Source organism: Desmodus rotundus, chromosome 1 (genome assembly GCF_022682495.2).
Source record: "Desmodus rotundus isolate HL8 chromosome 1, HLdesRot8A.1, whole genome shotgun sequence".
Lineage (NCBI taxonomy): Eukaryota > Metazoa > Chordata > Mammalia > Chiroptera > Phyllostomidae > Desmodus > Desmodus rotundus.
This window is the reverse complement of record NC_071387.1, coordinates 204,096,968-204,372,034: the sequence shown is the minus strand read 5'-3', so window position 1 is coordinate 204,372,034 and position 275,067 is coordinate 204,096,968. Positions and strand designations below refer to the sequence as shown.

General features: G+C 42.4%; 1 protein-coding gene across 2 annotated transcripts; it reads left to right on the top strand.

The window, feature by feature from the left end:
• Positions 1 to 124,851: 124,851 nt before the first annotated feature.
• PLCXD3 (phosphatidylinositol specific phospholipase C X domain containing 3) lies at positions 124,852 to 264,453 on the top strand. 2 transcript variants are annotated; one of them, XM_024578544.4, is made up of 3 exons: positions 124,852 to 125,137; positions 211,015 to 211,723; positions 258,855 to 264,453. In XM_024578544.4, the coding sequence occupies exons 1-3, from the start codon at positions 125,035 to 125,037 to the stop codon at positions 259,006 to 259,008; spliced, it is 966 nt and encodes a 321-aa protein (XP_024434312.1). In that variant the 5' UTR covers positions 124,852 to 125,034; the 3' UTR covers positions 259,009 to 264,453. The 2 variants fall into 2 exon arrangements, with proteins under 2 accessions (XP_024434312.1, XP_045042300.2); XM_045186365.3 differs by lacking the exon at positions 124,852 to 125,137 and adding an exon at positions 150,525 to 150,781.
• Positions 264,454 to 275,067: the final 10,614 nt, after the last annotated feature.

The window sequence follows — 275,067 nt, the reverse complement described above, 5'->3', positions numbered from 1 at the left end:
GCTCTCGGTAAGCTGTAAGACAGAGTCCCAAACCTGTAAAACATAACGGGACAAGTCAAAGTTTGGTTCCTGCCCACATAGCTCTTATGCACAACCTAGTTTATAAGGGCACGGGTATTTGTCAAAATAAAAAGGCTGATGGTGCCCACCAGGCAGAATGCCCCTGTGGAAGACTTGCGATTACTGGCTTTGCTCAGATGAAAGGCCCGTGCCCTGGGCCACAGGGAAGCAGGCTCAACTGACAAGCAGGAGAGGCTGATGGACGCTGCGCCGTCTTTGTGAACCAACACCTGTCTGCAATTTGGTTTCACTGGCGTAAACTTTGTTCAAAGTCAGAGTTGGGGCTCAGACTCATTCTTTTGACCCTGGAGATGAGGTTGATATTGACAACCTGCAGGTGCATGTTATTGGCGACATGGACGGAATACCACTCAGTCAGGTCTAGTGCCATCCCTTCGCCAGAGAACACTGGGTCTGAGGAAAGAAGGAAACTGGCCACAGGGTTGGAGCCTGTGGGAGTGGGTGTAGGGGTGGGAAGGCATTACAGCCAACAAGACATATAATGATGACAACATTTAACTGTTACTTTTATATTTCTTTGGATATGATTTAATTTTTTTTATTATACTAAACATTTAAAAGGAGACTTATGCTCTTAATAAATACAATATTGTTACCTGTCAGTGCAATGTAACATTGCAGATTTCTAGAACCTACTCTTGTGTAACTGGAACTTTTTTCCCCATGGAACAGCACTCCTCATTTCCCCTCCCCCCAGCCCCTAGGAACCACCATTCGACTCTCTTTCTCAATGAGTTGGGCTGTTTCGATAGCTCGTGTCAGTGGACCCACGCTGTGTGTGTGCTTCTGTGACGGGCTGCTTTCACTTAGTGGGATGTCCTCTAGGCCCATCCTTGTTGGCACATAGGGCAGGATTCCCTTCTTTACTTGTATGTGTTACCAAATTTCCTTTATCCGTTTATCCATTGATAGACATTTAGGTTGTGCCTGTAGCTTGGATATTGTGAATATTATTTCTTTTGGATATACACCCAAGGGTGGGATTGCTGGATTATATGGTCATTCTATTTTTATTTTTTTGAGGAACCTTCATACTGCTTTCAATGGCATCTGCACCATTTTGCATCCCCACCAACAGTGTGCAAGAGTTCCAATTTATTCACATCCTTGTCAACACTTATTCTTTTAAAATATTATTTTAATTTTATTTCTAGAGAGGGGAAGGAAGGGAGAAATAGAGGTAGAGAAACATCAATGTGTGGTTGCCTCTCAAGTGCCCCCAACTGGGGACCTGGCCTGCAACCCAGGCATGTGCCCTGACTGGGAATGGAACTGACGACCCTTTGATTCACAGGCCAACACTCAATCCACTGAGCCACACCAGCCAGGGCTTATTTTTTTTATAATAGCTATCCTAATAGGTGTGAGGTGATACTTTACTGTGGATTTGATTTGCGTTTTCTTGATGGTTAGTGATGATGAACATCCTTTCATATACCTGTTGGCCATTTGTGTGTTTTCTTCGGGGAACTGTTCTATTCAAATTCTTTGCCCACTTTTAAATTGGGTTATTTAAGTGCTTGTTGTTGAGTTGCAGGAGTTCCATGTATATATATAAATTGGCTTTTGTTGCCTGGGCTTTTGGTGTCATATCCAAAAATTTATTGTCAAGAAGACCAATGTTCAGAAGCTTTTCTCCTTGTTTTCTTGTAGGAGTTTTATAGATTTAGGTTGTATGTTTAAATCATTAATCCATTTGCGTTATTTTTATGTGTGGTGTGAGATAAGGGTCTGATTTCATTTGTTGCCACGCAGACACCCAGTTTTCCCATCGTTTTTTGAAGAGACTTTTCTCCCTTGTGTATCCTTGGCAGCCCTGTTGAAGAGCCATTGACCACATATGTGTGGGTATATTTCTGGGCTCTCTATTCTATTTCATTGGTCTGTATGTCCAAAAACACCATCAATTTTAAAATGCACTTTTCTTTGCTTTTTTATCACTTATACATTTTATTGTATACATATTAAGATTTTTTAGACTTTCCCTCAATCTCAGATGAGTTTGTGTAGTATTCCCTTTTCGTATTTAAAACAAAAAACGTCAATAATAGATGTTTTATTCAGCTGACAGGCATAGAAAGCAGTTAATAGCCCGAGGAGATCTACCTGTCTTAAAGTTTACAATCCAGGGGCTTCCCACTGACAAGAGGATTCAAGCTGTCCAAGGGGCAGGTTGGGGGTGGGGGCCAGGTCAGATGAGTGGGTGGGAATGGAGGTGCCCACCTGCCCCGGAGCAGCAGGGCGGCCAGAGTGGAAGGAGCCTAGGCCATTGTAAGTGGGCTGCACGCTCCTTCAGAGCTGAGAAAATGGGGGAAATTGTTCACGGTAGACTCGATGAATGGAGGAGGTCCTCTAAGACCTTTCTTAATTAGCATAATGTCTGAATGAAGGATATTCTGAAGAAACACATTGTTACACATTTCAAGTATGTTCAGAAATGGTTGCACAGAAAAAGACCCTTAGGAACCTGCTTTATGGATATGACAGAGTTGATAATTTTGTCAGTGTGTATGTAAACTGTTCTTTAAAACTGTTTGCCCAAGCAGCCCAAGTGCTTATATAATCTTTCCATCAAGGTTTGCATTCCAGTGATATCTCGACATCCTCCTATCTTTCTCCCCCTAACTCCTATCCTCTGTATATACACATTTTCAATCTTGGGTATACACAAGTTTACCTTAAAGGTGAAAATTTACATAAATTTTTTAGAAGACCAAAGGATTTGCAAAGGCATTTCTATTACGTTTGTAGTATCAAACTCAACATGAGATTGTCAGAGAGAGAGCAATGCCATTTAGGATGGGTGTTGCTCTGGAGTCAATGTTTGTGCCCCTCCCCCATTTGTTGAAACCGGAATCCCTGTTGTCTTGGAATTTAGAGGTGGGGCTTTTTTGGATGAGGCCAGGAGGGTGGAGCTGCTGTGGTGAAATTAGTACCGGTATAAGAGCCTTCTCTCTTTCTCTGCCTTGTGAGGATATAACAAGAAGGAGGCCATCTACAAACTAAGGAACTGGTACATCAGTACTTCACCAGGTACTGAATTGGTCTGCACCTTGATCTTGGACTTCCCAGCCGCCAGAACTGTGAGAAATAAATGTTTCATATTTAAGCCACCCAGTCTATTGTATTTGTTAACAGCAACTTGAACTGACTAAGGCAAATGTGACCAACTTGGAGAAAGCTCAAGAAGACAAAAAATTAAAAAGAAGAAAACTATGGGGAAAGAATAAAATACATGGGATATTTAACTTGTAGGGGAGAAGTTAAAGAAATGATTTAATTAGAACTTAAAAATTTGCTATATATAAAGTTCTGTCCATAAAGTATTCAGCCACGTAATATGAAAAATAGAGACATTTATTGAAGAAGATACAAGATACAAGAAACACTGCACATAGGACAATGACACCTCAGTCCCCTTTAAAGTTGGCGCCTTGGGACCTCACACAGTTCTCCCATGATTCATCTCCGGTTATGACCTTGAGGAAATCTGGTTCATTGGCAGTGGTTTGAATCAAGTCGTTAGCAACTGCATCACAGTGTTCCTTCTGCTCTGGTAGAGAAGCTGCGGAACTAATTTTGCCACAACACACTTCAAGCCATCCCGTGTCAAAATCTCAGACAGTAGATTTGGGGATATCTGGATCAGCCTCTAGTTCTCGCACTTGTCAGTTGCCAATCTTTGTTAATTGCAGCTAGCACACATTCAACATTCTCATGTGTTCTGCCAATTGCAGGCCTTCCAGAACATGGAACACTTTCAACAGATTCTCACCCATCTTTGAAGTGTTTGTGCCACACTTTTATTTGTGCCATACTTATTGCACCATCCCCAAAAGACTTTTGAATCATCCGAATAGTTTCTGTGGAGGAACATTCAAGTGTAACAAAATTTGATGCAGATTCATTGCTCTACTTGCTCAGTCATTTGAATATGACGGCCACTCAGTATACAAACTCAATGGCATCTACCACCCCCACTGACTGGTACAGTGAAGTCGTCATTGTTCACACTGCACACTCCAGTCCACTTTCCTTGGCTTCCAGGTTACACCAATGTCACCCAAACCATTCTCGTTACATTAACAATGGCTGGACTTTTTCTGGACAGACCTCGTATATCTAATAAAGGGTGCCTTAGGTTTAAAAGCAAAGAAAAAGAAAATGAGGGTAATATATCATAGTTTAGACAGCATTAACTGAAAATGAGGTTGTAAAGAACAGGAATTGACCTACCTACCTATTCATTCATTCATCCATCCATTGGTAGGTGCTGAGGGAAGGAGAGGGACAGGAGAAGTATCGTGTAATTGATTTTCAGGCACTCTTGAAATCTAGTATTCCTGAAAGCTGATAATCATGGAAATTGCTACTGGCTTGATCATATGAATTCTCTGCAAATTTATCAACTTTCTCATCCCAAGAAATCTATTAGTGTGTGCTTGGTAAACTAGTTGCTCGATAAATTTTCAGTAAAGGAGTGAATAAATTAAAGTGTGGATGAAATAATGAACTATAATGCAGTGGCACAAGATCATATTCATACAAAATTCAGTTTTTCCTTTCACATTTGTAACTACAAATGATAAAATCAAACACAAAACTGGTTTGGTGATATGCCAGTAATCATTTAGGTTCTCTCTCTCTCTTCAATCAGGGTCCAATTAGGAGACAGAGACTACAGATAAGTCAAACAGGAAAAGCTTGATAAAAAGAATTATTATAATGGGGTTGGAGTGATGAGGGATTGGAAAGTAAGAGAACAAGAGAACTTGAAATAACACACGGACAGTGGATATAAGGACCAGCCATACCCTTAGTGTGGAGATAGAAGAAGAGGCTCCCAAGCCTGGGACGCAGACCACGTGGGGAAGCACCCAGCTGGGGCTTTCCAGATCACAGAAAAGTCACTGCGGTGCCATGCCAGCAAAACTAGCCGAAAATCTGCCTCTGAGGTGCCAGAGGATGCTGTCCCCAGGGGGAAGAACCATGCTTCAGCAGTTGTTACAAAGCTACCTGAAGAGAAGCCAGGACGGTGTCTCGGGTGCCATGCACACTGCAAGGCCATCTGTGGGGGTGCCGGTGGAGTTGCTGGCACTGGGCCCGGCCACCACCACACACTGCAGGAGCAGGGACCTGCAGAAGCCGTGGTTTCTGGATGCTGCGGAAGCCATGTGTGCTGCTGGGGCCAGACAGTGGAGAGACCGTGAGCTGCCGCATCCTTATGAGAAAGCACCACCAGACCAGGAGGAGAAACTTCCTCCTCCTCCACTGTCTCTCCAGCACCTTTTTCTGACAAAGCTAAGCATTCCGCCAGCGGGCCACAGCCTATTTGCAGGGCCCATCTCTGTTATAATGGAGCAGGCAGGGAAGTGTGGGGTTGGAGCCGAAAGGACTGAATTAATAGTTGACGTGAGTACCTGCTGTGAGCCAGGTTTGTGCTCGGTGCTGAGAATGTACAGCGGAGACCAATAGCTCTTAATCAAGTAACACACTTAAGAGCAAACTCACGGTTGTGCTGAGACTTTTTTACGTGAAGGAAAGTACGTTCCATGAGGGACTGTTCGGAGGTCCTTGACATTAGATATCATACTCACCTTTGTTCATGTTTCTAAAATAGATCACAGGTTATTCAATAAAATGGGTAACATGTTTAGAAAAAAGGCTTCAATGACTCAACAATCAATAACCAACAAAAGAGCAAACACAAAACAATGGGGAAATCAAGTAATTTGTGAGTTGTTATGATCTGTACAAAATCAACAGGAATTCTGCTGTAATCAGTGTCATACTCCTTGTAAGGACGGGGGGAGGACCGGAGTCAGCCATCTCTTCGGCTTGGTTTGAGAAAATCCGAAGTTGCGTGAGGCAGAGCTATTGAAAGGGCATGAAACGGAGCAGCCCTGGTCCGGGGCGAGGGGCAGGCCACTCAGTGGCTGCTGCCATTTGGTCACAGGAGCTGCACTGTGGAAAGACGTTACGCAGAGGCGGCCAGTCCTGAAGGGGTCGATGGAAATACTGCGGTGACTCAGGACACACAGCAGGGCGGCAGACTTGCTGACCAAGCCTGCTGCGTTTTGACAAAAAGCAGCCCTCTGACATGACCTCCTTGTCCTCTGTAGGATCGCAGGGAAGCAGAATGGCTTCAAGGACATCTGAGCCACGGCAGAACTGGAGTGTTTGAGGAAGTTAGCACGGCCAGGGACGGAAAAGTCATTTCTTACGGTGGGAGGAAAAGATTGAAGGATTCAAGTCAGAAAAACAACTGTCCCATACAGTCAATCCATGTGTTTATCTTATGTGAATTTTTGAAAAAATCATGGAACAGCTCTCATTTTCTCAAGGCCATAGCACTAAAGGTCATTCTGTTCACATGTACAGTGGCGGCTAGACCAGAAAAAGAGTAATTCTGTTCAAATTAACTCAGTAAACATTCTAAGAAGTGTACCTGCCTAATAAGCATGTTCTGCAAGCACTGCTTTTTTCAATAATGTAAAAAGAAGCAGTTTTGAACCTTTGCTCCACAACCAATTTATGTCTTCCAGCTTAGACAATTTCATGACTTGACCTTGTCAAGAAAGGTATTAATCCCGCCCCAGCTGGTGTGGCTCAGTGGATTGAGGGTCAGCCTGTGAACAAAGGGTCACTGGTTCAATTCCCAGTCAGGGCACATGCCTGGGTTGTGGGTCAGGTCCCCAGTTGGGGGCACATGAGAGGCAACCACACAGTGATGTTTCTCTCCCACTCTTTTTCCCTCCCTGCCCCTCTCTCTAAAAACAAATAAAAAATATTTTTAAAAAGGTATTCGTTCATGGGTAAGGTTATATGATATAGGGATTTCTTTAAAATATTTTGGCTAATAATAATAACAAAAGTTGAGAAAGATTGAGGAAGATTTTGGCAAAATTTTGGTAATTGTTGAAGCTGAGAGCAGTGGGTATGTGAAGGTTCACTATATTACTCACTTTAGCGTATGTTTGAAATCTCCATACTAAAAAGTTGTCAGAGGAAGTTTATAAATGCAATATCCATTTCAGCATCTTTACAATAACCACAGTTCTGAGTAAGGAGATTTAGTAATGGTCTGCTGGATTTGGGATGAGAAATTTAGTCAAGAAGAACTGGAGTCTCAAAGGACGAGAGAATATGAGGACGGACTTTAAAAATCAAGTTTTTTTTTAATTCTTCCAATCAATAACAATGTAAATCTCAGCGCTAAACAGAAGAATTAAAACAAGGGCAAAAAGTATGAAAAAATCAAGCAGTGTCATTAGCCACAAGGGGAATGCAGACGCAAACTACAATGAAATATCACTGTACACCGACCTCGGACTGCAATAAAGTGCAGCAACGACACCCAAGGCCAGATACATCCTTCTCTGCTGCTGGGGATGAGAATGGTGGAGCCGCTCTGGGGAACAGTTGGGCAGTTTTGTTGTAGTTTTTAAAACTAAACAGGCAGTTACCATAAGGCCTAGCAAATACACTGGGGCATATATCCCAGAAAAATTACAACTTGTGTTTATACAAAACCTGTGCACAAATGTCTGTGGTAGTTTTATTAAAGAAGCCCAAACCTGGAAGCTGGCCTTGGTGTTGTTCTTCAGTGGGTGAATGGTAAACCAAACTGGTACGTCCAAGATATGGGAGACTACTCAGCATTAAAAAGGAATGAACAGTTGTTCATCGACAGCTAAGATGAATCTCCAGGAAATTATGCTGAGTGGGAAAAGCCAACACCAAGAGATATACACTATATGATTTCATTTGTGTCGGTTTTGAAATGACAAAATCTAAGGAATGGAGAACAGATTAGTGGGTACTAGGGGGTGGGGACCTGGGAGGGAGAGTGGAAGGCAGGTGGGTGTGGTCATAACAGAATCCCACATGGGACCCTTGGGGTGCTGGGACCCTCTGCGCCTTAACAGGTGGTTGTGGATACATGTACTTACATGTGCGATAAAAGTGTACACAACTAAATACACACACACATACACAAATGAGTACAAGCAAAGCTGGAGAAATAGGAACAAGATTGGTGGACTGTACAGATTCCATTAACCTGGTTGGGATGTGCTATAGTTTGAAATGATTTCTATGTTTCAATTATAGTTGGCACACAATGTTATATCGGTTTCAGGGGTACAATATAACTTGTGAAGTGATCACTCAGATAAGTCTGTACCCATCCGACATAGTTACACTGGAAGACAGTTTTGCAAGATGATACCATCGGAGGAAAACAGGTCCTGGGAAATCGGACATCTCACTATTATAGACTTACTTCTTCTAACTGAATGAGAACATAAAATTATCTCAATAAAAATGTTGGTGAAAATAATATGTGCAAAAATAACTAAAAGTTCAAAGACTGACCTTTTTATCTTCTCCAAACCATGGTGGATATTCTTGGTGACTTCTTTCTTTCACCTGGAATTAAAAAAAGTTGTAACCTGTCCATTAATAATAGGACTTGGTTGTTTGCTTTCTTCTACCTAGGAATGCCACCCACTAGGTGGATGTCTCTGAGCAAACTTCCTAATCGCAGTGGCTCTGTTTTCTAATATGTAAAGGGATATAATACCTTCCTCACAGGGCTGTTATTATATTAAGAAATATATCTTAAGTACCTGATAATTAGTACCTCTTAAAAAGTCTCCCTTGCATCGGAGGTATTTTTTCATTTGTACATGTTTTAGGATCGCTGCCTTTACACTTTTACTCTCTCTTTGGGACTTTTCTTGTGTGTCCATGTGCCTGTTTCTCCCCTTGAACATAAAAAATATTTATGTAAAGTAAGATCTCTGGGTAAAAAACTAATAATTCAGACAGAAATCTTGAAACTAATGGCCAAAAAGAGGCATTGGATTATTTGCGGTTTTCAATTATCTGTCCTCTCCCTGGCCAAGTGCAGCGCATGAGATCAAGAATTACTGCCATTGAAATTAATGGCAGTTTAAAAATGCTGAACAATCAGGCCATTGAAGATGAATATAAATTCTCCTGGTGGTATTTTGTCCTTTCTTACTCCTCGCCAAGGACACCTGTTGACTTAAAAATGTAAAGCACTCAGCGAGAGCTTGTTTGAGCCTTGTAGTGAGAAATTTTGAAAAACCAGCATTGCGCCATCAGTAATTACGTGCATTTCCAGATCCATCTACTTCTATGAAGCAGATAGTGAGCATTTTTAAGGTAAAGGAACAATTACTCTTAAAGTGCAAGCAGGGAATTTTCTACTTCCAGTAATGGTGGCGTAGGTTGCTAAAGATAAAACTAGCCACAGAAAGCAACCAGGAAAATTAGATTAAAAACCCGCCCCACCCGACCCTCCACCACCACCACACAAAAAATTGTCCTCCTCTGTGTGGTCATTTTTGTCATCATCTTCTTAATGGTGCTCTTTGTCTCTGGAAGTCATCCCCTGAGTGATGTCGGGTGCCCCACCCACCCTGCCCTCCTCTTCTTGGCATCCCTCCATGGGGGGCATTAAGAGGGGCCCTCTTTCCCATCAAACTCCACAGGGAATGCTGCTCAGTCCTCTGGCCCCTCACTCTGAGGCCCCTCTGCCACACTGTCTGCCCCAGGAAGGACCTTGGTCCCCTGCAAGGAGACAGCTGGAGTGTGGCTGCATTTCATACAGCCTCAGAGTTGGCTGGAGAGACCCAGAGAGCCGAGCATGTGACCGGGACACTGATGGTGGCTGGTGGCAATAAGACACTTCAGTATCCCTACCAAAAAAAAAAGCTCAGCTGCAACTTTTGGAGGCAAAAAAACAGAAGGAGGTTTGTCTTATAGTCTTAAGCTTGACAGTCCATGGCAGTTTTCCCCTTGAGGTATTTGCTAATTTATAATATTTGTGGAGGCAAAACACTGGGAGAATAAATATAAAGTGACAGCTAAGAGCCTGAGAGGCTTAGAAGAGCTTTAACTGCTGTGTGAATTTAGAGACAAAAACTAGAAATCAGGGCGTGCTGAAGAGAAAGGGTCCTAGTAAACACCCTAGAAGTCCAGCTCGCTCCCCAGAAGGGCTACGCCTGAGAAGTAGGGTGGACCAGAAATAGCCAAGTCTTTGTAAAGATGAAAAAGCATCTCCAAAACATGTCAGTCCCTGAGTGAAATGAGATCTCTATCCAAAGTCTGACTGCTCAGCAGAGAGAAAACAGTAACTCCTCTCAAGAGGACCTCAGAAAGAGTTTCCAATTATTGCCCCAATTTTTAACAGGTGATCCAATGTGGGAATCATCAAGCGCAGACTTAAAAAAGGTTAATATATTCAAGAAAATAGATGAGATGATGAGACAATTTAACAAGAGATATCCTAACATATGTTGAAATTAAGAACTCATAGATAAATTTAAGAGCAGATGAGACAATGAAAGAAACAATGAGGAAACTGGATGGTAAGATGATATCACATATCCAGGCTAAAGCATAGAAAGAATAGAAGGATAAAAAATACTGAGAAGTATGTCCGCTGTGTGTGGAACCTAGTACAAAGGTCTGTGCAAACATGTTAAAGAAGAGAGAGGATGGGGCTAAAGCTATGAGGAGCGGGATATTGGCTGAGAATTTCTGCAAGACTGCAAAGAATTTAAGGCACAGATTTAAATCCACTCTGCCAAATCTAAGCAGGATTAAAAACAAACACCAAAACCGAGGCACAGCGGCAGCCAATAGCTAAAAGGCAAAGACAAAGACAAATCTTAAAAAGCAAATGACGGTACTTGTAAAGGAGGAAAAATAAACTGGAGGGTTACTTTAAAAAATGGAGAGAATAGAATGATACGTTTAAGTGCTGAAAGAAAGCAACCACCAACGCAGAATAAATTCTCCAACCAGTAGAAATACCCCTAAAAAAAAAAGACAATAAAACTCATCTTGGATTAACAAAAATATTAGAGAATTCATCACTATCAAATCTATATTAGAAAAAAGAGTAAAAGAGGTGTTTTTTTTTTAAGGCAGAAGGAAAATACAAAAATACAGGTAGAAATGGAGAACAACAGAAAGTGTAACTATTTGGCATAATTTAAATAGGTAATAATGTTTTGTGGGATTTAAAGTGTTCATGGAAATACCCAGGACAACATGGAATAGAGGACAGGACAGTGGGGAGTGAAATTAATGTGCTGAGGTTCTTTTTTAAAAATATATTTTATTGATTATACTATTACAGTTGTCCCATTTCTTTCTCCTTTATATTCCCCTCTACCCTGCACCCCCCTCACCAGCATTCCCCCACCTTAGTTCATGTCCATGGGTCATACATATACATGCTTTGGCTTCTCCACTTCCCATACTCTTCTTAACCTCCCCTTGTCTATTTTGTTCCTACCAATTATGCTTCTTATTCCCTGTAGTTTTCCCCCAATCTCCCCTGTCCCCCACCCCACTGATCTCCCTCCATGTGATCTCTATTTCTCTGATTCTGTTCCTGTTCTAGTTGTTTGCTTAGTTTGTTTTTGTTTTAGGTTCAGTTGTTGATAGTTGAGAGTTTGTTGTCATTTTACTGTTTATATTTTTGATCATCTTTTTCTTAGATAAGTCCCTTTAACATTTCACATAATAAGGGCTTGGGGATGATGAACTCCTTTAACTTGACCCTGTCTGTATATGGGGGAGGGGTCCGAGAGGGAACAATGCTGCTTGCTCTGCTCTCCGCAGGCTTTCAGTCACTTCCCCTGCTACCCACAAGCATATTAGGCCCCTCTGGTGCTGATTCCTGGGTGGGTGGGCTTGTGTACGTTCTAGGACCCTGTGTGTCTCTCCAACGAACTCTCCTGTGAGGCTGGGAGTTTCTCCCACTGACGCCTCAACCCCTGCAGGTATCAGTCAGAGGTTTGAGGCTTTATTTCCCCACTGGGACCCTGGATTGTGGGTCTGTCTTGCTCCCCAGTTGCTCCTCCCAGTTTATCCACACACAAACGTGGGACTGCCTGGTCTGCCAGCTGCTGCCTCACCCAATTGGTCCTCTAGCTGCCACCTTGCCACAAGTCCTTTCCACCCAGGTGGCCGGCCATCTCTGCCCCTCCTATCAGTCTGGTGAGTGTTTCTTCTTTAACTCCTTGGTTGTTGGATTTCCATACAGTTCGACTTTCTGTGAGTTCTGGTTATTTTTTGTTTTTAAACTTGTTGTCCCTCTTTTGGTTGTGTGAGGAGGCCAAGTGTATCTACCTACACCTCCATCTTGGCCAGAAGTCCTGTGCTGAAGGTTCTTGAATTATTGGAAAATTTATGTGATACTCGAATAAACCATGAATGTATGTTGTAATCTGCAGGGCAGGAAAGAAGAGGGAAACAAAGAATAAGCTAAGAGAGGGGGAAATAGAATAAGAAAAATATTTGATTAATCTAAATGAAAATTGAAAGAAGTTATAGAAAATATTAGAACAAATGAAAATTAAATAATAAATTGGCATATTCAAATCCAAATACATTAGTATGCACAGGAAATATGAATATATTTATTTCATTAAACTGGAGTAAATTAAAGATTCATGAGTGCAATCAGTAAAACATAGTGAAAGAAAGTAAAACTAACAACAAACATACTTGATTAATTTAAAAGAAGGAAAAAGGGAAGTAAAAGAAATGTAGAACAAGTGGAACAAATAGAAAACGTTGAAGTGGCATACTTAAATAACACACATGTATCAAACATAATATTAAACACAGAATAAATATTCCGATTAAAAGACAGATTGACTGTTATGAATACATAGAACCCCACTGAGACTTATGAGAGACCTACCCTAAATAGAAGGATATGGGAAGTTTGAACATAAACTGGTGGGGTGTTGCTTCCTGACCATTGCCATCAGTTTGGCTCGAATAAAGTCACAAAAATTCTTATAGGTTCGGATGTTTTTTACATTGACAATATAACAGAACAGGAGTTCAACTAGAAGTTACGGGAGACAGGATCTTTTTCCAGTTTTTGCACTTTGCTCTGAGGGTTTATTCAATGAAGCAGAACAACCTGAAGCAGTAAGGGGTAAAGGATTCTCCTTGGACTCAGAGTTTACACAGTGTGTTGTGGGAGCTGGGGTAGAATTCGATGGCTGGATGCTGCCTCTGTGTCTATGGGAGGCCTAACATCTCTGCAGGCTGAGCAGGGCAGGCAGTCGGGAGGAAGAGCTGAAAGGGAGCCTGAGGTGAATGAGGACAAAATGCAGCCCACAGACACACTAGAATCCTCGCTGTGTCTCTGCCTCCAACCTGGAGTGCAGGCATGGAGCGCAGGCATGGCCCGCAGAAGGAGCTGGAGAAGCTGGAAGAGGACACCTGGCAGAAACTGCAGGAACCACGGCCCTGGCTGGTGGCTCATGCCACCAAGTGAGCCCGCAGATCAGCACACAGAGCTTCCTCACGTACCTGCAATCCACGTCTGCCTGAAGGTGCAGGTGGAATCCCGCGTCTTCCAAGCCTTGGGTTCACTTTCATCCACATTAGTCTGTTAGTCTCTTCACTGAACTCCTGTATTTTCCACCGCTCGCACCCAGGCTGGAAAATAATTGTCTCCTAGGCCTTGTTTTTGTTTTAAGGACTACAATGCTCTTCCCCCCATACAATGAGGCGTCCATCTTTGGGTGATTAATCTTAATTAATTGGTTAATAGATTGGCAGCAAAATTATTATTTTTGCAGAAGATTTGACCATTAGCCATGGCCAACATGAAAGCAGTAGAATTCTCCAGTAAAATTCTTTTTTTAACCAGTATTTTCTAGGAGTGACAGTGTAAGTTTCAGATAGAGAGGATTCTAGAGAAATTAGCAAAGAGCCATGCAAACTGTGAAATCCCGCAGGTTCGGTGGCATCTCCACGTTGGATAGAATGGGCCCTGCTTGAACTTATCACCCCATTGCTCTGGAGAGACACAGTTCTCCCTGCAGCCTTGACAGAGGGGAGGGTGGAGCTGGGAGCACCAGGGTCAGCAGGATAGTGTGGACCAAATGGGGCCACACACTCCACCTGACAAGCTCAAGGGAGGCCTGTGCGGTGGCCTTAAGACTCAGACCTAAAGCGTCCACACAGGATGGTCTGAAATTAAAACTTTTAAACTGAAGGCAGGTCATGGGGGGCAGTCATGTCCCAGGCTAGAATCTTCCCTGACAAAAGTCCATCTTTACCTTAACTAAGCCTGTCTGTTTTCTTTTTGCATCTACAATAACACAGCTTTGGAAGGTCAAATTTCCCTTTTCCGGACCCCTCAAAGCACGGGTACCACACCAGGGGGAGACCAGAAATGTCCTCAACTGTTACTGTTATCCTGTTAATTGTTGACAGTTAACTGTCCTCTCTACCCACCCATGTAAAAGAAACATGTGTTTATCCTTTTACTTTTTCTCCAGTCTCAGAGGTTTCCCCCACACCCCTCCTCTTTGCTTTCTCCCACTTCCCCAATCCATCACCGATGGATTTCAATCTGCTGCGCCACACCAGCCAGGCCTTCCCATGGATTTCATGTAACCCATTATGTCTTCTCTTTTGACTGTAATGTATAAAACAAGGTGCAAAACTGCCATTCTAGGAGCACTTTCTCAGTCCAATGAGGTGTTGCTTCCTGGCAAGTGCCATCAGTTTGGCTCAAATTAACTCACAAAAATTCTTCTAGGTTTGGATGTTTCTTACATTGACAACATGTAATGGAAAAGGAGTTCAACTAGAAGTTACGGGAGACAGGTTCCTTTTCCAGTTCTTGCAGTTTGCTCTGTGGCCATGAGTAAGAGCCCAGATCTTGGGAGCCTGCTCTCCCCTTCTGTTGATGGAAACGCAGGCACCCCCAGCCTGCGAGAGCAGCCGTTCTGTGGACAACAGCAAAGGGCTTTGACAATAGACTAGAGAGCCTCTCAGACCCTTGCAGTGGTCATTCCAAACAATGCAAGAAACAATATTCTACAGGGCCAGGGAGAGGGAAAGGGTCTACTTCAATAGCATGAGTAGATGCAGCAAATGTTTCATGGAAAATTTAATCTTTTTAAAATTATGGACTCAAAATTAAATATAGATGCTGCTACAGTTTCTACTAAAACTACTTGATGATTGTATAAAGCTTTACATTTTTCTTTTCAAATGAGGCTAGAGAAAGCTTTAAAATTTTTTTTATTGTTGTTTAATTACAGTTATCCTTACTCCCCGCCGCATTATTCCCTCTGCCCTGCCCACCTCCCCTCCCACATTCAATCCTCCCCATTGTCCTTGCCTGTGGGTCCTTTATACATGTCCTTTGACTTGACCCTCCCCCTTCTTTCCCCCGTTTCCCCCCTCCCCCCTCCCCTCTGGTCACTGTCAGTTTGTTCTTTACATGAGAGACAGCTAAGCCTTGGCAGTAAGAAAAATTCAAAGCTAGGAGTATATAATGGCTTGGATGTGACAGGTTTCAGCAGATTTGACTTCCATTTGCAGGTTTTTGTACTCAATGGGAATGTGAATGTCATCAAGGCAAAGTTTTTTGTGTCTACATTCCCATGTAATAAACAGGGAGGGCATTCTGTTTAATGAAAGGGGGATCACCAAGTCAAATGCCCTTAACCAGAGAGTTAAAGGAAACAAATAAAAGGAGCTATGGTAATAATAGGGAATGGTGGGGAGTGTAGCATGCTGGGCAGACCAGAGCTCATTTAAATCACTAGCCCAGCAAGCAAATTATACACTGGACAGATCAGGCCCCATTTAAGCCAACTCGCTGGCACCAGGTGAGCACATTGCTTGGCACAATGTTGTCAAGTCTTTTGACTGTTCAAGTGTATTGGTTTGTATACATCCAGTGAGTCTTGACTTAGGTGGTAGGCTCAGTATTCTTTTGCTCCTAGATGTTTCTGAATCATTATTCTACCTCGCTCTTATAAAAATCTGTTAGGTTCTACACAAACAGAGCTAAGTTTGTATTAGGTCCTATGCTAGAAAAGCAGAATATTTGGGTGCAAGCGAGAGCATATTACCCCACCATCCCTACTCATTTCGCAACTTTGCAGCTAATTCGCTAGAGCAGAGCAGCATCGCCTGATGGAAGGACGCAGCAGAGGCCACGGGCAGAAGGGGGCTACTGGAGGGAGCTGTTGGGAGAACATAGAAGATGAGAGGACATACAATCAGCTATATGAATTATAAACATAGTTCACTGTTCTGTTTCTCCTAGGAAAATTAAATTTTTTAAAAATTTAGGCAAAACTAAGATCAAGAAGAACTTATGAGTGCAATCTTGCAGAGAGACCTTCGATTCCCTCAAACGATTATGCCTCCTCCTATTCATTCCCTTAAGGCTGTATTAGTTCTGGGGCTAAATTGATTCAAGGGATAGAGGCCCAGCATCAGTATGTAACTTCACAGGTATGTGAGGGAATAAAGGACTAATGTAAGACCAAAAATGAGGACCTTAGGGAAGCTGAGAGAGGTATGGCCTCAGGAACCTCACCTGGGGAGGACTTTGGGGTCCCCTGGGCAACAGTAGCCACGAAGTGCTGTTGGAGTCAGAAGGGTAAGTAGGCTTGAAGCCAGAGCCCGTGGAGCCTTCATGGGGGCCGTGGGGGTTCTCTCCGTTCCCAGGCACCAGAGGCAGCTGCAGGCTGGGACTCAGGTAAAACACAAGCCATTTCTTCAAAAGGCTCCTGAATACGGCTGGGTCTCCCCAGAGCCACTGAGCCTGATTCGAAGACTGTGGGCCTGACTGTCTCTTGAGAACCCCACTCCTGTCTTGGCTTCTGTGTGCCAGTGATCACAGATAGGTCACTGTCACCTCCCAAACTGACCAATGATCTACATCCTACCTAATGATTCTATTCTTCCTCCCGTTTCATGTTCTTCACCTCCGGGTCAGCCAAAGGTGCTCTAGTGTAATCATTATTTTCGTTTAGTGAATACCTATTACGTATCAGATCCCAGTGAGAGGTATTTTACCTGTCTCATTTCACATAGTTTCATGTGCTCAACAAGGCTGAAGAAACAGACTCAGAGAACTTAATGAAATTGCTTCAGGCTATGCAGTTAGTAAATGTCAAAGTTAGGCTTTGACGGGAGGCCAGTTTCCTTCCAAAGCCTGACATAAGCTTGAAGGAAAACTAGGAGTTAAATGCAATCTAAACAATTAAAACTATCACCTCAGCTGGCTAGTCCTCAACTGTACCAGCAACACGCCACGCGGGCAGCTGGCTTCTAACAACGTTACAATGTAAATGCATTTGTTATGCCGGTTGCCTGGTTTAGGAACAAAACACAAACAAAATCCAAAGCTTTAGCTGGGACTTTGAAGATAAAGAGCTTAAAAAAAATAAATTCTTCTTTAAAAGTGCTATTGAGTGATTGTCCAGGAATGGCTACTATTATTTTTTGAAAGAAAAACTTTGTGGGTTTTTTTTTTAGGCATAGGACTCCTAGCAATTTCAAGAGGGATGGTAGAAGTCTTATTCAATTAACTTTCTCAAAATGTGAGCAGCAATGTTATATGAAGCCCAAGGTAAGAGCCCTTCTGGAGAAGGCATTAACCAATTAACAACCATTGTTCATTCATTCATTCAACATTTCTTATTTTTAGTGTTGAAATACACAGGTGTGCATGAGTTATATGTAATGATTTTAAAGAACGGTTACAAATCAAACACCCAAGTAGTATAAGGAATAGAACACTACAGTTCACTAGAAGATGCCCCCACCCCAGTGTCTTTTCCCAACCAGGTCTCATTGGAAAGGTGCCTTTTGCGTAGTGACTCAAGGAGGTGAGGGAGAGAGCCATGTGTTTCTGAGGGAAACACATTCGAACTTCCAACGGCTCTGAGGCAGCTCAGCTCCGGTGAGTCCAAGGACAGTAGGAATCCAGTTCGACTGGAATATAGATAATGGGGAAGGATAATATGAAATGAGGCCAGAGACAAAAGGGGGCCTGACCTGTGGGCCTTGCAGGTCTTTGAGGACTTTGTTCTTTGCTGGGAGGGAAATGAAAGCTGGTGAGTTTCGAGCAGAGGAGTCTCGTGGGCTGACTTACATGTGTAAAGGATCCATCTGGCTGAGGGCAGAAGCAGAAAGACAGGTTACAAAGACAGTTGCAACAATCCAGGCAAAGGACCAACGATGTTGGTTTAGCTTCAGGTGGTTGCAGTGGGAGTAGGGAGAAGAGGTCAAATTCTCTATGTAATTTGGACAGGATTTGCATACATTTCTATCATAACTTGCGTATGTTTCAATATTATGTTCACTTATACTTACCACTTGCTGTGCTTTTTGTTCCTTTTTGTATCAAAGATCAATCAGTGATCATGTTCCTTCTTCCTACAGGGGTGTCCAACCTGCGGCCCGCAGGCCACATGCAGCTCAGGATGGCTGTGAATGCGGCCCAACACAACATTGTAAATTTTCTTAAAACATGAGATTTTGGGGGGATTACATGTCACAATGTATTTAACATGTGGCCTGAGACAATTCTGCCACTGTGGCCCAGAGACGCCAAAAGTTTGGACACCCCTGTGGGAATTTCCTTTTGTGAGGGTCTGCTGGTAGCACTTATTTTTCCTCTGAGAATGAATTTACTTTTCCTTACCTTGGTTGGCAAGTATCTTCTCTGAGCAAATGAGATCCATCATTCCACTCTTCTCCAGCTTCCAGGGCTGCTGCAGGTCTCAGCGTGGCTCCTTTGACCGTAATCATCTTTCCCTCTCTGACCGTGTTCAATTCCCCGGTGGGCTTTGTTGGGCAATTTCTCTGTGGGATGTCTAGGTAGGAATTTCTTCATACCACATAAATACCCTACTTGACATTCTTTAGGATTCCCAAGTGTATGAATCAATATCTATTCTCAGTTGTGGAAAACACCAGCCATTATCTCTTCGAATATTGCCTCAGTTCCTTCCTTCTCCTTTCTCTGGACCTCCCCCTCTCACTCTATCTTCTCTGTCTCTTAGGGGATCATTCAGGCTTTTCATTTCTTTTGTGCTGCATTTTGAAGTGTTTCCTTTGGCCTATTTTTCCGCCACTTACTATGTCTTTATTCAGAGGTATCTAATCTGCGGATAAATCCATTTATTGAGTTTTCTATTGCAAGTGTTATATTTATCATTTCTGAAAGTACTCTCTCATTGTCATTCATATCTCTTACACTGTATTTTATATTTCATATTTCCTGAAAATATTGTCAGGTTTGCACTTGATTTATTTTATATTGCAAGTCTTATTATTTCAATGTCTGAAAGTTGAAGAGCCCCATTTCTGTTCAATTTCACACATGAAGACTTGTTTCCTTGCGTATTTTTGGTTTTTGATTATGTGCATTCTCCTTACAAAAGTATTTTTTAATCAACAGGCTATATTTTAGAGCAATTTCAGGTTCACAGTGAAATTGAATGGAAGTACAGAGTTGTCAACAGAGCCCGTCTCCCCCCGAACCACAGTATCCCCCACATCCTTACCCCAGGCCAGCGCAGTACTCTTGTTACAGTTCCCTACTGCTTTTAAATTTCGTTTGCAAATCTGCATCAGGGACATCTCTCCTGTTCTGGTTCAGCACCAAAGCAACTTTCCTGGACGTGCCCTCCTGTTGAGAGAAGTAGTTCGTGTCTGGTTCAGACTTGCACTTGAAAATGTACTTTGAGGGGAAGGTCTCCTATTAAACTCCCCACTTGACAGGTTTCTGTACCAGCGAGGCCGTGAAAACTGGAGTTCAAATCTGCAAAGGTTAGCAAATGTTCTCAGGGCAAGAGTGTTTTCCTCCTATGAGAAAATAAACTTCTCTGTGTTTTCCACTACAGGTAGAATTTGGGTGAAAATTCCCTACAATCTTACAATGTCATCAGTGCAATTAATAAGGCCTGAAAATATTTTCCTGAGTCTTTTTAGTTATTTTCATTTGGATACCTGACCAAACATTTTATGTGAAAGAGAAGTCCATTCATTTATTCTCTCAAGCAACAAGCAATATTCGAGCATCTACTACAGTGGTGGATACTTGGGAGACACAGTTATGCATTGGTATCATTCCTGTCCTGGGGGATCCCAGTCAAGTACAGGGGAAGTGCAGAAAAGCTATTCGATGCAAAATTTTGCTGAACTGTTGAGAAGTTCAACATTATTTATAATGCAGTGTTTCTGTATTTTTTTCCCAAATGCAGTTGAAGTAACTGAGAACTCAGCTCTGTGTCAAGGGACCCACAAATCATTACTCTGTAGAAGCACCCCAGTTTCTTCTGGCTTCTAAGAGATAACAAAGCTCAAGTGGAAAGGGACTGAGGAACAGAACTGGAATGGAGATGGGGGTTCCAAGGATGTTACCACCAGCATAAGCCTCCTTCTCCTGGAGCCATTAAAACCCTAAAACACAGGGTCAGGCACAAATAACGCCCCCTTTTTATTACAAAATCTTTTATTACAAATCACAAGCATGTAATTCTGTAACATAACAATATCACACTCAAGCACACCCTATGACATTTTAGGTGAAGTGTTCAAATTAAAACTATAAATTATTACACCCATATTATTGCCCTACCAACCACACTCAAGCAAGCGTTACTTCGGCCAGACCCAGTAGTCTGCTTCCTACTGTTGTCTGAACCTGCTTCACTCTCGTGAACAGCGAGTGCAGCCTGCCCCGGGAGCCCGTTATCACCAACATTGTCAGGGAGATTTTTTAGGTGGCAGTTCCCGTACTCATCACAACCATGGGCGTCGATTTTTCGGGTCAACTGTTTTAAATAAAGCTTCATGTGATCACAGGGGAGTCCTGTGGACATTGAAAGATCTGAGTAGTACCTGCACCTGCCATAAGTTTTAGGGCTCATTTGACACCTTTGGTATACTTTTCTAATCCCAGGAAACTGCTTAATTTTTCTTGGTTGGGACATTCAATTTTATTGATAGAACATAGGAAAAAATCTAACAACTCAACTTTAAATGGTGGGATATTTAATACCATATGGGAACAGGAGATCTGAAAGGCAAACCAAGGCTAATGTTCCGGCAATCAGTCGAAGTTAATTGATGGAGATATTTGAGAGTAAGATAAAATTATTCTGACAGGTTTTCGTTAGGATAACAACATGATAGTCAAAAGAGCACCTAATTTTCCCCTAAACACGGCAAATTATTCTTAGTAGACACTTACACACGCATTCCACATCTGGAGGGAGAATCCCTGGCGACCTGAAGGCACAGATGCTGAAATAGCCTCCTCCCCACCAGCTAGGTCTTGGCATTCCCAAAATAGTGATGCGACAGTGATTTATTTCAAATAAAGTTCAAAGGGATGTTTAACAGCTTAATGTTAGACCATAAAGCAAAGGTCTAAAAATATAAGGAGTGTTAAAAAGTAATGTTCCAGGAACTTTCACCAACTAATTGTAGCCCACATGAGTAATTTTTCTTTTTCTTTTCTTTCCTTCTTTTGTTCTGAGAGAATGACTCACTGATCAGAAAGTTTTGCCTTGCTCACAGAATATGCATTACATACTTGGTACAAATAAACCTTTTATAGCTTTAGGGTAATGGGTTGTGAAGTCATGAGACGGAGGGCAGGAAGGAAGCTTTCCATTTGCATGCGTACCTTAGATAGACTTGGGAGAGGCTCCCCCAGTTCTGGGGAGAATTTGAGAGCTTTCACTTCCCCAGGCCTTGGGATCAGGTGTCTGCATACGTGTGAGTGCTGGAAGAAAGAAAAAAACATGGAGGATAAAATCATGGGTGGAGGCTTGAGAAGCTGTGTACCTGTGGTCCCTTTTCATGCCCTTCTGGGAATCCAAGAAAACCCTAGGAAAGTGAAATGGAAGAGAGGAGCCTGGTGAGCCTGGTGAGAGGCTATCCAGGGAAAGTAGAGCTGAATACAAAATTGGGAATAATTGTTATTCTTTCTTTATTTTTTTGAGTTTTAAAAAATGTTATTTTTAAATTACAGTTTACATTCAATATTGTTTTGTATTAGTTTCAAGTGTGCAGCATAGTGACTAGACAATCACATACTTTGCAAAGCGTTCCCCCTGACATCTCCAGTGCCCAAGGGGCACCACACGTAGCTGTGACAATATTACTGACTATATGCCCTGTGCTGTACTTTGTGTCCCCGGGATTATTTTGTAACTGCCAATCGTACTTCTTACAATTCTTACTCCCTTCACCTTTTTCACTGAGTCCTGCCCCCCGACGCTGCCCCTCTGGCAACCATCCGTCTGTTCTGTGTGTCTATGGGTCTGTTTCAGTATAGTTTGTTCGTTGTTTTGTTCTTTAGATTCTACATATAAGTGAAATCATGTGTTACTTGTCTTTTTCTGACTGATTTATTTCACTTAGCATAATACCCTCTAGGTCCATCCATGTTGTCACAATTGGTAAGATTTCATTCTTTTTTAATGGCCAGTAATATTCCATTGTATATCTGTACCACTCCATTTTTTCAGCCACTCATCTGTTGATGGGCACTTGGGCTGCTTCCATACCTTGGCGATTGTAAGTACCACTGCAGTGACCACATGGGTGCACACATTCTTTCAAAATTACTGTTTGGGGCCTCTTCAAATAGGTACCCAGAAGTGAAATTTTGGGGTCATAAGGCAAAATTGGGCCCTGACTGGTGTGGCTCAGTGGATTGAGTGCTGGCCTGTGAACCAAAGGGTCACTGGTTCGATTCTCAGTTAGGGCACATGCCTGGGTTGTGGGCCAGATCCCCAGTAGGGAGTGCATGAGAGGCAACCACACACTGATGTTTCCATCTCTTTCTCTCTCCCTTTCCCTCTAAAAATAAATAAATCAAATCTTTAAAAAAAAAGGAAAAAAAGGAAAAATTAGGAATAGTTGACTAAAGGCAAAAAACAAGCCTGCTCCTAACATTTGTGTATGCCCCATATTCAAGTTGAATAAGTATGTTCTACCTTCCTACCTTTAAATTTACCTTCATAAATGACAAATTAAAAAATTATGTAAAGCTATTATTCTTACATAGCTTTATAAAACAATATTCATAATTATTAAATTTAAAGGCAAAACATATAAACCATAATGAATGAATACCACATTTTAAATAAAAATAATTTAAATAAACTGATATTTAAATATATTTTTGAATGTTATTAAATTTTACTAATTAATCTTGTAAGAAGTATTTGGAGTTACATGATTCACCTTCCCACTAGTTGCCAACATAAAGAAATGGTACCATGCTTCTTGGTGTTATACCCGTATGTACACATTTAAGGGGAGAATGACTTGTTTGTTTAATATCACAAAATATTCCTCTGCCAAGTCCAACGATTATGAATAGTGCACCAAATCAGGAGTATCTCCAGAGTCACGAGTTGGAATGCACAGAAGAGCCAGAAAAAAGATTCTCAGTGCTGCTGGGGAGGATCATCTACTCTGAAGGAATCTTTGCATCCATGGTGAGCGGAAAGGTTTGACAAATTAATTGTCTTAAAAATATATATATATGTATATATGTAACTTTGGTACATCTGCTGCCTAAATCCTCCTTTGACTCATAGCTGTGTCCATATCAATGTCAATAGGGACAGGATCCACACCTTCCTGATGTTTGGGGATAGTGGCTTTTGTTTCTGGAATGTAGGGCAATAGATGAGAAGAAACATTTCCCTGGGGCCTGAATGGTGTTAGTGAGTAGCATGGGTAGTTAAAGTTAGTGGTTAGACAATCACGTGCTTTACAAAGTGTCCCCCTGGATATTTCCAGTACCTGATGGACACCATACACAGCTACATTATTATCGCAGTACTGTTGCAAGTTACCACCGTTGGGTACCAAATTCCAAATGACAGAGGCACCGAGGTCTTTCTTATAACTCTTATGTGTTTGCTTGTGATATGTGGGGCTCTCTTAAGCATGGAGGCCTGGGCAGGAAACCTTCTTGCTCAGGTCTAGAAGAGGCAATGACGAAAGAGCTTTGCGAATTCCGGAATCATTGTGTCTGTTTTGTAGAAACCCCTGGGAACCTGTCCCTCCACTCCCCACCCTCTGTGTTGCATAAGGAACTTCCACAGAGGACCTGCAGGGCAGGCACAAGTGTAACAACCAGGGTGCCTGGGCGGGGGGTGGGAAGCTTCAGGAGGGCTTGTTCTCAGATGATTTGGGTGGAAGAAGAGGCAGAGATGTAGGATAGGGTGGTGATGGGGTTGGGAGAGTGGGTGGAAGAGTCATTTGGGGGTGTGACTCTTGTGAGAAGGTTTCCAGAACAAACTTGGAACTGGAGTGGTGACTGTTTGCATGGGCGTCTCTAGATTCCAAGAGTTCGGGATGTTTCCTGGAGAATTTTTTCTTCATCAGTGTCTGTCAGTGATTCTTACAATAACCCGGTTACTCTCTCAGAATCAGTTAGGAATCATTTCAGCAATGTAAAGCTCTCCAGAACCCCACTCCAGCTGTTACAGCAAGGCAAGTCAGAAAGAACAGAAACGGACTACCTTGATGATAGACTCAGCTCTGAAAGTGTTGATTATTTCTGGCTCCTTTTTTGGGGCAAGGATTCAGAGGTGAAAGTAGTGAGAAAGAATAGCGCAAAGCTACATGATAATGAAACACTGGGCTTTTATTGAACATTTTTTCATTTCCAGAAACATCAGACCACTATATCACGCACATTTTTAATCCATTCCATTTTGGGGGGCCTTTGGTTTATGCAACAAAATAACCAGATACTTCACATTTTAAAATGACAACACTACAAAATTAAATAGAAGGAGGGTTGCTATGGAAATTATTCCGTGTTCTTATGATGGGTGAGAGTCTCCATTGAAATGTGAGGCAGTCTCAGAAGAAATACAAGTTTACACCGCACTAGCAATGTAAAAATGTCCACTAACCTAAGTAAGAAGGGCACTGTGTGTGTTGGAGAAACTCCCTTAAACCCTGTGTTTACCCAACAATGGGAATGGAATCCGTTATGTTAAGAGTGTGGTCAGAAACTGAAATGAAACGCTGACAGTTCCCATCCTATCTGCGTTTCATCAGCGGACATACAAGCCTCCGGTTTGGGAGAAAAAGGGACACGCGTGCCCTTTCAGGACGGGCGCGGGGCTGGCTCACTGATAAATATTCCAGTGCTATAGCGATGGTGTGGATATGCCGAGCTATCACGGTCTAGAACGAAATCTCTGTAGTGAGCAAATGCATAGTCTCTGAAGGGGTTTTCTGGGCAACCCCTTCAGAAAAGCTATTGAAAAGCTGTCTGCTGTGTGTCTGCTGGGCATAATGAAAAACACTTGCACGCAAATGCCCCAGGGTATAAGTTGGTTTATGTTGATGCTGGAATTTGTGCTGCACTGAGAAAGAAGTCGGGCTGATCCTGTTGGAAAGACAGGGATGCTGTTCTGGGTCTTTGTTTAGATATTTCTCACTTAGAAGAAGCTGTTCCTAGACCCACAACGTGATATCTTTCTATAGTCCCGACACAGTCTTCAAAGTCTACAGACTTTACCTATCCTGTCAGGCTCTGGGAAGGTCTCGGAGTTCTTTAATATGTGTCTGCTGCAGTTATCAGAGTGAGAGGCTCTGATTTATAAGGGCCAGGACTTCACTATATTTAGCGAGAACCATGGTCTTAAGTACAAAAATGAATGTGACTGTGCTGCAGCCTCATCAGGAAAAACTAAAATCTCCTCAGGAGAGGTCCACGAATACCAGGACCACCGTTTATTGTAACTCGATGTACAGACTAGGATCGCCCTTTATGTCACCGTTTTATGTGACAGGGTTTTTACGCTGTCACTTGCACTGAACTCATAGTTTTATGTCAAACACTGAATAAAAGAGGTAGATTGATTTCTTCCAGAGAGTTAGGCGTCATTTAGAACATTATCATTGCTCTGCCCTCAGTGACACCCTAGAGACTTGAAGAGTTAATGTTCCCCCCTTGGCATCAGGAAGTAACGTAAGGCTCCCTGAGAATTCAGATTCTCGTCCTTATGATCAGAGATAATGAGGATCAATGTGCAGAGGTAATCGGTGCATAGCGACTGCCAAAGGACGACAGGCAGGGACAACACTCTCTGGCAGGACGACATGTTCATACACAGAGAGCAGCTGATCAGCTCTGGATGCTTTCATTCCTAAATCTGTTCAGTTTCAGGTTTCTCTGGTGCCCACCACCTATTCTTTATGGCCCTCTGCTGAACGTTGACTGAGTCAAAATTGTTTTGTTATGAGCTGTTCATGTCACCTTCGGGAGGCTGACTAATAATTTTCCTATAAGCCACTAAACATGAAACTATCTCGGAGTAAATTAGTTTCTAAAAGGAGAACGTGACACCCTGGTGCTCATTCTTCCCTAAGCGCTGCATTGGGAAGGCGTTTTTAATCTTTCACTCTTACTGTTTGTACTCCCCCCAGGGAAGGACCCTTGCCATGGATCCCCAGTTGGGAGAGGGTTGATGTGATGAGTGTGGGGTCTGACCAGGGCTTGCTGCTAAAAAGACAATGAATTGAAAAGGCAGTTGGCTTGAGAGAAAAAAGGAGGCAGCTGTGTGAGCTGGGGCTGAAGACCTAGAGATGACATGGTGCCACCTGCCCGCAAGCCTCAGCCCCTCACCACGACACGGTCATGGACATCGCTTCCTTCTCCAGCCACGCGACGTAGCTTCTCATCTCTCATTATGATTTTTCTTTTAACTGTGGGGCTACCCTGGGTGTTCATGTTGCTCTGATTTAACTTGAGTGAATTTGTGTAGGAAGATGAAGAGGAACACGTTTGTGTGATATGCGCAGAGCCTGCATCTCCTTGCAACTGGACCAGACCACGGGCCCTGTGGTTCTAAAGAATATGAGCCACCAAGCATCTTACCTTCCCCGAGAGCCAGGCTGGCATGTCCCCCTACAGTTTCTACCTTTAAATATTTCATCCTCCACCTCTCAGATGCAAACATCTGAACTTCCGGCACTGAATAGTTTCAGCAAACAGTATGTCTCTTTTATATTCCAACAAGTGCAAGAGGTTAAAGCGATTTTTTTATGAAAGCCAGAGGAGCAGTGTTTAATCTTCTGCATGCTTTCCCTTCCCAGACGACCTTGAAAAAGCAAGTCCAGTTTCGGTTTCCTCAGTTGCCAACTGTGGATAGTTGTAAGGGTTACTTGAGATGCTGTGTGGCAAAGTGCTAAGTGCTGTATGGAAGAGTGTTATTTAAAAAAGTATGACCTTGCTGTTATTAACAGGCAATTTTATCCCCTGTTGTTAGGAGAATTAACATCTGAGGAGTATCCCATAGGCAAGTAAGAAGGGGACCCTTTCCATGGGAGAAATATGTTTTGAACTTCATAAAGAATGAAGTAGAATTTTAGAAAAGGGCTTTTTTTTGTTTTAGTGAAAGTGTTTTTAACCCATTTTCTGCATAATGGTAAAAGGATAACTTCCAGATAATGATGAAAGGGACACCAGTGATTTAGGGCCCGGGGCCAAATTTTTTATCGAGTAAAGTAGAATTCAAACCTCAGGCTGAGATATGCCGTGAGCAACTCTGTGTGAGTGTGTGTATCTGTGTGTGTGTATGTGTGTGAACGAGAGAGAGCACAACATCAATGCCAGTTTTTTAAACACATTTCTTGATTTAGAGCATGCAGTGCTTTTCTCACACGCCGGCTTATGATAAGACTTGCCCGTGTGGACTTCCTGTCCTGAGGGCCGCGACATTTACAGCCCACACCCTTCATGGGCTGGAGGGAAGCCCACCTCACCGCCTCCGGACACGCTCATACGGGAGACGTAACTAAAGTCTGAACTATCATCACTGGTCATCTGCCTGAACAACACTTTGCTTTTGTTGTGGTTGACCAGACTACGAGAAACGAAGGTGGCCTGTTCTTGACCTGCTCTGACTTAGGTTTCCTGGGAGGACCACAAGATTCGTACCTTATGACCTTGGATAGTTTAATCCAGCTCATAAACTGGCGCATTTATCTCTATTGTGACTGCTTGGAAAAGGATTTTAATAACATTATGTCCACAAATCTCTGATGTCCAAGACTTTGGTCTCATCGGCAGTTCTATTACCAGCGTTAGAAAACCAAGGGAACTCCTTCTTAGTAACTGAGACAGCTATTGGTCATGCAGATGGTAACTGGTTGAAAATGGACATGTGACTTGCCATGGGGAACCCTGCAATTCTTCTCACCAAAACTATTAATGGAGTTGTTCTCAGTCAGGGACGATTTACCCCTCCTACCTGAGGGACACTGAAGATGTCTGGAGACATTTTTGATTGTCATGCCTAGGGAGGGTATGGCAGACGTATAGTAGGTCGAGACCAGGAATTCTGCTAAACCTCCTACTGTGCACAGGACCTCCCCACACCCCATAGCAAAGAACTGTCAGGTAGAAGAGGCCAACAGTGCTGGAGTGAGAAAGGCCGTCTTTGAGAGTCAGAGTAAATGGCTTCAAAGACAGTTAGCTGGCAGGGGAAGGGAGAAGGAACCCCAAGCCTGGGTCAGACACACTCGGTCCCCATTGGCTATGAAAAAGAACCAGATTTGGTGGTGATGAAGTATGAGTTAGAGCATTCTTGTTACGAGAAAGACAGAAGGCCCCCAATCTCCTCTTCGGACCACATTAATTTTGCTCACACCTTCCTGCTGATTCTCTAATGTAAAGCACTCGGTGTTTACTTTCTCACTTCTTGGTAGTCCTGCAGGGGGGAAAGCGATCCAGAGCAATTGATGACATGCCATACTCCTGTTCACCTCCGATCCAAATACGTGAGGGGTTGTAGGCTGTACATATGTGGCAATTTGTATGCCAGTCTTTAACGAGGAGACTTTCAGGAACTGCGCATTACATGCACACAAACTATGCAGATGGTGTGGCCGAGCAGCTGCAGAATAACTAATCAAGTCTCCAAGTTTCAAGGATTATGTCAAGATTCATTCATATCAAGGCAGCCCGGGACCTGCAATCTATTGTAAAGGAAGCTAATTTAATAACGACATCTGCTGCGTTCTTTTGCACACTGCGTGGAGCAGGCAGGAGTTCCTTCTTATCAGGGGTGAGGTTTTTGTGTGTGTGCGTGGGCGGGGGCGTCTCATGACTGCAACTCTTTCCATGAAGCCCTGAGCCTTTGCCAGCTTTCCAGCCCCCTCCGGCACAAATCAGCTCTGTTCCGGCCGGTGGCAGAGCGGGCATTCTGAAGTCTCTGTGGCAGATGGTTTGACACACCTAATTGAAGTGATAGATCTTTCAGGTAGTCTTGATGTGCTATAAGGACATGTACAGCATGTCACCTTGTGACAAATCGCTACTGGCAGAAATGGGAAATTTGGAGTGAATGTGTCACATTCAGCATAGACATGCCATTTTTCAAGGGAAAAACCCCATCTGGATTGCCATAGTAGCAATAATTAGCACCTCTGTAACATTACATAATTACCCTTTCTTTTTTGTGGTTGCAACAACTAAGTTCTAGTCTCTTCTGCACATCCTTGCCAACACTTATGTCTTTTAGATGGTGGCCATGGTGGCAGGTGTGGGGTGGTGTCTCACCGTGGTTTTGATTTGCATTTTCCCGGTGCTTGGTGAGGTTGAGCATCTTTTTGTGTACCTGTTGGCAAAACAGAACAAAACCCATCTCTGACATTCAGCTTTATTGAGGCGGGCACTTGTGCCGGTCACATCTAAGAAGGGCATCATGGCTCTCTGAGCCAATTTGAGACTAATAGTAATTATAATGCACTGAATAAAAAGGGCCACCTGCTCAAAATTACGCATAATGCAGAAAAGGAATGGCTTTCAAAAAGCCCAAATAGAGGTACATAATTTAGAAAATCAAACTCCCTTACTCGCTTTCAAGGTCCACAAAATGGGAATCCATTTTCTTCTAATTGAGTCTCCCTGGGGCAGGATGGGAGCAAACTTCTGCGCGAGCTTGCACGTGTGCCGCAAACGACCAGTGGCAAAGACCGGTCCATGGAGAAAATTCGCTCCACCTAGCGGGGGCTTTTCTATATGTAGGTCCAGGTCTCCAGGTGGAAGGGACTCGTGCAGAGGAGCAAGGAGGTGTGGGAAGACCCTTCCTTTCACAGAGGCCGAACTGTGGCTTTCTTCAGCACCATTAAGTTCTTCTGCGGATTGGCGCTGCAGTGAGGAAGCCACAGCCGGGAGAATCGTTCTCACAGGATGGTAGCAGGGCTGTGGCTCTGAGACCAACCCCCTCGCCCCCCGCCCAGAGAAAATGGTGTGATACTACATTAGAGAGGAAGGAGAGAGAAGAGGTTTATGAGAGTAGCAGCAGCCAGAAGCCTGCACACTCCCTGCACCCCACAACTCAGCACTGTCCAGAGGGGTGTCCAACCTTTTGGCATCTCTGGGACACACTGGAGGAAGAAGAGTTACCTTGGGCCACTCATTAAATACAGAAACACTAACAAGAACCAAAACCTCTCATAATGTTTTAAGTAAATTTACAATTTTGTGTTGGGCGGCATTCATAGCCATCCGGGGCCACATGTGGCCTGCGCGCTGGGGGTTGGACACCCCAAGCTGCTCGGTGGCTGGGCCCTTCATCCTGCCTGGGCCGCTCAGACTCCCTGGCCTTGCCCAGCCCCAGTCATTCTTGGAGAGACAGGACCTGTCCCAGGGGCTTGCTATAATTTCTTGGAGGCCTGGCCCTTCTTATTTATTATAAATAATTATCAGTTTGGAAGGTCCTTCCCCCCCCTGAGGGCTTGCTGATCTATTGTTTTAAAGCCTGTAAGAAAGCCAGTTATTTGAATCCCCTCCTGTCTGCACTTTTTGACACCTCCCTCCCTGCCTTGTCCAGGTTCCAAAAACAGCTGCTCTGGTTTCGGGCTATTGTCCATGCTACAGTGCACACATGTGTCAGGCACCATTTCAAGCACTTTAAATATATTCACCCTTTTAATCCTTGCAACTGCTCTGTGAGGGGGATGTCACAATTATTCTCACGTTGCAGATGAGGACGCTGAGGCACAGGTAGCAACGTGATAGCATCAGATGTGAACTCAGGCAAGCTGGCTTCAGAGTTTGTGTCCCGCGCGCCAGACCGACTGCCTCTCTGAATCTCAGCACCGACCTCTTTATCTGGGAGCTACCCAGTTCCTGAAATTAGAGTGCATATGAAAAGGAAGGCTTGGCTAAGACAGGTGGGGAGGAAGCCCTCCCCGCATACTGTTAACACATTATATTGATGACAGACACGGTTCATTTATTTGCAGCATCCTGGTAAACAAGCAGACCAATGATGGATGAGGTTAGGTCAGACAAAGAGCTCAGCCCTGCCCTGAAGAGCTGGTGACCTAAAGGCCTCGAACGCACTGTGTAGGCTGTGAAGGTGACGGGCTTATTTATGGACGACAAAGAACTCCACCCCTCTGCACCAGCAAATGCTGGTCTCAGAGTGGGAAAAAACAGCCTATAACCACCAGAGAATTTTATGTCACAAAAATCCCACACTGAAAGGCTCTTTCATGGCCCTCTTTTCCAGATTGTTTGTGTGTGGGGTCTTGCCAGTTGCTCCTGATGGGGCTCAGGTTCCTCCAATGTCCTTGCATGTTGCTACAAGCCTTTCCCCAACCGGCACAGGCCGAGGCCCCTGCTGGCTTTGTGTGACCTGTGAGCAAGAGAGCCATGTGAATATGTATTAAGAGGATGAGTTCAGAGCCAGACACTTCAGACACCACTTAGTAGTCCTAACTGACCTGGTTAATTAACCTCCTAGAACTTTTGTTCCCACAGCTGTAAACGGTGCACCTCCAGGGCTGGTCCTCAGCCACACAGCCCATTCCCAGCTCGCAGTGAGCACGCAAGCCCTGGGAGGTCAAGGAACTTGCTAGTGCTAGATCATTGGGCTGCAGCCCTGCCACCCAGCCTTTGCACTGTCTTCTCACCTGTACAGTAATACCCACTTTGCAATGCAGAGCTGTCACCCTGGGTCAGGTGACATTGGCCCTCTACCACTCAGTCCCCAGCTAGAAGGAAGGGCAAGCTCAGTTGGACTAAATCACACGGGGTCTAATAACAGGATATTCACAAAGGTGTGGGCAGAGTGTAGGGAACGCACACAAATAGGATGGTACCCCTGGGTTAGTGGTTAGTGGTGAGGCAGGGGGGTGGGGTGGCGGTCCATACCCTAGAGTGAAAAGGGAGAGGAGCTGCTATCCAATCCAGCAGGAGTCAGGTCTCAGGAGAAGCTGCTTGGATGGAGCCTGACCGTAGCTACAGGGGATGGGGCCACCCTGCGGGGGAGGGGCTCCGGAAATACATTTCATGGTGTCACTCTCCTCTGCCCATGTGCTGGGGCTCTGCAGTGACCGAACCCAACCTGAGGCCGGAGGACAAGCAAGCCCCTTGCTGTAACCTACACAGGCCAAGGTCGAGAAGGGTGAGGGTACATACAGAAAGGTAAGCAGAGCCTTTGCCTTCGTTACCTAGTTAATCTTGCAACGTCCTTCCACGATGATTGTTATTCCAGGTTTTCAGAAGAGGACGCTGACTTCTAAGTGGTTAAACAATTACACACGTATATGGCTGGACATCTCTATACATACACACACATTGCATATTATAATACAGTTTTAGTCCTGTTTTCACTTCAAAAATATACGTTGATTATAGAAAATTTGGAAATACAGAACCTGTCATCCACAAAGAAGGTATTACTCAGATAACCTTATCATCAGAGATCACCTCTACTAATATATTTGCATATCTATTCATGGTCTGTTATGTAACACATTTGTACTTTATTCTGTTTTGTTTTATTTCAGTTTATTTCATTTCATATTATGTATGGAAGCATGTGTGACGATGTCAATGTGTCCTGCACTATTTTTGCATGCTTTATGAATATTAACTCAGCACTCCTCATAATAGTAAGAATGTTACGGGTACTATTATTATGCCCATCGCAGACATGAAGGAGATTAAGTCATTTGTCAAGAGACACATATTAGTGAATGCTGGCTCTCGGATTCAAATTCAGACAATCTGGTTTGAGTCCATTGTTAGTTATTCTGCCCTACTGACCCTCATGTATACAGAGACTGCAGAACTGCAATTGTGTTGCCTTCAGCATACATGGATACCGCAGTTTTTCATTATTCTAATCCTAACTAGGTCAGCAAGGAGTAAAACATCCAGTAACAAGCAGCTAAAAAATCAGGTAGAAAAAAATAATGTACTCCCCAACACACACACAGCACTCACACACATGAACCTGCCCCCCAAAAGGTTTATATTTCCAGTCCAATGTTGAATCGTTTGACATGTAGAGTTACCTTCGTGGGGGCCGCTTAAGTAAGACTTGATGTATTTAATTGACCCTGTGTGTCTGACTAACTGCAGAAGGGCAGAACAATTCATTAGCAATCAGGTAACTGCTAGGGGCATTGATACGTACAAGATGCTTTGGGGACTTCGGGGTATGTAGGACAAGTGCACAGGACTCTCCTGCTGTGTGTGAGGTGATGGAGGCGAGACAGGCTGCACAGAGGAATGCTGCAGACGGAATGCGTATTCCCACCCCCCACCCCCCACCCCGCCACCCCAAATTCCTGCGTTGAAGTCTCTAACCCCCAGGGTGATGATGTGAGATGGGACCCTAGGGATTTCATTAGGTTTGGATGAAGTCACGGAGGTATGACCCTCCGGAGGATATCAGTGCCCTTCTACAAAGAGCTTCCTTTCTCTCTCTTTCTCCCCTCCAGCCGCAAAGAAGAGGGCCAGTGAGCACACAGAGAGGCGGTGGCCACCTACAAGCCAAGGGAAGACCTCGGAATGAGACCTACCTTGTCGGCACCTTGATCTCGTACTTCCCCGGCTCCAGAATCATGAGAAATAAATTTCCGTTGCTTAGGCCGCCCAGTCTGTGGTGCAGCCGGAGCAGGCTAATACAGGGAAGATTGTTTTTTTAAAAGCAGTTTACCTCAGCGCTCAGCACTAAGTGAAGGATGTAATAAATGTCTTAGAGGGGGGAGGGGTCTCAGCCACTTCGGGGGGCTGATGAGGGGAGAGGCTGCAGACTCAGGAGGACGAGACTTCACCCCCGTGCAGGTTCTAAAGGTGCTTACTCCTGATTCAGCGGCTGGGCTGCGCAAAGAGAGCTCCTCTCGGGGCCCTGTGTTTGCCCTTCTATTTGACTCCTACGTTCTTCTTCCCCTCTTCACCTGGTTACTGGTCCCCTGCTTGGACTCAGGACTTGGCTGAAAAGTCTCACCCTCAGGAAATTCATTGCCCACTCCTAGGCTTGGGGGGGGGTCCCCAGTTCCAGCATCCCCTACCCTTGTCCTTCAGGCCATAGTGATATTTAAATTCTTGATTTGTGTAAGTTTCTGTTAATGCTTGTTTTCCCCATTGGACTGCAGACTCATTACGTGCCCAGTGTGGGCTTGTTTTGCTCCCCAATATGATCTCAAATCCTGACACAGTGTCTGTAGGCGTTAGGTGCTCAATAAACGTGTGTCGATTGACTAAGTGGGTGAATGGCCATGACCCTCCAACAGGAGAGCCCTTCCTTGCTGTAGGAGTGACATCCTTTAAAGACTATACCTTTTTCAGGTCTGAGGTAAGGACTGCGAATGTAATGGAAAGGAATACGTTGTGGTGTCCGGGGCCATGTTTTAAAAATAAGCTGGTCGGCTCTGATCTGTCACAACCCTCTTTAGAGCTTCAGTTTGCTGCTGATTTATAGAAACAGCGGACAGAAGCTCACGGCCAGATGACAAAACAGACTGGGAGGGACTGAGAGCCACAGGATCGCTGAAATAGAGCTGGGACGTGGTTCAGATGTCCCTTCACACTTTTTAACTTTGTTGACTTACCAGGACAGACTGTGAAGAGGGTTTTGAAAATTGTTTTCTTTTTTTAGCGTGTGCTTAGAAAATACAAAGTGAAGAGGCTGAACTGCAGAAATTGGCACTGGAAGCTTTTTGGGGCACTAAAGGTAGAACAAGTTTAACTATGTTTCCTGCTTGGGGACTGAACGCCTTAAGTATTTAGGAAGAGGAGTGCTAAGCCGAGGATGTTTCTTCCTTTTCTGTTGGGCTCTCTGCGAAAGTCCTTTGACTATACTCAGCTGCCCCAATTTCCCGCTTCCTGTGCTATCAGATGTTCGGGAGAAAAGGCAAGATCTGTTTTTAGAGGCATCTGTTTAACAGAGAGTTCAGAACCTCCCAGTCTAATGGCTTTGAAATTAGCTGCTTCTGACCTATTTCAGGGCAAGAGTCCATCTTTCTGGGGTGACCCTGCTGGTGACAGTCCTATGAGTCCTCAGACACTCAGGGCTCCTCTTTCGCTCTTCCACCTGCCTCCACACCATGTGGCCGTGCCTCGCCTTTGTGTTCAGGTCACAGAGACGAGAGGGCGTGGCGTGGTCAAAGCCGCTTTCTCCTTTGGTCTTCAGTGGAAGTGCAAACCCCATGACGTTAACAAGCCTTCCATTACCAAGGACTTCCGTCTAGGAGCTAAAAATGACCAAACTAAATGGCCAAATGATCAAAAACCAGACTCAGTATGTAGACAGGTTAATCATATTTAGGAGACTTTTTCTAATACAGAAATCCTTTCCAACATCTGCCTCACACTTATAATTACGAGACGGTTGGTGAACTCCGTTTTTACAAAACAAAAATGCCGAGAACAAACATGACCCAAAGCCATTGCACATGTCTAAATGTGGGAACGCTTCCCTTTTCCACTGCCACTCATTATATTTGAAATGCAGCTGAGAAATAGCCAAAAAGTAATATTTTTAAAAATCTACAAGGGACCAAATGGATTTCTCAATACCTATATGTTAAGTTCATGTACTTTATTCATAAAGTCCCACTGATCTTTACTTTCTGCCCATATATTCTTGCTGTTTACAAAATTTTAACAAGCCTCGGCATATGGTTTCCCAGCTCATAATATATTAGAAACAATGTCTGGAAAAGGCAAATCCATTAGAACAAGCAAGAAGTCCCAACTGATGGCCAAACTGTGGTGGAGGATGCAGAGAAACAAGAACATGCAGATCCAAGAACATGGATGGACACACGTGGCAGCAGCCAGGAGCCAGTTTGCACAGGCAAGCGGCCCTCCCTGCTCCCACCGGAAAACGTTTCTGTGTTGCAATCCAGCAGGGTGATAGGTTGTTTACAATGTCGACCCTGAGTGGTCAAGCAAAGTAAAGGCAAAGTCATAACAGGTAACCTCTGTTGAAGGGGCAAAGAAGCATTCAATGTGTTTTAGAAATATTTTCAAATAAAATCATTGAAATAAAACACATTCAAGGGCTCTCATGGATAAGTTATAGTTGCCTAAAATATTCATTTTTGTGAAATACCATATTTTAGGACAACGTCAAATAAGTCGTGTGTGCTATGTGGTGGGAGCCGAGGAGAGTGAGACAAAAACATGACTCTATTTTATACACAAAATGCACCTACAATTGGGAGGCTCGGGAGAAGATAAATTCTCCAGCTGCCCGATCAACAACAGATTGAAATAATTTAGTTAGCAAATATTTTCAGTAGAGGAGAGCAATTGCATGTAAGCAACTGAAATCCAGGAAGAGCACCTTAGCATCCTAAAAAACTTGGCTCCCCATGTCTCCGTGTTCCATTTGGCAGACAGAAGGGCACTCAAATAATGGACATGCGTGTTCACACCCACCTGGTTTGTCTCTAGGACACAGAGGGTATTTGCTCCTCCCTCATTACCGGATTGGTTTTTGTCTGGGTTCTTGGGTACTGTGGAGGTAAGTGCTTTGAAATTACCTAGAGAGACGTAGATTAGTGGTTTTGTTTTTCAAATATCTTAGGAAAGATTAGAAAATTATTACATAAGGTTGTAAGTAGATACTTAATGAAGCATGGTGAATTGACTATCCCCTCCAGACACGCTGAATTAGCGCCCTGGACCAAAGACCCACAAAATAAAACTATTCTAAGCTAAAGGCAGAAACCTCAGCAGCCCTCACTTACCTCTGCTTCCAGATGTCACTCCCGGGAGTGAGCCGTGTTGTCTGTTGAGCACTGTGTTTTGAGCTTGCTCTCCATCTCGCAGCCCCTGGTGGAGGCTGTGAGGTGCTGGTGGGGCTCAGGCAGTGTCTTGCCTAACCTCAGTTTGGGGACCTTAGCACAGGCTACTTGGAGTCCCAGGGCCCCAGGCATTACACATGTTTTTCATGAATCCCCCATCTATCCTGTGTGATAACTATCTACAGTGATGTGATAAATGAGACTTAGCAATGATAGCCTGGGCTCCTCTAAGGATTCAAGGAATCCTTGGGAGTGCTGTGACAAAGATTTGCTCAAGGAAGAATGATCTTCCCACTCAGAGACATCTCACCCCACTCCTCTGTCCCAGGTCAGTATTTCCTTTATGTCTCTGTGCCACAAATTCAGTGGGTGCCCCTTATTTTTAGGAACAAGCCCCTATTAGGAATAATGGCTTCTCTTTACCTCAATTTTCCCCCTAACTCTGACTCCACTGATGAGAGCCCTTTTTTTAAATATCTGGTTCACCTGCTTTGGAAGGGAGTGGGTTCTTGGAATTCAGTCTCAGTATGACTGTGTATAATGAGACACCATATTCTCCCTACTCCAAGTCAATGACTGAATTGTCCCGGGTGGGAACTTGAGTTATTGTGTACTGCCTCAGACTGTGCCCAGCTGGTTTCTGCCCATGACCAATGGAAGATTATAGCTCAACATGGTGAATGGAAATAACTACTGAGTAATTTTTAAAGGCAGTATAATATTTAAATCACTTCCATAAGTTTGATTCATTGTGAACTTCAATGCAGTCTTGTGTAGAAAGTAGCGCAGAGATTAATCTTATCACCGTATTTTACAGATGATGAAACTGAAGGGGAGTGACTAGTCAAAGTCCTATACCTAGAAACTGACAGAGAGAAAAATGGACTGAGACCTGTGGACCCTTCATATTCTCTGCTTCCGGCAGCTGCCTCTCTTGGCCATTCTTGGGCATCGTGTGATGGGACATGACAGCCACCACTGACGCCAACGCCACCGCAATCAGTGCTGTCCACTGAATGCGAAGGTGACGGTGTGGGCGCCATGCAAGGCAGGCACGAAACCATTCATCTTCTTGTCCTTCATGTGGCAGGGACAGACGTTTCCAAGCCGTTTGGGATTCATGCGTGATGAAGCCTTGAAATGAGGTGAAACGAGTTGGTCCCTCCGGCCATGAGGCCTTTGACCTGATTGGCATCAGGATCCATCTAATCAAGAGGACGGTCACCGGGGTGATGAATGGATCGTTCAGCTGCTCTCATGAAAGGGTAGAGACAAACAGAAAATGCCTGCAAATGTGCGCTCTGCCAAATTAAAAATATACATGCCCTTCCTTATTTTATTTATTTATTTTTCTTTTTCACTATTTTTAATTTTGTTCAGCTACAGTTTATGTTTAATATTATTTTGTGTTAGTTCAGGTGTATAACACAGTGCGTAGACAATTGCATACTTTGCAGAATGTCCCCCTGTTATTTCCAGTACCCACCTGGAACCACACATAATAACTACAATATCATTGACTCTATTCCCTGTGCTGTATCTTCCATCCCCGTGACTGTTCTGTAACTGCCATCTGTGCTTCCCAACCCCTCACCTCTTTCACCCAGTCCTCCTATCTGTCACCCCAACAGTCCTTCCCTCTGTCAACCATCAGTCTGTTCTTTGTGTCTATGAGTCTGTTTCTGTTTTATTTGTTTATTTATGTTGTTCTTTAGATTTCATACATTAGTGAAATCATATGGTATTTGTCTTTCTCCCTTCCTTATTTTACTTTTTTATTTTTTGTTTTTAAATTTTATTTTTGCCATTTCCCATATTAAAAAAATTATTGTTTATTCTGTTACAGTTGTTCCCACCTTTTCCCCCTTCCCCCACCTCCACCCAGCCCCACCCTAGCCACTCCCCCAGCCAGTCCCTACATTGTTGTTCACGTCCACGGGTTGTGCTTAAATGTCCTTTGCTTAATCCCTTCACCCTCTTTCATCCCATCCCCCCACCTCTTCCGGCAGCTGTCAGTCTGTTGTATGTATCTAAGCTTCTGTTACTATTTTGTTGGTTAGTTTATTGTGTGCATTAGATTCCACATGTAAGTGAGGTTGTGAAGTATTTTTCTTTCCTTGACTGGTTTAATTCACTTAGCAAAATTTTCTCCACATCCATCCATGCTGTTGCAAAATGTAAGAGTTTCTCCTTTTTCACTACTGGGTAGTGTTCCATTGAGTAACTGTAGTGCTGCTTTTTTTATCCACTCATCTGCTGGTAGGCACATAGGCTGTTTCCACATCTTGGCTATTGTAAATAGTGCTGCTATGAACATAGGGGTGCATATATAGTTTTCTGTCTTGGTGTTTCAGGATCCTCGGGATATATTCTGAAGTAGAATCTCTGGGTCCAAAGGGAGTTCCATTTTTAATTTTTAAAGAATACTCCACAGTATTTTCCACAGTGGCTGGACCAGTCTGCATTCCCACCAACAGTGCACTAGAGTTCCCTTTCTCCACATCTTCACTAATACTTGTTTGTTGATTTGTTTAGGATAGCCATTCTAACAGGTGTTAGGTGACAGCTCATTGTGGTTTTAATATGCATTTCTCTGATGATTAGTGACGGTGAGCATTTTTTTCATGTGTCTGTGGGCCCTCTCTATGGTCCTCTTTGGCGAATTATCTATTCAGGTCTTTTGCCCATTTCTTAATTGGGTCGTTTGTCTTCCTGGCATTGAATTGTATTAATTCTTTGCATATTTTGGAGATTAAGCCCTTGTCAGATGTGTCACTGGTGAAAATGTTCTCCCATACAGTGGGTTCCCTATTTGTCTTGCTGATGTTTTCTTTAGCTGTACCAGAGCTTTTTAATTTGAGGTAGTCCCATTTATTTAGCCAATATATTTTCCTTTCTTATTTTAAAACTGATAAAATGAATGAGTTTATTTATGCCTTTCCTCTGGAGCAGAAATTCTGGAATGAAACTGGCAAAGGCAAGGAGCAGATGCCCGCGTCGCTGACTCTTGCCTCCCCTGCTCACCCACAGGTCACACAGCCGCTTCAAACGAGTCTCCACTCCTCCACTCCTGTGCTCCTGCCGGCTCAGTTAGAGGGGCCAGCCTGGCCTCTCTCATCAAGCGCTGTGGGAATACGCTTTGATATCTGTGGGGATCCTAGGGCTGAACAAGAGAATGCAATGAGAAACTGGCTGCAGCTGAATATTTGATCTCAGAGTTGGGTCACGGTGAGAGCAGACACCACCTGCAAGGACAGTTTCATGCCAACTGTGACAATCAGTCCCCACCCGGCTGGCTGTGGTCAAGCACAGGCGTTCACCTCAGCTAAACCTTGAATGATTGCCTGTCCGTCAGCAATGAGCACGCCTGGTGAGCCCGGAGTGCCGGATGCTCGAGCCAGGCCTGGTTTCTGAAGCAGGAGGCTGGCTCAGCTTCTCTATGCAGGCTGCCTGCTGAAAGCACTATAGAGAGTGCATGGGCTATGAAACAGACCCCAGAACCTGTCAGTGACTAAAACCTTCCGATGGCTTCAGGCCCACCCCATCCTTACCCCCAGTGCTGCTTCTCACTTACATCCTGAGCATGCTGACCTTTTGTCCTACCATCTATTTTAGCTGAAAGAGAAGAAATAAAGAAGGAGACAGATGGAGAAATAAAGAGCAAAACAGGGCAGAAGGCAGAAGGAAGGATGGAAAATGAGACAGGTATCCGAGTAGCCTGTACCTGGGCAAAAGCAAATCTTGAAACAAGGCCCCATGCAAAACAAAAGACTCTTTTCTTTCCTTGGTGCTCCCGACCTCAGACAACCCGGTTTCCTTCCAGACAGACTCTGCCCTCATCCACCGGCACACCCTCCAGACTGACCTCCCTCCCTCTAGGGCTCTGCGCGCTATTACGGGGACAATCAGGAGTGCTTCGTGGAAAAGCAAGTGCCTACCCCTCAGAGAGCAGCAAGGCATGCTGTCCCCTCCTCCTGTGCTAATAAGGGACCATTGCAGTGTATCCAGAGCCAGCCCCTCTTTTTGAGGTACTTTAGCAGGGTGCAATAATGGTACAGAATAAAAAAAGGGAGGAATCAGCTAAAGCAGAACAATCTCTTCATCTCTATTTGGTTCAACTTTTCAGAAGCCAGAGAGTGAAATATGAGAGAAGTAAAAAGATGTGTATTTGTCATAAAAATTAAGGAAACCGTTACATTGGAATTAGTGCTTAGTCCTTAGACATATGCCGTGCGGTTCAATAATTGGCACTAAGAAACCCTGTATAAAAAGATGTTAGAGGAAAGCAACTAATGAAGGTCCATTTTGACCTGGGTTTATGAACAGGCGAGGTGCCTCACCTCCCAAAAAGGGAACTTCAGAAATATTTTTGGCTCTCCTGGGCTGGGAGGATTTGAGCTTTGCCTAAATCCAGTGGCGTTAGCCACAGGCAGGTTGTGTCACTTGGAACTACTACCAGGAGATGACAAAGGCCATCTCCAGTGTGGTCCGCAAGGGCTTTTTGGCAATGCATGCTGCTCGGTATGGTCCACATGAATCGTTTTCCCTTTCAGGATGTAGCCTGCTGCAACAGAGCTGAAGGAATAAACTATTTTCTCTGGCTCATGCCTCAGGTCAGACACCTTCCCGAACCAAGTGTTGGTGCTGGCAGGGTTGCCACAGAACATCAGTGCATGACTCACGGTATTAAAACAAGGCCTGGGTGTGGGGTTCCATTTTTACCTATTGTGCCGTTTGCACTTCTGAGGGCTTCACAAAGAAGACTGATTCAGTGTGGGTGGTTCTGGCCCCGCCTAAGGGAGGAATGAGGTGTCTATTAACAGGAAGTCATATCGCTAGGTTACTTTTATGAAAATAGATGGAAAAACAGTGTTAACTTTTTTAAAATACAGAAAAATATCATACCATTGTTTATTGACTTGCTCTTGAATTTTTCCTTGTCCCTTTTTTGCCATACTCTGTTAGAACCAGGAGGGCTTGAGCACAAGCCCCACAGGGATGTGAGCAAAGCCTGGGTTCAGAAAGGACCTCTGTGCGTGATCCAGGCCCAGAGTTCATGGGGCGTCGTCAAGTCTACTGGAGCTAGAGTAGGGGTGTCCCATTCAAGGAGAAGGCACAGTAGTGGGGAAATCTTAGGTTATGCTTGAACACTCAGAGGTCAAGTGGACATCAACTTGACTTTGGAGATGAGACCATGAGAGGGGGAAGACACTGTTCTCTGGTGAAGCCCATTAACAAGATCCACTGCGGGGGGGAGGAGGGGGGTGCTGAGAGCCTCCACCAACTGTCAGTGTCCTTCCCCAGGTTTTGCCCCCGTGCCTCTTGCTGCTCTCTGTGTGCTCCTGTATTGCAGCTGCCCCATCCTGTAGCATCAGGGCAGGAGTGAATCTGAGCCAAAGACGCCTTTCCAGTCGAACGTGACACCAGGGCTGGAATTAAGATGAAATAAGTGCTGTGAGTCATACGAATGCAGGATCAGATTTTGTCTTTATTTAACTTTATATTTTATTCATCACGGGCTTGGGGGGACTGCTTTTCTAAAAATATTGCATGAAATATTTTATCTTAATTGCTGATTTTCGTTGAACACCCTTACGTTTTGTGCCTGAGGTGAGGGCCTCACTTGCGTCACTGTAGTTCCAGGTTTTGACCCTTGCTTTGGCTTGGGGTGTGATTTAAATAGCAACAGCCCAAACTGATGTTTCTTCAGTGGGTGCTCCTGGGGTTTAGGGGATGGTATCCTCTGGTGTGAGACAGATAGATGTTTCCTGCCCTGGTACCTGGATGAGATGGTAAGAAATGGACACAGTTCTGTGGCTTTGGTTTCTGTGAATCATTGGGCATCTCCTAAAGGGCATTTGTTTACACCTGAAGTTTAGTTAAAATCAGTTGAATGTCTTTAAAAGTAGAAATCAAGCCAAGTCATATTTCAATTTAGCACTGGGGGAAAAAAAAAAAAAGGATGCGTTGCTCTTGGATTGGATGGAAAAGAAGCCAGCAAATGAATCCATTTGCTTGGTTTGGCAATGAAAAAGCCTTTTTTGAAACATAAACATGATAAATGGTTCAAAATTAATATAAGAACTCTTAAATGAGTTTGCAGCTAATAAAATAGAAGCATAGCAGCAAGCATTTCTGTGGAGAAATAGAAATTCTATCCTACGGGGAGGAAGGCAGCGGAGAACCGCTTCTTGCTGTAAAGCCTGTGTTCCTGCCCCACTGTGGTCAGTAGCCGTCAGGCCTTCCCAGGGCTGGCACCAAGGGCGCACACAGCCACGATTTGTCTTTTTTGGTAATAATCTGCTACCTTTTCTATTTTCCCTACCCCTTCGCACCCCGTCCTTGTGACCTTACGCACTCTGGCCAGCCGCCTGTGTTCCAGGTGTTTCCCTGTCCTTCCTGTCTCTCCCCCGTCAGTCAGGACTGCCTGTGGCCGTGGGTAAGAGGACCCCGATGCTATCGGCTTGATCAGACACGGGTCAGCTTTCTCTCGTTCAGAGGCAGGTAGTTCACGGCTGCTGGGGATTATTTTAATTCTGGGCCCATTGTCACCCTGAGGGAACTTGGATTACTTGGACATATGGAATGTTATGTTCTTTCAGTGGTCGATATTTGTATCAGAGGAATGATTCTAATCATGGGGTTTGTGAACTGGAGAGTTTTTGAGTAGGCAGAATGTAGCTCTCCGCTGATGCTGGAGGCCTGGAAAAGAACATTAAAGTAGGTTTTATGGGGATGCTGACACGCACTTTTTTGGTGGACCAACATTCATCAGGACCAAGTGGAGTGTTTAAAAGCATTGCTTATTTAATCCTTAGTTACACCTGCAACTTCTGATAAGTTATGAGGTCCAACTGATAGTAGAAAGAAAATGCTTTTATAATTAGCTGTTCACAAACTCTAAAATTGGAAGGCATTATATGCTAAGTGAAATAAGCCAGACAGAGAAAAGCAAAATTGCATGGTTTCACTTATATGTGGAATCTTAAAAAAAAAAAAAAGAAAGAAAGAAAGTCAAACTCATAAAAACAGAGAGTAGAAAAGTGGCTTTCAGGGTAAAATTATAAACTTTCAGTTACAAGGTGGGTAAGGACTGAGGACCTCATGTGTAGCGTGGGGACTAGTGAATAGCACTGTGTTGTACAACTGAAATCAGCCAAGAGAGTAGAGCGTACATGTTCTCACCAAAAAAAAAAAAAAGGTAACTGTGGGATGATGGATGTGTTAACTCCATGGGGTGAAATGTATACGTAATGTATCAAACCATCACACTGCGCACTTTAAATGTCTTACCGTTGCGTTTGTTAATGATACCTCAATGAAGCTGAATGATTTTTAAGAAAAAAAGAAAAGAACCTTTATTATGATGAGACCAATTATGCAAACATTTTTTTAAAGATCTTTATATGCTATTCACTATTACTTTGTAAATTACTTCAGTTTGTGGAATGCATGTACTGATTTGTCCAAAATATGGGACTCGCAATTTAGGTATGTGCTCACCAGATAGCATACCAAATCAGAGTCATATTCATGGGTAGAACATGAGCTAGCATGCTCTTTCTCTTTCTACATACACACACAGATGTGCATGTACACACATACACGTATGTATACACATCTATGCACATATGTGTGTGCATACATATATAAATATCTATCTATATCTATATGTATATGTGTGTGTGTATCCTTTTATTAAAGCAATTAAGCCAAAGTAAATATTACATACCTGTTAAACTGTGTACATTTTTAGAAGAGTAAGTGTTTTGGAAAGAATTATTGAGATGGTCTTTATCTTACTGCTCACCAGAGGACATCAGGTTTGCTATACTAAGTCTCAGAGCACCTGATCCCCTTCTGGGGTTTATGTTGAATCTGCATGAAAGTCTTTCTAGCTGGGAAATAATATTTCACTTCCCTGCAACAAGTTTCTGTTGAAGGGACTTAGCTGTAAAATCTCAGCCATGTTTAGATTTTATTTTTCCAAACATGTTTAAGCATAGCATACATTCTTAAAACAGGCATATTAAGTACTTTTTATCTTATGGTTTTTAGACTGATTTCAGTGACATTTTCAGTTTGGATTTTATTGGTGATTTCTATAAAAATTTTTAGTGGATCAGTTTTATAAGGATAATATTTGTCCCTGAAGAAGGACAGAATTTTTAAAAATTCCGTTTCTGGTAAGAAACGAGAGTTAGTTTCGTATTTTGATTGACCTGAGCAAATACTAGATTTCTTGACTTGAAATTTGGAATAAATTCTTAATATCAGAGCTGCTCAAGTAATAACTTTCAACTTTACTGTTTCAAATCTCATTTTTCTCTACCTTGCAACCACTGTGCTTTTTTCTTTTTATCGAATTTATTGGGGTGACGCTGGTTAACAAAATCACACAGGTGTCAGGTGCACACTTCCACAACTCGTCACCTGCGCACTTACTGTGCGTTCGCCACCCCAAGTCACGTCTCTGTCCATTGCCATCTATCCCCCCATACCCTCTTCCACCCTTTTTTCCCCTAGAGGGCTTGTTTTCCTTTTTCAGTTTTTCCAGCTAGTTCTTCCTTCTTCCTCCTATAGCCTCTGCTCTGTCCCTGCCTTCCCCACCACACACCCACGACATGGCTTAATTCACCCAGCAGGGGTCCCTCTTTTCACGCCCCCCCACACCTTCACCTAACACCCGCGCTCTTCGCCATTCTGCAGACTCTGGTGGCTCCCATGTTCTCGCCTGATGCCCAATGACAACATTGCACTGAATGCCTCTTGGCTTTCCCCCCTCATGCTTTATTTCCAAAATTGTACCTATTTGAGGTATACAAATGGTGCTTTGATAGATTTGTACATTATGACATGACAATCGAGGTAGTTAACACATCCATCATCTCACCTAGTTACCATCTGTGTGTGTGTGTGTGTGCACGCGCATGTGGTGAAAACACCTAAGATCTACTGTCCTGAAAAATCGCAAGTGTACAGTCCAGTATTACTAACTGTCATCATCGGGCTGTGCATTAGGACTTATTTTTCTTGTAACTGGAAGTTGGTACCTTTGACTAATGTTTCCTCTTTGCCCCCAGCCCCTGGCAACCCTCTTTCTCTGAGTTTTACTCTTTTAGGTTCCACATAGTCGTGACATTACACATATTTGTCCTTCTGTGTCTGGCTTACTTCACTCTACATAATGTCCTCCTGGGTCATCCATGTTGATGCAAATGGCAGTGTTTTTCTTTTTTATGGATGAATAATATTCCATTGTGCATATTTTTTATCCATTTGTAAAATCTATTAGTCAACAAGTACTTAGATTGTTTTCACATCTTGGCTATTGTGGAAAATAGTGCAATAAAAATGCTCATCTTCAAGGTACTGATTTCATTTCCTTCGAACAGATACCCAGAAGTGGGACTGCTGGATCACACGGCAGTTCTGTCTTCAGTTTTCTGAGGAACCTCCATCCTGCTCTCCACAGTGGCTGCCCCATTTACATTCCGCCACCAGCACACAAGGGTTCTCTTTTCTCCACGTCCTTGAAAAGCATCTTGGTTTCTCATCTTTTATTTCTCTAAGTTAAATTCAGAAATAAATAATTATGTATATCTCTAAAGGATGGCTACATTTCCTTTAAAACAAGTTAAAAGGAGAAGGTGGGGGCAAGTAAGTAGAAACAGCTGTCTACCTAAACAACGACTCCTTCTTGCTCTATAAATAGCTGGGACTTGACTCAAGAGGGTGAGCTGCTCTTTCTGGAAGCTGATGATTCTCAGAGCGGAACCGTGCCGACCGAGTGGAAGACAAGCTCCTCACGTCCTCCAGCAGTAGGTTGGAGTGCACGTGGGGACGAGCGTGGGGGTGTTATTACATCAGACAGCGGACGGCATGGTTTCACTGATGGTGCAAGGAGGCCACACATGTCCCCCTAAAGGGAATTTATTCTTCTGGGTAATGTTTTTTAAATTCAGAATGTTTGTTATTTCCACAGAGGTAATGTTTGAATTAATGGTGCCACCTTATTATGCAACTGTAACACAGTCTAGGCCTTTCCATGTCCCTTGAGCTTAAGTTTATCTCTCAGAACTGGCTTGAAGCAATTTCCCTGCCTTGCAAAGCTTCTTTTCGGGCTGATCGGGATAAATCAATGACACAGAATTTGGTGGGCGGGCTTGTCCCGGGAGCTGCAGGCTTGTGTGGCTCTGCCCTTCTGCCGGCTGACAGGGAGCTGTCCTTTTCCTCAGTGTGCTCGCTTCCTCAATACATACTCAGGCAAAGTCGTCCAGGTGACCCAGATCTTTCCAAGTCCAAGTGGAGGGAGGCCAAGGAAGGACTTGAGTGGCTCCCTCTGCTCACTGTCCTGGAGTTTGAGATCCATGTACACTTTCTAGGCATTGAAAATGGATGCTATTTTTTGCAAACTTTGCATGGAGACTAGAAGATTTTTTTCTAGGCTTGACCTGGAAAAGGTAATGATCAGGGAGATGAAGTGTATTTGTCCTATTTACATAGTGAAGATCGATTGGCTTGGGATGCAGGGATACAGACAAAAATAAAAGCCATACATGTAGCATGAAGATGAGTCCCCCATAGAGGACTATTAAGGAGAAGGTCCCAAGGACTTTTACGACAGAACAATGTGTGGAACCAATCACAGCCTGAACTGAGGTACCTTCCCAGTCTATTAAACCAATTAGGAGCTACGGAATATAAAAAATGAATGGAGAGAAGGGCTGATTACTCCATTCCTTACCTTTTGAGGCATCTGGGCTCTCTGGAGGTTAGAAAGATATTCTAGCAGCACAATCCCTTGATTCCAAATATCTCTAAAAAGAAAATAGGCTCATCACTCTTATTTAAGTGACAGTTGGGAAACTTTTACCACTTAACCAATAGTTCTCTCTCCTGAAGGGATGCCATCTGGACATAATCTCTGGATCAGTGTTACGTCACACAACTATTTTTTCTTAAAACTCCAGTGCATAGCTCCTGAGGTACGATTTCATACTGATAAAGAGTAAGGTCATTGCAATCTTTCCTAACAGTACACTTATTATTATATTTATGAGTCAAATTTGCGAGAATCCAGCTGTTGGAACTGGGATGGTTAATTTTGTATGTCCACTTGGCTGGACCACAGGGCGCCCAGATATTTGGCCAAACATTATTCTGAGTGGAGTGTCTGAGGGTGTTTCTGGATGAGATTAACATTTAAAGTGCAGACTGAGTGAAGCAGACTGCCCTCCTTTTTGCGGGTGGGTCTCATCCAATCAGTTGAAGGCCTGAATAGAACAAAGAGACCGAGAACTCCTCCTGCCAAGCTGCCTTTAACTGGGATATTGACTTTTTCCCACATTTGGACGAGAACTGAGACGTTGGCTTTTCCTAGGTCTCCAGTCTGCCAGCCTTCAGGTTGGGACTCTACCGTTGACTCACCTGGGTCTCCAGCTTGGCGACTTCAACTGCAGATCTTGGCTCCATAACTGCGTGAACCAATTCCTTATAATCCGTCCCCACCCCCATTTCTCCCTCTCTCCCTCCTTCCCTCTCTTCTATTGGTTCTGTTTCTCTGGAGAACCGTGGCTAAAACAGGAACCAAAGTCTAGATTTCCATTGAAATATATTAACATTTCCCATTTATACTTCAATGTTTCTGTTTAGTTCCTCGCTGTAGACACATTCTCCATGTAGGTGTAGAAAATACCGAACACGCACAGACCTCAGTCCTGAGAGGGGTTCTTCCTCCAGCCAGCTGTTCAGAAGTTCATGACAGGAGCCAGCTGCAGTTCGGCAGACAGGGTGTAAAGTGTGTCAAAGGGCCCTAGAGTGCCCTCTGCCCATTGCTCCAGGGCCTAGAAATAATTCTTGGCCCCCTGGGATCTGTGGGAGGAACAGAAAAAAGAGGAGAACAAGGACAAGGAGAGGGAGGAAGAAAGGGGTGGAGGAGATGGGTATCCTGGGCCACGTGTACTTGTTGGAAGTAGGATCCCAAATGGGCTGACGTCCTCCAGAAAGGTTCAGGGGCTCTTCCCCTAGCTTGCCTCCAAATCTCTTCCTGCTAGCAGCTCCCCTTTCCCTCTCCACCCTGGGGAGGCACAACGGGGCCTGGGAACCACAGTGAATATTCAAATTCTGCAGTGAGTGTGCTGCAGACTCTCTAGGATGGGATGTTAACTCACGGTGACGAAGGACCTCTGCAAGAGGGAAGAAAAGTCTCTCTGGATCCTGACCTGTATTTCCCAGGGAAGGAGGCTGTCATTTGTGCCACGCATCCACAACCCTTAAGGCACATCCTCATCCCCTTCAGGAGCAGGTCTTACTTGGATTGCCTCTCCTCCCCCACCCCACAAGGCCTGCACTTCCAGAACAAGGCAGCCTGCTCACACAGTGCAGTGCAAACACCAAGGATCAAAACAGCACTTCCCCCCCGCCCCGCCCCCGCCCCTGCCCCCAGTCCGGCCTTAAATGTGCCTGCTTTATATCTTCACTCTCTCAAACAGGAAGAAGAGGAATGAGTTACAAGGGAATTTGTGTTCATCAGTCTCTGGTAACCACAGTCTGTGGGGGCTGCTGCTCCAGCTTTCCCTGACTATCCACAGGCAGGAAGCCTGCAGTGGTCTGAGGCAAGACTGCCAGGGGATGGCGGGGGTGGGGGACGGGGCGGGGGGGGCGGGGGAGGGGTGTGGTACACAAGCATAGCAGGAAAGCTCATTTTAATTCTAGAGATTTAAGTAAGCATGGGTTAGTTGGCAATAAACAGTGGAGTCTCCCATGGGGAAGACTTTATGTCCCCCTGGTCACACTCATGGTCACTTAGAGTGCCATTTAGAGATATGAACATAGTGTCCACCAACAACGAGTAAGCAGTGGATCCAACTCGGCTGAAGGGCCAGCCTAGGGCCCGGAAAAAGTGCTGTTGGCTGCGGACTTCTCTATCCAGACTCACCTTTGCACGGCCTCCCAGTAGTTCCCAGGGGTGGTTAGTGCCTCTAACCCTGTTCACCCCAACAGAGGTGCTCTGAACACAAAGGTGCTCTGGGGCCCCCCTGTGAGGCTGATCACACCCCCTCCCCAACCAGCACTTGAGTCTGCTCCTTCCCACATCCTGCTTCCATGAAAGGGCCTCACACTCCACACACCTGGCGGTCCGCTGAGCAGAGACAGCCGTGTTTGAGATGGCAGGGCATCCCAGAACCGTACTTGTCATGGGGCCCTGGCACCCTTTCCAAAGCCAACCTGATAGCCCTGTTAGAATGGGCTCCGGATAGCATCTCCCTGGATTGCGAAAAGGGACTTCATCTAATTTTTTTTTTGCCTGGTAACAGGAAATTTTCTCTCAGTTCTTTTCTTCCAATAGCAGGTCCTCACATGACATTGTTTCATTGTAACTTTGATGAGATGCCTAGCAACTTCACTCTTGTTATGTCAATTAGCCTTTAGTAAAGTAGATTTCATTGTAGTTATTCTGCCTTCGTTCCAAGAACCTAAAGATGATGTTCAGTGAGGACTTACTGGGGCTCCTGCCAAATTCCTGGCCTCCATTCCAACTGGAGTCTGGGAGTTCTCAAAATTCCCAGTGTGGAGAATCCCACGGGGTGAAGAAAAATCAAGTCTTGACTTTTGGGACCTGTCCTCAGGAGAGCTGGAGCAAGTCTAGGAGCCAGGATTTCTGGTAAGAACCCAGAGCCCTGGGCTGGAGAAACCCTCAGCCCCAGTTCTGATAACACCATTTTAGCTTTTGCCGCTCAGATTTGAGGACGCGTCAGTGGTGTGGAATACCTGAATCCATTTTCAGCTTTGTTGCTTTTAAGTACTTTATTTTTTCCATTTCAGATTTAAAAAAAAAAAACAAAACAGAAACAAGCTAAATGCAGAATGGCAGAAAACCTTGCCACTGTCTACCTCATCACTGTATTTGAGTGGATTTTTAAGACATAAAAATATGTGTCTAAATATTCCTTCACAAAGACAATTTCAACCCAGACTTTCATTTCAGTAAAGATTGGCTCTACGCAAAACTTTAGGATAAAAGAAAATTTTATCATGTTTACCCCTCTAATATTAAAATCCTACAGAATAAAGTATATTTGGTAGCAGTTAAGACATAAATGAGATTCTTATGAACTCAGTCAGACTTTCTTTCCAACCTGAGGTTGTCCCCGTCTCTCTGTGACTCTGTCTCTCTGTATCTTCCCTAATTTAATCCCGCGAGAGAGCCAACTGTTCGTTCCTGTTATGTCAGATTTGTTGCCTTCAAGGCATAAAGGAGTCTCACAGCAAAGTTCATTTTAAAGGACACTTTGAATATCAAATTATTAGTTGCTCCACCATATCAGAGGAAAAGGGTTGTTTTTTAAAAATATTATTGATTCCCAGAAAATTCGATATTGATTAGACCTAACTTCACATGTATGTATAAGTTTGCTAATCAAGTGGCATTTTTAATACTCTGCAGTTTTGGGGTACCTTGAGGAGACTTGTAACCAGTTTAGTGGTAACGCGAGCACCAGTTTGGAAACAGCAATAGCCGGGCCCTCATTTAGCCTACGCGTACATTTGGTCAACGGTACTCCGTAAAGTTGGGAGCACGTGCCCTTATGAAGGACCGTGGTCCTGGGTGAATGAGACAGAGGAGAGCGTGGCTTGTCTGGAGAGTGGGGAGGACAGAGAGGGGCAGACAGGCAAGGGGGTGGGAGATGTCGTGTTGGGTGTCAACCACGGAGCGGAGTCCTTGTATCTGCTCTTTCACTGAGTTATCAAACTCTTACCAAACAGGTATTCTTATTACCCTCACTTGATGGGTATAAACATTTCAAGTTGAATTAAGTTGCCTAAAGTCACAGAGATGGTAGGAAGCAAACCCTGGATTTCAGTGCAGATGCGGAGCTCCAGGCTCTGGCCACGCCCCAGGGTCTGCCTCTAGCATGATGGAGCATGATCTAGGGGACCCAGAATCAGTCACCTGAGAGTGGTCGTCCCATTATGCATCCACAGGCTCAGCTATTCCTTAAATAACGGACAAGCCCTTTCCAAGAACACTCATCTGCAAATCTTGTCCGCTCTGGAAGTCACCCACTTCTATCCACCAAAATACATAGGGAACCAGGTCATTTAGGCAAGAAAACGGAAGTGCACCCGTTGCTCTGCTTTGAAGTAGCTGCCTGACCACGCTCTCCCTGGATCCAGGGCAGCACTGCGTACTGCGTACGGCCCCGGCGTCTGCTTCATTGGAGCTTTTGGAGGTGAAATTGGAATGATTCATTTATTTCAATTTGACAACTTGAACATTTCTCTCTCCCATACACTTGCAAAACCATAATCAAAATCAAGATAAGAACCACATCCACCACCCCTTTGTAATCACTTCCTCCCACCCTCAGCCACCCTAACATCCCTAGGCGACCATGGATCTTCCTGCTACCAGTATTGATTCCTTTTGTATCTCCTAGAACTTTTTATAAAGGGATCACATAGTAGCAAGTACACATTCTTGTTCTGAGGTTCATCCACATTGTATCAACCACTCACCTGTATGTATAGTTCATTTCCCTTTCATCGTCCACTTTTGCAGATAAGTCTTTATATGGACATATTGTCTCACTTTATTTTCACTACACACCTAGATGTGGAATAGTTTGGTCATGTAGTCAGTATACTGCATTTTTAAAGAAACTTGCAAAGTTTTCCCAAATGGTAGTACCGTTTTACATTCCTGTTGACGGCATACAAGAATTCCTATTGCCTCACAATCTCACCAAGTCTTGATATTATCGGTCTTTTTAAATTTTCGACAGTTTAGCAGGGATGTAACAGTATCTCCTTGGGGTTTAAATTTGCACTTTTCTGGTAGCTAATGAGGTTGAACATTTTTCAAATATTTGTGATTCAACCACATTTCTCGGTGACAAAACTTTTGCCCTCTTTAAAAAAATTAGGTCATTTGTTTTCTTATCATTGCATTTTTAACACATTCTTTACATGTTCTGTATATAAGGTCCTTAGATCTGTGACTTGCAAATATTTTCTCCAATATGTGACTTGTCTTTTTATTCCCTTAACAGTGTCTTTTAATCAGCAGTTCTTAATTTTGATGATATTCGATTTATCATTATTTTTCTATTCTGGATCATGCTTTCAGTGTTGTATCAAAGCAACCTTTGGCAAGCTCCAAGTCACAATGATTCCCTTCTATTTTCTAGAAGCTCTACAGCTTGGGTTTTACATTCAGGCCTATGATCTCGTTTGAGAGAGTTTTTGTGTATGGTGCGAGTGTGGGTCTGAGTTCTGTTTTTGTTGGCTTGCCTCTGTTACACAGTTGTGTCAACACCATTTGCTGAAAAGACTATTTTTCTCCATATTGTCTTGGCACATTTTTCAAAAATCAATTGACCATAAATGTAAGGGTCTATTTCTGAACTCCCTATTCTCTTCCATTTATGTATCTGTCCGTTTTGATACCAATGCCACACCCTCTTGATTGCTCTAGGTTTATAATGTCTTTAAAATAGTTTGTGTAAGTCTTCCAAAGTCCCCCTTTTATATCAAAGTTGTGGCTTTGGTAGGTTATTTACATTTGCATATGACTATCAGAATCAGTATGTGATTTTCTACAAAGAGCCTATTAGGATTTTAAGTGTAATTGCGTCATATTCATAGATCATTTTAGGGGGAATTGGCATCTTAACATTATTGAGTCTTATCATGCATAATGTTATTTCTTTCTCCTTTTTAAAGTTTTAAAAATACTTTTCCAGCAATATTTCATAATTTTTAGTATAAAGGACTTGCATATCTTGTCAGATATCTTCCTAAGTATTTCATGTCATATTTTTGATGCTATTATAAATCATATTGTTTTTAAATTTTAATTTCAATATCTTTGTGATACACAGAAATTTAGTTGCCTTTAGTGTATTGGGAACCTTGCCAAATTCACTGATTAGTTCTAGTAACTTTTTTTCCCGATTCTGTAGGCTTCCCTACAGAGATGATTATATTATCTATGAATAAAGACAGCCTCGTTTTATAAGCTGAGTAGCTGTTTATTTTTCTCGTTTCACTGAACTGACCAGAACCTCCAGCGCAACGTTGAACAGCAGTGAGGACAGCAGACACCCATCCTCACTTCGGTCTCAGTCCTGCAGCCGAGACCTCTGGTCTTTCATGGTTAATTGTCACTTTAGAGGGAGTTTGTGTGTGTCAATGTCCTTTATCAGGTGGGAAGTTTGCTTTTATTGCTATTATGCTGGGAATTTTTTTTATCAGTAATAGATGTTAGATTTTTGCCAAGTACTTTTTCTGTGGCTTTTAGGATGATCATATATGTTTGATTGTTTTTTTTAGTGTATTAACATTGTGTTAAATTATGCTGATTAATTTTCCATTCGTTACAACAAACATGCATCCCTAGGCTAAATTTCACTTGGCCAGGATATTTCATCCTTTTACTATATTATTGGATTCGATTTGATAATATTTTTTTGACATTTTGCATTATATTAGTGTATTAGAACTGTTTTTTTAATATATTTATGATTATGCTATTACAGTTGTCCCATTTCCCCCCCACTCCACTCCATCCTGCCCACCCCCTCCCTCCCACATTCCCCCCTATAGTTCATGTCCATGGGTCATACTTATAAGTTCTTTGGCTTCTACATTTCCTACACTATTTTTACCCTCCCCCTGTCTATTTTCCACCTATCATCTATGCTACTTATTCTCTGTACCTTTCCCCCCCTCTCCCCCTCCCACTCCCCTATTGACAACCCTCCATGTGATCTCCTTCTCTATGGTTCTGTTCCTGTTCTAGTTGTTTGCCTAGTTTGCTCTTGTTTTTGTTTTAGGTATGGTCGTTAATAACTGTGAGTTTGCTGTCATTTTTACTGTTCCTATTTTTGATCTTCTTTTTCTTAGGTACCTCCCTTTAACATTTCATATAATAAGGGCTTGGTGATGATGAGCTTCTTTAACTTGACCTTATCTGAGAAGCACTTTATCTTCCCTTCCATTCTAAATGATAGCTTTGCTGGATACAGTAATCTTGGATGTAGGTCCTTGCGTTTAATCTTGGGTAATGTAATTATGATGTGCCTTGGTGTGTTCCTCCTTGGGTCCAGCTTCTTTGGGACTCTCTGAGCTTCCTGGACTTCCCAGAAGTCTATTTCCTTTGCCAGATTAGGGAAGTTTTCCTTCATTATTTGTTCAAATAAGTTTTCAATTTTTTGTTCTTCCTCTTCTCCTTCTGGCACCCCTATAATTCGGATGTTGGAACGTTTCGAGATGTCCTGGAGGTTCCTATGCCTCTCCTCATTTTTCCGAGTTCTTGTTTCTTCATTCTTTTCTGGTTGTATGTTTCTTTCTTAACTTCTGGTCCACACCGTTGATTTGAGTCCCAGTTTCCTTCACATCACTATTGGTTCCCTGTACATTTTCCTTTGTTTCTCTTAGCATAGGCTTCATTTTTTCATCTACTTTTCGAACAGATTCAACCAATTCTGTGAGCATCTTGATAACCAGTGCTTTGAACTGTGCATCCGATAGGTTGGCTATCTCTTCCTCACTTAGTTGTATTTTTTCTGGAGCTTTGAAGTGTTCTGTCATTTTGGCCATTTTTTTTTTTTTTGTCTTGGCGTGTCTGTTACTTTAAGGGGCGGAGCCTTAGGTGTTCACCGAGGCGGGGTAACGCTGGTCGCTGTGCTATGACGCTGTACGTGGGGGAGGGGCTGATAGGGAGCAATGGCGCCCGCCTCACTCTCCTCCGGGTTTCAGTCTTTCATTCTGATACCCACAATCAAACTGGGCACCTCTGGTGCTGGTTCCCCAGTGGGTGGGCTTGTGCACACTCTAGGCCCCTGTGGGTCTCTCCAACTACCTCTCCCGTGAGGCTGGGAGTCTCTCTTGCTGCTGCCCCAACCCCCAGGGGCGCTTTCAATCAGAGGTTTGAGGCTTTATTTCCCGGAGCTGGAGCCCTGGGTTGCGCAGACTGCTTTGCTCCCAGCTCTTCACCCGGTTTATCTGTGTGCAAATGTGGGGCTCCGGGGTGCTACCCACTGCTCTGCCTGCCCCGCTCTCCGCCACTCTGAGTCCGGCCCTCTCGGTTTATCTGCACAAATGTAGGGTTGCAGAGTCTGCTAGTGCTTGGACTGCCTGCCCCGTTCATCCCACACTCCGCCAGTCTCAGTCCCGCTACAGCAACGTGAGTCCTCTCCACCCCGGTGCCCATCTCCGCCCCTCCTACCGGTCTGGATGAATGTTTATTTTGTATTTCCTTGGTGTCAGACCCCCTTGCCGTTCAATTTTCTGTCAGTTCTGGTTGTGCGTGGAGGCGCAGTGTGTCTACCTACGCCGTCATCTTGGTTCTCCATCGATTTGATAACATTTTGTTAAGACTTTTTGCATCTGTGTTCATGGAGGATATTGCTTTGTAGTTTCATTTACATTTAATGTGATTATAGATATGGTTGAGTTTAAATATTCTATCTTGTTATTTTCTGTTTGTTCCATCTTTATTTTTTCTCCATTTATGCCTTTTTTGGATTGAGAGATATGAAGATAAATATGAAAATAGTTAAATAACTAAAAAATATTGATTGTGAGATGGGGAAAAATGGAGCAGAAGCCTGCTGTTTTTATTAATGTAATCCTTTTAATAATATAATAATAATAATAATAATAATATGAATCCCTCAGAGAGCACTTACACTGTACCAGATGTGGTTCTACATTAATTTGTTATAACAAAACCAGACTGGGTGGCGTACACAGCAGAAATTTATGTTCTCACAATCCTGGAGGCTCGAAGTCCAAGATCGAGGTGTTGGCAGGGTTGGATTCTTCTGAGGGTCTCTCTCCTTGGGGCCGTCCCCTCCGTGTGTCCTCACTTGGTCTTCCCTCTGTGGGTGTGAGTGTGTCCTAAACGTCTCTTCTTATACAGACACTGTTTCATCAGTGTCAGGGCTCACCTGTTGGACCTCATTTGACCTCCATGATCCCTTTAAAATCCCTGTCTCCAAATACAGTCACTTTCTGGGGTGTGGGGGCTAAGACTCCAACATGTGAATTTGGAGGGAGAGGAAGGTGGAGACAAAATTCAGCCTGTATGTGAAACCTCACTGTACACCATGGAATAGGTGCCATTGTTATTCTTGTTTACAGGTGAGAAATGGGGACATGAAGCAGTTGGGTAACTTGCCCATGATCACAGAGCTAGAAACGGCTCAACCACAGTTTGTACCAGGCAGCCTGGTCAGTCTGAGCTCTTACCCCTAGAATTATACTGCTTCTACTGTTTGATGTATAAATTCTATGCATGCTGATTTGATAACAATAGAAAGGAGTAAAAGTACAACAGGGTTTAAATTTTTGTTTGTTTGTTTACCCAGGGCCAGTCCAGAAATTAGAAAAATGCTTGCTGATCTGACTCTCTAAGAACGGAAGGCTGTAAGCACCTGAGGTCATGTCTACCCTTGTCTTGCATCAACTTTTAAAAAGCTTTCTTTGGCTGTGATTTTTTTTTCCCCAGGAGATGGTATCAGTGGAGTCTATTTTTTCCTTTCATACCTGCGAGCCCTGGGCTTTTGGATGGAGCTTCTTCAGTGTGTGCGTCCTAGCAGATTTTGGGCATCTAGTCTTCACGTTGTTTTCAGGGACAGTCCTGAAGAGCGGTAACCATAGTTACCTTATATCCAAGCAGCTTGAAGTGGCTTGCTGAATGGAAAACCTGAAGGGAAACTAGAAGCTTACCTTTGTGAGAAAGTAGATAAAGAAATTGACAAGAAGGGAAGGAGTGGAGAAGCTGCAGGAGCTGGGGAGGAGGGAGGAGAGCAGGGATAAGCTGAAACAGGAGCAGAGCTGTAAACTAAGTGGGTTTGCCTTCGAGTGAGGAAAGAATCACCAAGACGCTCCTAACTGAATCCCACTTCTGATTTGGGGGTTCTGTGCTGGGTGATTTCCATTAACTTTCAAATTTTCTTTTCCTTCTTTTGTTTTTTTTTCTCCTTTTGGCCTCCTACACCCATTTCTCCCATGCCCCACACCTTGCCTCTGGCAACCACTAATCTGCTGTCCGCCTCCATGAGTTTGTTTTTTTGTTTGTTTGTTTTTAAATTCCACAGAGAAGAAAGATCATATGGTATTTGTCTTTTTGCATCTGACTTTTTTTACTAGCATAATGCCCTTGAGGTCCATCCATGTTGTTGCAAATGACAAGGTTTCCTTCTTTTTTTTTTTTTTAATGATTGAGTTGTATACACACCACAGTTTCTTTACCCATTCATCCATTTATGAACACTTAAGTTGCTTTCATATCTTGGCTGTTGTAAATAATGTTGTGCTGGACATGGGGGTACCTGTAGCTTTTCAAGTTAGCGTTTTCTTTGGATAAATTCCCAGAAGTGAAATTGCTGGATGATATGGTAGTTTACTTTTAATTTTTGAGGAACCTCCCTACTGTTTTCCATAGTGGCTGCACCAATTTACATTCCCACTAATGGTAAACGAGGGTTCCCTTGTCTTTACCTCTCTATCAACACTTATTATTTCTTGTTTTTTTGTGGACATTCTAACAGGGGTAAGGTGATATTTCATTGTGGTTTTCATTTGCATTTCTCTGATGATTAATGATGTTGGGCATCTTTTCATGTACTTGTTGGCCATCTGTATGTCTTCTTCAGAAAAATGTTCAAATATGCCCATTTTTAAATTGGATTGTTTGGGTTTTTTTTCTCTTGATTGTACTACTTCCTTATATATTGGATATATGATTTTTCAAATATTTTGGCCCATTAAGTAGGTTGCCTTTTCATTTTGTTGATGGTTTTCTGTGCTGTAATTTTTATTTTGCTGTGCTTTTTGAAGCTTTTTAATTTGTCATAATTCTACTGGGTTCTTTTGGCTTGTGCTGCAATTAGGATTTCTTATTTCTTACCTAGGATTTCTTATTCTAACATTTCCACTAACATGGACTGGTTACCATTCCCACTGCCCGTAACTTTTGCAAGGGTAAAATAATGATTATTGCTCTGTATTGACTCACCCAGCATTTGACATGTGATTTATGCCTTATTCTTTCTTTCTTTCTTTCTTTCTTTCTTGTGCAAGGGACAGGAGAATAGGTAAAAAGCAGCATCGTCTTTGACATCGTCTTTGCTTGGGAGAGCCATGGGAGCGGTATTTACAGCTATTGGTACCTGTCCCAGCATCAGCCACCTCTGAATGACTCTGGTAATATCTCAAGGTAATCCTTTAAACCTAGGATGTAAATAATTATTGGAACAGGAGAAGAACAAAACCACTGACACGAGCTCAAAGGAACGAGCACTGAAGTACAGAACGGCCTAGGACGTCTTTGGACCTCTCCTCCCTTAGCAAACACCATCTGTTACCATGCGTGGAAATTCAGAGGTCTCTGGGGTTATAGCTGCAGTGATAGAGGTACCAGATGGAACCATCTTTGCAGCTGTATTTCATGGCCCGAAGAGTTCTCAGGAGATGTAGCTAAAATAATCAAAGTGAGATGGTTCTAGGAAGATGCTACGTGTGGTCCTAGACCCCTTTGCCTGTTCTCTGCCCTCCTTCTCCCCACCGTGAAACTGACATGCCTCAGATCCACTTGATGACTCAAGGAGACTATACATTTGGGGTGTAAACCGCTTTATTGCAACATCACTGTTGCCCAAACTGGAGTGGGCCGCTCTACACCCATGACACCTCATTCCAGAAACCGTCATGAATTTACCACCTACCATCCAAAGAACGGTCTTTCTGAACTGCTCACATCTGCCCAAAGCTCACTCTGGGCCGTGTCTCTGGCCCATGGGCCCCTTTTCTTGAATTATACCGTTCTATAGAGTGCCTCTGCACTTTTTCCTACTGCTCTTTCTTTAGGTCTTGAGGGCTGTCATATACCTTCCGGGACTCTGAGCAGGCTTGTGCCTCCTAGACTTTCACAGATCAGAGCTGGCCTGTCAATCCTTGTCTTGTTGGAGCAGGAAGCCATGAATGCCCTCAGACATGAGAGGATTTCTTATTTCAATGCCCTATTCCAATTCCACATCAAACAGAATCGTCTTAGTGGAGTTAATCTTGTTGACAAGAAAGGTGATGCTGCCTATGTTCATTATGTTCCAAACTTCAACTGTGTAATTTTCCCCATTCATAAGCTGCTTGACAACTAAGTGCTATGGGATAGGGAGCATAATATAAAAGTTATGCATCCCAACAGCAATGTGAGAGTTAGGGGAAACTGTCTCATGAGAGCTGATTCTAAATATTCAAGAATTTGCAAGCCAGTTGTTGAAGCTGGGGATGGTTTGAAATCAGTCACTATGGGAATTTTTACACCATAGAAATTGGCAAACACTACCAATCAGAGCTTTCCCACTCCTGGACAGATGGTTTGCCAGCACATCCTCTGAGGCTCAGATATAATGTGTGTGTGTTTATGAGAGTCTGAGTGAAGGGGCGGGGGGAGTCTGAAGGGAGGCATGCTCTCCAGTTTTCCAAAGGAAAAAAGTTTGTAAATAGGTCTGTCAAAAGTACAAAAAGATCAGTAATGCAAATTCAGAAACATAAGGCACAGTTCTATTTGTTCTCATAAGCGTAAAAATTTTAATCAAATACAAATTTTTATAAATATGACTGCTACAATCCAGGGATCTGTGCTTCCTTAAACATAGGCCAAAATGCTTGGGGCCCCAGAACGCAGTGTGCTTGCAGCTGAGTCTGGGTAGGACAGCTATGGACCAGCTGGTAACATGTTCTGATAAGCTGAATAGCTATAATAATTATTGCTATAATACAAATATCCATCTTCTCTTGCCTAGTTATGAACCCCTTTGAGGTTCGTACCACACAAAACAGGGCTTCGTTTTTCAAGAGGATGGAGAAGGTTTCCTGACTTCAAAGAAACATTGCTACCAATAACTTTCAATGCAGAAATGTGTTCTCCAAAGTTTCTTTCCTGGCTCCAGTCCCAGTGGTTTAACAAGTGCTGATATTTTAAGCCTGTTGCAATGTGAACTTTAGCCTTTCCATTGCAATTTGTATTTCCGGTGAGATACCTTTCCTTTCAATTATCTTTCTCTGTCTCTTTTAGTACATCAGCCTCTCTAGAGAACTGGTGCTCTGGCTTACAGAGTGTGTCATTGAGATTTCCTCGGTAACAGACACTAGAAACAAACATGGTTCTAAGCTTGATGCACAAATACTGCAATTAACAATTCATTGGATGCTTTGGCAACTAGTTCCCAAAGTGCCTAAAATTCTGTAACTTTCTATGGACTCATAAGCTCCAGGAGCCACAGCTGCTTGTTCCACACACTAATGGACTATTAAGAATGAGAGTAAAGAACTAAGTGTAACACTTAACAAAATATAAATCTCGTGCCACCAGTTCAAACCATGCCCAGGATATGAAATGCAAAGGAAGCAGAAAAGGTAAACAATGTGAAGTTAGTCTCCCTCTAAGCCCTAAGTTTTGCTTTCTCCCCCTGCCCTTCTTAACAATTAGTTGACCTAAGATGTCATCTGTGTCCCTTAGTTTTTTAAGAACTAGATCTTGAATTTGTTAATTTGTACTATAATTTTCTAATTCATTAATTTTGCTTCTACCTCTATTAAATTCTGTTTCATTTTCTTTGGGTTTATTTTGTTGTGGAATACTTATTTCACCAACTGTAATCTTTTTTCTTCATTGGTATAAAGATTTAGAGATATGAAAATAGCTTTAGTGGTATTCTTTAGCTCCATTTTCAATATTATTACCTTATAGGTATTCTGCAATTTCAGTTTTGATTTTCTTTGATCTACGAATAAGATTTAAATGAACAAAATACATATTGTCCAATCCTTGGTAGCAATTTCCAGCTTTAACTTGAGGAAGTAATAACTGATGTGTATTCAGTGTTTACTATGGAACAGGCACTTTGCCCAATGCTTTACATGCATTATATTGCTTAACCTTCAAACCAAGCCTTTGAAATAGTTATAAATTTACCCTTTCCCCAATATTAAAAATAAAGAGGCTTAGAAAACTTAAAGGACTTGACCAAGATCACAACCTAGTAAGTGGCAAAACTGAGATTGAAACTGTGCTGTTTGGAGCCAGGAGCTGGGTTCTTAGAATGGTTGAAAAATGAGAGTGTCTGTTGATCTGACTTAATTAAGGAAGCTGACTCCTTCCTTTATTAAAGGAATTCAAGGCTGCTGCTTGGGACAAGCGTCTGTGCAATGTCCCTTCAGATGTGTCACATTCCAAATCAGTAGGAACAAGGAATGCTCCTTGAATCATTTCACCCAAATGATCTCCCACTTAGAGTCATTAATCACCATGAGCATACCGCCTAGTGCTCCACAAAGCTGAATTGACATGGTCTTTGCTTGGGAGAGCCACGGGAGCGGTATTTACAGCTATTGGTACCTGCCCCAGCATCAACTCCTAAAAGGGGCATTGATAAGTACTTCAGGAGCATCTTCTGCAGTGTTTTTCATATGTGACTGCATCAGGGCCACCTGGGAGCTTTAAAAAGTCTCGGTGCCTAAACCTCATTCCAGACCAATTAAATCAGAAGCCTCTAGAGGTGGGACTGGCAGCAGCTGGTGTTTGAAACCGTGATGACTTTGCTAATGGCAGTATTTATACTTTTTATTTCTGAAAAACAAATGCTTTCATTAAACTGTTCAATGAGCAAGTACTTATTTTTAAAGTAATTGTTCTCTCTCCCAAATGCAGATTTAAATTTTATGCGTCTTCACTGCATAAAATTTAAAGAATCACAAAAAGCTGCAGACCACCAAAATATCAATTAGTAAAGTAAGGATTAAGTAAAGTGTAAGTCTATTCATCCTGTAAAGGTCTTTCTTATTAAGCCCATGTTGATCATACAATTATATCAGCCTATAATGCTTTACTGTGACAAGTGCCGGGCAGGAAAATAGAGCTATTGGAATATATAGCAGGAAAACCTTTCAGTCTGGCACTCAGAATGGTTTTCCTGAAAAACTTAAATGCTGAATTGAGAACTGAGATTTGCAGAACAAGGAAAGAGTAGAAATTAATTAGGAAGGTTAGATGGGGAAAGCCCTTGGATACAAAGGGAGTAGCATGGCAAGGGGCCATGGGGTGGTGGGGAGTGCAGCTCCTCCTACCACTAAAGACCAGGGTATCTGAAGTATAGGGGTTGGGGGTGTCTCTAGAGGAAGGCAGGGGCCAAATCCTTCAGGCCCCGCAAAGCACGTTGAAGATTTTGGTCTTAAGCGCATTGGGAAACCATGAAAGGATTTTAGGTAGACATTGCGTTTTTGAGATCTCTTTGTTTGCTATATGGAGAATAGATTGGATGGGGCAAAAGGAAAATGGGGAAGCCAAGGAGAATAAAAGTTGACAGGTGATAATATCTTAGATTGAGAGGACAGCCAGGGAATTAGACAGAAGGGACAGGGTAGATAGAATAGGAGAGAGTGTTTATTGAATGGTAGAACAGACAAAATCCGGTGATGGATTATAGGAGGAAATTATGGAAGACGACTCCCATTTTCTGGCTTTCATTGCTGGATACAGGCCATTCTGTTCCCTAGGAGTAATTTATGAGTGAAGGACTAGGTCGGAAGGGGAAGCAGATGAGTGCAGTTGTGGATACATTGACTTTGACCTTACGATGTTCAAATGGAGAAAATACATGAAAATGTTGGGGTAGGGACTTGTGGAAGAGGTTAGGGCTAGAGGCATAAATGTGAACATCAGGATTTTGTGAGTGGTAAAGAAAGCCTTGGGTGGTAGTGAGATATGAGAGAAGAGACCATAGAGTAAGAAGAGAAGAGGCCCCGGCCTGAGCCTTGAGGAATGCTAATGCCGAAAGCCAACTGGAGGAGACTGAGTTCACAAAGGAGGCAGAAGTGGACTGGCTGAAGAGGGAAGAGGTAAATTAGGAGGGTATGAGTCAGGAGGGTGTGATGTCGAGGAAGTTTAAAGAAGACTATTGGATTTTTTAAAGGAGTTAATAGTGCAAAATCCCGCTGGCAATTCACCTGAGATGAGGACTGAAAATGTCCCTGTCTTCTAGCCACATGGAAGTAGGTCAAGGGTGACCTGAGCTACGCCATTCTAGTGAGGGGGTGAGGAGTACACACCGTAATCAGATTAGAGTGGCCTGAGGATGGGTGGGAAGTGAGGCAAGACACATGAGGGACGAAAATTACTTTAAAAAATTGGGCAATGAGGAGGAGATAGAAAGACTGTAGAGGGTTTGGTGGCTAAAGAGAGAATTTTGTGTTTGAGGGTGGGATAGAGTTGAAGCTATTTGAAAATTCAGAAAGTGATATTTCCTGAGAAGGTAGGAGGAAATGAGGCCGACCAAAAAGAGGAGGGATTGACTTACATAACAAGAGGAATTAGAAAAGTATGAGTATATATGTGGTAATGCATGTAATTTCTCTAACTGGGCATATAGGCATTTCATGTCTGCGAGCATCTCAATCTCTATACAGTGGAAAGTAAGGTTGTTGGCTGTGAAGGGTGGTCGTGGATTGTGTGGTGTATAAATATATGATTGTGTGTCTGTATGTATGTTGGGAAGAGGGTCAGAGGTTTAAAGAGAGTAAAAAAGTTTTGAAATAGTCATGTAGAGAGTGAGACATTGAATTGACTAGATGAAAAATAGAATTACCTGTATTTTGTTAAGGCCTACTTAAAGTCAGTGACCATGGACTTATAATAGTAAACATATACTTGCTTCATTTACTGATTCATCCAATAAATATCCATTGTTAGTACTGTTCCAGGATATAACAGCAAGCAAAACAAATTCTATATCATTACAGAGTCTACGTTCCTGCAGAGAAGACAGGCCCAGCGCATATAAATGAATGTTAGGTGGGACAGGTGCAGAAACATCCTGGATGGTTATAGAAAATTATCCATCACACAGAGTAGCCGGGGAAAGAGACACTTGAGCAGAGACTTGTAGATATCTGGAAAGAGTATTTCAGGTCAGGAAATACCTGATAAAGGTAAATGCAAATGTCCTGAGGCAAGAAAAAGGATCAGCAGTGAGGTCAGGGTGGTTCAGAGTGGCTGGGGTCACAGGAAGAGAAGAAGAAGCTAACATGGAAACCGTGGGCCAAATCACAGAGTGTTCTAGAGCGTGGAAAGGATTTGGCTTTTAATCAGAATGAGATGAGAGGCCACTGGGGGTTTCTGAGCAGAGCAGTAACATAATAAATCTTGCATGTTGGGATTTGTCTCTAGCAGAACTCAGCTGCCGGAGTGCAAACTTGGAGGAAGTCCAGGACTTGGGGCTGGCAAGTCCAAAGAAAAGACAGAGAGGTATTGAGCACAGTTATTGAACTTGTTGACTCTTGAATCTAATTTGGGTAAGGAAGGACATTCTAACAGGTAGATGCCAATGGACACGGATAGGATAGAATTATCAATGAACTTGAGGCTCCATAAGGTCAAAGAACAATAGAACAAATTAGTGAGAAGGAAAGGAGGCTGGTGAGAGCGGGGTGTGTGATATTCTTTATTTTAAAGCTAGTATAGCTTCACGTAATGCCAAGACCCATGTGCAACCTCGGGAGAGAGTGATCACGACAGAAGTACAAGGAAGAGAAGGGGAGGCTACGTGTTTGTTGAACTTAACACATTCTTATTTTTCACATTTAGCTTAAGCTGGGTTTTTCCATTAACTAAACACTTCAGAAATGTTCTGAGGTACACGGGAAACCTTGACAAGCACAGTCCTGTAAGCAGAGCAGAGTTCAGAGTCCTGTTTAGAATGTTTTGAAAAGGAGGTTTTGTTGAGTGGTCCCCTATTGAAACAAGACCGATGAGGGAGTGTGTTTACCGCTGCTGAAGGATGAGTGGGCAAGCAGGTAGGTGGGCTCTCGTGTTCCCAGCACTGTTTAAGTGGCGCACAGCTGGGAAGTTGGAGAATTGCTAAATCATTTTATCACATTCACTTAAAAAGGAATTAATTGAGACCACTTACTGATTCAGACCTGGCTGCTTACTGAATCATCTACAGAGTCTTTTCAAAATACAAGCATCCATGTGCCACCCTGGACCTAATGTTTCAGAATTTTTGAGAGTTGAAGACCATGTATGTTGGCATATTCATAAAAAGCACAATGGATTGCGCATAGCTAGAATTGAGAAAACCATTGGAATAATGCTTAATGGGCAGTTTTTGTTTTTGCCTGTATATACCTATGACCTCTTTCTGTGGCCAGGGTGATGTGATATGACTACCCTAGGATACCATCCCTAACCCACCTTGGTCTGTGCGCTCTCAGCAGAGCGGATGCTACCCTGGCTCCAGGGATAGCAGGTTGTCTGAGATGGACTGATCTGGGAATCACAGTTCTCTTTCTGTAGAGGTTGGTTTAGGAATGGCACAGCACCTAAACCAGATCTAATTCTAGGACTTTTGCTTTACTGATGGAGTCATTCTCTTGCCCATGGGTTTAGACCTGGGAGGACGTAGCTTGGGGTTGCTGACAGGTGTCCTGCCAGCCGGAAGAAAGCCTCTTTGGAAAGGGAGTAACACAGAGGAAAGCAAAGGCAACATAAAGGCAGACACCTGCCCTGCTGACCGTGCTTACTAACGGAGCTGTTTCTGTTTACTGTTCCATGGACCTGTATTCCTCATTTGCTTAGGAAATTTGAATTGGGTTTTCTCTCACTTGCAGCTGGAGAGTTTGATACCCAGAGGTTGGAGTCTTGTCTACAGGGTTGCCAGATACTTGCTTTGTTCCAGGTCATGTGACTTCATCCCCTCAGGTAGCTTTTCTGCACTCGGGCTCAGGAAATTTACCTGCTTAGAATGTGGCTCCCATGGCAGGGAGACAAGAAAGTGGAATCCGATCAAGATGGGAATAAAATTGATTCTCTATGAGATTATGGTCTCTGGAGACCCCTGGACTTGGAGAGACTGCTCAGCTTCTTTTGAGACCTTGTTAACATGCCCAAAAGGTTAAGGAGCAAATGGCCTCAGCCAAAAAGAGCTATTTGGGATGGAGAAAGCTAGAAGAAAGTGACTAGCGCATTATGATCTGAACTCAGGTTTGAAATATGGCATAAGCTAGACATTCACCATTTTTCTCTGTCAGCCTGTTTCTCAAATCGCTCCTCATTCTGCCTTTCCCCAGTGGGTGCCCAGATTCATGGGTTATTAATGGTTTCTGAAATGCAGTGCTGAGAGCTCCATGTTGTCACAAGATGAAGAATCACTTTAGTTCCTAAAGTAATTTTGAAGAAATCCAGTTTCTCTTGCAAGCAATATTGAGAACTATTGTAATATTACCTCCTCCTTGAACTCCCCGCTTCTCGTTTTTTCTTTGCTGTTTAGCTCCTGAAATTCTAGAAGGACATAAGTAGGAGACACATTCAGTGTTAAGTTCGTCTCATGCCATAGAAGAAAAGGAGACTGGTCTGTCCTAGTCCACCTACTGTGTTGCTATTTATTAGGTAAGTAGCTTCTCATTCCCTTGAAATGTTGGATGCTGTCATTTTAGTGTCTGTAGGAGAAATCGCTGTAATAACTTCAGTACCTGGACAGAAGTTGGTATACTTTCAGGTACAAAGTCCAACTGTCTCATAAATTCAAATGCTGGTCAGTAGACTGAATTTGAAAATGCAGTCCAAAAGAAGGCTTGATCTAATTAAAGTCCTTTTATTTCTCCCGAAAATGGTATAATCTTATGAGTCCTATGAAGGTCATGTTTAACTGCTTTTCTCAAATGTCACCATCATTTCAGAACACCGCATAAATACCATTTTGGTATCAGTTTTCTTCCATGAAACAATTTTCCCTAATAACCTGAAACTCCCTCTGAGCCACAATATCTAACTTTCTTTAATATGAACACGAAACTGCATTTTAAGGGGGAAAATAGCAAAGGACAATTGGCACACAAATCCAAAGAACCTGTGCTCATCTATGTGCTTATTTTTCTTCTTCTTCAATATTATTTGTAGCTGAAAAGTAAAACAACTGAAAAACAGAGACAAAAAAAACCCACCCAAACTTGTTAATATAAAAACATGGGAACGCTTTACTTGCATCCTTACTTAGTGCTAAACACGCCCCAGTTTGGAGGGAGCACCGGCCGGTGGAGTGTGGAGACCCCTTTCGTTTGTTACTGTCCATGGAGTCACACAGAATTCTAGGGAATTCAGAGAGTACATCTCAGCAGGACTAAACCCATCCTGATTTATCCTTTGTTGGTGAGCGATGAGACACTCTCAGCTGAAAGCTCAAGGTTATATCTTGCATTGAAAAATCCAGTTCAGGGCAAGAATAAAGCTGTAATGCAACATGTGAAACGCAAAACCCAGTCACTTACTCATATTTTAAAATCCAGTTTCTCAACACTGAATAAGGACAGGTGTGACTCTAAAAACACACACACACACACACACACATCCCCTACAGATACCTTAGGTTGGGATTCAACAGGAACACACCCTTCCCCACACATACATGCTTGTCTTTAGGAAAGTACATACCTCGTGTTGCTTAAACAAATAAATTAGGACATAATTTTGGGGGTGTGGGGACCCCACCTTCAGATCCAGCACTTGTTCTCTCTGGGTTAAGGCATGGCCGACCTCATTGGAGTTCTGTGGAGAGACCCTGCCAGGTGCCCATCTACATAACCGATGCTGTGGTTCCCTGGGAAAGTGTGCATCTTAAGGCGACTGCCAGAGACTCCAGACATTATGACAAGAACAATACCTCAGGACTGGAGAGGAAGCAGTGATTTGAGTACGACATAGAGTCTCTCGCTAAAACCATCCTGCCCAGCAACGCCTTCCCTCCCAAGGGTGTGGATCCCAGTCTTAGACTGAAGGTGACCATGGGTTTCTTATTTTCTTTTTAAAGCTATTTTGTAATGGTCCCAGTGAATTATCAGTAGGTTATGAACCCAAGGCAGTATTGCTTTGTAGTTTATGTTAAGTTTTAGCCCAAATGGGAGAAGGGGACTTTCTTTACCAAGACTCACTACTGCTGAATGATTAGGTATAGGGGAGACATAGTAAGTAGCCTGAGCTACTGATTGAACCAGCCTCCATCTGGAGCAAAGAAGCAGGATAAGGGCTCACCCTTCTGAAGGCATCTTGGGAGCACTGGAGGCTTCACAGAGCTGAGGCAGGGCCTTGGCAGGTGTTCATGTTTGAACCCTCAGCAAGCAAAGGTGGAAGTGTGCCAGGTAGTGCAAAAATCTGCCCCCAAACATCTGGAGTCTTGATGGGAGGTGAGAGGAGAACAATGGCAGGTCAATATGTTTCTGTAAGAGTCCGATCATCGAAAACACAGAAACCATTTGGAGTTGTCAGACCCAGGCGGGGCATCCTGTTGACACCACTGTGAGAGGAAGAACTGCTGAGCTGGGAGCACGCCGACGTTTCTGCTCACACTCCCAGGTCGAGTGGCCTGGGAAATAGCTGCTCTTTCCCTTCCAAAGGATTACTTTTTCATAAAAGATTTATCTCAGTGTTCTTTGGACAGCGAGAACATGATCGTCTTTGCTGTTGTGACTTTCTATAGGTCGCATTATGGATAATTTCTTCAGATTTTCTTTTAGTTCTCTAAGTCTTTCTTTAGCTCTAGCTAATATGCTGTTAATCCTATGTATGGAGTTTCTTATTCGAGTAGTTACGTTCTCTACTTCCTGAAGTTCTATTTGGTTCTCATCTAACTCTACATTGCCTTTGTATAGTACTAGATGCAATCTGACCTCTGTCGTTCTGTGACTTCTGGCTATAAGCTCATAGTCCTTGGAACATAACCTCTGGGAATTCTTTGAGAACTTAGTTGAAATTTCATTTCTTTGGAGAATTTGCAATTGTTCCTGGTAAGATGTCTTGGATCAGTTTAAATTATATCTCTAGCTTAAGGGTTTTCCCCTCCAGACCACACAGATAGAATGAATATGGGCATAGGACCTTATAAGGCCAGACTTTGTGTTTGTGAATTTTCATGAAATCCTTTATCCCTCTGTGTCCAGCAGACACAGTTTCCTTGCCGTCTTTTCCTGCACAGCAGGGTTGTTTCTTGTTCACCCAGGGTGGCTGGGGTAACTCTTTAGTACTCTTGTTCTATGTCTAGGTCAATTCTTAGAATGTCTGCCTGCATGAGCCCTAGGTCCACTCTTTGTCCCTTGTCCCCAGAACTGTCATTTACTTTTAAAACAGAAATGTAAGACCTTCAGGTTTCGGCTGATACTGTCAGCAAGAAAGCTGGCTTCGGCTGCCTCAGTGACTTGGTTAAAACTGTTTTAAAATACTTTCCTCCACTTTTAGATTTGTTTCCATATATGTTTGTTCAGCCTCTGCCAGATGTCAGATGAATGTTGATGGAAATTTCTCATCAAGCCGGTAACAGAATTTGTCACTTGCCACAACCAATTGTAGTTCACAAAATCTTTTCCGTTAGTTAAAGATGGACAATTTTTTATTGTCTATGTTTTTATAACTCAGCAGGATAAATACTTGCAGAAAGTCTTTCTGGCAGTAATTGAAAGAACGCTTTGATAAATTGTAACATCTTTCTTTCTTTCTTTCCTTCTTTCTTTCTTCCCTCCCTCCCTCCCTCCCTCCCCCCTCTCATTAACATACTTAGTCTTTATAATAATCCCTGTATAAATGAGGTAGATATTTATTTTTTAAAGATGATAATTATGCTATCGCTGGTGTTCATGAAGACCTTATTTAGATCATTAATATTTTGAAACTTGTTGATTACACATTTTTTTTTCTGGCATATTTTGGCTTTGGAACTGAGGTCATGCAATTATTCAACTACTTGTACAATTGACTTGTACAATGCCAGTGGCCGAGTGGTTATTTTATAGCTAAAGTGGTGCACCTAGGAGGTGCAAGCTATGTAGTGTGTTAGTTTGCACCAGAAGGCCCAGCTGCACATAAAGCCACCACAATGAGCCTCGGTGTCCGGACCCCAGTTTCTACTCTGCTGTGGAAGTGGAATACTTCACCTCTGTAGATCCCAACTATGAAATAGCAACATTGCATTTTTCTTCCAGGAGATTATGTTTTCCACAGAAATAAGAGAACACGGTCTCACTTATAGGTGGAATCTAAAAAAAAAAAATTAAACTCACAAAAGCAGAGAATAGAAAGTGGTCGCGAGGGGCCGGGGGTGGGGTAAATGGAGAGATGGCGGTCAAAGGGTGCGAAGTCCCAGTTGAGGAGGGTGAATGAGCTCTGGAGGTCTATTGCACAACGGCGACTCCAGTTAATAACCCTGCGCTGTGTGCCGGGCGTGTACTGAGGAAACAACTCCCCTGTGCTCTCACCGCACAGAAAGGCAACATGGGAAGTGATGGACATGTTAATTAACTCGATTTGGAAATCATTTCACGATGTACAGGGTGGGGCCAAAGTAGCTTTACAGTTGTGAGTACATGACACAGAATTTATTCTTGCATTATTATTTATTCATTATATATTGGATTATTTTCCAGATGAACAACTGTAAACCTCCTTTTGCCCCACCCTATATATGTATGGCAAAACATCATCATGTTGTATATCTTAAGTTTTAATTACATTAAAAGTTATATTGTTCATGTATAACTAGAATAAGAGAGAAATTAATAAAGAAAAAGGTAATACATATCCTTCTCACAGAGTGAATAAAATTTTTGATATTTTAACCAAAGTCGTTTATCTGGTACTTCAGATTGCTAGAGCTCTGCAGATACCGCAGACTGCCGGAAGGATGAACAAGTGGGTCCTAGAGCAAATTAAGCCTGAAACATCACTGGAGGCAAAAATGACAAAGCCGAAGCTGTCCTACTTTGGGCAGGGTTCTTTAGAAAAGACAGTGATGCTGGAAAAAATAGAAGGCAGCAGGAAAAGAGGAAGACCAACTATGAGATGGACTGACTCCACGAAAGAAGCCGTAGGCATCAGTCAATGGGAGCTGAGCAGGGCCGCAAGGACAGGCCGCTGGGGATGTCACAGGGTCACCAAAGTTGGAGCTGACTCTGCAGCATAACGCACATGTAAACTTTTATTGACAAACAAGTATATTTAGTCTTGATAGTTCTTATTTTCTGCTGAGAATAGGGTGATGTCTTTAAATATGACAGAGTTGATGTAATGGTGTTTATTTAGATGGTAGAATTTTATAAGATCCTGTAGATTTCTAATGGCGAATGTAATGTTGCCTGGAAAAAGGGAAATGCGTTGACTCAGCAGGCATGGTTTTCAAGTACGTGGTAACACAAAGCTAAGAAATTTAATGCAGTGAACAGTTAGCCCTGGATTCAAAAATACCTTGCTTGACTAATGATGAGCTACACCCCAAAACATGAAATCTATAGGCAGAAAATGTAAGTTACTGCATTTAGGTTCAAGAATTCAACCTGGTAAGCATGTTTTTCAGAACTGAACCTGCAATGACACAGGTATGAAAAGAGTTGGGGGTTTTAAGTGACTTGCTTTCCAAAAAAAAAAAATGGAACGTGGCCTGTAGTAATAAAAGTCTGAGGTTCGAATGTGGGATGTATGGGACTCTCTTTCCTCTGCTCGGTTCCTGCCGTGACTGGCTCTATTCCACGTGGCATGCTAAGTTCATTTGCTTCTCACACGGAAAGTGAAACATGGGACTGAGATTGGGCCAACGTGTCCCGTGGAAGTGATCGAGAGAACCTAGAAATGTTTAACGTAGAAGCAAATGAATTTAATAAAAACACACTAATTACTTATCCCTCCTCATCTCCCCTATATCTTATTGCTGCTGAATTGTCACAGAGTTCAGTTCTTTGTTTTCCTCTTTTCCATCTATCTTAACTCCCTCAGTCATTGTATCTGTTCTCATGGCTTCAAATGCCATCCACATGCTGACAACTATCACATGTATCTCTAACCTTGACCTCTCCCAGGAGCTTAGAGTCTCATATTCAACTATTGACTTGACATCTTCACTTGGATGCATAACAGATATTTCCAACACAATATGGTCAAAACCAAACTGCTCTCACTACCCTGCCTCCCCTTCCTCCTGAAACATGCTTCTTGGGCATTCTTCCTCATGTAAGTTAGTGACAATTCCACCTGTCACTTGCTCAGGTCGAAACTATTGGAGTCATGCTTCTCTCTGGTCATTGTGGAGAGGACATGGTGACTGACAGATGTGTGGGAGGAGGGTGGAGAATACCCATGGATTCAGCAGGAGCCGGTCTCATCTCAGCAAGACCATAGGAAGCCTTGGAAAGTATGTGTTTGGAGGAGGTATTCGACAGTGAAGTACCAGCTCGGGGTGGGCCTTTCAAGAAGAGTCCTGTAGTTCTGGCATCTGCTGCTCTCATCAGGTCTGTGGATGAAGAAGAGAAAGGCAGGATGAAAGTTATATTCTAGAACGGGGGCCTCCTCCAGCACTGGTTGTTTCATGAAGTTCGGGGTGGGGGAGTCTGACTCTCTGAACACACTGGGCTGGCAACTGCAAAATGCACGATGGTGCCTGTTCCTGGTGACGCTGACAACAAAGCTTATAATGACAGTTTCGCCCAGCGTGCACAACCCTGCACCTGTGACCGCTCCGTCTCCCGCTCCTGTGGGAGTAACCAGGCTATTCACAGGACACAATAATCTGCAAAATTTCTCAGAGAAAAAAAGAACAAACTCTGCCTCTCTGTTCAATTTCCAGAGCAAAATTCAATAGCTATACTGTTGTATGGGAAGAACAAAACTAAAACAAAACACACTGAGAACTCAGATAAACAGAAGATGGCCATGGGTCTCAGTGAATATATTTATTTTTAACTTCCCTCTCATTTGTCTTTTGTATAGACACAATGTATTTTAAAGTCTGGTATTCAACTTGTTATAATTGCTTATCATTTCATGCTTTCGATGATCATTCATTGCCTATATGCTGAGAGTCCCTCTGTGTGGACATGCTATGATCAATGAAACGAAACTGGAGTTTTCATTTGCCATGAGGCTTCACAGTTAGGCAGTGAGGCACTATATCCAGTGAGACTCCACTGGAATATAGGATGTACCAGAGCTTACTTGTGTCTAACCTAAATGTAGTTAGGGCTAAATAGCAAGCAAAGGAAGATGTGCCAATTCTTGGTGTTACTTCTTATGTTAAGAGGGCTAAGCACTTTATTGTTTCACTAATCCTCAAAATAACCTAAATCGGTCCTGCTGTTTCTATTTTATATGTGAGGACAATTGGTGTCATCGAAGTTTACATGATTTGCTTGAGCCAGAAATGTGAACGCAAGGCTTTCATTTTACTTCAGAGCCTATGTGCTTAGTTACTACACTGTGGTGCTTCCTCAGCACGTGAAAAAGGGAAAGAATAAAACAATGGAGTGATACAAAGAAATATAAAGGACAGCTGCCTTCCTCTCTAGGTGGCTTGGAGCACCCAGGGTGAGGGAAGACAGAGGAGGGCTGCGGTGACAAAGAGTGGAGACATCATTGACTTCTACTTGATGTTTTGGTGGCTTGAAGCCATGGCCACTTAATCAAAGTGATACAGAGAAACTGGGGAGACATATAGCCATTTAAAAGGAAACCATTTCTAGAATATTCTCCAGCACAAAGAGGGTTTGCCATGGTCTTTACAAACAGTGTGGCTAGTCACTACCACTGCAGCAAGCTGGCCTGTAGAGCTGGTGGAAGGATGCTTTGACAACTCCACTCACAGCAAGGGCTGGAATCCAGTGTCCATGGATCCACAGCTGGGAAGAAGGCCTGGCAGTCCCGCCTCCTGATGGTCTCAGCATCCCGAGGGGAATGCATTTGCATCCCGGAGTAGGGGGATTGGATTGCCATCGCTGACTTTAGTTGAAATCTAGTTGGACTGAAATGCAAGAAAGTTTCCAAAGTTTTTCCACTAATTAGCAATGGCAAAGTACACACATACTTCCCTCTGGCTTTTAAAGTCAAAATTCTTCTTGCCTCATTGCCAAAAGTGTTCATTAGATAAGGGAGAATAACAAAGTTAACAGGAAGTCATTGGCATGCTAATTATGATTTTCTAGATACTAGTTAAAGAAATATAAGGAATGGGCAAGGCCTGAAAATGTCTTATTTGTGTCCTCCTGCCTGTGTGAGAAAAACATTGCGTTGTCCTTGTGTGCTGTGAATGGAGAAATGGTCAAGGGCGTTTTCAGTATTAATGCTGAAGGAATTACGAAAGAGCCTGATGCCAGGAGAAAAAGAGCTTAGGCCGACATTTAAGTTTTGTAATGACTGGGAATCATTTATTCAGAACCAGTAGTCAGGCAGGGGTTAATATTAGCTTCCTTGTCATTTCCTTGAAAGTGAAAATTGTTTCCTAAATTATAGAAAGAGCTTATTTGTGTAGATATGTTGAAATGGCACACATAAGAAACAAATGTTTTAATGCTTTGTTTTAAAAAAAAGTGTGAGTTTCTTAGAGCTGTTATAACAAATTATCAAAAATTTTGGCTTAAAAGAGAAGAAATTTATTTTCTCAGAGTTCTGGAGGCTAGAACTCTGGCCCAACATCGAGATGTCCGCAGGGCAGAGAGGAAGGTCCTAAGGGAGACCCCACCTTGCCACTCTCCCACCTTCTGGTGGGTACTGTCCTTCCCAGCATCCCCTGTGCTTGTAGACGAATTGCTCCATTCTTTCCCTTGCTATCACATGACCATTTCTGCAGTGTCTCTGTCTCTGGGTCCCTCTTTCCCTCTTGTTATGAGGATATGTCATTAAATTAGGGCCCAGCCTAGTCTGGGATGACCTTAACCTTAATCCGATTACATCGACATAGACCCTTTTTCCGAATGATGTCATGTTGGCAGGCACTGGGGGTTGCGACTTGAACATAATTCTTTGGTCGCAATCTCTCAGTATGACTCTGGTCCCTCCCTGTGCATCTCCCTTCTCATCAGCTTTTGCTCTCTGCTGCTCTGAAGGCAGGTATCCCAGCTTCCCCATTTTTTTCAAAGCCACAGCAAAGAATCAGAGACGTCACAGACCAAGAGGTACATATTAACACTCAGAGCCCGGACTGTGGTTGGAAAACCAGCAATCACACCAGTTACTTTACTGGAGAGAACTGATACGGTACTGGGGACCTGGAAAGGCAAAAAGAAGCACCCAGGTGACCGTGACAGCAAGCACTCAGGAAGGAGCACGCCCCGGCTCCGTCTGCCTGCCACCAGCACGTCTTTAGTGAGCAGGTCCCCTTTTGTCAGAACCAAACTGGGAGCCATCGAGCAAAGGTGGCCGCAGCGTCACAAGACTGAGTGGAGAGTGGGCTTGGAGCTGAGAGATGCGGCGTAGTGACCGGCAGGGGCGCGTTTGCGGAGCCGTGTGTCAGAGCCCAGAGGTCAGCTAGCTCAGGCGGCTGGCAGACAGGGGGAAAGAGGAGGTCAGTGAAACTGGGCAGCCAGGAGGGGACGAAGTGGGCAAGGGAAGAAAGGTCTCTTTTCAGAACCAGGAGGTGGAGTAGGAGAAACGTAGGGCGGCTCACTCACTAAACACTGGATGTTTTTAGCTCCCTGAACTGAAGGTTTTGAATTTGAACACTTTGGATGGAGATGAGGGTATACGGGGAAAACCTTACCTTCTAATCAATAAAGAACTAAACAGATCCAGGTGGGAATTCCCCAGGACCTGGGGCAGCTGCTAACATTATATCACTGTTTTAATTCCACAAACAGCTACTATTCATTACATGCCCCTGTTCTGTGCGTTGAGGGGGATAGAAAATGAGTATGAACACACATACCATTAACTGATGTAGCAATCAGGGGATTAGGACTTCAGAGAACAAACAGATTACACTCTGTTGCAGGGTTTCTCCACCTTTATTGTTATTATGTTTTATCCCTCTAAGGAATCTTTTGGAATTTTTTTCCTAATTGTTTTTCTTCCCAGAAGAATGCAATACCATAGATATACTGTGCATCTGATTATACTCTGTGGCTCTTTGGGGGGCCACAGACCACTGTAATGTCTAAGATTTTCCCCTTGTCACACCCTCCAAAAACTGACTTTGCCCACTGTGGGGATTATCACCCCATTTAGAAGTCTCCACTGGCTACAGTGGAGGCTGATGGTGCCCCACCCAGACCACCTTCAGCTGGTTCACCTATTCCCCAGCTGCTGTGAGAATTGCCCCAGATTAAAGGAAACCATCTTGGTAGTTTACCCCCACTCCCAGCCCCAGCAGAGCCAGCAGTCAATGGCTCACTCACAGGGAGGTGCACAAGGCTGACCCTCCTCGGCCTGCCAGCAGGTCAGGTCAGTGAGCATCTGCTAGTGTGCCACACCAGAATCCCACCCTCCGGCCGCAGCTCCGCCCACACTCAGGTAGGCCTCTGTCGCCCAAAGCCTGGGGGTGTGTTTCAGTCTGCCCCTGTGCGGTGCCCTGTGGGTGCCAGTCTGCCAAGAACTGTCTCTCCGACTGTGACAGCGGGGGACCCAGGATGGGAGGCTCCCCTGGCCTCCAGAGCCAGGCGATCAAGGGTGACCCCTGGGTGGCAGCCGTAAAACTGGGGCACGGATATGTGTGCAGAAGGTCCCCTTCGGAGAACCTGGTGCTCCTGCGCAGGGCACAGGGAGAGTGCAGGGACGGCCCCGCAGGGAAGAAGAGGCAGAGGAGAGCGAGAAGGCTCTGCTAGCTCGCAGGCCCACGCTGTGGACCGCTCCCTGCGTGGCCCCAGGCTGGAGCTGTAAGATTAGGCAATGAGCCTCTGTTCTAGGAGAGCTCGGGCCTCTCCCTCCGCACCTCTGCCCTGGGCTATGGGGTTGATGAGTATCAGCCGCACACTGCATAAGAGCTCTTTCTCAGGTGCTGAGGCCTTGGGGGTCTCTGGGGCAGGAGCTCCAGTGCGGGGTTGTTTTTTTTTTTTTTTAAATTTTTATTGTTATTCAATTACAGTTGTCTGCATTTTCTCCCCATCCCTCCACCAAACCCCAGCCGAACCCACCTCCCTCCCCTGTCTCTACCCTCCCCCTTGATTTTGTCCATGTGTCCTTTATAGTAGTTCCTGTAAACCCCTCTCCCCACTGGCCCCTCCCAACTCCCCTCTGGCTATTGTTAGATTGTTCTTAACTTCAATGTCTCTGGTTATATTTTGTTTGCTTTTTTCTTTTGTTGATTATGTTCCAGTTAAAGGTGAGAATTTCCTCAGAAAACTAAAAATGGAACTGCCCTTTGACCCAGCAATTCCTCTGCTGGGATTATACCCTAAGAACCATGAAACACCAATCCAAAAGAACCTATGCACCCCAATGTTCACAGCAGCACAATTTACAATAGTCAAGTACTGGAAGCAACCTAAGTGCTCCTGTGGTTTTTAAAGTCAGATGTTTTAGGGAGTCCTCTCCCAGGTGCAGGCCTCACAAGCTGGGCTGCCCAAGGTGCACCAAACGCTTCACTCCTGAGGGAGAAGCCCCTGGTTTTGATCCTGCTCCGAACTAGGGGTCACTGCTGTGGGGCTGGGTTTGGGGCTTAGGGTGAGATGGGCCGCTTGCCCACCTGCTTTGAGGCAGGCCTCTCTCATTCACCCTACACGTAGGGTCAGAGAGTTTTTAGTTCTTTGTTTTCAGAGGAAGTTTCCTGTGTTCAGTTGCAGATTCAGCGTGTCTGTGGGAACAGGTGAGCCCGGGATGCTCCCACTTCACCATCTTGAACTAGAACCCTCAGCTGGTGGGTCTTCAAGGAAGAGCACGAGGTAGGTGAGTAGCGCGGCGAGAATGAAGTGTGCTTGCTTGTGGGCATCGAAATGAGCGCAGGCGTGGAGGTTTGGATATTCAAGTTTAAGAGAAAACTGAAATGGGTTAATAGGGTAGCTATTTCAGGGAATGACCGTCTTATCTATTGCAAGGAGGTTAGGTAATTGGAAGGTGTTCTGAAGAAAACGAAGCAATTCAATTTGTTAACTTCAGGGAATGACTTCCTGAGAGCCTGCTTGCTTCCGGAGATCTTGGAGAGAGGGCAGGGAGACAGAGAGGCAGGCGCTTGGGCTCCTGGATGGGTGTGCAGGTCAGACAGGCACGGGCACTACCGGTGGAGGATAAGGCAACGACATGTAAGCTCGTGCGGTTCTTCTGGGCTGGCCATCAGACCCTGGAGAAAACGAGAGACTGATGCAGTGGCTGGTTATGTGGATCCTGAGTGATAAAGCAAGGCAAATAGAGATAAAACATAGGATTTGGAATTTAATGCCGTTTATAATTATAAATTACATTGCCTCAGTATAGGCTGCTGTGTTGTAGTGGAATTAGGAGTAGGCGAAGAGGAGATAGCTAGCTGTTTAGACAACCTTTTCAAGAGTTCTCTGTCTCCAGAGATCTGACATTTCCAGAGGAAGCAAGCCCAGAGCTTGTCAGATGCTCTGCTTTTGAACAAATGAGCTTCCCGTTGAGTTTCATTCTCCTCCTCCTTGGTAGAAAAACCAAACTGGAGCTTATACATTAAGAGAGAGCTGGTGAGGAAAGTTCATTGAGGGTTCCTATGGTTCTTGGCCCCGAGCATTTGAGGAATACATCCATTAAAATGTAGCAGAGACCCAAAACCAACTGGTGGGAATAAGACTAACCAAAAGATAATGAATCAGAGAGAAGGGATGGGGCAAAGGGAGCACAAGAATAAAGAGGTAGAAAATGACAGTTGGTGCAGATTCACCTACCAGAAGATTCTGTAGTTCTTGCTGGTTCTCTTTCCCTATTGAATATTTCTCAGATTTCTCACTGCCTCTCCATACTGAATGTTACTGCCCCTGCTTGCCTCACGACACCATTCACCTGGACTCCTGCTCCCAGCTTGGCTCTCTGCTTTATGCCTTGCCAGCAGCAAGCCTACCCTGATTCATTTTCCACTCTGCTGCCGATGATCTTTCTAAAATATTCATCCATTCATTCCACGAATATTTGCGAAGCAGCTGCTATGAGCTAGGCGCTCTACCAGGTGCTGATTATACAGCGATCGTTAAGCACACATGGCTTCTGCCTTCGGAGAGCTCAGAGTCCTGTATGGACAGCTGCAGCAGTGGTGAGGTGAAGGTGCAATGTGCGGAGAATGAGAGCAGGAAAGGGGCTGGGCTCCAAAAGAGGGATCCCTGAGCGAGTGATGTCTGCAGGTCGTTAGCTGGCCAGGGGAAGGTCGTTGGCAAGGGGAGACCTGAGTTTCTGGCAGCATAATGGAGAAAAGTTTGAAGGCTGCTCACGGAATGTCTTCCTTCTCTCCTTTCAAAGGATCTCCTAATCTCCAGGACTTTTCTACTCACAGTTTCTACTTTGGTTTCCAATCAGAATCACCTGGGGATGTGTTAAAAATTCAGATTCTCAGGTGCCATCCCCAGGGATTTTGTTGTATTCATTTTAGGGTCTGGCTTGAAAATGAACATTTCTACACTGCACCCCATGCTGACAGTCTAGACCAGGGCTGTCCAAGCAGAACTTCCTGTGATAATGGAATGTTTCTCTATCTGCACTCTCCAACAGGGCATCTAACCATAGTCACAGGCAACTAGTGAGCACCTGACATATCGCTAGTGCAACTGAGCAACTAAATTTTAATTGCAATTAATTGAGATGGATTAAATTTAAATACCCATTTTCCTGGCTGGTGTGACTCAGTGGATTGAGTGCCCCCACTTGTAAACCAAAGTGTTGATGGTTGGATTCCCAGTCAGGGCACATGCCTGCATTGCCGGCCAGCTCCACAGTAGGGGGCGCATGTGAGACAACCACGCATTCATGTTTTTCTCTTTCTCCTTCCCTTCCTGTCTCTCTAAAAATAAACAAACAAAATCTTAAAAAAAAAAATTAAAATGCCCACCTGTGACTGATGGGCACAAGATTGGACAGTCCAGGTCTAGACTCCAGTCTGAGGTGCTTCCTGTATGACAGCCGGAGTCAATGTGAGTCAATTCGCTGTTCCCTGCCTCGGGTGGGGCACAAGCTCCCCGCTTCTGGAGCCTGCTCTTCCAGCCACCACCCCTCCCCACATGGTCAACTTCCACAAAGTCTATAGGGTTTTCTTCTAAGAGCGACCCCTTCAGGTCTGGATTAGACACCTCCTTCAATGTCACAGACTTCTGCCTCAGTCTATTCCGAACACCTTGAAGGCCACCTGGATACAGCGGTCTCTGTACGTGCTTATTGTGTAAGTAAATAAATGAAAACAAAGGGGTAGAACCACAGGTTGTAGATCACTTAACTGAGGCATTGGGAGATACTGGTAATTAGAAGATTTTTTTTTACTGTAAATTTGCTGTGAGGAATTCTACAAAGCTGAACTCCAGAGAATTAAACTGTTCATGATCTTTAGTTGCTAATATGGTCAATGCGCCGTGTCTAGTTACTTTGCAGATTGGTTAGCTTCATCATATTTGAGTGGCAGCATGGTTTTGGGAAAAAAAAATTTGGATTAAAACACTGGCTCTGTCACTTGCTAAGTGTGTGACCTCAGGGAAAATGTTAAGTTACTTAACATTTCTTTTATTCAGTTTTGTAATCTACAAAATGAGTTAACCGTGGTATCTACATCTCAGTGTTGTTAATAAATTAATATTTGTAAAGGGCTTAGGACTATGCACATAAGGAGTTAAGTACAGTATTTGTTAAATAAATTAAAAGCAATCTGGGCCAGTGGCTGCATTATACCTTAGTTAGTAATCTTGAATATTGGTCAAAAGAGGAATTAGGAGAGAGACATGTAGGCGGTAAATATGTGTTATTAATGTTTGACAACCCTCCAGCCCTCTGGGCCGAATCAGGATGAAGGGACGGGATAGAATTCTGCACACCAGGCCAGGCCCCTTTTACCGTGGTGGGAGCGCTGCTCTGGTCTAAGGGTCACTAGTGGATTGCAGGTGTAAGAAACAGATGAGACGAAGTTTCGGGAAGGTAAAAACTGAGACGGCCAAGGTTCAAACGAAAACCGGTGTGATGTTGATGTAAAAGGTGAGCTTCCTGCAAAGGGACTCATTTCAGATCTCTTACCACCTTTTCCACCTACGCTTGAACGGGACCTTGGAGATGGAATTTGAGCTCCCACCTCTCATTTCTCAAAGAACTAATGTGGGGCGCTTGATGTTTTCTTGCCCGGTTAAATTATGACTGTTTTCTAATAGCACCCTTCTTTCTCTTCTGGGGAATTCCTCTTTACCATGGCAGGCACCTATGGTGGGGAGGAAGTTGGGGGTTCTGCCCACGTCTAGGGGATGGACATGCATTGAGCATAGGTTAATTAGATACTTCCCTCTAGGACTTTGAATTTTGAAGGGAATGACACACGGCCGGGCATACCAGTCCAGGCAGTCATTACTGTGATACCTGGAGCCCAGAAGTCCCTACTGCCCAAGTCTCCAGGATTCCGGACGTGGTCCTCTAGAATTCTGGCTTATTCAGTATTTTAGCTATTAAATATAACTCCAACAAATTCCACGTCCCATTGACATTAGCAAAAATTAGCTTTTGGTGTAATGAGTCCAAACTGATATGACTCCATATTTTCTTAAGGCACAATCTAATGAAATAAATGGTGAACTTTAAAATGTTCCCTGTGTTTTTGAATACTCTTTTTGTTGACTCTGAAGTAGAAATTTCAAGTTTGCAGGATTGGGACTTACTTAGTTGAAGAGGAAATGCTAGATGTTTAGGAAGATAGAGTAAGAAATAATGGACTAATAAAGGGGTGTTATGTTAAAAAATCCATCTCTAGGACAGGGTCAGCAAATTTTTTGGGGGGGGAAAGGCAAGATGGTAAATAATTTAAGCTTTGAGGGCCATACAGCCTTTGTCCAAACGCTGCCATCGTCGCCATGAAACTCTGCCATTGTAGCACAAAAGCAGCTGTAGACAATGCGTATACATGTGAACATGGCTCTGCTCCAATAAAACTTTATTTATAAATACAGGCAGCAGATCGGATTTGGCTCATGGGCCACAGTTTGCTGACAGCTGCCTTAGTAGTGTGCCTGGTGGACATCCGGCATTCAGTGAAATTCATTGACTGCATGAATGCAAAGGGGGCCGGTTGCCATCCGAGGGCTTCTGTCTGCTGAGTAATCACAGTGCGAGGTCAGTGACTGGCAGAGCAGTAGAGTTGGGGCTTTGAGATCATTAGCAAAGTTCTGACATAACTTCTGGTGGGGAAATGTCTGATTCCAAAATCCAATTCCAATACTTGCTAGAAATAGTTTCCTGGAAGGGGAAGAAAATGAATTAACATCTATTAAGTGACTGATGTGCTTCTCAAGGTACATTCTTTGTAACTCTGGAAACAAATTACCGGAGGTGTTAGTTAATAGATGTGGATTATCAGATTCCTCCCAGACCTTTTGAGTACGAACCCCTGAAGGCACTACTGCTTTCCTCAAGTTCCTAAAGCGATTCTTATCCAAATTAAGTTTGAGAATCACTGGCTTAGTTGATATTAGCAATTTAAAATATATTATGTAATCTTCACAACAAGCTTTGAAATAGATATTAGCCCTGTTTTCCTTAGAGGCAAATAGAGTTGCCCGAAGTCACATACAGTAAATGAAAGTAGGAGGTTTCACAGCCACACTTGTCTCCACTAAAGCCCACACTCCCCTCACCCTGCTCTGCTATTCTGCCTGAAGCAACAATAGCAAAGCAAAGGTATGGATGAAATCCTAGTACTTGTCTAATCGGCACCATCTGTGAGAAGATCTACAATGCTGCTGAGGTGCAGTTTGAAAATCAAATATCTGAAGAGTGCATGTTTTGGACCGAGACGTGAGGACTGCTGTGTAAATTCAGGAGAAACCATCGTGTGATCCTGCTGTGGTCCCCAGGATTGGTGGTAGCTTTGGACCAAAGCGGAGCTTTTGTGAAATGTGTCATATTTTTATTGTTGGTGACCACTCAAGAGATAGACCAGAGATATTTTTCTGAGATTTTGGATGGAATCAATTTGATACAAACTCTTTTCACTTTGTAAGTTAATAAACAAAAATTTACTCAAATGTGAATGGGACCCAGATCGGCCTTCTCCAGTCATATTCCTTGTACTGAATTTTATCTCATTTAGTGCAACTCTGTAGGCCATTCCATCATTTCACAGAATTGTGTGTATTACATAGACCACGTTCAGTTCGGATGAGGTTTACTTAACTGCTGCTTGTTTCCCACTATTTACTACCAGCACTTTGCACTGGGGCTTCTTACTCACTCCTTGGTCCAGGCCATCCCTTGGCCTGCAAGCCAGCTGGAAGCATCCTAGATGGGACTATATTCCTTTCTCCGTTCGACGGGGAGCTCTGAGATGGTTCGGGGAGTTCCTCAAACCGAGTATGCTCTCGGTTACCAGAGAAACAGTGATCTGCGTGAAGTCTGCAAGAAAAAATGCCTGTTCTGAATGTATTAAAAGATACATTCAGATATTTCATTCAAATTATGACACAAAACATTGTCAACATTTAAGACATGTTAAGAAATAATTTCGCCTATATGCTGGTTTGGATTTATGAGATACTCTTTCGAAGGATCGCCGTCCTGTGTGACATGACTTCACTGTTCTGAAATATGTGATATATACTGAATTGCACCATAATTAAGTTCCCCTGTTTATTTTGGGGGTTAAAAGCACAATCAGCACTTTATAAACTGTATGTGAATTTTTCACCACAAATTGAAAAAATCATAGCCTGGCTTTTCCTCAATACTCTCCCGTCTCTCCATAAAATTGCCAGCAGTGGCCACGTGCCCACTTAATACCATGCAGGCAAAGCGTAGATGGGGGAAAAATCATGTCTGTTACAAAAAAAGTTATTCATTTAAGTATGTTTTCCAGTGATTATCCATGTATTGTGCATTATCTATGCCAAGGCTCAGCTTCCTTTCCCAGGGAAAATTGAGAAAGGACTAGACAGCCAAAATTATAGTGTTTACCAAGGACAACTTTATGAGCCAGAAAGAAGCTGCCCTAAATTCCTGCCAATGGCAGGAAAGAATGCCTTTTTCCAAAGCTCAGCCATAAGGTTCCATCTGCCAGGTGCTATTGCAGAACCACGGAACAGATGATTCCATGGTCTGCTCTGATTTCCCACCCCTCAGGGAGCCTAACATATAGGATACAATAGGAGGAAAGGCAGAGAACTTCAGTACTGAATAAAACCCACCTGTCCCAAATCCTGCAGGGTCACTACCCCGCTGATAAATGTCCTCTAAAAGAAGTAAGAAATTTCACAAAACCTTTCTTAAGGGAACATGCAAAAGAGCTGACAGAGTTATAGGAAAGATAAGACTCTTGGCTGAGAACAAGCCTTGAGACCCCTTTTGTACTCATCCTCAAGAAAACAGGTCCTCTGTCATATGTACATCCAACTTGGGGTCATTCTATTTATAAGAACAGGTGGCTTGTGCTAGGGAGGGGCAGTGGGAGGGAGAGTTGGTCTTTGCGCCTGATTAGAAACGAGGCCAGTTGGGTTATAACGGGTCTGGGAACATGAGGTCTTGGTTAAACCGAGGAAGGGATGTGGACAGCTTTTAGCAGTGGGAAGTCAAGCACCGTGTCAGTGATGATTTGTAAGACACAACGAGAGTCAGCATGACTGGGTGCCTTGCCATGCACGCTGGGATTTGGGCCAGGACTTCGGATTCCAGGAGAATTTGGGGGAGAAAGATGAAAATCTCAGTACCGAAGGAGCCAAGGGAGGGAGGGATCAGACACAGGGAAGTAACTCAATAAGGTCCAGGGGCAGGGAGAGCAGCCCAGTCATTCTTGGGCCCCATTTCCCGGCTCAGTGCCTGGTCCACAGGGAGTGAATTTGAAACTGCTGATCACTCCACTCACTCTTTCCTGGAGGTTGACCCTTTGGTTCCGGTGGCATTACCCTGGTTTGTTTTTTCTTTCACTCCTTTGGTCAGGCCTTTTTAATCTCCTTTGAAGGGTGTCTTCTCACCACGGATTGGACATCTCTGTGTGGGTGCCTCATTGGCATCTCAAGTTCAATGCATCCAAACCAGACACGTCTCCTGTGTTCCCTGCCTCTGGGAAGGGCGGGCACCACCATCTTCCCCAAAACTTAAATCACAGTCTGGGTGGCGGCCTTTCCTCTTTGCCCTCCCTTGCCATCTACACGCAGTCACCCCTTCCTAATAATCTGTCCTTTCAAAGGGACGACCCAGTCTTCGCTGACTGCACTGCCCCATCAGGCCGCCATGACCTCCCACCTGTATGCTTGCACCATCTGCCGAACATTCTCACCGCCAGCTTTGTAGCCACCAGTGCATTCCCTCCGTAGCAGCGGGCAGATCTTTTAAATCACAAACCCAACCATGCCTTTTCTCTGCCTAAGTCCTTCAGTTCTCTGTTACTCATGGATTCCCATAGTAAGAATAAAGTTCTGATTTCTCAAAATGATTTCAAGGCTTTTCTTGATTTGGTTCCCCGTTACTTCTCCCCCCTCCTCTTTCAACCACTTCTTCCTTCGTGGACCCTCCACCCCGTGGACCCTCCAGTCTGCTTCAACTCTATTCCAGAAGCAGATTGACGCCATGCCTCCTATAAAAACTTCAGTCCTTCACACATTGCTCCCTCTGCCTTGAATACTCTTCTTCCTTCTCCATCTGACCAGCTCCTGCTGATCTTGTAGGTCACCCTTTATATGTCTCCTCCTTTGGGACATGTTTCATGCTCCGAACGCCCCATCGTAGAACTCGTCAGAGGGGATGCCAATTGCTGTTCACTTTCCTGCACTGCCTGTCACATAGTGTGATCTATATAATGGAGTGTAATCTGTCTGCCTTGCTTATCACTATAGTTCCAGGGCAGAGCTCTGTTTCTGGAACGCTATTCTCTCCCCATGCATAGTGGACAAATGAGGACTTGTTGAACTCTCCTGAAGACGTTAGTAGAAACGGGGTTTAAGATAGAGTTTGAACATTAAAACAAGGCAAGACCCCAGAGTTGAGGCCATTAGGAGTGTGTGGCTCCTTAAGAGTCCCCATAAGAATGGCTGCAAATTCTTTGACACTCCTCTCATGGAAAGCGGAAGGTCCATTTTCTTTCCTTTTGAATCTGGGCTGGCCTGTGTTAGTTTGACTGACAGACTGTGACTCAGGCTGCTCTGGACCAGCCCAGACCTGGCCCCAGAGAGGGCAGGCAGCTCTGACTTTATTCTCATGGAGGTCTAGCCATGTAAGAGATGCAAGAGGGACTGTGCACCGTGTAAGAGGGACTCTGTATAGTCCCGACCCCACTGCAGGGACTATACGGAGAGGCTCTGAGACTCCACAGAGAGGGAGAGGGGCCCAGCTGAGCACCCCCCCAAAAATATTCTTTTTACAAAAAATATTTATTTATTTATTTTGGAGAGAGGGGAAGGCGGGGAGAAAGAGAGGCAGAGAAACATCGATGCGAGAGAGAAACATCGATTGGTTGCCTCTTGCACATGCCGTGATGGGGGACCAAGCATGCAACCTAGGCCTGGGCCTGTGCTCTGACCGGGAATCGAACCATCAACCTTTTGGTTCTCAGGCCAACACCTGATGAGCTGAGCCATACTGGCCAGGGCGGAGCACAATCTTGCAGCTATTCTTGCCAAGATTTTAGGCATGTGAGTAAAGTGCTCTGGATCTTCTAGGTTTAATGAATGAGACTACCAGGGACAACTCTAAGTGAGAAGAATTACTCAGCAAATTGTTACCTAAATTCTTGACCCCCAGAATTTTGAAATATAAGGGCGAAAAAGTAGGCTTACAGATTGTATGTGAAACACAGTTTATTCTTGTATTATTAATTATTAATTATTGTATTGTCCATATGAACGCCTGTATGCTTACTTCTGCCCACCCCGTAGAGTACAATGGTTTAGGACTGGTTTGTTTTACAGCAATAGATAACTAGATCTTTCAGGACTTCCTTTTCACTGGCTGTTAGAGCTACAAGGTAGGATTTGCTCAGTCCTGCCATGTTCTGTCTACCGTGGCTGTGGCTTTAGGCTTGAAGCTGGGTGTGGAGAAGTGTGCTTACAGTTGGTCCTGAGTCTCAGTTCAGAGTCCACTTCCCATAGCAACAATCTCCTTTGTGGTTGGGTTTCCAGACCCGCCCTAAAAAAAATCTACTAAATCCACATATATTTTGAAAAATGACTTTTTTAACTCACACGAACAAATATTTGGAACCTGATCTATTTGGAAACCTGGAATGGAGAGGGTAGAAAGAGTCTCCTTTCTATCTGTTAAGAAGTGGAAAAAGATTATACTGAGGGTTCTGAATGAAATTCAAGCCTAAAAAATAAAATAAAAAACCTAAAACATTGACAATTGAAGTGTTGTGGGGTGAGGAAAGGTGGAGGCTACAGATACCTGTGCATGGAACTTATTCTATTCAATCCGAGCTTCTGGGAGCAACCAAACCCCTCGGTGTAGTGAATATTATGGTTTAAGGAATCTATATCTGTTGGTCTTCTGCTCGGGCCTAGTAGGACTCTGGTGTACCAACTTCTAATTACTTATGGTTTCTTTTCCTTTACCAAGTCATTCATTACCTGTTGGTCTAGTTCCCAAATGTCAGCTCTGTGATACCTACCTGCTGCCACACATCCCTTACCTGTCCTGGGCTCTCTGCATCCTCTGATACGTAAAGCTCTGGAGAGTGCTTGCCCTTCCTCTACTTACACCAACATCCTAAGCTTTGGATTTTCCTTCTCTTGTCCTAGTCCTCTATTTTCCTTTCCAGTAACTGCTGCCACCTCCCCACCCCTCCAGAATGGCAAATCTCCAATTGGTCCCACTTGACAGTGTGCCTGAGGCTTATGTTCAACTTTGTTCCCTGAATCCCACCCTTTTAAAATTAGTCAGGATTCTTTCCATTGAAAGAGACACACAACCAATTAAATCCCATTTAATACTTTAATCTAAAAGAATGAATTTATTTTCGTATCCAATAGAGGGAATGGGACCATCTTCTAGTGCAGCTGGCTCCAGGGAGTGATTCACAGGATTATCTCCTAATCTCCGACATCTGCTTCTCTCATTCCTTTTTGCTGTAAATGGCTCAGGAAACAAAGCTGTGGGAGTTCAGGGGTTGTATCCTTTTAGTGAGAAACCAGAGAAAAAAGAACGGTTTTCTTTCCCAGCATCACTTCCTTGTAGGGCAAAGAGATTGGCTGGGCCGTCTGTCCTGGCCTGTTACCATGTAGGGGCTGGTCATGAGGCAGACCGCAGAGGCGATGGGTGTGAGCTGGGGGGGGTGCCCCGAACTGTATGTGCTACCCGTCTTGGATTCTCTGTGTCAGCTGGGGTTCTCCATCTGGGAGTGACCTGAGGAGGTAAGGGGGGCAGACTGTGAAGTGCTGAGGAACGAACACAGGAGATCATTCACAGAGCCAGGCAGGAGCTGGCCCGTCTCAACAGGTGCCTGACATCAGAGAAAATGAGGCAAAGGGGAAGAGCAATGGGGGCTCTTCTCAGAGGCCCCTCTTGACCATACCATCATTTGTGAGACATGCTGAGAATGAAACACCAAAAATAAGCATTTGCAGCTCGATGAATTTAGGATTGAGCTGTTTGTTGCTGGGATTAGAACAGTTATTTCCTATAGGTAATTCTGTTTTATTTGAATTGTGATTATTTACTTTTATTGTACCCCAGGGATAATGGCTGGACTTCATTCAAGCTGTTGGCAGATTCAGGAAGGAATCCTGAAATAGAGTGTGAATGAAGATGAATGTGTTTTCTTTTTTCTGCCAAAAGTAGCTAAAGAGATGAGAAAGTGGCTTAAAATAACTATGTGAAATGATGAAGGGAAGGCAAACATTCTCTTTTTACAAGAAAGAAATGAAATATTTTGATTGAATAACCTAATTGCCTTATTTAAGAATATCTATTTTTTTTTACTAAGAAAATAAAATGAGCATGTTTAAATAAATTAGGAGTTGAGAAGTTACAAAACTGGTTTTAAAAGACAAAAAGAAAGATACTGCATTTTGCAATGAATTAGAACCCTTCCATGTACTTTGTTGGAGAATTTGCATATTGCATTGCTAAACTGATTGTCTAGAGTGCCCTTGCCACTCCAGTCACTGAAACTGAAGGGTCTTCATTGGTACGATGATTCATGTGGGAATTTATCTCCTGAATCTTGAAGTAGGCTATGTTTGCACACATTAAGACAAATATTTACTTTGTCCATATTAAGACAAATCTGGCTTTCTCACAGATTATTCTAAAGTTGAAGTGTCTTTTTAAATTTTCTATCTTACTTTTGATTTTAAATCAGGCAAACAAAAGTTTGAAATTTGATGTGCGAGAATATCCTTTTCATAGTTACTTTTGTCTCTGCAGGCGGTCGGGGCACTGTAATTGGACATTTTCCACAAAACCTGGCTTAGTGTTTATTGAGACTTTTATACGTAAAACAAGTTGCCTTTACAAACAGGTTTGGATTTTAAATACGTAGTCCCAGTGAGTGGGCTCACGCGGGTTGGACACGTGTCTGAGTTCAGTGATCAGAAACCGTGGGCTTCGCACTCAGACAGCAAGAGTGATGCAGATTTTACCAGTTTTCCAATGTTCACTTGAAAAGCTTCGCTCAAATTGGCTGGCATGGAAAAGCTGTCACACAGTGAAAAGTGACTTGAAGAACACCAGGAGCATGTTTAAAATAGAGACAACAGTCAGTACCCGTGCCCACATCTAGAATTCAGGTTAGTACAGTGCAGATTGGGCAAGAGAAAACTCGCGGTAAACAGCCGTTCCCGACGGGTGGGTCAGTCTGAGGGAGGCCCAGGTTGGGAGGTACCTTAAACTGCCCATGAGGGTTCCGAGCGGTCTGGACATCTCAGAAACAAGCTCATGGAAACAGGTGATGGAAGGCAATGAGAAGTCCAAGTATCTGAGCTGCAGAGCAGGAAGGGCCTCTTCTCAGCCCATCAAGAGATAACGACCAGCTGAGGTGTAACTGCCACGATGCAAAGCCACCTCATGAGACAGGCAGAGAGAGAAATGAGAAGCAGTGCCCCCGAGAGGGTTCCGGGGAGCATCTATCCTCTTTCCCCCTTCCCTCGATTTGACTACGGAAAAGAATGTAATGGGCAGAATAGACCCTCCTCCTTCATGTCCAACCAGAACTTCAGAATGCGATTGATTTAGAAGTAAGTTCTTTGCAAATGTGATTAGCTATGGATACAAGATAAAATATAAAATCATCTTCGGTTTAAGGAGAGCCCTAAATCCAATGACTGTTGTCTTTATCAGCAGAGGGGCGGCCATAGACACGGGCGGCGGTGGGGTGGGGGAAGAAGGCTGTGTGGAGACAAGGACAAAGAGTGGACACATTGCTGCACACCAGGGGACACCAGGGAGCCACCAGAGGCTGGAAGAGACCAGAGGAATCAATCATCCTCTCGAGCCTTCAGAGCAAGTGTGGCCCTGGCCTCCAGAACAGGGAGAGAAGAGTTTCTCTTATTTTAAGATTTTAGTAATTTGTTACAGCAGCCCTCAGCAACTGATACAAAGAGGGAGCAACACAGAGAAATGCATAAGATGCTGCATCTGACTGCATATGGTTGGACTCTGTCAGCCATGAGAAGCCCTCATTGTTAACAGAGTGGGACCCAGAGCAGATAACCACAGCATGGCGGGGTGAACCTAGCGAGCCCAGAGAAAAATTTCGTTCTATGCAGCCACATTTAAAAAAATGACAGTCCCCGTGTAGGGGGAGTGGTATATGGGAAAACATTAATGCTTATATTAGTGTATCAGTTTTCTAGCTGGGATCTGACAGGTAAATTTTGGTGGAGATTTAAAAACTGTGGTAGATCTGACAGCTTGCATGTTGAGAGCATGAGAAATCTGACATTGGGAGTCTTGCTGTATTGATCTGGTGAAGCAGGAACATTTAATAGCAGCTAGAGGCTCCCAAGAAGGGGCAGCTGTGATAGTAAGGTGAAGGAACCCAATACGAGTGTTGAGAAACTTATGTAACATGTGTACCAAAATGCCCAAAATGTGACAAATATGTCCGGTGTCTAATAAAGGTAAATTCCTGTCCTGCTCCCCTTCCCATGAATCAGCCCTAAGAATTCTATGTCTTATGTATGAAGTACTTTCGGAACTATGCCCTGACTCAAACCAAGCCCAAACAGAAATTCTAATCTTTATGTGTCTTTTTCAATTTAAAAGGTCCAAATACATATTTCATGGCCACTATGTTAAATTCTCTTATCTGCTTCCATGTTCCTCTACCCCGAAGAACTTTGTGATCCATACTGCTCAGTCCCCATCATTGTAGTTCTGCAGCCAACTCTTTGTCTATGCTGACCGTGGCCACGTAACATGTTCCCGAATACTTCAAACCCCCAGGTGCAGTCAGGCCTCTGGAAGTACAGCGCTTTCTTCTGCTCTCTTTTCTTAAGAAACTGAACCTGGGGGAAATGCCATCCTTCCTCTCCTCGAGGAAGAGGGAAGGAAGAAGGAAACAGTCAGGCAAAAGAGCTCAGGGAAAGATTGCAAACCTCTTCACAATAAATGATTGTATTCAATTACGTGCAATCTAATAAAATGATCTGCATTTGACATTCCCAAGTAGCACATTTGTTTTACATTCTCGCGTCATTTAAATGAATATGGAGCCTTCACTTTCAATCTATTAGCCACAATCACTTGACGGTGTGTGGTAGGTGACAGGTGCTAAAAGATGAAAAACTCACCTACAGGAGCATCACCACAACAAAAATGGATCTATCCGTTGCTCCATGTCCCTCTGCCTTGAAATACCATTGTTCTTGCTCTGCCTGAGCAACTCCTACTCATTCTTTAAGGCCCCTTCATATTGCACTTCTGCTGTGAAGTCTTTTCAGTCTTCCTGAGGGATAATCTCTTTACCATTGTGACCCCACATCAGTTATTACACAGTTATCTCTGTGCAAACACTTTGTAAATTGTTGGTGGGTCTCTCTCTGCAGAAGAATGTTGGCCCCTTAAGAGTGAGGACATTTGTCCTTTGACTAGAGTCAAGCGCCTACCTTGTAGGCATTCTTGAAATGCTGAGTATAATTAGAATGTTTCTATACTCAGTTTATCTATACTTTTGCTTGTACCTTCAACTATTTATCATGAAGGCAATTGGACCTCCCAGGTTCCAAAAAAGGTAGTATCTCAGCTCACTGATTATAGGTTTTGCCTTCAGTGGGTTTTGACCTGTGGCCTTTGATCAAAAAGTATGATGGAGCAGGTGTCTTTGGGTGGTTGTTTAATTTCATGGTCCAAATGACAAACCTTCATCACTTTAGTAGGGATATTCGAGTACTGGCCAGCATAAATGAGTGGCTTCTCTACAGGAGACTAGAGGAGCTCAGAGAAGATAAGGAGACTACAAGGAGTGTGGATTCAATAAGAAGCTATGACAAGAAAGCCCAAATGTGGCTGTTAGGGAAAGCCAACAGCTGCTGGTCCCTTTCCACGTAGGCCTCCCCCTTTTCTTCTCAAGGACTGCCCTCATTTAGACTTAGACCAGTCATTTTGCACCAAAAGCTTATTTTGGTTGGCCTTCCAGGGTTCTGTCTCAGCCCCAAGGCTGACTCTGTGTGAGGGACATCATTGAAATGGTCTGTGATTTCTGCCCCAGAAGACCATGTGGCATGGGAAGGCTGTCCTGAAGCGGGGGGTGGGGAGGAGTTGAGAAACTCCTCTTGAGAACCTAATGGAAGGGAAAGATAAGTCAACATTGGGACTAGAAAACCATCCCCAGGACGCACATGAAAGACAGGAAAGAGAACATTACAGAATGTCCAGCTCATTGCCAGCTAACATGTTTGTTTGGTGTTAATATACACAATATGGATGACATAATGGTATATTGGAGATGCTGTAAGTTTGCTTCAAACTATTATGTCCTTTAACAAGCACTTCCTAAGCTGCCTGCCATTCTGTCATTAACTTGGATGAAGGCTACCCAATGGTATATAGAGTTGAGTGGTCTGAAGCACTGGCCTCCAAGGGACACACCTGACTGCAGCCAGGGCAGCTAGTGTCTGCGTGCATTCTCTCACCTACAAAGCTAATAATGGGTTGTTTAAGTTTGATGTTCTCCAGATGGCAGAATAAAAGTGCAGCTGCTATATAGTACAGTCATAATAATAACAGCAATTCAATTTTTGGTTCTGTGAACAGCAAGAACCTCAGGAAGTTAATAGGACTTGAAAAGTAAAATTTAGTGGAAGCTGAAATTGCTGGAAGAAAAAGTAAATGCAGTACCATTTGCCTCCCCTTTAATCCCCCTCTGGAGGGACCAGAGGGGCTGGAATTTCAGGCCAAACCTTTTCATCAACAGTAGTTACACAGGAAGTGCCTCAGATGACTCTTCTTCCTCTCCCTTAAGCTAAAAAATCAGGGTGAAACTGTTTTGGACATTTTATCCCTTGAAATAACCAGACTCTATTGCCTACTAAGAATCTTTGGAATTTGCAGGTTTGGAAAAAGAGATTAGATTAAAAGGAAACATTATTATCTGGCTTTACAGACTTTCAGCTTCCCGTTGAGTCCTGTGGTTTTATTTTTCCCCTAAAAAAATAAACTGGGCAGAAAAACAGATTTTTAGGAGGTCAACTGCATCAGTACAGGCAGAATATTTGACCTTTCTGTCTGACCTGTGCATTCTCCCTGGGACCCCTGTTACCTCGTGGTGATATTGAGCAGGAGTTCTTTTTTTTTTTTTTTTCCATTTTTTAAATTATTTTATTGTTGTTCAATTATAGTTGTCTTCATTTTATCCTCACCTCTCTACCCCACCCCAGCCAAACCCACCTCCCTCCCCTGCTTCCTCCCTCCCCCTTGGTTTTGTCCACGTGTCCTATATAGTAGTTCCTGAAAACCCTTCTCCCCACTATTCCTTCCACCCTCCCCTCTGGCTATTGTTAGATTGTTCTTAACTTCAATGACTCAGTTATATTTTGCTTGCTTTTTTCTTCTGTTGATTATGTTCCACTTAAAGGTGAGATCATATGGTATTTGTCTTTCACTGCCTGGCTTGTTTCACTTAGCATAATGCTCTCCAGTTCCATTCATGCCATTGCAAAGGGTATAAGCTCCTTCTTTCTCTCTGCTGTGTAGAATTCCATTGTGTAAAGGTACCATAGTTTTTTGATCCACTCATTTGCTGATGGGCACTCAGGTTGCTTCCAGCACGTGGCTGTTGTAAACTGTGCTGCTGTGAACATTGGGGTGCATGGGTTCTAAGGAGTTCTGAAGATGATAGTTTCATGGTATGAGGTTCATAGGGACAGTTTGTGGAGGAAGTTGTTCCAGTCTCAGAGGACAGACAAAAATTTCTCTAATGAAATGATATGTAAGAAGAGATCTGAATGATGAGTAGGAGTTCATGTTTCAAGTGAGGAAACAAGATGTGTTAAGTATCCAGGCAGAGAAACTGAAAGAAAACCAATTTGAACAGAATGCATTAAGTGAGAGGAGAGAAGAGAGAGCAGTTTGGAGGGGTAATTTGGAGGGGTAAGAAGATCCCGAGAGACTCAGAAGGCATTCTAAGTGTTTTGGACTTTATTCTATAACAATAGAAAATGACTGATGAGAAAAAATGGTCAGATTTACATTTTGAAAAGATCACCCGAACTTAGTAACTGATGCAGCCAATGACCATCAAAATGTTAAATCATTGGGTAAAATGTTGTTGGGGAGTAGGATATTAACATGGCGCCAGAGACTTCAACGTTTTAATTGGACAGATCCCTTTCCAATGAAAAAGGGAAGAACTATAACAATGAAGAGAGCAGAGAGCTATCAGTCAGCAGCTTAACCAAATGTTAAAATGTAGCCTCTCATCTAATGAGGAAATAAATCAACACTTTCAGAATGTGGGAGGTTCTACAATGTAACTAACTCTCTTGAACTTAACAAAAAGTCAATGTCATTTAAAAATGATTGGGGACAATTCTCTACTAAGATCAAAAGAGATATAACAATAGGATGCAATATGTTAATCCAGACAGAACCCTGGTTGAGGGTAGAGGGATCAACCACTGAAGACATTCTTGAGACAACTGGGGAATTAAGAATATGGGCTGGATATTACAGGATATCGTGGAATCATTGTTACTTGTCTTAGATATGATGTCGTGGTTATACAGAACAGTCTCCATCCTCCGAAGATGTATGCACTGAAGTCATAGGGGTGAAGTGTTGTGTTTTCTCCAACTTACTTTCAAATAGTATAGATAAAAATGTGGCTATTTTTATATTCATAAAAGTATATAAAAAGAGTGACATAAAGCAAATAGAGTACAGTGTTAATGACTAAAATATAAGTGGATAATATGTGCTTTTTGTCATTCATTGTAAAACTGTTTTGAAGGTTTTCATAATTAGACGTTAGCAACAGAGAGGATTAAACATTATGGGAGAGAGAGGAATAAGCAAAGCAAGGGTGAATATTGCACAGTCAGTTAGCGGGTGGGCACAGTAGTTCAGGTAAGACCTGGAGCATGGGCTTAAGGCGTGGTGCAGGAGATAATTAAGGCGTGAACAGGATGGAGTAGAGATGATAGTTTGGAAAGTGCTTGGCACCTAATAGGCACACAGTTGTCTTAATGCATAAAAAGAATGGATGTATAAGTGGGATTAAAGAAGAGGGAGAAAAAAAGGGTGCCTTCCAGATTTTTTACTTAGCAATTGGGTACATAATAAGACCATTGATTAAAATAAAAAACAAGAGAAGAAGCCTGTTTTGGAAGGGAGAAAAGTGATGTGAGCAGGTTGAACTTGAAGTTTCTTATAGATCATCAAAGTGGAGGCATCAGGTGGGCAGTTAGTAGAAAGCTCAGGAGCAAATGATTTCAGAGTTAATGACCAATGAACTAATTGAAGTGGAGCAACTGTGTAGAAAGAGTTTACAGAGTGAAAGCTAAAGGAAAAAAGGTTCAGGATATCACCCTGAGGCACTAACATTTGTGTGGGCAGAGATGGGCAGCTAGCCAAAACTGCTGAGATTGAGAGACCTGAGAAGTTGGAGAAAAACTGAGTGGCAACTAGGAAGTCAGGGAATAGTATTTGAAGAGGGAAGTATTTGAACAGCTTCCAATGTGATTGAAAGGTCAAGGAAGTCTTCACCAGATGGCTCAGTTGATTTGAGGGAGCATCGTCCCATATACCAAAAGGCTGAAGGTTTGATTCCCAGTCAGGGCACATGCCTAGGTTGTGGGTTCAATCCCCAGTCAGAGCACATATGGGAGGCAACCAATCCATGTTGCTCTCTCATATGGATGCCTCTCTCTCTCTCTCTCTTCCACTCCTCTCTTTCTGTAATATATATAGGATATATATACATATATCCTATGCATATCCTTATATGCATATAAAGGTCAGGAAGATAGGATCGAAAAGTGAACACAAAAACCTGGAAGCCTTGGGTTTTTGGCCTGAGAGAACAAGTCTGGAAGAGTGATAATGGGAGTGATAATGGGAGACATTGGCTCACAGTGGGCTGTGAAGTTGAGGACCCAAGAAGAGGGAGTGTAGCTAACCCCGTGAGAAACTGCACTGTGAGAGGAGAGACACAGACTAGGAGCCGGGGGGAGTTATAGACAGAGGAAGGGATTTTTTAAAGGTAGGAGCCACTTGAGCATATAAAATGCAAATTGGAAAGACCAGTTGTGAGGCAGCATTGCAGTTATGGAGGGAGGGGGTGCTGTTGGTTCCGGGGTTCGGAGAAGCCCTGGAGATGGTGGGATCCAGAGCAGAGACATGGAGGGTCGGCCTCACTGTCTAACCATGTTAGGCTTCAAGGTTTCATCAATGAAATGAAGGGCAGTGACTGAAAGATTTCCAGGATTCTTTCTATCTCTAACTGGTCATGCTTATGGGTGTCTAGAGGAAGGAGAAAGACTTGGAGGATGGATCCTACTAGTGTGAACAGGTGACAGGACACCTTCAAATGGCAGGGTCAGGAGTAATCGTCATGGGGTGTCACCTGTAGGGAGATGAAGTGAATGAATGGGCATTTGTGAAAGTTGCTCTAAACTCTGAAGTACCACTTGTTGGAAATATTCCCATCTAAGCAAGAACAGGAGGAAACGGAAATCACACTTTATTCTGGAGTTTTACCTATGGCTAGTTTTGCAACTGTCAAAGCTTTAGTTACTTTGAAGGTATTTTTTCCAACTGGTAGCTGAATTTAGAATAGTTCCCTTTTCAGATTGTTTTTACATGCAACTTTATTAAAAGAGCTTGGCCCTCCCAAACATATTGTGGGCTTCTGTGATGACTGTGTCTGACGTAAGGATGATAGAGGGAACGCACACTTGGGAGAGGAACATAGTGAAGACAGGGACTGGGGACCTAGACGTGAAGGTGGCCACACAGAGGAGAGCAGAGAGGTGCTGGATAGGGAATGGTGATTCCTGTGGGGGCTTGAGTCCATTTTTGTTAATGTTAACATGAGTCACAATGATAATAATGGCCATCGCTGAGCACTTCCTTTGTGCCAGCCACATGCAGACTTCATTATCTCACACGATTCTCAGAACAATCGCACGGGGTACTACTATAATTCCTGTTTTTTTGTTAATTATGGTGAAATATACAGCACATAAAACTTACCATTTTAAGCAATATTAAGTACATTAACGGTGTTGTACAACCCTCCTACCACCCATCTCCAGGACTTTTTCATCTCCTGAATGGAAATCTGTACCCATCAAAACAAGTCCCTGCCCCTTTGTTCCAGTTTTAAAGATGAGGTAGCTAGGTCTTAAAGAAAGTAAAAATTAGCCCTGGCTGGTGTGGCTCAGTGGATTGAGGGATGGCCTTCGAATCAAAGCACTGCCAGTTCGAGTCCCATTCAGGGCACATGCTTGGGTTGCGGGACAGGTCTCCAGTAGGGGGCACACGAAAGGCAACCACACATTGATGTTTCCCTCTCTTATTTCTCTCCCTTCCCCTCTGTCTAAAAATAAATAAATAAATTCTTTTAGTTTGGTTTGCAGGCCTGTGCCCAATCCACTGAGCTATACCAGCCAGGGCTAAATAAATTCTTTTTTAAAAAAGTAAAACTTATTTCTTAAGGACACAGAGCTGGTATGTCCCCTTAATTTTAGAGTCTGGAATTTATGGGTGTAGAAGAGTATAATTGGAAGTAAATATGGATTTTCAGACAGAATTGCTGGATCATTGTAGGAAGAAGGGTTGTGCTAGGAAGCGTAAGTCTGGGTTCTAGAGTACCAGACACCCTTTGAGAACAGTCAGCAATTACTCTCAGAGTCCTGGCTGAGGAGTGTTCTGCTCCCCAGTCTCTCTTGCTCAGGACCAACACTTTGGGCATCTATGATTCTCTGCTCCTCGCCAAGGAAGAGCCCTTTTGTTGACCACCAGGAAATTTTCTTGAATTACTTTTCACACTAGAATGGCTAGCTAGCTCCAGAAGAATCTAGTAAGCTATTATCGTGTAATCCAAAACTATGAGTTCCCCAGACATTAGTAATTTATTACAAAGGTATAGCTTGGCCATCTTTTTTCTGTTTGTTTGCAGATTTAGCAGTGAACATTAGAAAAATAAAACTGGAAAACTATATTACTTGTCCTCGTGAGTTTATTTTACTTTGCTTTTTATGTCTGTCTTTTCCCTCCCTCTTAACCTCTTTCTGTAAAGTCGAGCTTACCTACAGACTATGCATACATCAGTGGGCAGCACACTCTACTATGTTGCTTGGATACAGGTGTTTGGAAATACAGACCCACAATTTATACCTGATTCTGTTACTAAGAAAACCAGGGCAACTTTGGAATTTTCCCTTGGGAATCATGACCAGAAGCAGCAAAGAAATCTCTTAGGAGTTTTAGAACAAGAAAAATATGTAAGACATAGTTTAATTATATTCCTACACTAGCAAATTAATATTTATAAGCTTTTGTAGCCTTTTCCTGCCTGTGGTATAAATATTGCTATGTGAGTCTTTTTCTGTAAGTTTGATCACATTATATGGTGTGTGAGGGTGACCAGGATGTTTAAATATAAATACAAACCACGTTTGTAAAACATTCCCTAAAACAGGCCATAAGTAAAACAGTTGGTGCTCTAAGGGACAGCACCTGCAGGATTTTAGTCCTACAAGCCTGCCTTTCTCAGTCAGAGTATGGGATTTGAAGGAGAAATTCTTTGTTTATGTCAGCCTTCTGGAAAATCTTGTCAGGAAAACAAACAAGCAGGTACTGTGCAGAATCCACTGTGTTCTCCAGCTACCAGGAAACATTATGCCTGTCTGGGATTTCTTTCCATCCAAACCCCAGCGGGCTTCCTTAATATTATTGGGGCTGACAGTGGGAGAGGGTTAAGTCGAGTATACAGAGAAACACTCAACCTGCCCAGGGTAACTGATAGAGCCTTTTAAGGTATGCATACAGACCTGCGCTGTAACATAGCTACTGGAGAACGTGAGAATGGTCTCTTCCAGACTGTGTCTTCGACCAAGCTCAGCATTCTGCTTATAGCTCAAGTCATCTTCTAAAAACTGCTGCAGCTCGACAGTAGGAAGTACCTTGTCTCTGTACACAGAGCCCAAGGAGTGCTAAAAAGGGAAATGGAACATATGGTAATAAGCTCTCTGAAGCTTTGGTGCCGGTTGCAATCAGCAACCAGGGCGAGCGTGGCACTGGCAACCATGAACACGCCCCCCAGGGCCTCATTAACCGGGCCAGCTGTGTCGCCATAGAGGAAAACAGGGCCACACACTCGAAGGCGATCGCAGCCTTTCAGGGCAAACCTGGATTTTCCTTTGGCTGGAAAGGGCATTAATGGAACAGAAGGGAAGCTTCAACAAGAAGCTGGAGGAAAACCACCGCCCGAGAGTCCCTTTCTCATAGGTGTCTCCGTGTACTTGGACATAAAATTGAAGAGTTTTTGGAAGTTTCTTTTCGCCAAGTGTTGCGTGTAGGGCCCTGACTGTGAAGCACCAGACTGGCCCTCTGCCGGCTCCTGGCTCTGACCGCAGTGGCTGGTGGGAGTCGCGATGCGCTTCTGCTTTCCCAGAGCTGGGATTGGGGATGGGAGGGCTGGACAGGGGTAGGGGGTGTCTGCCCCAGTGCTGTGTGAGTCCTCTCATAGCCCCCCTAAGATCCTCCTCCATGCAAAAGCATTGATTTGCAGACATTTTTTCTGTGAGGATGAGCAGGCCAATGGGCGACATTACGGACACAGCCAAGGCACTGTTTCTGAATTTTCTTTTCAATGTCCTAAGGCTTCCTTACGTACGAGTAGCTCTGAGGAGCACCTATGTACTATGCACATCCCACCACCTCCTGGAGTTCCCTGCCTCCTCCCTCCTCTCCTGCTCATCCTCTTCTTCTAACCTGTTAATGATACATTTGCAAAATTCATGGTACTGTGTGCTAAAAACAGCCCATCCAAACAACACATGAGAGGGTTCCAGGCTGGGCGACAGTCCTGGTTTTGCTCACGATTCAGTCGCAGCAGCCTGTAGTTACCCATTCACTACGGCAGTTACTTACCTACTTGTGTCCAGGGTTTTGTGGTTACCTTGCAGTTCAAACTACATCTTACCTCTTTGTCGACTTGACTGGCACTTTATTTTTCAGCTTTGCTTTGTAAATAATAACAGTGATCATCATTATTCAGCAGTTATCTGTTATTCTGTGCTTGTTACACTCTTTAAATACAGCATCACAATAAAGCATTAACACGCGTCTTTGTCATGCATATTATCATTTTCATTTTATCAAGAAAACGGAGGCTCCTGGGAGCTTCGTCAGTTGCTCAAAGTCACAGAGTTATCGAGTGACAACCTGGATTCATAGGCAGCTGCCTGACTTCACGATGTGTGGCTGGGTACTATGTCAGTCCACCCTTTTCTCAGAGTGTCCAGGAGGGTTTTTAAGATCTTGAGAAGGTTTGTTTGTAATTTGCCTTGAGCCAGAGGGCCACTGTAGCTTGTCTCAGAGCTCTAAGTTGAGGCTCTAAGTATAACAAATATTGGAGACATTGGCAGCCATGATATTGACAGTGAAATATTGAGTAGTGGATAAAAAAGCAGTTGCAAAGTCAAGAGTAACTCGGCTTATACCACTCTTCCCATAGGTAACAAAGCGTAAGACTTCAAGTGAGTCCCTAACCAGTCTGCCCTCCTTTTCCTTCTCTGCAAAATGATCAGTGAACTTTGTATAGACATCGATTCCACGAGTACTTTAGAGAAGAAATGTTTCATTAGGATGGGTATAGAGAAGTTAACTAAGATCTGTATAACTGTACATTTTTCAAAGTCACTAAACACTTCATAGCATCTTAGTGACCCAGAATGTGCCCTAGAGGAGGTGTCTGTCCACCCCTACTTCCTATGTGCCTTGTGTGGGGCTGGAGGCTGAATGGAGAGAAAAGAACAGAGCCCATGGTTGAAAATACCTCTGGACCTCAACCTTGGACCTTCAGGTCATGGTGCCTTTCTATCAGGGGTTCCTAGGTTGTTGGCCTGTGAGAGAAACAATGAAAGAATGGAGAAAAATCAGCAAACACACTAAAATTTTGAGGGAGGAAATTGCTTGAATTTCAGCTCCACCTTACAGAGCTACACACATCCAGCCCTGTCTCCTGGCAGAATAAGACATGATTGTCAGTGCTAGATGGCCCAGAGAAAGGTTGCTCTTCCCGGAGAGAATGCGTCAAGAGGGCTGCTCCCCGGGCGAAGCTGAAGAGAACAGTCTGTACTCTTCCAAACTGAGGTCAGGTCACACGTGGGGCCTGCTGTGGGTGCCTTCCCTCCCAGAGCCCATGGTAGCCCTCTTCCTTGCAAGGGACCAGGGTGAGCCTCCTGCCAGCGCCAAATGAAGAACCACACTTCGTCCCTCCTCTGTGCATATGTGGGCCAGTCTGCTTCAGTGTTCTGGCCAGATCATCTCTCTTCTCTAAGGGGTCTTATTCTAAAAAGACAGCAAGGGCTTTTAAGTGGGTCTGTAAATCTGGTCTCTTATCCTTTGTAAGTCCTTGTAATATATACTCGTAGTCCTAAGAACTGACCAACTACATAGTAAATGTCTATTTGTTGAATACATGAATAAACTCTTAAGTTCCATCATGACCAAACCTGTAATTCTTCTACTTTTTGTCTGGGATAGTTTCCCAAACCCCCTTAATCTCTGTTCAGGTTCCTGCTCACACTATAAGGAGGGGGATCAAAAAAAAAAAAGCCAGAATTATATTCTGGAGGCTGGGCCCCTTATACAACAGGCTTCCCCTGCTATGCGAGTGTTTTAGAAACCCATCTGTGTCACTGTACCAACTGGCGTTGTTGTGAGAGGCTGAATTTGGCTTCAGTGAATTTTTTTTGAAGACTCAACATTTTTGCCCATTTTGTGATGGTTAATTTATGAGGCACATGCCCACACTGCACTAAGTGTTCAGCAGTTTTTGACCAAAAATGGCATGACCCCCATTCCCCACCCTCCCTATTCATCCTATCTTCCCCAGTTGAAAAAAGTCCTCAAAGGGAAACTTTTTGTCCATGTGGAAGAGGTGAGACAAAACGGCAGAAGCACTAAAAGGCATCAATATCAGTATATTCAAAAACTGTTTTGAACAGTGGAAAAAACATCTCGATAGGTGCACTGCATCAAATGGAAAGTACTTCTAAGGTGATTGGAGTTGAAACATGTAAAAATAAATACACACTTTTTTATAAATGAATTCTGTTGGGGGGCTCACCCCTCGTGCAATAGGGGCCAGGTTTGCAGCGGTGCTTGTCAAGGTGACGTGTGGAGCAGGAAGTGTAATTCTCACCTGCAGACTCACGGCCAGCTGCCCACTGGATGTCTCCACTTGGTATCCAAAAGTAATCTGAAACTTAGCATCTTCAGTGACCTCTTGATTTCCCCTCCAGTATCAGTTATTTTCATATTCTGCCTATTTAAAGTTACTTTCAACTGTCTTGTTTTAGTTACTTCAGCCAAAATCTCATGCCATCCTATTTCCTCTCTTTCTTTCTCACCCCGTGACCAATCTATCAGCAAGTTTTGTGAGTTCTACCTTCAAAAAATATCCAGAAACTGATCACGTCACCACTGCCCAGGGCTGTTTCAGCAGCCATTTAGGGTGTACCTCTGTCCCCGCCTGCTCCCCCATGGCTTGTTTTCAACAGTGGCCAGGAAGGGCCTACTGAGTTATGGTAGATCATGGTGTCTTCCAGTCAAAACCTTCCAAGGGTGTTGCTTCCTGCTAGAATAAAAGCCAAAGTGTTTATAGTCTGGCCCCCTGTTACTTCTCAGAATGCATCTCCGACTACTTCACCCCTTACTCATTCTGCTTCAACCACACCGGCCTCTTTGCTGTTCTTTGAGCCTGTCTGGTACGTTCCACGAGCCTTTGCCTCTGCTCTTGTCTGACCAGCCACTAGCTGGCTCCCTCATCTTCAGATCTGTATGCAAATACTTCCTTTGCCGTGAGACTTCCTTTGGTCCTCTATTTAATACTGCATCTGACCCTTATCCCCACCGATAAACGTGCCAAATTTAGCTCCCCTGCTTACTTTTTCTCATAGCTTCTGTTATAGGTTGAAGGATACATTGAAAGGATATGTGCCTGGTGCCTGTGAATGTGATCTTATTTGGAAATAACATCCTTGTAGATTCAATCAAGTTACAATGAGGTCATCAGAGTGGGCTCTATGACTTGGGTCTTTATGAGAAGAGACAGAGACACCCAGGGAGAAGGCTACATGATGTCAGAGGTGGAGACAGGAGTGATGCAGCCACAAGCCAGGGACTGACATGTACCACCAGAAACAAGGAAGGAAGGGAGGGTCCTAGCCAGAGTTCTGGAGGGAGCACGGACCTGCCAACCCCTTGATTTTGGCCTTCTAGCCCCCAGACTACGAAAAAGTAACTTTCTGTTGTTTTAAGCCACCCAGTTTGTGGTATGGCATTAGGGCAGCTCTACCAGACTAATATAGCACGTATCGCACTATCTGACATACTACACATGCTACGTATTTGTTGTGTTTATTGTCTGCCTCCCCAAAGCAGTTCTGACCTTCTGCTGGGTTCCACCCAGTCCATTTCTGCTTAAAGATTAACTAGCCCTAATGCCTCAGGGTGAACCTGCAAAGGGCTGTCATGGAGACAGGAACTGAACTCAAAACAGGAAGTAGAAACGCTAGCTTCCACCTAAGGGGAGTAGCAGAGTAATTTGGAATAAAATAGAATTTGAAGACTATAGACAACGCCACTACCATACAGGAAGTCGGACTGAGTGATGAAAGGGCCCAGGCAAGTGTCTGAAAATCAGATTGGCCATAGAAGGACACACCCCAGGGAATTCCTGAAAGTTATGTAAATATTTTGTCAAATGTTTGTCTTTGTTTTTGCTTATACTATCAATTTCAATAGCTTTTACTATTTTTTTTTTCACAGCCCTCAAAGTATCTCAGTAACACTATGCCTCAAAGGAAAACGTATTATCTTTTTAACACAATATTATATGCATTATTGAATTCTGAAGCTCAACAGGTTAGAAAAGCAACACACAATGTACAAAGCAGTAGTGTGTTCAGAGTGACACCAAAAAGGTATGTTGTCCATCACAGAGGAGATGCCCCACACTTTGTCCCTGTTCTGTAAACATACGTAGTGAATGTTAGGGGGAAGAGAAACTAAGGAACCGCAAAAGAAAATGAGGATTCTTAGAGCCACACAGTGCAACAATTGGGGGAATGGCCGATGGAGTTAGAGCTGGATTTGAATTCTGATTCCAACACTCAACAGCTGGTCACTAACTACTAATCCTAAATTGACCAGAAATAATACCTGTGTCAGAGTGCTGTTTTGGGTTGCAAATGAAAGACACATGGAAATTACTTAGCTCAGTCCTCAGGAAATGGGGCTGTTACTGTTTTGTCTCCCGAGGCAGTGATGGTAACACACTGTGAAAGATGATCTAGTGAGGGAGAGCCTCAGCTTGCTGACAGTACCTGTTGCTGTGGGGAAGGAACCATTCCCTGCCCTCCTGATTAATTGCTGTATCGCTTCCATCCCTATCCTTTTCATCTTACTTGACTATAAATGTATAATCTAATGATCCTTTCACTTAAATAGCTCCTCTGATGATAGGCCTCTTCAAAGTGCTTTTTAGCTATCCATTAATTAGGCAAATCCACCCATTTTTCTAGGTCCTATCACTGAGACACTTGGAGAACCTTGGGGAATAGGAAATCCCCCTGATTTTCTAGAGAAGACAGGCTCACAAATTTCAGAACATCGTGTAGAGTAAGAGGAAAGGTATTTTCCAAGAGTTAACCTTATAATTATCACCTTACTAATTTTGTCGCTTTGCAAGTTCCCTTGAAAAGCTTTCTCCAGGTGCCCGAAGAGACCAGAGCCTGTGACATGACAACTGGGCAAACTCTTCCTCCCTGCTTTATGGGGTTGTCCTTTAAGGTCTGATACTGTGAATTCTGATTCCCCAGCATTACTTTCATCTCTCTTATTTCATACTGTGGCCAATAATTATACAGCCAGGTGTTCAATTTTCCCCTTAACTGGGTGAAACTGGCTGTTAGATAACTGTGAATTTAAAATGGCCTGTTTAAAGGAAAACATCAACTTGTAAGTGAACCGAGAACTCGATTGGCTCTGAGCAGGTTGCTTGGTTGTCAGCCAATGAGGCGTGTTTTAATTCAGGAGTCTCGAGGCATCATTACAGACAGTGACAGCGCGTGGTTCCGGACTTGGCGTGGCAGATGCCGAAGGGGGCTCTTCCTCCCTGAGGCTCTTCCTCCCTGAGGCTCCGGTCAGGATCTGACCTTTGCCATTCTAGAAGATGATGGGAAAGAAAATGTGCGATTTTTGTGGTTAAGAAAATAACTAGATTCTTTAAAGTTGCAGGAAGAGCATTCCTCGTCAGAAATACCTCTTTTAGAAAGGGAATGCGAGATTGTTGCTTGCCCTCTGCACACCCCAAGAATCCACACCCCAAGGCTGGGTGGCATGCTTTCTCACTTCGCTTAGGTCTCTTTACTCAAATACTCCCTCTTTTACCTTTTTCGGTGGCACATATCACAATCTTTTCATTGCACTTTCCATTTCTGTGGGGATTTGGAGTCGCCTGTCTCCTCACTGGAACGTGCACGCTGTGGGAGCAGGAACTGCAGGTGGTCACCAAACCAGCCCCAGTCAGTAGTGGTCGCCTGAAAGTTGAAAGACTGAAGATGATGGCGAGCAGATGGAGGGAGACATGTTCTGTAAAGGATGACATGGACCCAACCAGCTGGCCTGGAGTCTCTGGGGCCTACTTTCAAAGAATTTTTGTGAAAACCTGACTCTTCTTTTAAGAATATATAATATACATTATAATATATTATATAAAATCATATAATAATTATATATAATGTATATTATGTATTATATACTATATATTGTGCATATATAATTACTCTGTGTGTGTGTGTGTGTGTGTGTGTGTGCAGATAGGTGGAAGAACACAAATCCCAAATCCCAAATTCTCACACCTGTCAGTGGGTAGACTGCCAGGTTCCAAAGCCCTCGATGGAACTGCAGACAGCACCTGCTGAGGCCAGTGGAGGATTCGGGTGCACTAGAGGTCAGCAAACCCCTGAGAAGCAGGCCTCAGAGCCACAGCCCTTCACTCCTATGGAAAGCTCGGCTGACCCCAAACAGCCCTGGGCGCCTCACAGAGAGCAGAGAGCTCAGCAGCCCCAGGGCCCCAGCTGAACTCTGGCGTCCTGCAGCCTCTAGCAGCCAGAGGACAAGTTTAGCATTTAGCGCTTCCTTTTCTCTCCAGCAGACCCCTGGAGGGTGCCTCTGGCAAGGACTGACACAGGGCCTTTGCCTTTTGGTCATTACACAGAGCCGGCCCATTCTGTTCAGAGCTTTCTGGTGTGGATTTTTAGGACTCCTCCACAGGCTACCACAGGTAATCTATTCTAGAACATTGGGAAACCATTTGTAATCCATTCTGATGAAAGAATTTGTTCAAGAACTGAAAGAATTTTTTAAATCTGGTTTTTGATTTCCTGTCACCTTCTCGAACTTGGTTGCATAGAACGGATGGAATTCACAGGCAGAGAGCTCAGTCTAAATCGCTGCCTCCTACCACCCCAAGCGCGCTCAGAGTGCCTGCTGGCCCAGAGCCTGACTGACCCCAGAGCATCGTCGTAAACTTGTAGTCTTTGGTGTCATAAATTATAACGACTAATTCTGAAATGACCGTGTCAGCCTCTTCCTCGTTGCAAGCCGGAAAGGGAGGCACAGTAGTGTTTGCGGCCACATATTGACCTGTTCCAACCTCATAGATTGCTTTCAAAAGCAAGTGAAAAGTGATTATTTTAGGAACGAGTCACTGCAGAGAACTGTAATTGGTAGCTCTTTGCCCAGCACACATCCATACTTCTAATATTATCTTTATACGAGACTTAACAGTTTAAATAGGCTTCTATGCACATCATCTCATTTGGTCCTCAGACATTTTTATGAACTAGGTACCATGTTCATTGAAGAGTCATTCAAAGCCACCAAGTTGGGGATTTGGACTAGAACTCATTTGTTTTGGTCGCTGCCCCTCCCCCCATTTCTGTGTTTGGTGAGGCTGGACTTTCACAAGTGAAAGCTATTGCTTTTGAGCTCTCAGATTTGAGAGCTTGGACCAGTAAGTGGCTTTTCTGCTTTCTCCTCCATATTGGCACAGAACTTTGCAGTTCTTCACGCTTATCCAGAAGGTCTTCATCATACCATACAAGGGACATGGAGAGCTAGTTATAGTTCCCCAAATTAATAGGTAAAAGGAAGAAGTTTGTGAAAAAAAAAAAAAAAGAAGAAGAAGAACAAAGCTCCACATTTGCTTTCGGTTTAGAGAGCGTCAACTTTCTGCTATATCATTAGAAAGGGAGATAGAAGCACAGCTGCCATTTCTTCTCAAACACCTGGGCAGGGAGCTTAACTTTTATTATAAAGTGTAAAATATAGGATTTAATTCTAATAAGAAAATAAATGAAGATAATTAAGTTCTCTGTAAGTTCATTCAGCCTCTGAAGTGGTTAATAATAGATATAATTAATGAACTATGACTACTTCCTACACTACCCACATTATTTTTCTCCATCATTTTTTAAAGGTATAATTTATATTCAGCAAAATGTCTCCTTTTTAATGTCCAGTTCCGCAAATTTTGGCTAACACATACAGTTGTATAACTACCATGCAAATCAAGATAGAGAACAGAACATATCACCTCCAAAATCCCCTATCATCTATTTTTATGACTTTCTATAATTAACTAAAATACTGATAGGCTTCAAATGATGTAGAATCATAGTGGTTAAGATATGTATGTATGTGCCCAAATATGTGCCCTAATATTTTAGCATTATTTGCCCTAAATTTGTGGCTGGGAAATCGAGGCCCAGGGAGGTAGGTCATTTCCCAAAGTGGTGAAGCGAGGGTTGAAACCATGTCTGTCGGACTCCTCTGCTCATCCCTCCTGCAGGGGCATGCTGTGGGTCTGTATACAGAAGGCTAAGGAGTCCCCCAGAATACGTCCACGGACCTGAGAAAGACCCTCCGTCGGGGAAGTGAGGCCTGCTGCTGTGAACTCCAGCTCCCTGGTGACTGAAAAAAAACAAAGTCTTTGACAACAGCACAACTCCTCCTTTATCAATAAGTTCTGACTTAGCCCCATGTGACTTTTTCCCTGCGTGAGCACTACCCTGATTTCATGATAGAGATGTGTTGGAGAGCAGAACTTACAGGACTGCGCTGTCCTCGCAGAAACGCTTGCTTCCACAATTCTGTGATTCTAGTTGCAACTTGACCATAGAGTAAGGGAGGGCTGCTGTTATCAATGGGCATCTATTCTGGACTGAAGCTCCATGGAGGGAAGAGAGGTGATTGATCAGACAAGGAAATATGTGCTGCTTATAGCATCATCCAGCTGGGTATGTAGCAAGCATCACACTATTCTTTGACCTGCTGGGAACATATATCTTGACTGCTCATCAGTAAAAGTCCCCTTTTAGAAGATTGCCACTGTGGGGTCTGCTCTTGCTTAGGGCGTGGCAGAGCCACTGTGAGAGTTCAGAGTAAAGCAAACCGCACAGTGTGTAATGAAGTGCTCCAAAGCGAAGAGGCACAATCCCTCGTCCATTACAAATGCAGTCAATTTTCTGAAAATTAGATTTAAGATTGTTTTTTTCCTTCTTGGAACCATAGATTACTCAAATATTTCCATTAGCTCCAAGACAGAGTGACATGAAAAAAAAAATGATGAAAGGATCCATTGACTATCAGAAGAAAAAGGAGATAGGGAGATTGATAATAAAAGTAAAACTCAAAGGAATTCAAACTCATTCCGTGTGCAATTAATGCACACATTTAAATCATGAGATTATGCAGCCTTGGCAGATTGAGTGGAGCTAATTTATAGGCATTTCATTAACTCCACGGGGAAGAGCCCCCTGTTGTTGCTATGTGAATATAATATTTATATTGATAATTATAAAACTAATTTAAAATATATTAAAGGAGACTTAGGTGAATATGGTACAGTCCATTCTCTCTGAGACTTCACATGGTCCACAGCAGATTGGGGAGGCTAACCCCAAGTTCAGCAAGAGCTTCAGCTGGGACTTCAGGGCTCGGGACTTGAGGATGGAGAAGGAGAAAAGGAAATGAGGCAAGATTTCTTCTTTTTGTTTTCTAAAAACTGTCCTGTTTTCTTTTCACCATCTTGACTGAAAGTATCATAGGGTCAACCACAGGAAAAACCACCTCTAAAAGGCACAGACCCCCGACAAGCCAGTCAAGTAATATTCATTCGATGTAGTTTTTAAATTTCTCAGGCACTTCTCCCACTCGCTGTTGCAGGCCCTTCTCTCTTCAAAGTTGAAGGTCTTCCTTCACAGGACTCTTTTTTCCATCCTCCCTAAGAACTGACTGCATTCTAGCCTTTGCTCCAGGGCCGGCCCACACAAGCTGGAGAACTCTGGCTTGTGGGCGTGTCCTGCGCTCTCAACCGTGGGGAGCGCCATTGTTGACTTGGGTTTAGTGGGCAGGACTGCCCTGGATAAAATCCATTAAGCTCTAACTGCTTAGAGGAAGTAATAGAAATGTAAAAAGAAGTACTAATTGTTGTCAATATTTACGAAGCATGTTCTGGCCAGGGTCGTACCATTTTCTGGAAGCTTCTTTCTGCCTGTCATTGGAGAGGAAGGGGGAAAGTGTTACTTTCTCAGTTGTCTGAGTTAAAGCTCTGATTGATAACAAAAATATTGGACAAATTGATGGTAAATATGTTTTTAAAAAGAATAAAAACTGTATTCACTACTCAGAAGTGTATAGTAAAAATCCAACATTATGTCTCTCTCTTTCTCTCCTCTGCTTCTGTCTCCCCATCACCCCTGATTCTGACCCTCCCGCTCCTGCCTCCCTCCTGTAAAGACTCAGAATTCCCTTGCGTCCACCCAGATAATTCAGGATAATCTCCCTATCTCAAGATCCCTAACATACTGACATCTGAAAAGTCTCTTCTGCCAAGTAAGATAATATATACATACATTTCAGGGATTAATAGTAGATAATTTCAGGGAAGCCCTTATCCTACCTACCACACCAGCCAGTTGCTACGCTATTTTTCCTTGGTGATAAATCCACTTTTCTTCATCTCTGATTCGAGATAATGGAACTCTACATGTTTCTGTTTTAGTAGCTGGTTCTCCGCGAGGTTATGCCTATAGAGGGCATCACAGGGTACTGGAAGGCAGACAGAGGAAGAGGGGGTTCTGTCCATTCAGCTCCTACTGGAATGGCCCTTGCAAGGGAATTCACAGAAGTAGCGATGGCACGGGTCCCTACTTTTTTCAGCATCCCCAGAATGGCCACACTTCTGGGATCACTCTCACTACCCTCAGAGGTGCCCTCACACGTCTGGGGTAATGTGTCCCCTCAGACGTCTGAGTCTTCACTCATGAGAGCCTCTGCTCCAAGTTTCTGGGTTCTGGGGGCCTCAAATGGTTTTCTTCATTCCTCGAACCCCAGAGGTGACAGCAACTTCTTAAATAATTACTACAGTGTTCATTTTTAGATTTTCCAGTTATGATCAGTTTTTTAACTCCCTCAACAAATGGGTATAAAAATTAAAGAGTGATTGATAATGGCCTTAGAAGAAATAGACAGGAGCGAGCAGTGAGGAAAGAGAAGTTATTTCAAGTCTGTCTGATGTTGGTTGGTTTGCAGTAAGCACTATGGTGTAGAACGACAAGTCTAGAGGAACATGAAGGGAAAAACAAAGGAAGACAAGTCTACCTTCCCAATAAAATCACTTCCAAATATTCTTCTGAATGTGGGACACCCAAAATCCAAAAGACATTCACACTGGTTTTGATTTTTTTTTTTGAAACAGAATAATCATTTAAAGGAATACAATACACAATTATTAGAAAGTTTTAATCCAGTTTAAAGTTAAAACTATGCAGATTTAGTTTGGCCAAATTTAATTCCATACAAATGTAATTTTCAATACCAGTAGTTTCACTGGTATACTCCAACACAGGGAAGATCTTAACAAAATCCTATGCACACGTGTGTGCAAAAGAGGTGAGTACTGAGAGATTTATACATTATACAGTCTTCGGATAAGCTGCCGAAAGAAAGTATCCATTTGAATTTCTCAATGTGCGCTGCAGCGAGACCACACTCCATCCATGACCTCATTTATCAGAGGCCTGAGCATTCTTCAGATTACACTCCTGCCAGAGATAAATGCACTTGACATAAAATAATAATGTTTCAATCGTGGAAATGTGATCTCGATCACATTTAAATCTGCTTTTTATACTCTGACATTAATTACCAGCGCAGAGCCGCTTGGACAGCTCCACAGCCAGTCTTTGAAGAGGTTGTTCATCAGATAGGAATGATGTTTGTCTAGAAGTGCACTCTTCTTAATGGACTTAACGTAATTACTTTTAAATGTGCAGAGAGGCCCCTCCCCTATTCTCTACCACCTCCTGCCCAACTCAATGTCCTATATAGTTCTCTAAGGTCATTGAGACACTGGGAGTGGGCTGATGGGATATAAATCTGCCAAAAGTCAAAACAATCAAGTATATTCACATTAAAAAGATAACACCCTGGGGGGTGAGTGGGAGAAGTTAAGGACACAGAACAGGTCACACTGAAGTTTACTATATATGTTTATCTGAAATTGGGTTATGTAGACAATGGAGTTCAAAGGGAAAATAATCTTCAAGAGACAAAACTGAAGTGGTGTGTGTGTGTGTGTGTGTGTGTGTGTGTGTTTAGGGTATAAGGTGGATGATATTCCTGCATTCCAGTGTGAGGTCTAGTGCTCTCAGTAAGGAGCCCAGGGAATGTAATAGAGGTTCAGATATGTAGGTCCTTTTCCAATGGCTGCTTCCTCGAATCATTGTCCATCCTTCTGGGCACCTGCTCCTCAAAGCCCAGAGCCTCAGGGTTATCTCAGAGCTTTCCCATACCCTTAGAAAGGCTTGTTTGCTGAGAACTTAGTGGGCTCTTATAATGAAATTAGTTATGCCTTGTCTAATACCCAGCATAGAAATGACCTTAACAGTCTCAATTATTGGACAATAGAAGAGATTTATAATGTATGCTGGTTAGAAAAGAAAGGAAAGCTGCTATGGAAAAACCTTAATTTTGATTTGAAAGTAAAGAGGTAAGGACAGGAAGTCCTTGGAGTTTAAATTCTAGAGCAATAATATCAAAACCAAAACAAACAAAAAAAAGATATCTGGATTGAAAGGAAGACCAAAGCAAGAGTCAAATGAAAGAAGAGCAAAACCTACCTATCAATTAATTTTGAGTTTACAAATCAGATTCATAATTCAAAGCTATGAACAAAGGTCTACCTGGCAACCTCGGTGCTATGCCCAGACTCCTATGTACACTTGCCCTTAGTATCATAGGATGGTGCGCATGGACAAAGTGAAATTATTGGGGAAAACATAACTGAGGACAATAGAGAGATGGTTTGAGGATACTTAGTACATCAGCAAAAGAAACATGTGGAATATGGCTACAGTGAGGCAAACGGCAAATGAGTGGATGTACATGTCATTGTTGGGACCTTTGCCTTTCTCTGAAGACTCAACCCAGAGTTCAGCCTAGAGAGAGGACCTTGGGCACAAATGAGTTAACGCATCTCAAGTCCAAAGTGAGGTGACACAGGATCATATACATAATGTGTTTCTTATCATCATGCTTACAGTATCTTCTAAGGGCTCAGTGACTGCACTTAACACTACCAGTGCCCCGGCCTTCCTCCGTGGTAGTGCTTATGGCAGGGAGTCTGAGTCATGGAGTGAAGTAGGGCTGATTAATTTCTCCTTTAATTATTAGGTCAGATGAAGGTATATTTTCTGACACTATTTAAAAACTATTTACTTATTTTAAAAGTTACTGTTTTTCACCCTCCTTTGCCATAGCATATATCTCTGAGGATTAAACAAAAATTTCTACTTGGGTCTAATTTTTATTGAAATGATATATATGGCCAAAATATGTAAATGAAAACAGAAGAAAAGCATGTGGGTGCTTTGTTAGAGGGGGGCTTCGGGCCAGCTGTGCAGACAGGAAGTGCAGAGGAACAGGCTGGTAAGTGTCGTCAAACAAACTCGAGTCTAGAGGTGCCCCGCTTAGTGTCTTGATCCAAATTAATCAGTCAAATCTCTACAGTAATTGCAATAACTGAAAAACTTCTGAATTTCAATTTTCCTTCTTGTTGTAAAGAATGGTCAGAAAGGTTCATGATGTACTCCATAGTTACCCGTTTCACCTTTTCCCGTGTTTTTTGCCTTACTTGTTTCCGTTTCCCTTCTTGGCTTCCTCTACTTTCATTTACGGATGGTGTTTGCGCGTCTTCTCATTCTGCGTGTGTGGGTTGCAGTGTGGATGTTACTTATTTGTGGGCTAATCGTAAAATGGTTGATACTTATCCATGACCGATACTTAAAATTACCTTTCGTTGGTCTGAAACCACTGTGTCATATTACTGATTAGCTCACCTGCCAATAGTTGCCTCACACAATATCTGTTTACATAATTTCCAAATTGGTTATATTTTAATCACTCCTAAAACTATTAACTTCAGCGAATGTCCTGACATCGAATCACATCATTAAACGCATTGTATGTGGAAATGGGCTTATTTCACGTAGCCTTATTAGTGTCTCCAGTAGCTGTTTTGTAGTTTATTTTAAAGTTACTTTTAGCTAAGTGATAACCTCCCCATCCCCTCAGAGCTATTGTGATAAGCTGCAGTCAGTTCAAACCCATTCTTTTCAAATGCCGAAGGGTACAAACCCTGTGTCTCTCAGGTAGGAGCCGGTAGCCACATCTCACCTTTTCTTGGTTTGCGAAAGAAGAGCGACACGAATGATCATAATGGGTGTATTCTTTCTCAGTCTCACTAATCAACGTTAATAATGAGGTATGACGAGTAATATCTTTGTGGAAAATTATAACAACAATTGTCACGCATAAGGAATTCATGTTTTATAATTACACAAACTATATGATAATGATGGGTTATACTTTTCTTGCTATACATTATTTTAAATAGAAAATCTCTGCCCTGCTGTTAGCCAGCAGATCCTGAGACATCCTTCCTCCGTTGCTTAGCAGCCTACAGATAGCCACATCGCTCCACCGTAACTTTTAAGTACCGCGTGTTTGGATGTCCACGTGAAATTTCCACACGTCTTCTGTCCCGTGGTGTCTGAAAATCAGGGTCATTATTCACTTTGAGAGGCGGGCCATTTTCCAGTGCCCTGAACCCATGGGTTTTCTGACAACCCCATGAAAATTTAGAGGTTGCGAGCTTACTAATGTTTCTGTTTTAGGAAGGTAGCTCCACAATGCCCGCACCCCACAGTGAGGTGTGTGTATGGGTGTGAATGGGAGTCTCTTGCATTCCATTTTCTCAGCGTCCATTCTCTCCGCTGTGCTTCACAAGCGAGAATCACTTAGCGGGGAAATAAGGCATGCAGGCATTTGCTGTCTGTCAGTCTCATTTCCGACCTTTTTGTCATTTGTTATGTGATTTATTACAGATTTTCGCTTTCCTCTCCTCTGGGTCCACCATTGTCCTTTTGGGTCCAGGAAAGCTGATATTTAGCCATCTTGTAGTAATAATAATTTGTTCTTATTTAATTTAATATAGTGTAAATTTTGTAACACTTTGTGCAGTGTGTATAAAGGAAAGTTTATTTATAAGCTTTCTATGTAAGTTTTCAAAGATACTTTGATTCCAAATATAGACATTTAGCACCCAGTACAAATATTAGGTGTGTTAGATAAAATGCATTTTTGTGTCTTAGAGATACGTCATTTCTCCATAACTGTAAAAGGGACTTTATATGTATTTTCAGAGACACCTGCAAATGTATTTTAGTACTTTTGTCCAATGTTATTTTTAAGCTATATGCAGTCATTAAGTAAAATTATCTTATTCCCTATATGGAAAAGTAAAGAACATTGTATCTTATATAAATATGATACATAATTATTTAGTAGTCAAGTGGGCTACTTGGTGTGCAGTGAAGAAAATAAAGCTCAGGTCTTAGATTTGACTGTTTCAATCTGAAAAATGTATACATTTTTTCTGCCTTAAAAAAGGAGCTTAACATTTTGATAAAAAAATACAAAAACTTCAATCATTTTAAAAGAGAAAGGCTTTAAATTATAAAGCATAAATGCATCCCAGACCAAGAAAAAAAAAAAAGGCTAAAGCAGTTCATCACTACCAAACCGGTATTATAAGAAATGTTAAAAGGTCTCCTTAAAGAGGAAGAAAAAATAAAAAGTATGAATAAGAAAATACTGCCGAGAACAAATACTCTCACTGACAAAGGCAAGCACTTAGTAAAAGCAGTGGATCAACCAACACTAAAACTAGTACAAAGGTTAAAAGGCAAAAATAGGAAGGTCATCTGTACTTACAACAGTAAATTAAGGGGCACACACACACACAAGAAGTAAAAAATGGTGACAGAAACATAAATGTGTGGGGAGGAGATGGGTGAAAAATGGTAGTGATTTTAGGATGTGTTTGAACTTAAGTGACCATCAAATTAAAATAGACTGCTGTAAACCTAGCTCGGTATGTATGAAGCACGTGGCAACCAGGAACCAAAAATTTACAAGAGATATACAAGAAATAAGGAGAAAGGAATCCAAACCCAACACCACAGAAAGTCATCAACATGCAAGAGAGGAGAGCAAGGCAATTAGAAAGGAACAGACGACTATAGAAACAATCAGAAAATAATCAATAAAGTGGCAATAACTATATACCTATCAATAATTACTTTAAATGTAAATGGATTAAATGCTCCAACCAAAAGATGAATGGATAAAGACTTGCTACATATATATATTATTATATAGTATATATTTTATTAAGTAATTTATTATATATAAATTAATATATAGAATTAAATTAATGTATGATATATAATAATAAATATTTTATTAAGCAATATTTTGTTATATTATTATTATATAAATATTACTTGGCCATAAAACAGAATAAAATCTTACCATTTGTGACAGCATGGATGGACCTAGAGGGTATTATGCTAAGTGGAATGACTTAGAGAAAGACCATATGATTTCGCTTATATGTAGAGTCCAAAAAACAAAATAAAAAAACCAGACGGACACACTATGCAGAAACAGACTGGTAGACAAAGAGAACAAACTTCTGGCTGCCAGATGGGGGCGGCGGGTGGAAGGCGGGTGAGAAAGGTGACGGCATTAGGGAGCACAGGCTGGTGGTTCAGAGCAGCCCCAGGGGTGAGAGGTGCAGCACAGGCAGGGTGGTGAGTTATATCGTAATAACTCTGTGTGGGGTCAGGTGGGTGCGAGACCTATCGGGGGTGGGGGAGTCACCTCTTATGCATTTACCAAGACAAATGGAGGATCTATGAATTTTATTCTATCTTTCTTCTTATGTTTTTGAAAATATATATGATTCATGGATTCTTCATGGAGTGACAAAAAAATTAAATGCATCCCACTTTGTCTTCCTCCATCCTACCCTCACCTTTATAATCTCTTTGACAAGAGCAGTGTAGCCAAATATTACAGGATTGGTTTTTAAAAGTCAAGGCATTATATGTGGTGTAAAATTAACCTTTTCAAATAAAGGGGATGAGGTGACATTTCTTTAATGCATGGGTGCATTTGAGCCATTGAGCTCCAGCATCTGAGAGTATCTTCAATCTTCTCATTGTTTGCTTATATGATAAAAACAAAAGGGAAAAAAATCCAGATTTAAGGATTAGGGATTACCTAAAGTTGTAAAGAAAGGTTTAGTACTGAAAGAAGATGGCTATTCAATCATGAGAGTAAAATTTTATTAGGCAAAGGAATAGTCTTAAGTGCTGCTACACTGGAAGCCAGGAAAGGAAAAGCACACTTAGTATTGTCTCTAACTCTGGCCAATCCAGTGCTCAGCATTGCTCAGAGCTGCCTGAACAGAGAGACACCTGTCCCCGGATTTCTGACTCTCTTCCACCGTGAATCCGCAGTGCCTGGGCTAGGGTTAGACTGAGGACTCATTATCTGACTTGACTTCCCAGAATCTCTCTCTCCGAGGCATCAGAGGTGTCCCACAGCATTACCTGTGCCAGACAGACAGCCCTGGAGAGAGACAGTTACATCTGGAGTTGGCAAGAAGAGACTGGAAAGAAATGTAAACTGCATGAGTTGTGCTGCAGCTTGGCTCAGCTTTGCCTCTGTGTGCCTGAGGAACTATCCCGAAAGGGCAGAAGGGTGCAAAAGGCTTTGCAGGTCTTACCTGTGCAAGAACACTCACGAGCTTGTCATAATTGGCTTTATTGCATCCATTTGCGCCATAAAGTATAAAATCTTACTGATGGAGAGTACATCTGAAAGTTACTAATGATATCTGTCATTGACAAAGTTCTCTCAGACAAGGACTTTGGGACTCCAGAGGAATTAGATTGGGCTGTGTTCTTTAATATACCATTGAGAAAGGGAAAAATAGTCTTTGCCATCTAGAAGTTCTCCTGGAACTACAGGCCAGGCCTTGGTTCACCTGCTGAACACATACATGTTCACAGAACACCAACATTAGACAAAACCATTCTGTGACCTTGATAAATAATAATTCTTAAAAAGCCCTCTGTAATCAGGTGTGAAAATAGATGAAACATCAGTATTGCCCATGCCCCCCAATAATCCGACACCCCCCACTCTCAGGAGTAATTCCTGCATCTTTACTTCATACAGCTCTAGACTTAGTCCAGTGTCTCCTGCTTCCAGATAAGATTGATGAAGGGACTCATTGGATTACCCTCCTCGCCACTTCCGGACGGCATCCACGTCAGGGCACAGGCCCACTTCCTACACCGTTTCCTGAGGTGTCTCAGGATTTCCAGGATGTACAGTCTCTTTTGCTATAAAAAGTAATAAACTCAATTTGTACAATTTCAGGTATGTTCCTGGTAGTCACTGGCTGAAGGACAAACTATTGCTAAATTGTTATGATGAAAACTTTATAATTGATAAAATAAGTGTGGTTCTGTCCAAAAGAATCACTGGCTATTAGATTTTTATTGTAATAAAATATATATAACATACAATTACCATTTTAATCATTTTAAGTGTACAGTTCAGGGGCATTAAGTGCAGGTCCATTGTTGTGCAGCCTTCACTGCTGTCTATTCGTCTGCAGAACGTTGTTGTTTGTCGTGACCTTGAACCCTTTCTCCACCCCCAGGCCGAGCACCGCTGCTTTACTTTCTGTCTCTGTGAATTTGACTATTTTAGGTACCTCTTCTAAGTGGAATCATACAGTATTTTTCTTTTGTGTCTGTCTTATTTTGCTTAGCAAATTGTCTTCCAAGTTCATCTATATGATAGCAGGTATCAGAATTTTCTTCCTTGTTAATCCTGAATGAGATTCCATTATATAATTATACCTCATTTTATTTATTCACTCATTTGTTGATGTATATTTGCATTGTTTCCACTTTTGGTAATTGTGGATAGTACTGCTGTAAGCATTGGTAGAATTATGGTCATTTTTTTAAAAAGAAATGATGAGTATAATAGTTCCAGGGTTTTTCTGATTCTGCATATGACCTTAAAACAGTCTCCTTCCTTCCTTCCTTTCTGCCCTCACCAGTCCCCATGCTTGGAAAAATCAAACATTTTCTGGAAATCTAGAAGAGCATGGCATGTTGTTTTCCAGTGCCATCGCTGACTTTATCAAGATAGCATGAGGGAGGGGGAGGATTGGGAGAAACACTGTGGAGAGTTCCAAATGAGATTTTCTTCCAAAATATAGTTTCAAAACTGAGTTCTAAGTCCCTTGCTACTTTTTGAAATGCTAAAAACTAGGCAAGTTAAAGCAGAGTTTTTGACATTGAGGGGAGAGAGACAGGCAGGTCATTGGTTTATTGGGCCATTAAGCTATCATGCGCCACTTTCTGCCCAAGACATAGAGTCAGTGAGTTCAGGGGCTGGCGGCTCCGCCTTCTTTCACTAGAAGAGAGCACATAATAGACACATGATGCATATTTATGAAATAAGCAAGTAAGTGATTATAATGAGCACTTAGTATGTCTTAGATACTGTGGGGCGCATTAGAGGGTATCAAATAACCATTTCTGTGCACAGTATGTTTTAAGTCTAGCTAGTGAATGAGAAACGTGCTGGAAGATAGCTACAAGGAAACTGCAGTGGGTGTTCGGAAAAAGAAAAACACCCCTGTCTATGGATAGGAAGGAAAAATTGCAAAGATGAGTTAGAATAGAAAGAATTTCAATAGAGGGAAGCAGAGATGAGTTAGAATAGAAAGAATCTCAATAGATGGAAGCATCCGCCTGCATAGGAAAAGGCATGGTGGTCGCAAGAAGCATAGCGATGAACTACAGTTTACTGTGCTTCCATTCTGTTCAATGAACTTTAAATTCTTCATTTAAGCTTCCGAGTGCCTTCCATTTTCCCATGCCCAGGAAGAAATCATTATTCTTCACACTTCAGTTAAGGAAGCCAAGAAACACACTGAAATTAATTGAGAAAACATGGATTTTAATCCAAGGCTTCAGCCTGCGATTCCAGCCACTAGATTATATTTAGTGAATGTTAATTCACTTATTTGGGGCTGGCATAGAAGGGGTAGATGCAGGGAGGGGAGGGAGAATGAGACTGAAAACTTTGAAAGGTTAAAACAGCGGTGAGAAGTGGGGATTATTGCTTTTTTTTAATCTTGAATTTAAGTACAAAAAGCATTTTTATAATTAAGTAAAATAAATTTCTTTGAATAAAATATCTAGGTACAGGTTGTAGAAAATGATAAAGTGCATTGATTATTAATAGTTAATTTTACAAAGGTTCTTCATTGCCCTTTTGTATATATTTTAAGTTTGTGAACAAATGTGTCTGAACATTGTGTTTTTCAGTGATTTGCATGAATTGTTTTAAACAGAGTTCCTCTTTTAAAATAGCATTCAGCTGAAATGTGTTATAATGCTCGCTGACCTATAAGAGATCTTGTTTTTCAGAACATATATCAACATTGATTTAACTGAAAAAATACATATAACTCCAACAGTTAAGAAATAGTATGAACTAATGAAAGAAAATGCATAACAAAGGGCCTTTTTATTAGAGTGAAAGAAGATATATAGTAAGACTATTCCATATGAGAAACAATGTTTATAAACTGTGTATAGCGTGATTTTGATGGACAGCTGAGGATTACATAACTTTTAATAACAGCAGGACACCACTGCAATAAGTCAATTCTTTTTCCATTTATGCTTAAAAGAGCCTTTTAAAAAACAGTTGGCTACTATGATACTACAATTAAAAATCATTAGTATTTTGGAGTGATAAAAATGTTGATCTCTACCTTGAGTTTTTTGGATACAATAAAAAAGCTGAGGTAAATATTTACATTCTCCTCTTGCTATTTTACTGCAGCTGTGTGTATGAGAATGAGTCATAAAGAAAACAGAATTGTAGAATAATGGAGTCGAAGGAGCTCCAGAGATCAGTGACAAATGCCAGATCACTGTGTCTGTGGGTGTGACGGTTAATTTTATGTGACAACCTGGCTGGGGTATGATGCCCAGCAGTTTGGTCAAACACTAGTCTAGATGTTGCTGTGAAGGTATTTGTGGATATGATTAGCATACACAGTCATCAGACTTTGAGTAAAGCTGATCACTTTCTGTAAAGTGGGTGGGCCTCGTCCAATCAGTCGAAGGCCTTCAGAGTAAAGACTGAGGTTTCCTGAAGAAGAATAATTCTGCTTTGAGACGACAACATAGAAATCCTACCTACGTTACCAGGCTGCTAGCCTGCCTTCCAGATTTTCTAGTTCTCACCATCCCACAAATCAATTTCTTAAAATCTCTCCTATTACATATATATAGGAGTTGGCAGAAATAGGCTTACAGTTGTGAGTATTCAAAACACAGAGTTTATTCTTGTATTATTATTTATTAATTATTATATTATTTATTTGTATTACAACTGTAAGCCTAATTTTGCCCTCCCCTGTATATATAAAACTGGTTCTGTTCCTCTGAAAAACCCTGATTAACACAGTGGATAAACTAAAGCCCAGAGAAATTATATGGTTTTCCTAACATAATTTAGTAAGTGGTAGCAGAACTGATAATACAGAAAGATTGGGAAGGTGGGTCATAAAATTGCCTCAAATATCGATCAGAAAGTCAGGAAAGAAACTCACAGCTACCAACTCCTTGTTCTTTTCTAGCGATTGCATGCACAGAAATGTAAAGTTTTATGCAAAACCCAGTACATTAAAAATTCTGACATTTGAAGAAGATAAAACAGGGAAGGGATTACTTGTTTGCTTTCTCAAAAGATACTGTGTATGATTCTTTATAGGGGTGACTTTCCTCAATAGTTAAGATTGTTTCAATTTTAAAACATGCTTTGTAAACTTTTAGAAATTCAGAAGTTCAACACACTCGAATAAAGCATGTTTTTAAAGTGTATCTTATTAAAAATATTCCCAAGATTCAGTAATTTTCTCATCTTCCTGAAAACAGATATTTTATAAGGATAGAAAAGGCAAAGAGGAAAAATACACACATGTCATCTTATTAACCTCGAGTCTCTCATTTTGTGTGACGCTTTGCTGATAATCAAAGACAACTTGGCTAGAGTCTTCCATATACATCCTTTCCTGGAATCTCCCCTGTGGGACTCTGAGTTCCTATCACCAGTTTATAATGGACACACAGGGGCTGACAGAGACTAGAGGCCCTGTCCGTGCTCCCCAGAGACAAAGCATTTGCTTCCCAGGTCTGAGCTCTCCCCATTGCCCTCTGCGATGCCCACAGAAGACCAGCATTAGCCAGAGGGGTTGTAGGTCTTATGACCAAAAATCCCACAGTGAGTGAAATGCTCACTCTCGTCAAAAGAATATGTGATTCTACTGTGTTAGCAAGAATATTAAGACTTACCTTGGAAAAAGAAATCCCAGTACCTCTCTTTTTGATTCTTAATGATAACCATACCATGTCCTCTTGAAGCTGTAAATTGATTCCATGGGACAATGGCAAATAAAGACAAGTCATTATCTCTCCTCTCTCCGTGTTTTCCAAAGTGCTCCCCCTCTGAAATATTCCTTAGGTTGTACATCCTTGTATTATAAGCAAGCTTTAGTTGTTGTTGTTTTAGAATTTATTTATTTATTTTTAGACAGAGGAGAAGGGAGGGAGAGAAACATCAATGTGTGATTGGTCTCCTGCACACCCCCCCCCCCCTGGGGACCTGGTCCACAAACCCAGACATGTGCCCTGACTGGGAATCCAACCAGAGACCCTTTGGTTTGCAGGCTGGCACTCAAGCCACTGAGCCAGGGCTAGTTCTTTTTTCAATGCTATATGGTTTACTGAAGTGAAATAATCATTCCCGTGTTTTACAGCTCTCTCTCCCCTACCTCGGTTTTCATTTTCTCATCACATTTGTGAGACCTGATTTCTCTCCTCTTTCTCATCTGAGAGCAGGTGGAGCAAGACAGTTCTTTGGAGGCTCAATGAGTGATTTCTCTTGAGAGAGGCGCATCTCTCTAGGCTGCCAAGGAGTGAAAATTTTGACAGTCACTCAGATCACTTTGAATGGTGCCAAATAAATCCCACCAAATGCTCCTGGCAATAATTACAGCACGTCAGTGAGAAATGGGGTCCTTTTCTCTCAGCATCAGGCTGTGGTCTTGTCCTGAGAGCCGTGAGGGTGACTGAGAGAGGGGACACAGGAAGCTTTCCCCACAGAAACCACATAGGCTTCTCCTGGTGGGAGGAATGAAGGCGTTGAAGGGCTTCTCTCCCTTGACATGCCTGGAACAGAGTGCCAGGCATTAAGGAGGAACCACCTAGAACTTACTGCACACCCATCAACTACTTCCCAAATTAGATGAGAGCCCAGCGCTTTGTTATAGCAGGCCTGGGAAAGACATAACCTGTTGTAGCTTACAAAAAGGAAAGCTCTTTGGTGAGAATGCAAAGTCCCGAAAGCCAGGGTGTGAGTCTCCTCTTCCTGAGATGACAGCATCCCAAAGTCTAGTAAGGTTTTAGGTTCGACCACAAGACTGCCTTTTACACAGCAGGACCAGGTAGTCACATCAAAGGGCAGAGGAAGACCCCGGGCAAAGCAGCTGCTTGAACCAAGTTTAAAAAAAAGGAAGAATAAACCAAGAAGAGCTGCAGAATGGCGAGAAAAGGCAGAGACGCATAGGAGGGACAGGACGGGCGGAGGGAGTCGGGGAGGGAGGGGAGAGAGGAGAAAGCTGAGCGCGGACGTCAGGACCCAAAGCTTCGGAGGAGTCTGGCAGAGGCACTGGGGAGCACGGGGTGTTTGGAATAATTATTGAAATCCGCGTGTGTCTGCGCCATCCTGTGGGTGTGGCGCAGAGCAGAGTGTAAACTCCAGCGGGGCTGGAGCAAACATTGGATTAGCGGCAGCCGCCTGCCAGCCTGCCCGAGGAGTGCGGGGACCCGCAGCGCGCCACCGGCACCATGGCCTCGTCTCAGGGGAAGAACGAGCTGAAATTCGCCGACTGGATGGCAACTCTGCCAGAGAGCATCCACAGCATCCCCCTCACCAATTTGGCCATCCCAGGTAGGCGCGCAGAGGCGCTCCCTCGGTGCCATTCCACCTGCCCCACCCTGCTTTATCTGCCACCAGGTGCTAAGTTGCACGGTGCCCTTGGGAGGGAAACTCATCCCCAGAGCGGGGTCTCAGGCCAGGAGAGCGTGCGCTAGGAGCCTCTGGCCTCCTGGCCTTTTCCAAACCTCTGGGGACCGTGGCGCGGAGAGTCAAGGTGACTGCTTTCCCACCGGGCTTTGGAAGCAGGCTGTGCCAGAGGGTCGGGGCGGGGGAAAGCCTTGGCTCTAGGTTGGTGCCTGGTGTCCCCTCCTCAGTTTTCTCTGCAGATTTAGAGTAGGGGGGCTTCTGGGTCAGTGCGGTGACCGCGCACGCGGTCCTAAGGACTGGGCGCCAGCGCTTGGACCTCCGACTCCATCCCTATCACGGAATACAGAGGATTTGGTAGATTTCTCGGTACAACCTACCTGAGTCATTTATATTTGTCCCCAGTCTCCTTTAAAGAGACAAAGCGCTTCCCCAAGAGTGATGAAAGTTGAGGAACCAGCAGCAGTGTGATCGCTGCCCTTGACCTAGGAACTGCTGAGGGCGAGGGGCGGAGGGTGCCGTATTGTAGTCTGTGTGGACCCGGAGGGCCTGGCGGGGCGGCCGTCTGGATTGCCATCCCAGCGCTGTTCGCAACGAGTACCCGAGCACCCGGCTCAGGAAAGCGAGCCCTTGCAGACCATGGGTTTGATGCTCCAGGCAGAGCCAGGCAGGGGAACCTGCGTGAGCAGTGGCGGAGGGGTGGGATTAACAGGCACGCGGTGGGGAGAAGGTGATTGCGCTGTGTCCAGACCACCCAGGAGAAAGAAAGCCTGGCAAAGCCAGGAAGAGGCAGGAGGCATCCACAGGCTCCAGCATGGCGCGCGCGACTTGGACCAGAGGACTGGGCAGGTTTCTGGAGCGGGTGCGCGCAGCAGCCCCTACTTAGCTCAGGTGTACAGAGGGGGAGGACATTTCAGGACAGTGTACCGTGTTGGCAGCTGGGGACATACCCATACTTCCTCACCAATTTGACTTTTCACTTGAGCTGAGGGAGTAGACGCCTAATCCTTCTAGGACCCAGGTGCAGGAAAATCACTCAAGGACAGGTAGTCCCCCTTGCCCCTAGCTGAGCCTGGTTATCAAGTTCAACCTTCCGTTCTACCTTCTCTTGATTTGCCCCATCTTGCATCCTCTTTCAGCCACGGGATTTGGGGGTGGGGGGGCAGCAGTACTTTTTTAAAAAAGCAAAAGAGAGGTTCTCTTAAAATAGTGTGGTGTTGAGTAGAGGGAAGTGGGGGGCTGGATGGATGTGGGCAACGTGTGGGGAAATGGGGACATCTGTAATAGAGTCAACGATGAGAATAAAGATTAGAACAATCCCCAGGGGGCTCCAACCAGCAGTGCCGGGATTGATCAGTAACGTGAACCAATGGCTGTTAGCCAAGTGGATCTGGTGGCCCTAACAGGCACAGGCCACACTCAGAGCACAAACTTGGAAGGGAAGAGTTTTTCTTTTTTGCTCTTCTTCAAGAGGTAGCTTCCCAAGAGCCCAGGTGTCTCCAAGGAAAAGAACGAGCCAGCTTCCCCATTCTACAGTACCTGCTACCTGGGTGAGCCTGGGGATTGCTCTTTTGAAGGAGATGATAGAGAGTGCACAACTTAGCTGGCAAAATGCCACTCTCACTTCCATGGGTGTTCCTATCCTCTTTTCTCCTTTGGTTTTTTGAGTTACTTTCACATGCCTCACCTGAGCATTTCTGTACACAGAGAAGGTAGGACAGGCAGAGACTCTGACACTAGGCTTCTCATTTGTGACTCTCCAGAGACGCAGGGAGGTTAAAAGCCTAAATTGACATTGCTGGTTCTCAGAGATGCGATGACACCCTGTCTGAAAGTCTTATATTTCTGTCATACCTCACTTTCCTGAGCCGTAGTATGCATACCAGATCACCTAGTCCTTCCTCATGCCTCACGAAGCAGGCATTGCTGGTACTGTGAACTCCATCTCACAAACGTGAAAATTGCAGCTCGATGAAGGCGAATGACCTAGTACCAGTTCAGGGATATGACCCCTAAAGTGGGCCTTAGGGAAGAGCTCCTAGGAATTTTGGAGCACAATGCTTTGGCATTCACACCCAGGTAATTCAGCAGCAACAAGTGCTGACCTGGCTGAAAGGGACAAGGAAATGTGCATTAGCAGGAACAGGGCAATCTTCCTTTTCTCCCCATGGGACACATTGAAAGCCTGAGGTCAGAGACTCTGATACTCTGGTAGACTTAAAGACATAAGGATGATGGCCTCGGATGCAGTGGAAATTTCTACCACTTTCCCAGCCCCTATTAGTATTATACTCTAAGCAGATCCCTGCAGAGCTTCCCATTCTCACCCCCAATACTTCTGAGAAATAGAACTATTTCTCCGAGTCTATACCCCCCAATTCCTCCATGAGTCTGTAATGCAGACTTGGTAGGTCCATACATACAAGTCTGGGTCTAAAAATGGGCTATGGTGCTTTTCTGCCTTACTCAACTATGAGAATTTTGGGAGGAAAAAAAGACATTCAAACTGCCATAGTCAGAAAAGACTAATTGGAGACTATTAAACACTAATGGAATAATTGCCTTAAAATCATGCTAATAGCTTCCTGGCTGCTACGTGTTTACTTGGCCAGTTGCTACAGCGTGAATTAAGTAATTATCTCCACCATTTAAAACCACTCCTGATATGCCACACAAGTGCTCCCATGGAAGGGAACTTGCTCCTCCGTCATCCTCAAAGCTTCAAGTTGTCATAGGTGACACAGTTGGAGAGTGAAGAGCTGCCTCCTTACAAGGCCACCCACTTGGGGCAGCTAAGCCAGGTGACAGCAGGGCTAGTGCTCGGAACAGTCTGCAGGTGCGTGATACTCCCCAGCATGCATGCACTTCTGGCTTCTAAACATTCCTCAGCATCTACATCGTGAATGTTTTCAGAACCAGACCTCTCAGTGGCTGTTCTGCATCTAAATGTCCTCATCATTTGGTGCTGACTGGCCTAAGGAATGATATTAATACTTGGTCCTAGTAGTTTTGCTTCCAGGAATCTTTCAAAGGACTGGTACTATGAGGACATGTGGACAGGTCCTCCGATTTCAGTCTCATTTATCATTTTTTTCTTCTCTCTGATGACACTGGACTAGGTTTTCATTCACACGTGTTCCTTTAACTATACCCTGGCATTCTGTGTTCTGAATGATGCGTCCTCTCACCACGAGCAGGTGAGAGAGGATAAACAGGATGGAAGCAGGGAGACAAAGTATAAGGTGCAGGTGCAGGGGAGTCTGATGAATTTCTGGTGAGTCAGAGGGATTTCTGGCATTGCTGAAGCAGTCTTGAATTCTGTGGTCATGGTGGCCGCAGAACCATTGTAAAGAGATCCATCATGGGGAACAGGCCAGCTGCTGCTTATTCTGGATAAGGTGTTGTGGGTCTGGCTCTGTGACAGGGTGTCACGCCATCCAAAACCTTGATGATCAGGAAGGGTTTTGATTCCATGGGAGGGAGCTGCCATGCATTTTCTGATCTGTGATGAAAGTCTCCTTCCCATAGTATAGTCCATTGACCATGTGATGATAAAAGATTGGCCAAAATCTTATGGGACTGGAACCCCAGAGAGAGTGCGTGTTTTCTTGAGGTTGGAGGGGTTTTGTATGCAGGATGTCACTGCCAGTGGACCCACAATTAGGACTCAGGCAATGGGAGGCCCCTCACACCCTCCCCTGTCCTTGGAGTGTTTGTTCTACCCATGTTCCCACCACAGGTGCCATTTTCAAGGTCACAGCCTTGCAAGAGCAATGTGCTGTTGAGGCCACCTGGATGGTACATGTGATTGAACCCAGGGAAGGCTTCTGTACAAACTTTTAGGCTAGTGGGGACATCTCATATTGGGCCCCGAGACAAGCCTTGTCTGTGAGTTCCCTTGCTAGTTAAAGCTGCCGCCTACCAATCACATACCAATCTGGAGTGCCCTGCCTCTGCCTTTGATCTCTCCTTGCCCTCTGGGTACCGTGGCCAATTTGTGAACCAACATTTGAACAGGAATTCTTGATTATATTTTACATAGGAACAGAGAAGTGCTTTGGGAATCAATAATTTTACCTGCCCGTTTTCTTCATTTCTTACAGAAAATGCCAACACCCGTGAAAAAGAACAGTTTTACTTTGGGAAATTAGATGTGCACACAGCCATGCAGCTCCGACCTCTTTGTTCTTGCGCTGGCTTTCACTCATTCTTAATTCTTCCCTGAAAACAATCTTTTCTTGTTGCTGGTGCTCCTGGAGCCAACTGTCTTCTTCCTTTTCCTTGTAATCTACTATTTCTATTTTGACTGGGATGAGACAATCTACCGAATGAATCTGGGACTGGGTCTAATTGCACAAATTTGTTTTTAAAAGCCAGTCGGGTTTTTTTTTCATCTTTTAAGTTAAGATGGTTATATGGAAGTTAATCTTCCCAAGCAACCAATAAGCAACAATGTTGTTTAGGATGAATATATTTCTTGTGTTGCCTTTCCAATCCTCAGTTTTGTTTTTGATTTTGTCAAAGAGAAAAAAACTGAAGAATATCGAGAACATAATTTATTCTACTAGGGCTTTTTCTTGAACAGTGGAACTGATTCACCAACTATTTTATATTCGATATAAGGTGATGTTTATGTCATTTTAGATTTCATGAAGTGTTTTCTCATGTACACATGTGCTTTTCACATGTTCTATCCATCACCTAAGGCAGCAATTTTCAAACTTTTTCATCTCATGGCACATATAAACTAACTATAATTTTGATTCATTCACATCAGCGGTTATCGCTGTGTTGGCTGTTGTCTTTTTTTTTTTTTTATTTGACACTCTAAGGGAGAAGAGGTCAGTGCCCCAGACTAAATAGTCAGGTATTGCATGTTTTAAAAACTGGCCAGTAGGCACACTGGTTGAAAATCGCTGATGTGAAGCCTTACTACTCAGAGCTGGTCCAGGGACCAGCAGCATGGGAACTCGTAGGAATGTAGCCCCTTAGGCTGATTTAAACGTAATCTGCATTTTAACGAGATTGCCAGGTGATTTATATACACATTTACACTTGAGAAATGCTGCTTTAGGGCATCTCTCAGGGGCTCCTTTATGTAAGTGACAGAGCCAGATTTAAATGTGTATCTCTGACCAAGGTCTTTCTTGACCACGGTCTATCTAGGAGTGTTTAAATTCGCCATCTGGCTTCAAAGAGCCAGAACCCCCTATTTATTCAAGCCTAATGGCCCAGGTTGGGAACATTTCTGATAACTGATGTTGCAGTTCATCATGCTCCTTGAACAATAGATGGGACTTAATTGCTACTCAAGTGTTCAAATTAGGTCCTGCGATAAATGTAAAACCCTTCCCTTCATTTCCTTAAAGTTCTGCTGCTCATTGACATCAGCCATCAGCAGCACTTAAAATCAGTCCATCTGGTGATGCTGGTGGTCACTAATGACAGTTTAGAAAACTTCTCTGCATTGGTTCTTTGTCCATTTGGGCTCATCCCTTGTTGTGTTACAGGCCCAGCTACCTAGGTTATGTTTATAGGTTACAGATTCATTCAACTTATCTATATGCTGGAACTTCTCGATACTGCTCTTGAGTAAAAGAAATGTCATGTAGGCAAAAATTAGTAATAGGCAGCATCAGAAAGCCATCAAAAACAAAGGTATACAGGACATTGATTTTTGACGGAAAGAAAATGATCAACCTTGTTTGTATTTGCTGCCCACGCCTCATTTACTTGAAGCGTGGTGTACGTGGAACGGAAACGTGCATAATTTAGTTGTAACTCACTTGTTTGAATTTTAGATGTTTGGCATAATCAATGTTCTAAAATCACTAAAATTAAAAAAACACCATTTCAAATCACTAAAACGCATACTACCATGTTTGTATGTTAAAACCCGTGTGCTTTGCTCATAGGAAAGTTTCTCATATTCTTTCTTAGAGTTTGTTTTTTTTCTCACTTAATTCCATCCAATACCACCCAATCGAAATAGAGTAAGTTACAAAGAGGAGGACTACAACTACCGAGTGCCATACATCAGCAATAACAGCAGGGAATATTCGTGAGGACAGACTACAAGTGAAGACACAGGGACGCAAATGACAGTGTTCTCTACACCCTGCCCACCCAAAGGTGAGATCAGAGTCAGTTTCAAAGCCTCCCAGCTTCCTCCTTAATGGACTTCTAGAAATAGTTCTAGAAATCTCCAGATAAATTCTTCTGTCTTTTTGAAGCCAACTGTGGGGGCTACCACATGGTGTCTGCCATTTTTCTTCTTTCCTGATTTGGGGAGCTGTCAGTTTCGCTGCTCTGACCCATGGAGGAACTGTGCTTCCGCAGTTTTGTACCCCAAAGACTGCTGCTGCTGGCAGTCCCACCAGGGCCCAACCCTAAGATGTTCATGGGGGAACAGGGCTCTGGACTCCACTGTGGCCCAAAGTCTCTCACTGTGGAAGCTGCTGCCACCCCCTAGTCCTGCAGCCCCTGCTGTTGTCACCACCAAGCAGGGGGTGCCAACACTGCCAGACACTTCAATCTTTTGCGTAGTATGGATGTCAACCAAAGAGCTCTTTGAGTTAATAGTGATTCTTTTGTCATTGGCCCCTTGCCCTAAGACTCAAGTATGAGTTTATGAGGGCTGGGCAGAGGACAACATGTAGGATGGATTTGATTCCATACTCTGCATCATTCTCAGTGTTAGCTCTCTCTCTCTGTATGTGCATTGACTTTCTCTTAAGAGAACTTCTTTTCCAAGAAGCTTCTTGATTTTTCTATAAGTAGACCTCTGGTGGGTTACAACCCAGACAGGTCCAGGAGTAGGGATACAGCTGGGGTGCGTGTTGTTCCCAGTGAGCAGCCTGGGACAGTGTAAATAGGGCCAGATAATCTGATATACTTAATATACTCTCTAATAGTTCCATTGTTTAAAAGCACATTAGTAGAGCAATTGCTTTGAGCCTTCAAGAAAAGGTTAAATTTTATGCACACATGCACACGTATACACACATGTTAATTATTGTTGGTCAAAAGTGTCAGGTCTGTTAATCTGGAAATTTTACCAATTACCACCAATAAGGCTGTCCTCTTACCCATAAGCATTAGCTTGTGGAAACCAGAGAACATGTCACCTGAAGAACTCCTAGATCTCAGATCATGAAATTTGATATCCTCAAGAATCGTATATATTCTCTTATCTCTCCTTGTCTGTGTAGGATTAGGATCTGTCTCAAAAGATTAGAGACCAGAAAGGTATCAAAATCATATGTACCAGAAGGCAGGGGAGAAAGTGAGAGAGAAATTTGTCATGGTTCAGACAGAACTCTGCCACCAGCCACTTTCTCAGCACCATATGCTTTTATTATGCTCTATTAAGAGAGGAAACTGGGTCAGGAAGAGGGGCAGGAGGAGATGGTTAAACATTCTTGAGAACCAGCCAGGATTAGTCACCTCCGGAGATCAGGTGCTGAAACAGATGGCCCATTGATTGGGTAGATGTATTCTTGTTGTGTTCCTGTATTTCATTTCGCATCCTGGGAGTGGACAGCTCTTACACCACTCGATCTTCAATTCCAGCTAGGAATTATGTTTCACATAGAAGAATTCTTCCTATGAATTAGTTTCTATGAAGCAGCCATGTTTATCCTTAGTCAACATCATAAAGGAGGGTTATGCTCCTTCACTTACTTGGAGGATTTTTATTTCATGAAGGAAAGTGCATGATGATGAATGGCAATCTGGTTGCCTGCTAAGCTTTCCTGGGGCCCCTGTGGCTTGTTGTGTGGTGAAGAAGTAGATGTACTTGAAGGAGTCCTGATGGGTGAATAGGAACTTATCTCAGTGCATGTCTCAGGTCATACTCTCCTGTTGCCATATGGAAGAGGAGCAGGGTTGGGGGGGTTGGGGGGTTGCTGGAGAAGAGGAGGAGGAGGAAAAGGAGGAGGAAGAGGAGAAGAGGAAGAAGACCAGGACCGTCCTAGCACAGTTAGCCTTAAGCACATTCCTGCCATGAACTGCTCTGAGCTTTTGTCAAAAAAGAAAGGTGGTCAGAGCATATAAAGACCCTGCCTTAAAAGTTGCTGGAAGGGTTACAGACTGACAGCTGTAAGAGGGGATGGGGGAGGTGGGGACTGGTTCAAAGAAGGTGAACGGAGCAGTCAAAGAACATATATGCATAACCCATGGACATGAGCAACAGAGTGGGGATTGACTGTGGGAATGGAGAGTAGGCTGGGGGGAGGGGGACAAAGGGGGAGAAATTGGGACAACTAGCATAAACAATAAAATATTTAAATTAAAGAATTAAAAAGTTAAGAAATGTAAATTAAAACAGAAAGAAGTTGCTAGAAGGGAAGGCTGCAAAACCGAAATTTTGTTCCGTCTTTATTACTCCCTCATGACTTCCTTTCTCTTTGTTTCGGCTCAAATTCCTTGGGTCCAGTGTTAGAGTCCCACTACTCTTGAAAATGTCCTTAGTTCTCCTGTCTTACTCTTTCCTCTTCTACTTACCTGGAAAAACTCCAACTCAGTTCAACTCAATTTGCTACATAACCCAATCCCAGGGAACGTCAGTAGCTAAACATTTCTGGGGAAGTTACACAACCTGAATGCCTTGGACTAGCTAGAAATTTCTGACCAGGAATCTTACTGCACATCCCTAGTAAGGTTATATTCTTACTCTGTGAAATGAGCATTTCCTTTTTCTTTTTGCTCCTTAAATCCCCTCACCTCTTATTTTATATTAAAAAAATAGATGTGGGTAAGAACTTATTTTTCATCATAAATTCACCAATTCCCCTGGCCCCCACATCTATTTCTGCTTTTTTTGTTGTTGTTGTTGAGGTAAGAGGAAGGCATGGGCGTGTTTATACCCAAATCCAGCTTTTTCTCTGTGGTTTGGATCCCATTCATTCAAATCTGAAAGTTTACTCCAAAATGTATCCCCTCTCTCTCCTGCATCATGTACTCTTATCTTTACTGGATCATTTTAGTCAGTGTACAAACATATGCTAATATTACCCCTCTTTAAAAAAAATGCTTACTTTGACTGCACACCTGCCTCTATACATTGCACTATTTCTCTGATTTTTGTAGAAATTCCTCCTTTGTCTTCAGGTTGTTGTTTCCCTTTCAGTCCCTAGCCCATCCTAATTACATTATTTCCTCACCACTGCACTAAAATAGTGTTTATCAAGGTTGCCAATGATCTATATTTTGCCAAAAATAAAGGCTAATTATCATCTTATTTGACCTTTCAGCATCATTTGATGTGGCTGACCACACTTCTCTTTTTGAAACATGTCCTTCTTTTGCCACCTTAATGCACTTTTTATTTATTATGGTAAAAAATACTTAACATGAGATTAACCCTCTTAACAATTTTTTTAAAGTGTATGGTATTGTTCACTAGAGGCACAATGGTGCACCGCAGATCCCCAGAACTTTTCATCTTGGATGACTTAAAGTTCATAACCATTCAATAGCAGCTCATCATTTTCCTTTCCTACCAGCTCCTGGCAAACACCCTTTTACTTTCTGGTTTGATAACCTTGACTACTTTAGATTCCTCATGTAAGTGGGGTAATGTAGAATTTGCCCTTCTGTGATGGGCTCAGTATCTTCAACTTTAACCCATGTTGTAGCATCAAACATTTTCCTTTTTTTATAGATAAATAATATTCCATAAGAACTTAAAACAATAAAATAGGAATAAATTTATCCTCTGATATAAAAGATCTATACACTAAAAACTATAAGGCTTTGATGAAAGACATTGAAAAAGACATAAATATATGGAAAGGTGTCTCATGTTTATGGATCAGAAGAATTAGTATTATTAAAATATTCATATGCCCAAAGCCATTTACAGATTCAATGCAATCCGTATCAAAACTCTAATGACATTTTACACAGAAATAGAAAAAACAATCCTAAATTTTGTATGAAACCACAAAATACCCTGAATAGCCAAAACAATTTTGAAAAAGAATAACCCTGAAGCATCACAATTCTTGATTTCGAACTATATTACAACTCAACAGTAATCAAAACTGCGCTACTGGCATAAAAACAGGTATATTGATCAATGGAACAAGACCAAGAACCCCCAAATAAACCCAGGCATCTATGGTCAACTATAACATTTGACAAGGGGGCCAAGATTTCTCAGTGGGGATAAGATAGCCTTTTCAATAAATGGTGTTGTGAAAACTGGTTTTCCACATGTAAAAGGGTGAAATTGGATCCCTAGCTTATACACAAAAGTCAGCTCAAAATGGATTTACTTAAATATAGACTTAAACTATAAAACTCTTAGAAGAAAACATAGCAAAAAAGCTTTTCAATATTGGTTTTGACAGTGACTTTTTGGATATGACACCGAAAGCACAAGCAATGAAAGCATAAATAAGTAAGTGGAACTACCTCAACCTAAAAAAATTCTGCACAGCAAAAAAATAATCAACAAAATGAAGAAGCACCCTAAAGAAAGGTAGAAAATATTTGCAAACCAATTATCGGATGAGTTAATTTCCAAAATCTCTAAGGAACTCTTACAACTTATTAGCAAAAACTACATAATAATAGTCTGATTAAAAAATTGACAGAGAGGACCTGAATAGACATTCTCCAGTGAACACATACAAATGACCAACAAATATGTGAGAAGATGCACAAAATCACTAATCAAGAAAGTGCAAATCAAAACCACAGGGCGATATCACCTCTTTGTAAGGAGAAAGGACTTGTTTCAATGCTATGTTTTACTTGAGAATCATAAAGGTGAAATGTTGAAAAAAAAAAGAGGTATCACCTCACACATATTAGATAGTTATTATCAAAGACACATAATCAACCTGGCTATAGATTCTGGGGGCCTCTCAAACCTCTTCTGGACTTGTGCTTGCCAATTTCTGATTAGAGGGATTTGCTGGTTATTTTTTCAGGATCTCATAGCCTCTCACTCCCTGTGGTGTCTGTCATCAGGCTGCCCATCTAGTTTTTGTTCTCAGCAGCTTCCAGGTGTCTGATGCCAGGTCTCATCAGGGCCCCAAGACAGGCCAGATAGCAGCCAGTTCCTCCGGCACCTCCCCTGAAGAGCCAGAACTCTGGGCACATGCTCTACTCTTTCCCCCCACCCCACCCCTGAGGGACAGGCTGCCAAGCTATGTTGGCCTCTGTCTGTGGTACAGCAGGTCCCCTGGAGAAGAAAAAGCCCCCCAGCTGTTATGTTCCCAGTGGTCCAGTTGTCTAGAGTATGCTGGATTTCATCTGTGCTGAGACAGCCAAGCCAGAAGCCAGTTCCTCAGGCAGCAATGGCCCCCCTCCACCCTCCCAAAGTCACAACATTGGAAATACAGTTCAATTTTTTCATCCCGAAAGAGAACCTGGGAGCTGGGAGTTTCCTCTCAACTGTGTGGCACTGTGTTAGGGGGAGGAGCTCTGATGAGATCGTGCCACAAAAATTTCCTCTCCACTTCCTTGTGGCAGGTTTCATACTTGTGTGGGTGCAGGTGCCTCTGAACTGGTTCCAGGATTTCTCATCCACGGAATGGTTCGTGTATTGTTGCATCTGCGTCTCCGTGGGAGAAAGACGGGTTTGGGGCTTTCTGTTCTGCCATCTTGCTGATGTCACTCCTTACTGAACTGTCTCATTTTCCAACTTCCCTGGTTGTTTCTTTTAGGTCATCTTTGCTAGGTGTGTTTCTTTTTCTTTAAAGAAATGTTGGAGTACCCAGGGCTCAGGCCTTGATCCTTTTTTCCTATAATTTTCCCTTGGGTGACAATATCTAAACCAATGGCTTGACAAAATATCTCTATGCTAATGACTCCTGAGTTGGTATTATTAGTCAGACCTCTCTGCTGGACTCTATCCTCCTGTGTCTCGTTGCCTCCCCATCATTTGCATTTGAATGCCCTATAGAAACAGGAGATTTAACAGGACCCCAAAAGAACTACTGAGTTCATCCATTGCCAAGTTTGTTCCTAATCAAGTTTTCCTTATCTAAGTATTCTGCCTCCTTGTCCATCAGTCTTCAATCCTTGGAGCAATTCCTTATTTCTTTTTCCCCCCCCTCACACCCCCACACCACCCTACCAGGATCCTGTTGGATCTTACTCCAAAATGTATCCTAAATCCTCTTATTTCTCACAGCATCTATATTATAAACCCAATCTAGTCACTCATCTCCCACTTTTTTACTCCAAAGGCCTCCTCACCAGTTTCCCTGCCCTCACTTTTGCCTCTCTGTACAGCGTATCTTTCAAAAGCATGAATCAGGTACATCATTCATTAGTTCAAAACCCTCTGTGCTTACTTACTGAAATGACTGGAGCCCATCTATCTCTCAGACCTCAACTCTGTCCACCCTTTGCTTACTCACTGATCCCAGCCAGTCTTTCTGGCTCCCACACCCGCCAGGTTTTGTCTTACAGATTTACTTGGATCTTCCTCCAGATTGTCGCTAGCTGGCTTCCTCCTCCTTCTGGCCTCCAGTGTAATGCCTTCTGCCCAGGAGACACTCCCAGACTATGCTGACCGGGGCAGTTTACCTCCCTCCTTTTGTCTGCCTTCTTCAGAGTGCTGGTGTAGCGACAACTAACTATTGTATTCATTATGTATTTATTATCTGTCAGCTGAGTGGAATATATGCGTCTTGAGAGCAGGACCTTGTCTGAATCTTTTCTGGTGCCCGGAATATGTCTGGCCTATAGTCATTTTTAAAAAAATATAATTTGCTGACTAACAAAGGACAAAGCCAGGTTAGGGTACTCTGATGCTACTCAAAGGCTGTCCTGTTCACTTGAAAACAAGGCAACCCGAAGAGAATATTCAAGTCAGCTCCATTGACCAAAACCAAATTCATTTCAGCAAAGGGATTATCTGAAGGAACTTTGACGAAGAATAAACTGGACCTGATGTTTTTTGAAGGAGACACATGGCAGTCGAACAAAGGGAAGTAGGGATTTGTTCTTATATGACAGTTTTCAGTCTTTATGGCACGACGTGTTCAACCAATTTCTCATAGTATCTTTGTTTATATGCTTAATGCTTATTGATCATGACAAAACCTTTGAAGAAATATCAGATTGGATTGTGTCTTCAGGAAAAAATAACAATGCGATCTTAATTCTGCTTTGGTTTTTAAGATGTGCATCTAAGTAGTTATGAGTTGGTAATTCAAGTGTGATCTGTATACTGACTTATTTAACCAAATATAGTAACCTAACAATTATATTGAATAATGCTTTATGATCTTGTTAGCCTCTATAAAGGAATATGGGAAATTCTATTAAAATACAACAAAAGTAAACGTGATAGTCAAAAGGCAAAAAGAAAAAAAAAGAAAGAGGATTTGTGTTAGAAACTAATATAATAGATTTAAAATGCTGTTTACGAAAGGTGTAAGCACTGGCATTTAATTCCAGAAATGTGTCAGCACTGCTGAAGTCAAGGAAGGGCTGAGGCTACAACAATGAACCAAGTACCAAAATCTCTTTGCTGTGCTAGGAGCTAGTGCAAGGAAGGGCCAGGACCTCACCTGGGGCAGAGAATGTGAAATGAATGGATGATGACAGGAAATAAGCCCTCCCTTCTTCAGGCGGAGGAAGCATGTTTTAAAAATGCAGGCTCTGGTTCCAGATTCCTGGGTTTGAAGTCTGTCTTTGCCAGCTCTGTGACTTGGGGGAAATTACTGAAATCTCTCTGTGCTTTGGTTTCCTCAGCTAAAACATGGGGATAAGAATAGTACTCAGGTTGTGGTGAGGATTAAATGGGATACACGTAATGTGCTGAGCAGTGCCTGGCATCCGCTGTTCATATTTTATTTGTGATTTTCGATTAGGGTGAATAATCTTCTGTGGAAGAGTGAGAAGGCAGAAAGCAAACATGTTTTCAAATGTGTTCAAGCTTTCGTGCTAAGGCACAATGTATCTCCAGGTCCTAAGGGGAAAAAAACTGATAAAATATCACAGAACCAAACAGCCATTTCGAGAAATTGTAAAAACTGAGGTGTAGAGATATGTAAATGTCACAAGGTCCAAAAGAGGAAAAATGGACACCAGCAACATTATAAGGAGATACATGAATGGTTTGTGGGTAACTAAAAAAGGAAGTGGTAGTAACCTGCATCCCGGGCAAGGGATCACTTTGTATTGTGAAGAGGGTACAAGATAGTTTTGGAAGATACAAGGCCCCAGTCTCAGCCCTGGATCTGCAACCAAGTCTTGGGTAAGTTGCTCAACTCCACTGGGTCTCTGGAGTTACGTCTGAAAAACTGCTCAGCAGTGGATGTTGTAGACAAACTTGGTTCGAGCCACGGCTCTGCTACTTACCTGCTGACTCAGGGGAGCCAAACAAACAAACACAGAAATACCCTACTCTGGGTCACAGTTTCCCCGGCTCTGACATGGAGATGGCTGTACCAGCCGCACAGCCTTTGTCGTGAGAGCTCAACAGGGTAACGCATGCAGTATGCCTGTCACAGAGTGAGGATCAGTAAAGGGAGCTCTTTTTATCATCCCGTCATATCTGAGTAGCCTCATTTACGTGGCTGACAGGGTGTCTGGCAAAGCCGAGCTGGTTTTCTGCCTCTCTGAGCCTTTTTTTACCTACCTTCTCTTAAAGCCTCTTGACTTTTCTCCCTTCGATTTTCAGGCTCCAGAACCAGCCCGACCATAACCAGGGAATGTAAAGAGGGCAGTTTCGACAGTTCCCTTCCTGTGTCCAGCACTTGGCTTCTCTGACGCGGCTGGGTGCAGAAAGTGGGCTGTTGTGAGACAGCTGGCCATGAGGAGCCCAGAGAGGGAAACGGATCTTCCTGTTGGTGGTGATGTTGGCCAGGTAGACACAATGATGGGGAGAATGTCCATATTCAGACATGCTGGTGAACAGCAATAGTTCTGGTCCAGTAGAGGGAACAGGATCCATTAAATGGACAGAGATCATAGGAAATCACAAGCAGATTTCCCAGAAACACAGGGAACCTTCCGCCATATTGAACATCCTTGTATGAAGGTTACTTGTCCAGGTCTGAGCTTTGGACACCACTTCAGGTGACTAGACTTTTCTCTCTAAGATTAAGTTCTTCAGCCCCAGGCTATGCCCACATCCTAGGATGAGAAGAGTTCTGTGTGATTCCTCCCACTCAATCCCAGAATGCCTTGTACCTGCTGACTGCTCTCTCACTGTGATTTGTGAGAAAACTCCCATTGGTTACAAAACTGATTGATTCATTAGGTAATAAAGCCAAAGTTAAAAATTATTTATAATCTTGAAGACTCATTGGAGCTATTCTGATGAGCTTTAACAAGAGTAAAAAACAATTGAAATATAAAATATGTAAGAGGATGTCAACAGAAACCTGGCTTAAGTGTGGTTCGTGAGAAAAAGACCCCAGGCCTATACCCCCTGTACCCCTCCCGCAGCTGCCTGGAAGGCAGTGGGGACCGGGCAGTGTGTGTGAGCTTGGCCTGCATCGCCAGGCAGAGCTAGTGAGCAAGGCGTGCCATCGCCTGGCTGCCCCTGTGCTGGCCAGAGCCATCGGCAACGCGGTGCTCAGTTCTGGGCTTTGGACTTTCACAGAGACTTTGGAAGGCTGCAGTCAGTGTGTTGGGGGAGCCAGGGATTGGGGGTTCTGGGGAAGACTCTGCCAGCCATTGACTGTGAAGTTTCTGGAAGCCAAATCACATGGGAATAATGCCGCCTCTCTTCAGACACATGAAAGAGGTTTCTGGAGTTCTGCATTAAAGCAACCAAAAATAGAATTTAAAGGGCCGAAGGTTTTGATAAAACTGAAAGAAAGAAAAACCTTTTTTCACTGTAATTTTAAAGAGTGCATTCATCATCTGTAGTGGGAGTGTGTAAAGACAGTCTCCAAACATCTTCACTGACACAGCATTTGAGTCCAGTGACCTCCAAGGCCTTTCCTGGTTCTAAGCTACCATGTGTCTTGGGTATGTTTCTTACCCATAAACGGGGGCAGGAATAGCACCTGTCTCCCTGTGATCGCTGTGCAAATTAAATGGAATCATCGGTGTGAAACATTTAGCATTGTGCCTGACATTTACTAAATTCTCTATGAATAAGTTATATAAAATTTCTTAATGAATTCTTGACAGACTGAATAAATCAAATCTTCTCACCTATCACTACTTCTACCTTACCTGTTTTCCTCCTGTAGTGTGTTTTTGGTCTTTTACCTTCATTTTTAAAAAATAAAATTTTACTTAGATTGTTTAATTGCCTCGGGGAACTTAGCAATCTCTTTTAGGAGGCGGGATACGGACTGAAAATGGGATACATACAGCAGGAACAAGGCCCATTTCCATTTAGGGCTTGAATATTATTTCCCAGGCTATTTGAGTAAGAAGAATAGTTTGGCATTTCAGGAGATGGAAATTCTTTTTCTCTGTGTCAGTGTGACTGTGGAGACCAACCTCCATGACAGGTGGTGTGCAGAGTCCTGGCTGTGACCAGTCCATCACCCACATACAACTTAGGGTCCCCTGGGGCTTTCCTGAAGTCAAGGTGCCTGAATGAGCAGAGTTCTTGAAGGAGATGCAACAACCCTAAGCTGAAATTTTCTGAAGAATGTTGTCTTCCCCAGGCCAGCTTACTGTTTAGCATTTCATTATGTCAGTGGACAGGTCATCTAAGGGCCATTTCAGCAATTTAATGGGGTTCGTTATAGTGTTTGGCAACAGTATTTGCTTATTAAATGTTGATAGAATGAAAGATGGGAAAGAGAAAGAACCGCTGCACTTCAAGCCTACAAATAAATGTAAGAACAGACACTTTGCAAAAAAAGTTGCTCAAAACTAAAGATGTGTGATTCCTGGAGACAGTGACTTAAACACAGCTCATCTACTTTTGTCTCAATCATTCGGGGAATGCGCATGTAAATATTTTAGAATACTGAGTGTGTGTGTGTGTGTGTGTGTGTATTAGAATCTTAAATCACACACTTTATTAGTATCAAGAATTAACCTTACCAATCAACCTGATTAAGCCCTGGAAATCATACATAGGGAACCAACTTCCCCTCCTGCTCCCCTAGTTAAGAGGGCATTATCTTTTGGGGTGATAGCTGGCCTAGTAGACTCCTAGGACGGAGCAAACCACTCAACATCTTTGTATTCCTGTTTTCCTACCAATTAGACGGTGTTATCAATTGTTGCTTTCTGCAACTAAAAATAATAATAGTAATTGCTTTCTCAAAAGGAGGGGAACTCTGTGTTAATGCATTTGGAGTCTTTACAAAATAGGTGTGCTAATACCAGGATCAGACTATTTAATTTTGTGTTTATGATGCTGATAGTATTTTGGAGACAGGAAGGCAAAAAATGGCAATTCAAAATCTAAATACCACACATGATTATTAATTTAAACAAAAACAAAATATTAAAACACTTTACTTCCAAAATATGTGATCTCATTGAGAAATCATTTTTCAAAATTTTAGTAGTGTTATATTTATACATTTAAAAATAATTTATTTTTTAAAATTGTGGTAAAATACATATAACACAAGGATTTACCGTTTTAACCATTTTTAAACGAAAGGTTCAGTGGCATTAAAAATATTTGTATTGTTGCGCGGCCATCACCACCCTCCATCTATGGACGGTTGTCATCTCACAAAACTGAAACCTGTACCTGCTAAACGATAACGTTTAAAAATGACTCTTGAAATAATTTTGTCTTTCATCGGCAAAACCCTTTTGATATTACAAAGACATAGTAGTACAGTATTTTATCTTGCCTGTGCATCAGCAGTCTTAAGGATGGGGACCCAAGTCTCAGAGACACTTGGTACTGCTCGCCGCTGTCAGAGAAGCAGAACGGAAGCTGAGGGCATTCGGCTCCTAGGCCAGCATTCTTTCCTGCTCAATTCCATCGCTAGTGACTCCTTCTCTGCTTCCCCTGATCTCTCGGGTGACTAGGATTACTTTTCTTTGTGCTAACTATTGTAAACTTTATACATACTTGCTTTCCAAGTTTTCTCTCTTTTTTAAAGATTTTATTTATTTATTTTTAGAGAGAGGGAAGGGAAGGAGAAAGAGAGGGAGAGAAAAATCGATGTGCAAGAGAAATATTATCAGTCTCCTCTTGCAGGCCCCTAATTGGGAACCAGGCCAAAACCAGGTCCATGGGAATCTGGTGACCTTTCACTTTGCAGGATGACACCCAGCCCACTGAGCAGAACCAGTCAGGGCCCAGGTTCTCTTTGGTATTTGAGATTTGTGTTTTTCTTTTTCTAATGGCATCATATCACGTTCACTTTGAGATCCCTTATGCTTTGGATGAGAGATGTAGACACTGATCTAGAATAGTCAAGCTGCTAGAATCAGATAGCGGAAAAGGGGGTAGCCTGGGGCTAGCGAGAGCATCGGGAAACTGGAGAGTCATTGAATGTGCAGAGTTTTGGCTTTGCAAGATAACAACGTTCTGGAGATCCGTCGCCCAAAATATGAATATACTTCACACATTGAACTGTACGCTTACAAGTGATTAATTAAGGTGGTTAAGTTTTTTGTTATATGTTGGTTTTGTTTAATCAAAAAGAAAAAGAACTTGCCCCATCTGAATAAGATTTATGATTTTTAAAAATAGATTTATGGTTTTGACATAAGCACCTAGAGGCTTGCTCCACGGTTTTCTGTAGTGTTTGTAATTCTTTGAAGCTCTAACTCTGCTTCAGCTTCACTCCGAGCTGTAAGGCTAATCTTGTTCTGCCCTCTTCGTGTTCATTCCTGATCTTACTCGTTGAAGATTAGTGTGATATCACTAATGCACTTTGTCCTCTTAAGTATCCTTCTGGTAAGGGTTAATGAAATAACACATGGCGAGCTTTGACATTGCTTATATTGAAAACACCTTTTGGGTTTGTAGACATTTAGCATTCATATTGCCCACAGTTACCTCCCAAGAACCATGTCTTTTCTTGGATGGAGTTGGTGGCACCATATTACAACTTAGATAAGATCAGAATTCATTCATTTGGAAGTTACATTCTAAACACTAAATATATTGTATTTCAGGCTGTGCTACGGGCTGGAAATGGAGGTAAAACAGCTAGATTAGGCAATTTCAGTCAGTAATAGGAAGGAAACCATAAACAACTGCAGAAAAATAACCCTTTGGGAGAATTCACGTAGGTATGTCAGAGGAGGATGCTGATTTTTATGGAAACGTCTGAGCTCCTGGTCAAAAGAAAGTGTGTCTTCTTTTGCCTAGCCTTTTTAGAAACTGTTGATCTAGTTGGAGAGCACTTGCTGAGTTGTAGGGTCACCCTGAACCCTAAAAGTCTGAAGGAAGTTGTTTCAGAGGTGATGGGCAGGGAATGCTGCTCTGTATGTGTGATTCCGTAAGGATAACCTGACTCTCGTGCATTAGGCTGGAGAGTCTCCCACAGGCAGAAGTGCAGCTTCAGAGCTTTAGGAAGAGATCGCAGCGACAAGGATGGGAAGACCATTATCGAGGGACAGGCTTGTCAGAGGCACCTCCATACATGGTCTCTAATCCTTGTAACAACCCTGTGCAGTCAATGTTATTTCCGTTTTACACATGCACAACCAGAGCGATGAAATACTTGGGCCCACAGAGGTATTAGGCGACAGAGACAGCTGCCAAGTTTCATAGTCCGAGGCTTTTTTAAAAATTAGATACTGTATACAAAAAAAACTCCTAGGTCTCGAGTAGCAGTATTCATGATTTTTCTAGGGTTTTCTTCAGGACAACTATAAATTCTATTTTTCTCTGTTGTTCTAATTTAACTAAAGTACATATTTATTTGAGCTTTTCTAGAAATAATTGGTATTCATGTATTCTAATCTTTTAACTTACTTTTCCATTATGTTATAACTTTAAAAATGGACCTAGGTATTTTCTTAAATCCTCAAACAAGTAAAACACCAAACCTAATGGTACTTAAATTGAGCAGGAGTGAGACTGAAAGTTCGCTCTATGTCTTAAGCTCCAAATTGTGTTTTTTTTTTTTCTTTGCAGCATACCCTAGCTGCAAGATGCCATTGTGCTGCTTTCTATCAGCCGGGAAAAAGCAAATGTTATACATGAGAAAGATGTTCAGTGCAGCTCCATCAACCTCACAAGTGCCAGAGGAAACTTCAAATCCCAATGTCATGTTCAAAAGCACACTGCTGTGTGGGGAAGCTCAGAGAGCCTCCCAATGGGCGCTGTGTTAGTCCCTGACCCAGCATTTTGCTTTTGATTGCTTTTTTATCGGGAGTTTAAAACATTTCCCAGAATATTGCTTTTAGGGGATTTTTCTGGGCTAATGTTTGGGCAAAAAACATTTTTAGTCTTGCTAAAAGGAATCTTTTTTTTTTAAACCAGAATTCAGAATAGAAGATGACAAAGCTTTTGGCTCCTATCTCTCTAAAATGGTTTGATTTTATGGTGGTATTTGCTGACAATAATAACAAGTGCATTTTCCAAACTTTGAGACAATACTCTAATAGAATATTAAGTGAAAGGGATTAATTTTACTAGATCTGTTTTTCCATTTAAAAAACATACCATATGGAAACAGCATTTAATGATTGCTTTCTACATTGTAGGTGGTGTGTTAGATACTTTGGCAAATATTGGCTAACATTTATATGTAACTAACTCATGGAGGGTCATTTTTTTAATTACAGAATTTGTTCCTTTATGATCATAATTAATTGCAACTATTTTAATTAAAAAAACTTTTTAAAGGAACTTTCTTTCTGCAGAGTATTGAGAATGAATATAATTTAATTTTATTGATACAGTATTATTGTTATTAGCATCAGTATTGAACTATGTATCATACAGGGATATTTGGAAGAAGCTATTGGTATGTGCAAGTTGTATGTACAAAGATTCTGTGGACTGACATCTATATTTTTAAGATTTTGTATTTGACTGCAGTTTTTGCAATTAAAATATTTTTTAATATAGTTGATATACAATAGTTTCTTTTTTATTGTGATAAAACATACACAATGTAAAATTTAGCCCTTCAACTATTTTTTTCTTTTTTTAAAATTGTTGTTCAGGCACAGTTGTCTCCATTTCCCCTTACCACTCCCCCTCAACCCAACCATCCCCACCTCCCACCCTCGATCCTACCCCACTTTGGCTTTGTCCATGTGTCCTTTATACACGTTCCTTGACAACCCTTCCCCCATTTTCCCCACATTATCCCCTCCCACCTCCCTTCTGGTTACTGTCAGTATGTTCTTAATTGAAATTAAGTAACCATTTTTAAATGTATAGCTGTGCAGCATCAAGTGCATTCACACTGCTGTGCACCCATCAGCACCCTCCCTCTCCAGGACTTTTTTCATCTTCCTCAGCTGAAACTCCACAACTGTTAAACACAAACCCTCCATTCCTCCTCCCGGCCCCCTCCTCTGGCCACCGCCGTTCTCTTTTTGTCTCTACAAATGGGACTACTCTATGTCCCTCATCTCAGTAGACTCATGCCGTGTTTGTACCCTTGTGACTGGCTCATTTCACTTAGCCTGGTGATGTTCAGGGTCACCCGTGTTGTAGCACATGTCAGAATTTCTTCCCTCTTTACGGCTGCGTGACAACTGCCTTGCGTGTCAGGCCACCTTTTGCTCCCCACTCACCAGCTGACAGACACATGGTGCTCCCACCTGTTGGCTCTTGCAAATCGAGCTGCTGTGAACACGTGTGCCAGACATCTGTTCGGGTCCCTGCTTTCACTTCTTTTGAGTATATTCCCAGAAGTGGAATTGCTGGGAATTGCTGGGGTTTTTGATATTCAATGTTTTTTTGAGGAACCTAGTTGTTATAGTTTGGATTTCTCTTCTCTTCTGCCACTTCTTTGCACTGTTAGTGTGTCTGCCTTCTGAAAACTTTCCCTACCTAGTTATACCTCTTTAGCTGAAGAGGAACTTAGCTGAGTTGATTACAATTGTGCCTAGAAGCAAACTCTGAGGGACATTTAATGAAGTTCATTAACTTTAATATATAAATTTCATCACATGTATTTTAACACTAACAGCTTTTTAAATTTTGTATATTTTATATAATTCAAAGTGTTGTTGATAGTGTTTTAAATAATTAAGATCATAGGCGTGGTATCTTCTAGATAAGTAATATATTATAGTTATTTGAATTAAGATTCCTTAATCTAGATATTAACTGTGTGATTATATGTTCTGGTAATGGACCAAATACTGGATTGTATTCACAGCAGAACTTTTGTTTTGAAAATTTGTGAATTGTTGTTAGTTATAGTTGCTCATTTTGTATCCATGTCAGCCCCTTAGCAGGGTTTTAGATTAGCCTGTGGAAATACTGAGTCTAGATCTTGAGTATAAAATGCAGATACAAGCCTTTGTGAACCTGCCAAAAAGAAAACAAAGCAGAATTTACTGGTGGTACAATTGGCCTTAATAACAGCTGACAATTTCACTCAAAATAAATAAATAACAGGGCAAGAAGAAGAGGGGATGTGATATTCAGTCCGTTATGATAATTCAGTGTTAGATCTTTAGCCGTGATGCATGCGAGTCATCTGAGGAGACCTTCTCAATGGTCTTGGTCCTTTTCCCCAGACTTCTGAGGACCTCCGTTACTGCTGCAGCATTTCAGCAAAGTGACTTCCCAGACTCCTGGCCGTGTCTAGGCGAGCCAAACGCCCAGCCCACACTAGGTGCCTGCGCTGCAGCCCCGCCCAGGACTTTTGTCTTGGGTCCTGTCTCTGTTTCTTCACTCCCGTTTCTGCTCTGGGGCCATGTTTCCATCCAGTGTCTGTTTGGATTCTGACCCATTTGGCTTGTCTCTCATGTCTACTTGCTTCGTGAAAAATAGATCTCTGCAAAATGAAATAGGAAGAATGATCTAAATTAGGACCTTTGTAAAAACAAAAACTGACATAGAGAAGATTTCCTTTCCTGAACCGGAGAAGCTACTTTATTGACAATTAGTAGCAGCAAATCAATATATCCTCCCTCCCTCCCCACACCTCTTTCTCCCCTTTTTCCTCCTCCCCTTCCTCCTCCTCCTCTTCTCCCTTCTTCTCCCCCTCTCTCCCTGCTTCCTTCCCTGTCATTCAGTCAATCAGCATTTACCTTATAAGACTTAGTAGACACTGGTAGATTCTATGGCAACAACATAAAGTAAGATGGCCTCTACCCTTAAGTAGTTCATATTTTTTTGGAATAAGTGTGCATGCTAAAAAATAATAACAATATGCATGAACAAAACAAAAGTGGAGACCTGCCTAGCTTCTCTGCGATATGCAGTCCCTGAGGGGGGAGTGGGCAGGGAAGATTTACCACAAGGGATAATCCTGAGGTTGCATCTCAAAGAGTTAGTTTCCTTGGCAGAAAAGAAGGCCCAGGACAATTCCAGGCAGAAGGGTCAAAATGTGCACAAAGCATCAAGGTATCAAGTAGTATGGCACATTCAAGCAATCGTGAGTTGTTTGACGCAAGGTGACACATCTGGAGATAAGACAGAGCAGCAGGTAAGAGCTAGAGGAGAATGAGACAGTCTCAGCTGAAGCTGGGAAAGAAACATCCTTGCGCCATGCTTAAGGAGCAATTCTGAGGTAACATGTAGGATATCACATGGTGAGAACTGCCACATCAGACGTCACATCCGAACATCAGTAAGCCTGGAGAGTCCTGGGCGGTCGCTCAGTTGGTTGAAGTGTCATCCCTATGCATGAAGGCTGCAGGTTTGGTTCCCAGCCAAGGCACATACAAGAATCAACCAATGAAATCAATGAATGTATAAATAAGTAGAACAACACAGCAGTGTTTCTCTCTCTCTCTCATCAATAAAAGAAAATAAAAACGAACAAACAAAAAATAAGTCTGGAGAATCCCGTATCACTGCATTCCTTGATTTTTGTAACTGGGACCCCTCAGACTTCACAGTTTGGGTTTCTAGCTCCAGTCTTGGATGAGGTACCTGGGCAATGAGGACCCTCCCAATGGCTTAGCTACTGAGCAGCAATTTACCTTCATTTCCATGTGCATTGATTTCTCTGTGTCAAAGAGGTTTTGGATTAGCTTCTCAACCCACCTGATGGTCTCACTCAAACTTCTTATACAAGCTACAGGGTTGTGCTGTGAGCCTAGGCTCTCTGCCCTGTGTTGTTAAAGAGAGAGGGAGGGCTAGAAATGGTACTCTATTTCCAAATAATTTGAGTTGCTTTTGGAAAAAGTGGTTTGTATTTGTAAGCAAATGTGCTTCTTAATACAGAATCCTAGGGTTAAACTGGCTTACTGGCATTGAACTTTTCTGGTACTGAGATTTCTTTAAAATGAAGAGGTTAACTAGATGACCCCTAGATTCCCATCATATTCTATGACTCTGTAGTAAATTGAAATATTGGCTTCAAGTTTTTGCTTCTTTATACATCCACTTGGAATAGCCTCATTATGAGCAGAGGATACCTCCCTAACCCTTAACTTTGCTCTTGGCCATGTGACTGCTGAGAATAGGACAGAAGGTACAATATTCCAGTTATGAGCTAAGCCTTAGAGAAGCCTCCCTCTTCCATCTCTGCCATTACTATTTGAGTAACTCTCCCTGGGCAGCCCGCCAGGCTCAGGAGGTGGATAAGAAATACATGGAGCAGGGCTGTGCACACCGCTGCTGTCTAAAGCCAGGCCTTCTCAGTCTCTTCAAGTTTGTAGATGCTTATGGTTGTGTGCCACTGAGATGCAGAAGTTGTTTGATACACAGCATTTTTGTGGGAACACCTAACTGATACAGCCTCTGTTGCCGCAGTGTTTTGCACATTGTGACACTTGATAAACATTGATTGAATGATTTTATTACCAGGAGTTATTTCATTGCACTGTTTTTGCATGAGTTGTAATGGTCAAAATAATAATCCACTGAATTGTTTGTATTATTAATCTAAAGTATAGTGACTAGGGATTCTTAAAAAAAAAACAACAACACAACTTTTAATGGGGGAGAGGGGATAGTAGTTACCCAGTGCTGCACTTTGCAGACATTCCATAAACTACTTTTACCCCACGACTATACCTGACCCCACTCCTAACCGGGACATGCCTGTCACCAGTCCTTAGAGATGCCTCTCCTCGCGAGCTCCCTTCAGAGGTTTTTTGAATGACTTTGTAATTTTCCCAGCTGGCTGTATTGGACCATTCTGACCTAGGTCATTTGGGGGAGAAAAGAGAGGCTATTAAAGAGATGAAGGCTTTTAATGAGACTCTTTTCACTGGATTCTTTGCAAATTAGGTCAGTTATAATCTGATAAAAGCAGGAGAGAGTCTGCTGTGGATAAGTAGAAAATTGCGCTGAGATACAGAACAGCCTCTTCAAACTGACTTCTCATACCCAGATGAGATTTTCTGGAGCAAGCTGCATCGCTGAGAAATCCAGAGTGTGGAAGTTGACTATGGTACAAGGGGGTTGGACCTTAGGGGTCACAGAAGAGACATCGTGATCCTGAGTAGCATTTTAGACAATGGGTATGAGGAAGATGGACCTGACTCTTCGACAAGCCTTTCGAAGAGAACTGGGTAGCATCACAGACCTGTTAGCAACGGGGATGCTGAAACTCAGAGAAGGTGAGAAATTGGCCCGAATTCTCTCAGCCACCCCGTGACATCTGGTTAGTTTCTATAATGTCATGCTAATAAAGTTGGTGTTTTTATTGATCATCTGCCATAAGCTCTTCACTGTACTAAGATATTTAAAAAAGGGGTTATAGGACAACTACTAGTAGTGCAAGTACCGTTTCCAGAGCTTTTACTTGGAACTAAATGATTTTGATCTATATCATTTCATTTAATTTTCATAATTATACTATAAGGATAATAATATCACTCTCATTGTTCAGATGAGGAAACAGAGGACCGGAGAAAAGAAGTGATTTTTTTTCCTCCAAGTATATAGGATCACATACATAAAACAGGCTTCTGGCTTTTAGAAGACTGAGGGAGTTTGTTCAGGATGCCAGGGCTAGAAAAATGGCATGTAAGAGGTGAGAACAGTCCAAGTGATACGAGGCTGGCTAGGAGAGAAAGGCCTTGGACAGAAGGATCTATAGGAGGGGTGCCCCATGGAGGGCTTGCATGTCCCTGCGGTCTCTGTGGCTGCTCAGCTCTGCCATCACACAGGGAAGAGCCATGGAAGTCGGTAACTAATGAACATGGATGTGTTCCAGAAAGCATCACATATGGACACTCAAATGAGAACTTCTCAAAAGTCACCCCTTTTGCCTTTTTCAGCTATCTAAGACTATAAAATCATTCTTAGCATGCAGGCTGTACAAAAACAGGTGGTAGACTAAGTTTGGCCTGTGGTCTGTGGTTCCCTGACCTTGGTCTAGTGTCCAGCAGGACATTTTTGTAGCAGGAAACGGGAAGAACATTGCCATGGGATGCTGGCCCAGCAGGGGCATCTAAGGGAACCACACTGTATCACCAGCTCAGAACCGGGGGAGACTGGAGGGTCAACCCTGCTAGCGTAATGGTTTACCCTTTCCAGAGGCCTTCATGCAAACGGTTTTTTTTTTTTAACTTTCTGCCCTTCAGTTTCCTCCTCTGCGAGATATGAGTAATAAGAATACTTACTGTTTCTGTCAGGTTTCCCAAGTTCAGCAGTGCACTAGGAGGGCTCCCAGGACTCAGCATAAGGTCATGCTTACAGCTCTGATTTGCTGCCGTGGAAGGATACAGATCAAAAGCAATAAAGGAAAAAGGCACATGGGTGAAGTCGAGGAAAATCAGGCACAAGCTGCCAAGGGCCCTACCCCAGTGGACTCGCATGGGACGTGCTTATCTCTGTCTGCAGTGAGTGGTGACCACACGTTTGAGACGTTGCCAACCAGAGAAGCGCATTAGGGTTTACACGGGGAAGATGTGCCTGGCATGTATCCAATCCCAGACCCCTGGAAGGAAAGGAAAGTAGGCGTTCATGGGAAACCACATCTGTGCAAATAGCTCAGGCACAGTGAGCTGCTTGTCTGGTGAATTCTGGATATGGTGGAAACCCTCCTGAAATCCAGGTTCCTAGATGCCAGCCACGAGTGAAACTTATGAGGTCTTTCAAAGAAGAGCAGCTCACTCTTTTCTGCACACTCTCCCAAAGTGCCGAGGATTACGTGAGATAATGTATTACGCTTAAATAATGCCTGGCAGAGAATGAACACACAAAAAACTACATTTCACTCTCAGCTGATTAACCAGGAGGCTAGGAGGCAGACAGAGACGATCTCACAGGGTTGCAGGCATGGCACGTTATTTTGTGGACATATTTATTTTTGTGTTATGAATCATCACACACTCATATACCACATGGTAAAATGTTATAATTTCACCTTTCAATCTGTAGCAATTAAGGCAACTAAGACTATGGTCTCCCCAATAATCACCCAAGTGTCCTGCCTTATTGGCCAAACAGATACTTAGAGAGAGGGCCAGCCACAATGTCATTCTGATGGTCAAAATTCCCACGATAGTGGAAGGATACTCATACTTATGGACACCTGAAGATTTTCAGATTTGTTCGAAATTAACAAAGAAGGGAACTTTTGCTGTAAGTTTCCCCAGAAGAGCCGGAGGGGACATCCAAGTCATCGTACAATAGTAATTGACAAGGTTACCTCTGTGGATTGTTCCCCTCTGAGTCTTTCTCTCTCCTAACAAAGCCCGAATACTGAATGGTTCCACACTGTGGTGCTCAGAATTGGCACCAAGAGGGGCTGTTAAATGCACTATCAATTTATATGAGGGAGCAAGTCATTGCTTCGCTTTGGGCTGTAGAAATCCCAGTGATCATAAATTGACTCATTAAAGGCTCAAGATGTCAAAGTTCCTTTTTTATTCTGTTGAGATACTGTTAATCCTCAATTACCCATTAATGCATTTCCACTTCTTGGCTAATTTACATGCTAATTTTTAAGTCCAGGCAGAGTTTCCCCTGCCATTCAGAACATTTCCCTTCATGTGCAGATTTTTTTAGACAACAAAAATCCCTTAGAAAGTAAGATAATAAATTTTCTGCATAAAATATCATGTAAAATATCGAGGAGACAGAAAAGGCTTAAAGTCATGTTTACTATTTTGGATTATCCACAATCTTGGTGCTGACACTGGAGTCAACCGTGAGTTTTTTCCTAAAAACAAGTGTTCTTAAAAGGAAGCCAAAACTATTTTATTCTCTCACATAATAAAACAATTATTCTTTTATAATGGAGATATAATTTAAAATTTATATCATTATCTACCATGAGCATTTTTTTCTCTTTTGGGCAGCTAATGAATCTCCTGAATATTAAGAAATTAGTTCCAAGTTAAAGAACATCCATTCTCTAATAATTCCATGTTTGTTTTTTTTTCTTATGGTGAGAAAACTATAACCTTCAAACCGTCATCACTTGTCCAACCTTTAAACTATTACAATGTCATCTCTGCCATAGAGCAACATGGCCTGTCTATTCTGGGTTGAGATTTCATGTTATTTTATTACATACAAATTGTGGTCCAGATTATTTACTTTCTTTAAGAGCCTGCTTTGATTATTCAAAGACTTTAGGAGAAATCCCCTTGGTTGAAATCTCAATAATGCAGCCATCTTCAATTCTATCCTGTGTAATTTAATGTAGTTTGTGTGCTTCTTCATCACCTTAAATCTCTTACTGAGTTTTATAGGCCAGGAAATCTTAAGTCAAGAGGAAAATGGTATTGAGTTAGACAATGAAGAGAAAGAATGGTTTATCAATTCTTAGTCCATTGTCTACTTACCCAATGGTCCAGAAACCAGCGGGGTAGATTGGATGCAGCTACTGATGTTTACAGAATAAAGAGAATGGGGTATCCTTTATTCTATGGGTTTGCGTCAGTATGTCTATCATTCAATTTGAACTCATTACATTTATATTTTAAGTAGGGAATAGATCTAGATTTTAATTCTGTGGCATTGTTCCGGGACTGGGGCAGAGGCTTGGAGGCCCCGCTGTGTCCAGGAAATGGGATCCTCATTAAATCCAGCCCCGTAGAGAGGGTAACGGGGGAAGGAACGCCATGTGAAAGCGGTGTCCTTGGGTGTGAGCAAGTAAACTACAGTTTGGTTTTGCTAACAAGTATTTCTATATGTCCTAAAGGAAAGGCCATTGTTAGGTCTGATATTAGTCATATTGGTATTGAACTTGGGTTTAAAATGGGGGATTAATCCAGTGGGCAAACTGAAGCTCAATCTCAACATCGAAACCTTGGTTAGTGAAGTAGGGAGGGGTTTTCATTTACCTTCAAAGACTGGCTCAACAAAAAAGTTCCCACCTTTGTTGATTCAACTAGACTTAAGATCAACATGCCCATTTTGTTAAAATTCATGTGGGGTTGTTACGGGTGTTCACCTAAGTTATCCAACTTAAAATCTGACACTAGGCTAACCTGCACTCTCAGTATAAACACACTTTAAAGTTTGCAGCTACCTAGAAGGTTCGCTTCTAGGAATCTCTGTACTGCTACTGTATATTTCCAAAGTGATACCTGTACTCAGAGGTTTCAGCATTGTTTGCTGTAGTAAAATATTGAAAGCAACCTAAATATCTATCAGTAGGGGGTCTGTTTAAATAATTTATGGTACAATGTAATCCTTTGTCAGCATTTAAAAAAATACTAAGACAGCTCTGTATGTCCAGTGTGGGATGACTTTCACAGTTTTTTTTTTTAAGTGAAAAACTATGAGCCTGAAATCGGTATGATGTGCAACTATTTGGATGCAAGTATATTTGTAATGCTTATATATATGGATATATATTCATATTAATGCTCAATGTGTATAGAACATCTTCAGAAGGATACCCAGTAATTGGTAACAATTGTTCCCTCCAGGAAGGAGAGAACTTATCAGAGCCCAGGGATGAGGGGGAGATTTAAATTTCACCACATATACGATTTTATACCTTTTGATTTTTGTAATGTGTGTGTGTGATCCAACCATTGTTTTAAAAAATGGATTTGTCGCTTGTTCTCCAGAATACTTTGTTCATATTCCTATGATCACATTTATCAAACTGTCTCCCAGGAAGATGTTTCTGTTGCAGTCATTGCTTCTTTGTGAGCTCATGGAGCTAAGGGCTGTTTTGTGCATTTTAACACACTCAGGACCTAACACGTCTGGCATACAGTAGGAGCTGGATAACATTTGAGTGAATGAATACACTTTTACATGCTGTGATCCCCTATAATTACTGTTTTTAGTTTTTACTTTAGTAATTAGTGATAACCTCTCTTAACTTCCTTTTAGCTTCATTTTCTGATGTTTACCTCCCTATCTCTAAATAGTAAACTTATATTGATGCTTACTTATTTGTCAGTTTGGGGCACTACCTATTGACTTACTGATATAGTGGTTAAAGACTTAGCTATCTTACTGACTCCATCCCTTATCATCCTTTATTATAATTGAATTACCATTTCTGGTTAAATCCCTCAGCTGATGTTTACATTCCTATGACTAGACTTCTCTTGTTCACTACTAAGCCAAGTCATGCATGATGATTTTATTTCATAGGATGTTTTCCTAAAGCTGAAGATTGCACTTTTAAAAATTGTTGTTTTATTTATGCTTATGGGTATTATGTTCTAAATTGTCACAAAATTTTGTCACTTGCACAGGATAATTTTTCCAAATGCTCACAATTCCAAACAGTGCATCACCTCTGTTCCCTGGACACCTCACTCCTGAGTACCCTAACCTCTTGTTACAGTATGAGTTGGTCTCTAGACTGGCCGTGCAGCTCTCATCTGGACTCACCTTTTCTGACCCTGTGTAGAATCTCTGATATCCTGGATACTGAGTCTGCATCTTCTGTGCTATGATACAGATAACGATGAAAATAATTACATTTATTGTGTGCCAGGTACTGTTTGTATGCATGGCTCAGGGAACCCTAATATGCTGGTGAGGTGGGTGCTATTATCTCCATGTCACAGAGGAGGTAATTGAGGCACACAGGTTACGTGATGTTTTCGAGAGCACACACACAGAACATGGGAGAGTCAGTGTTCCAGCCCAGGATTCCGATTCCGGGATCTGTGCCTTCATCATGGTACTGTATGTTCTCAAGACATGTCTTCCTTACATATGAAATGGTGTTTAGGAGCTAAAATTTTGAGTCCTTGCCTTTCAGAAAAATATTACTTTATGCTCACAACTGATTGATATATTGATATATAGGTTGAAAATCATTTTCACTAAGAATTTTGGAGGCATTATCTTTTACTTTGAAGAAATAAAATGTCAAACAAGCAAAACAGAGACAGACTTATAGATGGAAAGCAGGATGTCAGCGAGTGGGAGAGGTTAGAGGGTAGAGGGATCGAGCATAAAGGAAAAAGGACTCATGGACACAGACAACAGTGTAGTAACTACTCGGGGGAGGAGGGTGTAAGGGAACTAAACGGTAATGGAAAAAATATAATAAAGGTTATATATTTAAAAAAATAAATAAAATGTCGTTTGTATATGACCTGTTTGTAACTAAACTCTGTTAACTCCTTGGAGCTCCTGTTTATCTCCAGTGTTTTGAACTTTGATGATGATTTCCTTCCACTTGTTTATTCATTTTTCTGGGTCACTGATGGTTCTTTCAACCTATAGGCTTACATTTTTAGCTCTCAGAAAATTTCGTTGTTGCTTCTTTGCCAATTTCCTCCCTGTTCTTGTTTGTGGCTTTATAAAAATCCCACTAGTCTGTGTCCCTAGAGATCCCTTTTCTCATTTGGTTGTGGTCTCTCTATTTCGTGTTGGAGACTAGATTCGCATGTTTGGTGACTCTTGCTGTCCACTCTTGTTTAAGAATGAGGCCATGTAATAGTTTATTGGGAGCTTGATGATGATGATGTTTATGTGATGATATGGGCCGGAGGGGGCTTGAGGATGCAGTTTACCAACTCGTATTCACCCTTATGTGATTAGATGACTAGTGTGTGTCTCTCCACTGAAGTAGATACCTCTGCAAGTTGTTCTGTAGAAGCATTTTTTTGTTGTTGTTTTTTCTCAGATGCTCTTTGGTTTTTCAGAAAAGAACATTCTAGCCTTTTGTCTTTTGGGGTTTCTAGCATTAATGGAGCTAGGCCACTAAAGGAGCTGGGATTTCCACTGCTAAGTGGCATTTGCCCACATTCAATTTTGACCATAGACATGCCCCTCTGGGATCAACTTCTTCTGAGCAAAATCTTTCTTCTCCTTTCATTTTGGGGGTTGGAACCCTTGCTCAGCTGTATGGGATGGAGAAAGAGACCTATGGGTCTAATCGCATCGATACATAGTTTGGACACATGCTCTCCTCATTTTCAGCTTGCCTCATTGCATCTTCCACGATACTTGGTGCCACTAAACTATGACTTTTCAGGGTTCTGTGGAATGATTGTCTTTCTTTTTATCAGTATCCTCCTCGTCAGGCCCTTGGGTCTCAGCATCCCCTGCTTTTCTAAATCGTTTATAATTAATTCAATCATTCACTTTTTACCTTCCAGATATTTGTTGATGTCTCTTTGTTTGCTTTCACATTCTCATCATTATTGTAATTTTTAAATCTCTCTCTCTTAGTTTTTAGTTGAGAAGGGGATGGATATCAATGCTATTTAATTTGCCATATTTCTTAAATTAATTGCACATATTTCTAAACAACGCCTTGGCTAGCATAATCTTTGGGCAGAGCTGCTGCTCTGGACCACACCGATGAGGTCTTTGCCGAGTTCTTTTTAAACTAGCTCTTGTCAGCCCATTATCACTTTGAGTCCCACCATTCTCGTTCTCCATCTCACCCAGAGAAGTGAGATGTTTAAGATGACAGAAACTGTGGATAAGCTCTGTTGGTGCCTAAAACCTTTTGTTAGGGTGAAAAAATACAGCAGATGAATCTATGACTCACACCATGAAGGAAAGTATGAAAACAGCATATGTTATGATACAGAAAGAACATTTTCCTACCAAAATGATATATAAGTATGGCATAGATAAAAATATATCCAAGTTTTTTTTTCACTCATTATTTCATTGATGGTAAGGTTTTTTTTTTTAAACTTACTGTTGTCTTATAAAAATGCTACCATGATACATTTTTTAAAAGATTTTATTTATTTACTTACAGAGAGGGGAAGGGAGGGAGAAAGAGAGGGAGAGAAACATCAATGTATGGTTGCCTCTCACATGGACCCCACTGGGGACATGGCCCACAACCCAGGCATGTGCCCTGACTCGGAGTCGAACCAGTGACCCTTTGGTTTGTAGCCCACACTCAATCCACTGAGCTACACCAGCCAGGCCACGATACATTTTTATAGTACCTATGTTTTTTCTTCCCACATTGCTAGATTCAGTTATTAGCTTTATAAGAATTTTTAGAGGTTTTTTTTTTTCTGTCCAGTGCTTAAATTTCTTACACATTTGGAAATACTTTTCAATGAAATCTTAAAACAATTTTGTGACCCTTAAAATCTGTTTTTATTAAAAACATACATAGTATTTTAAGGTCAAATTCTTATAAGAATTCTATTTGGGGACTGCAACACTTTCAGAGTTTAGAAAAATAGGTCATGAAAGAGAGCGATACTATACTCTTAAGTGTTGGTTAATGAGATCTAAGGAGAAAGATGAAAGAAATGGGTTTCCTTTTTTGCCTGCAGAAGAATAAGGGTAAAAAAGGAAAAAGAGACTTAATTGGGTAGGGTTTTTTTTTTTCTTATTCAAGATCTTGTTTTTGTGGGAAATTTGGGACTTAACAACTCTTAGCCAATTTTATAGCAGAAGTTTATTTTCAAATTGGATTGAGGGAAAATGTCTTTTGAGGTTAGTAAGAAGTGTCACCAGGGGAGCTGAGACGGCAGCTTTTACCTCAGGCCATTTCAAAAGTCAAGAGCAGAGTTAAGAATAGACGTTGGCGGTGGCCCGTCCAATTTTCAGACCATGGACACATGTTCTCTGGTCCTCAGGCTTGCTTAGAGTGTCATTTTAGAATACACGGTGTTTGGCTATCTCTAAAGAGGCTCTAAGTCACTTCCATACTCAATCTCATTTAAAAAATAATTTTTTTTTTTTCCTGGCTGATTGTTGGATTGAAAGGAAAGCTGAGGCAAGGACCAAGGACAAGGCTTCTGATTCAAGGGAATTAATTGAGATCGGGCACATGCTGAGTGCTCTCCCATCTGTTCTGAACTCACAAAACATGCTGAGTAAATACTTACAAAAATTAAGAAAACACAAATATTTCAAACACTGGGAAAGGGAAATATGGAGACCAAAATGAAAATGCTTTAAACAAACAAACAAACAAGCAAAAAAACAAGAACCCGTGGGGATAAGTAGCAACTGAAGATTAGGAATGTTCTTAAGCTGAGTTTCCTTAACCAGGTTCAATTCTGGGTGCTATACTGCCAGTGCTGTACCATCAGTGCTGGGGGAGCCTCTGTAACTGCTATAGATTTGCACAGAAGATGGCCTCTTGAAGTATATGAGAAAGTCAACGCCATGAAAAACGTGCAAAATATTTAGCAAGCTTAGGAATCTACACCCCCTGCCCACAAATAGGGATTATTAAACAACCTGAAAAGAATTTAAAGTACATACTTTTAATATTTTTTAAAAGATAAACAACAAAATGGAAACACCAATAAAGTATAGGTGAAACAGACTAGTGATTATGGGGGTGGGGGAAGGAGTATAAGGGGGCTAAATGATAATGGAAAAAACACAAAAAGTATGGGGAATAATAAAATAAGAACAAGTAATGAAACAAGAAGTCACTGAAATAAAAGGAAAACACAATCACGTACATTGAATAGGAGACGCGAAATTGCTGAGGAGAGAATAATGGACTGGAAGAACACAGCAGGACTGTAGAGAAGTGGAAAATATGAAAGAAGAGCTATGAGAGGAAGATTTAGAAAGTCCAATACGCGTGTGCTACAGACCCAGAAGGGAGAAAACAGAGACAGTGGCTGAGAATTCCCCAGAACACAAAACATAAGTCTTCAGATGAGAAACACCTTCTGAGTACTGAGCAAGGTAAATAATGACCAGGGGGATCTAAAGAAACACTTTTGAAAGTGGAGACTGGAAGTACACATAATGTTTACCCATATTTATTTTATCTTAGTTCATTTCTATTCTTAGTACATGCATTATACTGTTCACAAGATAGAAAGCAATAGTATACACACACACACACACACATATTTTTTCTTATATACTTATAGCGGTACACAGTCAAAAAGTTTGGAACTAACTAATATTTATTTCCTGGGAGCATAATCATAGAAGTGCCTTAATAAATAGGTAATTGAGCTCAACCCAAGCTGTTGGAACTTATATAAATGGAAACTCGTATGCCCTAAAACCATAGACCACAGAGCTCTGCAAGTTAAGCCGACTGATAAGTCAACACAGTCAGTGCTGAGGGAGGGAATGGGTCAGTGAACAGATGGAATAATGGTCATTTTACAATCAGTACCAGGCATGACGTTCAACTGACCTGTAACTGGCAACTGGACAGCACCATTATGGTAGCCAAGGTAGTCAACAAGAACCTGACCACAAGTGTCTAGAGCCATGCCTGCAGCATAATTGCAAATAAAAATTTACATTAAAAATTGTCACTGATTTTGTTGAGTTCCCAAGGATTAGGAAGCCTAATTCTCTTTGAGGGGACAAATGTTCGAAGAGGAAGGGTAGCCCTGAAAGTGAACTCTATGACTGGTAGAAAAAGAAAGAAGCTCAAGGAAAACCAAGCCCAATAGTGGTCCATGCTGATGCCCAATACAGAGAGGCTTAGAGATAACAGTGAGGCATCAGTATAGGGACACCTGCTGTGACCAGGAATACAAACCTTGTGTTAAGGTAATTTAACTCTGGGAAAACCTGGAGCTTTTGCATCCAGAGAGTAAGGCCTGAGAAGATCCTTAAGAAATTGCAAATGTGGATCAGAGATGGAAGGAAACATCCAGACTTACACCAGAAATGTGAATCCCCTACCAGTAGAAGCAATACAATATGACAGCTTAGGTGAGACCACAGTTGTTTCATACAATTGGTTATACAATATAGAGTATATAAACTTTCCTCAAAGACAAGTTTGCTCAGACTTCTACACAAGCCATTTCCAGTTTTCTATTTTTTTAAATATATTTTATTGATTATGCTATTACAGTTGTCCCATTTTCCCCCTTCACTCCCCTCTGCCCCTGCACACTCCCTCTCACCCACATTCCCCCCTTTAGTTCATGCCCATGGGTCATACATATAACTTCTTTGGCTTCTACATTTCCTATACTATTCTTATCCTCCCCTTGTCCATTTTCTACCTACCATTTATGATACTTATTCTCTGTACCTTTCCCCCATCTCTCTCCCTCCCACTCCCCTGTTGATGACCCTCCATGTGATCTCCATTTCTGTGGTTCTGTTCTTGTTCTAGTTGTTTGCTTAGTTTGCTTTTGTTTTTGTTGTAGGTGAGGTTGTTAATAACCATGAGTTTGTTGTCATTTTACTGTTCATACTTTTTATCTTCCTTTTCTTAGATAAATCCCTTTAATATTTCCTATAATAAGGGCTTGGTGATGATGAACTCCTTGAACTTGACCTTATCTGGGAAGCACTTTATCTGCCCTTCCAGTCTAAATGAAAGCTTTGATGCATAGAGCAATCTTGGATGTAGGTCCTTGCCTTTCATGGCTTGGAATACTTCTTTCCAGCCCCTTCTTGCCTGTAAGGTCTCTTTTGAGAAATCAGCAGACAGTCTCATGGGAACTCCTTTGTAGGTAACTGTGTCCTTTTCTCTTGCTGCTTCTAAGATTCTCTCATTTTGAATCTTGGGTAATGTAATTATCATGTGCCTTGGTGTGTTCCTCCTTGGGTCCAACTTCCTTGGGACTCTCTGAGCTTCCTGGACCTCCTGGAAGTCTATTTCCTTTGCCAGATTGGGGAAGTTCTCCTTCATTATTTGCTCAAATAAATTTTCAATTTGTTGCTCTTCCTCTTCTCCTTCTGGTACCCCTATAATTCAGATGTTGGAACTTTTAAAGATGTCCTGGAGTTTCCTAAGCTTCTCCTCATTGTTTTGAATTGTTGTTTCTTCATTCTTTTCTGGTTGGATGTTTCTTTCTTCCTTCTGGTCCACACCATCAATCTGAGTCCCAGTTTCCTTCCCATCACTATTGGTTCCCTGTATATTTTCCTTTATTTCACTTAGCATAGCCTTCATTTTTTCATCTAATTTGCAACCAAATTCAACCAGTTCTGTGAGCTTCTTGATTACCAGTATTTTGAACTGTGCATCTGATAGGTTGGCTATTTCTTTGTCACTTACTTGTATTTTTTCTGGAGCTTTGATCTGTTCTTTCATTTGGGCCATTTTTTTCTTTTTTTGTCTTGGTGCACCTATTATGTAGTAAGGGGTGGAGCTTTGGATATTCACCAGAGTGGGGCAACCCAGGTCACTGCGCTGTGATGCTGTATGTGGGGAAGGGGTCAGAGAGGGAACAATGGCTCTTACTCCACTCTCTGCCAGATTTCAGTCACTTCCCCTGCTACCCATAAGCAAAGTGGGCCCTTCTGGTGCTGATTCCTGTGTGAGTGGGCTTGTGTACATTCTAGGACCCCGTGGGTCTCTCCAACAAACTCTCCTGTGAGGCTGTGAGTTTCTCCTACTGCTGCCTCAACCCCCACAGGTGTTTTCAGTCAGAGGTTTGAGGCTTTATTTCCCTGCGCTGGGACCCTGGGTTGTGTGGTCTGTTTAGCTCCCCATTTGTTCCTCCCAGTTTATCTGCTCGTGAATGTGGGACCACCCACTCTACCAGCCAGCTGCAGCCTTGCCCACCTGGCTCCACAATCCACCACCTCACTGGGTCCTCCAGCTGCCACCTTGCTGGGAGTCCTCTCCACCCGGCTGCCCGGCTCCACCCCTCCAACCACTCTGGATGAATGTTTCTCTTTTAAGTCCTTGGTTGTCAGACTTCCATGCAGTTCGATTTTCTGTCAGTTCTGGTTGTTTTTTGTTTTTAAATTGTTGTTGTCCTTCTTTTGGTTGTGTGAGGAGGCATAGTGTGTCTACCTACACCTCCATCTTGGCCAGAAATGTTGTCTAGTTTTCTGCTTTTAATTCATTTCCTTACCTTAATTCATCTGGCTGCTCACCATTCTACAAAACATGCTCATTCTAATTCACCAACAACTTTAGGGTCCCAAGGCCAGTCACCATCTCAGCATCATTTCGCAAAGTTGAGCACATCCTCTTTCTTTCAGAAAACCCTTCACTCTACCTCACCCCTCTGCTACATGACAGTCTCATGGATTTTCCTCCCACCTCTTGAGTCATTCCCCCTCGGCTCTTCTATCAGGTTTCTAAATCTTTGATCTAGGCTTTGTCCTGGACCTCCTTCCCTTCTCACTCCATGTTCTCACTCTAGACGAGATCATTGAACACCAGCTAGATGCAAATAACTCCCAAATTTATATTTCCAGTCAAGGTCTCTCCTGTGTCCCACAACTACCCAACTGCCAACATGTCCACCGGACTGTCTCACAGGTATTGCGAATAAGATATGTTTAGAATCTGCCCACACCTTTTTTCCCTTGGTGTTAGAATCTGACCTTTGGTTAACCTGCCAGCTCTGTTCCCCTGGTAATGTGATCAGAGTAAAATATCAACCCTATTTTTAGGCAAAATTGCTCATGATAAAAATGACCTGCATTTCTAAGCTGAATCGTGGCCAGAAGCAACTCTGTGTGCCTGGGCAGACAGCACAGGTTTGGCTCTCCTGAAGGTGGTGACTCTTGTAGCTGGGCACCTCTCTTGTAGGAGTGGGACAGCTACTGTCTGGTTTGCATGTCCTGCTGAAGAAATAGCCTGAATGCACATGTGACCCCGAGGTTCTCTAGGCCACTGGGTGCTGTTAGTTTCTCAGGGCTGTGGATAGAACAAAGTTATTGATGGTGAGGAACTTGCTTCTTCAGTGGATTTGATACCTAAAGTTGAGTTTGTTCATGGACAACAGAAATATGGGATTGTATTATCACGAGTGAATTTTTAAAGAGGTGTCCCTGTGTTCAGAGGGGTAGGCTGACATGTTGGTGAGGAACCCAGCTGGGTTCTGACCGTGACACTGAGTTGATCTGCTATAATTTGTATGCTGAATAGCTGCTTTATTCTCCCACATCCAGATGCTGTGGCTGGTTTTACCCTCCCTTCCTCTTTCTCGGTTGTCTTATCACTTAATCATTTGAAAGGTGATCAGACAGACATCTCTGAAATACTGTAAAATTAAGGCTAAAAGTAGAAACATCAATGTAGGTGTTTTAGTGGGGCAGTGGTGAAAAGTCCTTCTGTAACCCAGTATCTTAGAAAGAAACTACCTCGGTTTTACAGCATATGTTATGGGAGAGGGAAAGCTAAATTCCCAAGTGTACGTGAAACAGATTGCAGTGACTTAGTGGAGAGTTATTACTTCAAAAAAAAATCATGTGATTCCTTCACCTCTGTTACAGACTTCTAAGGTAGGAGGGATAATTTCCTGATCTTTTGTAGGATACCAGAAAAAAAGGAAATTTTTTTACATTTTTTTACATTTTAGTCACATGCTATATACTTTTCCTGTAGGCTTCTCTAACTTAGAATCCTGTTCCCTTCATTCTCAATACATAACACACTAAGGCACCCCTGTCAATTCACAGATTATACAGAAGAGTGCTTCAGTATACGGAAAGAATATTTCACTTCATTTACCAATAAACCAATATAATTCCAAAACAAATTATATAATTTGATTATCCATTTCAGTCTCTAGATGTGGTCCAGATAACTGTGGGTCCTTACAGAAAATAACAAACTGATTTTTAAAGGGCCAAGATTTACTACTACTGGGATATTCTGAATATAGTTACTAATAAAATAGAAAAAAAATTAACCTTGTACCAAACTTGGAAGCTAGAGCTTTTTATAACCCCTTTGATCAGAGACAAAATATTTAGGCAAGAACAACAACAGGAGCAAGCAAAAAACCTTAATTCCTAAACAATCAAAGAATAGTTTCAATAGCTTTACACATTCATAAAGAATAATTTTAAATTACTCACAGAATGCAAATGATAAGCCACTTGTTAATACATGAAATCTAATTACCAAAGATTTCAGATTAAATTTTATTTTATAAATAGATAACATAGCTGTCAAAAATAGAGCAACAGGATCTTTCAATTCCTGCAGGGCAATGAGGACTCACTAGGTAAAATTATCTGTGTGGAAACACATTGCATTTCTTGGTTACCAGAGTACAATGGCACGAACGTGGACGTCTGTGTGGACAGCTTGAATTTTACTAAGTGCTGGGCATTCTCTTCTCAATGTCGATGAGCTGCCATAAACCCTGGAATTTCTACGCTGGGATTTGACAGCTCTCACTCCAAAGTTTCCCTAACTTAAAAATAAAAAAGTAAATCTTAGGATGCACATGTCCTAGTCTACTTGGACTGCTGTAACAAAATATCATAGACTGGGTGGCTGATTGACAACTGACACTTCTTTCTATCACTTCTGGAGGCTGAGAAATCCAAGATCAAGGGGATGGCAGATTGTATGTCTGGTGAGAACCTGCTTCTTGGGTCATATATGGAAGAAACGGAAGAGAGCTCTCTGGTCCTCTTTATAAGGTCACTTATCCCAGTCCCAGAGGCTCTGCACTTCCCCAGGGACTTACCTTCAAATGCCACAGCACTGGGGATTAGTTGTCAACATATGAAAACATTTGGTCTATAGCAGCCCCATACTGACAGACGATGAGGAGCACATTTGTATCACCTGCGCCCCTGAGTGCTTCTATTTATCACAGTTTGAATGGTTTAAGCAGAGTTGAGCAGGAGCAAAGGGGAGGTATATTAAAATTTAGCCAATATTATCGAGAACTAACAGTGTGGTCCTCCCTGTGGTAGGCAGTAGAGTGCTAAAAATAAAAATCCCCTGTCTTTAAGTGTTTACAACACAAATGGGAAGATAAAACACCCATAAAAGCACCTTTTAGAGGAGAGTGAGGACATTACATTATATTTTATCCACATATATCTTTGTTGGAAAATCTAGGTTAATTAAGTCTTCTGAATTGTAGTTCTTTGCTCTCTGCACTGCCTAGTAAACTCTTTGTTAAATGTGACCTTGACCTGGGATTGTTTCTTGAAGCTATACCTAGACCTTGAGCATTAGCTCTTTGCAAGATTTGTGTGTATGTGAGTAATCATTCCTCCTTTTCATCTCCTCTATGACACCTTAGCCCAAAAATAGGCACAGAATAGATGCTCAGTCAATACCTGCCACTTGCTTGAATTAAGCCTGAATGGAGGTAAGCATGAAGTTAGGCCCAGAAGAAGTTGGTAAGAAGAGGTCAGAGTCGGCCAGGAAGATTGAGAGTGTTGGCTGAAGATGCTGCAGAGAGAGAACATAAAGGTAGAATGAGAAATGGCAGGGAGGAGTCTCTGATGGAAGGAGTGGACTTTGTGAGGAAGCAGTCAGAAGAGATAAGGCAGCCAGGGCTCTGAAAGTCTGTTACTGACCTTACCAACATGGTATTTTAGGAACAGTAATTTGACCGAAACTGTTCTAAAGGGACTTGAGTAGTGTGACGCTCATTGGACCTGCCCCATTTGTTCAAGTGAGGTTACCCTTCTTTCAAAATTAGAGAGATTAACCTGACTTGGTAGTCATTGTGGCATTATTTTTTGGTCCCAGGTTGTGAAGATTGGTGTCTCACCTCCATTTATAGCAATGGAATCTAACCAAAGGGCTTTAGAGTAAGCTACTCTGCCACATCCATGTGGGCGATTTTTATAGCATCTCTGAAATCCTGGAGGCTACTTTTTTTCCTTTTGTCTAATTTGAATGCTATTACATACACTGGGAAGTATGAAGACATGGGAATTCTTCGAACATGTTCAAACACAGAAGTAGCTGAAAGTATATTTTTGTAATTTGTCTTCTTAAGCCATATTTGTCTCCACAGGCTTGATCCTGAAATGACTCAAAAAGAGAAGACAATATTTAATCAATAACTACCATTCTTCTATTTTGTCATTTGAAAAAGTACTTGGTATTTAAGGGAAATAGTTTTCTTAGAAAAAAATAGATAAAAAAGAAAAATATCAACCAGTATTCTATGGAAATGTCTAAACAAAAGATGCTTTTAATGAGGAAATAAATTTTAGGAGGAGCAGACACTCTAAAAAATATAAATATTTCTTTTTAATTAGAAAAATGTACAGCTAACATGTCCCATATGCTGCATATGTTTGCATAACACCATCCAACATTTCTGTGTAAATTGTTTTGCAGGCTCTGATAGGGAACTTACCCTGTTAAATGTGTATGTAACTCCAGAAACAAATGCAATTTCCATAGATGTCTGTGAATGTCTTTCCTCGGAACCCTTATTTTTCACTTCACCCCGTTCTTCCTGTTTTAGCTTTCTCTGGCCTCACAGTGCAAAGAAAAGCACTGACGTTAGAAATAGGGAAGTACACTGTCGCTAAGCTAAGAACAACCTGCCTATCGGGCCTCAGCGTTTGGGGGGTGAATGCAGTTTTTTGTTTTTCTTTGTTTTTGTTGTTTTTAATTTTTTTTTTCTGAACAAAGTTCTAGCCTTCATTCCTCTCTTCATTTCCTGTGTTCCACCGGATTGTACTACAGGAGAGCCTGCTCCTGACTGGGAGGCCTCCCCCAGGACGGAGCTGAGGACACAGACGCCCTCGCCAGGGTCATTCACTTTGCACAGAGACAGAGGCAGGCTCCAGCTCCATCTTTGCTGATTGGCCTGCTATTTCTCTTCCGTCGTTTTCCTGCTTCCATCATTTTCCTGCATCCGTCCTTCCCCATCTGTGCTGCAACCCATGTCCTTCTTCTTCCTTTCTACCACCCCTCTTCTTTCTGTTTGTCTCTGTCTGGGAAATCTGTTTGACACCTACAACAGGGGTGTCAAACTCATTTTCACCGGGGGCCACATCAGCCCCACAGCAGTTGCCTTCAAAGGGCTGAATGTAATTTTAGGACTGTAAAAATGTAACTACTCCTTGCTCTGTAGGGGCAAGGAGCTCTACATTCTGCCCATTGAAGGCAACCACGAGGCTGATGTGGCGCCTGGTGAAAATGAGTTTGACACCCCTGCTCTAAAAGGCGAGGAGAGAATGAGTTGACCCAGCTCCTCTCTACATTTATCAAGGAGGAGGGTCAGCGTGTGTAGGCATCAGAAGCTGCCCCAGGATTTGGGAGACCTGCATTTAGAAAATGTGCCTCTGATAAGGGGCATCTATAGAAAGTCTCAAGTAAATCATTCTTCTGGAGATGAGGGTTAAATCGGAAACCAGTAAATTAGGTGCTGGGGAGACCTAAGTCAGGTGTGTCTTGGCAGGACACTGCCAGACTACTTGCATCTGTGTTGACAGTCTTGTAAATGATGGGGAAACTGTCAGCAGCTCTCTCACCAGCCACTTTCCCCAGGAAGTGCCCTGGGAACTTCCTCTCTAAAGTATTGATGAGTGGGAGGTTAAATTTTAATGCTCTGTCAATTGAAACTTACTAATTAAAATTCCGTGTTCTTTTATCTCAAAGACCTTTGAAAAATAGAGCATAGAAGCCTCTCTAGAGGTAACATAACTACCACCTGGCTTGAAGCTTTGGTGCCCAAGATGCTATAACAGTTGATTTCCCATCCATCACAACTTGCGGGAGCATCAGCAGGTTTCCTGTTCTCCTTCCATCGGTCTTTTAGAGAGCGTCTTCCAAGGCCTATCCATTGCCCCCACCTTCACCAAGCTGCTGAACATCGTGAGGCTGGGGAAATCAAGGGCAGCTTGGAAGATAGAATAAGGGGTAGAGTTGCAGAAGAGAAAGTCACTTTCCTTTCTTCAGTTTGTTTTCAGGGTACCATTTCTGTATGTAGACATATTTACTATATTGTTGCTCCCTTGCGTACTCCCCCAAAGAATGCCATTGGCATCTCCTTTAGGATTACAATTGTAAAAGTATTTGGTAGCAATATCATTTCTCTGGTAAGGGTTATATTTATGCTTTAAGATACATGATCTAGCAGGCACTACTGGTATTCTGCCTCTATACTCTCGATGCCCCCATTCCTGTGCCCACCAATAGCCTCCACATGCAACGCTTCTCAACTCGAGGTCGATTGTGGGGGGGTGCAGACAGAGCCCTAACCAATAACAAAAGGAAGTTGGTAGATAAATATCTCAGCCTCCTGAACCCCCCAGTGAGACAGCTCTGAGGCATGTTGTATATTATATTCTAGACCTTCTCAGTTGTATTAAAACCCTAGGCTTAGCATCTGCTTTTGGAAAATCCAAAATAAGCTGCAAACACAGAATATATTTTATGCTCCGAACATGAAAATCTATGGTGTCCTAGATAATAGTAGAAAAGTTTGTCTTTAGTTTAGAAAATTAGAATTTTATCTTGAAATTAGAGCTGGGCCTATGCTCTAAGGTTTCTGCTTTACAATCTCAGCACAATCTTTAGTTACAAATTTAAATTTTTTTCTAAGCTCTGATATAAGTGGCATTATTGCAAATTGCTATGAGGAACTCAATTAGTATCTTTTCCTATTTATAAGAGTGTTAGCTGGTACATTTGAAGAGAATAGAGGGAAACAAAAAGTTCATAGATAAAATAATATGCAGAATGCGAAGGTGTAATGTTAAAAAGTAACAGGAAAATAGAGATACTGCATCCTGCAGGAGTTCAAAGAGGAAGACATGTATAAGTAAGGCATCCTACAAAATATCATGGAAGAGAATGCCTGATGGGCTAGAGGAGGTTTTACAGCTAGGGGTGGGGGAAGTGCATGCTTGGCATTCTAGTTCTGACTGAGATGGAAGATTCTTTTAGGGGTGCACTGAAGTTAGAAATATGGAAGTACATTGTCTCTAAGTTAAAAACAACCTGCCTATCAGGCTTAGGTGTTTGGGAGGTGAATAGAATTTTTCTTTCTTTTCTTTTCATTCTTTTTACATTGTTTAAATTTTTTTGGCTGAACAAAGTACTAGCATTCATTCATCTCTTCATTAACCAAATACTGAACTTCCGCTCTACTTAAAGACATACATGGGGTTTTGTTACCTGGTAAAAAGAAGATATAAAGGAAGGGGAAATGGATGACCCAGAACTTGGATGATTGAGAAGTTAGGAAAATTAAGGGAGAATTGAGTTTGGTTTTAGATGAATTATGCCTTCATTTAGTTATTCATTAATTTTTCCAGACAGCTTTAAGGCAGGCCACATTGAACCCGTGTACTCATGTGGTATGTTTTTGCAAGGCGAAAGGCCGTACATATCTATCTTACTCTCTTATTCTATCCATTTTCTCAGTTACTTTTGAAAAACCAAATTGGTACCAATTCTCAAGGCATTTTTCAAAGGCTTAAAGTATCGGCTAGCAGCCAGTTTGGGATGTGGGAAGTAAGAAGACTCCAGCCAAAGTAAGTCTGCCCTAAGCTTGGCCTAGACCTCTCCTCTTCACGGGAAGGTGACTTTTTTCATCTTTCTCAGCTCGCTGAGGTCAACAAGGGTCCTGGCTTGGATCAGGTCTGCAAGCTCCAGGAGCGACGGGAGAAAGGGACTCCAAGTGCCGGTCCAGAGCACCCTGTCAGATGCATTCATTTCATAAAGACTTTGAGTCCATTTTGGTCCTGGAGATCTGGGGAAATATGATCTATGGAGCCGCTATTGCAACTTTTTATGGCATTTTAAGAGTTGTTATGAGGTTGTCAGGTACAGCTGTACAGGTGCCCGAGGGTAGGTGTCTCTCCTTGTTTATCCCCCATAATTTTGGTCTGTGGATGCTTGGTGGTGTTTGTACAGTGATGGTGCACGTGAACCAACAACAGCCAGAATGCTTCTGAATCCGCATTTAATTTTATTCACAGCGCAGTGTGCAGCCAGATGATGATGGCACGTTAATGCTCTGCCTTAAGGAGATAAATGTTCTTCTCCCAGGTTTGGAGATTTATGTTAGTTTCATTTGTCAGCCTTACCTAAGTGAATACAAGAAGAGGTTGTAGCTTTATGCTGACATATTATCAGGTCCATTTTCAGAGAGAGACAGATGTGATGACCTCCTCCTGCTGGTCTGTTCTTTGGGCCACTTCAAGTTGCCCCCTCATTCTAGGCAATTAAATGGGGCTCACCCATATGACTTAGATGGAGAGACTATTCAATTTCCATATTCCATGGAGTTGCAACTTAATGCCAATAAGCTGTTACCAAACAGGGTCTATTAATGTACTTTCTCTTTCTCTCCCTCTTTGCTCCCTCCTTCCCTCTCTCTTTTAATCCAGCAGGATTTAGGATCCTAGAAATAATATTACATGAAGACCTAATGCCTTCCAAAGAAAGAGAAATTGACAAGATTCATAGCCTTAGCTTTGAAAACATTTTGGCCTTGTCCCTTTTCTCTCAAATTCTTTTTTCTCTATTCACTGTAATTACCCTGGAGCCCTTAACCCTGGCTAATGACCACACCTTTCCCAGTCTGCCTTTTTGGGTAACTTATTAATGTTTAGCAATGAGAAGAAAAGGGCAACAGCTCTATTAACACAACCAAATTGATTCATGATCAGACATGAACAAGGAACTGGGGTAGGAGTGTTACAAGCACTAAAGGTCACTGGGACATTTCTCCAGCCCATTTTCCAACCCAACCTTCCTGAGATTTTCTGACCTCCACCCACAGACATATAGCCATTGCACACAAGCTTTTGGCCTGGGTGGCATGTAGGTAGAAGTTATTTATGAACATTAATAGCTTTTACAACTACTGAACAATTATTAGAGTGCCCCTACATGTAGCCTTAGCTAGGTTTAGAATAAAACAATTATATAGTTAATTTAGCATTTATCTGGAAGAGTGGCTTCCAAATTAAAAAGCTTGTTCAGTTGAACCTAGCACTTACTCACTCCATGGGGAATTTTATGAAGATTCTATTTATCGGTATGAAACACCCATGTGAAGCTCTTTTTCTGAATTGACTAGTTGAGTCAGATCACAGTCCAATCAATTTTGGATTGCACAGCCAGCTGGATAGAAGCCATACTTTCCATTACTGGTTAATTGCTGTTCTATGACTGTGATTGACTAATCCATCCTGCAAAGCCAAGGAGACTTAAAAATAGCTTGTGCGTGGCAGTTCACTGGTAGGAAGCAACCAACCGATGACATTCCTCCTCAACACCCGTCCCACCCCCAACCCTGTTCTCTGCTGGTTCTTAATTACAGTTGCACCTTCTTCCTTCTCCCCCCAAATATACTTTGTCTTGCACTTTGATTTTCAGAGACATTATTTCATTGATCTATTCCCCAAATAAGTCTCTGCTACAGTTTGAGAGTGGGACTCAAGGATGTCTCTCCTCATTGAATTTAATCCTCACCTCCTAGTGAGAATTGGTGGCCTCATTGCCCTATTCCCGTTGAAGGGGTCTCGAAGACTTTAATAACCCTTTGTCTGCTGAGTGACTCAGTTGTTGAAATTGTCCTGCATTTGGACATGCCATTGGTTTTTCTTCGACGCGCTGGGTAAAAGGTGATATGCTGAGGACATTCTGATCAGCATAATTCCTGTGTTGCGAGCCAGGATGGTCTATGTGTGCTTCCTTAATGAGAGACCCTGAACACTGGATATAAATAAATCGGTACTTGAAAATAGTCTGTCACCAGAAATTACTCCCCACAATGCATTAAACCAGCCTTGTTATTAATTCCGTTGGCAGGATCCTCAAAGTCACAAATCAAAATTGACCTCAGCCCAGTCAACTCTGCTTAGCACATTAATATGAAGGAAGAAACAGGTTTCTCTTCAGGGCCATGGACTTAGATTCTCATCAGTGGAGACTTTTTTCCTCAGCTGTGTCAGGGAGCGCATGTTACGTATTTACACATTATTACTAGCTGTCAGTGTGACAAAAGCTTATTGGATAAGCTTTCTCTTCCTTTACTTCAGGGATATAAACCAAGTATTACTTCCCTCTTCCCCTTTGTTAAAATATAAGCCCAAAGTTACTCTACTAATTCTACTGCCAAAATTAATACCCATACTAATAGCAAACTCTTATACAGAACTTCCTACATGCTATTATAACCAAAAAGCCTACCAGGTGCTAATAAAATAACTTTGGCACGGACTTGACATGAGTAATTCATTTGTGTCTGTTCGGTTTGATGCCCAGTTAATGGGCTTCAGCCTATTGTACCTATTTTAAATGGAATTGATCATTTGATTATACATTTTTATTAACATCATTACCTGCAGCTGTGAAACCACTGCTTCAAACGTGTCCTCTTTTTTCAGTTCATGTATTTTTAACCATCCAGCATGTATTGCAGCTTAACTGGTATTACAGAAACTGAGTCATTTGTTCAAGTAACAAGGACAAAATAAGAAAAGTTGGGCTTATATTTCAGCAGAAAGAATTTAGTTCAATTATAGATAAACAGGCTGCTCTTGGCAAAGCTGACAGGACTGCCCAGGTGGAGGCTCTTGGCTAATGCTCCCTGAGAAGCGCTGAACGAGTCCGTCTAACCCCAGCCCGGAGCGCGACTCCCATCTGTTTCTGCTGGCAGTGGAAACGCTATCGGCATTTCTTCCCTGTGACTCTAACTTCGAACGACGACAGTCTCGGCACTCCTAGAAAGCTCAAGGAGTCTTGGGGACATGGACAAAGAAACCTTAACCCCAGCGGATACTCCTGGGTAGACTGCGGGACATAACATTTAAAATACCAGACAAATAACCAAATGGTTATTATGCGAGAAATATGGTTGTCACCCCTGTTCACTTCTGCATAAGATCACCAATTTTAGGATGAAACCTAATTAAAAATACGGGACTAGGGATGAGTAACAAAACCTGAGAAGAAAATATATCCCCAGATTGATTTGCATCCAATTTTCCCATTTAACAGAATGATTACAATAATTTAACCAGGAAATAAAAAACCAGATTCCAATCTTTTACCAATAAAATAGCTCAGGAAAATAAGTAAATACATACATACATACATACATAAAATAGCCCAGGAAAAGTATCAAGACAGAACAGGGTTAAAAAATAAAAACTTAAAAGGTGCAGAATAGTACACATGGATCTCAGACTTATGTCTTACTTTTTAGGACAGGCACAGGCTGTCCTAGTGCTTCCACCTAAGTCCGGTCTGTCCGCACTTTACCCAGCCTGCCCTGACATGCTTGTCAAAAAAGGTGATCATTTTGTTCTGTCAACACATCCCAAGTTTGCTAAAGGGAAGACTCAGTTCAGATTTCTTCCCTCAGACTGCTAACCATCTCAGCATCCTTGGAAAGGGTTGGCATAGGCTTTCTGCCCTCCCTGCTTTCATTTAATAATAATAATAATAATAATAATAATAATAATAATAATAGCAACAACAACAATATACCAAATACTCACTAAGTCCCAGGAAGGGATGATTGCTTTTATCTATCTTACCTACCTATTGACCTGTCTAAATTACCTGACAAATATTTATACGTGAAGATTCCCCAGATTTCTTCCTTCCTTCTCCTTCTCCTCCTCATAATAAGGAGAATTTTATCTGTCTTTTTATTTTTGTGGCTTGTACAGCTTGGAGTATGGGTGCAGGGGAAGACTAAAACAACCTGTGACGAGTTGACTGAGTCACATTGGAAGACATAGAGGAGGGACAAGAAAGACAAGAGTCATATGGTCAGGTTGGATTTCAGGAGTTTGTATGAAGGAGGGGGATGGAGGGGCAGCTGATGAGACTGGGAAAGGAGACCATGAACTTTTTCCCTGTGCGTTGAGTGGATCTTCCCTTTGGCATCATTTTGCCACCACAATGTAATGTTTTAAGTTTGCTTTGTTGAATTATTTTTGGAAAAGTGTTACTTCCCAATGTGACTTTGTGCTTACACAAACCATAAACCACCTCAATGATATATATGGCTTTCACAGTCAGCATCTCCTTCAATCCTCACAGTGTCGACCTATTCCCGCCCCCCCCCACCCGCCACTTTACAGGTGAGAAAACTGTGGCTTAGAAAGATGGTGGGTGATGTGGGCGGGTTGGCAATAGCTTAGTCCTCATGGATGTGTATCACTGTTTTCATGTGTGCCAGGGTATGTAAAGGGTTGGCATGCACCGACATACAGGAACATGACAAGGAACTCCTTTGGCCCTGGAAACTGTCCGGGAAACTTGGAAGATGTCGAATGTTGTCAGTCCGGTCATACAGAACGTCTGCCTTGTGCATTCACTTCTCTGTCACTCAGCGTCTGTCTGAGTCATTGCTCATGGGTCAGAAGGAAATCCACCATTATGCTGGCGTATGGAGGGGCTGCTCTTCGTAATAGCCATTGCTTTCTTTCTAGAAAAGAACAATTATCACAGGACGATTAAAATTTCAATACGATCATCTACTTAAGACTCTGGAATCTTTTGTTGATCTGCATAATATTCTATAATGGGTGTCAACAATTGAGTTGATTTAAGGGAGAATCTAAAATGGTCTGTTACTCAAAAATCTAAATTTTGCTTTTACAAACAAGAAGAAGTTTTTTAAAAGAAATAATTTAAATTCGGGCACCGAGGATTCCACAATAGTTATTTCTCAGGTAGATTTAAACTTTTTTCCTGATTGTTCAGAGGTGATCAAAGCAAGTATCTGTGAACTATGTGTGGAGACACTCTGGCGATTTGCATTTATAGCATGGACCATATTATTGCTTTTATTCACAAACAGGGAACTTAAAATGGGAGGTGAGATGATCCCTTCGTGTTCCTTTGGCAGAATTGAGATTATCCCCAAGACTTGGCCAGAACTTCTTGTACAGCTGATGGAGAGGACATGCCGAAAGACATAGAATCAAGAAACTTCCTCAGAAGTACATGGCGAAGTCCAGAATGTAAATCTACAGAGAGGAGTGGTGGTGCATGTGGGCAGGTGGGGATGCCCTGGAGAAGTCTCTTGGATCCACCTAGTGTTCCTCCTTGGAAAATACTAGAGAAGCTATCTCAAGTGAGGAACTTCTCTGGGCCATAGAAAGAGAAACTGGCTTCCCATGAGAATGAGGCAAAGGGTATGAATTGGAGCAGACTTGATGGATTCTGATGCATTTGTACCTTTCCCTGTGAGAAATAGTGACCTTGCAAATGGTGGCCGAGAGGATGCTTGTCATGGGTAGAGTTGCATATCATTTAGTGAGTGATGACATTGACATTGTACACGTGGGTTTTCTAAACCAATTCTCTTCTGTTTCATGTATAGTGTTGTTCCTAGGTATCTACTCCCCTTTCATTGTATCTCTCTTCAAAACTGTGTTTTTCAGGTCTGTCACCAAAAGCCCAGCTTGAACTATCTTAAGAAAAAAAAAATTGAATGAGTGGATGAATAGACAAATGGGAAGGGTTTAGTGGCAAGTTATGAATCCAAGGCCTGGGCATGGGACCATGGGATGACCGTATAGACACAAATCCTGGCATTCTTCAGAGCATCTGGTCAACCTTATATTCAGGGATAGCGAGCCTGAGAACACCCACAGGGAGAAACAAGGAGCGGGGTCTCATGGGTCCTCATCCAGGTTCAGAGGCTGCCTGGAGACACTGTCAGACCCAGCTGGTCCCAGACTAGACTGAAGGGGATTTAAACATATCATGGAAGGCACTTCAAAGTAGAGGGTCCCCTGAGGCACATGACCTGGGGCAGTGGTCCTGCTTGCTCAGGACTATGGACTTTTTTTTCTTCAACCAGTTTCTTCAGAAAGTTTAGACCAATAGCTTCCACTCTCATCTCTTTCTAGTCCTCCTAAAAAGGAAGAACCCTTCCTCCTCAGCTTCACTTCTAAAAATTCTAGAGAATATTTTTCTTGCCTTAGGTTAGATCATGCATCTACTTCTTGGAATAATCAATGTGGCCAGGGAGTGAGGTACTTTTTCTACCATTTTGGGCCTTTTTGTTTACCTGTGAGGTGGTGGGGGAGAGGGGTACCATGATTACCATGAAGCATGAGCAACTTCCCAAAAGAAAGGGAGTGATGTTACCAGAAAAAAGGGTCCAAATCAGAATCAGAATCACAGCAGTTAACACCGCCAGAACTTATGATATGCTGGAGAGTCCTCTATGTACTTATGATGTATATTGACTAATAGAATCATAATAACAGCTCTGTAAGGTAGACATTATTTTCTCTATTTAATGGATTAGAAAACTGAGGAATGAGATCACATAATTTACTCAAAGCCACAGAACTAATAAATGGTGGAGGTAGGATCTGAACCCAGGTGGTCTGGTTCCCAATTCCATAAACATCATCATCCTCAAATCCTCTTTAGAAATGGCCACCACATGGGCCAAGCCCAGATAGCACTTGTGTATGAATCCTCCTTCTACCTCTGCCCCAATTTATTCTGCATTTCCATTCTGAAAAGTCATAGTCACTTATATCCAATTTAACACTAGTTACTGTTATTTTTCACTCTTTATTTTCTAAATTCTGCCTGCCCAACTAGCCAGGGAGAATTTATGAAGAGAGACAATGTTATATGCTTTTTTTGTGTCCATGGAGAATGCAGTACTTGATAAAGGACTAATACACAAGTCAATGGAAAATCAAGATACTGGAACTTTTAGAAATTAGGTTTAAATATATGGGAGATTATCAATTTAGAAGTAAGTTGCATTGCATATAACAGAAAACAATCCAAACAATACTAGTTTAAACAAAATGATTTTTGTTTCTCTCCCTGAAGGAAGTTTGGAGGAAGTTAGTCCAGGATGAAATGGTGGCTTTATGATTTCTTCAGGGACCCAGGCTCCCATCTTTGTGCTCTGCCATCCTTAGTACTTGGCGTCCATCCTCAAGGCCACCTCTTGGTCAGATAGTACACATGCAGTACAGAGAGCAGAGAAGAGGAAGGGCATTCCCCAAAGGGAAAACTTTTAAGGGGATTTTCTGACATCTCATTGGTTGAAATGCTCTATATGGCTGCTACTAGCTTCAAGGGTAGCTGGGATATGTAGTCTTTTATTTAGCCCATCTGTGTACCCACCTACAAACCAAGGTTTTTAGTGATAAGTTAGAAGGGGAGAATAGATGTTGGATAGGTAACTAGTAAGCTTTGCCACAGAGGAATAAAAATAATCTATCGGTTTCTCTCTAGCAACCTTTTATTTTCATGACCCACAGAAGAAATTAAAAGGTGTTCTGGGTGGCTGCTGGGAGGAGCATTATACCGGGAAAGCACCTGGGTCTCCTGTCTGTGGACATGGTACATCAGGAAGTGGCCTGGAGCACTGCTGTTGCTCACTGAGGAGACAGTCTTTGTTTGCTTAGATTGTTGAAGATGGGGCTCATGGACATTAAAACAAACAAAAGCCTTGAAATTTACTTTGATAAATGTACTTTTATAGTTTTAGGAATAAACACATGTAATGCTTTGTTTTCTTTGGCTCTTTTCCAAGGAGAAAAACATTTTGACTGATCACTTAGATTTTTTTATGCTCTGATTCCAGTGGATAAAAATAGCTTGTAAAGTTGCTTTTCTAATCATAGGTTCAGTACTAAAGAGCAATTTCCAAAGAACATGACCAGGTTAACAACCTTGGCTATTTCTAATGGAGAGACTTTCCCATGTGTCAGCGGCTGCTCTCATTGTCTTGTGCGGTAATGGAGGTAAAATGATTAAGCTGCTGAAATAAGAAGCCCAGCAATACCCTGGATTAAAAATGAGGAATTTAATTCCCCTCTCACATAAAAGCTGAAGTCAGGATTCTATGTTGACGGGAGACGTGCTCCACATAGTCATTCAAGGACTCAGCAATGATTTGTCTACTGGTCACTTTTGCAGCCAACTTAAGGCAGAACAAACCAACGCCTAGGGCTAGGGATTTCTTCCCAAACAAGTTACTTTCCTTACATACCAATGGTAAGCGTTACCCATGGCTACAATAGAAGGTGGGGAATGTTTTATAACCTGCATCCAGGAAGAAGGAAAGACAGGATTTGGGTGAATGGCTGGCAACATTTATTGTACTTTGATGGATAGTAGTTTTCCTTCTCTCCCCCTGTACATCATAATCCAGTTTCCCCCAGTACCAAAGAGGCCTTTGGAAAGAGTAAATTATACCACACTACTCTTCTGATCCAATCTCTCCAATGGCTGCCCCTAACACTTGGAGAAAGTCCAGCCTTTTTGCCCACATCTACCAGGCATGGCATCATGTGGTCAATGACTCCTCCTCTTCTTCTTCCTCCTCCCCTCCCCCTCCCCTTCCCCCTCCCCCTCCTTCTCCTTCTTCTTCTTCTTCTTTTCTCACCCAAGAACATGTTTATTGATTTTAGAAAGAGGGGAAGGGAAGGAGAAAGAGAGGGAGATAAACATCAGCGTGAGAGGAAACATCAATTGGTTGCCTCTCATATACTCCCCTACCAGGGACCAAACCTGCAACCTGGTCATGTGTCCCAACCAGAAATTGAACCCACAACCTTTCAGTTTATGGGATGATGCTCCAACCAACTGAGCCACACTGGCCAGGACAATGACTTACTGACCCCACTCCTTCCACATTTGCATCAGTTGGGTCACAACTTGGCCATGTTGGCTTCTTTCTGTCTTTGGACCTCACCAAGCTCTTTCAGCTTCAACGCTCGTGAACATGCCCTGTCATGGGTCCTGGATGGAGCACCCTGAGATGTTCATTGCTGCTCCCCTTGTGTCATTCCAGTTTCTCCTCAAATGTCATCTCTGCAAGAAGGCCTTCTGCAACTACTTCCCACTGCCACCAGTTCCATCACAACACTCTGTCATTGTGGTCTTCTTTAAGGACATTCTGAAATGCCCTTCTTTTTATGCATTTACTTATTTAGAGAATTTGTTTATTTGCTAAGTGTCTACCACCACTTAATAGAATAAAGTTTACTGGGCCATAGCTCTTTCCAGTGGGCTGATGTCTCAGTATCTCACATTTCTATTAGTTTTGTGTATGTTGTGTTGTCACTGTATTTAGATTATAAGCTCCGCGAAGACAAGGGTGATGTCTTCCAATTTAATTGTATCTTTAAATTCCCACTAGAGTAAGTTTATTAAATGAAAGATAAAAGGGGACAAATATGGAATGTTTTTAAAGAGAAAATGGGCCCAGGGCATAACGTATCAATCAGAAAGAAAGATTCAGCATCACTCCCCTTTCTAACTCGTGGACATTCTGTGACAAAGCTTGCCCATGTAATTCTTAAGTAGAAGAGCTTCCAGAAAGGATTAACATGACACTTTCCTTTAAGGTCATATTTTTTTCCTTGACTATACTAAACGTACAAAAGTACAGAATCCATGAAATGACTGCACTTTAGTTGACTTCTATAGATAAATTATTTTAGTTTTTCATTAATTTTAGTTTGGATTCGAAAAATCTATTTTGAAGTAGGTTTTTACTTTTGTCCAGTGTAGCCCACAGAAAGATGGAGTAGTTTTCTGTTCTCTACAAGGTCCAGATTTGGCCCTATGTGCTGCCTTGCTGTGCACCTGCTGAGTAAGTGCTTCAGAAGTAGCGGTGGTATTGAATTGAAAGAGTGCATGGCTGCTTGTTATAGCACTTGGGAGGCACAACTTTCTAAGGTTGGAATTTCTACTTTTCTAAAGTAGAATGCCTACTGATGCTATTACAAAGAGATGCCTCAAAAGAAATTTTCATATAATTCAGCAAACTAGTAATAGCTAGTATTTATTGAACATATTAAGTAGCAAACTCTGAACTTGTGAGTGTAATTTAACTTTAACTAAGTCTCTGGTTGGAGATGAGTCAGCCAAGGTTTAGGGACAGTAAATAACTGGCAAGATGATCATGCAGCTGGCAAGAGATGAAGCCATGATTTGAAGGCAGCTCTGTCTAATAACAGATTCCATTCTTTTAAACAAAGCTAACTTGCCTTGTATTTATGGGGGTTGTGTTCAGTGATATATACCTTAGGAAAGGCTGTACTAGGTAGTTGTTAAGTTAGGTTTCAAGATTGCCAGTTATGAGTCTAACCAGTTATGATATTTAAAATATGTATCAGGTACCCCGTCAGAATGGGTACCTAGCTAAGCTAAGTGGAGGCCCACACATCATACCTGGTGTTTGCTTCCTGAATGTCATTTCAATATTGGCACTCTCTTTGGAGGCTACCCCCAGAACCTCTCATCCACGCGAACCCCCAACCAACATGTTAGGATTGAGTGGTATCCACAGGGAAAGGCAGCTGTCAGGTGCCATCCAGAGATGGCACAGAGTGACTTCAAGGGCCATGAGGCCAGAACGGTTCTGTGCTGCATGGTGCTGATTGGTGGTTCCTGCTTCTTCACAGGAGAACAACAGTCTCCTTTCTCTGATAGATTCTAAGTAAGAACCTCTGCTCCTTTAACTAGTCTTCATAAGTCTTATTTTCAAACTTATTTTGAAACTTATTTTACAAGGGAACCATGATGTTTACCAAAGAACAGCTATTAACTTTGCTCAGAATTAGTATTTTGAGAAGTGCGATGTGATCTCAAGTGTCTTCCCCTCCTGTGCATGCCCACCCACCCTCGCCTCACTTACATATGAAAATATTCAGAGTCAGAGAGCCCCCCATGACTTTTCTAAGATTTCTGAGGTAAGAGCTGAGGCTTGAGTTAGCAAAATCTTTACCATCTAGCCCAGCGTTCTTTCCACCATATCTCCACCTGAAGCCGCGGCTGACCAGTGTGCATCTCAGTGACACCCAGTCAACCTCAACTATCAGATAACGAAACCAAATACTACTTTGGGTTTCAAAGGGAAGTTGACTTTTTTTTTTTGCATACTCTGGCTTCTTTAGGGATATTTATCAGAAGGTTACTTACAATAGTCAAAACTTGGAAAATAATATCTATCAACATGGAACTAGTTATGTAAATTGTTGTACAATCAGATAGTGGCATCTACTGTCTTCATAAAAATGATGACCAAGTTGTATACTTGCTGAGTTAGAGCAATGCCGGGGGCATATCAAAAAGTGATGAAGGCAGGTTACAAATTAGTATTCCAAGTATGAGAACATTGAAAATCATATGAGCCTTTGTATATATGGATACATGTGGGTACGCAAAGAAAAAAATCTAAAATCCTATATGCCAAAAGACTAATAGACGATTCTTTGAATAGTGGAGTTATATGTAATTTTTGTTTTCTTTGTGTACTTTTGTACTGTTGGAAATGTTTTATAGTGAGTGTGTGCTGTCATTACAATTAAGAGGGAAAAGCTAGGAAGAGATTTTCCTTCATAAAAACAAAACATAAGACCCCTTTCCTTCCTGTTTACAAATCCCAGCCCTACCTACTTTCCCTGGTCCTCCATAAAACCTGCCAGCACCAGGGACAAGCACAACCCCAGGGGCCCCTAGAGACAAGCCCTTCTGTGCCTACTCTCACTAGGCACACTTTTGCCCAGGTCCTTGATAATCGGTTTCCTACCTTTTTCCACAATGCCCCTCTCTTTGCCTCTCACCATATTATCTCCATCCACCAAAATCCCATCCACCTTTCAAGGCCCATTCCATTATTCACCCCGGAAAATTCAGACTCTGAGTGCCTTTGAACTCATCCCATCGACTGAGTTCTTATTCTGCTTTTATGAGATTTTACATCACAGGATTGGATACAGGGCCTGTGTGTTCACTGTACCTTGCAGAAATGCACGCAACTGGGGAACGAGTGGAGAATAAAATTCAGGGTGCAGTCACACCATCAAGTGGGGCTTCCCGACTTCTTAACTAGGTCAGATCCTTCTCTTATCAGCCATTGTCCCCACTGCAATTATACGTTATCAATACCCATCTCTCCGTGACTCAGTGAAAAGAGGCTCACCATGTCAAGTGACTTGTCCAAAATCACACACAGAAATCAAACTTGGGTTGCTTTGCATATAAAATAGTGACTTGCATAGCAGCCACCAGGGCAAATGGAGTAAGCAAAGGTACCTGGAAGATCCATCCAGAATCTTTCCGCAGGGTCTGTGTGAGCGCCCCCTGCTGTGAGAGCGGAGGTTATGGCTCTGGTGCGTGCACCCGCCCTGTTTCCCCACCCTCTTCCTGCTCCAAAGCTCCATCCCAAGAGCTCCAGTCAGATCATATCACATCACAGCTACACCGGTGATCCATCCTTTTTCCCTTCCCACCTCCAGGCTTTTGATGGAAGGAGATTAGAGGACGTGGGAAAATTACACCAGCTCAAGGGAGAGGAGTCGTTTTGTGTTGTTGCTTCTGTGCACAAAAGAATTGGTTCGCGAGCTTTGGATGTATTACCTGATATTGCAGCAATGCCCTGCCTCCAGCGAGCGTGCACAGTAGATCAACCCAGACAGCTTGGCTGCGTTGGGCCGCTTTAATCCTTCTCAGGAGGAGCATTTTATGTCCTGATTTCTACTGTCATCTTTGTGAGTCAGTAATCGAAGGAACACTTCAGCACCGAGAGCTCAGGTCTCGTTTCTCTTGTGCCTGAGCAAACATGGAAAAATCTATAAAACTGTCCTCAGAGGTTACTGAGAAATTAATCTGGCTACCTCCATCTGGAGGCTGAGGAAAGGGGTGCTTGGCCCTGCTGCAGGGGCTCTTTACAACAAGGAGGTTTTTGAGAGCCAGCCCAGTCCATGGTTCTGACTTTCTCTTTAGCACTACTTAGGTACAGAACAGGAGGTGCAAAGGGGCAAAAGAAAAAGTGGTAACTCTCATTTCACAAACACTGGGGTGATCCAGGTTATGAGCATTAGGGAGACATTATCACATAAACCTCAAACAGGGCGACGAGGCTGGCTGGATTATTTTCACTTAGGGAGTGGATTTGGAGGCTCAGAGGCAAAGATTTGCCCAAGATTACCTGGTTGGGAAGTAGCAGCGTCCTAATTCTCAGCCTGGTCTGGCTCCAGCAGAGGGGCAGCTACAGAGGCAAAGAAGGCTGGTTGGTGCTGTGCACTTGACCTCGAAGGTCCCCTTTCAGGCATGGTGAGAGCTCTGCTACCTGCCCATTGAGCAGATCTGGCTGTGCTCAGCCAGACTGCTGGCCCAGAGCACAGGCTGCAGCAGCTCACTGCTCTGGACCTTGAAGACAAGAACAAGTTTCTTGTGACACTAAAAAAAAAAAAAAAAAGGTTCTGGGCTAAAAGAAAATGACAGGCAAGGCAGACTGAGATGTGGGCCCAGCAAGCTGTGCCTTGTCCTCTTCCATTGGAAAAGAAGCACCCGTCCATTCAACTGTAAGCAGGTCAGTTCAGCAAAAAAATCGAGAAGGCCACTGTTGCACTGGCAACTTTGTATTTGAGGCAAAACCTCTGGCTGACTACATTTTCTCTCCTTTTCTCTGTTAGTTGCTTTTATATTAAAATAAACAGAATCTTCTTGCTCCCGTTTATTTACTCAGCTCCTGTCTGCTATGCACTGACCGAGGCTGTCCTGCCAGGTGCTCCGCAGACGTGGTCCCTTCGCTCATGGAACTGGGCTCTCTCATTTGCTTTTCTCTGTCAAGTCATGCTTGGGGAAGGACTGTTGTAAAGTATTTTCTGGAGGAATAGACATCAAAAACTGGCACACAGTTTATCACTGAAACTTTAAAGAACTTATCAAATCAATAAGGAATAGGCAACCTCAATTCAGTATACCTCCCTCCTCTTCCTCCAGCTCCTTCCCCTCTCCTTCTCTCCCTCCTCACTTTCCTCCATCTTCTGAATAAACTCATGCTGGCCAACAGAAAAAGCAGTGATGGCCAAAGACATGAGAATTTTCAGCTTCGATAAACTTGCTCCTATTTCACAATTGTTTAACACTTAGAAAGGAACATGTCTACTTCTAGCACCAGTCTGAAAATTGCAATGTGTACAGTTTTGAGTTACACAGTAGGGGGAGCGGGCTCCAAATGTTGTGATCTGCTCTGGAGTATAATACCAATATGAACAATTTCACAGCATTCAAAGACAGGAAACCAGGGAACACTGGGTCCTCTGTGGGTGGACACTGGGTCATTGGGAGACGTCCCTTTTGTCTCCCAGACAGGAATCTTTCACCTCTGCTTGTCCTTCTGTCTCCCAACTCTCCTCTTCCCCCAACCATTCCTCCTTCTTGCTTCTTTTGCTCAAGGTCCCATATGGCTACCTTGGGCTCTTCAGACACAATAAATCTCCCGGACCCAGCACTCATCACAGGCCACCTGTAGGAGAGTGACTTGAATTTGGAGGTAATCACATTACTATCCCCCTCCTAAATTTTCTAAAGAGCGGTGTCATCTGAATTCTCAAATTATCTGCTTCTCACCATCAAAAACCTTGTTTCTATTGGAGATTTGTAAGGAATGGCCCAGCAAGACAGCTGGGTCAACAAGACCTCCCTCTGTGGGTAAAACACTCCACAATGTGTCCGAAAACAAGCAAACAAAGGATGATTGGATTTAGCTCTGCTTGTTTTCTCTTTGAGTGAAGAAGAGAAAGTAAAATATAAAAACAGGCAGCCAGCCATTTAATATAATACCTAGGGAATATTTCCCTCCTGATTCATGTTGCATAATTTCTAGAACCTCCCTATAAAATGATCTACCTTGACAAGGAAATTTAGGACAAATTTATTATGAAAGTGATTGTGTGGTATGAATAAATCTGTAACTTAATGATACAAAGTCACCACCAAGTAATGATGAGAATCTATAAGTCTATCAAAAATTTTATGGCTATGTTTATGGCACAGATTATGGTGATGGTTTCATGGATGTGTACTATTTCCAAATTCATGAATACATTACATATGTACAGCATTTTGTATGTCAATCATACCTTGATAAGATAATATGAAAAATATCAAGAACTTTATGTACTTTTATACACTCTCAGCAGAGTGTCTCATATACTCGGAGAAATCTACATAAATAATTTTCTCATTCCTGTTCAGCCCAGAGAATAGGTCAGTGGTTCTATCCATGGCTATTCTTTAATTAAGTAAAATTTTGAGTCATAACCCAAAATCCAGTGCCTGGAATTCAACACATTGGCAGTGAGAGGTGCAATTTCTGCACGGAGACAGATCGATGGGTCCCGCACAGGGAGCTGGCAGGAATCTTCCCTCACCGTCGTTTCCTGCACCTGCTCGCTGACTCCTGCCCGTGGTATAATGAGCTGCTCAGTAGAGAATGACTTTGTCCCTTATTTCCTAGTGAAGACAGTTTGGTTGAATCCCCATTAGAGGACAGCCAACTGGTCAGCCAGTGCTGGGGGGGGGGGGGGGTCATTCTCCCTAGAGCCAGCTTGGATAAGCAGCAGATGGGGACTGCTTGCTGGGCTGGAAGACAGAGCTCTAAGTGCCAAAATTTCCTTCATCTTTTATGATAACTTTTCTATTTTCTTTACACTTGACAATACTATTTTAAGGGTGATTTTATTTAAATATTTTATTTCCCCTCCCAAAGCTTTTGAGTAATGTATAGCTTCAAATTATGTGAGCCCCACATACTGTGGAAGGGGTCCTGGTAAGAAAGGAAGGGGGGTCGCTCCACAGGGATGTGGGGGCTTTTCCTCCGTCCACAGCCCGCACCAGGCCAGAGCATGCTCCCGCAGACGTGCCAGGTTAATTTTGGACAGGTCAAGGCCTGAGCAGAGAGGCGGGCGGAAACCCAAACATCCTTGTGAAACCTTTTTTGTCTTTCCTAAATATTCCTGCCTCATGAAGCCCCGTTACCAGAGGAGGATGTGGAAATTTTTGCTGCTTCAAGCTGCAGCTATTTTCAATAAATTGAATTAGTGCTGTTTCCATATTTAACCTTGGAAAACTACAGACAGTCCAATTCTTTATGAGTTCACTATGTTGGTTTTATAATCTAATCCCACCGGAGTTCAAAGCAACTGTTTGGTTCACTTCAATTCAGCAAACCTTTCTTCAAGTTTATTGCTCTCTTAGAGAAAACAGATTAATAAAATGTGTCCCTTATTGACAAACATGTAGACAGCATTTGCCATATGCTAGAAACTGTTAAAAGGGCTTTACAAATATTAACTCATTTAATTCATAACGACTCCATAAGGTAAGTGCTGTTATTATTCCTGTAAGTGAGGCAACTAAGGTGCAGACAGCCTCCGTAACTTGCTTGAGGCTGCACAGCTAGCAAGGGGCAAAGCGGGAGTCAGACACAACAGTCTTGCTGTCTACTTGGCTCTCTGGCTTTATTTTTTTTATTTATTTTTATTTATTTTTATTGTTATTCAATTACAGTTGTATGCCTTTTCTTGCTCTCTGGATTTAAATCACTGGGGGATGGGACAGCAGGCCCCATCTTCGACATTTGCTTTCCTCTGATATGTGAAAGTGATTCCAGGAGCATCAAGGTTGCTGAGAAGCAAAAGATCTTTCCAACATTATGATACATATAATTAATTGGTGCTGAATGAAAACATTAAACATAAGTTAAAACTTATCTGACTCCTCAAATGAGTTTTATAGAATTTTGGATCAATTTGGACATGAATAGATGTTGTCTATTTACAAAAAAGCCTCAGAACTTCTTCATTTCTCAGTCTCTTTTCTCTCTTTTTGTCATCTTCCATCCTTGTCATATTTTCTGTTTCTCTTTTTCAAGGACATTTACTTCCCAAATCACCCACGTATTCACAGCATCCATTCACAATAAACCCGACTGTGCCTCCTTTCATTATTTGGAATCATATTAACACATTCTTGTTCAAGATAATTCAGTGATATAGAAGGCCCAGACCCGTAAGATACAAACACACAAGGTTTTCCTTAAATCATTTGGTGTATACTCCTGTTAAATCAACCTTTGCAATTCAATTTGACCAGGTAGTTGCTAAGGTAACACGAGATAACATCATTAATGTTCTCTCTCTCTTCCATCTTCCTCCCTCTCTTCCCCCTTTATGCGCCCCCACAAGATAATCTCCATATATTAAATGTGTCCGTCCCCCTCCGACACACACACATCCAGTGGCAGTGTCTTCTTTGTCCCATTCCACTGAGTCTTCAGCTTCATCTCTTCCTGACTCCATCAGAGGATACTTGGTCTTCCCTGAGCAAGCCCCAGTAGGAAACAGACCATAAGCCCCGTGGCTCCTCTGGGTGGAGAAAGTTTTTACTAGACAATCTTGCATTTTTGTTTCGGTAATTGACAGCATGCCTAATGTGATAGTGGGAATGAGTTATTTCCTCACTGAGGAAAATCCCAAAGTTTGGGCTGCTTGGGCACACGCTGGGTGATATAGAGAGACATTCGAAGAAGCTGGAAGAATTCAGTTCTTCTCCAAGGCACACACGCTCTCTTCCAGCCCTCCCACGTCAGTCCATAGTGTGACTGTTTCAGTCTCTGGAAATAGTCTGAACTCAGGGAGGGTTTGAAACATCATATGGATAAAACGGACATTTGTTTTACCCCTTCTTATTTACCTTACCATGATACCAATTTTCTTAAATGCTCTTTTTCACCAACTGTTTGTTTTTGATAGCATATGATGCTTCTGTAAAGCATTTTCTTTGGGTCGAAAAATGTGCTAAATGCAATGGAATGGAAGCAGGGAGGATGAGGATATTGATTTTTTAAATTAAGCAACTTCTGAAAAAAATACAAGAGTAGACTAAGGTAAAGACTCTTGTCCTAAAAAACTATGTTAGTTTGCTAGGGCTGTCATCACAAAATACCACCGACTGAGTGGCTTAAGAAACACATTTATTTTCTCACAGTTCTGGAGACTGGGAGTTCAAGATCAAGGTATCAGCAGATTTGGCTTCTGCTGAAGCTTCTTGGCTTGCAAGTGGCTACCTTCTCATTGTGTCCTAACATGATCTTTTCGCACCTCTGGTGCCTCCTAGAAGTCTCGCTTTGACATCTTCATTTCTTTAAAGGCCCCATCTCCAAATGCACTCACATTCTGAGGTTATAATTTGAGGGTGAGGGCTTCAACATATAACATCTGTGGGTGTGTAACAACTCAATGCAAACTTCTAAGGATGTTGTTGAAATACAATTTTTTAAATACATGTCCAAACTTAGAAGACAGATATAAAAATTCCTGTGAGCCAGAGATAGGGAGGGAGCTAAACACTGAAAGATTTGTCTTCCATTTAAGATGGCAGGTTGGGGTACAAGGTGTAGGGGGTGGGGTGGAGCAAAGCTTAGGTTTAAATGTCTTCCTAGGGATAGATGACAAGAGATCTGACCCAAAGTGATCCCACCAAAGGAGGGAAATGGGTACTGAAACTCCTAGTGAGAGATGGAAACCTGGAAGGACAGCTACCCCAAGGAAAGGCAGGCTCAATGGACTCACTGTGTGGCTTGGGAAAAATGTAAGATATTTGTTTTCTGGTTTTGAGCAGATTAAAAAAATGTTTCCCATGTACCTTTAATGGGATCGGAGCCCAAATCTATCCTAAGTAGTACTTTGAACCCTAGGTTGAGAGAGTAACATAAAAATTGTCCCCATGTGAATGATACTCATGGGGGTAAATGGAGGAAGATGATGCTAAACTGTTTGGAAGCAACACTAAAGCAATCCAGACTCCCTCTCCAGCCCTGTGTTGCAGGACCAGCTCGTATATTAAGAAAAATAAATAAAAACACACATATCAAAAAGGAAGAAATAAAACTGCTATTTTTTTGTAGCAAACCAAGGTAGGATACATGAAATTTTTCTACACAAAGTATAATGAAAGGGGCATAGAAACGTCAGGAACAAATTTTAAAGTCTTATTGAAGAACATTAAAGCCCTGAGTAAATGAAGGGAAGTGTGGTATTGGAAGGTGGGAAGAGTTCAACATAATAAAGATGACAAGTCTCCCAGAATTGCTCTGTCAATTAATTTAATCCCAATCCAAATCTCAGTAAATCTTTGCACTAGGTCTGACTAACGTACTGTAAAATTCATATGAAAGAATGAAACTCCAAGATTAGCCGAGACAATTTTGACCAAGAAAGAGAAGTGGAAGGGTGAGACCCATCCTACCCAGATACTCAAACCAAATGGTTGGTCAATTCCGCAACACCCTAGAGTTTAGTAAAAGTTGGGATTAAACTCTGATTTATGCTGCTGCCACGTTCACACTCTTACTTTCACACAGTGCTCCTCAAGGGTACTGAAGTTATAATTTAAGGACAATTTTGGGATTGATAAAATGGAAAATGGGCAAATAAAGGAAGAGTCAGGGACAAAGAAGTTGTTTATAAGAAAGAGCAAGCTGATAAATTTGGCCGTTGACCAGATTGAACCTATGTTCTGAATGGTTATTCCAAAGTTCAGAATTCTAAAAGTCTTTAAATAATAAAACAGACTTTCTATTATCTATAAAGATATTGAGTAGGATAAAAAATATGATAAGCATGTTAAAAAGAATATATATGTAAGTAACTCTTAAAGCAAGATTGGTAACTTTTTATATACATTAAAATATGTTAGAAAAAACATATAAAATATGTATTTGGAAGAAACCATGTTGTTTTTTCCTTCATGAGTGATACTGGGCATTCTAGTAAATATGTGAAGAAAAATGTGTCACTACACCAAACTTGTTTGATGAGTAACTAGGACATGAACTCTTAGTGCTCAGGTCACTTGAGTTGACTTGAGTCTGAATTTTTGTTAAAATCAGGTGAAATTAGAATATGCATAGAGTTAAGTTTTCCTTTGATTTAGTTTCTACTAACTAGTCATTGTTTTTAAATATCTGCTTAATATCCAACACTAAAATACTCTATGGACTACTAAAAGAAATATAATTTATGGACACTACCAACCCTCCAATTCCTTATATTTTAGAGATAGGGGCCAGAGCAGCTTTAGAAAGGAATTCAAGATTGATCAGTGTGGATCTGACACTTTTTATGAAAGAGATGCACAAACAGAAATGTAAGCAGTGAGGAATTTAATATATTCTCATTTAGTGCTTGGAGTCCTGATATCAGGCATATTTTCTCAAGTTTATGTAACTGGAAAATAACTTCTCTAGGGCTTCAGAGATTAGATAATGTTATTGGAAAGGTCTTTGCTTCTACACCTTGGGAGAACAGAAGGAGATCAGGGATCTACTTGGTGGGTAGGATTCAACTGAAAATAAAGCCAAGAGAATGCAGAAGAAAGGGTCTCAGTGTGTGAGCTTAATGACTAGTAGGATTTGATTACTTGTAACCTCACATAATGGAGTTAACTCATCACGTGATTGCAGAGAGAAGCTGCCTGAGTTAATACAGTGAAAACAACCAATAACTTGCAGACAACATAGAGTTGATGTGACAAAATTAGGGAGTAGGGGAAAGACTAACAACGCAGAAATAATGTCCTTTTGTATCCATGTTCCATGGCCTGGCCTATTGTTTGTAATTATCCTGCTGCGTAAAGATGAATTCTCTCCTGAGAATTGGAGGTGCTGCTTGCCGGAGCGGAGCAGGGGGAACTGTATTGCTGAACCGGCAGGTTTGGCAGAAGCACAGCCTGAGAGATTTAACCTGTTGGCTGATTAGGGAGGGAAGGAGTTTGGCTGTTACCTACATGCAGCATAATTCCTTTGCATCTTTTCATGTTACCCTTTACATTCGTAAAAGAAAATGTGATTATCGTCATCTTGTTTCATGGGGCACCGGAAGCTGGCTGTTTAGGAAGATGAGGAACACTGAATTTGTGCCAATAGATCTGTAGGCTGTTGCATAGCCTGGGCTAGGGTTGCCAGAATAGCCAAATGACTGTAAAGGATGTGCACATTGGGGCTGAGGAAGACTCAGAGATAACAGACAAATACATCCAGTTCAGTGACACATGTTTTCTTCTATTCCCTTTTCTTATAGCCTCTAGTTCATATACATCCAGAAGTTTCTTCTTGTTCTGTGAATAAGAATTGCATATAAAGAGAAGTCTATTTACAAACTCATAGGTGAGATACTTAATAAAGGTATAACCATAGTCTTCATTTTTATTTATAAATTACACCCCACATACTTACCCTTCACGAGTGGTACTGGGAATTATAGTAAATATGTGAAGAAAAGTGTGTTACTACATCAAGCTTGTTTTGTGAATGGGTTACTGAGAATTGAGATCTCCGTGCTCAAATCTAGGTGCCATATGATGGCAACTACACATTTGGTACAGAATAATTAAAATAAATAGTGAAAGATTAGTAATTAAGGGAAAGAGATAAAAGGAAGTACAGTGCCATGTACCACTAACATGAATTTAGCTACAAAATAAGTTGGATAAGGAAGCTCCAATAAATAATTTCCCGACAATAATAATAATCATAATAGTTAATTCTTTGGCATTGAAGCACTGTGCTACATGCTTTACTTGCATTACCTCTTTTAATCCTCATAACAGCCCATTGAGTGACATTGGTCTATGGTATTTTCCCTATTTCACACCTAAAAATACTGAGACACAACATGATTAAGTCGTTTAACCTGTTGTCAGTCAGCTAAGAAGTAGTGGAACAGGGCATTCGAATTCAAGAGGCCATGTCACTTGCTCCATACGACCACCGATGTGGAATGATTTAGCGGACAGTAAGATTATATTATTCAAAGAAATTAGGATTTTGCTCCGACTCTTTGATTCTAATACAATGAATACATTGTGTAGAGCATAGGCCCTAATATTTGTGAGGCCCTTTTCATTATCATAAAACCTGACTGTTGGGAGTTTGATCACTGAGGGCAGGGAGTTTTTTCTGATTTGGAGGAGACTTGTGGCCGGAAAAGCTTGAGCAGAACTGGGGAGGGAGACACTCTTGCCACTGGCTGCGTTTTCCTATTTTCCCCCCCTGAAAACCCCATCAGAGGGTATTTTTCTCAAACTGATTCCTTCCCAACTCTTCTCCTTCCACCCCTCTAACTTTTCTGTTTCTAATCTGCACATGGTGGAAGGGGCAACTGACAATGACGTTAAGACCCAATGTCCGTCCATGAAGGGCTGTGGCCGCAGTCCCTTCCCCAAGATGGCAGAGCCTGGCACTCTGCAGCCCACGGCTCAGCCTTGTCCTCCTTCTGACTCCATTGCTGCCCTCACACATGGCGACGTTTATGACACAGTGTGACCTTTTGGGGGGTAATGGTCTATCGTTTCATTGCGTATCATAGTATCATTGCGTAAAATACTTGGGGGTCATATTCTTTCAGAAAGTGATGACTGATTCAATGTCACTGTTGGAATAACAAATGGTTCGGATAGTTTAGGAGTGAATCGTTTTTGGTTGGAAGCTGGGGTGGAGGATCCGGGTGGTGGGGCTGTGGCAGGAAGAAGAAGGGGAACAAAAGACATTCCTTCTGCTTTAGGAACTCTTCATCCAGTGTGATGCGTAACCTGGAGGGCTTGGGCATGAGGTTCTCTAGTAGTCCACTCTGTGTTGGGCTCAGTGTCTAGGATGTTGCCAGGTGCATGTGAAATATTGAGTCAAGGTTAGAAAAATATTTAATGTGTTATTTGTCTTCAGCTTCTAGGTTTATAAAAGACCTTATGGGCTCTTTCCACTGCCTGTCCCTTTGCTTCTGCATAGGGCCGTACGTCACCAGAATTCCTTGAAATTTTCCTCCCAAGTGGCTCTAATAGCTCTATTTGAACAGCAGCCCTCAAATAGGGGAGTACATGGGTCTCGCATTGTTCAGGGTCACCTGCCGCAAGGGAGAAAGTCCTTGCCTCCTCATGTTTAATCTTAAAATCAAAGGTTTGTCCTCTTCCCCTTTGTGTGTGCATGTTATGAAAATAATCTCTTCTTCCTTCACATGTGAGGTAAAACCCATGTCCTAGAAATATACACCGTGCTTAGGAATTGGTTTCTAGAATGCTACACTGCCCCGCATCTGTGTTTCTGGTGGAAAAGACTATCCCAAGCTATTCTGGACGAATTGTTTTTTCACCACAGAGAGGCAGTTACATTTGTTGTCTAGTTGTTTGATGGAGTTTATGTGCAGATACCATGACACGCCCCTTGACATGCCCCTTGAAAGTCAATAAATAGGTGATAACAAGGTGCTAGTGAGCAGTGAGCTGACCCAGTGCCCGAGGATGCTGGCTTTTCTCAGTCCCATGAGTCCTACTCTCCTACGCAGCCTGTCTGGCCAGCCTGATACGTTGCACTGTCAGGTTGCACTTTGGGCAAGTTTCCCTAGCTGCCCCCCCGCCCAGGTATCCACAGTCACTGTCCCCAGGCACCCACGGCCTCCCTGGAAAGGTCTAGTCATCGCAGGCGTGTGCAGCACAGATCTGTGCCACAGCCCCACAGCTCTCCTAACTGTCAGGGAAAAGGTTGGTGAACTCATTTGCAACAGTTAGCTGCTAATCAGAGAGTAGTTAATATGAACGTGTTACTCTGTTTTGGGATTTTTTTTTCTTCCCTTGGGATATCTCCAAGGATGTCTCAGAGGCCTGATTGCCCCTCCCCTGTTGATTCTTCAGTTGCCAGCTCTGCCTCCTGGCCATACTAGGCAGAACAAAGGGTGAGGCAGTATTTCTTCTCAGCCTGTCAGGCAGCACCCTGAGCCCCTCTGTTGGCATTAAGCTAAGTCTCATCATCCGCTTCTAGATACTATTTCCTGGGGTGGGAAGGAGGAGGGAGCTCCAGGAATTCAGTTGGGGCTCTAGCAAAGACATGCCCTATGACCTTATCCACCCAACTGCAACGGGAAGCTCCCTTTGTGATGCAGACCCTAGCAGTGAATCCATCTCCCCAGATGGTAGTCACCCTAAGCAGTGGAATTGGGTATTCCTTCCTGGGACCCTTAGGAAGCCCACAGTGTGTAATAATAACAATTGTCTTATGTAGAGAGCCCTGCAACTTACACAGTGCTATTTCACTGTTTTACTTGATTATTATAATTGGCCAGCAAGGTATGTCCATAAAGGAATAATGCGCACCATTAGTGTTAACTACAGATTTGAGAAGGAAAGAGAGAGGCCTGGTAGACATCTCCTATATCATCCTGAAATGTCCCCACCATTGCTCTTGTCATGTGCATGCATGTCAGTGTTCTTGGTCTGATGATTGGTCCTGGGAAGTGGCTTTTGTTCGTAGTGGATTAGTTGGTATCTCTGGGACTTTGCTGTAGTGGAGGTTTAGGAGGGCTGCCTTCAAGCCCACAAAGAGGTGTGCATCGACTCCTTTCTCCTGGAGTTCGGTTCTGCCTCTGACTGGGGCAAAGATCTTGGGTGTGGGTCAAAAGATGCCGATGGTCCTTGAACTTCTTCATCTGCCAGATCTCTCCTCATACAGAGAAACATTTCCCAGAATTAACTCTAGAATTCTGAAAACTAGCATATCTCTTTTCAACTAGACCAGATCTGTCTTTGGCTATGGTCCCACACTTCACAAGTGTCTGGTTTGCCATATGCTGGGTTGTGTCACTGTTTAGCAAAAGAGGATGCTGAATGGATCTTGTTGTTTGGAACATTCTACTCACTTGGCCCTGGGCACTACTCTGGCTTCCCATCTGCTTCTGAGTACAGCTCTTGGATCTGATTCTAATTCTAAAAGGTCTGAGAACCACCCTCATTGGGCCCTGATTCAACATTAGGTGCCCAGATCTACCTTCTTGTTGAGGAGCTTTCATTCAGTTTAGTTGAATGAAAGTAGGCATTTTGAGCAACATGAGAAGAGTTATGTTTGGGTGGATAGTGGACTTAGAAACAGGAGAACTCTACTTCAGCTAGATATATGTCCTAGGTATAATTTCTTTCCCTCAGACCTCTCCACCCTCCTTTACCTTGCCCTTGGCTCCAGATGGCTATTATAGAATTCATTGATGGGCTTCTGTGTTCTCCAACACTCAAATTGACTTGACCAGTGAAGGTAATTTGAGTGGATATGGGAAAGTGTTGCTGGGGGTTATTGCCCTGGACCTCTCTCTGAGCTTGCTTTGGGATGGGTGAGTCTTTTCACTGAAGGTCCTTGTTCCTCTCAAGCCAGCCTTCAGTGCACCCCTCCTTCTAGTTTCTACTCCTTATCTTTATCCTTTGCTGCCCACGTGGGGTTAACAGTTCTTCAGCCATTACTGGTCTTGAGACTGCATTATAATCTGTGGTCTCTCTGTACCCCATTCACATGGTCTCATCATAAATAAGCTCTCCTTGAATTATCCCATTTAGATCGTGCCATTGGTTCTCTGTTGATTTACTGTGTGATGTAGAGCAAGTCGCTTCATAGGATTAGTTACATCAAATGTGATGACAGGTTTAAAGCAGATAATACCCCTTCCAGCTGTAAGTTTGCTTGGCAATGTAGGGACTGCAAAGTAAATCTGTTCTTTGGAAGCTTGAGGTCTCATTGAAGAGATAATCTACATATCTATGCAGTGAGGAATAAGAGTAAGCATGTGGTTAGGGTGCATACATGCTCTAAGAATTCAGAAATGGGCAAGGTCAGTGTGAACCGAAAGGTCAAAGGAAACATGGATCTGCCAATAAATTCGGCCCCGACACCAAAAACCACTTGTTGGTGGATTTTCTAATCTAGATCCCAGATGGATGTTGTCTTCAAGGCCGTACCAAGCGGAAAGTCTGTCTTGGAGCTATTCCAAAGAACCACACAGCATTCGTTAATCTTAGACAGGCCTCCTGGAGAGGATTTACTCTTGAGACCGAACTCAGCCACGTATCATAATAAAATATATAATTTCTAGGATTTCTTGAATTGAGATATCCTTTTTTTTAAGTATAGAGAAAACGGAGTATTAGAGTTCAATGTGAGAGGCTGGAGTTCTAATCTTAATTTCCATTAATTAGTCATATCTTAAATTTTTTTAATTTGAAAGTAATTCTTTTTTTAATTTGTTACAGGCTACTTCTGTTTTTTCCCATTGACTTGGTGATGTTAAAGACATAAACACTGATAGAAGAATAATATAACAATAACTTTTATAACACCGTCTAGTTTTTTAAAAAATCCCCCAAATAATTGAATCCACAGTGTGTACTTCCCCAGTTGGATACTTTTTTTCCTACCAAAGACAGTTCCTACTCCCTTTTCCACTTATTGGCCCTACTCTAGAGCCAAGGCCAAGATGGACAAATTGCTTTGCCAACTCCCTTGATGTAGGGAAGCCTCACTTTGTTGAAAGTATAGGGCTATACTATAGTCCTTCATAGGGTTGGTGGGGGTGGGGGATCTTAGCTTTATGTGAACACTACTTCTCAGGCCCGGACCTTTCTCCTATGTATCTGCAAACACCCAAAGCCCTAGGTTTTTATATCAGTAAATAGCCTCAGGGCATCCAAGGATTCAGGGCTGGCATAGTCTACTGGAGTCTATCTGCTCTTTGGTTAGGTTTTGACTTGGAAATTTTCCTTATTTTCTTACTAGGCCAGCTGTGTATATTTAAATAAAATATTGTAAAAAGATATATTCATGTATTTCTTTTGTAGTAGTAGGAGACTAAAAACAATCAAACCTAGTCAGCATGTTGTGAAGTCAGAAACAAGGCTTAGACTCAAAGACTACTCATCAGAGTTCGAAACCCCGCTCCCACCCCCAAGTCAGGATGGCGGCTGCCTAAACTAATTATAAAAATAGAAAAGCCTTTATAGCCAGGAAGCTAATTCACTAACCCAAATCTGAAGCTAGTTAAGCACTGTAAAGTTTAGAAATGAATAGTGGAAAGTCAAATAATCCTCCTTGAAAGTTCTCTAGAACTTAACTCTTAAATTTTCTTAAAGGCAGGGACTGTTCTTTTGAAACCATTCATTTGAGTTTTTTGAAGCCAGAGTTCGCCTCATTTACTTTGACCTCTCCCACGGTTCCAGCATCATGTTCCCTTCCACACTGCAGGTGTTCAACATGTATTTGCTGATTTGCTTTGAACTGGCTCTTCCAAGTCCAATGCTAAAACCAAATGGTGCTTGTATCTCCTCATCTGCCTGTCCTGACACTGAACCTGAGCCCGCTCAACGCAGCCCTTTCTTTCTGTTGCCCAGAATTTGTGACTCTTACGATCTAATCCTGGGTTCACTCCCTTGCAGGATACTTGCTTTTCTCGTATAAGAAATTTTATCTAGTGAGTTGTTTTTTAGTGACATGCAGTCCTGTGGGGTCGAGTGTTAACTCCCAAATTAAACACAAGCTCTAACAGGTACCATACAAAATGACAGGCTTTACGATGATTACTTTTGTTCTGCTTTCCTCGCAACTTGAGATCACAAGGAAGGGCCTGGTCATCGTGGGAGCGTATTCCGCCTTTCATTATTTCCTTTCTCCTGAAGAGACCGCACATCCGTAAGGACATAGAGTGCGTATTTGACCACAATGTAAGCCCGACCGGAACAGTTCTCGGCAGAAGACAATACAAATAGTCTGGTACAATAAAAAGGCTTTTGAAAAGAATTTTCTTAAGAAGTCAAATAACGAAAGGAGGCTGGGGACTTGGTTTGCTGTGTCACTGCCTGAGCACCGGAGCCAGTCGAGCTGTGGCCATAGCTCTTCCAGCTGCCGCCAGTGTCCTCTCATCCAACCTGGTGAGGAAGGGGACAGCCTTGACCTTGTCAGTTGGCCTCACCGTGAAGAGCAGCAGGGGCGATGATCATGGCCATGGAAGGAGGGTGAGGGGCTGGAACACATCTTCCCCCATCCTCTATCCCCAGTGGAGACAGAAGATTCTTTGGGATGCTCACTGTGAGCCAGGACAGAGTAGCTCACTGAGACAGCCCTTGCCCAGGAGGAGAGGGCAGATTGCATTTGACATCAGAAGAGGTTGCAGAAGGAGAGAAAGGGGTTAATGTTTTACAGAAAAGTGAGGACTGGTGTTGGACTGGTCCAGCAGGCCTAGAGACATGCACCTAAGGAGTTCCACATCAGGCCCCTGAACGTTCTCTTTCTTTAAGGGGTGGTGAGAGTGTGCCTGAAGAAAGGGCATTTTTTTCTGCAGAACTGCATGAGGTCTCTATTCCATCTCCCTTCCTTGCTCATGTTTTGGCCCTGGGAGGAGGCATCTACATTGGAAAACGAGGGCTCCTACCCTCTGCCAGCACCTACCGAGGGAGGAAAGGCCCTGGGGAAGCCTGTGACCCTGGGAGTGGTGTGTTGTCACAACAGCTGATTTCAGCTTCACACCATTGCAGGCGTGACCCAACCCACAACTCTATTTTTACATACGCAAACTGCAGTCACTCTCACATCCAGTGTTTTATTCAAACTCTGTTGCAGCATTTCACTAGCCGCATTCCCTTCTTGGTCTGTAAGACACCTTACGGGGTGTCCAACCCCTTGGTATCTCTGGGCCACACTGGAAGAAGAACAGTTGTCTTGTGCCACACATTAAATACATTGGGGCACAAAATTCACAAAAAAATATCTCATAATGTTTTGAGTAAATTTACAATTTTGTGTTGGGCCACATTCACAGCCATCCTGAGCCGCAGGCAGGCCGTGGGCCACAGGTTGGACGTCTCTGCTTGAATTTCCTAACAATTTACTGTTGTTTAGAAATTGTCAAGGGCTTCTTTTCCACAAATGCCACCAGAGGATAATAATTTTGTCAACAATGCTATTGTCTCCTTTTAGTACCACTGCACGTAGACTGGCACCATTCATGGTATAACTTTTATCTTCTGCAAGAACACTACCTCTCTTAAAATGAGGTCAGGTTAGCAAACGATATGAAAGCTTTACTCTTTTGTTTTGTTTTTCAAGACAAAGGTAGGCTTCCTTAAGCTTAAATTTATAGTTATTAAAAAATAAAACAAGGAAAAAAACACAAGACACAATGAAGGGGTTGTTAAAGTATTTATCAGCATATGCCATGTAATGCAACTCTTTAAACAGTGTTTGAAGACTGTTGTTCTGTGGAAAAACACTGATGATCTATGTAAATGTGTTTGGTACACAATGATCCAGCCATGTAAAATATGAGTTCATGCAGACCCACCCTAAGAGGATATGGGGATAAATGGATAGTTTTCCCTAGTATAGTTAGGGTATGAAATTGCGTATCTCTTTATTGTAAAACTACCCCTCAATACCATCACACTTGCTTTGCAGGCAATAAAACAACAGATGTATGCTGGGGTGTGGAAGAAGGGTTGGGGTGAAGGTGGAGATCAAGACCACCAGTCCTCGAATGAGACTGTTGGTATCTTTGCAAACCAGTTTCCTTCGCTGTCTTATTTTTACCATGAGAGACTAAAAAGTGTCCTGAATGTCAGAGAACCACTGCCTTCCCTAATATCCAGCACTAGCCTAGCGCAGGGCACAAACTAGGTGCCTATTAAATACTTAGTAAATCAGTATTCAATGGATACATTTTGAGTTTTATTGCATGACATTTTCATTTCACAAACAACCGCATTCATTATCCCTTTTTAGATAGATAGTTAGGCAGATAGATAGATAACCTCCATGATTAATGCTCTGTATCATTAAAACCACTGCAAGAAATAATGCTTTACAATAAATATGTTCTTCAAAATGAATGGTTTGGGAGTGTTTGTTTGGAATGTAATATGTATGAGTGTCCTTGGAATTTTGGGACAAAATTTCCTGTAGCATTAAGGTGATGCCATTCAGAATCTTCTTAGGTCCAATAGTGCTCATTTTTAGAAACCAGTCTGTATATGTGCCCCAGATGTACAGATATTGCTTATAATCTTAGCTTTGCCATGAGGCTGAAAGCAAGAGGACATAATGCTGTTCTCCACATATCCAGAGCTCCAGTCCCAAGACTGGAGGAAGGGAGAGGGAGATTGGAAGAAAGACCAAAGGAATAAATAATCCTCATGCTGCAAACACTTGTTTGATAAGAAAAAATCTAGAAATGGTGTTTTGTGAGGGCACCAGAGAATCAAAGGCTTATATTTCAAGGAGATGTTCTTTCTGTAGCACAAACATGATTAACAGTAATGTGTTATTTCAGATTTTCATTATTTATAAAAGGAAAACCAATAGTGCCAGACATGCAAGAACAAAGCTAAGTAGGCTTCAGAGGCCTCTGGCTCTTGAATCTAAGAGAATATAATCATTGGACTGTTGATTTGCCATGTATCAAATTTGTTTTCTTCTTAGAGGAAAAACTCAATAGAGATTTTTTTTCTTTCAGAATAGTTGGTTTTAGTGATAATGGATTTGGTTTCATCAAATCTGCCCTTCCCTTTCCCCAAGCTATTCAGTCTGTCTGCCAAGGTACTGGAGCTGCTCCTTGTCTTACAGATATTCAAGGCTGCCCTGGGGGGTGCCCATACAGGGAGGTTCTAGTGGAGAAATCAGGGGATGGAGGTGACATTTCAAAGACCATATGACATTACTTATATGTGGAATCTAAAGAACAAAATAAATGAACAAAAAAAAAAGAGAGAGAGAGAGAGAGAAATTGACTCCTAGGTACAGAGAACAGACTGATGGTTGCCAGAGGTGAGGGGCTTGGGAAGTGGGTGAAAAGGGGGAAGGGACTGAGAAGTATAGATTGGCAGTTACAGAATAGTCATGGGGATGTAGAGTACAGCATGGAGAATAGAGAACAACATTGTAATAACTATGTGTGGTGCCAGGTGGGTGCTGGGAATATCGAAGGGAGCACTTTGTAACTTATAGTGAATGTCTGTCCACTGTGCTGTACACCTAAAACTAACACAAGATAGTGTTGAATGAAAACTGTAATAATAAAGACATCTGCATCTTAAACAACTAGCTTCTAAAGAGGAGTAGGGAAGTCTGAGCTGTGTGGCAACCACATCTCTCTTGCCAACTCTTCTTCTTTTTCCAATGAGGCATGCTACCTAGATATGACTAAATCTCCTTCTTTGGTTAACACTGATGCTCAGTTTTAGGTATCTTTCCCAAGGATAAAGCTTTTCTTGAACCTAAGTAGGATTCAGCTCCCTGTTGCCACCAAGGGTAAACTCTAGAGGCACAGACTGGTGAAAAAGGAAAAAGGTTTTTATCCCAAGGCAAAATGATCTGGGACAATGGAGGACTACCCATCTCAAAGCTCATCTTCTCCATAAAACCCAGACAAAACCAAGCCGTCCTCAGCAATACCAAAACAAAAGGCCCAGAATTCATGTTCCATTTTAAAGTACCATCCTCTGGAGCCCAAGGTGGCTTCTAAGCAGTTATCTAGGTAGCTTAGCTTGTTCCTGGCTATTGTCTAGCCTCATGCTCCCTCCTGGAGGCTGCATGTGGGGCCAGCACTGCCATTGGCCATGTGGCTTCTAGGGCCACAAGGTCCCATGCCTCCACTCTGGAGAGCACACAAAGGCACCAGTGAATTCAAGGAACAGAGAGACTCTTGTGGAGGCCATGGGCCACGTGACTGCCCATGCAGAGGACAGGCCAGTACACCATCTGAGCAGCAGCCACGAGCAAGAGAGAGACCTCTCTATTTACCTGGGTTTATATTAGTTATGGGTATGAAATGGACCAGGTGCTTTCTCAGAATGACCAATTAACCTTCCAAACTTTGGTGCACTTTGGGGCAAGTTCACCTCCCAACTTCTTTCCCCTGGCTAGACTGATGGGCCTCTTTGGTCTTTCCTGCCACCCTTTTAATTTCTATTGGGCACGTGCCTGCCTTCCTTTGGTTCCACCCCCAATCTGGTACCCAAGGAGGTAGGAACCCTCTTATCCAATTATCTTGTTAGCCTTGCACATGCTCAGTGTAAGGACTTCCTCCTGCCACCATCTTGTCCTAGGGGTAGGGGGCACATGGGCTTGGTTACCTGGGCAATGTGGCTCCTCTCACAAGAGTGCTGAAAAACTCAATGTCCTTGCCATGGTCCTAGGTGGTTTGTGAAGGTATTGTCTGGCTGTGTGCCATGCCCTTAGTCTGCTCCTAGAAGTCCAGACAGCCTGTCTACAGGTATCAAAACTACTGGGGGAATAGATGGTCAAGGAGTAAGCTGTCCTACACTTGAGCCCCTATGGGTGGCCTGGGTTCAGGGTAAGCAGTGGGGTCCGTCTCTGCATATCAAACCTACATTTGTGATAAGAATCTAGAATGACATGTGCAGAAGGACCAGAGCCTTCCAGAGATGGTCAGCTTTGGCACTGCTGCATCTGGTACAGGAAAAAAGTAACTCACGGTCCAGGAAATTGAAAAGAGAGAGGACTTGAAAACAATTTATCCATCTAAAGCACAGCTGGATGCTATGGCAATATTTTCATTGAGAATTCTCAGAGTTTATGGCAGCTATAGTGTTTATAACTTTTTGGTGCAATTCCCACTCATTCATTCATTCATTCAGCCAACATTTGGTGAGAACCTATTTTGTTCCAGGCAATTAGTGCTCAGAATTAATAATGTAGAATAATAATTAATAGTGATAATAAAAGCTAATATTTATTGAGATTTTCTGTGATCCTTGTTTAGTGGTTATTGTTGATTTTATTTTATTATCTTTATGTGGAGATAGAATTTACAGATGAGCATATTGAGGTTTATTTCACACAGCAAATGTTTATTACATGCCAGTCTTTCACATGCCAATCATTGTGCAGTTTGTTGGGGGTGTGGTAGTGAGCAAGAAGGGTTTGATTCTTACTCTCATGGAACTTAAAATCTAGTGAGGGGAGATAGACAATAAGCAAACGGGCAATTAAATAAAATGAAACTTGGAGCTAGTGATATGTGCTATGAAGAAAATAAAACATGATTTTGTGATAGGGACTGATAGGCACCTGGGAGGGTGAGATGGATTAGGTTCTTTAGATAAAGGAAGATTTACTCAAGCAGGTGACATTCAGGTTGAGATGTGAATGAAAAGATGCCGGCCATGCAGACCACTCGGGGCAGAGCACTGCTGGCAGTGGGAACAGCAAGCACAAGGACTGTGCTGGAATGAGCTTGGTGTATTTGATGAGCAGAAAGAAGCCTGGTGTAGCTGGAATCCAGCAAGCGAGGGAGAGAGATCCACCTTGAGCAGCCTAGGACCCTGGGCCAAATGCTACTAAAGGGTCCTGCAAGTCCAACTCCCTTCAAGCTCATTGAATGTCTTCTGGGGCAGTGAAGGGGGAAGAGCCAACAGTCTGCTGTGCGAATCAGATTATTTGTGTCCTCCTAGATAAAGCACAGTTTCTAGGCTTGCCCTTTCCTTCTTGGGCTGTCCAGGCCCTTTGGAAGAGGAGGAAGAGCAGAGTATCAGGGGGAGCATGGTTTTCTTTCCCAAATTATTCACCAACAGACGTGTCCTTTTGAGTTCCTCTCTAGGCTCCGCTAAAATAGCCGAGGCCAACATTGCTGATGAATATGCCATTTTCTCCCTAATCTTTGCCACATTTTCTTCATGGACCCTCCCTTTCATTTTTCTTATTTAGTCATCTTTGGTTCATTTTCTCCCTGACTCACTGCATTAGGCAGAGTGGTCATCACGCATCTGGAAATGCAGGCATTTGAAAGATCCTCTAGTGATCTATATGCACATTGACATTAAGAAAGTATAAACTTAATAATTGCATGTTTGGGGTCTTACTCCCACTCTTTAGCTTTGATTATTAATTATCTCTAGAAGATCTTATTCGGCTCAGGACTGCACCACTCTTTTATTAAAAGGTGTCATACAGTTTGTCATAGCGTTTGTCACACTTTATGATATTGGTTTTTCTTGCATATTTCTCTCCACTGTGATATGAACTCTACAAGGACAAAGCCTAGACGAGTCTTATATACTATTTTATTTCCATACCCTTGACCCAATGCATGGCATATAATAGATACTCAATAAATATCTACCAAATGCTTAATACTACAGAGAAGGCAATGAGGCAGAAGAAATATTGATAGAAGGAACCCACCTTTCCTTTCCTCACCTGATAAGCGTTGTTATCCCAATCTCCCTAACCCCCGCCTCTTCTCAGCCACATAACACGTCTCTCATCTCAGTGCCTTGCACATAGTAGGTGCTCAATTTATTTAATAAATAACAGGTAGATAAATTATTGTCCCGACAAAACTTGTGCCACACAGAAGCTTCCGGAGTAGAGATGGAGCTCAATGGATAAAAGATAGCTTTCTGGATGGTTTCATTTTAGCCTGAAAGATTTCCCTCGAGAACCTGTCAGCACAAATGAAAGAAATTTTCAAGTAAAAATCTAGAGCCAAAGCCACATATTCATTGGGCTTCAGGCAAATTCGGAAGCAGTGCTTCCCGTGTGCGATTGTTTTCAGTTGCTACAAGTTTTAGAACAGCGTCAGGGCAGAATGGCGCCCTGAGAAGCCTGTGAGAGGTGATTACAGGTGTGAGGGCTGTGTGAATACAGGCAGAGGGGCCGACTCAGAGTGTGTGGTTTCTGCCTCTGGAAATGACTTGATCTGCCTGTAAGGTTTCCACTGGAACAGGCTTTCTCAACCTTGATTCTACAGACATTTGGGCCCGTTGAGTCTGCTGGGAGAGATGCTGGGTGCGCTGCAGGGTGCTCAGCAGCATCCCTGGCCTCTACCCACTAGATGCCAGCAACCGCCCCCTTCAGCGATGACAACACAGACTGTGTCCACTTGATGTCAACCCCCCTGGGTCAGTGCCACTGCTCTAGGGAAGCAGCTGGATTATTGCTCTTTTTAATTACCTGACAAATGTTGCTGATGGACTGATTTTCCTCTTAAATCATCCTATTTTGGAGGTAGATTCTTGCCAGCCCAAGAACCTTTTGTTTTTGGAAGCTGCGCTCACCAGTGTTGTGTTGCCAGGCTCAGAAGCTTGTGAGCTGTTGTCGCTGGCTCAGCAGCAGTGTGTACGACCTCGGATCCCACGTGGCTGTGCCAGGCGAGGAGATGCCGCAGAGAGAGGGAGAAGGCACGGCGTGCTGGGTCTGACAGCAACTTAGGACTTCGCTGTGTCTTGGGGTCTCTGTTAATTATTTTTCTGGCATCCATATTGATAGTCCTTGAAAAGGAACTCACGTGAAAAGAAGGCTTAGAAGTTTCACCCAGGGTGGCAACTGGAGCGGGCTTTCTTTTCTGCCCTTTGGCGGGAACACTGCTGCTCTTAAGCTATTTGCTGTCAGCTGATCCACTGGGCTAAGGAATCCACTGAGCACGTTTAAAAGAACTGTGGTAAATACTGAGCTTCTCGACTCCTGGGAGGCATCGATATAATAGGGTTTCTCAAATTTAGTCCCTGGGATCCCTGCGCCGCCGGAAGACTAAAGTAAGGAAACCAACATGCTCTCCTTCAGCTCCCTGCCCGGGACTGTGCCCAGGGAGAAGGCTTTCCACAACATGAAAGATACAGGTTTAGCCAGAGAGAGAAATCCCAGCACGACTCTTAATTGTTCCTTTACCAAAGGATTCATGTCCGTCTTCTGTGGGATAGATGGGGTTTAATTTAATATTTGAAAACGTATTTTACATGCATTTTTATGTTGTGGGGAGGACACATATTAAATTACAAGAGTGTCACTTTTAATGATCCGTTCAATTCCAGAGGTGTTTTTGGCTTGTGATGCGTATCGTGTGTTGTCTCTGATGACACACGTTTTCTTGTATTGTCCACGAAGACCTCCTGGTCATGTGCTGGGAGACTGAGGCAACGTTATGTGCCTGGAATAAGGTTTGGTCTTTGTCTACAAAAAATTCAGATAACTGATCAATTTAGTCAACGGGGTGAACAAAAATTAATGATAGTAATTGTATATTGTCACATAAGAACTGAGTAATTAAATTAGAACGGACAGACTTCCAAACTAAGTAAAAGTGATTGGATAAAAGTGACTGGATAACTAAATAAAAGTGATTGGATAAGTGAACAAAAATTAATGATAGTAATTGTATATTGTCACATAAGAACTGAGCAATTAAATCAGAGAGATCTGATGGACTTCCGAACTAAATAAACGTTTAAAGGAGCATTTATGGGAGCAAAACCAGAGCGCCTGCAAGTACTTCAGTAGCCCCCCAGAAATCCAAGCCTCTGGCAATGGAATGGAAAAGAAGTGGGCACAGCTAAGAGGGCATTTGGGGGTCAGTGCAATGGGACCTTCAGTCTGATGGCCTGTGAGGCTTGAGAGGCAGGTACGAAGCTGTACCCAGGGAGGAGATAGCGGACCGACGCAATAAGCATGGTAGAGGTACATGACAAGGAGAAGGCACTGATGTGCATCTGGGACATTTGAAGTTTAAGATTTTCATGGAGCAGTGACATTTAGTTGCCTGGGAGGTGGACAGGGGTCTGGCATGCAGGAGAGGTTAGATGATATCAATTTATGATTCATCTTTTATAGGCATGAGGCCAAAGAAATGGACGAGATCATCCAAGGGAAAGCATGGAGCAAGTTGAAATCTTGACTAGAGCTTTGGATAAGGCACTTGTTTACAAGGTGAAAGAGTAAGAGCCAGTGAAGGGACGGTAACAGCAAGAGCAGAAAAACTAGAAGAGTCATATCCCAAAGGCCAAAAGTTCAAGAAGGTAGTAGAGCAGTATCAGGTGTTCCAGAAAGGCTGAGCCGGGTTCACCCATTTACTTACTCAACAGCATTAGCTAAATGCCTACCATGTTCTGTGCTAGGGTTTAGGAATGAGGTCAGAGAAATGGCCGGTGGGCTTCCTTTAGTAGTGATCAACGATGCTTTATAGAGAATGTATATGACTTGCCACAGTGGATTAAAGAGGGAACCACATTTTAAAAATATATTAAATTTTTTAAAAAGATGGAACCAAAGTTAGGGAGGGGGAGCCATGCTGTATACACTAATTTTCTGAGAAATTTGAGAGGAAATGGTAAAGAAAAAGTGGGCCAATAATGGTCTAACCCATTATTGATTAAAATGATTATGAGTAGAAGTAGTTATTTCACTTTGATGGCACATCTCATGCGAACGATTTTGATCGACTGACTGGAATCAAATATTTTTGTATTCATAGAGCTGGATGCGGTAGTGGACACAGGAGATTATATGGCATAGTTTTTTTTTTCTTTTTAGAAAGCTTGCAATCTATATTAAAATCAAGTGTATCTATATGGGAGTTGCAGGTGGCGAGCACGATATGAAGACAGAAAAAATTAATGAACAGGTGTTAGTAACAACATCTAATAACAACTACTAGTTGATGAGGGGGAGCTGCAGACCAGGAGAATGTGAATTCCGGGAAAAGGAAGCCTCTGGAAGTGGAAAAAAAGCTTTGCCACAGAGAAGAGACTGTGTGCAGTCACAAAAGAAGACCAGCATGAAGACTTCCACAAGGGGAAGTTGAGAGGGTGAACACTCCAGAACTTCGTGTCTTCCCATAGGAAGTGAAGAGGTGCCTCCTGCCAATCTTCCACCTTAGAGAAGGGGCCTCATAAACGAACCCTAGCCTTTCAGTCTTCTCTGGGTTGACAGATGGAAGGTACCCATGCCCCCCATTCCTGTGGTGTCGGCTCTATTCTCACAAAAGGTACCAAGATATCAAATATGCAGGGAGCCTGCTACTAGGAAGCAGGAGTCTCCAAAACCTCAGCAATGTGTCATATCACAGTGACAGAAGGGCGAGGAGAGGGAGGCATGGGGTGCCATACACAAGCAAGCCAAGTGCTCAGCAGAGGCAGGGAGAGCCAGTGCTTATTCTGATGGAGCCAGCCTGAATTCTAAGGTCAGGATATAGATATTGAAATTGCACACTCACGGGCACGTCAAACCTTAGCCTACTGGGCCTTTTCATCTGAAGGTTCACAGATGAAATTGACTTGATACGTTTTCACTGATGTGTATTAAACCCATAATTTTGTAGAATTTGAAATGGAACTATAGCCAAACTGAGAGACCAGCCAGAAGATCCTCCGGAAGTCATTTCGTGGACAATATTGGAAAGATCCTGAATGGAACAGGGTTAGCACTTGGTCTACATCACAGATCAATTTTCCTAATGTGACAGCAGTGTTTAGTTGTTTTTCCAAACAATAGGAAATGGGGTCATTTTGATTGTTCGTTATTTGCTAAGTCATAGAGAAATGACAGAAACAAATCTCGTTTTCAAGAAACGTTAACAAACCTAAACTCTGCAATTTAAATCATTGTTCTTCCTGCCCTCCCTTTCATGTGAGTTTGTCCAGCCACCCCAGTGTGCATTTGTCTAGGTGATGTTTTCCAAAACGAGTGAATGAATGTTCTGTGACTAGTTACATCTCCATGACAAAAGTACAGTAATTTAATTTGTATATATACTCCTTACGCAACTTCTGTGAACATGGTTTCATACGTTCCTTGTAAGAATCCTGTGATGTAGGTGTGGAGAGTATTTTAATTGAAAAATTGTGAAAGCTCAAAGCCAGAGTGGTTAGCAATCTGACGAGCCTCCAGTGTTAACTGCGAGTTAGTGACTGAGCTCGAATTTGAGCCTGGTCACCAGCACTCCCTTCAACACTGCTCTCAATGCAAAGCCTTGCCTAATTTCCTTTCATCTGAAAACCAGGCCACACCAGACTGAAATCCTAGTGTTGGCCAAGGCTATAATATCATTTGAGGCTGAGACCCCTGGAGCTATCTTGCTGGTTGTTCACAGAATGGAGTTCCTTGGGCTGTAGAACCATGGCCCTCCGCTGGCAGAGGCTGAGCATTATTCCTTGTGTTGGGAGGAAAACCTAGGACAAGGTGCACCCTGAGGAATGTCGATCAGGAGTAGGGCAACAAGGCGAGAGGAGGCCTGAGGAACAGATGGAGAATGATGACGTCTGCCCTTTCTGACGTGTGAAAAGTCCAGGATTCATTCATTTAATTTTACCTATTTAGTCAGTCATGCCCCAAAATTGAAGGAGGCTTTAACAAATATAAGTAAACTTGAAATAATTTTTCTTTATCTGGTCCAATAATATTTTAAATGGTACTCTGTACTTACAGGTAAGTCATACACATGTTTGTTGCTACATTTCTTGATTTGTTTTTAAAATTTTCAGATTTAAAAAAATTTATTTTTAGACAGAGGGGGAAGGAGGGAGAAAGAGAGGGAGAGAAACATCAATGTGTGGTTGCCTCTTGCTCACCCCCAACTGGGGATCTGGCCTGCAACCCAGGCATGTGCCCTGACTGGGATTCAAACCGGCAACCCTTTGATTCGCAGGCCAGTGCTCAATCCACTGAGCCAACACCAGCCAGGGCCATTTCTGGAGTTTTAGTATTTGTAAATGCCAAATATAAATAAATAGGTTGTTCTTGTTCTTCTAGAAAGAAAGTCTTTTAAATTTGGAAGCCAACTCCAAAAAGAGATTTTACTGTTGAGCAGAAATATCTGTGAAGAAAATGGCCTGTTAGTTAATTTTTTTTATGCTCTCACATGTGTTCACTTGCAGCCTTATCTAAGTTGACAATTGCCCAAATGCAGGGTCAGAAATGATGTCAAGTATCTCAGCATTGGACTGTCCTCCTCTCCTTTCTTCTACCCTGTGACCTCTTGTGTTTTCCAAAGTGTATGAGTTAGCAATTCTTCCAATGATCATCTGTTGTGAAAAGGGCTTCCTTATTTATCGAAGCAAACCTTCCAGCTTCAAATCAACCCAAAAGGAAGAAAAGGGGCAACATTATAGATAAAGTATTTGGGAACTGGTGAGTCCCCTTAGGTCTTGTTTTTGAATGGTTACTATATTGAAAACAAATCCAAATAAATCCATTAAATTCTTTGTTTACAGAAGTACAAGATGATCATATGAATTTTAAACATTATCAGAAGGAATTTTTTACCACTTTACAACTAATTTACTCCATGTACTATGCCAGGCTATAAAAAGAACCTTCTTAAGACTTGAGAATGAACTTGGTAAACATTGCCTAGTAGTTCCTTTGGCTTATTTCAGGGAGAGATACAGACATGGCAAGAGGGAAGTTGGGGAGGATGAAGGACTGAAATGTAACCACGTTGTGCCTTGTTATTCTTCCAGGATCTCACGATTCCTTCAGTTTCTACATTGACGAAGCCTCTCCAGTAGGCCCTGAACAGCCAGAAACTGTCCAGAATTTTGTCTCTGTTTTTGGAACTGTGGCCAAAAAGCTGATGCGGAAATGGTTAGCCACTCAAACGATGAACTTTACGGGTCAGCTAGGAGCCGGGATCCGTTACTTTGATCTTCGAATTTCCACCAAGCCCAGAGATCCTGACAATGAACTCTACTTTGCTCATGGCTTGTTCAGTGCCAAAGTCAATGAAGGCCTTGAGGAGATCAATGCATTCCTCACAGATCACCATAAGGAGGCAGTGTTCTTAGACTTCAACCATTTTTATGGGATGCAGAAATACCACCATGAAAAATTGGTCCAGATGTTGAAAGACATCTATGGCAATAAAATGTGCCCAGCCATTTTTGCACAGGAAGTCAGTCTCAAGTACCTGTGGGAGAAGGACTACCAAGTGCTGGTCTTCTACCACAGCCCCGTGGCTCTGGAGGTGCCCTTCCTCTGGCCTGGGCAGATGATGCCCGCTCCTTGGGCCAACACCACAGACCCGGAAAAACTGATCCAGTTTCTTCAGGCATCCATCACAGAGAGAAGAAAGAAGGGCTCGTTTTTTATATCTCAGGTGGTACTGACGCCCAAAGCTAGCACTGTGGTCAAAGGGGTGGCCAGTGGCCTCAGAGAGACAATCACCGAAAGGTAAGTGCCCTTCAAGTACTAGGGGGAAAAAGCTTAAATATATTACCACACATTCATAGGTGATGGAGCTGAAACTCATACCCATGTGTATGAGTTTCCTGGAGCTGCCATAACAAAGCACCAGAAACTAGGTGGCTTAAAAGAAAAGATATTTTTTGTCTGTGAGCTCCAGAAGCTGGAATTCTGCAATCAAGTTGTCAGCGAGTTTGATTCCTCCTGAAGGCTTTGAGGGATGGTCTTTTCCATGCCTCTCCCCTACCTTCTGGGGACAGCTGGCAGTCCTCGGTGTTCCTTGGCTTATAGGTGCATCACTTCAGTCTCTGCCTCTGTTTTCACCTGGCATTCTCCCCACATGTCTATCTTCTCTTCTTATCAGGAGCACGGTCGTACTGCATCAGCGTCTTCTCTAATGTCCTCATCTTCACTTGATTACATCTGCAAACACCTATTTCCAAATAAGGTCACACTTACGAGTATGTGGAATCAGGACCTCCATATACATTTATAGGACAAAGATCAACCCATGGCACCATGTGTTTGGACTCCATGTCCAGTTCTCTTTTCATAGCACATCTTTCCCCTTTGTGTAGCACTTTACAGATTACAAAGCCCTTTGTCCCCCGTTCGCAGAGTCTTTTTACATACTCAGTTACATCGGATCTACCTAAGAACCCTGGGAAGTAGATACTGTCTTACCGATAAAAATGGAGGTTCATAGAGGTAATAGGTTTGGCCTAAGATCACTTGGACAATGAATGATGAAACAAAATCTCAAGTGTATGCCTTTACACTATACCATAAGCAAGCATCAGCCTCCAGCGAGAGGGCATCCGTCCCATTGGTCAAGTCTAGCCATGCATGTGAGTGCAATTACACCTGCAATCACCGAAGATCTCTGTGGCTCTTTCCTATGAGTGTGATCGAACATGAAAACTTGTATACAGTATTTATTCTTTTGACTTAAAGTATGAAACATTGCAAATAATGTCCAAAGATAAAATATAAGTTTTATGAGAATTTTTATCTTTAACATTGATAGTTTGAATTATGGTGAGGGGACAAAGCATAAATGCTTTGCTTGGATTCAAGGTCATTGTAGGAAAAGACAAGGAGAGGGGAAGAAAAGATTTGTAGGTGAAAATAATCCATGTGGCCTTATAGCACAGCATGTAGGGTGGGAAATCGTAGGAGGTGAGTCATGTAGTGGGGCAGAAACACACTTTCAAGAAAGCTTTTAGCCAGGCTGCAGGGAATGTGATCCTGGGAGCAATGGGGGGGTTCTTGCAGAATGACTTAAGCAGGTCTGCCTTTAGATGGGTAACTGGCACAGCTTGGAGGATGGGTGGCATGGAGAGAGGGAGCACGTAGGTGCTTAGAACTGTTTGAGCCACGTAATGCAAGCTAAACTGAGGAAGTGAGCAAACACCAAGGCAACTCATGCAAACAGCAATATTAGGATGATTCAGTAGCTATTAAGCTATGTGCTATGAATGGGTGGAAGGATTTGAGAACACGATTTCTTCTTAAGGAGCAGGGGTGATAAAGACATTCACAGGGCGGGAAACACAGACACAGGGATGTGAGGAGGAAGTTGGGAAGATATTATCAGGGTCACTAAATTTAAAGTGCTGGTAAGGTACTGAAGTTTATGTGGCCAACTGGCTATAGAAATACAGCCCAGCTCCTTTGGCCATTACTGGCATTTTGGGGTAGTCAAAGGCACAAGATATCTGAGTGGAAAATTTTCTCCATACAAAAGCATAACTCCCTTCTGTTATTCAGATATTAGCTGGGACCTCCCTGTTTCTCAAGATCTAAATAAGGTCCCTAGCCCTTCATTGTACACCCTGTGCACGTACAGAACCTTCCCTGAGATTTCTTATATCCTTGTGGGGTGAGCCCTGGCTGCCTCTAGGTTACACACATTGTTTTATGGATTGATTGTCCCAGTGGCCTTTCCACACATCACTCTGTATAACCTGAGTCATGCAACTCGTGTCTTACTCAGTTTCCACATTGGTTTGGAGATTTTGCTGAGGACCCAAAGGAGACAGGGGAGGTTTTATCACCAAAACATTGCACATAATTTAAAATTGAATTTTAGACTTGTCTGTAATTATGAATCTTCTAGCCTAGACTGTCTTCCCCTGACCACATCCGTACTACTTTTCACCCCAGCTTCCATTCCTCCACCTCCTTCTCCTTCTCCTTCTCTCATCTCTTTGCTTCCCCTACCCCCACACTGCCTTGGAGAGTCCAAACTCTTCACCTCTTTCCTGGCCCCAAGCCTTCGCTCAGCTGGTTTCCTCAAAGTTTTCAGCAGAATACGAAGACTACAAGCACCACTTTCTACTAAAGTTAATTGTTCCAGCACATAACAACTTACCACCACTTTTATATACTTAAAAATGAAGGAGTTATATTACATACACGTAAGAATGTGTTCTTTTCAACTTTACCCCATAGGCCTCCCAGATTTTGAGGAGGCCCTGAGGGTCCACCAGAGGTGGGACAGAGGCAGATGAGGCTTGGGGATCAACCAGCTCCAACTTTCTCCATTCTCTACACCTGGGATGAAAGCAGCTTCTTTTCTAATGTTTACAGACTGGGCATGGAAGGAGTCTTCCCTCAGGCCCTCCATCTTCACTTTGCTGCACTTAGAAAAACACATGTTTTCATATAACATGCCTGCTTTGCACTTGACCAAGAGCCACACCCTGATTTTACCTGTGTAGGGAACAGCCTTCGGGAAGTTAAGGAAAATCTGCCCAAGGAATAAATGACTTTCACTTTTCTCTCTTATGGCGTTTCACGAAGTTTAGGACTTTGCAACTTATAAGTTGAACTGCTTTTTGGTTATTTATGCTCTGGTACAGTGTTAACTAAAGTAGGATTTGGGGGTGGAGATCAAATAAGTTAGGAAAGTACTGGAAATGTTTCTATATATATCTACACATCTCTCCCAAGAGATTCACAATTCACATTAGCATATAAAAGGCACTAACAAGTGTCTTAGTGGCGAATCTTGTTTAAAGATAACTAATGCAGTGTTTTTCTAAGCACTTATTTTTTTTCAGGCCACACTTATTAACAGCCCATGAAACTAATTTTTACAAACTGCCTCAGCCATCAGCTCTAATTCCAAACTTCTCACTTGCCTCTGCCTTTTATATCTGGAACAATAAAGCTGGATCATTGAAAAGAGAAAGAGAAGTGGGTGAAGAAAGAATTTAAAAAGTAGAAACAAAGAGTTTCTACAGGTAGCATCAACTTTTTCTCTGTCTGGGATTGTGAAATTTACTTGCAAATGTACATAAGCACAACTGTGATACTTGCGCTATATGCATTGTCGATGGAGTTCGGTCTCAGAGCAACTAGAAAGACCTCTTTTTAAACCAGTTGCACAGCCTATGGGATTAATGCGGAACTCAGGTTTTCTTTCGTGTTGTTTTAGCTTCCTGCGTGAGGTCTATAGGGAAAGGTCATTGTCAGCTGTTGCATGGCTGCCTGGTGATTTACTTACCTCTGGAACAGCCAGTGAACGAACCCTTGACTCCCCGAGAATATGTCCCCTCTCTCTCCTCCTCACGCGGAGGAGGAAGACTCTGTCTCTCTGCCATTTTCCTCTTGCGGCTGTACCACAGCCAAGCATTCAGGAATCCTCCGTGAACACCACAAAAGGTGACGGGCCTCTCCTTTGCCACTGAAGGAGAGCTGATGATGAGGCACTATGAGGATCTTTCTGGGCCTTACGTATTTTCATCTGCAAAACCGGAAGTCTGAACTAGCACATCTCCAAGATCCTTTTCAGTTTCAAACTCCTACAATTCTGAGACCCGGCATTTGGCTAGTTTCTCTAAAAACTTTTTATGGATGTCTGCTATTTGGTAACAAAACTCTAAGCACATGCGCTTAGAAAACACTGTTTGAAGGCACGGGTGGCTCTCAGGGAAACGAGATGTAGGTAGCGTAGCTTTCAGTCTGGCCACTGGTTCCGGACACGGCAGATGCGTTTTCCACAGTTTCGCGATGCCAGAAGATGCAGATTTTATTTCTTAAAGACCTATTTTTAATTTATTCTTCAACCACCAGCGTTTGCACCTCACCCCCACAGAATTCACACGTTCTTAAAAAGAAGGTGTGCAACTTGAATCAAGTTTTTCCCTAATTTGTGGAAGTTTATTAAATTATAGGTTTTTCAGTTTAAAAAAAAAAGGTCAGAGCACCTGCCAGAATTTTTAAGGAGTAATGCATTTTTGCAAGTAAATTGATGTTGATTTAATTCAGACAATGTTCATATATAGGCCAACAGTTTAGATGATAACAACAATAAGTTATTATTTTAAGTGCTCTCTGTTCAGTACTATGCTAACTGCTTCACAAGCATCCATTGGTCTAATATTCACAAAACTCCCCCCCAACAGGATTGCCATACCATCATAAATGAAAGAATGGAGCCTTGGGAAGTTAAGCAACTTATCTAGATAGTGGAGTTAAGAAAAGGTAGATTCAAGATTTAAATCCAGTTTGCTCCATTTTTGTGTTTATTCATAAAACAACCACATTTGGGTGCCTACTCTTCCCAAGACACAGTGCTCAAGGTGTGACTTCAGATACGGGGTCTTAAAACCATTGCCCTGCTCTAGCTTTCTGATCTCTAGATCCTCCGTGAGAGTCTGAAGCGGGGACTGGAAATGTGTTTTCCTCTCATGTGGCAACACCTGGATGACACTGGCAGTGTATTCAGGTGGAGGGTTCAATTTCGTATGTGTCTGTCGAGCAGCTTCTGTGAGTAGGGCTCTGCAGGAAGTGCTGTGGACTTCCAGCACTTCCAAGTGCTGGAGGTGGAAAATGGAGGTGGAAAATGTCTGGTACCTTGCTCAAAAATCCCATGTTAATTTAGCAAAGCCAAGATTATAATTTGGGTCTGTTTGACTCCATGTCTTACGCTTACTCCTGCAAATTAGGGAACATTCTTAGAATGTATTATATGCATCCACATTTCTTAGAAGTAGGTGCATATAATACATTCTCTGTCATCTTGGTGGGGGGCAAAGTCAGTTCAGGGGTCTGGGAAGGTACGAACGCTGGGGCTGTGAGAAGAGCAGCACTGAAGTTCACGGTTTTGTCTCAAGAAAGCACACAAAGGTAGGGTGCTGGCAGGGCCCCAGGCCAGCACTGTGGAGAATAATAGAAAGGGAGGGAACTTAGAGGTGACTGGGCTCCATTCTCCTTGTCACATGCTTACTGCCCATTTAACTGTTTTCCATTTAGTAGGAAAATCAGGCCAGAGGAATGCTTGCTAAACAATTACCCAAATCACAGTTTGGCTAACTGGCAGCAAAAATGGGATTAAAATCCAGGTCTCCTGGCTTAAAGGCAGAATTCTGCCCTCCACACCCCAGGGAAGGATGAGGACAGAGATGGACTGGAAGACCAGGGAGGGTCAGAGAACATCAGGTACAGGGACCAACGTGGAAGGTGAGCTGGCTTCATCTGCACTGTGCACAATGTAACGTGGTACCTGGGGCCCTGACTGGGGGTCAGAGGTCAGGCCTGAGGATGGGCCATGGATTTCGTGCAGGGCCATCCTTCCCTGGCCTTTCCCTCTTTCTACCTCACAAATACAATGGACTCTATTTTTCCATCTAATAGGGATACACTCCGGCTCACACCAACACCCCAAACAACACTTCTGCTGCCCAATTTATCTGTCATTGCCTGGGCCCAGCAGGGGTGGGGCAGGCCTCTGGGAGGTCATTTGCCTGCAGTCTCAGTCATCTCAGCAGCTGCAGAGAGCCAGGAAAAACCGCACTGAGAGATGGCTTAAAAGGTAACTACAGGATGACATGAGAGAGCATGTCTCCATGAAGAGCAGCTTTCTGCCTCTGTCCCCCAGGACCTGTCCCCAGATAAGTGAGCACACAAAAGCAGCTAATTGTGGACCAGTCTATTCAGCTACTCAGTAGAATGGGAAGCTGTCTCCTTGGGTTCCATATGCCTTCAGAGAGAGAATATCAAGTCGACCATGGAGAACCAGCATTAGAATAATCACTGTTTACAAGACACTTTCATCTTAAGATTTGTTTCTTCAACATATATTTATTGGGGGCCTCATTTATTCAATAGGTGTTATTTCCAATTTGCAATTTAAGACATTGCCCATCAGAAAGGTTACATGATGTGTTACAGTGGTGCTATGAGCCAGTGCTGGGAGCAATTCAGAATCTAGGTGTTTAAACTTCTGAAAGAGGAGTCTGGCTTGCAAATTGAAAGACAGCTCTGGAAAGTAACCTTTTTCCTAGCCAGAGGCTTGGCCAACTGGAAAGAGCTCACGGAGGTTTTGTTGAAATTTAAATTCCTGAACACTGCTCCCCAGAGCTTCTGATCCAGGCATCTGTGGCTCAAAGATTTTCATTTCTGACACCAGGTGACCTCACCTTGAGTGCCATTGCTCATGTCTGCAGACAAGCTGCCCCTCAACCATCCCACCAACAGATGAACTTGGCTTTAGGAAATCTGGAAAGTGTCAACCCCAAGATTTATCAGACCCCTCCCTATCCCTGAAATCTGTTTCCTTAATTTTTTCCTTAATCTGAGCTATGACTCCTTCACCCACAGGCCCTGAGAGAGTTAAGTCCAAATTTGCTTGTTCTATCGCCAAGGTAGATCAGCTCATCACTGATTTCCAGAAAATGGTCCTCAGCCATTCTCCCCCATGCATCTTCCCTCCCGTGTCACATAGCTGGATCCTGGGGTTCTTGTGTGGTGGCAGCACGGGCAAAGGCTACCTGGAGGGGTGTTTTCTTTCCCTGAGCTCTAAAGCAAATTGCCATGGAAGAAGTCTTAGTAACTTCCAGCCTCAGTATCTTCCATCAAAACCAATTAACTTCGCAGCACTTTGCAACCCAACTGCTTTCCCAGGCCTGATTTCCAACAGTAAAAAAGAAGATTTGATAGCAAATTCCAACCATGAGGCCATGTGATGGAGGACTAGTGTCAGCCTGGGTCCTGCTGGGGTACAGCAGGAGGGACGGATGTCTGTAACTTGCTGTTCTAACAACTTTTGACCCAAGAATTTTTGAAACAGTAGTGCACATCCAAGTTCTTTCTCTCCTTCATTCTGCTGATGTTGTAAGATTAAAGGCAAATCCGGGCAGTCACCTTTCATTGTCTGTGTCGGGAGAGTTGAAGACTGGAGAGAGTTTGAAGCTGTTGGGAAGTCAGATACCCGTTCAGTGCCTGGTGAGTGTGTGTGTGTGTGTGTGTGTGTGTGTGTGTGTGAGAGAGAGAGAGAGAGAGAGAGAGAGAGAGAGAGAGAGAGAGAAAGAGAGATAATACATGTATTTTCCTAAAAAGCATGGCATAGAATAGAGTTCACCCATCTCAGTGACTCTCTCTGGGTGTCAGTTTTCTTATGCGGAATTTACTGAGCAGATTGGACTTAACGTCCAAAAAGGAACTAGCCTAGCCTGTAGCTGGCACTCAGAGAAAGCTGAAAGCAGGCAGGTTGATTGGGGAGAGTCAGAAGGAATAAAGACAGAGAGTCCATGCAGTAGGGATGTTTAGTCAACAGGTCGTGGCACAACAGACTGGGCATGTCAGCCAGCAAACAGGGGATCAGGGCGGATTGTTTGGAATTGGAAATGAACGGAAACACGAATTGTCAGTAGATGAGCAAGTAAGAAGTATCTGAGTCGGAAGTAAAACAGACTGGGCCTGGACAGCTCAGGCCCCTCGCCTGTCTGCCCTCTGCAGGCAGGGCTCCTTGAAGTGGAGAGCGAGGCCATTCATCCAAGGAGGAATGACCCCTTCTGGGGAGGCCTTCTTACCTTCCGGGGGGAGACAGAGGGTATGAGTGTTGTGTGACTGCCAGACCACCAGACACAAACGGATCATTCAGCACACTGAGTTTACTACTTGTTGCAGCAAGGGAGAACCCAGACCACGGGGACCATGAGACCCCCAGGGAGCGGGTGATGGAGAGAACCTCTTATAGAACCAGGGCTTAGGTAGGTGACTAGCAGGAGGCTGAAGGAAGCAAAGCTTCTCTCTCAATTGGGTGCAGTCAGAGAGCAGGGGCAATTCTATAGTTGGATCTCTCAGTAGGTCTTCTCTATAGGGCTAGAGCGAGGATCAACTATGATTGGTAAAGAGGTCTCGGTCATTCATTTTAGTCTAGATGAGTAATGTTAGCTATTTTGTGGGGTCTTGTTTTAGTGCCTAGACAACATCACAAAGTATCCTTTTTTCAATCTCACTTTCCCTTGATCTTGAGTAACCTCATAGGTATTCTGGGAGATTGCTTATTCCCAACAGGAGAATAACATGGCCTATTTGTGAGGGTCCAAGTAGCTTCCAGAGGTCAAGGGTTGCTTTGTAATTTCTCTGCCCTCTTTCAGTGTAATGTGTAGGAAGAAATATCACTTATTTCTATTTGCTTTGAAGGCCTCTGGTGTAACTTAAGCTTCCATGTGCTTTTTCCTTATTGTTCTTTTTCTCATTGAAACAGTCCAGGCTAAGTCCACACAGAAGCCCGGACCATTGGGATAAGGAGGCAAATCAAAGACTTGGTGATGAGCCCCTAGCTCAGGGCTTGCCTACTGAAAATGTAAACTTCAGATTGAGCCATATTGATAATTAACTTCATATATTTTTTACCGCTGGGATCTTCCGTTTCTTTCTATCTCACCAGGCAAGGGTTGGGCATGATTAACAAGTATAAGGAATCGCCAGGGATAGGAGCTGAAGGGGTTGCGGGTGCAAAAGAAATGTGAGAACACAGCACTTTGTAAAGGGAACTGCTTATTCTGTAATATTTGCGAGCATCCGGACGTCCGTCCCAGGGCTTCACAACTCATTCGGGGCACAAAGAAGCAGAAGGTGGTCCTGTTTTCACCTGGATGCTTTTCTTGCCCTTTGTGTCTGGGGAGGCATATTTTTCTTGACCTTGTTTGAATGGGTGCCCCTGAACGCTCATTTGTGCTGGGTGTACTTGGTAGATGCAGCTTCGAGCGACTGACCTATTGATTACCAAGGGTGACTCCAACAAGTATAAATGCTTATTTAAGTGAGGTGATATACGTCCAATCCACTCCGTCAAATGATAAAAAGGGTGAGGAGTTGCTTTAAGTGTGCCCCATCTGACCAGACTGTAACAAAAATCTTCCATAACTTACTTACACCACTCCAGACAATGACATTTCAGCTTTTTTATTGTATTTTTTTCCCATTACCATTTATCCCCCTTACACCGTCTCCCACCTCCATCCACCCCCTCCCCCCACACTGTTGTCTATGACGTATCGCATTCAGTTGAGAAAACGTTTTCTTCCATAATATTTTCACTATAACAACAACAGTAAAACTGGAAATATGAAATTTCCTCAGAATATCTGGCCTTGGAGGATTTCAGAAGAAAATACGACATGCGTTGCTGTCCGACACTAATATCTGGCTTCGTTGTGGAGAACCCAGGCCTTCTGGCTCTTGCTGTATTATCTGGGATTGTAGCCTTTCACTAATTAATTTATTTTAAAGCACTAAAAGTGATTAGACAGGAATAGCCAGAGACTTGCTTGTCATAATTGATTTTTATTTGCAGAAATCACAAGTATAGCTTGAATTTTCACTTTAAAATATCCCTTCCTCTCACCCGCTCATCACTTATTTTCCTGTGGCCTCAGCTGTTAAAGGAAAAGCAGCTTCTGAGCTGTCTGTCACGCTGTGACATCCCATCTTGATGGGGCGGATGTGGCCCTGAGACTGGAATGTGTGATTTCATTAGTGAATGCTAAGAGCACAGGCTGCCCTTTGGAAGTGGGTGTGAGATTTGGCCCCTAGAAAACTGAGCAAAATCACCAGGTAGCTGCTGCTTATCTGAATATTGAAGAGAAAAGCTGTTACCAATATGATTTAGCTCAGGTTCAAAAGTGAACTGGTCATGAAAATAAATAATACAATAAAGCTATAGAAGATTACTCATGGAAATATATCTTTCAGATATTTTACAGTTCATTTTTAAAGGGTTTAACTTATATTGCCTGTTTCTCCAAACACAATACTTGTAATAATATTTTAGATTGTAGAGCAATTTGGCTGAGTGCACAGTTCAATCAAAGTTCAGTCTGTTAACAGAGACCATATGTGGATTCAGGGAGACATGCTGAGTCCATTGCAAAAAAAAAAAAAAAAAAGCCTGGAAACTTAGTTTGATTTTGGTCTCATTTTACATTTACTGGTTAGCAGTTAAAGGGCTATTGCATGAACTTGACTCATTGTCATTCCCAAGTAGAGCGGGCTGCCACATGCTTTTCTACATGATTTTTTTATGGCAGGAGGAGAATTTCACATCTTTGCACTAACACACAGCTCATTTGTTGTGTGTGCTTACACTTCACCCATGTGTTCAGGCAGCCCCCAAACAGGGCACGACCAAAGACCCTTGCATCTGAGAGGCTCCTTAGTGCCGTGAACCACGAGCAGGGACATGTTCAGATGCTGATGACGTGGGCTGTGTGTATAAAAGCTGTTTAAATGATCCACCAGATTCTGCTCCAACTACCACTAGGTAGTCTGCTTTAAATCGAAAAGGTGTGTGTTTGTATGCATGGGTGTGCGTGTGTGTGCGCATTGAAGGGGGTGGAAGAAGTAATGAAAATAAGTAGAAACCTTGTCTTCTCTCAGCACTGGGGAGAGTACATTGTTTCACTTCTGCTCATGAGGAGAGGAGAGTTTCACAAGCCTTCTTCTGTCTTCATCTTATGGATGGTAGAGGAAAAAGTGCTCATATACCCAGTGCTACTTTGCACCTGGTTTCATGCATTTACATTCCTTTTGCTTTCTCCAGACCTTGTATTTTCTTTAGTGCTTTTCTTCAGGTTGTTTTGTGTGGCTGTTGTAGTTATGAAAGTGTTTTTTTTTTCTTTCCCAATGTTGCATGACTTATCTCTGGAATATTTTGGGGGCTTTCATCCTTCTACGATTCTTGATAAAAATTCAGACAAAACTTAGATATGGTGGGGTGGAGAGGAGAAGAAAGGAATATAACCCACTTGGTGTCTGGGATGTTATTTATGTTATGACTTCAGAGAATTTTAATTTCTCTTTGTCATAGTTGACCAAAGTAGTGTTTTCCCCAGGATCCCAGCATGAGAATCTACCAACAGTGAGAATGTATGAGGACTGTGCTGTGGGCTTTGAGTGGGGACAGGAGAGGCATGGTGTAGTGTCTTATAAGCTCTTGACTCCTGATCCTTGTCCTGGGGTTTCTGGGCAATCTCTTTGGAATGTGAGATTTGTATGAGGCAATTTGGAATGATACGAGAGAATTTGCCACTGAGCAGTAACCTTCTGACCTGTAGATTTAATACAGGAGCTCAAAGGAAGGGAAGATGACAAAAGTGACTTCTCCAGTCTCTCAGGACAACACACTCACCTTTGCTGCCCTTTCTTTACTCATTGCAATGTAACATCAGACTCAAATACCAAGAGCATTCTACTTTCTCAAATGTGATCTACTTTTGTGGTTGTCCAACGATTGACCATTGAAAGTGGGACAAAGCATCTTTTCTTAGGCAGAAAATTGTTTGGTTTTGGGAACATTTCCAGACAACGAGGGTCAGACTAGGCCAACAAGTCAGAACTCCGAGGAGGTTTGATGGACTGGCCACAGACATTCAACACTGTGTGTGTTTACTGGTGTTAGCAAAACCATTGTGTGAAAGGGTTCTCTTCTGACCACAAAATTGAGCAAGTTCTGAGGAAATTGGATAACTACACATTACGTACTTTATTTCAAAAATTTGAGGTGGAAAGAAATGCTTTTAGGTGGGACATTCTGTCATACACAGTGTATATGCCAAGATCTAGTCCTCTATTATCAAAAGTAAGCCTGACCCTAACCCTAACCTACCTTTCTTTGTTGAATGAACTTCCCAGCTGGGGAGCCACCTTGGGTACTTCCGAAAGACACGGAGAAGCAACCCTTAGACAAGTGTAGCTGGCCTTGGCACTACTTTTTCCTCTCTTCCTTCTTAGTTTTGTAGTGAGAAGAGACAAATGTATAGCAACATGCCAAAGCGATAGAGCAGGAAGTCCCAGCTGGTCTCGCCCCAGCTGTCTGTGAGATGTAGTAATATGGGGTGGGAATAGCACATTGCCCTGAAGAGCACACACACTTTAAGTTGCTTTCATTTTCCTGCCAAGTAGACTTTTCAGATGCCAAATGCATCTCCAGGCAACCTCTGTGACAATTTAGTATCCTTTGGTAAATGGATCTAAGGCAAAAGGAGATATTCAAGAGGCAAAATAGCATGGAAAATTTACTCTTTCATCCCCAAAGAAAAACACAGGAAAATATTTTTACTTTTGGAAACATGAGGACACAGGAACAGTCCCGGTGACGTTAGTGAGGGCTACTAAAGGGACAGGGAGTCAGGATTCTCAGCCTAGAACTCAGGTTCTCAACCTCAGAATAACCAACATTTTGGACAAGATAATTCTTTGCTCTGGGAGCTGTACCGTGCATGGCAGGGTGTTGAGCATCACCCCTGGACTCTGCCACACTATTCCAGTAGCATGTCCCCCTTCCCCAAGGCAGGACCGTCAAAAGTGTTTCTGGATTTTGCCAAATTCACCCCCAGGTATGTGTGTGAGAGGGAAAAATGCCCCCTGGTTGAAAACCACTACCTTAGAGCAGCCACTGCACAAAAGTTCCCATGAAGTCACTTGTCCAGGATCTTAATCTTTTCTTGTTAAGCAGATGGTACCAACTGCCCAGGGATTAAGGAAACATAAAATATTTAGTCATATGGCTTTTTTTGTGTTTAAATGAATATACCAAAATGTGTACCTTCCAGTGTCTGCTGCCTTTAGATTAGTCACCTTGGGGACTTATTTATCCATTCGAGTGATGCTGAAGTAGTTTTGGAATAGTTTTCCTGGGGTGTGGGGTAAATCTTTATCCTTTCAAGGTGAATTGGATTTTGCACAACCTACACTCGTTCGGAGCCAAATTTTGTAAATAAGGTGGGTGACCAAAGCTGATAAATGCTGTGTGGAGTCCAAGTCCAAGCGGAGCGATGATGAGGTTGATTTTTCTCATGTGCCCCATGCACATATGCTCCCTGAAGGCAATTTCAGTGGAGGAGCCTTGCAAAGACATTGAGTCGCCCTACCATTGATGAGACAAGTGAGCAATCATCTCCACAGGCAACAGCTCTGAATGGGAGCTCACTTCAGCTTCCACGTCTGGGGATCTTTGTTTGCAAAGGAAAGCTGCACTACTTTAGAGTCATAATATATGAGCAACTATTCTTGATTCTTGAAAAAACTCTTTAAATATATTTTTTATTATTTGTATTACCTATATCGAACAATAGATGTGTACAGAAATTTTATGAGTCTTTGCCCATGGCCTGGACTTCAAAATGACTAAGACACCATCCCTGGCCCTCCAGGCAATTGCTTTCTAGCAGAGAGACAAGCTCCTGGACAGTTTACTTCAGCCGAGGGTGCTCAGTGCTACTATGAATCAGAAGCAGGTATTGACCTAGTTTCTCCTGCCAGCATTGCTGCTTGCTGTGTAAGCTGGAGGAAGTCACTTAATTTTACCTGCCTTCAGTTTCCTGATCTTGTAAAGTGAACGTATCGAGCAACCTTTGTCCCCTCTTCTAGCATCAATAATCTGATTCTGTGGTAACAGTGGCAATTTCTAAGCGCATGTGTATCACAACGTTTTGTTGTGGAAATCTAATCATATGGTGTCTAAAGTCTAACCAGTAGTTTCATTTGAATCATTACCAAAACAGGAAGAAATGCCCAACTACATGTTCATGAACAGCAATGTTGAAGGACCTGACCTGTTACTGGTAGTTCATTTTTAAAGAATGAGCATAAACCAAATGAATTATCCAATTTCCTTCCTGGACTCTGCAGGGTTACAATGAGCTACAGGTATCCTTAGTGGACCAGAACTTGCTGTGTACTAGGAAAATGACAAGCAGCAGAAAGTGAAATAAAATGTCGATATTCAAAACTTAAGTCATTAATCCTTTATTATTTAAATTAATGCATTATTTTTAAAAGTACAAGTGACACCCATAGCCCGAGGTTTAAATTCGTATGACTTTCAGGATGTCTTTTTCTGACCTCAACACTCTCAACTAGAAGATGAAGGGATTGGAATGAGAAATGATAGATTTCAAATGACTATAATAGACCCATACATATGTTCTCATCTTAGACCTTGTAACAGCTGAATGCTGAGATAGTTTCACTTCTGTTTTACATATGGAAAAAAATGAAGCTTAGCAAAGGAAACCTACTCATCCAGACTTACTCAGCTTTTACAGCTTCTGGAGCTGGGATTCAAACAGGTCTGATGTCAGAGTCTGTTTCTTTTATTTTTTACCTTCTGCACGTCACTCCACCCTTTGAGTTGTCTGTGATTAAGTTCTGAAGTTATATGATTTTTCCACAACTAACCCAAATCAGTAACATGAAAGTATTTACTAATGCCTACAAAATGAAAGAGAAGAAAATATTTATCTCTACTTCTAAATTCAGGCATTTCAAATGACAAACAACGCCAAATTCTGTCGGACGGGTAGCTTCCCCCAACATTTGAAAATGGCTTCCAAGGAGTGTCACTGATTCTTAGCCAAAATATGTTAATTCCCGATGTTTCAGCAACGGAGGAAAAGGCAATCCGATTTTCAGGTGACCCCCTTTGCTCAGTGCACTAACTAACACGCTAACATAAAAATAACGGGGTGTTCTGCTTGGTGGCCTGACCGAAGAGCTACCACCTCCATCTCTAGCTTTTCATTTTCAGCTGTGAGAGCTCTGGTGATTCAAGAATCTGTATATTACAATTGTGATAATTAGTTTAAGATTAAAACAGTCAATTAAGTGAAATATCCATTTTAACCACATTACTTTTGTATCATGTTGATCTTTTAAACAAAATTGTGGGGAACCATAGAGCTCAAATGAACTGCTGCTGCTGAGATGTGGCTTCCAGCCGAGTGGCAAAGTGGTCTAGCTACTCATTTCTTCGTTCCTTTATGTAGTGCCCACCCGGGGCACGAGTGAGGTGGATTTTCTTATTCATTGTAGAAGGCTTCTCGTTCATGTTTCCGGTATAGTTTCCAGTATAGTTCGTGTTTCCAGTAGCTCAGGCATTCAGTTTGGGCAAAGAGCTGGACTTGTCCTAACTCTGCCACTTGCCATTGTGTGATCCTAGGCAAGTTCCTTAAGCTCCTCGAGCCTCCGTTCTTCCCCTGTAAAGTGGGAATAAAAACACACTGCTAGGACTCTTGTGAAGCATGAATGTGATCATCACACAAGGTGTTTGGCTCAGTGTTTGGTCCATAGTGAGTGATCAATAAATGTTGACTTTCAATATTATTATTAACAACAATAGTTTTGTAAGGACACTCAACAGTACTCTGCTAAATTAAAAGAGTAAATAATCCTCTTTGAAAACCTAATTTCCTAGGAGGAGATTTCATTACTGAGACCAATTAAGTTTGCTTTAAATATAACCTTATTGTGATAGAGCTGATTATTATGATTTGGATTTTTCAGTAGATGTTGGCACACGTGACGATTCTGTACACTAATTGGCAAGAGTTATATGGCCATCTTGCAACAGATATCTTGGGGTTTTGTTTTTCTCTAAACTAATGTTACAGATTTTTCTTGTGTTTATTATTGTTTCTATTTTGTTGTAATCATTTTTAGAACTAAGCTTAAATCGGTTACAATGACTCTGTGCATCGGAATTACCAGTGGGACTTACAGTTTTCATGTGTTCAAGCCCCATCTCTGGATCCCAGTGGTGTTTTGGTGTTGGCTCAGGTTAGAAAGCTACCAATTGACTTATACACCGTGAGCTCTTTGAAAACAAGGACCACGAGCTCTTCAGTTTCGTATCCCCTGAAATGACTTTTAATAGCTGTTAAGCATTTACTGAGCAGTTTGGGGAGTCAGATACCATAGAAGACAATAAAAGAAAAATGAGTTTCAAATTCCAAACAGAAATTACATCTTTCATGTTTTAAGAAATGAATTAATATCTGACAAACTCATAATTGGCCAATGCCACCTTAAATTATGACAGTAACAATTTTCTAATCCATAAGAGTGTTTTCTAAAATTCAACCCCTCATCCTTTTTCTGATATCTGTATTGCTTTATACCAAGGAACAAAGACTAGCCGCAAATAAAAAATAGTTTAAATACCTGTCCCTCAGGGATCTATTGACAGGTGGGGCTACCTGGACAAGGCTGACAAGGCACTGTGCTGAGAAGGACATGTTGTTGTCATTACCGCTAATCATGTTTCCACTATTTAAATACATCAGCCAGCCCAGCAGATCCTGTTGCAAATAAACATACGCCCAGCTCAGGGTGAGGTCAGGCATGTCTGCATACACATGGTTGTTATAGTAAAGCTGAAAATGGTTCATTAAGTTGCTCTTAGGATCTCTGTCACCCTTGTTGACAACTCGTTGTGACTGGGCTAATTGTGCAGCTAATTTCAGGAGCTAATGGTGGGCCCCTGGGATGTATGTCTCCACACCCCCACGAGGCCCTCTCTGTTTGCCATGCAGCTTGTGATAACAACCTGTGACCCTCCAGGTGGGCACAGCCTATGAGATCTTTCCCACTTTGGCCCCATGAGCAGAGAGATAGAAAGGGAGAAAGTGAGGTTTTATAATACATTAATGGCAGAAAGGATTGGTCAGATGTGGTGCTCTGTAAACTGGGTTATATGTAAACTGAATTAAAATGAGAGGCCATTTTCATTTTCAAAAACAGGGATCAACATACTTTCGGAATCATTGACACTCCCAGTAACAATAAGTTTAATGTTTGTGTCAGTGAGAGAACAATGAAAAGGAGTAGCCCCAAAGTGAGTCAATAATAATAGGATCTCCACAACATCTGATACCTATGTTCTTATATCCACACACCCAAAATGATTTGCCCCAAGTCACTTGCTAGTTTTTACCTAGATCCAAATCTCCCATAATCATGTCTAGTTTTCTGTCCACTAACACAAGGCTATCTCTGGGTAGTAATGGTCATCACTGTAGTAAATTTCTCAGGAACATCAAGGTGCTCAGTAGTTTTTGAGGGAGAAGTGATTGGATAGTAAAGATAAATGGCCTGGTTTTGCCAACAGTCATTTTACAGAAGTTAAAAAATGAAGCCAAAGGAAACTGATGTCCAAAGGATATCAGGATACACTAGTGGGAAGGAAAATAAGTCCTGATGTATGTTGAATGGAAGTTATTTTCTTCTCCTGATATGATCCTCACTTGTCCCAATCCAAACTTAACCTTGACCAACACTCCCCCATGCCCGCTCTCCATGTCTTACATGCAACCTTATTCTTGTGACTAGGCAACGTGGATGGGGAAGAAGACATCATTTGGTGAATAAAAACAACTTAAAGATGCCCATTTCCTTTAGATATAACACGTCTCACAGCAAGTTCAGAAAAATCCCTAGCTGAGACTGACACCCTCTCCAGGAGAGGCCCGGAAAGAGTTCAGAAGTATACATGGATGTTGGCAGTCCGTGGCGTGGCTCTGCTAAGAGTTCAGAATAAGGCTGGACTTTGGGCTGAAGTAGGAGCATGAAGGTTGATGTGGATTATGATGTTATTGTTGCAGACAAGTGCCATGCTGCCTGGAAAGAGAATTATGCAAGCTGGAGCGTTCTAGAGTGAATCGCCCCTGTTCTGGCCTGAAAGGTGTTGCTGCAGGTGATGGGTGGCTCTTGGTAGCTCTGTAAATTTTGAAATATGATCTCTAAAGACAAGAATTATTTACATCACCAAATCAAATGTTGGGTTAGGAGTTGTGACACCTAGAACCCCAAGGGCATTTTCTATATCTAAGGGGCTGCCTACATGTACAGTGTTAGCAGACTGATGCCTGGTGCCAGGCCAATGTCTGGGGGGAAGGAGACAACAGTGCAGTGAGGTTTGCTTTGGAGTAAACAGGGCTGCAGTTGGGGTTACCAGAGGCTTGCCGTGTGTCTGTCTATATTCTGTCGGGAGCTTTTTCTTTAGACACACTGAACTGCATGTTTCTGGAGGTAAGAGAAAATACACACAGCATTAGGAAACTTACAAGGGATTCTGTATGCTGCAATACAGCATTTGGGATTAGAGCAAGAGATAAGACTAGAGAAAGAAAAACAGTGCCCATTATGAAGGGCCTTCCTTTATATTTCCTGCTAAGAAATGTGAAGGGTTTTCCTGAGAACTAATTGAAGTGTTTTATGCAGGGAAGTAATATGATCAGAATCAGATTTAGACAAATCTCTCTCTCTACAATAGAGGGAATGGATTTGGACAGTACTAGGGGCAGGGAGACCAGACAGAAGTTACCAGACCAAAATCCCTATGGAGCAGGGACTTTATCTATTTTTGCTTCTCAGGATCTAGGTATGTAATAGGTAGGAGTAATTTAGATACCTAAGATGATGGACTAAACTCATCTGATGGCTATAGAGAATAACAGAGAAGAGGTGGACAGAGATTCTGAAAGTGTTAACAAGGTAGACTCTACAGGACTTGGACAATTAGCTTGTCATAGGGAGTCAGAGGGGAAGAGTTTGGGGAATCAAAGTAAAAACAAAGGTTGCTGGCTTGGGTCACTCATGATTCCACTGGTGAGGTTGGAAACATTGGATGTAGAAGAGGTGGAGGGAGGGATGATGATAGTTGCTTCAGCTCTGTGGACTTGGAGAGGCCTGCAGGGCATCCATGTCAGCTGACCTCAAGGCAGCCTGGATTGCAGGGACCAGCCTTTGGAGAGTGATCTGGGCTTCAGAAGTACTTAGGGAGGTTACCATCAGATAGATTGGAAACAAAGCTATGGGAATAATTAAATCATTGAGACAGGGCATAAAAATCTAAAAAGAACTGGACAGATCTCTGAAAGCCACCAACATTTCAGGCTTGGGCACAAAACAAAAGTGATTGCAGAAAAACTGAGGAAAGACCAGAGGTTGGAAGAAATGACCTCAAGGGTTATGGCTTCCAGAAACCAAAGGAGATTTCAAGTAGAAGGGTCACATATTCTAGCACTGAAGTTAAAAGGATAAAAGAAACAGAGTCCTTCTCTGGTGAAGTTTAGGTTCTGGTGAAGGAGGAGACAATTAATAGATCATCAGAGGCACTGATACTCACAATAGAGAAATAGGAGCCCAGAGGAAAAATGCCTCTACCAATCCCTCTGCTCCTAAGTTTCCAACCAAAACAGACCAAGAAGCAGAAGAATCCTGAACCATTGCTCACCTGGTGAATGGTTTCATAGCACAGAATGACTCTATATTTTACCTAGTATTTATTTATTATGTCTCCCTTCAAATAAATTGAAACTCCACAAAGGCAAGGATTTTTGGCTCTTTTACTCAATTCTGTGTGCCTAGCAATTAGAACAATATGTGGCATATAGTAGATGTTCAATAAATATTTTTGAATAAATAAAGTGCCAATCATACATCTGGACCAAATATGTACTGACCTCAGACCGTATCCAGGGAAGCCTATTTAAATAGGATTCCTAATATGAATTCATTTTCTTGTGTTTGGCTTTTTCTCTTAAAAGCAGAGTCTTCAAGATACTGGTTCTGACAGAAGTTTCCAGTATGCTGTGCTTTGGTTAACCAAGAATTCACTGTGTTGTAAGGACTATTCAATTCCTCTAATAAAATTTCTTAGCATGATATGCACTGTCTGTAAATCATATGAGAAAAATCTTCATTATTTTCTTGCACTTTCAATTTTTTACTAAGAGGATTCTACAGATAGTTCCAACTCTGGAAGTATTCTGTAGCCAGTGATGACATAATGGGACTTTTAACTTAACTCCGCTTATGTAGAACTCTTCTAGAAAATTACCTAAAACTTAAAAAAAAAATTTCTCATGGCTCCAAAAGAATGACTTGTTAAAAGAATTTGTCTCATTTTAAGCTCTCTTAAAAAAACAGCAGTTTTCAGCTGTCAAGAATTGTTCAGATGTATGTTTGTTTTTTGCTTGAATAACTCAAAGACAGCTAGATTTCAAAAATTTGACATACTAGTGCAGAATTCTAAGTAGAGATAAGTGGTTTGTATAATAGATTGCTGTCCTTATTCCAACTAATTGCACTAAGAAAAACAGGTACAGATTTAACACTAGGTTAATTATCATTCATTCATATCTCGAGCACCTGATTTTGGCAGCATTTGCTAGATACTGTTCATTTAAAGTTAAATAAGAGGCTGTCTCTGCCCTAATGAACTCAGAGGTTTCAAGGAAAACTTCACAGAGAAGGTGATTTTTGATCCTAGAATGATAATGAGTAATAATTTGCTAGACGAGTCTGGGGAGAGAGAACTTTTGAGGCAGAAGGAATACAAATACACATTGTAAGAGGTGTAAAATAGGCAAGAATGTGCATGTTCAAGATGGACAAGGTCTTTAATGGGTCTTGAACCTTAGCTCATGTGGGAGAGAGCCAGAGAAAATAACCAAGAGGTCAGACAGTGGGGTGAGTCCTTTGTGTGCTGAGCCTCTTTTTTTACTTTATAATATTTATATTTCATCTTTTAATTATTCTATAATTTTAAATACATATATGTATAGGGAGACTATCTATGGCTACCCTCTACACTGTGATGTTTTATCATCAGCCAAAGTCACTGGTTAAAATTCCCAGGATCTGGCCATTCTTGGGAACAGGCTATTTCTGGCCTCATCATGCCCACATGACTTAATGTTGCAGTAGATAAGTTAGATAAAAATAACTGAGTTCTGAAATGCAATGGTCACCATGAAATTTAATATCCACCATGCCAGAATATCACATTTATTTTGCTCCCTTTTTAACAGCTTCCCTCAAAAAATTAAATGGCATATTTTCACATGTTTCAAAGAAACAACATAAAGCAAGGAAGTTGAGGGATATAATTTAATTGAGAAATAATATAGACTCGACATCTTGAGACCAAGATCTACTTGGTCTTTTCGGTGTCACGGGCAGTATTAATGGTAATATCTCTTCTTTGTTGAATGCATCAAGAACTGTTTATTACACTGCAGCAATGAGAACCTGGATTTGAAAACTGGAAGGGATCTTCACTGCTCTCCTTACAGCAACTTCGTTTGAAGTAAATGAAAACTGAGGGCTGCAAGACAAAGAGAAATTTAGCAGACTTGGTCCTAAAAGTAGGCTCTTGGGCTTGGAGTCCAGTGACTCCTTTCTACTCTTCGTGTTCTCACATCACCGAGGTTATGTTTGACCTGCTTCTGTTCTGCAAGGAGCCTGGGTAGGAAGCTGTGTGTGAGAGCTTTCCTTCCCTTGTATGCATGGAAGTCCACCATGTGCTCAGACCTCCTGCCAGGTTCTGCGGAAACAATGGCGGGTCAATGGAAACAGGGCCCCTGCTGGCCTGTAGCTCATGCTTCAGGGAGAATAGATACTAGTGTTACACTATCAAGTCACACTGGTGTGAAATGACAAGCTGGAAGGAATACTAAGTGGAAGGCATGTGGTCCAATGGGAGCACATAACATAGTGGTCAGAGTATTTGCTGATATTTTTCTTTTCTTAAAAATCCTAGCACTCCAAAGATTAGAGCAAGTTTGCCTTAAAACAAAGTATCTGCCCTGAGGATTTGGGATTTCTTGGATAGTTTCTCCAGTCCTTGCCACTAGTGTGGCTCGGTGGATTCTGCCCGCTGCAAGAGCGGAAATCAGTTCTTTGCAGAGCTTTTTGTTTCAGGGTGCTGGTGAAGGCATGAAGTTGTCCAAACTAGCTCCCAGACCCAAATTCCAAAACTAAAAAACAAAGAATAAGGAATTCAAGTAACAAATGAGAGATGGTGATTTTTTCGTGCAACGTATTTATCAGACTTTAAGAGGCAATGTTCTGGGGAAAATAATACTGTCTGTAGTTGCTCTACTTTACAAATATCCAGGAAAACATTCTTCACATTGTCTTTGGACAAGATTGTGCACCTGATCTTTCTGATGTATGTTACATGCTCAGATCACCCTTTTTGTACTCCGTTAAGCATGGTTTAAGAAAGGTGAAATTTTTACTCAGTTGCCCAGTTCTCTATTGCCTCGAGAGTCCTTCTAATGGAATGCATATCTGAGCCCCAAGATGAGAGACGGACTCCCATGAAAATTCACAGTATCCTCTGTATAATGGACATAGGGCCTAATGTGCTGAGATTAATTCCCTTTCTTAAGCTTCAGGTGGAAATAAAGGAAAATGGGGGAAAGGAGTAAATGAAGACAGAGTCCCAAAAAGAGATGGGATGCGCTGTGGACGTGGGGTCTGGTGGTGGGAATGGTAGTGAACAGAGCTCTCCCAGGGCATCCCTATGAGATCTGCCATAGGTCTGGCGGAAATCAAACACACCTCCTTCATTTTTGATGAGCAAACAGAGAAGAAACTAAAAGAATGAGAGATTTGGGCTCTTACAGGGGGAGAAGGGGAGAAAGGGGGCCATGGAGGACAGCCTAAGCCAGGTTTGGGATGTTTCAAGCCCAGTTGTTTCTAGGATCCTCACTGTGGAAATGACCTTGAACCTTTTAAAGCAAGGGCACTCAACCAGCATGTTGCAAACTCACGCTGAGCTGTCAAAGTGTGATCAGTGTGCAGAATTTAGACTTTGCTGTGAACATGAAGAAGCAGGCTGCCCATGATGTCTACTATACAAAGAAAAGAAGACAGCAGATACTTAGTGCAGAGGAGAATGGTTTGGCTTCCCCAGCACCTTGGCCCCTTGAAGTTAAAAATGTTCTCTGTGGAGCAACTGAAAAACTTGAGGAAGTGGTAGCTTGTGACATGGAGGACAGTGGAGACTTCTGGCACTGGATGTCTGCCTGGGGTCTTCATCAACCTCAACCACTGTGGAGTCTTCTGCAGAGAGCTATCGGCTCAGCTGAACACAGTGGCCAACTCAGGGTAGAGCCGGACATCAGTTCTTTGCAGAGGTCAGTTCTTTGGGACTGGTGACTAGTTCTTGGTGCAGAGCAGTAAGAGCAATGTATCACCTGCGTGTTTCCTGGGACACTCAGACCTCTGCCCAGATGGAACGGGTGCAGTCAGGGCAACGCCCAGAGCAAGCATACAGGACAACCAAGGGACAAGTGCTCTGTAACCAGAGGGTGATTCAGAGACTCCGGGATACGTGTCACTGAGCTGTAATAATTAAGCACTTGCTTCATGCCTTTTTGAGTCTTTTAATCTCCTCAGGGGTGCAGCAAAAACTTCTAGCATTTCAAAGTGTCCTTTAAATCTCCAAAGTACAAGAAAGAGTGCTTTACACCATTGGGCCTTTTTATGTAGAAAAAGTGTGGGATGCTTTGGACAACCCTCACCCCCACGATTCAGGGTGTGCTGTAGTCGCACGGTTTAAAAGAATGTTGATTTCATGGGGATAAGGTCCTTTTAACACACTCTGTGGCAGAATTTAGTATAACAAAAGGATAAAGGCTCTCTACACTTTTCCCAACAGGAGTACTTGACATCTCAGAATTTGGGAGGAGTTATTTCCCTGAGAATGACAGTCCTTCACAGAAGCTGTCTGATGATCAAAACGACAATTTTCATCCAGACATAGCGCTTTGAACCTCTGGTGGCTCCCGTGTTCCTAATGTCATGTTTAGTATCCGAATGGCCTCTAATGGGCCCAGCCACCCCTTTAAAAAATAAATCTTGATCTGGAAACCACAGAACAAACGTGACAGCAATGTTTGGGGCGCATTAAACAACTCCTGGACGGACCTAGGGGTCTTCACCCTGCACATGCAGGGCTGGTAATGCAGAGGTGTGTAGAATCTTTCTCATATTTTTGTATTAATAGCCATTACCTGTTGATGGGTATTTTTAATAAATCATAGGGAAGATTAGCAAATTATATTTCAGTCACCTAGAGGTTTTGCATTATATGTTTTAGATAAAGTTACTAGGTAATTAGAGCAAGTACTGGGATGTGTGATTATTACTTGACCTTGTTGAACCCCACCCTGCTTGCATTAATCTTGGCAGACTTCCCAGAGCTCAGTATTTCTATACTTTCTCTGGAAATGGTGGCCTGTTCTCATTCTTCGGCAGTTTAAAAGTCTTCCTGGCAGATCTCCGGCAGGCCTTGATCTCTCTCCATACTTTTTCACTTGGTGAGCCTGCATTTTAGAGGCAGACAAGCACATAAGTATTCAACATCACCTCTGGCCCAAAGCTCTGGGGATCTAAAACTGAACCCCAGCAAAAACCCAATAATTTGTTCTATTTGTAAGTTGTCGTTTTATAGGATGGTTATGGCATTTCTGGGGGGAAATCTGTTTCAACGTTGGAAGACCTTCTGTCATTATATTTGCAAAAGCCTCTTTGTCTTGTTAGTTAACTAGGTAAACCAGAGTGATGGATATTGACATTGCAGAAGATTACCAGGAATGGCTAGATTCCCCTCAACTCAAAATCCTATTCTCATTCTTGTGACATCAGATGTAAAGACACGCAAAAAACTGAGGTCCTCAGTTCTTCTGTGATTACTTCTTTTCATCCTCCTGCGTGTATTTAAGATGATGGGACATTGGGGTCCATTCGGTACCCTGATTAGACCATAATATCACACAAGTCGTCGTGCCTTTCTTTTGAAAATAGCACCACAACAGCTGCTCCCTTAACTCGTTTAGGAAATGAAGCTGATTCTGTTAATTTACCCCACAACGCGAGAAACACTTCACAAGAGAGAATCCCATGAAGCGTTGAACAACCATTTGGGAGAAGCATCCATTTCTCTGAGTCCCCAGCAGAGCCATGGAGGAGCAGGTCTGAAACACCCCACAGCCCCGGTTCTCCTAGCTTCCCAGGAACCCTGGGCAGTGTTGGAAGGGCCGCCAGCATCCTCAGAGAGTGATGCGCATGACCGAGGCTCTGTCCTCGCTACCTGGACAGGTGGGGCAGCAAAGAGTGCTAAGTCAGCTACTTCCATGTTTGACGGACTACTAGTTACTCATTTGGGGATTATTTGTTTTTATCTCTCAGTCTTTTTTTCTTGTACCTACTTGGTGATTCTTTGTATAATAATGCCTCCAGTTGACCTGATGCTAGAACAGGGAAAGCTGGGAACAGTGCTGAGGGAGAAGACAGGGAAGCTGGAGGCCAGGATGAGTTGGAGGTGGTCTTGGGTGTGTCGCACTAATGTCTGTCACAATCAGGAACGACTAGAGGCTGATCACCTGATCACGGCTGCACAGACCATGTGCTGGGCCCTGGGGATGCAGGGCCCTCTAAATCAGGTGCCCTGCCTTTAGGACCCCAAAGTCTGCTGACAAAGGCTGGCAGAGCAATATATTGTTACAGTGCAGTGCGATGAGTGAGTAATCTAAGTACGAACAAGATGCTGTATGAGTCCAGAGAGCAATACTTTTGCCTTGGAGTGAAGACTTCAAATATTTGGAGCAGACCAGCTGTACAGGGGGCAAGCTTTGCTCACATGGGCAGCGAACTTTTTCTTTTTCCTGTGCTGAGGCATCTTTTCAATATTTTAATTTGCAGAGTTCTAAAATATCCATTCAAGAACACAATAGGGTACTACTACATACCTATTACAATGACTAAAATCCAAATAATGCCACCACCAAACATCCCATCAAGTATGGAGCGACCAGACCTCTCATTCTTTCCTGGTGGGAATGCAAAATGGAAGAGCTATTTTGAAAAACAATTTGGCACTTTCTTACAAGCTAAACCTCATCTTAACATATGATCCAGCAATCTCACACCTACATATTTACCTAAATGGATCGAAAACTTATGGTCACACACAAACCTGCGTACGGATATTCATAGCAGCTTTACTCATAATGGGCAAAATTTGGCAGCAACCAAAGTGTCCTTCAAGTAGGTGAATAGAAACATAAACTATGATACATCCATACAAGGGGATATTATGCAGAGATAAAAGAAATGAGCCATGAAAAGGTGGAAACATAAACACGCATCTGTGAGAGAAGCCAGTCTGAAAAGGCTGCATACTGTGTCATTTCAACAACACGACCTTCTGGGAAAGGCAGAGCGATAGACAGGTTGATGATGGCGATGGTTGTACTGCACTGTGAACGTATCCACGCCCACTGACCCGTGCACTCAAAGTGATTGGAATTGTAAATGCTGTGGTGCGCATATTTTACCACACAAACACACGCGCTCGCACACCTATAGGAACAGGAATAGACCTGTGGTTGCAAGGGTTTAGGGGAAAGAAAGGTGGGTTGAACAGGTGGGGCACAGAGCATCTTTAGGGCAGTGATACTGTGACATTGTAATGCTGGATTCAGGACATTCGTGTTAGTCCAAACCTGTAGAACTGCACAACAGAAAGAGTGAGTCTTAAGGTAAACTGTGGACTTCAGGTAATGAAAATGTGTCCATATGGGTTCTCTGGTTGTAAAAAATACACTCATTTAAGATGTTAATAATTGGAGACACTGTGGATGTGGGGAGGTGGGAGAGAGCGCTTGTGGGGCTCTGTACGTTCTGTGTAATTTTTCTGTAAACTTAAGACTTCTCTAAAAAAATAGGGTCATTAGAAAATATTTCCTTTGGATAAAATCACATGAGTATAGAGGAAAAATTAAATATGGAGTTGGCTATGCATTAATGGAAATTTTGATTTAAACAAAAGAATCAAAAATCTATAAAAGTTAGTGTCTTTAAAACTGAATGTACATGTGTATTCAGTTGGCACACACTCTTTAGGGAAAACAATGAAACATGGTGTTTGGTTGTATGCACCGCTATTTTCCCTTTCACTGGTGGCTTGGGCGGAATGACAGATTGTGCTCGGAACACCACACTTACTTCATGAATATTCTCACCCCCTGGAGCGGCGGAGTAGCTGACATTGGGTGATCAGCAGGCACAGAGAGCGCGGGTGAGAGGGAGGGAGGCACCCTGGCCAGGATTTTCGCATCACGGGGCCACTGTTTCACCTCCACTGCCGAGTGAGGGCCACGCGAGAGCAGCTGCTCAGCCTTCCTCCCTCCGGCTCAGTTTCCAAGTCTATCCAAGAACAGGGTTGGACTGCTTGGTGCCTAAACTTTATTCTTACTTGCAAATTCTTTTGTTTTGCCTGATTAAATTTAACAGAGACATAATCTGGAAAATCTCAAAGAACATCCATGTCTGTGGAGATCACTTCATTTTGAGACAAGTCTAAGGATAACTTAGTTCATTACTATTTGAAATTCTAAAAAGAAATTTTCCATATTGGTTTCCTGACTACCCTGACTGGGTCATTGTAGAGTTTCACAGAACAACTTACTGTATTTTTCTGTGTATAATATGCACTTTTTTACCCAAATTTTTGTGGGAAAAATAAGGACATGCATTATGCATGTATAGTACTAATTCCATATCTATATAAATACTTTTAATTCTTTTATTTATGCCTATGTGTTAAAAATGTAACTCTAGAAAGCAATAACTAATTCCTTATGCAAAATAATACCCTGGAATATGCTCATTGGTTTTGTTTCTAAATATAAGTAAATAAATAATTGAATTAAAAAATTAAAATGAAAGATTTTTTTTGGTGAAAGTTTGGGCCAGAAACATGGATGTGTGTTATATGCAGCAAAATATGGTAACTTCCTTTCACAGTTCTCAGTTTGTCATTACATGTGTTTTTATGATTGCCTCGTTCCTGCACACACACATCACTGAACTGTGAGCTCTGTGAGAGCAGAGGTGACTTGATTTTGTTCACCATTAACTCCCCATTACCTAGATCCCAGTTTTAGAGGACAACACATATGTCTTGAATCAAATGAATGAATGAATGAATATTTAATTTAATGCAATACAAATATAATTTTTAATAATATGCAGCAAACGAAAATTGTGGTTTTTAAAATGTGGCTTACTCTGCGTGAATTAGGGGGCTTTTCCTGAATGACAGCCAACGCAGGTTGCAGATTTGAGCTGAAATTTTTCACGTGACCCACAGGCACCAGTCACATTTATACATATCTCATCTAAAATAATTCCTAGGCAAACTAACAAATTAAAATAAAATTATAAGAGAAACGTATGAGGAGCTAGGCTGAGTATAAAACTTATAACAAAAATAACTATTTCCTTAAGTGGCAAAATGGAAATAGACTTTTGATTTTAGATTCGAGAATTTCTTTAATTAATCACTTGGAGTCCATGTTGCTTTAGAAAACGAAATGGAAACAAATGTAAGGAGTCCTACCTACTATTTGAACAAGAGCTGAAGAAATCTAAATCCTTAATTCTAGAGTCTACTCTTTCTAAAAATAAGTTGCATTTCTGGATGGTTGACTTGGCACTTATTCTTTTGGCCAAATATGTCAATAAACTGTTGGACAGCCTGCTGTTTGCCTTCTTCTATCCTGTGTTCATGGCGATGATTCTAAATGCCAGCTTACTGCTTGGCCTTTATGACCAATTTATTATTCATGTTTTAGAACTCCATCTGAAATCATTCCTTTTAAACACATCCATTAATTCAGAACATCGATTTAGAAAGATTATTTCTTCAGTCCAAGAAAATGCTTTATAGCGAATGGAGAATCATGGATGACATTTAAGACTTAGAGCAAATACAAGATGGTAGAAAAGCTAGAGTTTTTGTTACTTATCTGAAATTGAAATACATGCCCAAGGTGTAAAGAATGAACTCTCTTCTCAAACAAATGAGCCATCCAGTTCAGCTTAAGCAAGTAAATAACACAATTCATGAAAATGTTTGCCTTGTGTAGCAAAATATGCTTGGGCTTTAGGGGAAAATGTTTTAATATGACTGTAACTTGACATTGAAAACCATTTTCATTAAGATCAGAAAAATGTCAGAATTTACTATTATGGGATGCCATTCTTTACTTTCTCCAGGTTTAAACATACCGGATTTTCACTGTGACTAAAAATATTATTAGGCTTGACTTGTGTGATGGTTTTAAATTTTTTAAATTCAATGTTCAGGATGTAGATACATACTAAGTTTAGTGATTTTTCGATTTAACAAACATGAAACTACCTTCTGAGAGTAGAAATTTTGACTCTGGAACTGAATTGACCATTTATTTCAGCCCAAAGGAAGAGATTCACTTTGTATATAAACAAAGTTAATTTTCCTTTTGCCTAAAAGCAATTCATTTTCAAATTATTCATTGGATACTTGGAAATATTTTGTTTGGACTTTAATTTTTTTCTGTTTATGTAAAAGAGTTTTGAAGCAAAACAACTAGATTTTGAGTAAACAAAAATATTCAGATTGTTTAATGAAGGATAATCTCTCTATTTGAAGGGAAAAGCATGCCCTTCATAGATTTAGGTAAATCTCCTGCATCACTTTGGTGTACACGGTGGTCTCCACAGGCCCATACCCAGAGTGGGGTGCTCTGCTCGAGCTGTTGTTACCATGGCTTGATTCATTAGAGAATATATGGAACAACCTGTTGGGGACAGGGCTCTCAAAATCCCATCCGCATGGTGCTGTGTTCATTTCCAACAGGGGCAGATCCCTTTCTGGCTACCAAGACCTATAATTGAATAGATAGATGAGAAGACAAGGGCTCAGCAGACCTCAGCCCCGTCATCGACAATCACTTACTACCATGGGTGGAACAAAGCCTTGCTGTGGATGGGGGAAACTCCAGCTAGAGAGGGCTGTGGGCTCATCCTGACCAAGAAAACGTGGCTAAAATCAGCTCCTGTACAACCCAGTTGAGCTGTTTGGGCCCCACACAGTACTGGCATCTTAATAATAACAGGATGGCTTCAACTCTTCCTAGATTCAAGTTATTTGAGGTTAGTAACATGCAGGAGATTCTAAGAAATGTCGAAAGAAAGAGTGATAGAAACTCTTTTCTCCCATGACTTCGACTGTTTCTCCACCGCCCTTTGTAGCCTCAGAATAAGGTAAGAGGAGCGATGCACAGGCAAGGCAGGCTGGGTGCACAAACATGGGGAACCCAATGGCCGTCCAACCCATTTCCAAGAGAGAAGTTCAGCTGAGGGCCAGGAGGATTTCCAGTGTACATAGTCCCAAATAATTTACTTAACAGCATAAATCGGAGGGCACTTGCAATGTTCACGGGTGTTCACAGTCATGATTACATCTGAGCTTCCTAATAACCCCGAGAGGGAATGAAGTGTTTTCATCCTGCACTTTGCACAGAGCCCATGACTTGCAGACATGGTTCAAGTGGGGTCACGGGTTCGGGAATGACCTTTTATAGTCAGGAAGGAAGCTGCTGCTTCTGGACATTACTGTAGCGGTGGAGAAATGTGATGTTGACAGTGTTGTCCTCCATGGATAGCCTGTTAGTAGCAGAGCCAGCCAGGTTGAGAGTCAAGGATTCACAGTTCTCAAAACTGATTTTGTTGTCCACTCCATCCCACCAGATATAATAGCATAACGTTACTAAGGAAAGTCAATCAGCACATGTATCTTCCTGTGTTTGTCAACAGTCATAGTAACGAGCTGCATTCAAACATGGCGTTTTAGCAGCAACATCGTTTACATTTATTTAAAATACTTCACTTCAGTAGGATATTAAGATTTTTGTTTGTTTAATTGTCAAACCCTTTTCACCCCCTAACAAGAAACTGAATACCAGGAATAAGGAATAAGACTTGTTATAAAATACATTCTATTATTAGTAGCCAAGAAAGCCATACATTTGAAGATATTTTCGAACAATTTCTACTTAATGACTTCCAGTGGGATAGGAGTTCCTAAGCAAATGAGCAGCAACATTGTTTAAGTTCTTTCCCACTGATCTCATCCTTTAGTTGAAAAGTACTTGAGAACAGCACCATCCTCCTGAAGCAGTTCTCTCTGTCAGAGAGCCTTTCACACCTGGGGAAAGGACTCCTCCGAGGCCTTGCCCCTCCTGGGAGCGGAGGTGCTGCCGTCCGAAGCGACGCCCGTCACTGGTGCTGCTGTGTGACTCTCCACCGACTTCCCTTTGTGCACCCCTTTTCAAAGTTGAACTTGGCTTTTTGAAAGAAGTTTCCCAGTCTAAAATGGAGAAAAATAGATGGTATTTCTATAATTGTACTTCTAATCTAGAGCAGAGAAACTGGGAACCTCTGGCATTCACATCGTTTTACAACTTTGGCTTAGTTAATATATTGTGCCAGTTATACATAAAATATAGTTTGTTGCCTCTAGGATAGTTTTCATATTTGAGTATATTAATTATCTACTTTCATAGTATCATGTTATCTGTTTTTCAGAGACACTGTGTGCTGCCAAGTTCAAAATTCACTTACAGCCAAACGTGCTGGTACAAGGCAGACTGAGGTGCACACTGGTCACCTCAAGTCCTGAATGAAACTGCTTCTTCATTATCTCCCAGGGGTGCTGCAGATGGAAGGTCCCAGGGGAGCAGCAGCTATGTAAAATCAAGCAGTTAATGCATTGTTCGGCATAACTATGGAAGTTTGGAATTTAATGAAGATTCCAGAACTCCCCCCCTCCAATCTCTTTCCTGAATTTTTAACAACTCTTCATGTCCTTACCAGAAGGCCCCCTCCTCTGGCCTCCTCTCTGCAAATGCCTTCTCTTCTATTCCAGCCTGAGTCAGTTTTATATATAACGACTTTTAAAGACTCATCCCTGCAGACCTCCCCTGAGATAACCCAGTACTCGTTTGTCATGAAGAGATATTTTATTTTTATTTCTATTTTGGTGATGGGAGCATATTTATAGCATTATAGATTAATGTCCAGGGGCTGGGTGGAAAAGGTGAAGGCATTCAGCCAAAATAAATAAATAAATAAAACCGCAGACACAGGCAACTGCATGGTGATTGCCAGAGGGAAAAGGGGTGCGGGAGGTAGCAGACGACAAAATGGGGACGGGGGGTGACAGAAGGAGACTGTGTGTGGTGAGCATGACGCAATATACAGAAGACGTTTATTACAGAGTTGTGCACGCGAAACCCGTGTGATTATCTTAGCCAACGTCACCCCAATGAATTCGATATAAATAAATAAATAAATGTGTGTGGCAAGGGTTCTCTAAGGAGCACATTCTCAAGTGTTTCTCTAAAATGCAACCAGACACAGTTGCTAATAATGCTCCTCTTTCATACAGCCCATTCTATGTTCAGTGGCTCTTAGACTCAATAGCTAGTTAATTAATGACTTAATTAAAGCTACAGCGAGCACCAGCCCTGAGGAAGGACAGCATTATTGTCATTATGTCACCTTACCAAAGCCAGCTTCTGCCACATGCGGAGTGCAGACTCAATCAGGTGGGCAGAGAATGCACATGGCCCACCCTTCACATGCATGTATGGTTGCACGTTTGAAAACAAATTGTATCTCTAACAGCCCCTGACAATAACATTGCTTCTCACTCCTAAAGGATCCCAACTTCATGTCTCTCCTCTGCCACACTTCTATCCAGCCTCCAGCCACCCCCCAGCCTCCGGCCACCCCCCAGCCTCCGACCGCTCTGAGCACTGGGCTTCCGGGCTGGCGGACCTCATTTCCTCCGTGCTTTACAGCTTCTCGGGCAGCAGAGAGATTCCCTGAGCTGAAGAGGAGGAAGAATGTGGTGACTCTTCTAGAAGTTCAGTTTCTTTCCCTTCATGGCTACTGCCTAATACCTGCCTGCCTCCTTCAGAGAAGCTGTGAAAGAATTCCAGGGAAAAGTGATGATGGAGTGAGCTTGGAGGCAATAATAGAGAAATAATCAAAAGGATCTGTGACCATAATAAGAGAACCACAGCACTCAGAATGAGAGTGGAGATACTCTGTTCTACTCTACGCCCACGGTAGAAAATCGCATTGTATTTTAGGTATCTCTTCTGGGGGAAGTATAGACAAAGTGGAATGATTAGAAGAGCATGGCAAGGACAGTAAGAAGGTTCTAAACGGAATTGTCTAAGGCAAAGAAATGGGTCTTTGAGGTGGGGAAGGGGTGATACAGGTGGTGGGGTAGGAGAGTCCCACTTATGTTCCAATATTTGAAAGGATATCATGTTAAAGAGGAATAAACTAGTGGGCGGTCAGAAGGAACCTTCTCGTAGTGGGAGCAGTGCAGAGACGGGAGGGTCTGACTCAGGAGGCTGTGAGAACTTCAAGCCTGAAACATAGGGCAGAGTGGAGCCCTTGAAAAGGACACTGTGCAACCATAATTCCAGAGCAGCGTCCTGTAGGACACCAGGTCCACTTGATGTCTATTGGTGCTTCTGTAGGAAGACATAAAAAGTGTGTGTGTGTGTGTGTGTGTGTGTGTGTGTGTGTGGTTCTGGAACTGTTCCTGGGAACAGATAAGTTTGGAAAAAAACAGTTTAAAATCAGGGAAATAAGTTCCTAACTTATGTCAATGACATCTCAGTGTCCTTAATAAGGCAATGTGCTTAACGTGCTATTGTGTGTATTGTGAATATCATAGAGGCTTCAACATTACCTACATGTGTTTGACCAAAGCAATCGTTACTTGTCTTAAGAATATTTTTCAATATCTTGTGAGACATTGTCACGTGGAACTCAAGTGTAGGAAACATTTTTATCCAAAATGGGGTCACTGTTTATGAACACCCTAAGGACATTGTCAAACCTTATACCTTCTGACACTTTAGTAAAGGTGACAAGGAGGACATATACAAGGAAGACGGAGGATGTACTAACAAACAAGATACACATATAGCACCTACGTGGTTCGGCAATATTTACTGCATGTTATTAAGTTCCTAGGAGTTTTCTATGTTGTCAAAGAATGCTAAAGGGCCCATGTTAAAGTGTCAGGTGACATGATTTCCCGGATATAACCAACAGATAACACAGCAGAAAACTCTGCGCAGCCTAAGTGACTTAAAATTTTGTACTCTTTTGGTGCTAATAAAAGACTCTGACTGGTAAGACTGCTGTCAGGAGGAAATTATAGAATCAGAGCCTAATGAATATTATTATCTTACAGAACATATGACATATTCATCTACCCTTTGCACCTGCAGTTAAGTCACTGATTAAAGGGGGAAAGGCCAAAGAAATCTCCCCTGATAATTTTACATGACTACATTGCCCACGGACACTGGACCGTGTTAGCGCCCGGGTTATCAGGATCGAATTACATTTTGTTTGTGTTCATTCTGCCTGGGAGCTTTTTCTCCAGGGAATGGGAAATTTCTGATTTTTGCTTTTTGGAAATTGAACATCTACTTTGGGAGTTTGAACGTCTACTTTGTACGCTATAGCCAAGTCTCTGAAAGCATATGTCACCGACAGGCAATTGCACAAAGTACTATATGCAGAAGGCTGTGATGATAAAATAAACACCCCCAGTTTCGGCTGGGCAGCTGGGACTGGAAATGTCTTCCAGCAGAGTGACCATGTTTCCTTTAGAAGTTGGTGTGGGTTTTCTGAGCCTCTGATATGTGATTCAAAGCTTAATGGTATACAGAGGAAAATCCTAACAGAAAACTGAAAGTCAGACTACATGGTCACTATTTCTAAGTAGTCCGGCTTTGGTGGCCTTTCTTCTTTGCCAGAGGAGGTAGAGGTCCCCACAGGAGTCTGCACAGTGTGTAGCACTAAATGTAAGTGCAGGTTTTTTCTGGTGATTCCCCTCACCACGTAAAAACAACAAACCCACCTTCAAACCAGCCTGTGATCTACCTTATGTTTTTGAAATGGAAATGTGGCTTTAATCTTTTTATCTCATTAAGGTTGCCAAAGGCCCTGTTTGATGGGGTGGAGGGAGTGGAGTGAGGAGGAAAGGATCTGCTGACCACGATTTCCTGCTATCAAATCATGTAGGCAGGGTTCCCCCAGAGACAGACTCTGAGATGCTGAGATTTGTGTGCAGCTGTTTCATTCTGAGTCCCTGAGAGGCCATGGGACCAGTGTCTACAGGAGAGGGAAGAAAACAGGACTGGGTGGAGGGACATGTGAGGCAGTCACAGCAAAGGTGTCACCCACGCCTGCAGGAAGGTCGGGAGCTTGGATGGGCTTTCAGAGCTGTTCTCCCCTGGAAGCAAGTGACGTCACACCCTGCTCCCCAAAGATCTGTCGCTGGCCGCAGGGTTTTTCCCGAGAGGGTGTGTGACCTTGGCTGTGGTGGCTCTCTCTGGCTGAAGGCAGCTCTTGGGCAGAAACACAGCTGAGCACCAACAACCAGCAACACCCAGGCAGCCGGAGGATGGACGCCCCCGATCTGGAAGGGAAGGTGTGGTGGGCAGCTCACCCCAGCAGTCACTGCACATTGATACACAGACCAACTCTTCTGGCCACTTGCCTTAAAGGGACCTAAAACTAGGAAAACTGAAGGTGACGAACATTTACTTAACCGTGTACTAGGTGACACGCACGTTAGGCATTAACACTAAAAAAGGACTAACAGCTAAGATTTATTGAGTTCTTATCTCTCAGGTATTGTATTAAATTTTATACGTGTGTTTTTCCATTGAATCTTCACATTAGTATACTCTTTTTATTCTCTTTCACGAGTGAGGAAACTGAAGCTAGAAAAAAGTTAAGTGACTTCCAAAAGTAACACAAGTACATCTAACTGAGAGCGCCAGGGTCTGAATTCAGACAGTCCGTCCCGAAGTCCTCATTCCTAACCTCTGTGTTATACCTCCTATCTATATGTTATTGTTATGTTTCATTCTTACAAAAACCCTGTGAAATGCATGCCATTATTATCCCCATTTACAATGAGGAAAATGAGGGACAGGGAGGTTAAGTACCCTTCCCGGGGTCACGCGTTATTAGTAACTCACATGCAGCTCAGTCTGATTCGAAAGCTCTTGCTCCTTCAACTGCCCCATATCAACTCTAACCAGTCCATTAAAACCTGGTAAATTCCTACTTAACGCATGAGTCCTTGGAGAGTAGTTTTATTTAGCCTCATGAATTTATAAGAGTCCATGGAATATTTCCACTGGAATTGGACTTTGTGCCAAGAAAGAGGCCAGCAGCCAGTTCATGAGCCAAGAGGCTTCATGGACATCTTCATTTTTTAATGTTTCCAGGCAAAGCTATTCAGAGCGATTAAACAATCTCTATTGGTAGCAGTGCAGGTGATTCTGGAATTAGTCCCGTAATTAAGGCAAGAACCACATCCAATTCATCCCTGAATCCACCCCAGCAACTGCCACATAGTAGGTGCTCAGTGAACGTTAGGCAACATTATGAGGGAATATATGAACGTGCTGGAGACCAATAGTGCCCAGGATCTCACCCTCAAAGCCAATTTTCTTACACCATTTTCCCTCCCAGAGCCCTTCTCCCCTTAATAAATGCATATAAGTAATAACTCATTCCCATTGTGAAAATTAAAGGCATACAGAATTCCACTTACACTTCCCAGAAGCAACAGGTGTTTGAGACTGACACCGAGCTGACAAAATGGTCCTGCTGACACTACAGCAGAGTGGCAATTCAGCTCGCCGGCAGGGCCGCACTCCTCGGATGACCCATCTCTGTCATGGCTTTCAACGTTGCCACCTCTGATGTCTCGGTCCAGGATGCCCACCATTGGCCGGGAACCACTGAAGGCCAAGGAACAGAGGAATCTAGATGGACCTTAAGGTGTCTGTCTCAAGCGAAAATAGAAATGTGACCTTTCCTTTCGGCACAAGCTTAGCAGCAACTCTCTTAGCAAATGGAAATCTCTCCGCAGAAGAGAAAGCCAGGGCAGAGGCCAGCACACAGAACCCCTGTGATTGGAACAAAGGAACTTGCTCTGGACTGTGAGTACCCCAGTTCTGAGCGTTTGTGCTGAGTGCGGGGCACTTTAATACTGAGGACGGGGCTGAGGTGAGAGCCTTGCTTGACCTCACGCAGAAGTGTTCATCCTATTGTGACTCTGTTCTGGAAAAAAAACCCATTGTCTGCCTGCTGGCAGTCTGAATCTTGATGTGCTGAAGGGTCTCTTTGTTTAGAATTTGCAAAGCTTTCTTTCTTCCTTTGCTCCCTCAGAAAATTAGCAGACAGAAGAGTGTGCACGGCAGGAGGCCCAGTGGGAGGGCCGTCTGAGCTCACAGGCTGTCTCCTCACCGGGTTTATGGCGTTTTCTGAAACATTGGCTGGGAGCACATGAGGAGCCCGAGGACAAGGACATGTTATGAACTCTAAACACCATTTTTCTAGGAGTTTAGATGAACCTTATTTTAATGGAAAGTGGATTTTTAACGGATTTCTTCCATGCCACAGTAAGGGGGGCTCCTGTTGCCTTCATCAAAAGAAACAGAAGGTGCCATGGCTGGTGTGGCTCAGTGGATTGAGCACGGGCCTGTGAAGCAAAGGGTTGCCTGTTCGATTCCCAGTCAGGGCACATGCCTGGGTTGCAGGCCAGGTCCCCAGTAGGGGGTGCATGAGAGGCAACCACACATTGATGTTTCTGTCCCTCTCTTTCTCTCTCTCTTCCCCTTCTCTAAAAATAAATAAATACAATCTTAAAAAAAAGAAACAGAAGGTGTCTTTTGCTTTGACTGCACTGCAGAACTTTTTGTTAAATGGAAATAAAATAAACTAACAACCTGCCAGGCATGGGAAGGAGGTGAAATAGCTTCTGTGTGCTCCCAAGGACTTGGAATTTGTCCCTTTGACAACTTAAAGCTGCTAGTGTAGTTAAGGCGGTGGCGAAGGCTAGTCCTTCCCAGTGCCCAGTACTCCTGGTGTGACAGCTGCTCTTGTGACTGTGTCTGGGCCCAGGGCTGGGGCCGGGTCCTTGTGACTAACTCTGCACCTTAGGTGCGAATAGCACCCTCAAGGCACACACCTGTCAGTACCTTGTGTGTGGGTGTGTCTGCCTCTGAGTGTGACTACTCCTAGTGTTACAGTTAGGGGACATGGGGACTGAAGGGTCTGCATATTTATGTAAGATTATAAATCAAACACATTGCTGTAGTCAAGGCCAGATTCTCTCAACACCAATAAAGTTGACGTGATCGATTTTGTTTGTTTTTAAATAAAGTTCTCTCTCCCCTACTGGACTGTAGGTACCAGGAGGGCAAGGGGGGCTTGGGTTTCTGAGCACCATCGCGTCCTCAGCACATGCAATAACGCACAGCACATAATAGGTGCTTTATAAATACTTGCAGAATAGATGTTGCTATCAAGCTATGAATAGAGTTTGAACTTGATTTGAGCAGGGAACCTGGGAAAGTCAACTGGAGAGGGATTTCTTTCTTTCACAGCTAAGGGAAAAATCCAGATTGGACTGTATCTGGATTGGACAGTGGGGCCTTTGATTATTGTTTTACACCTAAGTAGTGGTAGCAATTTCCTTTTGAAGGCACATCAGTGCAGGTCGTAGGAAGTCTTGGGAGGGCTTCAGTCTCCCATGCAGGAGAGCACAGGTCTTCTAAAGTCTCCAGAGTGGCTTGTCAGGCAATTGGTTTACACATAATTCATATGACTTAATGCTTTAAGTGCAACTTTAGGGGGAAAATTTTTTTTTAATGAGCTTTTTTCATCGGACATAAATCGGATATGCTGCTTTTTGAACAGAAACAGTTTTAGCCAAAAATGACACGTCCTGTGTTTATGGAAGTCATGATTTATGACCTATGCGGGTGTGTCCACCTGAGGTTACTCTGAAGCCCTTCCCGGGTTTCAACCTACAGGTGCGAAGGCCCTGCTTTCTATTGCTGGAGCTTCAGTATATGAAATGCCAACCTTCTGGGCAAGTGTTTCTTTTCATTTTGTCTTTGTTTATTACATTTTCTTTCTTCTCTTTTTTTTACGTAAGGTCATTTTATTTATTTTTATTGCTGTCACTATTACAAATGTCCCTATTTAACCCCCTTTGCCCACTTCCACCCAGCCCCTGACCCACCTTCCCTCTGGCCTTCACCGCACTGTTGCCTGTGTCCATGGGTCATGCATGAATGTTCTTTGGCTAATCCCTTCCCCTTCTTCCATCCAGTCCCCTCGCTCCCACCCCTCTGAGATCTGTCAGTCTGTTCCAGGTCTCCATGCCTTCTGTTTCTGTTTTGTTCATCAGTTTATTTAGTTCATTAGATTTCACATGTAAGAGAGGTCATACAATATTTGTCTTTCTCTAACTGGCTTATTTCACTCAGCATAATAATCTCCAGGTTCATCTATGCTGTCACAAAAGGTAAGGTGTCCTTTTTATGGCAGTGTGGTGTTCCGTTGTGTAAATGTATCGTGGCTTTGCTCCAAGCTTTCAGAAATGGCCGAATTCACAGAAAATCACATATTAAAATGTGTAAGACTTGATTTTAATTGGTTGCTCCTGGCTGACCCAGTTTCTCAAGAGAAGAAAAGATCTATGATTGTTATTTTAAACTTTGTCAATTAAGCCTGCATTTCTTGGGAGAGGCTGAGTGTGGGATAAGCAGTAACTAGGCTCTGATGTGTCCATACTAGTCTTTATTCCCAGTCCAGCAAAGGGCTCAGGAAAAATTAATGAATTGATTTTGAAGAATTCTATTTCATTCACTTAAAGAAATATTTCATTCAAAATAAATGCATTCAAATAAAATTTGCTAAAAGATGTGCTTTATTATCTGCAATTGTTCATTCATAACAGGAAAATGTAAGTTTAGGGAAATTAGAAAAGTAGCATATAAAATGCATTAATTGTAAAAGTGTTATGTGTACGCATGTGCACCCTTGAATAGGAATTTCACCTCGATTCCTAATGTCTAATAATTTACATGTAATTAATTAAATTATGCAATATTTAATAATTAAAATTAATGACACATGGATAACTAAAGAAATCTGATGAATTAACTTTATCTCTAATAAACTTTGTATTTATTAAGATGATAATAATTCCTGCTATCATCATTAACACAGAATCTCATGGCACTAGATGTATACTGCAGAGAAATTTATTTTGCAAATTGAGTGGTGAATTTGAAAATTTGCCGTTGAGACCTGCCAAGTACAGAAAAGTTAAAATCCTTCAAGTTAGTTTAAAGATTTTTTTTGTTCAAACAAACGGTGAATTTACAAACAAATCTGTGACAGTAACCATGGCAAGGGACATAGAAGAGGCTTTTCATGAATTATACTACTGCATATGCTTCTGTTCTAAATATAAAGCATTTGTTTCTAAAAGTCAAATGTGTTCATGTGTTCAACAAGTCTTTACTGAGAACTTGCTGCACCAGGCACCACGCTGAGGACTGGGAGGCAGCAGTGAGAAGGTAGACAGTGCGTGTGCTCAGAGAGACGCAGTCTAGTTGGGGAGACAGATGTCTGTCAAACACACCGACGTAATTACCCTTCTGACGAGGGTTGTGAAGTGACAGTTTAAATATCACCTGAAAGATGAGTGAGTTGTCTGAGTGAAGGGGGTGGGGAGGAAGCAAACAAACAACAGCAGCATTCACGAAGTCCCCTGCGAAAGGTAGGCTGGTGGAGACTTGCAAGCCTGAGGGTGTGGCTAGAATTCGGTGATGGAGAGAGTGACTGGAGAGGACACCAGAGGAGCCACTGGTGGGCATCGTTCAGGGCTCTGTAGGTCAGCTAAGGATTTTTATTTTCATCCTAAAAGCACTGAGAGGTGATTGAAGCATTCTGAGTAGATGGAATTAATCTCGTGACCCTTACATGAATTAACAAGTCAAGGTCAGCACATTGAGGGTTACCGATCTCAGCACTTCCAACTCCTAAAATCTTTTGCTTTAAATCTTTTCAAACCCAGTTCTCAAAGCCAGAACATCAGAAAATCTCTGGCTCTCTCATCTCTCACCTCTCACCTCCTGTTGCTTCCTTGAAGGGAGTTGTCTGATTTCTATAGATTTGCCTGTTTCTCTTCTAAGAAACCTGAACTTTGTTTGAAGATGCCTTTCCTCGGGAGAGCTCCACATTCCAGAGAGGGGCTTTGAGGCTTCATGTACCAAGTTTTAGTTCTGCACCTGCTCTGTCACCAACCTAATTTAGAATCTGTGATGGGAAAAGCATACTCGGATGTTTGCCACAGCCAGGTGCCCAGAAACGAAGCGCTTCCAAGGATATTTCCCCCAAGGCCTCATCACCAGTCTTGCCCCAACAGCACTAGGGTGTCCCCCAACCCCCTTTCTGACTTTGATTGGAATCAAATCAAATCGGGCTCCTTCTTACATTCCAAGTGTGTTATGGCTGGGCGCTGCTCTCAGAATTCCCTGCTGCCTTCCTTCTTTCAGACTCTGTGGCTGCTGGAGAGGGCAGTGCACAGGGTGTCACTCGGTGAGTGTTCGGTACAGTTCCACTTACAGAGAGCCAGGCTCTCATCTAAGCACTCTACGTGCACTGACTACTTCAATCCTCATTATTATGCCCATTTCACAGGTGGTAAAACTGAGGCTGGGGTTGTTAACTAACTCATAGAAAATGTTGGTACTGAGACTCGAGTAGAAATAGTCTGGATCCAGATTAGATACGTGCTAAGATTTTACTTAAATTTTCAGTTATCTTGAAATGATTCTCCTGGTTGTCAGTGAGGTTTCACAAGTAAACAGTCTAAATCTACACTATAAATCCAGCATCTAATAAAACAGAGAGAATAAGAAAAGGGGAGGGACATTGGTAAGACACCATTACAGTATAATCACATCTTTCTAGACCAAAGGAGACCATTCCATAAATAGATACTAAGTTATTAATGTACAAATTCAAAGGGAGTTTAAGAATCACTTCAGATTATATAACTTCACTTAAAATATTTTTCTTCATAATGTTAGTGAACATCATTCAAATTTCAGCTAGAAATTTTGTCTGTAGAGGTGGAGGCAACATGAATAGTGAATGAATGAGTGCTCTTTAGGATCCCGTGGCAATCCCAGAACTTTAAAAGGGAGACAGTGAGCTCACTATATATGGACAGAATACAAACTTCAGTGTCACTAGATGGTACACTTTGTTTGGAATTAATATTAGATTCTTCTTCGCATGGGAAATCAAAGAACTCTTGTTTAATTGGACAGAGTCCATGGCAAACCTTCAAGTGCACACGTATGACTCCCCGGGCTGTCCACGGAGGTTCTGTACAGTCTGACTGAAGTACCTTCCTGTCCCTTTCATGCTCTAGTCAGCCAGCCTGCTGTCCCCGCACCCCCAAGGCCTCTACTCTCTGGTCACCTTGTCCTCCCCATCACATCATCTCTTTCATGCTCATATGTTTTTATTTTAAACCATTTTCACTGGGGTCATATTGATGTATAAAAAGCTGTCCTACAATAGATGATTGGATAAAGAAGACGTGGTACATATACAAGGTCTCTCCAAAAAGTATCCAGCCATGTAACGTGAAAAAATAGATACATTTATTGAAGAAGATGCAAAATATAAAAAACACTGTACATAGGACCATGATGCCTCAGTACCCTTGAAAATAGTGACCTTGGGATGTCACACAGTTCTCCCAATTGCCATCAGCTGCCTGTTGTATTTTCCTAAATCTCATCAACGGTCTGAAATCTCTTCCCTTTCAAAGGTGATTTTAGTTTTGGAAAAGGTCAGAAGTCACAGGGTGCCAAATCTGGGCTGTAGAGGGGCTTAGTCATCTGGGTAATTTGATGTTTCACCAAAAAACTGCATGAGACATGATGCATAAGCAGGTGCATTGTCGTGATGAAGCTGCCAATCACCAGTTGCCCATCGCTGCAGCCTTCTGAATCATCCAAATAGTTTCCACGCAAGAATGGTAAAGGCTTAACATAACATTTGATGCAGATTCATTACTCTATTCACTCAGTCATTTTGGATGCAATGGCCACACAGTACACATGCTCACTCAATGGCATCTACCACCCCCACTGACTAGTACAGTGAAGTTGTCATTGTTCACGCATTCCAGTCCACTCTCCTTGGCTGCCAGGTTGCATCAGTGTTGCAAAAACTGTTCTTGTTTTATTAACAATGGCTGGACCTTTTCTGGACACACTTCATATACTACTCAGTCATAAGAAAAGATGAAATCCTGCCATTTGGGACAACAGGGATGGATCTTGAGGATATCATGCTAAGCAAAATGTCAGACAGAAAAAGCTAAGAGCCATATAGTTTCACTCATATGTGGGACATAAAACCAAAAGTAACAAATGAACAAACAAGAAAAATTAACAAACAGAAACTCATAGACATGGACAAGAGTATGGTGGTGACCAGAGGGACGGGGTGGGGGGCAGTGATGAGTGAAAGGGGCCAACCCTATGGTGACAGACGATAATCTGACTGGGCGGTGGGCACACAGAGCAGTATGCAGGCCAGGTGTCACAGAAACGTACACTTGAACCCTATATGATCTTATTAACCAATATCACCCCAATAAATTTAATTAAAAATAAAGGTGTCATGGGGGGCAATAATGAAAAATAGGTTAAAAATGCTTTTCTAGATAATTATTGTACCTTCAGCTGCATTTGCTAATATTAATCCAGTATATTGAGTCTTTTTGTTTAGCATGATTCTACTTAAGACTTCTGAACATTTGAGATTCAATTTGGCATTATTGGTTGTTTTATCTTTGGTGTTGTATTGACTTTAGGAAAATACATCTGAACAGAAAGATAGAAATACTCCCATTGCTCACGGAAATGTACTTTAAATGTAAAACTTATATTTTATATGAGGACTATAAGCTATTCCAAGAGGATGTTTCATCAATTCTCAAAGCAATCGACTTTACAGAGAAAAGCAGAAAAGCACTCTTGTGTTCTTCTAATGTCTCTCCATGAAAATAACAACTTATTGTTCTCAATTCAGGCCCAGGAATTCTAATCTTAGGGTAGTAGAGGACATCTGAGTAGGGGCTTCCGTGATGATCTAAGGTTCTAAGGTGAGAATTTTGTTGCTCTGGAACCTTCCATGACTTGGCACCTCAGTACCCAGGGGTCTGGTGAACCACACACTCAGTTAAGGTTAATTCAGAGTCAGCACTGGCTTTGGCATCAGGCTTGTCCACTCCCCACTCTCAACTCTCCAGCCAAGTGTATCTGTTGGAAAACCATTCTTCCCAGGAAATGCACTGGTTCTGATACTTTCTCCAAAGACTGTCTACTTTTCCTTAAACACCCAGGTGATGCCACGTTTATAACAGGAATATGTCACCTACTGTAGCAAGTCCAGAAGAGACAGTAATGCAATTCAGCTCCGAGTGGCTGCACACACATTGGCACAGCATCCATCTTTCTAATGAGCCTGAATACGCTGTGTCTGAGCACCAGGGATCCAGATTTCTCATCTTAACGTAGAATTCTCTTCTGAAACTGTTGCCATGAGGGACCTCATTTCTCCACCTGTCAGTTTATTTCCTGAAGGCATTAGGCACTTTAGATACATTATGTGCTCTTCTAGAAGCAACTGGATCCTCCTCTACCTGTGTCTAACAGAAAAATGTATATGCTGAAAAATATGGATCATAATTTTCACAGTATTACCTGTGAGATTAATGTAGTTCCAGGCAGTTGATCCAGTTTTGTCTGAGTGGGCTGAGTGTGTTTAGACTAGTACACTTCCTGAGACCTGGAGAAATGCACGTGGGTTATATGAACCGCATTCCATGCTTTAACCTCATGGACCCAAAAGAGCATGGTTTCTTTTTACCTTGATTTTGATGATGCCATACACTCCTGATTTTCCTCCTCTCCTGTGCCTACTTCTTTCTCTTTTATTGAATCAACTTTTCCACTCATCCCTTATCATCTACTTGTCAATTTTCTACTCATTTCTGCTGATCTTCAGATTTTCTCTTCTCTTCCTCTCTACAAAATCTTCCCAGTAATTTTATTCATTTTCATAGCTCTGACCAGTAGCTCTATGTAATGGCTCCCAACCAGCTCTGTGTTCTGAATATCGAACCTGACTTAACCACCAGTTGAGATCTCAACTCAAGTTTCTCGAAGTCATCTTGAATGACTGACTGACAGTGTGTCTCAGACTGGACTTAGCACATCCACTGGAAAGCCTTCACTCCTATCGCTGCAAGCTTAGTGAATGGTGTTTAGCGGCCAGAGTACTGCTAAAAACCTAGGCATCATCATTGCCTATTTCTCCCTCTCCATCCACATCCAATCCCACACCAATCTATGTTGTCATTTTTCTTTCCTAAGTTCTTTTCAAATCTATCTATTGCTGCCACTGGAACTTAAGATATTATTGACTTGTCTGGATTACTAGTCTTCCCCTCTCCCATTCATTTATTCACACTGAAGGCAACTAATCTCTCCCAGTTACAAATTAAAGCATATTGTTTCCCTGGTTCACAGCTTTCAGTTGTTCTAGATGTCTGAAAGCCTTCTATCATCTGGTTCTTTCTTATCTCTCCCATATCTTCAAGACTTCTTTAAATTTTGTGATATAACTTCTTTGAGATTCTTAACCACATCATTTTTTTTCTTCCCCCTTCCCCTTCTCTTTGTCTTTGCTCCTCCATGTCATCCGCGAGTTTAATGTTCACATGTGTATCCTCACACTTTCTTTGTTACTGTACTCTCACCTCTCAGGCCAGTTTATTTATCCCTTCCTACCATGTGAAGTCATAGTAGATTTTCCTTCAATGTGCTGTCATAGGATAGTGTGTATCATTCTTAACATCTCTTGTATTTTTGTGTTTGCATCTTTTACTCCTGAAGACACGTGTACCTCTGCCAATAAAGAAGTGGTATGTCCTCTGCCTGAAAATTCGTTACACCATTCTCCATCCTGCATTCCTACCTGAACTCCACTAAATCTTGCTGATCCCGCCACATTCAGGGAGCGTTCTTGTGAAAAGCTTTCCCTGACTTCCCAGACTGGGCAGAGGACTCTCCCTTATGCTGTTACGGTCATGAACCATTTTCTCTAATAAAAGTCAGAAAGTCAGCTCACACCACTCTTCTGCTCAAGATCTTCCAAAGACTCCCCATGTCACTCAAAGCCCTTACAATGTCCTGTAGTACCCTACCCGCTTTCCTCATTATCCCTCTGACTTCAACTCTCACTACTCCCTTTTCTTTCTCCGAGCTTAAGCATGCGACCCCTTTAGGGCTACAGGAGGAGCTGAAATGCTTTCCCTGGAAATCCATGTGACTAACTTCCTTGTCTCCTCCCAACCTTTGCAGAAATGTCCCCCTTATCAATGAGGCCTACAAACTACCCTATTTTAACTTGCAGTTTGTAGCACTCCTCTCTACCTCCACACTCCTACTCCTTTTCTGCTCTTTTTTTTATAGCACTTATTCCCTCCAATCAAATGATATAATTTTCTTGTGATTATTTTTTAATGTCTGTCTCTCCTTGTTAGAAATAAGCTCCATAATGGTGGAAATTTTTATCTATTTTGTTCATTCAAGTTTTCTAAGTACCTTCAATGGTAATTAAAATGTAATAGGTGCTCACCCTGGATGGGTGGCTCAGTTGGTTGGAACATTGTCCCATACACCAAAAAGTTGTGGGTTCAGTTCTTGGCCACAGCACATACCTAGGTTGTGGGCTTAATCCCCAGTCAGGGAGTGTACAGGAGGCAACCAATTGATGTTTCTCTCTCATACATCAATGTTTGTCCCTCTCTCCTCCTTCTCTTCTCTCTAAAATCAATAAGCATATCCTCAGGTGAGGATTAAATATGTATAATAGATGTGTTTAGAAGAATAGCCTCGATTGTAATATATTAATATTTTCTTCTCTTGCCCACCTGCCTGCCCACCACCAAATCATCAACTCTTCAGATGCAGGGATTTCTGTTGTTATGTCTATTTACAGTATCTAGCACATTTCCTGAAAATATTGGGTTTATAATAAATGTTTGCTAAGTGTGTGCATTCATCTCTGACCTTAGCCACCCATAGCTTTGCAGAGTTTGCAGTCACACAGTGCCAAACCAAAACACAAGTGCCAGAATGTTTTCTTAGAGGAGAAGCTTCACTCTAAACTCTCACAGCACCCAAGATCTCCAAAATGCCACGACCAGTAGAGACCAATATGGTGAATACTTCTCCCACAGAGTCTCTGCCGAAGTGAAGCGCTTACCATTGTCCACTTGGCCCTGTTTCTCCATTCTATAGCTGGGACGTTTACCTTAATAAGGAAGAATACTAAAGGGAAGCCTGGGGATTGTGAGCTGGAAAGGCAGCATCTTGCCCTCTGTGACTTCTCTTTTTCTCTCCTTTCTCAGAGCTCTCCCCGCCATGATGCAGTGGGTCCGCACGCAGAAGCCAGGAGAGAGCGGCATCAATATCGTCACTGCCGATTTTGTAGAACTTGGTGATTTCATCAGCACCGTCATAAAGCTCAACTATGTCTTTGATGAAGGAGAAGCCAACACTTGATAGTACTGTTCTGAGCATTCATGAGTTTAAGATAGAGAAGACACATTGTATTAGGCATATTATCTGTAAACACGCTGATCTTCCTATTCCACTGAGTCTCAGAGGGAATTAGGGCTGGTAGTGGGTGGGAAAAGGGGGAATCCATTTCTCGAGTGATTGTTATCATAGTCTGCATTAGTATAAATATTTCATTTCCCATTGGATGAGCAAAATCTACTTCTAGTGTTAGAGGTTTTAAAAAAGACCAGTGAATTTTGTTTTTCAGAATTAGTCTTTGTGACGTATAACTCGCGAGTGTTTACTTGATTGTGTTTTTGACTTCAGCCTAGATCTACGCGCTCTCTGTATCTTCTGATTGAACTTTTCCGCTCCCTCTCTCATGCTCTCTTTTTCATCAGATACTGTACGGGACTCAAAACAATTGAGTGTCCCAACAGAACATTTACTACATTGTTGCACTAAAATTTATTTGTCGTGTGGGACTTGGCATAATATTCTGTAGTCATCTGCAATTGGGCAATCATCGCTAACTTTTGGTCATGGAAAATATGCGAGTCATTTTCCCTGCATCACTAATATTGGAGGCTGTAACCAGTGATTTTTGTGTTATATGAAAATAATAGTGTTTCACAGTATTTCTATTTAAGGCAGCTATAAATAGAGAGTAAACAATTCTGTGGGAGAACTATTCGTGCCAACTCTATAGTGAAAAATGGGGGGAGGTGGAAGGGATGGTTGCTATTTTAACTCAAGAATCTCTTAATAATATTGCCCTGCAAACGTCCACTAAATGAAAAATTATGAATGAAGAGTGTGCTGAAATCAGAAAACTTTGCAAAGAACTCTTACAAAAGCCTAATAATTTACTTGATCTTTTTAAAAAAGGGGAAGAAAAGAAAGAAGAAAGAAATGAAAGATTGTGCAAGCTTTCTTATCAAATTGGGATTTCCAATTATATAAATCTAAATTCCAGATTTTGAGGAGAATATCTCAAGACGTGTTAATTTGAGGTTTTTTTTTTTTTTTCCTTAAAGTTGAAGGCAAAGGAAGGGTGAGTGAAGGAATCAGAACAATTCTTTTGAAACCATGCCTGTGAGATTTCAAGGATCCATGAACCATCTTTGGCAGATTCTTAAATACGTGTGATCTGAGCAGACTTAATGAAAACTGATTCGGCCCTTCTGGGGTCTGTCCTCCCCCAGGGCCAGGAACGGGGCAGAGGCAAACGTTCCTGTGGTCCAACATTTGAAAGTCCAGTTGTACCGGGAGAAAAATAACTCAACTGTGAGTGTTGTTTCCTCCTTGCTGTCTCTGTGATATTTAACAACTCTAAAATAATCTTAAAAGAGCACAATAACCTTTATCTATATGCCTCACAGGAATTTTGTGAGGCATTTATAAAAATCGATAAAATTTGCTGAAATTCTTAAAATTATGGATTATTTTATCTTCATGTTTAGAAATAATTACACCTCAGTAGTTTCTTGGGAAAACACAGTCCGTGTATAGTGGGGCCATAGAGAAATAAAAGCATGCCCTCGGCTTTAATTTAGATGTCAGCCACGTGGTTAAATCTCTTAGACCTAGGCGAGGCAGTTGATTCCAAGATTGTGTACGTCAAGATTATAACTAATTAAGAGTTGATAAGATTATAAATGCTCATTGTCAGAAAATATTATTCATTAGCAACTGCAGGGGAGAAAAACTGTTTATACTGAGTGGCATGTTTATAAAAAGTGTGTAGTATGTGTGGGAGACCAAGTAGCATGCATGTACATGCAACAGATATGCTCTACATCCCAGCAGTGTGTAGGTCTCACCCCCCACAACATGCCATTACATACCCACTCCCGTGCAGGCAGAGAGACACAAACACATGCAAACACACACAGACATGGACAGACACAATCAAATTCTTCTTTTCAACTGAAAACATTGATAATATTAAATAATTTAATTTTAAGACTGTGAAACCCTTAACAATGTCTGAAAAAGGGTGATGGGAGCTTTGAGAGTAGAGTTGCTGATCATATTCAAATATTTTTGTAAAGATAATCTAGCTTGGGACTTAATTATTTGCAAAGATAGTTTTCTTTCTGCTTTGCAGTTTTATTGTCTTTCTACCCCTTTCACTTGCTCTGTGTACAACTGAATAGGAATCCTTTTTAAAGGACTATGGATTATTGAAGTTTATGTCCTGTGAATTTGCTTTTGGGGCAGATTTTCTCTCTGACTATTCATTATTCATCATTCCTCAGGAGGATCTTTAGCCAAGCACACTTGAAATGACACAAGGAGTTAACTTAGAAATATGATAGGAAGCAGATATTTCCACATATTCATGGAAAATGAATAAAATACAGAGGTAACTATGTTGTATTTTCTTGAACTTAGATGCTTTCTTATAAAGTTTGCTTAGAGTTAGCTTTGTTATATTTGTCATTTCGGTGCTGGGAAAAAATATGCTGAAGGATTAGAATGTGCAATTTCTGAACTGGAGAAAGTTTTCTATTGCCACTAATGATATGCACAAAGAAACTTGTTTGACAAAAGGTACTTTCAAGCCAATGTTATTGTTTCCACATGGGCACACAGTACCTATATAGCGGCACCGAGAAAGGGACTTGCCTTAATTTCTAAAGGAGGAAGCATGTTGAAATGAACTGTGGGCCTTCCAGCTGGGGAGAGTTCACTAGCAGGGATTCCTTTGGAAGGGGGATAGAGAGAAGGTGCCTATGGCTGCCTCTGTTTATCAGCCCTGCACTGGAGCACACTGACGGAGCTGGCTATGGGCCTTAATAAAGAGCTGGAGGACTAGGCGTATGCAATCAGAGCTTTCCCTCAGCCTACGCTTCTTGTCTTGGCTGGGCAGTGTCTTTCCAGACAAGCTAGGGGTCAAGGGCTACAGATAGGCCCCAAGATGGTAGGAGGTACACCTTGGTGCACTTTTTGTTTTGCTTGTTTCTTAAGACTTTGTGCCACAAATTCTGCAAGGCAAAGCACAGAAATAAAATCCAACTTTTACCCAATCTACAGCAGGAAGTCAAAGGAGTGGATGGGATGAGGGAAAATATGCCGAGAGTATCATTTTTTGGTTTGCTTTCCTGTCTGTAATGTTGAAGGACCGAACTGAATGCTCCTGCCATTATCATTTATGTCTCCCTTATTAGTACACGATTACAAGTATCATATGATTATATGAGTGCAGAGATGAGGAGGCATCTTTTAAAAGCCTTAGGATATTCTGTATGATGACCTCAGTCTTCACTTTCAGCCATATTGGGAAAATCACTTTTCACGGAGTGCCACCTAATAGTGAATGTGCTAGAACACAAAGCGTTTGGCATGTATACACCTATGTGTCTACACATGTGCAGATACACTCACACACTATTCAAGGGGAAACGGTCATCACTCAGCCTAATTCTGTTGCCATTTTAACGCTCAAAATCAATGCCTCCAATCTGAGTAGGAGTAAACCAAATTCCAATATTTAGTTATTTAAGAAGAGAAAAATCACTAGGAAACTAATGAAAAAAATGAGACCATGATAAATAAGAAATGCCTAGCAGTAATAGTCAATTAGCCATCAAGCTGGTGAATTGAATGTGGATTTGAATATAAATGACAAACCAGCCAACCCTGATCTTTACTTAAAGTTGCTTTAAGTTCTTTGATGTTCTGACTTATTTTAGCCAGGGTTACCTGTCCAGGTTCTCTCCCCGGTTCAGCTTTTAGACTGGAAAGTTGGAAGTCTCAGGAAATGCATGTTCATGAGTTTTTCAGTTCTATAGTTTTGCAGGTCCAGTGACACAATCTCACTCATGCCAATGAGGGCTCCTTAGCAAGAGTGCTCGCCTTTTGACCTGCTAATAGAAAATTATGCACAGAGCCCCTCAGGATATGCTAAACAAGGTTTTGAAAAGTCTTTTATTTTACCGCACTTTAGTCTTTTCAGCTGGACTTCAGTGACACAGTGGTGTAAATGCTGTATTTGCCATAACTTATCGGTGGCGCCTGTGGTCCGTGCAGTTGTACACGATGCTGTAAGTTGTTTGTTTCGTTTCCCCCATGACAATGGTAAAATGTTCTGTAGAATCTGTAAATTGTGTTGATTGAGCCTGTTGATAACTGTGTAATTTTTATTTCATGTGTGAGACTATTTTTAGGTATTAGTTCTAAACGTATACATTTGTATGAGTCAAAAGTATCTGCTTGTATGTGTTTTGTGTGTAAGCATATTGTATCTTATAAGAAAATCAAACTTATCCTAAAGAAAAAGGGCACATTATGACCAGCCTTAATTCATTGCCATTTTTTGTTGTTGTTGCAATTTGGGATTAAAACTTAAAGAGAAATGATGTCTTTTACACAGTCATATGAGGGATGTACTTTAGAACTTATCTGAATTTCCCACAAACCACAGACAATAGTTCAGCTTGCGGAGCACCCTGTGCTTCTCAAAGGTTGCAAACATCCATTAATTTATTGAATCCATAGTCATACGATGAGATTAAATTCACATTTGTTTCTATCACCAACAGAACCAGTTCACCTCCAAAGCTGCTCTTCCAAACATGGAACCCATTTTGCTTAGGAGGATAAGTTGTCCATGAAAAAAAATTGCTTCTACAAAGCATGACTTTTTAAAAATTGGATCTTCTCAAGAAAGATGGACTTCCTTGGCTCTCTGAGAGTCGCTAAAGACCCATCAACATTAAGTGGTCCGAACATGGTTTTCTTTCCAAAAACAAGCGTGCAACACTCTTTTGCACTTTTGCTACTTGCCCTTGTGTAGTCCGGGTGTAAAAAACTCATGACTAGGTTGAGCATCTGCATAGGTTCTCACGCTCAAGGCAAAAACTCTGTGAGCTTCCTTGGGCCTGGGATCGGAGTCTGGAATGTTAATCATCTTATTTCCTCTCTTTCTCCATCCTCATTACTTTTTTTTCTCCCATATTTAGGGTTCCCAGATAAACTACAGAACACTCAGTGAAATTTAGATTTCAAATAAACAATAAATATTTTTTAGTATAAGAATTTCCCAAATATTTCATGAAACAAACTAAAAAATATATTGTTTATCCAAAATTGAAGTTTAACTGGGTGTCCTGTAATTTTTTCTCTTATCTGGCAATGCTGCTCATCCTGCCTCTCTCTTTCAGCTGGGCTACCTAGAAGGGATGAAACCCTACCTCCCTCCCGTACCCGCATGTTAAGATACCTCATGAACATCTCTAGTCCTAATACCCTTCATGAAGGAAAATGTTGATTCATGCCAAGTCCCACGAATGCTTTATGAAGGACCAACTCGCATATAGATGGAATTAGCAAGGATGTAATCTTTATAAGATTCATGCCACCACATTCAAAATTTCCATTCATTGGCCTGTTGTGAGATGCAAATTGTCCCCCATCACTCCTTAAGGAGCATTTTCCAATATTTGGGACAACCAAAACACCCACCCAGGACAAATGCCTCCAGAAAGTGACACCTCCTTCTAACACACTACCAAGACCTTTTAAAATTCAGTCTCTTTCTCTTTCAGAGAGGTAACCATTCAGTCTCTTTCTCTTTCAGAGAAGCTAATCCATTACTCATTACTCACCTCATTATCACCTTACCACAGATTATTTTTATTAGACTAGAACTGGTCACCAATGGAATTGTAAAGAAATCTGACACAGAAAGGAACTCTGTTGATGGCCGGAGGAAGAGGACAGAGTCTGAGGAATAGACACCCCCTGTGGGTGCCTTCTCAGGAGATTGGGCAGCAGGTAAGGGACTCGGACAATGAAGTTAGCATGTGGCAGAGACTCACCAAAGCAAATTGTAACAACCAGCACTTTTCCTGAGGAACTGGAAACCTAAGACACCTCAGAGTAAGAACAGGGAGGTCTAAGGCCAGTTTCTAGAACAGTTTGCAGAAAAGAGAACCATGGTGGAATTCCTAAAATAGAGTTTTCAAATACTGTTGTATTCAACAGCAAATCCTTGACATGATCTGAATGTGGATGGAGTTTTAGAACATTTTTGGTACCTACCTCTCTTGAAATTCCCATGAGTGGTAAGAAAATCCCAACCCTATAACATTTCCCTCTCATGGCCCCGCTTGCCCACATTTGGGCTGATTTGCTTCATTTCTAAGGGATGGGAATTTGCAGGGCTGGTGACAAGTCCTTCACTGGACTCCAGAAATTCACCAGAGGGAGACAGATCTGTGCCTTCTCTTTTTAGGATCTGGTCATTGATACTTTAATAAATGTGGTGTAAAGGAAATACCTGCTGACAATTCTGTTTAGCAAATGTGAATTTTTTAAATATGATTGTGTTCTTAATGTAGGAAAAAGTTTCTTTGTATCCAGTGAAATGCCTAATAAAGTCCTGGTACCAGTTATCTTTAAATTTTCATTTCATATTTATCAGTGCTTTGTTATAAGACCCACAAAAGTGGAACTCTTAAATAGGACATCACTCACAACATTAGAACATATAATTCCATTTAGGAAATATGAATCATTATATTAGGATCTCCTCTGTGAAAAAACACATTCTCCACCAATAAAGGCAATGCCATGAGTGCTTCCACTATGTCAAAGTCAGGTGTCTCTGAGGTCTGGTGCTCTTAGATTCTGGTATTACCACACAAAAGCTGGTATTGATGTAGCATTATTACAGCAATATAGTATAACAATAGTATAAAACACCTTCTTGAGGTTAAAAGCTTAAGGTGAAGGAAATCAACTTTTGCTGAACTTCCATTATGCCCAATGCACGAAACACTTCAGGAGTGAAGTTGCCTTTGTATTTCACCAAATAAACCCTATGTGCTGGGGTTCAAGTCATACTTAAAACAAAATTTAAGCACTGGAATAGTATTATAAAGATAATCCAGCAAGAAAAGATGTGGTCCAAGGTTATCTTTGAAGTTGAACTTGGATAAGTCTCCCGAAAGCTCTGCTTGTTATATACACTAATAGGTTCATGACATTAGAGGGTTTCTATTTATAAAGCGGTAATGACCTCCACATTTGTGAAACAGTCTGTATCTGCACATAATACTCCATACAATCATATCTTTGTCCTTAACACTGCTACCATTTCATCAGAGCCATTGTACGCTTATTCGGTCATTCAGCAAACACTTGCCTGCTATATGGCCGGCTCCCTGCTGAGTACTACAATCATTTCTAAAATGTTTTTTGGGAAAATGGATGAAGCACAACTTTGCTAGTTTTTCACCAGAGCTGATAGGGGCACCATTTTGTCCTCAAACAAATAAACATACATTTAATCACAATGACCTTTCCAAAGTAATATCCTCAGGAAGTAATACTGAAAGCCTGAGAGAGAAAGACCCATTTCTACAGCGAGCATAATTAGAAGGAGGTCGGTCATGCAGAGCGGGCCCCTCTTCTCTTCACGCCACATCCACACCACTGTGTACAGGAGGCCAGGTACAGGACTCTGGACAGTTCAGACGCCACATTCCACAGGCACGGTCCTCCAGGGCTTCTGATGAAACTGCTTTTTCTTGACGGGAGAGGCTGACCTTGCAGAAGTGAGGAAGTGTCTCCTCCACACAGGGTACAAGAGGTGGTGATGCTTCCCAGATCAAAAGAGAGAAAATATCATCTGGAATTGGAGGAAGTAGTTCTTTTTCAGCAAAAAGTGACACTGGCTTACTATACTGTGATGGCCGCTTTCATCATTGGCTCTCTCCGCGTGTGGGTCAATATATGATCTTAGTAATGAGCTGTAATGATGGCTGCCCTGGAATTAAGTGGCAGGAAGTGAACCTGAATGTAGCCAGGCACCTTCTACCGTAGTCATCCTTCACTCCTGTGATGGAAATGTTCCTGGAGCCATCCAGAGCCACTGGGCGAAGTGAAGGACATAAAATTCCAGAAGGCGGGAGGTAGTGCCGTAAGTGACAGGCAGGGGGCGGTGAAAAGGCCAAGGCTCGCAGTTCCCAGAGCAGTTCTGGGAAGAATGTTTTCTCCACTCACACTCTTCTCCTCGTAGGGATGTCAGCTCGACTGCTGGGGTTTTGCCAAGAAATAAATAAGAAAAAACCTTGTGCCCCGACACAACTGCTCAGCTATTATTCAATTGTGCTCTTTCATTCTGGGGACAAAAAAATGTGCCTGCAGACTGGTTTCTATTTTGACGTGAGGAAAAGGCAGAAAGTATTAATTTAGAACCAATAATTATTTTCTCATTTGACTCTCAGATTATTCATCTTTGATTTGAGCTTTGAAGGTAAGGGGCACATCTTAGCTATTTCTGTTTCCCCAGGGCATGGCAGTTACTGAAACCTATTCAGAACTGGAGGAATGAAACTGTGACTGTTGTGACCCGGTCAGCTGGTGGACCAGCGCTTGATAAGGACCATGAATGTGCTGATCACGGTGAGGTGATTAGGAAGGTTCGGAAAAGTCCAAGTCAGTACCCTCCACCTCCTGTGCTCCTTGGAGGAATACTGGCAATGTTGAGAGAACTGGGGGGAGTGCAGGGAGTGCACTGCACGGTGTTCTCCCCAACTTCAGAGAGACCCGGTTTCTTAGCTGTAAAGTGAACGCACACTCTGCAAAGAACATTTACCCAGGGGAACTTGGCTTCTGATGCATCTGTTTAAAAGGAGCTGAGAAAGGGTGGAGGAAGGGGATTACGTTTTGAACTTCAACACAATCTCTTGTTGAATTTTTCACTCCTCATCTGCTTGCAGATACCAGTGGGGTTGCATGAATACATGAACTAGAATTCCAGAGCCTCCTGCTTGCACACAAGACCTCTGCTCACGCACCCTTTTGGAAGACTGTCCCCTTCCTCACCTTTTCCTGAGTCACCAGAAGATGTCTCTTGTGTGCTTAACTTAAAAACTCCATGGCCTCTGCCCATTGGCTTCTGTTGTTTTCTCATTTCGATGCCGTGCCAGGCTCCACTCTTGGTGCCCCTTCTCCATCAGACCCAGCCATCAGCCCAGTCGGCATGGCTCATCCCCGGCTCAGCATCACTGCAAAGGTCAAGTCCTTGTGGGAGAAAGGGGTAAGTGGTCTGTGGGCAAGTGAAGGTAGGTGAGGAAATGCTTCTCCTCCCTGCAGGTTACATTCTGACAGAAGGGCCCTTGTGTCCTGATAATTACCTGAGATCGGGGGTGAAAAGCTCATTCAACTTTTTAGATGAAGCCCCATCCCCCATTCTACCTCTGTCTCTCTCTTATCTATGGACTCGAGGCAGAAATTACCCCAGAGAAAGCCATCATGTTGTTCTCCAAGTCACTGCTCCCCTCTGAGGACCAAGGTTTTATTCCTGGTCAAATTTACCTTCCCGGCTTTTTCTTCTCCCAGGAAATTGTCCTAAAGGCCCCTGAGGGACTCACCCTCCCAGTTTTGTTATTTCAGACTCATTCTAGGACCCCAGAAGCGTGTGGCCTAAAAAACAAGCACCCAATGCCAGCAGCCATCTCCATACATGGACAAATGACAAGATTGGGGAGGGGACTTGATATTCAAGTTTCCAGCTTCCCTTTCATGGGAGTTGCCCTACTCCTAACAACCCTGAACAAAACCTGTTTCCTCCCAAACAATTAGATGAGCTCATTCACAATGAAGTATTAATTGGGCTTAAGGAAGGGGTTTTCAAATGTTTCTTCCTTTAAAGAAACATTTGCAGAAAAGCAACACTCACAAAATAATATATTACAGGATGGTTTTCATAAGGGAAAGGCCAATAACCTTGTCTCCCCCTCTCTTACCTTCCTGGTTTCTTGGGGAGCCCTATGGAAATGCCTAGGGCTTTCTGGAGCTGCACTTCTCAAACCTACTGTTCAGTCATCAGAATCGTAACCAAATGCAGATTCAGATTCAGCAAGTCAGGAATGGGCCCCAGGTTCTGCCTTTCAAACAAGCCCCCAAATGATGCTACTACAGGGGCTCTACTCTGAGCAGCTCGGCTATGCGGCCCACCTGAAAGCAACTGCTTCACAGTATTGACTTTTCCAAGAGGTATTTTGGGGGGAGAATAAATGAGCAGATCTTTAATTATAAAGCCAATTTAAATGGTGGAGTTATTATAGAAAAAAAGCCTATAATAATTAAAACACTTTTGTTTCCCAAACCTAGTCGACCTAAAACCACCAGTAACTACTTGTGGTCCCAGGAGATCAGATGCATTTGCCCATCGCTATGACAGAGGTCACACAGAAAATGAAATATGGACCAGCTCACCAAACAAAGGAAAATATCTAGTTCTTACGGGGCTCTGTGAAAGGGTGAAGTCTGGATGAACTTCAGGCACAATGCTATTTTGATAGGCTCGAAGCAAACCAGGCTTCTTTGCAAAGGGTCCCATGGTCCCGTTGTTTTTGGCCCCACAAAGTCAGGAGAGCTGTGGCATGTGGCCCCTTATCTGAAGTTCTGCTCCTGGGCTGTGAATTGAGGCTGCTTCCCTGTGTCAAAGTGATTACACCCTGCATGTAGAGTAGGGAGTTTCATTTTTACTGATCTCATTTCAAATAGCCGTAGTCACTACAGACAGGGGTTGTTATGGCACCTCAGAGCTGCGGTGTGTGATTGGGAGGAAGGGCATTTCCTGTTCACTCTGCAGAGCTGGCTTTATTTGTGCCTGTGATTCCCACCCGCTGCATGGCCAGGCCGATTTCACCTTCTCAGTCCAAATTCATTTTTGCCTTCTCAGATTGTAAGTGGTAGAAATCCAACTCAAATTAATTTAAGCCCAAAAAACAGGGGGCATGCTTTTCAAGCTAATCAAATCTGAAAAAGCAGTAGCCTCGGGGATAACAGTGTCTGGAATCTCACATCCTATCACCAGGGCTTGATTTCCTCCATCTCTCGGTTTCACTTTCTTCTGTGTTGACTATATTTAAGTAGGATTTTCCCACACTGAGACATGATGACCAAAGAGTACTTGTTTTTCCCAACAGTTTCAACCAAGAAACAGAATTGAGTCCCACTGGTCTGAGTTGGGCCGAAGTCAATTTTCCAAGCAAGCAGTGTGCCCGTGACCATGGCCTGAGAATGGGGATGTGGTGACTTACAAGGAAAGTCAGAGCTCTGCTACTAGCAGATGTGAGAAGGTGCTCTAGTCAGGCACAGATACAGATGTCCTCCACAAAGACTTCACCAACACCCCTGAAATCGTGCCCTGTGGGGGCCATTGCCTCTATTTACTCTTCAGGTTGGCCTCAATTGCTTTGACTTCAGTTCTATATCCCAGAGATGAGAAGGAACTCGGAGAGGGGTACCAGAGTGAGCAGAACCTGCCCAGTTAGTCAGTTCCTCTATTTTCCATGGGCTACTTGGGAGGGGACTATGTGTGGGCTCTGTTTTTATCATTTAAAGTCTTTTGAGCAACAACTCGTTCATCTTCATGTCCAGTCCCTGGTCCAGATCAGTTCTGTGAGTAAGGAGTCGAGCAGAGCTTTTTTACTTTCTTAGAATGCCTTGTAGGCATCCATGGGATTCTAGATATTTTGATAAGGCAGGAGGAGTCCAGGGTTTTCTTCCTTCCCTCCAGGATATTTACCAGAAAAGTATGAGTTACAATTTCTATGCCCCATGAATCTCTAAGAATTGAACAAATGTTGATCTCCTTCCTCTCCCTCTGCTTCCATTGGCTAGCCTTCATTATAGTTTTTTTCCAGATACATAGTCCCTCTTCTTCAGATGCTGAAGAAGGCCTTATATTGGGAATCACACTTTGCCTTCTTTTATGGAAACAAAATTACAATATTTAGAATGCTTCCCTTGTTAAAATAAACTTTACACGTGCATTGTCTCATTTAACTCTCACAAAACCCTACCAGAAAAACATCTCATTTTATAAATAAAGGAACTGAGGTTCAGAGATTTTAAATGACCTATTCAAGTTGACAAAGCTGATGAGCAAAGGATGATTTTTGCCCATGTCCTCATACTACTACAGACTTCATGATTTTTCACTAGACTATGTTATAATTGCCCATCAGAATTTCTCTATGCCATTTACTTCCCTCCCTACCACAATTATACCACTACACCCAGGCAATGAGATTCTAGATGAGCTCATCTAATAATTTAAGTTATTGTTCTCCAACAGGTGGACATAGAACATACTAAAGAAAGATTGTAAACTCGTCAGTCAATGGAAACAGACACTTCATCAGAAAAATAGAGAAGTGGAATTTTTCACTAGTTACCAATGTGCTTAAGGAAGGCTTGAATTTCCCTCACTTACAGGATTCTGGAGAATCTGGAAGCCAACACTCTAGCCACCCAGTACCCTAGAGATTAAAGAAAGTCACCAGGAGCCTTCACAGACCAGGAAGACCAAGACAAGGGAGTTGGGGTAAGGAAAAAGAAAGAAGGAGGAAATCAAGGGGTGGTGTGTGGTAACAGAAGACTAATTTTACCCAACTTCTATTATCTGCCTGGCATTTTATATGTGTTATTTATTTCAATCAGAACAGCCACAAAGTAGAACAAACAGGACCTCTCAAACGATAGGAATGTCAGAGCATTGCAAAATTTGTAAGTAGGATTTCAACCCAAACCTGCCTGGCTTCTAAGCTCATATTCTTTGCACTAAAATAGAAGGTATAAGGGAAAAAAAGTCATAAAATCTAATCTATTCCCAAGAGTGCTGAAAAAGTTAGCAATAACAGCATTGTTACAGTAAGTATGTTTAAGCCAAAAATACATTCCAAGTGGCCTGAAACAAGCCAGACAATATGAAGTCTAATTATGCCACCTCTTTCTGCAATTGCTCTTAGCCATCATTATTGATTTGATTTGATTGCTCTGCATTTTTCCATTAACAGCTGCTTAGAGGTGGTTTTCAGTGATTAGTTACAACCTGTATCTGCCCAACAAGATGTAAACACATATTTACTGAAGCACTTAAACAAAAAGACAAGGTCTGACTCCCCAGTGATGTGCCAACGTAGGCAATTAGCTAACACAGGTTCAGAATCACAAACCTCTTGGGTGTCTTGAAAGGCTATGGGTAGAGCTTGTTGTCTTCCTGTCTATACTGTTTTCAAGTGTGAAGAGCTTCTTAGCAAGGCAGTTAAAAAGATGTCAATTTTCCCAAAAAGAATAATGTTTAGTCTAATATTTCATCTGTTTTCATCAGTTTAGCTACAAAGATGTATACCCAAGCCTAATGAAAAATTCAGAATCTCAATAAATAGCTGAACTCTCATATAGAAGAGACATTCATTCAGTGATTGAATCGATATTCTAATTGAAACACGTATTTTCCAGGTACTCTCATATATCCTATAGATACAGAGGTGAACAAGATATAAGAGTACACATACTTGTCCTCCTGGACAATTTTACATTAAAGCAGAGGAAGCTAAAACTAATTACTATACAAATAATGACATAATCACAAATGTAATATGCTATATGAATTGAAAGTCATGAGTTGTGAGTGGACCTACAAAAGAATTATCTGACTTAATCTGGGGGTCATAGTAGGCTCCTAGAAGTGATGCTTTAATTGAGTGTGAAAGGACAAGTAGGTGAGGGCCAGTTGAAGGAGAAGAAAGGCTCAGGGGAGCATGGGGAACAGCATTCAATGAAAGCATGGAATGCTCATGCATCAGAGAGAACTCTGGGGAGGATCATGAACCTGGAGGAGGGAGGAGCTTGAGAAGGAGCTAAAGAGGTTACACAAGGTCTTGTGGACTGTATTTTAAAGGCAATCTGATGCCATTAAAAGATTTTAAGCAAGAGAGGGAAGTAATCATATTTGTTTGTTAAATTTCCCTGGATACTATTTGGAAAATAAATTGGAAGGGCCAAATAAAATATTTTGCAAGAACTCAGGAGATGATGATAGTTGAAGTAGAAAAAAGGCAATGAGAAAAGGGAGTAGATTTGCAAACAGGATTTAGTGTTTGATTCAATATGAGGGTTAAGAAGAAAGAGGGTCCAATGTTACTCACATATTTTTAACTTGGGAAAATCAATAAATTGTTGTGCTGATTGGGTACGTGGAAGAAATTTCAGGATGTGCACATTTGGAAAGGTGGATCATTGGCTCAAACTTTGGACGTAATGAATTTTAGATACTTGTGTGATGGGAGGACTTCTTGAGCCGATGCTGGGTAAAGTGACTGTAGGTACACATTTAAGAAACAGGTGAACATCTCCAAGTCTATGTAGGAAAAGAGCCTGGATTAGAACAGGGCTCCCTCTAGACTACTAGGGTTGTACTGCATGATGACAGCAGGACACAGACATGACCAGAGGCAACACCTATAAAGAATATCTCTTGTGACCAGTGTTCTCCCATACGGGCCCTCCAGTTAAATGACCTTGCCAGCTTTCATCCTTCACCACCTAAGTGACTTTCTTCTTTCAGTTCCATTGAGCTAGGATTGGAGCCATTGTAAGTAGAAATAAAGATGTGGAACAATATTCCCTACGATTTTACTGCCCTGAGAAATAGTAAAGGCTAAAATTTCAAGTATGAAAGGGTGTGTTCATAGATGAAAATGTTACAATATAGATTAAATATAAACCAGAGGCTAATATTAAGAAACAGAACATAGTTCAAGTATAAATCCTTAAGACGGACCTAGGTGCCATATAGGGTAGTTTAAAAATAGTTGTTATACATCATGCTTATGATTAATCAGAGTTACTGATTCACAAATGAAAAATAATTATTAGACAGTACAGGTAAAAAAATAAAGATGTATTCAGACATATGGTGTAGGTTGTTTGTTCATTCAACAAACACTTGTTGAGGAACCATCATTTGACAGACTGTGTAAAAATCTCTATCTGAGAATAAAGAGATAAATAAAATATCAGTTTCTTCCATTGTGAAAAATCAAATTTTAGGGGGAAAAACAAATGAACTTTTGACAGTTATAAAGCATAAGTGCTAGAAATATATATGCATTTCCATGGGAACACACAGGATCAATTAAATTGGTTGAGGATGATGATATTTGAGTTTGATATTAAAGGTTGAACTTGTCAAATGAAAAATTGTAAAACACATTTTACAAGCCTAAGACATGGCATGGCAAAAGACCGGAAAATGAAAGGCTGTGTGGGCTCAGTGGTTGACATTAAGCTGTGTGGTGGGGAATGGTAGACGAGTCTAGAATGGTGGGTTGGGGGTCTGTGTATGGTGCCATGGGTTTTATCCTGCAGGTAATGAGTGGTGTCTGATGTGTTCCCAAGAAGCAGGGGAGTCATGGTCTAGCATGAGACTTCCTCTGGATATCTGTTGAGCAGAATGGTTACTCAAGTAGTCATAAGACTATTACAAATCACGTTTGAAAGAGAATATAACTATTCAACATTAAGAAAGCCAAATATGTCAAGTTTGAGGGGTGAGCAGGATAGATGAAATCCAGAGTATCACAAGGCCAGTGGTTGCAGGAATGGGTGAGTATGGAAAAGCAAAGATAGAGTAAAATCAAGGGTCCCAAGCCTGGGAGAGCCAAAGATTGGTTTAACTGGACTCAGGCTAGAACAGGGATGAGTTGGCCTGGTTAAAAGGTATGCAGCTGGGCCAACATAATCAGACTGATTGTTTACAAGATTGTACTGGGGTGTGGGGAACAATGGTGGGAGGGTACAGTAAACGGGTCGGGAGAGCATTCTTTTGTGAAACAGAGAAAGACTTCCGCTGAAGGTCTGAACTAGGGCTGTGTCTGTCAGCTGGAGTAGTTTAGTCAAGAAGGGGAAGATGATATAATGCCAGTGTGTCTGGGCAAGACATCAGGGTCACTTGCAGCGTGGGTAGAATTCAACTTAATGGTGAGGAATAGGGAAGAGACTCTCTATCAAAGGAAAGGGCAGCAGAACACTCTACAGGAGAGCGAATTGGCAACTGCTGAGCTTGATCCCATCTGGCATTTTGATAGTCACCTCTGGTTCTGGGTATGAGCTCCATCTCCTGGAAAGAACTTGTAAGTGAGCCTCTGCACTGTATCGCTTCCTGTTCAGTGGTTTCCTGCATCAGTCCCTTCTAGAAATTTCAGCACACATGCCTATGGTTGGAAACAAACAAAAAACCCAACAAGAGCT

What these genes read in the sequence shown, in the direction of transcription:
- PLCXD3 (XM_024578544.4), top strand. Translation starts at nt 125,035, where the DNA reads ATGGCCTCGTCTCAGGGGAAGAACGAGCTGAAATTCGCCGACTGGATG. An exon ending in CACCAATTTGGCCATCCCAG is followed by an intron (nt 125,138 to 211,014) that starts GTAGGCGCGCAG and finishes TTATTCTTCCAG; the next exon opens with GATCTCACGATTCCTTCAGT. An exon ending in AGAGAGACAATCACCGAAAG is followed by an intron (nt 211,724 to 258,854) that starts GTAAGTGCCCTT and finishes CTCCTTTCTCAG; the next exon opens with AGCTCTCCCCGCCATGATGC.